Here is a 211,509-nt window from a genome sequence, read left to right as displayed (position 1 = left end):
ATAAAACTTCAGTTGCAAGGCTAGAGGTCTGTACAAACTACAAAAATAAATCTTTTTTCTTTTTCATATAAATAATTTATATGGCATAACATTTCAGGTTAAAAGATCTCCAGCACACCTGCTACATACTCACATGCACACGCACACACAAATACACACATGCACACACGTGTCCGCTTTCCACCATTCCCCCTTGCTCCATTGGTTCCAGACTTGGACAAAACCCACCATTTTCAATTGTGGGCTTGCTAGAAGCACGTAGCAGTTTTTAGGCAGCAGGTGGGTGGGAAAGAGGGAGAAGTGGAGTAGATGCGTCAAGATGTTGCTAGATCCTAACCTTGACAGTAGTTTCTGGCCTACATAATAGCTTCTTGGTGGGAAAACTGGACAAATCTGAATAGCTGGATCAGTCCTGCCATGAGGCAAGTTTCTGTATAAAGCAAAATCTCTGTGAAATCCAGAAATCACTGGTAGCTTTTACGTTAATCAGTTGATTTCATTTTAGCAAGAGGCCCAGTCCTACTGAAGCTGCCAAGGGGATTCACACAACCAAATTATGAAAACCTCAGCAGAATCTCCATTTGCAGCAATACATCAATAAGGAGTCCAATGTAGGCTGGGGAATAAAATTACAGCAGTTATTGGTTGATTAAAAGGGATTTAAAGTGCCTGGGGTTTAGAAGGGGAAAAGACACTGGGGAAATGGATTCCATGCAGCACTGCTCTTTCTGACAAGTAAGCTGGTTGATTGTTAGGCTTCAACCTCCATGCCCAAAAGGGACTCACCAAATCTCACACAAAGTTCAAGAGCTCTGCCCCGTGCTACACAGGAAATAGAATATAGCTGCATTCCTGATTTAATCTGATTCTAAACAGAAAGTTCTAATATGTTAACACGCTGGACGCATCAAGAGACTGTTCAGCAAGCAAATTGTGTCTAATTATGGAACAGAATCAGGCTGAAAAACTTCTGCAATTTGCGGCTGCTTACTGAAGCCTCATGTTTTCAGACTTGTAGTTTGCTAAAGCTATTTTAATATCTCTGGTGAAAAGTGTTGCTCCCTATTCCTGCAACTTGTTATAAGTAGGTGGGAAGGGAGCTGATGTTACCATGCTAAGGGTGCAATCCTAACCACCTAGGAGGGTCCTAACCACCTAGGAGGGTCGCTGGATCTCAACCCCCATTTCCGAGCAGCACGGAGCAGCTTCAAGCTGTTCCGCTCTCCTCTAACTTCTGCTACCTCTGAAGGTGGTGCAAGTCCGAGGAGACCCATAGGGGCTGCAGTGGCTTACCCAGGGGTAAAGGGGAACAGTTTCCCCTTACGTCTGGCTCAGCCACTTTGGCACCCTATTTTGCACTGGGTACATTGCAAGCCTCCTGGCTTGCCTGTTCCAGCGCAAGATGGGATTGCGCTACACGGGGACAACAGGGTCCAATGCAGGGAAGGGATTGTTTCTCTCTCACTCAAGGGCAGTGATTCTCAAACTCTCTGGGAGAGTTTGAGAGCCACTAAGTTCTTGCATGGGCAGGAGAGGGGAGGCAGCAGTGGTGCGGGAAGGCAGCAGCACGATCCCCAGGATTGCGTTGCTGCCTCCTCCCTGCCTCCAGGCTGCCCCAACTCCTTAAGGGGGCAGGGCCCAGGGCCCACAGGCTGGGGCATCAAGATGCCCCAGTTTGAAAAGCGCTGCTCAAGGGTGTTCCCAACTGCAGCTGCTGCTCCCTGCTCCATACAAGTATCTGCAATTATGAAAACCAGGTGATCCAATTGTCTACCCAACTCAGATCTTGTTGCTAGGCCCTGGGGCACAGAATTGTACTCTCCCTTGAGAGATTTATCAGTTAGTTAAAAATCCCAGGGCATAGGAGTTTGGTTGGGACAGGCTTAAGCAGGGACAGCCATGCCTGAAATAACAGTATGAGAATGTTACCTCCTCTACTAGTGTTTCACTGTCATCACAGTGCTTGCTGAAGATGTCAGCACTCCATCAGGCCCCATAAAAAACAATTGAAAGAACACAGCATCCATCTAGTAGTCTGATGCTAACTTAAATAGGGAGGAGCAGTGGTTCATCACAGGGATGTTGTTAACATTATGTAAAGAAACCCAGCTCAGAGGCTGCAGCAAGGGGTCTGGTTCCTTTTCCATTGACAGAAAAAAAAATCATTTAAATATATGTGTTTAAATCCAGAAAGTTTTGTGTTTCAGTACATAGGATATGAGCCGTTCTCTTCCACTGCACAGGGCAGAGCTAGCCAGAAAACAGCATTTCAAGCAGAATGCAGGTTTCTGTCCTGAACCAGAATGGAAAAACTGAAACATTTCATAAAGTAATTTTGACTTGGTTATGTGGAAACCAAGCATATCAGATGGAAATGGAACCGGTCCTTTAGACCCAACACTTCTGCCAAGTGATGGTTCATTTCTGGATTTTCAGCCAAAAGAGCTGAACCGGAAAGAGATCACTCAGAAGCAGAAACAGCAACCACAGCCATTCTCATCCTTCTGGGCAGGAAATAAAGCTTTTTGCCCTACCCTCGCCTCTCCCTTCCAACACTTTTTGATCTGATGATGACATGGGAATCTTTTTGAGTGAGAGAGATTTCTGTCACCTAAAAATCCCCATTGGGCTCTAGTCAAAGGAGAATTTCATACATGAATTTTTTCCTGCACAGATTTAATCTTTATATAGAGTGCGGAGTGGGGGATATCAGAACACCATTACTTCTAAAGTATAGCATGACTGCTTCATGTGACCAGAAGGTGATCATCCCAGTATAGGAAAAACATAATGGGTTAAGTGATATGGGTGCCAGCAATCCCAATGAAAGTTTTGAAGTGACTGACTATAAAGTCTCTCAGCTGAGGAGAGAGAGCTGCTGAATTATCATGACATCACTCTGCTTTCTTATGCTTGTTCTCTTGTGCAGTGTTCTTTCTGTGACACCTCAAATTCCCCCTTGAAACACTTCCTTCATAACCAATAAAGTATACTAAGGGTGCAATCCTAACCCCTTCTGTCAGTGCTTCCCAGCACTGACCTAAGGGCAATGCAGCTTTGAGGTAAGGGAACAAATGTTCCGTTACTTTGAGGAGGCCTCCATGAGTGACACCCAACTGCAGGATGCAGCACATGTCCCACTGGCACTGCTATGCCAGTGCTGGAAAGCACTGACATAAGGGGTTAGGATTGCGCCCATAGATTCTGAACTTAGGCAGCTGTGCCAGGGTGCAAAATATCTTGTGAGTGGCACCCCTTTAGAGTATGGAATCAGAAAGAAGGTAATCTTTATCTCTACAAACTGCCTTTCAGGAAGGTCCCAGCTCTAATCTCCACCAAGGTGAGACAAATGGATGAACACGCCTAAGGTAAACAAATCATACAAACAGAATTCTCTGTCCTTCTGTTTGAAAGAAATGATGCCCGTTGATAATACTGGGGAAAGATGCACATGCTAGAACCATGTTATAGCTTCTATAAGTTCCTCTAATGGGAGGAACTTCCAACAGTTTTGCTTAGGTGGCACTCTAGTGATAGGCTCCCTTGGGTTTTCAAAGAAGCAAGCAAGCTAAAGAAAGGGGCACAAAAGAAAGTTTTGGGATATGTGGACTGTAGAAGGAAGGGGATTAACAGACTAGTCACTGAGCAGATGCTGGCCCAGACGGTCACACTGGGGGAAATGGGAGCAGAGTGCAGCCAGTCCCACACAGCTTGCATAGAACATTAAGACACATTGTGCCCTTCCATTGCATGCTCCCTCCACTCCACTCTTCTAGGGGGTGCTCTCCCCATTACAAACTCACCATGGTATTTCCCCTTAAAGGGATACCACCACTTTTTTTTTTTAATGAGGGAGCTGTGAAAATAATAAAATAATTATTATAATTATAAGGGGGAGGGTTTGTGAATCTTTTTATACAGCTTAAAAATAATATTAATAAAAATAAAAATAATAGCAGCACAATGCAGGAGAGACCCGCACACATAAGCTGAGTCCTGTTCTCTCCATGGGGAGGGTGGGCTGTTTGGGCAGTAGTGATGCCCTGCCCCAACAATGGCCAGGAGATGGTTCACGCAGCACATGGGAAATGTTCACTTGTCACTTTCCAGATTTGATGGGGCTGTAACCTCCCTGCCTTCAGATGAGTGGGCCCGATGTTGTATGGGCCATCAGTCCAACATAAGGACACAAACTGGGAGTATTTTGGAGCCAGAAATCTGGGTGGCCAATGGGCCCAGCATGCTTTTTGGTGGTAGATACTTAGAGAATCAAAGCATGGGAGTGTGACGAACAAGGTGCTGAGGCATTCTTCCATCATCCTTTTCCCTGACTGGAGTCGGAGTTGCTCATCTGGCCTCCTTGCTCCAGTTTCCAAAGGCACTACCCATGTCTACAGTTGGTCAGACACAGTGCAGGAGTTTCTATGTATCCAGCCTGCATCACAGTCCACAATGCATGTATGAACCTGGGCCCCCATTCCCCTGGGATACTGTGCACATCCCATCCCTGAGGTGGGAGTTCTAGCATCAAGACCTTGGCTTGGTGAAAATGGGGGGCTAGTGTCTCTGGGCCAGGTCACGCAGTTCCAAGTTGTTACACAAGTCTAGGCCGGGCTCCTCAGGACCATCAGATTCAAAGCCCTCATGTGTGTAGCCCCGACATGAACCGGGCAAAGACGGATGCAAGGCTAGCATCACTGAGGCAGTGGCTGTAACTGTGGTGAAAGTGCCCCCAGGTCCAAGAGGTGGCACTTTGGTGCTGTGGGCAGTGTGGTCAGTCCGAAGGGGGATGTGAGCAGTCTGAGTCAGCTGAGGCCCTAGTCTGTGATTAGGCTGTTCTTGCTGCTGTAAAGCATCCTTGACATCTGCAGTGGAAGATGGTAAGTGGCCCCCAGGAGTTGTGGTTTGAGTCCAGTCTGGGCTGCACAGTGATAGAGGTGATTCTAAGCTTGTCTTGTAGCTTTTCACCACCTGTCCAGAACGAAAAACAACGGTGTGAGTGTGCTGGATATGACAGGGAAGAGCACCCTAAGAAAATATTGGGAGAAAAACTGTTAAAGAAACCATGAACATTTCACAGCAATTCTCAGAGCTTTCAAACACTGAAGCATTAATGCCAACAAAGCAAAATTGAGGCACCAAAAAGGAAAGATGATCTCCTAAGGGCTCAATCGTAACCCACTTTCCAACACCAACATAAAGGCAATGCAGCTCCAAGGTAAGGGAACAAACATTCCCTTACTTTGAGGAGGCCTCTGTGAGTGACACCCAACTGCAGGATGCAGCACATGTCCCATTGGCACCGCTATGCCAGAGCTGGAAAGTGGGTTAGGATTTGGGCCTAAGTCTATAAACAAGGAACAAGGAACAATGACTACCTCTTGACACATCTATAATTCCAAAAGCCCTCAATGTCCTGAGAACACACCATGAGTTCCTATTGCACACCCTTGCCTCCAGCCGAGGCACTTCTGACCCCAATCTTGCGCTGGATACAGCGCAGGCCTCCTGGCCTGCCTGTTCCTGTGCAAGATAGGATTGCGCTGCATGTAACATTATTCTTATGCTGGAGTTGGACTCCAGGAGCCTTTGTTTCACCTCTGTTCATCACATTAGACTCTGCTGTCCTTCCAAGAAAGGCCAGAGTTCAGGCAAACCTAAATTCTGGTGGGCACTTACAGTGATTTTGGGGAAGCTGGGGCTTTTGCTGGCCTTGACCAAGATGTGCGATTGTGTTGGTGGAATGATGTAGGTGCTGCGGTCATCTTCACCAGTATCCGATGCACCAGTACTCTCTGAATAATACTCTGAGTCTGAGGAGTCACCAAAAGCCCCACCATGCTGGCGCACATAAAAACTGTGGTGGCTGATGGGTGGGGGGACTGGTGATGGTGTTGGCAGGCGGCTGCCATTATCTGCTGGGGTGACCTGAAAAATGGAAAGTAGAAAAGCACACTGAGAAAACAGGGAAACATTATGCACACACAGAGGTTCAGCCTAAGTGAATCTTGAAATCTACTGAGGATAGCTGAAAAACAAATCTGTTATCTACTCATTCATTGCTGAAGGTTTTGCATAAGGTTTTGTAAACAAGTTCAGACACCCCCCCCTCCACCTCAATCTAGTGGCATGACAATGGGATACAAGTTCCCCTCCTCTCCACCCCCATAGCTCTCCACTGGAGTAGGGGATCAGAAACAGGAGTTCTCTTACCTCAGCAGGGGGACCAATGATAGACAGCAGGACTGGTAGCAGCACTAGGCCATTGAGCAACCCCAGAATTGTAAGGATGGTGAGCACAGCAAAGAAATACCTTAAAAAGAGAAGAGGTGGTCATAAAATGTCATCTGTGCTGATCACCTACATGTTTTAGAACCCAATTAATAAGAATTCATTGTCACTTGTTTTCATCCCACATCTCAGTAGCTGAATCTCAGTGCAGCCCTGTGGCCTATGTGAGAAGGGAGGATGTTTATCTAGGTGCTAACAGACATCAGTGAAGCACCTGGGCTTTTCTGCAAGGCACTATGGGATGTAGAGCTGAGAAAGGCTTCCTAGTTAACACACCAGTTCACTCTCTCTAATGCTCTCATTGCTATCACATACATCCATTGATCAAACATATACACCCCTATATGAATATGCATTACTCACTCCTATGCACATTATTCTATCCATGCATATATATTAACTCCTGGGAAATTCTGTTACCTGGGGACCCAGGCAGATAAGTGGTGGCCTTGTTTGTACTCTCCACCTAAGGAGACATGCTCTATCACAGAGGCCGCACTTGGATAATGCAGTGCCCTACTCTCTCTCTAAGCCAACATAGCCTCTTAGAATTGCCATGTCTTCAGTGCCATAGGGGAAGGAGCAAGACATGGAAGAAATGACCCACAGAAGGGCCTCACCACAGCCCTTTATGTTGCCTTGAGACAACAGATCTATCCTTGCCCAAATTTGGTAGAGTACCAATCATCCTTAGAACTGACTTAAATCTCATTAGATTATTTCCATTCTTGTACAGTGAGTTCCTTAGGCCTACAGCCCTGCATGGTAATGTCCAAACCACAAGAAACACAGTTTCCCATTTTGTAAGCCCTCCTTTTTCTGATATCCTGAAGTCTGATACAATTGAAGTACCCACTAGAATATGTATGCAAATAGGGGAAAAGTCACAGAATAGTACCTCAGAATGAAGTCGAATTCTGAACCAGCTAACATAAGTACTCCCAGCAGAGTGGAGACAGCGCCATCCATCACAGGGGCAAACGTATGCTCTAAGGCCACAGTAGAGCGCAGGTTCCGGTTGCCAATAGCTGTTAGAAAGCCCTGAGGAAGAGTGAACAGTCAGAAGAGACTCATCCAAACAGTCTCTCAGACTCATTCAAACAGCCTCTCAGAAAGGAACTAGTTACCATACGGATTCTGGCCAGACACCAGACTGAGGGAAATGGATGGTCAAATGCCTAAGCCTGTCCTTGCATACCAAGTCTGATGTTATTGCTGGAGCTAGGATGGCTTCATCCACAATTATAGTTCTCACACTTGCTTCTTTGACAACAGACTACAGCTAAGTTCTTCTCATTCCATATATAATTATTCAGCATTAATTAATCCAAACGAACTACAAACCCCAGGTTATGTACCCACAAACACAGATTATGTGCCCACAAATACAGAAGTGGGATAAATTCAACTCTGACCATCCTGAATGGGACTACAACAGGTTGGTTAAGATGTAAAGGAGTAACTCATCCAATTTAAATGGTCTTGAGTATCCACAATTTGCCAACTCTCCCATGTGAACACCGTAACTCATCAAAACATGAATCTAAACCCAGATTAGAACCTTGTTCAGGCTGGCTGTCAAGATCATTTGGATCAATATGGTTATATTATTATACACTAAGGCATCTGCTGTGAGGAAAATAATACATGGCCTTTTTGAAATGTGTTCAGAGAAATCTATTCCCTTCTGTTTGGACTCACAGAAAGACAGTGAATCACATGTGCTGACATGAGTCTGACTTAGGGATGTACAATGGAATAACATCATGGGCCATACTTGTGTACTTACATACTTGCTTACTTACCAGAGCCACATGGACAGTGAACTCCACTCCAATTCCCACAGAGGCAATGAGGATGACCACAGGGATGGCACTCAGTTTAATGCCCATCAGACCCATGATACCAAAGAGCTCAACTGTCATCATAGCCAGAATGAATACCTAGATTAGAGAGAGGACAAGTTAGTCTGTTCACTCAGAAACCATGATTCTGGACATGTCATTCATAGCAGTGATGATGTGACAACAGGCAGATTACAAACATGAATCTACAAATCTATGTGTTCATTAATAGATCAAACAAGTACTGATAAGCTGCTTGCCTGCCATAAAACCTAGTGTCACATGCAAAGAACTATGAATCTCATAGTAACCCAGAATGTGACTAGTCTTCCTCATTGCAGAGGAGATTGTAGGGAAAGAAACCAGAAGAGAGTTCTGTCCAATTTTCAACATTCAAAAATAAGAGTTTATGGGCCCAACAGAATTCTCCACAGTCCTCTTTCCTGCCTCAACATATGCACTGCCTTAGAATCCTATATGCTTTCTTCCCCATTGTCACCTGTTTCTCTCTCTGGGTGTGTGTGTGTGTGTGTGTTTGTGTGTGTGTACATATCTAAAGAAGAAAAATAATTTAAAATGTGTAATTTTAAATTTAACTTTATTTTTGGCATCAAATTAGGATGTTGGGTGGTAGATTTTCAGTTTCTTTAGAGCAATAATATAGCCCTCATGACTATGAATGTTAATCAGCTATGAATGCCAATAGCTATGGATATTATGAAGATGCAGTGAGGGTTGGAACCATAAAGGTATAACAACATTAATAGTTATGGTATCAAGCAGGCATGTGGTACTGGGCAAGTGATTCAAGTTATTCATTTACAATTAGCATTCATCACCAGGTATTCTTATGCCACAAGGAAATATGTGCGATTTCTGAATGAAAGATTATTACAGCAGAGTTACAATAGTGGTTTAGACGAAAGTTAATTAATATAGAAGATAATAAGCAGCAACAGGGGTGCAGGATTGGGGGACACCCCAGTCACAGGGGTGGATAGGGATGCAAATACAGTGGGGCACCTGAACAGCTGTGTGCAGGCCAATCACATGTACGCTTAACCCCTTCAGCACCATGGAGAGAAACTTGGTGACAATACAGAGAGGTGCTTTTTTGCTGTAGGGATACTGATTTTCTAGATGGAAAGAGCATTTTCCAAGAAGAATTTTTGCCATTGTAAGTACATGCAGTGTGTGCCTAATCCTGGCTCCTTGTTGTATGTGCTTTGTATAATTCACATGTTGACAAATGTGTGTTCGTTATGTGCATATCTTATTTTAGACACGTATGTAAAAATATTTTGTGTTCATTTTAAAAAATGTGAAGTCTAAATGTCTGTAAAAAAAATTCGGATTCAGCAACCGTACACTCAATTTCTGTAAATTATGCAAATTGTAACACTAGATTTTTTTTTGTTTGTGAAGCAGAATACTCACAATGATGCTGGCCGTCCACGGATTGAGTAGCAACAGGGTGCACACCAGAAAAGTGCAGACCAATACGATGCTGATAGCCTGCAGAAGCCAGTGGCGTAGGCCAATGTACTGTTCCCAAAAGAGGAAAGGGTAGCCACTGGGGTAACTGAGCACGCCATGTGCCTGGGCAGCCTCATCGCAGATGGCACGCACACTCTCAATAGCTGCCACAAAGTCTGATGTCTGTCGCAATCCATTGAGGTAGAAGGGGAACTGAGCAAACTCCAAGGGCTGTGCAGCTGGGACTGTCAGAAAGAGAAGCAGTCATCAGATATAGTGACCTCCTGCCCCCACACACATTCCTAGAGCCCAAGAGCAATCATCGCCTTTCTCCATATTCCCAGCCGCTTGGTAAGGTAGACATGGCTCGAAAATGCAGGAAACATACAGCATTAGGATTTATGCTGTGAAATTACAATGAAACTGGCTCTAGGGCTGAAACAATAACTTATGGTGGAAAGCTAAATGGCAGTGGGGCTTTGGTCTATACTCACTTCGAAGGTTCTCGCCAGTGGCGTCATACTTGTCGTGGATCCACTCTGGGGGTGGTGGATAGAAGTTGGCTTGAGAGGCAGCAAAGCCAAGGGGGTCATTGCTCACCCACACTGTTAAGCAGATGTAGAAGATATCAGGAGGAATGATTCCATTCTCATCCACCAGGCGGCGAGTTGTCAACTGTAGGGCAAGCAGAAGAGAAAGGTAAGGCTCCCAAATACGTGTGGAGGAACATATTTGGAGGAAGCTTTCCTTTCTCTCTCTTCACTATCTTTCAGAAGTGAATTCTCACTCCAGGTATACTAAGGACTCACCTTTACTTCTCATGGTTCTGTGAGTACCCTTTGCCTGCCCGCTCCCCTTCTCCTGATCCCCTTTTAAAACACTGGCTTCCACACTTACATAATTTAAGTTGAAGGGTTCCTTCTTGCTGCCCGTCTGGATGAGGAGCTTGTATGCCAGGGCACCATCCTCGGACCCGTTGCGATAATTCTCCCTGGTGATGTGCCCAGCTTCCCAGTCCTGATCGAAAGCTGCTTGTAGACCTGGGACACAGGGAGTGCACAGTTTAGGGACTGCCATCTGCAAGACCCATCACTCCAAAAAAACCCTCTCATGGGCTATGTCAACATCCTCCCTTCCGCATTGTCTCCTTCCATATGCCTCAGGACAATGACCTCAAACTTACAGTTTGAGCCTGTTTCTGCCCCTGCTTTAGAACAACAGAAACAGTTCATTTATATGACAGACATCTATACAAGTGCAGCAGAGAGACACTTTTCTCTCTCTTTCTTGTGTGCACACACACTGGGCAGATTCGGTGCTTGTGTTGGGGGGGGTCCTGAGCACTACCAACTCCAGAGCCCAGGTCAACCAGGCAGGTAGACCTGGGCTCCTGGTTGAACTTTGGCCTCTCTGACCAAGTTTGCTGGGCAGGTAGACCTGGGCTCCCATTCCAGCCAAACTTGCCAGTGTCCTGCCCACTGGGTGTTCTCCTGGCACCCAATTTTGTTCCCCATCTCAGCGGACACCCTTCCCTGCTGCCACAGGGAAGGGGGCACCATGCACCCTCTTGGATCCGTTCCTCACACACACACACACACACACACACACTGCACTGGCCATTGAAAGCCACACACACACACACACACACACACACACACACACACACACTGCACTGGTCATTGAAAGCCAGTTCCCATTCCAGTTCTTCAGACAGAAACAGGCCTGGGAGAGAGGAGAGGGTTGGCAAAAGTCTTTCACTCACCTCGCAACCAGTCCTGGAAGTAGTGCAGCCACATCTTAGGCAGCTGGTGGTTCTCGTCACGCACAACATATTGGATAGTAGTGAAGGCCTGGTGCAAGCCATAGAGGGCTTCCTGTGAGTTTGGGTAATCAAAGCCACCTTTCGTTACCACGAACATGTTATAAAAGGAGAAGTACTTGAACTGAGCTGAAATGAACGCATGCTCCTTTGTGTCTCGTGGTACAATATCTGTCAGGTAGAGCCCATCATGCACCTTGGTTGTGCCATAGAGGCTCAGGCCCAGTAGTGCCAGGAACAGAACCACCACAATTCCCTGGAAATGCAGAATGGAAAGAGTCAATATGTGTGCAATCAATCTCCCACTTCACAGAATCAACTTTTCCATGACTGCTTTCAAGAGCCTTGGCCTCCTCTTGCAAGGAGAAGGACCAAGGAGCTGCCTGGAGTCTGGAACTGTGCCCATCCAGTCTTACTCCTGGTGCCTACATACGGGGATATGAGTTGCTCCAATGAAGCGCCAGCCTGAGGTCAGGTTGTGGCTGAGGTGCATCTATGCCCAATCCCCTTACTTCCAAGAAGGAGGGTGGCGGCAGTGGCACTGCTGCCAAAGAAAGTACACAAAAGGTGATGATCCACCTCCCTATCACCTTTCTTGTGATCCCAATTCATCTTGCACTTCCTGTTTTATTTAAAGGGACTACATGAAAAGGAGTGAGGTAAAGGAGTACAGAAGTGGATCACTGCCTTCTGAATGACTTCCTGATAACTAAAAGCAAGTGGGAAGTGGTTTGGAGCATGTTGGAGGGGTGTGGAGGCAGCAGACTCGGTGTTAAAAGCATCCTGAGTCTATTCACCACTGCCTGCAATCCAGAGTTAGACATGAGTTGCATTGTTTGTGCAATCTATGGGTTGGCCCTGCCCCAATGGAATTGACATCTAAGTTCCTGGGATTTCAGCACATAGATGTTAGGCAACAGCATCAAGTTTGAGAGCCCTGGAGTCTTCCATGCAGGATACCATATCAATGTTTTGTTTTTAATTAAGTGAAATAGAAAAGATTCTCCCACCTCCAGGCTCTCAAAGGGCATCTCTCTTTGAAGAGAAAGAGAGAAAATCTTGGACAATCTGGATTGTTTGGGGCTGACATAAACACCTATTTCTAGAATACTTAAGAAATTTATGAAGCTCTCATCTCTACCTGAGTGGATGTGCCAAAGTTCCCCAGGAAATACACAGACCACTTATCTTTTTATCATTACACTGGACTTGGAATCTTTGTCCCAGTTGGCTGTGATGTACTGTATATTAAAATTCTTCTTCTGAACTGGATGGGCAGTAACAATGAGAGGGGAGACACATAATGTCTTCATTTGAGATTGGCTAAAGAGCACAATAAATACATTCCAGATTGGCTTGGATAAGTACACAGTCCTCTACTCCAATTAGCTGGGAAGGTCAAAAAGTTTTTCCCCCCCCTACTGACCAGATGGGCCATAAATGAACTACAGACTGGCTACCCAGGGAGTTGTGCTTTTCTTTTATTTCCCTGCCCAGGGCATGGCAACTCACAAAACTCATGAGAGCAGCTCTCTGCAGCCTACCTTGGTCTGGCTTTGCAGCAGGATGGGTGCATATTTGTCACGAGCAAAACTGGAGAGATTCCACCGACAAAAGGGCAATGGCACACATTTCTGAGCACCTTTGCCCTCATCCATCTGTGCCAGGAGGTCCCGGGTGGAGCTGGCAGGGGTGAAGACTTGTGAGCCCAGAGGGTTGGCTGGTAGCAAAGTGGAGGGAGTGGTGAAGACATGCTGTGTAGGTGGTAAGATGGTGACCACGTGCCGTCCGGAGGGATCACACTGGGTGAAGGCCTGCACTGTGGTGGTGATTCGTGTGCTGGTGGCTAGTGCTGGGTGTCCATGGGAAAAAGGAGGTGCAGTGTGGTTGTCATTTGCATCAGCATATTCTTGTGGCTGGATCTGGATGACACGGGATGAGCAGAGGCTGAGGACAAAAGAGGACATTGAGAAACTGCTGGAAAACATACAGCCTATCTATGTATGCTGGGAAGATTCACTTGGTGGCTCAGACTCAACGTCTGCATTTAAAGATCACAAAAGCGATCTATTTCTTTTGTTCAGCAAGTGGAGACCCCCTTTGGAATGCAGACACGGACTATGAATCCCCCATATGTTTTTAAAGGGGAATCTTTCCCAAATCAGTGCCCAATTGGTGTATAACTGTCCTCTCTCAGAAGATATAATAGAGGCCAGACTTGCACTGAAGAATGCAACGCTGTCCCAAGGGAAAGGAGATCATGGTTTATCATCCCATTTTTCAGACAGCACCTGTAGAAGCAGCACAAAATGTCCAGTCTCTTGTTTTCACGCCGGTGAAGGTCCAGGCTTAGGATGGCAGGAAAGATGAACAGCACCATGGCAAAGTTAAAAACAACCACAACAGCAGCCTGTGGTAGAGAAGCACATATAATAATAATAATAATAATAATAATAATAATAATAATAATAATAATAATAATAATAATAATAATAATAAACAGGTATTTATATACCGCCTTTCTTGGTCTTTATTCAAGACTTTATTCAAGGCGGTTTACATAGGCAGGCTTTATTTAAATCCCTTATTAAATAGGGATTTTTACAATTTCAAAGAAGGTTCTTTCTTTCAAGAACTACTACATTCAAGGTGTTTCATTCCGATCTGGCTTCACATTCTGGCCTCCATCCTCCCACGCTCAGAGCAGATGGAATTGCTCGGCTTCAGCTTGTCAGCTGCTCCAAGGTCGCACGGTGCCGGTGGCCTCGAACTGGCGACCTTGTGGATGTTATCTTCAGGCAGATGGAGGCTCTACCCTCTAGACCAGACCTCCTGCCCATAAACAGTTAAATGCTGAAGATTTTTAGCCATATAATCTTTTACAAAGAAGAGTTTCTCTGCTGCCAGTCCCAGTATTCTGGACTGCATTATGCCCAAGGTAGCGCTAATATTTATTCATTGAATTTATATCCCGCCTTTCTCCCTGAAGGGCACCCAACATGGCTTACAGTAACATTTAAATACATGCAATATAAAAGCTATGAAATATATAATAAATAACACCTGTTAAGTATAACAATGTGTATGTTAAAACCAACCAGCGGTAATCAACCACCCAAGCAGCAAAAATAAAATAATTAAGAAAGCCCCCAGTAAAACCAGCAGATATACCACTAAAAATACCTTGCTGAAGTTAGGAGGTTTTTTGAAAGAACAAAGTATTTGAGCTTTACCAGATGGCTTCTAGAGAAGGCGTTGTTCTCAACCCAAAGGGGAGGGAATTCCCCTTAAAAAAAAAAAAAGAGTGCCACTATCAAGAAGTCCCTGTTTCTAGCTGCCATCTCCCTAAGCTCTATCAGTGACAACACATCCAGAAGGGTCCTCTCAGAAAACTGAAAAGGATGGGCCAGATTATATGCAAGTAATACTAATTAATGAATGGCTCAGAAGGCATTTGGGCTCTCTGTAGAGATGTGTCAGTTTTGACTTGCCCACATGCTGGATGTGCAGACTGGTTCAAGGAGAATAAAGCTGTGAGGTCTCTTCTATCTAAGAAGTGTCCATTCAAAACTGGAGCCATGTTGACAAAATTGGCATATCCTTTGCTTTCTCTGTGTCATTCAACTGACACTGAAGGCAGAACTACCTGCAGGGAGGAGGAGCTCAGAGGAAAGAGGGAAGGATTGCCTACAGAGAGATGTGAGGACAAGGTTCATATGAACAAGCACATGGTGTAGGCATATCAGCATGGAGAAAGTGCTGGGGGGGGGGCTTACCTGCAAAGAGAAGGCACGGAGTGCTGGAATGGGCACAAGGGCAGCCATGAAGAAAGCAATCACGTTATTGACAGAGGTGAGTGCCACACTGGTGCCACTACGCCGTAGGCATTCACCAGTCCGCTCCTGTGCAGGAAAGGTGCAAATGAGAATAAATGAGCCCAGAAAGGAAGGCTGGGGTTGAGCATGCACCAGCAGTAGACAGGAACTCTTTATACAAGAATAAGAAAACATTCTCACCTTAACAGGGACATGCTGGCTAGTCTCTGTGAAGGCATGTGCCAATAAGAACATATCATCCACACCAATGCCCAGTGCCAGGAAGGGCAGCACCTATTTGGATATGAAGGGAAACACAGTTGAAGGAGCATGGCTAGGATCTGCTCAAATTTCACAAAATCAGACACAGGTCTCAGGATATGCAGGGATAGGGAAAGCTGTATGTGGTGCTGAGATGAGGAGAGGGCATCTCAAATGCTTACTTTTGGTTTTATGCCCCAACTATAAATTATAAACTATAAACATGTATATTCCATGTGTTTCCCTCCCATTAGGAAGGCGTTCAAGGGAGCTAAAAGCAACAAGCTAAAAACAATAAAATCACCAAAAATACAATTAAAAACTAATAAATCAATAGTAACAGAACAGAGCAGAAAGCAATGTTTCCCACATTTTTCCAAAGTCAGATTGGCTGGTGGCCCTGTGGACTTTTTCCTTCCTGCTAAAGTGTATGGCATGACTCACACACACAAGCCATCTGCATTTGGTTTCACTACATGCCTTCCTTGCCTTGCAGGCACCTTTGCTGAGGGACTGCTTGCATGTTTCTGCTGCCTGATGGAAGCATATTCCTAGTCCGCTGGGAGGTGCAAGTGGACAGAGATCCCTTCTAATCCAGCCATTATGTGTGTCTCCTCTATTTCCTATGAGTCCTCTGAAGAGCCAGAGGGATGGAGACAACTAGAGCGGCATGAGAGCTGAAAAAGCACTATGAACATGTTGGAACCTTGGCCAAAATCATAAGGAGAAAATGCTCTGTAAAGACCCTTTCCTCTCTAACACAACTTTCTCAAATACTGTGCTGTGGCATTCTGAGTGGATGGAAGATGGACAGCAAAGCACGACAGGGGTTGTCATGAGGGAAGGCAGGCCATTCCAGGACCAACGTGTCACATACCTGGGTGGTAGCTGCATTGAAGGAGATGCCCAGTAAGGAACAGAGTCCAAGTCCAGCTGCCACTGAAAGGGCAACCAGGAGAACCCCAGCTAGTCCCACGGCACCCTGTGATTTAGAGCAGTCCCAGTGTAGCATGGTTACACAGGCATATGCCAGCTGCAAGAAAAAGCAGAACGGCAGTTAGTGGGGGGAAGGGTGCGGGCAAGGAAGCCATGCACTGGATCACAGCTGCAGCAAAAGGGATTGGGGTGGGGGGAGGGAGGGAAGAAGCTGCTACACACCATTAGCAGGTATCCGCCTGCCACACGGATGGCGCTCACGTCTGAGAAGGACTTCATGATGTCATTGAGTGTGGTGGTGGAGAAGGCATGGATAGTCTGGGAGGAATTCGCAGGGAGGGATTCCTGGGCCAACTGGGAAGAAACAAGACCCATCAGATACTGGGGGAGAAGCACAATAATCTCATTGGCTTTGCTCACATTCATACTTTTCCATGCCTGCCACTCATAACAAGCAAGGGAAACCAGCTCACATGCACAACCTGCTAGAGCATAAGCAGCCTGAAGTCTTGTGAAAGAATCTGCTTATGAACGACAGTCAATTCACAGGCACCCACATGGTCTGAAAGGCCTCCAAGATTTGCTCTCAGGAACTTTTAAGATGCCATCTAAACCAGCATTCTACTCATGTCCAAATCCCCATGCAGGACCTACTCAAGTAAGTGAGGCCTTTTTACATGTTCAGAATTTCACTCTGGATAGTCCTCATAACAGTCTTGGTCCCTTTGAGACACAGAACCATTTTAAAGTTTATTTTCCTATGTAAACTGCTTTGTGATTTTTTGCTGTTGTTGTTGTTGAAAAGCGGTATATAACTTTCATAACAATAATTTGGTGCCTCTGGCCCAAAAGGACACAAGAGGGCTTGAACGAATTCCTCTACTTGCCATGTACCAAACAAGGTTGGCACTGCGGGGGCAGGGGGGGTAATCTTCTAATTTTGAAAATGATTTGCCATTCTTCTGCTCTAGAACTCTGGAAACAGTCCTGCATGTAGTTCTATTTCTGCACAAGCAGCAATGAACTAGAAGATGCACAGCCACTAATATTTACTAAGGTCTAGTTGTATACAATCTTATATGATAACCCCTCTCTCATTCTCTAATTTTATTACTCTCTCCATCATACATACTTTTGCCATGGACCCACATGTGCTTTAGTGCATCCCCTCTCTGGTATCCCTCCTTTTCAGCTTTTTGTACATACACTTGTGCTCTCACATATGCACACAGACAACTCACTCGCCTCAAGCAGCCCCTGAAGTCCTCACAGCCTGCTTTGTCACCCCTCTTCCCATCTCACCTCCACAAACTCCCGCTGCCAGGCCTCCAGCACAGCTGCTGCCTTCTCCTCACTCCAGTTGATGTCATGTATCTCATAATCATCCCGGTAGTGCTCAAAGAGCTGCCGTGGGCTCATCAGCAGGAACATGCTCTGTAGGGCTTCAGCTCTATGGAAACAGACATTAGCTCAGGGATGCCTTCTGAATTCCACAGTCAAGGAGGAAAGATTCCTTTAAACTCTGGAACTAAACTCTTAGGGCCCACTGACCTCTTGGAGCTCCATGCAGAAGACAGGAGCCTAGTTTCTAGCCTTCCTTAGGCAAGGAAGCCCATTTGGGACTGCTTCATATCCACTTTTGGGTCTGCTTTTAACTCAAGCATTTCCCCTGCCCAACTAAATGCAGGCAAAGTGAACCATTCTGCTGTGTCAGCCATGTGGCTTATGCACCAAGAACAGTGTGAGAAAAGAAGTCACTCAGCCTGTGACAAAACAGACCTGTCATTTGTGCTTGTGGCAGATGATTTACATGTCTGATTCACAGTGTACAGACTGAAATATGCACAAGACAAAACATCTATAAGTACTTAAAAAGAACCTCCCAAAGGATTCTTCTTAGACGTGCATAGAAACCACTAACATGTACTCCAGTAATGCCAAGGGTTCAAGCACATCTCATTCTTGTGCCTGAACCTTCCAATGTTAGAAGTCAGGACAAGTCAAAGACGAAGACCTGCTTACCCATTTTTTCTCTAGTTATCTGCCTATGATTTAAAAATAAGAGTAAGGATACAGATGCTCAGGAACAACTCTTAACTGTTCCTTGTTCCCAGTTCGATCTTCCATTCCTCAGTTGTTTCTTTGCAACCCTTTGCCTTGTTGATAATGAAAGGCTCCAGAACTGGGAATTCTCTTCTGGCCAGAACAATGTGGTATGAGGAAGCTCAATTGATGCTTCTACCAGGGGCTCTGTTATAGCAGCCTGTGTTTCACCACACTAGAATTATAGCAATCTGTACCATAGATGGGATAGGTCCAGTAGCAGACCCAGTGCAGACCGCAAAATCTGAATGTGAAGCCGATGAACAAACATGTACCATCATAGGCACATCTGAGCTCCTCTTTGGGATCTAGGCCATGGATTGCTGCAAGCAGGTGTCTGTGCAGGGAGACAGTATCAATGTCAGCTGGAAGGGTGGGCAGGTGGCTTCAGGAGGCAAGGGGAATGGCAACCATAGCTTCGGGGATCAACATAAATCCCAAGGCTCAGCAACACTTGCCAGTTGCTCCTAGGTCAGGTCACGGACATGCATCCATTGCTTACAAGAATATGAACCTTAATGGCATCAAGTTACAAGCTGGTTCTGGGGACAGTTCACCACACACACCCCCAATCACAAAAGGAGTGGGAGGGGGGATGAGAGTTCAATCAGCTCCCAATAGTCACTGCTCCCACCCCCAAACAAACACAAGGTTTATGACTTTGTCCATCATCTTTAATTGGTCCAGCCTGCAGGAAAAGAGCCACCTCTCCTGTAGAAAGAATTCCTCAGCTATTTGAGGTTACTCCTGGTCAGAGACCTCTTCTTAGCATGGACACTCAGTCACACACACACACACACTTACTTACCTTTTCAGCTTGCCCTGGGAATCCTTCACTGTGCCACCCAGGATCAGCTCCTCTTGCCAGTGCATGTATTTTCGGGAAAAGCCATGACAGCCACCTGTGAGCTCAGAGGGGATGTCTGGTTCCTGCTAAGTGAATTGTAAGATGGCAGTGTTAGGACATGAAAAAAGATGCTTAGATGCTTATTAAGATGCTTAGATGCTTATTAAGGATTACACTACCAAAAATTTTCCATGGTGCAAGTAACTCTGTGCACTTCTCCAGCCTCCTAGCTCATGCATTGTTACATTTAGTGCTACCATTTAAACAGAACCATTTTGCTTCAGAATGACTGACTACTTGCTATTGACCTCTGGTCACTGATCAATACAAAAATCCCGGCTACAAGGGATGATGTACTTTGACAAAAATCTCAAGTTAACAACCCTAGAGAAATTTTTGTAGAAGAGGCAGTGTGCTCCTATTGGCAGAACATGGAGCTTGTGATACCAAACAGGTTTCAAATCCCTATTTAACTTGCATGAATTCAACTCTCAGCTTCAAGTTTCCATTCATAAGATGAACATAGAACGAAATTTGTCTCAGGGACTGTAAGGTGCTATCACACTCTCCCAACATTTCATCACATCCATATATGACCAAGACCTAGAAACTAATATGAAATAGTTTGCAGGCTTGATTCTGGTTAGGTCATCGTTGCAGAAACCAGGCTTAACCCCCCAGACAGGTGCTGACTCTAAGTCTCCCATAAGTAGATGGCTACCATTCAGTGCTATGGGGAAAATTCAAGTTTTGTAGTTGGGTACGATGTTGTGATGAGAATATAACTTCACTTCCACCCATAACACTGGGTGGCCAAACCCTTGAAGACAGAAATCCCACAAGGCCATTTCAAGCATCTCCCCCCAATACAAAAGCCCCCCCCCCCATGCAAACATGATAATGATGGGTATTCTGCTAGTTAATAATAATGGAGAGAATCTATTTTTCCCTCTGCTCTGTAATGTCATTGGGAACAATGATCTTGCTTCAGCACAGCAACACTGACCCTGGAATAACTAAGATTGAGGAGCAGTCTGCAGAATAACATACTCCTTGGAGCGGCCCAATGCCTCTTTAGTTGCCCAGAATGGAAGAGAGTTGTTTTATATACCACATAGTATTGCCACTGTTCTCATTATGCAACCAAATGCTTGCAAAACACACAGTCTCCATGCAGGGACAGCAAGCAGAGTTAAGCAGATCTGGAGTTTCTAGCTTTTCTGTGACAGCACTCCATAATGGTTCTATTCAGCTCAAGCTATTTCTACAGAATGACGGCTAAAAGTTAGTGCAACTTCTTTGCCCTGCCACAGTCACTGAGCAATCCTTGTACAAAAGTCTAAAACTACACTTAGAAAGATGTAGCCCATAACAATGCAATTCTCCATCAGGAAAAGTACGAAACTCCAAGATCCACTTTCTTAAGGTGCACTTTCCACACTTTCTCAAAAAACACATTCCAAAAGCACAAAGATCACACCTTGAACTATTGTACATATCTACATGCACACCTCTGACAAGTATTTCCATAGTTTCAGCCATAAAGAATTTAATTATGTGTGTACTTATTTAATGTTTATAGCACGCAAACATAATTTAGGTGTCACACAGATGAATTCATGTCAGCCAATGCCTGAGGATATTTTCCTAAGGAAACTGAAAGGCATAGCTAGAAAAATATAAAAATTGCTACCTATAGTAGAGAACTACTTTGATTCTCAAGACTGCATAAGACAAGCAAATATACTGTCTATTTGTCTTTGGTCAGGGAGTTGTATTTTCAGAACCTATTTTGACTGTGAGATTCAATGATTCTGTGTGTGTGTCTGTGTGTGTGTGAACTTGCCTAAAGGCACACACACACACTGGATGTTCCCTTCAATCCTAAAAGCATCTGCTTCCTGCTCCTGTGGTGACAGCCAGAGAAACTGGATAACCATCATGATAACAGTTTGGTTTACAAGCCAGGAAATGTGGAATTATAGCTGCAACCTCATTCTCCCACTCCCTGGGCTTGCCCTTGGTCATATGTGCTCTGTGTGTGCACATACACATGCATGCGCATGCACTGTTCTCTTCCACTCTGTCTCCTGCAGGCACTGAAGCTGCCATCTGTTCTGGGACACATTCCAATTATGACCACCCGCTGGCCAGCTTGCACTCTCTCTGCCTGGATCAGCACCATCAGTCCTGCCTGTGCCTCTCTGGTACAGTGCAAAGCATTCCACATCTCCCCACATCTCCCTATCCTCCTGAACTGCCCTTAGGGGCAAAGCTAAGGACACAGGGGACCCCACAGTTAGTTCTGCCCTTTGAGGCCCAATCCTATTGAGGATTGGGCTGATGCGCAGAGCCCTTTAATGATAGTGGAAGGCACTTCTGTTGTTGCAAAACAGCCACCAACAGCTCGAAGAGCTAGGTAGCCTGTCTCTGGAGCAATTAATAACACATTTTAAACCTCATTTATCAGTGGAATTTGCCAACCTCTAACTTCTTGCTTCTCATCAACATTTATCCTAGGTTAAGTGATTTGCACAGATGGCATGTTCAGCATCCATCCTGCAAAGATCTCATAATTCCTAATGGGTACACTCTGCAATTTTACAATTTTTTTTACAATTAGGCTACTATAGACAGGCTGCACTATTATACAGCTGTCTAACATATCTTTGTACAGCTCTTGGTCTCAGAACTAGATTTTTATGGAAGATGCTCACATTAAGCAAAGATCAAAACAGTGCTTGATATACACACACACACCCCAAGCCAGCCTTTCAGGCATATTCTTTCCAGGGTTACTGGTGCACATGGAAGTTTATGACAGAGAAGAGGCTTTAAAAATTGATAGGACAGGCCTGGATGGCTGTCTGGCATTCAGGCTCCAAAGGAGTTGATGGACCCTGACTGGTCCGCTAAAATGCTGGCTCATCATGCTCCTTTTGATGCCATTTTGGCTCTGGATTTGTATCCAAAAGAGGTAATTAGTGTGTGTTGCAGATGTGAAAGCACCTCTACCACACCTGCAGTAAATAAAGAATAAGTTGTGGAAATCCAGATTTTAAGGCTGCAAAACCTCTTATTTGTTTGAAGGATTTCTACTCTGCCTTTTGGCTAAAGCTCCAGAGGTAGCTAACAACAAAAACTTAATATTCAGCAATTAACATTGATAAAATGGGCAGAAGGAGAACCAGCTATGCTGTCCTGAGAGAAATATGAACAGCTCACAGTAATAAAAGCAGAAAACAGCAAAGATAAAAATCTACTGAAAGCTAAGAATAAAATTGCATTCACCTACTGGCAAGGATCTAAAAAATTTAAGTACGTCCAAGGAGAGTATTCCACAGCCAAATAACATTATTGAAAATGCCCCCTCTTCAGTCACCACCCTCCTCATATCTGAAGGTAAACCTATGCTTGAATTGTACCACTCCAGGGCCAACCTAGATGAGACACTGGGAGACCAATGACTGGACGTCCTGCAGGTTGTTAGGTATGATGCTGGGGGCAAGAGTATTTAATTCTGTCTCCCTATGCCATACCCTTGATCTAAATTCCCTTTGAAGCAACTATTTCCCCCATGTGCTTGTATGCTTTCCCCTATGGAGCAAATAGGAGCTGTAGGAAGGGGGTAAGTGGGATGCAGATAAGGAAAACAGCACAGGAAGGTTATTACCACCTGGAACGAAAATGAAATATCTCCTAATGGACCTCTTAGCATCTCTTGCCCTGATTACAAGTAGGGACTTACATGGGGGAATGCTCCTCCATTCAAAACCACTCCTTATACACAGAAAACAAGATGACAGGCAGAAGGATTCTCTCTTACACACTAGTACAGGTGGAGCTTGTTTATCCACGGAATTTCCATCCACGGATCTGGGTCAACACGATTCCCCTGGACCTGTGCGGAGACAGACTAGGCCCCACCTGAGCCCCCTGAAGGCGACCAGAGCTGTGCCGCACGCAGCCTCCATGAGCCTCAGAGTGGCCTCTGGAAATCCTAGAAGTGCACTTCTGGTTTTCTCTGAAGCAGTGGCCTCCCAACACTTTTGGGGACCTTTCTGTGACCCATGGAGGTTGCACCCAAAAACCAGAAGCGCCCTTCTAGGTTCTCCAGAAGTAATTCTGAGACTAGAACAGGTTTGGATGTGATCAGCGTAAAACTCCAGTTGCATTTGGAGCTTAGGGGACCCCAAAATCCGCATGATTTGATTTCATGCAGAATTCGGTGTCCACAAGCAGTCCAGGCACAGAACCCTCACAGATAATAAGGGTCCACTTGTATTCTATTGTGGGAATCTTTCGTCAAGGGAAAGGATGCTGTCATGTGAGCCCTCAACTGCAATTTGAAGTGGAACAGTGAAGACAGTTTGCCATCCTATATATTACTTGAGACAACTAGGTATCTCATTCATGCATACACAGAAATCTCTTAGCTGAAACTCACCATCCGACTCTGGCTGTTGGGGGCACTTGAAGGACACTCAGGATCAAAGGGATCAAGACAAGGCCGTTCCATATAGGCTTGGCCAACCTCTGCCTTATCCAGCATCTCCTTGAATCCTTCCAATGAGGCAAACTGACCAAGCTCCTCCATCAATTGAATGGGATCCAAGTTGGTCCACTGGATGTCCCGTCGGCCCCTGCAGAGATAAAGAGTGTTGTAAGTTAATGGGGCAAGGAAGTATCCAAATATCGACACTTCTTGATATTTCTTACAGCATAGGCACATAGTGTCCTGGCACTCTACAATGCCACACCAAAGGAGCAAGTTGACATGAAATGCTTGTGGGATGCAGTTGGAGCCTCTCTTTCCACTATTCTCCTAGACCAGTGATTTTCAATCTTTTTCATCTCGCAGCACACTGGCAAGGCACTAAAATGGTCAAGGCACACCATCAGCTTTTTGACAATTGACAAGGCACACTGTTCTGTCAATTGGGGCTCACATCCCCTAATGGTCCTATTGATAAATGACCCTCTCCCAAATTCCTGTGGCACACCTGTGGACAGTGGTTGAAAATGGCTGTCCTAGACTGAGGCAAAGAACTTGACTAGGCTTGTCATTAATTAGTTACATGGTTACAGCTAGAAATTGCTCCAAGTGACCAGCTGGTGAGAGCATCTAATTTGCAGTGCATTCCCACTGTAAATGTTGAAAGTAACATCACCATTATACACCTTTAGCACCATGTTGATTGAGCCCTCAAGCCCCTATCTCATCAATAATCAATCAGTTCTTCACCAGAAGCCTCCTGCTTTGCTTTGTAAAGAGCTCTGCTGCTTGTATCATTTTTGCACCCAGAGTAACTGACTCTGTGGATTGTCTCTGCTCTTTAAGGGTGGTCTTTTATCCCTGGGAGGAGCTCTTATTTCTTTCTATTTGCCTTTTCCACGCTCTAAGGGTGTCACAGGAAAAGGTGAGAAGGAAATTCTAATTTGCTCTGTTTGTATTTGCTGCAAAAGCTGTAGCTGCCTCAGGAGTGTGTGGGGTGTGTGTGTGAATAAACCTGGAAATCACTCTTGGATGCATACAAGGTTGCTTAAGGTTACTCTGTGAGTAACAAAGGCATTTTACTATTGCTCAGAGATTATCGAATACCGCACATATTCACAGGCTGAATCCTAGCAGTAAAAACAAGTTCTACCAAATCCTGGCTCAAATTAAAGGGGTAGGGAAAAAGCAAAGAAAAATGCAAAGCCCTGCCCAGTTGTCTTATATACAGCTGTCAGTTTTAGCACAAAAGAATTATTGCTTGTGTTTGATCAGTCAGAATCTGTGAAAGGGTATCATCAATTAAAAGCTCCTATGTAGCTGTGGCCATGATTTTGCTATATGTTCCTTTATTCTTTGATGTTATATCAAGATAACAGATTTTGAGAATCCCAAACAATTTGTTTTTCTCCTCTTTTTAATTTTGTAATTCCAAAGCAGCTGGGGTTTTTTCAACCTTTATTTTTTTTAAGTCTAGGATTAGCAGGGGTTTTTTTAAAGTTGATTTTAAATTCACATATTATCAGTAGGTTGACTATTGCTGATTTTTTTTTTTTGATTTTTTTTGTAGGCTAGTAACTTTTGTGAACTTATCTCAAGGCTGACCCTGGACAAGCATCTGGGTGACAGCAGGCTGTGGGCATTCAGTCCCAGTTATGATTTTTCTATGGAGTAATAAAGGTTCCAGATATGGAGTACAGAATGTGCCCGTCAAACAGCAAGGTAGGCAGTTCTCTGTTGGATGTATACATATCAGATCTGGACATTTATTAGACTGTGTGGTTCCAATTCATTGCATCTATCCATTTTTATAAACTAATAAGACAGGATAAGCTTGTGGTGTACTTGCTTCTCCCCCTGCATGCAGGGTCCTGGCTGTCCCAGATCTGGCTCTATCAAGATGTTAGCATGCTGGCGTTAATTGCCCTGACTGGCTGCACAAGACTCATTTAGGGGCGGGAGGGGTGTGTGCAGTACTGGGATAGGGCTTCATATCTTTTGTTCACATGCATAACAGGATCAGGCATGCTGCTTTCATTTGGCATCTGGTTTGAACTACTAGCTCCAGGAGACCAGACAGTGCCTCCTCTGGCAGGACCAAGATTATGTGTGGATGCATGTGTGTGTGTGTGTTACACAAGGATGAGGTTATGTGCAGTTGGTTGCATTATGGTATATTCCAGAAGTAAGAGAAGCTTTTAGTAAATATTGGAACAGAAGAAAGTATTTCTCATGCATACCACATTGTCCAGTGTATTTCTATGTATGTTTATATTTTTATATAAGCATGCAGATCATAAACTCATTTTTGGATAGACATTTTGATGGGAGAAAAGGCATTTTATTCCAACTCCAACTAAAAGGGTAGCCTTGGCATAATGCAACTTCTTTAATGGGTAAATATGGAATGACCTGTCCCAAGTCCCTCATAAACAACATATCCCCAGATGAGTTGTACTACAAAAGGGAAGTCATATCTCCCATAAATTCAGCATTTATTAGATTTATACTCTGCCTTTTTCCCCAAAGGGCACCCAAGGCAGCTTATGAATCATTAGGGCCCTAGACCTTCCATAGTAAGTCTTCTCCCACTCTCCAAACCATTCCAAGCTCTGCTAGTCTCTATCCTGAGGCAGCAAGTTCCATAGCCTGCTAATTCATCTTTTGCTCTTACTCCAGTTTCAGTTACAATGTTCCTTCACTCATACCGTGAGAAAACGTCAGTAACCTGTCCACATAGGAGTAAGGGGGAAAGGAGGGGAAACCACCAAGACAGAAGACTTTGGGGCAACTGAGTTGTGGGGAGTCATGGGGACTCACAAACTGCAACTGTTGCTTCATCTGGTTCTACTCCCAACCACCACAAAAACTGCCTCTAAACTGGGGGTGGGGAATAGAGCAGGAGGCAGCCACTGCATAGGACACGTCTTTCGCAAGGGAGTGTTGGAACTGACCATAGTGAGAGAGATTCTAGTTCCTAGGTCAAACCCTAAGCTCATTTGATCTGGAGTGAGTGGATTACATGATCAACATGAAAGGAAGAACTGTTTTTGACAATATGCAGAAAATGGATAGTACTGACGAGAGAGACAATAAGAACCATTTTAAATGCTAGAGGGAGTGAGAGGTTAGTAGAAACTTCCACACAAGTCAGGTCTTTATCCTGGGATAAAGAGCCTTGCTCAGGGACTAATATTAGCTGCAACTCCAGGACTGAGTGATTTAAATAAAAGTTAAGCAAAAAAAAAAAAGACCTTCTCTGGGTTCAAGAATCTGATAATAGTTGATCATATCAGCATATTTTCCAAGGAAGAATCCTTCTCTTGGTCAGAGAGAGGTCAACTGTTTAAAGCAATTGCTTAGCTTGGCTAAAACAGCTCCTGTTGACAAATGTGAATGCTTTCGTACTTCACACAGCGCAAACTGCCCATGAGTACACTCAGCAGCATTAAGTAGCCAATGTTATCGATAAGCCAACCTTTGTGTCTCACTCTCAGAAACTAAGACGGCACCTACAATCCAGACAAAAACTTCCATTTTATTTCAGATCCGATTATATCCAACCATTTCTTATGTGCACTGTCTTCCATGCAGCTACTTCCCAGGAGCCTGAGAAGAAGATACTGTTAAGTTATGTCTGACTCTTTGTGACCCCATGGACCACAGCACACCAGGCCCCCCTGTCTACCACTAACTTCCAGAGTGTGCCCAAATTCATGTTCATTGCCGCTGTGACACTATCTAACCATATCATCCTCTGCCATCCCCTTCTCCTTTTGCCTTCAATTTTTCCCAGCATCAGGGTCTCCCAATGAACAGTCAGGGTTGATTTCCTGTAGGATTGACTGATTTGATCTCCTTGCAGTCCAGGGGACTCTCAAAAGTCTTTTCCAACACCATAATTCAAAAGTGTCTATTCTTCAGCACTCAGCCTTCCTTATGGTCCAGCTCTTACAGCCAGACATTACTCAGGCTGAAATCCTAACCAACTTCCCAGAACTGGCATAGTGGTGCCAATGGGACGTGTGCTGCATCCTGCAGTTGGGTGGCACTTATGGAGGCCTCCTCAAAGTAAGGGAATGTTTGTTCTCTTATCTTGAAGTTTAATTGCCCTTATGTTGGTGCTGGAAAGTGGGTTAGGATTGCGCCCTAACTTTACTAACCAAACATTTCTAATCACACATACATGTACTAACCATACATTTCTTTCTTTACTGCTGTTATACCTTTAGATAATCTGCTAAAGCACTGAGGAACAATATTCCTCCTATCCCAGACTACCATTGGTGCTCTCATTCATTCTTGTCTCTACCATACTATGGAGCAATACTCGTGCCTTACTGACCACAGCAAGCAGGATGAAGTGCTGAATGAATGGAAGTAAAAACACAGCAGCTATAGTCTCATTCAGTGCCTTGGAGTATTATAGGCAAAGATACCACGTCCAGGTGACCTGTCAATCTTACTTCCCAACAAAGGGTAATTCTTATGTCTTAATTCTAGCAGATGGGATAGAGACAGTTCTACAAACGCAGGTTAGGAGCATCCAACCGTTAAGCTTCTGTGCCTGTAATAACAGTGTGGCAGGGAAAAGATTGGCAAGTATTATTCCCTCCTCTCTTTATTTCAACCTTATACTGGGAGAATTTGCTCCAGACCAACTTCTAGCCATGCAACTATCAAAGACACAGAAGCTTACTTTGTGTCAGAAGGTGCTAACCTCATGTGGGTTGACTTATCTAGTCCTGCTAAATGGTGGCCTGCAGAACCGGAAGCTCTTTTGCTCTCTTTCTGTCCATTTAGAACCAGGATCTGAGGTTTCACAGACTTACGCTCAAAAGCTGTCAACCCCCTGCAAGCTGATGGGCAAATTTTCCCTCCTAGAGCCTGCTGGGTGCTCTTTCTAGCATGTAGTGAGTCTGATACACCCCTCCTTGCCCCCAAGTTTATTTTATTAACCTAATAAGTTAATTTAAGCCTGAGATGGTAAGAAAAAATTATTAGGGTGGTGAAGGGAGTTGTGACATTTTATCTTTCAACAGGAATCATGAAACTGCTTGTTCTTTTCTTTTCCCTTTTTTTTTTAAAGGAAAAAGCAAAACTTGCAGATGAGGAAAGCAAGAAAGTACAGGCAAGGAAAGTCTTGTCATGCTCAGGGCAGAATCACTCTCCAATCATTCATGAAACCCCAGGTCCCAAGAAAGTTCCTTCTTGCCTGATTCCCACATTCCAAACAGCCCAGCTCCTGCTCCCAAAGAGAACTTCTTTTATCTGCTGTTTCTTGCTTCACTGAGCCAAGCCGGGGCCCTTTTGTTTTTCCATAGATTGCTGCCCTTTGTTCTCCCAAGTTTTCGCTCCCTTTGCGTTAAAAGGAGGGAGGGGGAGAGAGAGAGACCCTCAGCTGAACTGAGGCGGAAGCTGGACCTGGGGAAAAGGCTCCCCATTTCAGCCATTCACGAGCAAACTTTGGAATCTGTGTGTGAAATTTTTGGGGGGAGTGGGTTGGGAGAGGACAGGAGAGACATTATAAATAAACACAGAACCCAAGAGACTGCAGGCAAAAGGAAAGAGATCGGACATCATGAAGCTCAGTGTGTTTCATGGAAAGGTCTGGAAAGAGCAAGAAAACGCTGACTTCTTTTGCCAGTTGCCCTGCTTATACAAGAACATGAGTTGTTATGCAAAGTGTATCCTTAAGTCTCACACCTCCTACTTTAAAAAAAAAAAGAAAATTTAAGAAGATAATTATAGTGTAGCCTCCCCAGCCCCAGTCTCAAATCTGCAATTTTTTTTTTAATTCAACACAAACTACCCATGGATCATGCAATATAAACTCAAATGGGATGAAAACAGATCTCTGCCCTCAAAACCCATTCCTTGGATGTGAGTGCTTGATGAGGTCAAGGGGAAACACTGCACCCCGTTTTCTCCTCCTCCCGCACTGTCCCCTTTCTCTCAGCGGCAAGCTGAATAAAGCTACTATTCCATTTGTTGGGCAACTTCAAGCTTTCAAAGTATCATTAGCATGAGAATACATGGTGTTGCCGTTTGCTGACAAAGCATAAGTCTCCAGGGCCCCTTATGGACAAACACACTTGTAAACAGAAAGAATGCCCGCTATTGTTCCTAGCCTTCCCCCCCACCCAGTGCCTCCAGAGGGGCTGGTCCCCACATCTTTACCCTCTCTCCCCCTCCATCCCCATTTTGTACACCTTAATAGAAACATAATTACAAGGCAGCAGGAGCAACAAAACAAAGCAATTGGTCCCAAAGTAGAAACTTTGGGGAGGGGGCAGACCAGGAGAGAAAGCATTTTTTCCTCCAATTTGGAAGCACGGCAGGGAGAAAATGCTGGGGCTATGGACCACTTCCCAAATTCTGTGGGGCAGGCTGGAGGATGTGATACCACCATGCCACCCACTGCTAGCTGCAACCCACTCCCAAGTGTGGCCTTGCACAGTGAGGGGACTGGAAGCATCATCCCCCTTGGCCATGCTCTGGTGGGACAAAAGGGAAGGAAAGTAGCAGTACGTCAAGGCAGTACTGACATCTACTGTTTTCCAGCAATGCCACAGAAGCTACATCAACAGCTTTAGTGTAGATGCCACTGAAAAGCATCAGCTCTGATATGGCTGGAGCCCCTGGCCCAGGATCTCCCACAAATGACCTTAAGGTGATTCCTATGTATTAGTTTCCCTGTACTTGCAACAATACTGAACACACTCTGGAAGGCAAGCGAATATCTTGGAGTCACTGCAAAGAGAAAGTTAACCTTACCAAGAGGTGTCCAAAAAGCCAGGGAAGGAAACCAGAAATATCCCACAAGATTCTACCAGCACTTGTATAGGAAACCCATGAAGTTATAGATATTTTGCAACCCTTCTCTCATAGAAGCGCAGAGGCCCACATCCAACATCATCCGCTATGCTTAGTAACACAGCCTACCTAGGTCAACCCAGTTTGCCTTTAAGGGCACACAGGTTAAACCATCTGGGATTTGGGTTGGTCATAAAACATGCAGTAAGATATTCACCTGTGGTTAGATAAGGTCACTTAGGGCGCAATCCTAACCTCTTATGTCAGTGCTTTCCAGCACTGGCATAGCAGTGCCAATGGGACGTGTGCTGCATCCTGCAGTTGGGTGTCACTCACGGAGGCCTCCTCAAAGGAAGGGAATGTTTGTTCCCTTACCTCAGAGCTGCATTGTCCTTATGTCAGTGCTGGAAAGCACTGACATAAGGGGTTAGGACTGTGCGCTTACTTTATTTCCTTCACAAATATTCCTAAAATGATTGGTTTGTTAAAAGGACTATTGTGATTATGCCTATGAAGTACTTTGAGCATTTAGGAAAAGTCTTACATATAATTAATAATGCAATTATTGTTGATATTTATTTATGTAACATTTATTACATCACATGTGGTGGAAGAGCCTGAAAAGAGTTGCATTAGCTGAAGAGGCCTAAGAGAAAAGGTATAAAAATAACAGGGGTGAGGAGGCAATAGTACTGTATTTTTATCAGTTCACTGAGCCAAAAATAATCTATGGGAACCAGGCCAGAGGCAGGTAATCAAGTCAGGTATCTCCAACAAAGCCTTACAAGGTCAGCTCAGAAAGGAGCTCACAGTTCCATTAGCTGATAAATGCAAACTGTGTGTTACATATTTAAACCAATGCAGACTCCTTTCAGTGCAGGTGCAGCTCAAATCATAATGGAGCAGAAAGGTATACCAGAAAAGCAGGTACTCACGGGAGATAAGCAGAACCCCCTTGCAGCTTGGCACCATCCCAGAAGCAGTCCAGTGGGGTCACAATGACACAGGGAAAGAGCTTCTCAATCATCTACATAGGATAGTAGTGAACCAGTTATGACACAACATAGAAACAGTTATGGAGAATAACCAAAAGCACACCTCCCAAGCCTCTTTATCAATGGGCAGCAAAATTCAATCCCCCCTCCAAGCCGGCACAAGTCCTTTATGCTGGATCCGGCAGTCACAACCGTGTCGTAAAGTATATTTGTGCCAACTCAAGAGGAGGCAAGGTCAATCCATGGATATGTGCCTGGCTGTGCTGGAGCTGTGCCATGCTGGGGTAAATTTGTGCCTTTGGCGTACTGCCGCCACAGGAGTTTGGGGAGGGTGCTCCAGGGGCATTCAGGGGCAGCGGGTGGGTGGGTGGCAGGCGAGTTGGTAGGCAAACTGGGTCTAGATGGGGGTGGGTCAAGGATCCAGCACTTGGGCCGGATCCTAATCCCACTCCTGAACAGCTTGGCATTACATGGGCTGCTCGAATCTGTGACACCAATTTAAGTGGCACAGATCCGAGTAGTCCCATAGAGCTGCCTAGGGAGTTGCTCAGAGTGATGATTCCCTTACTCCAAGCTGTGCTGCAGCCTGCACCAAACCTGCACTAGATACAGTGCAGGCCAGCTGGCCTGCTTGTTCCAGTGCAGGTTAGGATTGCGCCTCTTCAGGATTAAGTCTCTTTCCTGTCCTGTCCAAGTCCATTCCTAATTTTCCTGCATATTTGGCTACCTTCTCTATTGGCCCTACTGTTAGAATCACTCCATGAAACACACCTCCATTCTCTTTTTCTCTCTCAGTCTTTTGGAATTCAGTGCCTCATTCAGAATACAATCCCACAATCCTAACAATGTCTCATTTCTTGAGAGTCTGGAAGTTACATCTTGGCCAAATGGGCTACAGTGGCCCATCCCAAGTCAGAGTGAGGGTACTAGCTCAGTTAAGTGTGACAGTAGATGGTTGCACAGAGAGATTTTTCAAAAAGGTCAGAAATCTCTCACCATCCAGGCCAAGGAGAGTGTTAAATGCTTATCATCAAAGGTCAGGCACAGCTGAGGTTCAAATGGGCTTCCCTCTTCCTACTCCCCCAGGACATGACTGGAAGGGAGATAAAGCTTCACAATTAGCTCTTATCTCAAAAACACAGGAGTAGTTATCATTAGTGAGGGCTCTAGCTTAAAGGAAAATGTCCAGTCTGTGCAAAAATGCCCAGGTCTCTGAACCCAGAAGGATGCTCTTTTGTGACAGCATCCTTTTTTGAAGATTCCACCCTATCTCCATAGCAACTTGAATATCCTCTCCAGGTCCCACCCCCTTTTCTAGCCAATCAGCATCTTTCCAGGGAATTGCTTGTGCTATCTAACAAATAACTTTCCAGCTGATCCACCTGATTCCCACTGGTACCAGAGTGCACCCCTGTTTCCATAGTTGTGAGCGGTCTTTGGCAACTCACCCGTGCAATCATCCCATTCTCAATTATTGGGACCCCGGACTTGTAGCATATTTTATTGAGATCCCAAGACCTAAAGAAAAGAAGAGGCAATTTACATTAGGCAATCAGAGGAATCTCCAAAATGAGATTTATACGAGGATGAGTGTAAGTGACAAGTGTTAGCTAAAACATCTATACTATGATAGAAGAACCTCTATGCAGAGGGGCAACACACTTCTGAATGCCACGCACTAGGGACAATTAATAACAAGCTTCATACCCCACATGAGCACCCAAAGGCACTTGGTTGACCACTGTTAGAGACAGAATGCTGGACTAGGTTGACTTATGGTGCAATCCTAACCACACTTTTCTGAGAGTAAGCCCCATTGAACAAAATAGGATATACTTCTGAGTAGACCTGGTTAGGATTGTGCCCTTAGTCTGATCCAGCAATGCAATTATTATATCCTTGTCAGGAGTGCAGTTCAGATCCTCTGTGCCTGACTCACTTTCCATAGAGTAAAACTTGCACTTTGCTAGCAGCAAGAGCAGCTTCCAGGTGCATTCCCAAGGCCTCGGAGGTCAGGATGTTTTCTCCTTCCTGTTTGGGAGTTTGTATCAGCATCTGGGATGTGTAGAGAGACTCTTCTCCTAGCTTCTCCTTTGTGTACCGGAGCTCCTGGCTGACACGGCTTCCTTCTGGAAAGACAAAAACAGACAGGACAATTCATACACCTCTCATTTATCTGTTTTCTTGGATGGCTGACTCAGGTCATCACCATAAGAGACTAGAATGCGTTCAAAGGATCACTCATAAAGATTAGCCATCCTTCAACACAAATCATCTTTTTCTTCACACTATCAAGGCAGCCAAATTATGCATTTCCCCCACTTTTTCAAGAAGATTAGAACAGAGCACTCCTATGCACTTCTACTCAGAAGTAAATCCCATTGTGTTCAATGGGTCTCACTTCCAGGAAAGGGTTGTATGATTGCTGCCTAAGCCTGGATTGGTGATGCTAATGTGTGTTAAATGTCTAACATTATGGGAGGGGGGCTTCTTTAGCATTCCAACCACCTGTTAGGTTGCTTCTATCTCACCCTTCTGTATATAGAAACTCTCTTCAGAGGTGTGGGGAATGGGGGAAGCAAATTGTAAAATGGAGGAGGAAGCAGTTTGCAATGTGGCACTTTTAGTGGGAAAAAAAATTAGAAGGGGTTAAGAAGCCCCTCCTCCACCTACCTGCAGTTTTCCACTGAAAGTTCTGTGGCTGTATTTAAAAAAAAGAAAGCCTTGGGAGGGAGAGAGGGAAACTACACATAATTGATTACCACCTACATTTGGAGTTCAGAGAGAAGCTGCAGCCAGCACAAAGTGCTGTGGCTCACTTCCTGACAAGGGTGAATTATCTGACAAGCAGCGTCATGGTGCCCCAAAGGGAGGGCCACAGTAATTAGTGGCATGGGTGGGGGGAGGTTTGAGATGTGCTGGTGCCACTGCTTCCACAATCCAACCCTTTCCTGCCCCAACCTGCCCTGATCCCCAACCGTCCACTGGTAGAACTTTGGTGCTGCACAGATTGGTGGACAGGATGCCATGCTGGTAGGTCCCTGTTATATACCTGGTGGTACACCAGTGCAACAGGTCCATAGAATTGGGCCATAAATGTATATTAAAAATAATGTGCTGTTGTAACCAGAGTTTTACAATGTACACGTTTAGAAAGCTCTTTCCATATTGAATCAGTCTGCCAAGGAACTGCTGTATGTCTGCCATAGAGCCCTATATGCAGCAGAGGGTTCTGGGATAGGTTATAGGGGACACAGCCAATTCACTTGGAGAAATGCCCAGTGTCTTAGGTCTCACTGTCACCCTAAACAAACTGAGAGTACACCACACAAAAACACAATACTCCTCTGTGGCTAAGTATTGCAAGGGAAGAGAGGGACAGTTGGGCAGGCAAGTTGACTTTCATGGATCTTGTCTGCCATTACTACATTTGTCTTACTGAGGATCACCTGATAAGCTTAGGGCGCAATCCTAACCTCTTATGTCAGTGCTTTCCAGCACTGGCATAGCAGTGCCAATGGGACATGTGCTGCAACCTGCAGTTGGGTGTCACTCACGGAGGCCTCCTCAAAGTAAGGGAATGTTTGTTCCCTTACCTCAGAGTTGCATTGCTCTTATGTCAGTGCTGGAAAGCACTGACATAAGGGGTTAGAATTGCACCCATAGTGACCCCAAGGCTGAACATTAATTTAAACCAAGTTTCTCTCCAAGTCCAAATTTCTATCTTGTGGAACATTGGGGAAAAAATCTAATTGCTAAAGTACTCCTGGGATCTCAGCAAATTTGGGCCCTTGATCTGGTTATAATGAGAGGACACTGCATTGTTAGGTCAGAATTTAAGCAACAGCAAGGCTAAATGCAATGCTCTTTGAACATCTCCTGTTTTACGAGAGAAAGCTTCCCCTTCTTTTTCAGAGCAGATTTTTGAGCATAGCTGTACTACATAGATTTCAATCAATGGGCACTCTCTCTTAGCACAGAACCCTGAGAACAGTTGTTCTGTGGAGGAGACAGAGATCACTTAAAAAGAATTCTTAACATCTTCACCAAACTATCATTCCTAACAGCAGCAAGAGGAGCAGAAAGTCATGACAGGTATAGGATGCAATCCTAATCCCTTATGGTCAGTGCTTTCCAGCACTAGCATAGCTGTGCCAAAGGGACATGTTCTGCATCCTGCAGTTGGATGTCACTCATGGAGCCCTCCTCAAAGTAAGGGAATGTTTGTTCACTTACCTCAGAGCTGCATTGCCCTTATGTCAGTGCTGGAAAGCACTGACATAAGGGGTCAGGATTGCACCCATAGTGGTATAAAACTAATATAAATTTGCACAGTAGATATTTCTTTATTGTAGCAGCTGTTGCTTGTTTCACTACTGGGTAGTTACAGGCTGCTGTAAGTACTGCTATTCAGTCAAGACCCTATCAGTGAACTACTAGGAGGAAAGAACCAAGAAAAAAGAAGACACAAAAGTACTATCTGGTCTATTCTTCATTTTAACTTAGGGAGGTTAATCTTTTTTTTTTCCTCCTCCACTGGATGACTACTATTACAGAATATTTCTATCACCATTACTATACAGTAGGACAGTGGTTCTCAAACTTTTAACACCAGGACCCACTTTTTAGAATAAGAATCTGTCAGTACCCACTGGAAGTGATGTCATGACCAGAGGTGACATCATCAAGCAGGAAAATTTGTAACAATCCTAGGCCGCAATTCTACTCACACTTACCCAGGAGTAAGCCCCATTGACTAACTTTGTTAAAAGCATATACAGAGTTGTCTGTTCAAAGTACAGATCAGTAAAATTTCCCCAGGTACAGCCACATACCATGGTAGCATCAAGTCTAATATAATAAAAATTAAATATTGAAACGAATGGGGACCTATCTGAAATAGGCTTGTGACCCACCTAGTGGGTGCTGACCCACAGTTTGAGAAACACTGCAGTATGAGATTTCAACCAGACATGGCTGGAGCCTCGTGCATGCAAATCATATATGGCCTGTCACTGAGCTACTGCTCCTCCCTAGGCTATCTATGTTGCACATTTAAAAAAACTGTTTTATACGTTTTTCTTTCTTTCCTTCCATAGGGAGTATGTTACCATATCTTCTGCACTTGCAACATCAAAAGCTCTTTAGTTTATCTTAGCTTGAAACTTAGGAACCACAAATTAGGGTGTAAAAAAAAATCTTAATAATTCTGTTCCTTATTTATATTCTCTCCATTTTTCCATATTATTTAACAGGAATTACATTTCTCAGTAGTAAAGATAGCTTACAATCTATATGTAGAATAGCTTACATTTTCACTAAGACCTCACTTTTAAAATCACTGTACATTTGACCTGTTCTGGTTTCTGTTATTTTGTGACATTTTTGTCAGTATAGCTTCTAGTTCTATTTCTAATATTTTGTGGCTGCTGAAAAAAGATTCAGAAAAAGAGAAAAAAACGCTGATTGACAGGCATGCTTTTTTTGTTTCCATCCCACTCTCTCCAAAGAAACAGCTGGGATGCCAGCGAGGGAGGAGGCCATGCCAAGAAACATAGGGAGGGGACAGACACTGTGCATCCGAAATGGAAGAGTTGGGAAGGGAGCATCAGAGGCAGAATCCAAACCATTCCAGGCTGTTTGGGAGGCAAGGCACCAGAAGTCATGCTGAGCTGTGCCGATCTTGACTAGGCCACCCAGGAGAGAAACCACATGAACAACCAGAATGTTGAGGAAGGGTGGGGAACACAATCCGTCCAAACTTTGAAGCCACAGGCAAGGAGGGATCCCAAAAATTAGAGAAGACCTTCATCAAATGGACTCGCAGCATAAAGCCTCATTAACTAGTGCCAGGAGACATCTCTTTGCCACATGATGGCCAGTGCAAATGCATGCACATACACAGAGAGAGTTTAACATCCCTGCATGCACATGTACACCCCAACTGTGCAAGTGGAAACACTTGTGACTCTCTTGCCTGCCACCCTTGAGCTGAATTGGAAATGGCCTCAAAGCCGTGTCCTCTCAGCAACCTTGCTCCTGTCATGGCCTCGCCTGAGTGATAGTGGGGAGTGGACACTGCAGGCATTTTTTTTAAAATTTATTAACAAAAGTTGGAGCAGAAATGATAGTACATCTGCAAGTGTTGTGAAGAAGGGGAGAGAGAAATATTCCTTGTAATTAGGGTTAATTTGGAACAGGACAATTTGAAGCTTCAAAGGGGAATGAGGAAGCCTCAAATTCCAACACCCTAATTAACCAGGGAGCAACATGAAAAGACAAGGCAAAACGAGAGGGGCTGCCAAGTATGCTTTACATGGGGTGCTCACTTGTCTGATGGGGGGATGGGGGGATAAAGGAGGTACCACTGCTCTGTGTGCCACAGCCCCCTCCCCTCAGCTGCCCTTGCTCTCCCCACCCCTCCCCAGCACTGAGAGAGCAGTATTGTTTGATTCAAAGCTGGGGGAAGGGATTCTGGGATCCAGCAAAGTAGCAACAGTAAGCATGTTAATGAGGAGCCCTATGCAAATTCTTTTTTACTCCAATTAACAAAGGGAGCCCTCTCCTTTTTCATGCAAAAGGTCCCTCTCCCTTCTGATCAAACCCTCAATTGTACTGCTGCTTTGGCTTTGAGTATTAGATTGGATTATCCCTCATTTCACCCCACATGTATTGCACACATACATATCCAGAGATACCATGCCCTGCTCCCACAGGCTCTCCAAGAGTGCTCAAATATCCCTATATGGGTCGGGGTGTAAACACAAAGCCATGCCGCTGCAAGTGGGGTCATATGCTGCCTGAGCCCCCCAAGTTGTGGTCAAGTCCAGGTCACAAGCTCCTTCCCACCAGTGGTCACTTGCACTATATGGGAGCCTGCAATACCCTATTCTGCAAACAAAGCCAAGCATCTTCCCCTTTGGCCCAGCAGATACCTCACAGCATGCCCCCACTCTCAACTTTCTCTGCCTCCTCCATTGTCCCTCCATCTCCCCACAGGAGAACTGGGCACCAACAATTGGACATCAGAATTGGGTGGGAGCCAAAGGGAAAGATGCCTAGTAACTCAGAGCTGTCTGATCGCAGAACATCCCCACAGCACGTCCAGCAGGACGTGTGCGGGAGGGGGGGGGAGCTGAGAACTAATAGCCAATTTGCTTTTGCAAAATCAGCTTGAGTGCAAGAACTTGCCTTGAAGTACCCCTGCCAACAGGGCGCTGGGATGGGGGCTGCACCGTGAAGTTGCTCTGTGGTCACCTGCCTTTCCTGTCTTTGCTTCTTTAGGAAACCTTTCCAGGCCACACCCTGGAATTCATGGAGGCAGTGTTACATGGCCATTCACTGAAGCATCCTAACCGACTGAGGATACTGCTTCAGCTGGGCTCTAGGGTTGCACTGTCAGCAGCCTTTCCGGCAAGCTATGCAAGATATCTTGCCTCTCAGCCCAGCTGAGAAATGGACAGTTGTGAAACTGAGGGGAGATCAATTACCTGGTGTTGACAAAAGCAATGCCTCAGCCCTGGGTTGCACATGCTGACACCTTCTCTCTCCTGTCTCTCCCCCTGGGTTCAGCAAAGCCGCTTCCCAAGCAGTGGAACAGGCCTTCAGAATTATCCCCATAATTACAGGCTCTTGGATAAATTGCAGGGCTGGGCACCTCCTCCCTCCCAGCTGGGCCACCCAAATGGGGCCCCCTGCTCTGTTTCCACACCAGCTGGGAGGCCCAAGACAGCCTCAATTAAAAGGGGTAGGGTAAAGCTCTTCCATTAATGGCCCACCTGGCTTGGGAAACTGCTTGGACAGTATATGAGTGTGTCCGTCCCCCAAACCCTTCTTCTGCATTAAAATCTTCTTCTGCATTAAATTTAATCTTTTAAAATAGATTAAAATCATTTTCTCTATGCCACAAAGAAATAATCTATTATTAAAGCTTTATACTTATTATTATGGATATTTATGGCAGGATCCGAGGATCCAGGTGAAGTCAGGATAAAACAGACACCAAAAAAGCCAGAGCTAATTTTTGGCCTCAAAGAACTGAGCACTTAACATAGCAGGAGATGAAATTCAGACCCAGAGAAGGGAAGCGGCTAGAGTTTCTACAACTCCACAGCTGGGGAGAAAGAAGAACAGGACCCCTGTTGGAAAACACTGGATCCTGGATAGAATAAAAGGTAGTGCTGGGGTGGCAATACAGCAGCAGACAAAAAGCTCCTAAGAGAATCCCTTCTTAGATCCTTCTCAGACAATAACAAGCTTAACATGTATTTGTAGTGCCATACTTGTACTAAAAGCCTAGATCCAGCATCAGAAGCACCATCTCCTGTCTCCAAGAAATAGATGGTGTCTCAAAGTAGCCTTGACAATGTGGGAATAACCTTGTTGCACGAGAATTTCATCTACTCCTTAATAAAAAATAAGTGAAAATTTCTCTGTATCTCTGCACAGGAGAGGAGTGGAGATGACTTAGGGCCCAATCCTATCCAACTTTCCAGCTCCATTGCAGCTGCAATGCAGCCCCAAGGTATGGAAACAAATGTTCCCATACCATGAGGAGGCCTCTGTGATTACTTCTCCACTGCAGGATGCAGAGCAGGTCCCATTGGCTTGGCTGCCCTGGCCCTGGAAAATTGGGCACTAACAGAATACAACCAAAACTGCTTCCATGCTGGAGCACAACAGCAAGGGAGCACTCAAATTCTGATCTTGAATGCAATAATCAAGAACTAGTATAAATGGAGGGAGGGGTGCTCTGTTGGTCAAGGCAAGCACTTTCCAACAAGTGAGTGTGACTCCCCCACAGGACTAACAGCAAACTGTGCACTAGCAGAGGAAGAAAATCATTTTTGCAGTTAGCGTTGCAGTTCGTGTGTTGGAAAAATGTTTTATCTCCAAAACAGAAGCACTTCCTTCAGAAAAAGAGCCTGCTTTCTCTCTACAGCATGGGTGTCCAAAGTTTTTGGCAGGAGGGCCACATCATCTCTCTCATACTGTGTCGGGGGGGGGGGCCAGGGAAAAAAGAATTAATTTACATTTAAAATTTGAATAAATTTGCATTTATTTATTTATTTATTGAATAAATTTGCATTTATTTGCTGCTACTGCATCACAGATATGAAACAACAAGCAGTGGATGGAGCCCTCATCTCACAGCTCACGCAAGAGGTCAAACAGTCACCCTCATGCTGAGAGCAGTTGTGTCGGGCCAGTGTGGGCTCCAACAAATCTCTGGAGGGCCAGAGGCTCATTGGAGACTAGGGGCTCCCTGAGGGCCGCATTGAGAAGCCTTGAGGGCTGCAAGTGGCCCCAAGGCTGGGGTTTGGGCACCCCTGCTCTACAGCATACAGATAATAGTGAGTGAGTGCACCCAAAAACAAACAAGCAAAAACAAAACAAAGCAAAAAACCCCCACAAAAAGTCATCAGAAAATAGTTCTCCACATGACCTAGGGCTTCTTTATTTGGCCTGTGAGTGTAGCGCATTCTGGGACAGAAAATTCACCAAAGTGAAAGGTATATAGGAGTTGAAATTTGTACTCCTGAGCAGTAGACAGGGGGCCCAATCCTATCCAACTTTCCAGCACTGGTGCAGCTGCAATGCAGCCTTGAGGTAAGGGAACAGATATTTCCATAACTTGAGGAGGCCTCTGTGACTGCCCCACCACCACAGGATGCAGCGCATGCCCCATTGGAGCGACTGCACCAGCACTTGAAAATTGGATAGAATTGGGCCCAGGGTGTCTTGCACTACACATTCAGTTAAAAGTGTTTCATTGTTTTGGGCAGGAGGTCTGGTCTAGAGGGTAGAGCCTCCGTCTGCCTGAAGATAACATCCACAAGGTCGCCAGTTCGAGGCCACCGGCACCGTGCGACCTTGAAGCAGCTGACAAGCTGAAGCTGAGCTATTCCATCTGCTCAGAGCGTGGGAGGATGGAGGCCAGAATGTGAAGCCAGATCGGAATGAAATCACCTGAATGTAGTGGTTCTTGAAAGAAAGAACCTTCTTTCAATTGTAAAAATCCCTATTTAATAAGGGATTTAAATAAAGCCTGCCTATGTAAACCACCTTGAATAAAGTCTTGAATAAAGACCAAGAAAGGTGGTATATAAATACCTATTATTATTATTATTATTATTATTATTATTATTATTATTATTATTATTATTATTATTTTGGGGCTGAGGAAATTACAGCTGGGCAAGTGCTAGAGATTTTTGTTCAGATGGACAGAGAATTCACAAAGAGTTGATGTAGCTTCCTGGTGTATCTTGCATGGTGCTTCTAGGAGAACACTCACTGGGGCACACAACACTGGGCAATGCATGCTGCTGCCATCCTGGATTTAACCAGGTAGTACAACTGCCTTCACCCCTGACAGTAATAACAGCAAGCCCTGGGTCCAACACAAACAAGAGCACTCGGTACAGGATTTTATTATACCAGGTCCAGAAGAGACCTATAGTCATGGACCCTCTGGGGTGCAGTAACTGGAAAGCACTAAGAACCCACTGTATAATTCATCAGCCAGATATGCAGACCCTCCTCCATATATAGCACCAGATCCCACATCCTATGTGATCAGCTTGTTCAGGCACTGTTACCATAAACAATGAAACATGGCATTCTCTCTTGAAATCCATCCAATAGGAGATATCCAGAATCAGTAAAGGGAAAGAGGTACACAACTGAAAAACCTGCCAAAGAATCACCTAGCCAACCTGAGTGTGAGAAAGAGTTGGCATCTTACAAACCTGCCTCAGGAAGATTGCTAGTGCAGTCAGGGACTGTCTCAATGTTTTCCACAAATTTCAGACTTCCCCATTAGTGCTACATTCAAAGAACCACAATTCAGCAGCAGTTCTGCTATATACTACCAAACAGAATGGGAATTGCCTTCCTGTATTGGGTAATAGACAGGGGAGGTATCAGAGGTTGACCCAGTAAGGCACTGGCTGAGGGCTCACACTTGTCAGGGGGCCCACAAGACAGACCAACTCCAGAACCATCAATGCTGTTGGGCATCAAAGGTCACGCGAGGGGGTGCCCAGTGCAAGACTTTACCCCAGGACTCTCAACAACCTGACACTGGTAATAGCCACTCTGTAGTGGACAGTTGTAGTTTAAAAAAAAAAAAATTGTGACCAAATATGGGAGATGTATGCTCCAGTGTGAGGAAAGGGAGTGTCTTGCTTTGGAGCCAGCAGTGACTGGGAAATTTTAAAAATCTTAATATTTAAATAAAAACAACAATTTTAATTACTTTTTCACCATTCTGAAAGTGAGCACAAAATGCTGATTAAAGCATATATTACAAACTTAAGGCAATCCTGGAGTATGTGGCCTCAACATAGAGGCCCTCCCCTTGCCCTTAGCTACCCCCTCCCATATCTCCTGGCTAATGAAATAAGGAAAGATGCCATACTAGATAGCTGAGGCTAGAAACTGTGATTGACTGGCCCAGCACAACAAGGTGGAAGATATGAACTGCCTGTGTTTATCTGGCACACTGAAGCAATGTATTACTGAGGAGGTGATTAACATTGGCATGTGACATCTGAGCATGCCATGATGGTGCTTCGCTTGGCCACATCAAGGTTAAGGGCTCTATCACTGTGGTATGGTCCCTTGCCCTGTTGAGGTACCTCGTGTGTGCTGGATTCACTTTTCACATGAAACAACTCCTCTGATGACTGTTGCAGATTTGCACATATTTTTTAAAATTCTATTTCTCAGTACTGACTCAGATATGAGGAAAAAAGAGGCTAATGGGTATAAAAGAAAAGCAGGAATGAACCATTTCTAGAGTTTGTATGCTGGTGGTCAGGGGTGTGTTTCTAATAATATTAGCAGCCAGAGCAAAGATATTAATCCCAGTCCCACTATTGTTCCCTATTAGAGGGAGCCTGGGGTGGAATCAAGCAGCATCTGAACTGTGGGTTTTTTAGGGACAGTTCCATTTTTAAAACACATGTAAAAAAAATTGTGTGTCTTTGATCTGTCAAAAGGGTCAAATACTAATTTGAGGCCCATGAACTTCAGAGAAAGTACTGGAAGCTTTGCAAGACGTGGGCCACATACTCACATCTGATCATCTGACATTAAAAGGATGCACAACTAAAAGGATGCACTTTCCCACACATTTTTTAAAATGTAGCAAGAGAAATGTTAACATATGGAGCTAGCATATAGCCATCATGACTAGCAGCCATTAATAGACTTGACTTCCATGAAATTGCATGTGCTACGCTTGCACTCTGCTCCACCTGTAAGTATTTGGCTGGTTCAAAATTAGTGTTCTTACTTGGTGAAAGGGGATTCTAAATTTGCTGCATATTTCAAAATTGCTTCTCTGAAACTGAACTCTCAATTTTGCCAACATATGCAGAATATTGAAATATTTTAGTATTTTGGGAAAAGGCGTTTAACTGTTGCACTGTATCAGTTATGATATATAAATGTGAAGATGTATTAGACTTAATAGCCCAATCCTGAGCTGCCCAGGTGCGCAGCTGCGGCGGCACCTAAAACGGCTGCCACCGCACCCCGCACACCCAAGGCAACTGCGGGCAGTACCTTGGGAGAAGGGGACTTTTGTCCCCTTCCCCCGGGTAAAGGGAGCAGCCCCACAATGGTGAGGAAAAAGCCTCCGTGTCAGGTACCGAGCTTGACGCAGAGGTTCAGGATCAGGAGAAGCATTGCTCCACTGGTCCCGCCTCCCTCCCTCCCTGCTCCCTCTCCCACCACACCTCTCCCTGCCCTCTCCCTGCCTCCCGCCTCCCTGTCACACCGCCTCCTCCCTCCCTGGAACGCCTGCTCCAACATGTCTTATGACACGTCTGCAGCCCTGCGCGCCAGCGGTAAGCCGGCATGCAGAGCTCAGGATTTGGCTCTAACAGAGTTATTGTTGCTTACATGACAACAAATCCGTTAGCCTTTAAAATGCTGTGACATTTTGACATTAATACTACAATGTCCATTTTTGGTCAGCATGCTTCCAGTCCAATGAATGAGACCAACCATGGTGGAATCAAAAGATAAAGATGTTGCTCTATGTGTTAAGGGGGAAACCTCACATTCTTATCTTGTTCTGCTAGTAGGGATCCATTCTGAGTAACCTTAATCAATGGGGTTGGACAATTTTCTGAGATTTCTTTCACAGTTCATCTTTAAACAAGGCTTCAGTCCAAAGGTTGAGAACAGCTCTTAGTGCCCCACCCCTAGGATCCAGCTGGGATCTTTCTACTTACAACAGCTTTGCCAGAAGACAGGCTTTAGTGATCAGATCCCAGCAGCTGGGTGGGCTCAGTGGGGCTGAGAGGAGAAGGCTTTTAAGTCAGTATGACAGGAATAGATGTATGAAAACTTTGCCTGGATTCTTCTCTGCAATGAGTCATCTTGGTGCTAGAATCTGGGCTGCTGGTACATAGGTTTATGTGAGTTGTACTGACAAGACCAGAAGGATTTACCTTGGGCAACAGCAGCAGTTAAGGAACAATGTGATCAGATTGAGTAAATGATGAATGGTCAAGAAGCTTGTGCTGCTCCACAACATATGGGCTCTGCTCCCAGCTCAGGATAGAAGCAGGAAGAAAACAAGACTGTCTCTGGGAGTGCTGTGCCCTTCCTTTCAGTCTCCCAATCCATATTCTGCCTTAGCAGAAAGTGGCAGTACTGTTTGTGCAGCAGACATTTATTTTTGCTTTTTAACCTCTTCAATCTGGAAACTCTAAGATCTCCTTTGGGCTGCTAATCCACAGTTAGTCTCCAGAGAGACTAGGAGAGCTCCTTCAAGTTGGCCTTAGCCTCCTGAAGGCTTGAAATGAGTGGCGGTTGATCTGTGTAGTCTCTCCACAGCCATCATCTTATCTAAGAGGTACACTCTTGCAGATACAGTAAGGACCTAGTCAAAGATAGACCTGCGCTCTTTATATGCTGAATTCTCCTACCTTTGTGTCATGGGCCGAAACAGGGAGCAGTAGAAAAGGAAAAGAATAGTTCAGGATTGCAACTGACAGTGCACTTGTGAGTAAACATACCCACCAGTCACCGATTCTGAGCCTTTTTCCAGCAAATGCACACAGGAACCAGGAGGAAAGGTCTACTTGAAAAGCCCCTTTCCTACTTCCACATATCTAGCAATGAAGTTTTAGAGTCTCTTTTTAGACCAGTGTTTCTCAAACTGTGGGTTGGGACGCATGAGGTGGGTTGCAAGCCAATTTCAGGTGGGCCCCCATTCATTTCAATATATTATTTTAATATATTTTAATATATTAGACTTGATGCTACCCTGCATTTGGGGAAATATTACACATCTGCACTTTCAACAGGCTACTATATACAGTATACTCTTTTAACAATGATACTCAACTTACTCCTGGGTAAGTGTTGGTAGGATTATAGCCTAAGATTGTTAAAAATTTCCCTGCTTGATGATGTCACCTCTGGTCATGACATCACTTCTGGTGGGTCCTGTCAGATTTTCATTCTAAAAAGTGGGTCCTTTTTAGATCTTTTTAGGTGCTAAAAGTGAGAGAACCACTGCTTTAGACACTTTGCATGGCCTTACGACTCATACATGTCTTGCAGTCCCACAAGCCTCTCAGAAGTCACATGCTGTTGCCCAACCAACCATCTTCAACCAAAGTAGAAGAGCATCCTCTCTCTACTTGGTCTGTTGGCATGTCTGCACCCCTGCCCCTCCAGCGAGATTATTTTGGAGCCCAGTGGGATGGAAATCATACACAAGAATATTTCTTATGATGGAATTCTGGGGTGAAGACTGCAGAAGTAAGTGATCGAAGCAAATCTGGGGAAGGTGAGATCAATCTCCTCATCCAGTTGCTCCCTCTTCCCTATCAGAAAACCTCAGGTGAGTACAACTACTCTAAATAAGTCCCAACCAGCACCTCTATGACTTCTGATTTCTTCATGGAGGGAGGTGAACAGTCTGGCTCTGATCATCCTAGAGATGAGGAAACCCAAATTAGCTAATTTCCTCAGTCTATACTGCACAGAATGATGACTAAGGTCACCATGATTCTGGGCTTGGCTCCATCTACCACATCCAACCAATTTTCTCAGTCTCAGACAAAAATATGTGTTAAATATTTCCAGCATGAGCTGGCTTTTGCACTAGATGCTGTCTCTGAACAGGTGGCCCAGAGAAGTGAGAGGAACCAGTTCAGTTTTCTCAACCCCTGAGTTTCTTCCATCCTCTAGACCCAGATGAAAGAATACACATTTACAGTTTGAAGCTTTGGAAATCTGAAAGTGGTTATATTTGCCTCAAGAATGAACAGGAAGAAGACAGACCTATTCTTCAGCAGACACAGAAATTAACTGGCGTTAGATGCTATCTCAGAATTGGAATCTCTTTTCCCCACCTCTACTGATCCCTGACAATTTTCACAAAATTGTCACAAAATTGTCAAGCAGGATACTGTGATTTTTAATTGCCCCATACTGATCTCACATACTGTGGACTCCCTAGGTGCTCAGTGTGGTTGCTTCTCAAAAGCTGCAGATGGATGTAGATACTCTATGACAAGGCCCAATTGTCAAAATCCATACTTGTGGAGTTTGACTCTTGGTGCTCTGGTCAAGAGATGGAACACTTCTAGAGGTGGTCTATCTTCCATCATAAGCAGGTAGTATAGCCAATACAATACAGAGGCAAAAGAAATGTTATGAAGGGCAATTTGCAGGTAAGAACCTAGCTGGCCAAGATATTTTGATTTTAGTATCTCAAAGCATTGTTACTGGCAAAGAGTGACTGCAAGAGTGTGGGGATGTTTTGCTAAAAGCCTGCTATGGATCACAGTAATAGTGCTTGCTGCCAGACTTGCTGCAAACTGGAGACTGGTACTGTATAATGTAAAACAAACCTGCATAACTTGAGCCCCACCAAGCTAACACAATTCACCACCTATATAAGGTACCCTGATCAGGCCTGAAAAACCTCATGTATTTGCCAAGTAACTGAAGGTGCAATCCAAACAGGCCCTTGGGCCGGTGCAAGTCCCTGGAGGTGTTGTGAAAGTGCCGTAAGACACTTTGCACCACCTTGAGAGTCAGGAGGCCACCTCTGGTGCCACTGTGTCAGAGGAAAGATTCACACCAGCTGTGTTGGGACAGTGTGGGTCTGAGGAGGGTGGGGGAGGGCAGGCAGGCATGTGGGCGGGCCAGGGCAGAGTGGAGGGTGGGGTCAGGATCCTCTTTAGGTGGCGCAGATCCAAGTTGGCCCACTGGGGCTGCTGCCTCATTACTGAGGGTAAGGGGAATCAGTTCCCCTTGCCTCTGGCTAAGCTGTAACCAGCCCCAACCCCACAATGGATATGGGGCAGACCAACCAGCCTACCTGTTCCAGCGTGGGTTAGAACTGGGTTGCCTGGCTGAAAAAGTTATGGGGTTGTTAAGTAGGTCGCAGTACATGGTCGAAGGACTGTGACTAGCTTGATAGAGCATGGGTAGCACAGGCATGATTGACACCTTTTATTAAAATGTTAGCAAAAGGTGAATTTTGGATGCCAAGGACGGGCAAACTGGAGAGGAGTGTCCAGTACATTTACCTAATTAATTGTCTGTTCGGTGCCTTATTATTAATTTTTAAACCCCATTTTTTTTAACTTGAAAAATCACTCCCGGGAGGGGTAGCTGACTTTGTAATGTGTCAAGGATAGCAAAACAATGTTGTACATGGCCAGATTCTACTATAACTGGCAGGCTCCATTTCCTCACAGCTTACTCCTTCAGGAAAGATTGTGTGTTTGGCCATTCCAAAGTGGTCTCCCTGCTCTAATTACTTAGTTCTGTGTGTAGCCTTGTGTTCTCCACATATTCACACAATGGGTCATGGAAAAAATAACTCCCACATTGTCACTCTATGTTTCTAAGAAATATACCACAGATTGAAAGGCACACTGTAATTAGATATCATGTGTATTACCATAATGTCCTGTTATAAATATTGTCAGATAAGAATGTTAGGTATTAAAATTACACATTAAAGATTACAGTACTTTTCTGTTGTGTTAACGGACAATTTTTTAAAAGAATGACTTATGCCCTTGCTTTATCTTCATTGAACACAAGTAGAGTCACCCCAGATTTAACCTGACTTTGGGCACAATCCTAACCAACTTTCCAGCACTGGCATAGCTGTGCCAGTGGGGCATGTGCTGCATCCTGCAGTTGGGGGGCAGTCATGGAGGCCTCCTCAAGATAGGACAATGTTTGTTCCCTTGCTTCAGAGTTGCATTGCCCTTATGTCAGTGCTGGAAAGTGGGTTAGGATTGCAGCCTTAGGGACTTTTATTACAACCAAATGAGTTGTTTCAATCTTGTTTAAAGACTCTGTTATATATATGAATAAAGACTAGGATGCATCCTTGAGTGCCAAAGTTGTAGCGGAAGCCTTGATGCAGGCAGATTATGGAGAACTGGAAAGCCTCCTCCAAAATACATGAGGAGCTGCTTGGTCTGAAGCAGGATCCTGGTCTTTTTGGGCTTGGAACTGAGCCAGGCTGAAAGTGAGGCCTTAGCACGCACAGTTTAGTTTGTGGTTTAATCCATGACTATTCCCGTCAGCAGCAAATTCAATATATACAATGGAGAGCAAAGGGACAGCTGTGTCCCCTCCATATCTGTGTGGAGATCTGATTCCCTGACAGGCCTGAGGAAGTGAAGAAAGAACGATGGTGGAGGGCAAGCACCCACCCACCCCCCTCACACACATACACACACCCTCCCTTCCTCTCTTGTGGCTGTGGCAGCCGCAGCTGAATCTGATTTCTTGCAGCGTCCTCAACACAGTGCTGCACGCACATGCCGTGGGCCACCTTCAAAGTGTTGAGGGGCGGATTAGCTGGATTAGGGAGGCTGTGAAAGGAGCCATGCTGCTCGGGAGGAAGTCTCGCTGGGGGCGTGCTAAAAGAGCCATTTTTACCTGTCCCGGCTGCTCTGAAAGGCCTGCCAGCCGCTAGCTGGACTATGGCTGTCAAAACACGTCCAGCTAGGATCCTGTTCACCATGGAAAAGCAGTGAGCTTCATCAAGGAGGAAGGGAGCCCAGGCACCCCATTAAACTGACACCCTGGGGCTAAACACTGCTGAGGGGTGGGCATGGGGGAGATGTGCAGAGCCATGTCCCTTGGTGCTTGTTCTCTAACAAACCTAGCCTGACAAAGACGGAGTCGCCAGGCTGCTTTCTAAATAAACAAGGCAGAGGGGGTGGGGGTGACTGGCAGGCTGGTTGGGGGAGCTGGCGAAGGAGAGCACTGAAAGGCCCGTTTGAGGCCTACTCCCCATTCCCCAGGCCTGGCCTGGCCTTTTGTTTATCCCAGACCTAAATTAATGTCTTTATTTACCAGAAATCCGAAGGGCTCAGGTTCCCAGTGTGGAGGGGGCGGGCAGGGAGAGGAACGGCATGAAGGAGCCTTGGCCAAAGACGAGGGGAGAGCCCGACCCCCCGAAAAAGGGGGCTAAAAGAGATTCAGTTGGGAGCCATTCACCGCTAAGACTCCTGTCAGCATTGACATAAATTTCCACTGGTGTTGGCATTTACGCATTTGGCATTTCCATATGTATAGAGTTGCCTGGACTAATTATGCTAATCATCCCCTCTGTTGGCCGCTGTGAAAAATGCCCACATTAAGCACTCCACTGCCTGCTAATGTGACTTAATGTGCGGTTGAAACATACATTCATCCCCCTCTGAATGGCGAAATTTTTCCACATTGCTGCCTTCATTCAGGCAAGAAATGAATTTTTTGAACTCAGACCACTTTTCCAAGCCAGGGGGGACGGACCAGAGAATAACACTCTCTCCTTCTCGCTCTCTCCACTTTCTGCTCTCCACTCACAGTCCTTGCCAATAAAATAAAAAATAAAGTAAAATCTGTAGCGCTGGACCAGGCACTCTTCTTCACATATCACTTAAAAATGAACTATCCATATGTACAACCAGATCAGTGAGGAGGGGAGACCCCATCTTTATCTAGAAGCATCCTTCCTCCTACTCTTTTCTTGCTCAACCCCCCCCCCCCAACAAAAGGAGTTCTTTCCTCCCCCAACCCTTCAATTCCTTGGGAAACTGAAACAGCCTGAGTGGCAACTCTAGCAAGTTTGAGCTAGTCTGAGAAAAGAAAGATCCTTTCAAAGCCAGCCATGGTCACAGTAGAAGATGCCTCTTAGAGCAAATGTCAAAGCAGAGGCAGAAAACAAAGCAGATTTAGAGGATAATGGGCAACGCTCGGGGTGTGTGTGTGTGTGTGTGTGTGTGTGTGTGTTTTAGAGGGTAGGGAGGCTGAGGGGTATCCTCCTAGAAGGAGCTCAAATTTTTTGACAGTAGTTAGAGAACACTTGTATAGCATAGCTGTTACTAACCAGTGACACTAAGTGTTCACACAAACAACTATCACAACAGTTATTAGCAGCGATAATAAATGCTGCACTGTGTACAAGAACTTTTGAATGACCTTTTCATCATACACTATTGATAAGCAGTTATTCCAACAACTGGATTTGCCACTAGTTTAACACTACCAGTAGCATTAATTAATTAGTGGAATTAGAAAAAAAAAATGGTAAAAAAAACAAACCCAAGAGAAGAAATACCATTACTGCATTCTTTTCCACTGGTAGTTTTATAAATTGTATCCATTGGTCCTGAGTGAATTAAAACCTCTCATCTCTTACCATCTCTGCCTAAGGGTGCCAACCCTCCAGGAATCAGCATGAAACTCCAGGTGACACCTATGGACACAATCCTGGAAATTTCAACAGGGCCTCCTTGACTTGACATTGCATCATGCTGAGGATAAAAACTTCCAGGAATAACTTCAAAGTTGACAACCCTTTCTCTGCTCCGTACTCTGTGCTCACACATATCAGCTTCATATTTTATCAGGAAAAAAATTAGATAGGGATGTTGAATACTTGGGCAAAGTGACTATGTAAAAAAAACCTTGAAATAGGTCGACCAAGGTTGTACTGATTGTTTTCTTATACTTCTGCACTAGGGGGCTCATCTAATTTACAGCAGCATATGGGAGAATCAGCATGTCCACAGATAAGGAGGTAGACATATGCATTATTGGTCAAATTTAAACTGTTAAAGGACATTCTAGCAGGCATTTCTGTCAGCTAAAGAAAACAAAGTAAGAAGCTCCTCCCTTAGAAAGAATGAGAAATCATATATAGAAGTTTGAAGAGTATGAGAGAAAGATGCTAGAACACACTCCAAAAATCATGTGGAAAGTAACTGTGTGTTCCTGTGAAAACCCATGTGTTTCCTCCTTGCAGAGAAAATTTGATAGGTATAAACTTGAGGCCTGCCTCCTTCAGTTGCCTAGTTTCTCTTGTGGTTTTTGGATCCATATGTCTCCCTTGCATCATTAGATTTTAGAATTTGTTTTTCTACCTATATATACTCCTGTCCAGTTGTCAAGCTGTCCATCAGAGATAATAAACTCTTCCTGTAGTTATCCTAATGAATGTACAGTGTAATTGCCAGCCCACATTTGCCTCTAACAAATGCAAATGCCCCAAATTATGAGACGTACACTTCAGGCCTGCCTATGTTGGTCATCTCCCCCATGGCTCTCTTCCTTTCCAGAATCTCCCTCTCATCTTATCAGCACCACACCCACTTCAGAATATATTGCTAGCCACTAGGCCACCCACCTCTGATGGCCACCCAAGAATCTTATAACCCCTTCTGCACATACTGAAACCCCCTTGGCCTCTGCACTCAGCTGCCTTGGGGGCTTGTTTATTTGCTCTTATGAGTGAGGAATGCAGGCCCCACATCCACAGTTTATTTATCTGTCCAGAAGGAGGGTTCAGAGTAGAAAAGCCTCATTGAACATATGCTGGGACTTCCAACATTCCTCACATGGCCTGCCTTCATGGGTTTTCTTTCCAATCTCAAACACCCTGAGATCTGACCCAAATCAATGGTGGCTTCACCCCTTCACCCCTTCCACGTGCAAAGACATCAGGCTAATTTGTGCATACATGGGGCATCCGTTCTCAAGAAATGGACAGCTGTTGCCCACCTCTGAGCACTGCCTGCAGAAATTGTTCTTTGCTAACCTTTCGAGTTAGCATTTAAGAAATTGTTCACTGGACATCAAATATGGAGACAAGGAGTGAGCTAATAAGAAATGCAACCTGGGATCAATTTGAAGTCCCAAGGGGAAGCTAATGTCCCCACTCACTCTAAACTACATAACAGGTTTATGTACCTTGTCCAAGTTACAGTATTTGTTCAGCAAGGTATCTCAAGGCATAGATGCACCACTCCCTCAAAATATTCAAATATACAAATTACTTCCAAATCTTTACTTGTCCTCTCCCCTTAAGACTGCTAGCACAATATTGGGATCTCTGTTATCTCCCTGGGTGATAGGCTAGAATTGCCATCACTTCACTCCCCCAAGCTTCAAGCCAGGAGGAGGCTGCCCAAATATTGAACTAGAGATTGAGTTCCATTTTTTACTACTGGTTGGAAGAAGCTCCTTGTCTCATATTCACTCAGTCTGCATTCATGTCTACGAGACAGGTCCAAAACACAGAACAATTTTCCGCGGTGCCATGAAAAGGCATTTTATAATCTTCTATGTTGAAAAACAAGCCATTACTTTCTCTTTAGGCCGTCCTCTGACTTCATTCAAGATATTGAAACATGTTCAAGGTCAGGAAAACCTTGACTGCCAGCTTAGGACAAAAACGGGGTTCACCACCAAGTTTTCTGGACATCATCTTCAGATCTCTAAGTACTGGTCCTATCCCCTGTACAGTGCTTGATCCTCTCCCCTAATTGTCCATTCCTCCAGTGCCCAAACAATTATTCAGCAAACTTTCATCTCTTTCTAATTCATGTATGCTCTTAATATGGATGGGCAAAAATCCTCCATCATTTCTTTCAGCTACCCCACACTCTCAGGAATTCAAAGACAAAAGCATTTCCCCTGGCAGGACAATCATCCAGTAGCACCAACCTTTAAAAAGGCCCTGCAGCCACATAGCTACACTTAAATGTTCTGGTTAAAGATTAAACTTGTCTTCCTTTGAGGTCAGCCTTAGTCTATAAATCAGCCATGACCTTTTGCCTCCCAATTGCTGGCTTGCTTTCAAGCCCCAAGCTTTAGGTTTAATTTCCATTTAGCAGGCTATCCTGGTCAACAGCCATGCCAACAAGCAAGTGCCTCTAGAGAGGCATAACTTCATGTGTCTATAACCAGGTCCTGTTGACATCAGTTCTTACATTTTTCTCTCTACTGCAGTTGGCCAAACTGGATGATCACGGCCTACTGCAGGCACAAACTATGTATTTTCCACTGTGGGGGTCACTTCCTAAGTGCTTCCCACCCCACAGTTTCTAAAAGCAGATCCTACCTAAGTAAACAACTTACAGTGCAATCCTATTTTGTGCTGGAACAGGCAGGCCAGGAGGCCTGTGCTGTATCCAGCACAAGACTGGGACCTGAAGTGGCTCAGCTGGAGGCAACTCTTCCACTTACCCTCTGGGTAAGCCACCACAGCCCCAATGGGTCTCCTCGAACTTGTGCCACCTCTGGAGGTGGCATAAGCCCAAGGAGAGCGAAGTGGCTTGCAGCCACTTGCAGCCACTTCGCTTGCAGCCACTTCGCTCTGCTCAGGGAACAGGGTTGGGATCCGGCATATCAGCTGGATCCCAGCCCCGCCTCCTGCTCCCCGCCCACCTGCCCCCAGGACGCCCTCTGCCCCCTTCCCCCTTGCCCCAAAACACCTCCTTCTCACCTCCTCCCCACCCTCCCCAGACCCTTGTGTCAGTTCTCAGCTAATGCAACCCTCCCTGTCCGAGTTGGTGAAGAGGCTGTATCCAGCCTCCATGGGTCGGCGTACATCCCTGCACTGGCCCAGACAACTCTTTTGAGGAGGCACAAACATGCTTTACGGCACATTTGCACAGTCAGGATTGTGCCCTTATATCTAAGGTAACTTTCTTATCTTTTGTAATTTGAGATTGATTCCTTTGTGGCTAAGCTCAAAGATGATTCATAAAGATCTTGAATTAATTGGGACCTAATCAGGAAACAAAACATTGTAGCTGTTAGGGTACTACTATTATTAGGGGCAGGTGGTAGGGGTGTTTTAGGTTTTCTTTACTTTAGCTTAGTGCTCCCAATAATAATAATCCCCTGGGGGCAAGGGATAAGAATAGGTCCTTAGTTTGGCTGTACTTGGTGTAAGAGGTGAATAAACTGCCACCAGCTAGATGGGACTCATTAGCCTGGGAAGGCAGCTCATCTGAGAGAAGGAAAACTCTGATGCCAAACCCCCACTGCCTTGTGGCTACATCCAGTTATGGAAAAGGCTTCAGGAGTCAACCTCGAGGCAAAATCCAGAGCTGGAGTCCCTGAGGCAGTTCATGGCTGAACACAGTCACGTTCTGGCAACTCCTGTGCTGGATCAGGCCATAGGCTCATCTATCTCTATCTATCACTTCCTCTATCTCACAGTGACCCACCAAATGCCTCAGGGAGCACACAAGACAACAAGAGACCTGCATCCTGTGCCCTCCCTTGCATTTGGCATTCTGACATAGCCCATTTCTAAAATCAGGAGGTTACACATACCCATTATGGCTTGTAACCCGTAATGGATTTTTCCTCCAGAAACTTGTCCAATCCCCTTTTAAAGGCATCTAGGCCAGATGCCATCACCACATGGCACCACATGCTGTGGCAAGGAGTTCCACAGACCAACTATACACTGAGTAAAGAAATATTTTCTTTTGTCTGTCCTAACTCTCCCAACACTGAATTTTAGTGGATGTCCCCTGGTTCTGGTGTTATGTGAGAGTGTAAAGAGCATCTCTCTATCCACTCTGTCCATCCCCTGCATAATTTTCTATGTCTCAGTCATGTCCCCCCTCAGGTGCCTCTTTTCTAGGCCGAAGAGGACCAAATGCTATAGCCTTTCCTCATAAGGAAGGTGACCCAGCCCAGTAATCATTTTAGTTGCTCTCTTTTGCACCTTCTCCATTTCCACTATATCCTTTATGAGATGTGGTGTCCAGAACTGGACACAATACTCCAGATGTGTCACTGAGAAGCTAGAACAGAAGCCTTGACATGTAGTTTTCTATGTACAAGGATTTTTTTTTTTTGCATGAATTGCATTCATTTATATTCATTCATTCAATTGCATTCATCATGCATCATGCATTCAATTATATGAGAACCAGCTTATAGCTGGTGTGGTGGAGCCCAAACCCAGGTTATCACCTCTTCTGCTGCCTATGAAAACTAAGCCCTAATTCTCTTATGAAAAGATGATTTCCCAACAATTTAGGGAGCCTAACAATCATTTGGGAGACAAGGCTGACTTTATTTCCTCACTCTAACAGGCCTGACATATGTGATGGGAAACAAGATGACAACCCACGTTCAGTGAAAAAGGAAGAACCTCCATCTTGCAAGAAAGCCCACAACTTTAGGAATGGAGAGCCTCCCTCCTCACTAGAAACTGTAATGAATGCTTGTGGTATTGGGAAAAATAAAGAACTCTAGGCTAATTTCTGGAAATTCACTCATCAAGGAATGTATTCATTCTTGGAGAGGGACAGCACCACAGCAACTTGCTCTTCCCAACATAGCTTAATTCAGGGACTTTCCCCCTAACATTGCTCAGAATGGGATCTAAGAGCTACAAAATTGTAAGTACATTGTCTCTTGCTTTTATTTCAGAGCATTTGAAACCTTCAACACTTTTTCCTTTATCTCAACATTTTCACAAATAAGGTATCGATCCTAATAAGGTCTGGTTGATGCTCATGTAGCACATCTTTCTTTGTCACCCACAGCTCCCTGGTGAACATCCTAAGGTTTCTTGGTGTGTAGAAAACATAGGGCACAATCCTATCCAACTTTCCAGTGCCAGTGCAGCCATGCCACCGGGGGGGGGGTGCTCTGCATCCTGTAGTGGGAAGGCAGCCCCAGAGGCCTCCTCAAGGTAAAGGAACATTTATTCCCTTATCTTGGGGCTGCATTGCAGTGCTGGAAAGTTGGATAAGTTTGGGCCCATAGCTAGACCCTTCAGAATGGGCATGAGTTTACTTGAGGAAGATAGATATGCTCCCAAGGAGTGAGAGAATAATTCAGCCTGTCACTTTTGAAGCCAAATTCCAATGCAAGAAACCAATCAGAGTAAGCTGCTCTGATGAACCTAGAATGACACACTGCCATCCCATCAATCCATCCATAGCCAGCAGTACTCTTGCTGCCTCTCTCCACCTGAACTACAGTAAGAAAATAGAGAGCATCTTCAAATACAACACTTATCCACAGGCAGTATCTATCAGGGACATCACAAAACTCCCTCTCTGAGACAACTGGAATAGCATTAATGCAACACTTAGCTCCATCACTAAGTGGTTCCTCTAGAATAGCGTATAGAAGAAGGCTTCTGTTTATCCACTTCAGAAACAATCAGGGCCACTCATAGATAAGGAACTCTGGGTCAGGCCATTTGATTCAGTTTGACAATTCCTTTGTTCCAAGAACCCAGTCTGAAACATTTATACCAGCCATTTTCAACCACTGTGTCATGGCACACTGGTGTGCCACGAGTGGTCCACAGGTGTGCCACAGGAATTTGGGGGAGGGTCATTTATTAATACAGCCAATGGGAGATGTGAGCCCCCACTGGCAGCATGGTGTGTCTTGTCAATTGTCAAAAACCTGGTGGTGTGCCTTGACCATTTTAGTGCCTTGTCAGTGTGCCGTGAGATGAAAAAGGTTGAAAATCACTGATTCAGACACACACGTGCGCACACACACACAAAGAGCACAACAATCACATGACATTGGCCATAGAAGTTTGTTCCCTCATATCACTCTTGCTCATATGTAGGCCCTTCACAGCATCCAGTTCTGAAGTAGGGGAGGTCATCCTGCAGATGGGAGAGGGCCAAACAATGCCTTTAACTGCTGGTGGTCATAACTATCAAGACCCTTTTAGGCTATGGAGAGAGGGCAGTTCATTCTCATCTATGATGTACAACAACACTGCAGATGGAGGAGGCTGATGGATGAAGAAATTTCAAAAGAAAAGCTGTTCAGGATGAAGAGACAACTATGGTTTATCCTGGTTCCTAGAACAGGGTTCCATCTTCTTAACTGAATCTGTTGGGCTGTTAATCTCCATTGTGTACAAGGTCAGGGTGCTTTACCCTGCACTGTCTGGGTGCACACATCAGTCCGCATGCTAGCTTTGAGTACCCATCTTCTGGACAAAACACATATGCATCTTTTTCAGAGATGCCTCTCATGTTAGTGGTTGTGTACCACAGTGCTGAGCTAAAAGCATGAGCTATGGGGATGCTCATAGAAGAATAGGGTCTGGGAGTTCCAGACAGCACTGACAAGTGTTAGTTACACGCAGCTGGCAGCTATTCCTTCAATATATGTAGCAGGAAGGAGATCTCAACTACTGAATGTTAAATGGAATCTCTCCCCAGTGGTACGTACACAGGGTCATACTCCAATCAGAACCATTAATGGAAACAAAGGGACATTAAAAAAACAGACATGAAGCAACAGCTATAATTCATCACAGAACATGGCTAGAACTGCAAATAATTGACAAATGTGTTCAAGTGGCTTGCCACTTGCACACAGTCAGTGCTGTATGTAATGCAGCATGGGAGCAAAGAGATCCAGTCTGAGGAACTTCTTATCTAAGTCAGTATCTGGACAGCAAACAATTTGAGTCAGGTGACCCACAACGACATCAAGAAAGAAGGGAAAATCAGGATAGTTTCTAGCACATTTTCACAACAGTATCCTCAAAGCACTGCAGGTTTTCCAACAGAAGGAGCCTGACTCACAATAACCAAGCAATTACTATGGCATTTCACAGACCAGAAAGCAGAAGGAAGCAGGACTATCCACACAGGGAGATCTACAGCTGTGATCTTTTCTCACTTCTATTTGTATGCCAACTCTTCCCTGCCAGCTTTCCTACCACACACCAAGCAGCCAACTGAAAGACTATACAGTATTGCAAGACCCTGGTTCGCAAATACAAGGCTGCTTAAGCTATCATTCAGTCAAGTTCATGAGATATACCAGTACAGTATATAGTTGTTCACACTATTTGCTGACATATCTAGTTTCTAATGTGGAGGAAAAAGGGAAAAGAAATTAGCATTTCTTCCATTTGTTGCAAAACACTCTTCCAACAAAACAAAATTTGCTTCGTGCAACACACACACACACACACACACACACACACACACAAAGTCTTAGATCCTATGTTCTTTCAGCCTTGTAAATCTCACAAAGCAGCAGAATCTCAACAAAGAAAAAGGCAGCAGAGAACAGTCTTTTTCTTAAGGCTGAACAAACGACAGCATCAAAAGCAATAAATAAGTACAAGTCCAACCGTGCAGGTTCTCAGGGGATGTTCTTGATTTGGGTTAAGATGGGCTAGTTACAAAAAGGGAATTTCCCTTCCTTAAATGTTAAACAGCTGCAGTTTTTGATGGATCTCTTTTCTGCTACAAGCCCCTGTAGGGCAGAGGCAAGGGGAAGCTGAAGGGGGGGGGGAGACTAAAGTTGAAGTATTTTTTTTTCTTTCCAGTCCCCCTTCAGTGTGTGAAACAGGTGGGTAAACTTTACTGGCATTCATGTGAGTGTGGGTTTTTATTTAAAAGGGAGTGGGAGGGTGGAAGAGTAAAGTTGCTTCTATTGTTGAACAAAATCCAAGAGTAGTTTAGGACCACACATGGAGCTGGGCTTGTGCAGGGGGAGGAGGTGTGGAACGCCAAAGATCGCTGACAGTCATCACAGAGAAACATCTGCTCTTGGAAAACTCCCAGGCTGCTTGCAAAAAGTTAAAAAATAATAATAATAAAATAAAAATCCTGGAGTGTGAAAACTCCATACAACCTGGTGTCAGAAAAAAGAGGAAGCTGCACTAGTAGGTGACAGAAGGCAAGGAGCAAACTCCAGGAACTGCCACAAGAACAGAGCAGAGAAGGTAAAAAAATACCATGCTGAACTTATTAATAACAAAGGCATCATTTTTATCAAATGTTTCCAGTAGGAAATTATGATTTGCTCCTGGGTGACCCCTTTTGCTTTCGGCTGTTTGCATTCAACCTGATTCCATTCGCAGCTGGCATGTGTATGAGACCCAAGCCAAACTTCAACTGACAGCACTGTTGTAGACGGTAATTATCCTCTCCTTCAGCACCACCCTCAGAAAGGTAATTTAGGATTGTAATATCAATAATGTAACGTACCAAGCAGGGCCCGATGGCAAAAAAAACCCATCTCCTCTGAGATGGGAGAAAGAATTTAATTATACTTGTCTGGGTGGAGGCATGTATTTGCCCTGATAGCGATCTGGATTGCACACACTCACAACGATATGGCATGCGCAGGCACACACATGCAGAGCAGCAGAAAAAGGTTTCGAGGCACACATATGCTCTTGGGGGACATGTTTAAAATAGAAATGTATATTTTAGAAAAACAGGAGTGGTTAACCCTTCGGTGATGTGGTTATTATGATTTAAAGGCAATATTTGTTGTCTTTAAATCATAGTTTCTCACACATGGAGCCAAACATAACTAAACAGGCCTGAGACCAAAAAAGGAGAGGGAATTCCTGGACTAGAAAGGAAGTCAGTCTAGAGGATCACCTTGACCCCTTTCATTCTGGAAAATGGTCTGAAGGATGAGATTCAACCACTGAAGGTAAGCAGGTCCAGGCCTGGAAACCACTAGATAGGAGGCTGCCTGGACACTGTGTGTAAGTCATTCTGAACACTTTAGAGCAGAATGTGCGGGGTATAAGTGTAATAGAAAAACATATCTCCAAATCTATGAATCTGCCTCCCCAGAACTCTGGAAACCACCTGTCACTGTTTCAAGTGTTATGGCTATGATGCATCCCATTACATAAATGTCTGAGAACAAAATTGCTAGATGCCTCTAGACGCAAGTCATGATCTCTGACACAGGCTTCAAAGGTGGAAAAAAGCAACACAGCACAGCAGTCCAGATTCTTCTGTTTATAGTTTGACATCCCACATGATGTCCATGAGGGCTTGGGACATGGAGAGCTTCTATTCCGTTTATAAGCTGTGCTCTTTCTGATGACTCTGCCCACACATCACACAGGTTAACTTCTCAGATATTCTGCAGAGTGGCGAGGTGGGCCCCTGGAATTGTGAGGTGGCTGAAAAACCATTGGTATAAGCCACTGAAAACATTCCTTGTGGAAGCCCCATCAACATGAACAGACTTGCTTACATGTTCTCATACATATCAATGGGGCTTGCGCAGAGAGTTGCTGGCCTGATTGTTCCCTGAGTGATTATTAAGAAATAAAAAGGCTTCTTATTTTCATTATTTCTTTGCCAAGCTTTAGAGATTTTACAGCACATTTGACAGTCACAATCTCAAGCTTTTCTCCATGCCTGTGAGGTTTAGAAACTCCCCTTTAATTACATGAACAGTTAAAATGGGAAAACTCATGATTTTATTGCAAGTCTTGAGGTCTTAGGTGGCCCTCATACTGGAACAAATGGTTCACATCCAAGTGAGGGAATGTAGATCTGTTGCCTGGTACCTGCGCCCATGGAGACAATGTGCAAAGCTGAGAAGCTGTGTGCAAATTTGGATTTACACACACAGAAATGTGGACTTTAGAGATGGGGCCTTTTGCCAGCATCTTTTTAAAAGACTCTCCTAGCCTCAGAACATAATCCATTTGCCTCTCACAGTCAGAATTCCTCCACCAACTCCAACAAGTCCCAAGCTTTACCCAGTCCTCCCACCAGTCACACCACCTGGGAAAGAGCTTACCTTCCACCCAGAGCTGCTCAATATCCGTCTCGATGGAGGCTACTCGCAGCCCTACAGCCAGTGCTCCAAAGACCAGCAGCCCCACAAAAAGTACTTTGCCACAGTGACGCTGGATCCAGCAGCCCAGTGTAAACAGCAGGGCCTGGAACTGGGCCCGCAGCCACAGCGGGGCTTTTTGGCCCACAGCCTTACCCTAGGGAAAGAAATGGAGAGTTAGCCAAGGCACCGTTGCCACAGGGGACATCCTGGCCCAGGGTAGCTGGCATGGGCAGACCTCAAACTTTGGGGGGAGGGCATTCCAAAAAGTCACTTGTGGGGGTCACCCATGCCCATCCTACTCTGTAGAGAGGAGTGAGGAACAGTGAGTATCTCTAGATACTGGTGAATCTCTAGTGCCCACAGCATGGGTAAACTGGCCACTTTGGTGCATTGAGGACCATGCATGAAAACACGTGCCATCATAGTGAATGTGCTTGGCTTTCAGCTTCCACAGGGCTCCGGCATGGGGGAGAGTAGCTCCAAACAGGAATATTCCCCTCTGCCCCCCTGTTAAGTTCAGTTGCTGCTCCCAACTCCAGACACCCCTCTCACCTCCAGGACCAGCCCAGCACCTGAAGCTCCTCACTTGAAAGGAGCCTGCAGAGTTCTTCCAGCCAGGACTGGCTCCGCGAAGAAGTCTCAGAGTCAAGTTCCCAGCTGTGGGTCTGGGGTGGGGAGACGGAGGCCCTCCCCGGTGGGTGCCCTTTGCTCAGGTGTGTCCTTTGGCCCTGTCAAGCCTCCTGGTCCTCCTGCTGGGGTCTCCCCCTTTCTTGCCAGTGTTCCTTCCTCTCGGCCAGGCACCCACTCGAGTAGCCCCCGCCTTCTCGCCCCCTCCCCGCCTTCTCCACCCCCAAGCCCCCGCCGCCTGCCCTACAACCCACAGCATCCTCTCCCGAGCAGCGCCCCATTTCCACGCCACCCGCCCCCGCCGCTTCCCCCTCTCCAGTAAACAAAGTCCTGGGAGCGGAGCAGGGAGTCCCCGAAGGCGCCGAGGGCTCCAGCGCCAGACCTCCGCCACCCGCACGCCCTCCAGCCCTTTGTGGCTGCCGCTGCTGGCGCGCCCCAACTTTCCGCCTGTGGGAAAGCCCTGCGCTTACCTTGGAGATCTGTCGCAGGGCGAAGGCGGCGTGGCAGTAGCTGGGTCTGCGGAGGAGATCGCAGCCGGCAGCCGGCGGGAGCTCTCCAAAGCAGCCCTCGGCCCCGGGGACCGGCCGCTCCGAAGCCATGCTCCGGGGTCGAGCGAGGACGGGGCTGCGGGGAGGCGCGGGGGCGCGGTAATCCAGGGGGGAGCGGCGCGGGGGCGCGGGCTTCAGGCAGGCTGCAGCGGGGTTCCCCTGCGGACATTATGGGGGCGACTCGGGGGCCATGCAAGCGCGCCCCATGCCCGGCGTGGTCCCTCGGAGGCGCGGCAGGAGAGCGAGCGAGCGAGGGCGCTCAGAGAGGCGCCCGGGTGCCCGGCGGTGCGCTGCGCCTGCGATCCCGTCCCACCAACATTTGGAACAGACCGTCTTCTTCCAGATCCTGAAAAGGGGAGCGGGGGGAGGAAGGTTTGGTTTGATGGGAAAGTGCCCCGGTTCCCATTGGCCGAGGAAGAGGCAAATTACTCTGCAAACATCTCCTATTATTAGCTGCTAAGCAACAGCTCACCAAAGTGGAGAGAGAGGAGACCACCCAGGCAGCGCCTCCCCCGCCTCCCTCCTCCCCGCCTCAAATCAATGAGGGCAGAGGGAGGGAGGCAGGGAGGCAGGGAAGGAAGGAGAGGGAGAGAGAGAGGCTTGCCTTCCACACAGGAATTCTGCTCCACAGACTTTCAGATGCTGCCCGGTCCCCCTCCCAGCTGCCCCCCAGTCCAAACCAGCTTCTTTATTTATTATTGCAAGTGGACGTCGGGACAGCTGCAAACTTTCAGGGGGAAGGGGGGAGCTTCACAAAGGAACTGGGGGAGAAGGGAAGGAAGCTTTTGGTTTGGGGTGGGGAAGATGGGGGAGGAAATGGTTGCCTTCATGCCTATAGGTACAAAGGGTGGCAGAAGTTAGACTGGCATCTCCACGACCCCAGGGCTGCATTTCCCTTCCCCTGGCAAATTCTCCCTTCCACACACCAGGACTTGTTTGGCACTTACAAACGAGAGAGTGACCTTAAGCATGTGCAGAGTGCCTTTGGCTCCGCCCTGCGACATATCCTATGCCAATGAGAGAAAGACTTCCATCACAGCAAAGGACATGGGTATGATTTCCAAACACAGTGAGCTCCAGCACCTTTACTTTTAGAAACACATACATTCTTAAATTTGTTTCATTTTTAGATGAAGATACCCACCCATTGACAATAAGTCACCAATGCTTTCAAAATATCAGGGAACACTGGCTTCTGGATGCATGCAAGTAGGTCCTGCCCTCCTCCCCCAAAACACAGTTCAAGCTCTCAAAAATCAAACCACTTCTTTCCATACAACTGAAACATACACAAAGATAGCGGTTTCATTTCAGCCAGATCCACCAATGTGAATAAGATAAATATAATTTATTTCAGTGCAGTGGCTCAGTGCTGGAAATGTGAAGGAACAACTTCTGAACATGTGCAAAATACTCTTCATCACTGTGTAATCACAACTGCATCTGTTTGTATCAAATTAGGAAGAACATTTTCCAAGGTGGGTGGAGAATAAGGTGCCAGTCAGTGTTATATCCAGGCAGATTTGAGACCCCACATTTTATACTATAGAATTTACTGGCAAATTGTCCCTGAAATACACCCACAAGAAAGTGAGATACAAAACTAAATGGGAAGTTAGCCCACAGTCCTATTCACACTTTCCTGGAAGTAAGCCCTATTGACTATAATGGGACTTACTTCTGAGTAGACAGACATACGTAGGATTGGACTCTTAGTGCCTTGCTTTCTGCCATTGACAAACCACAGCGAGGCTGGTTGTCTACAAAAGTGATTTGTATCATCCCTGCCTCACACTCAGAATCTCATACCATTTTTTCTAAAATGTTAAAGTAACCTGGCAACATGCTACTCCCCCCCTCCACAAAAAACTAAAGCAAGGTGCAAACTAATGTCCCCCTCCCCTGAGACACCAATTGAAATAACAAAGATTAATGAACCAAAACATAGGAGTACTTCCAGTTAGGAAAATAATCTCAGCATCTTTCATCAGTGGGAGTGGGGGATCTGGCTCCTAAGGCATGCAACAAACACTCAGCCAGGCTGGGACAAGGCTGAATACGCAACTCAAACTGGGATGGGGGGGGGGAGAAGTATGAATGAGCAACTTGGTGACTTGGGCTGCCTTTTCTCTTTGGGCAAGGCAACAAGCCCCTCCCACTCAGTCTCTTCCAACGAATGGATGATGAGCTTTCAGTGGATCAGTTTCCATTTAGCCCCACAAGAAATCTACCCTATTGTGTATCTCTGCCAGAAATGGAGAAGGAGCCAACAAGTAGCCAATAGGCAACCATGATTCTAGCTGCAAACATTGGGCTAGGTAGGAGAAAACAGACCCTCCGTGTGGTAGGGACTTACCTAGTTCCACAGAAAAACCAGCAACCCAAGTATTCATGTGATTTTTTTCTATGGCCTCTGTGCCCCCCACTTTAACTGAGCAGATTTGTTTGGAAAACCAAAACAAATAAGGCAATCCAGTTATGTTTAATTGTATCTCTCCTCACCTTTGTGGGCAGGGGAGTCTGATGTTGGACCCAGGATTAAAAAGCTGCTCCTATTCCCATGTTTGGGAGGGAACTATCAGTGAATATTTGGCAATATACGTTTTATTATTCCTCAACGTGGGACCTCAACAAGTGGGAAACCCTGGCCTCTGAGCGGCCCGCTTGGAGGCAGGCTGTGCAGCATGGCCTTTCCCAGTTTGAAGAGACACTTTGCCAGCAGTCTGAGGCAAAGAGGCAAAGAAGGAAGGCCCATAGCCAGGGAGACAGACCAGGGACAGACTGCACTTGCTCCCAGTGTGGAAGGGATTGTCACTCCCGGAATGGCCTTTTCAGCCACACTAGACGCTGTGCCAGAACCACCTTTCAGAGCACGATACCATAGTCTTTCGAGACTGAAGGTTGCCAATACTGATGTTTTATTAGAGAATTTGGGTGGTAGGGAAAAATATATGCAAGAGAGATGGATTTTTGTGCGTGACAGAGTGTATGAATGTACATTATAAAATTTGTGTATGCATGTGCATGTATGTTTGGGATAAAGTTGCAATAGTGGAATATGCAATTTACGTCTTCTGGAGAGATCATATGAGAACTAGATAAGATTTCAAAGCAAATGGACAACATTTTGCAAACTCACCTGGAGGCCTGGTTGAATGGTCCACCAGACCTGAATCAACATTCACTATCTTAAGGTTCATCCAGCCAGCCTGTCTTCTTTCTGGTTTTTTTGCTCCCTCTCTTGCTATCAATAGTTAGAGTGAGGGATTGCTTTATTAACACATCCCTATCTCAAGTCTTCTGTTCCATATTTTGCTGGGGGGGGGAATGATTCTTGAACCCACAGTGTCTTTGAATCCTAAGAAATCTGCCTATTACATGATACTTCTCACTGGCTTCTTTTAAGATATTGCCCAATACAGTCCAGTAAGAAGCCCCAAGTAAGAAACCATGCTTTGTAGAGTACAGCAGTGTTCATACCATTTCAGATACTATGCGCCCCCTCCCTCTGCCCACCCTTTTCTCCACCAGGGTCATACTCTGAGCTATCAGAAAGTCAGCAATGATAACAGCAGGGCTTTTATGGTTCTAAATGGGCCTTGGTTCTCATTACATGATCATCTCAAAACTGTCTTTCTTCTGAGGTGCTCAAATCCTGACATATTAGAGGCAGGGTAATGAGAACATGTCCTTCATATATTGTTTTATGCATAAGTTCATCTGTGTGCCACATCAGCTGCAATGATGACTTGTCACCCCCTGCCCCTCTCCAAACTTAAATATAACCACCAATGTGTTCTGGGTCCCAGCAACAGCATCAGGGAAAATGGCCATAGTTCAGTGGTAAAGCACCTCCCCAGGATCAGTTCCTGACTCAGTATAAGACAGCTTCATATGAGTGAGAAGCAATTAATCTATGACCAGGGCTTCTTCCATGGAGGCCTAAAAAGAACCTCCCCCCTTTTCCACAGCAGTCCTTTCCACACCTCATCCAGGAGATGATGAACCTCTGGGGCTGTGGTTCCTACAGAACCAACAATTATGATTTGACTGTCCTATATCTCCTGTCTTCTTTAGCAGGAACAGCATGTGATGCTGCTACAGAAGAAAATACAAGATCTTACACAAAGTGCTTATTAGTTAGCCGGTCTCTAAGAAGGCCTTGTTACTTCACCCTCAAAATGAGAAGCACTGATTGGGAACATGGACATTTCCACCTTTCCCTGAATGTGGTAACATCTACCTGTAAAGCATTGTTCACAAGTACAAGTGAATTCCTTCTTAAATTTTGCTTGGCTGTCCCCAAAGGGGCAGTGAATATCACAGGCCAGATTTTGTTTCCCCCTCAACTCTCCAGGCTATGACTGATCTTTTTTTCCAGCTATGGCAAGGTAGGTAGCAGTATCCCCTCCTTCCCATTGATGAATGCATTATATAGTTGCATATCATTGTCACCTCTCATTGCCTCATTTTCAGAAGTTGCAGGCTCAGACAGGGTTTGTTTGTTTTTGACCCTCCCTCTCTCTCCTAGAGTTCTCACAGTTTATACTGTATTGAGTGTCTTGCACCCTTTCAGGATCCTTATACTGCTTAGCACTGCCAAGTTGGCAATGCTCATTTGGTAGGGAAATTGATGGTTGTACTTCTGCTTCACGGCGCAAAGTACTCACACCTTAGGTTTCATTAGGGAGATGTAGCTTGGAAGAGGATCATCTAACTGAGGCTTCCCCTCTGCCCCACCTCTGGCCCATTCCATTATCTATATCTGAATTCATTTTCATTGGAGTTTTTCATGACCCATTTAAAATCCATGTAAAGTGCTGGATGTCTTCTGTGATGGAATGAATGAATATGTTACAATAGTAGGTTTGTGCACAGTTGATTAATACTAGCGTTTGTGTACCTCACATTGGAATAGTCCCAACCTTTAGTGAGGTCTATAATCAATCACTGCAACAGTTCCATGGTTCCACTAACTCAGTTGGTCCCTAAGGACCAAAACATTAAAAAAAAGAGGAGCGAGAACCCCCCTAGTGGACAATGGTGGGATAAGCTGCCCTAGAATGCAAGTCCTCTTTTCTCCTCTCTTTCCTTATGCTTAAGCTGGTGGGAAATTGCAAGGCACACATTTCTTGCCACTGAAGCAGAGAAGGCTGTACCACCCAGCTATTGAAAGTTCTCAGAAAATTAGTTGTTGATCATTTTGTGAATCAAAAGAAATAAGCTGAAAGTTGATAAATGCTGAGATTGCTGAGGAAGTCTCTGGAGTCTCTAACTTTATTCTCAATCCTTGTGGGAACAGGCTGCACTGCAAGTCTAGACTGTGGCTATTAAGGAGACACTAGGATTTATAGTGTTAGAAAGGGGCATCAAACTGGAAAGAGAGTTTCATTGTGGAATTCATGATAGCAGGAAGGAGGGTACTGTCAGCCTTATCTACCCACAGGCTGTAAAGATAAAATGATATTATCACTAAGAGAGTGTGCATGTGGACTCACAGATCATGGATTTGTTTTGTGATCCTGAAAAGTGCCACTAATTTCAGCTTTGTTTCTGGCTTTTACTCGGGTAACAAAAGACATCAGGTACCTAAAGAATAGGCTTGCCCCAGGAAGACGGAATGGATTTTTATATACAAAACAGTCAGAGCATGATTTAAAAGATGTAGGGCTCCTGGCTGTGAATATTCAGATTCTCTGTCCTGTTTATGATATGTCAAAAGAGTACAATAGCACAAAGTTATAATGTTAGTAGCATTTTTCTCAAATCTTTTAGCTTTCCTAAGGCTGCCATCCTACACACACACTTACCTGGGAGTACTTCCCCCTGAACTCATGGGGATTACTGTTGAGTAGACAGGCATAGGATTGCACTGTAAGTCTCACTTTCCTGCACCTTTTTCCACACCCACAAATATGGTCCTTTCAGATTTACACACAGCACACATGCATACTAGGCTCTCCTCATCCTTACAAGCACTTGCTGTCCCATCCTGCTGCTTTTCATCTCCACTTCATTATCCCCACCAATTTATTTGCTTCCCTTTCCCTTCCTTACAACCAAAGATATCCACCCTATACACAAGCCCCCCCCCTTCACTCTGCTTTTACTGGGATGCAACCATTATAATGTAACACAGAACTAAAATACTGCAAATTAAAATGCAGTTTATCTTAATTTAGTGCAGGCAGCTTTGCCATAGTTCTCTACATTTTTTTAAGGCAAACATCCTCTCTCAGTTTAACAGAATTTTCTTCCCATCCTCTAACACCGGGGTGTCAAACATAAGGCCCATGGGCAGGATGTGGCCCATGGAAGCTCTTTATCTGGCCCTCAGGCTCTCCCAGCTCCAGTATAAGCTGCTCTCTCAGGGCCCAATCCTATCCAACTTTTCAGTGCCAGTGCAGCCACAATGCAGTCATGAAGAAAGGGAATAATCATTGCCTTACCTGGAGGAGGCCTTCATGACTGCCCCCTACCACCAGATGCAGTGGCACAGCTGCACCAGCACTGTAAAGTTGGATAGGATTTTGTTCTCAGCTGCTGAGCTGTGCTGATATGTCACTGCTGAAAGGGAGGCCCACGTGATGATTGGGCTATCCCAAATCTTGAAAATATGATCAAGTCTTGCATATCTTCTCATCTGTCACTTGCTGCTGATGTGTTCTTAAGTAAGAAAGAAGTGCTTATTTCTGGTCATGACCTGCTTAATGACAGCACTTCCTGTTTAATGACATCACTCGGGCCCACAGCAGGCATCATGAATGCTATTCAGTCTCCTGTATGAGTTTGACCGCCCTGCTGTAGTCAGACTAGTAAGGAAAATCTCAAGCTGATCCCAGTAATGGAAGAAGCAAGTTAAAAGACTGAAAGAAAGTAGCAATAGCAGAAAGACATGAGTGGTTTAGCTTTAATGAACAACCTGGCTCAGTGCCGCAGACGTTGCCCTGAGCAATCTCTTGAGTCAAGTAATGAATTTTCTCTTCTTTCTCCTCCAGTCATTGTGCACATGTATCACTGAACATGAAACATATATGAATATTTTCCTTAGTTAGGTTCAAAATTTCTCCTGAATTGAGATATTATAATCGTTCTTTTAATTGGTTAGTTCAGTGTTTCTCAAACTGTGGGTCAGAACCCACTAGGTGGGTTGTGAGCCAATTTCAGGTGGGTCCCCATTCATGTCAATGTTTTGTTTTTAATATATTAGACTTGATGCTACCATGGTATGTGGCTGCATCTGGGAAATGTTACAGCTCTGTATCTTACAGCTACTATGTATATGCTTTTAACAATGATAGTAAATGGGACTTACTTCTGGGTAAGTGTGAGTAGGATTGCATTGCAGGGTAGGATTGTTAAAAATTTTCCTGCTTGATGATGTCACTTCCAGTTATGACATCACTTCTGGAAAGTCCTGACAGATTCTCATTCTAAAAAGTGGGTCCCAGTGCTAAAAGTTTGAGAATGAATGGGTTAGTTAGTAATTTTAAGATTGTGATTGTGGATTGTGATTGAAATTCTAAACTTACTAGGAGGTACCCCCTTCCAGAACTTCTGAATAAATATGCTTATGTTTGTGCTGAAAGGCTTTAACATTATGTACACTTACTTAGGAGTAAATCCATTGAACACAGTGGATCTTACATTGATGTAAACTTGCTCTGGCTGTAAGTGTCCAATCATGCACCTATAGAAATGAATGATAATACTTGCATTTATTATAATGAAATAGGATTGCTGCAAAATAGATATTTAATTGGCTGACTAAGCTAGAAAAACAGACACTCGAGGACTATTAGACAGAACTCACCTTGCTTCCCTTCTGTGTGTCTTTGACCCAGTCTATGAACATCTGCAGGAGAAAGGTGTCCTATTCTACCAGCTTTTCCAGTAGGTATTATGTTGTTATTTGAGCAGGGCACATCAATAGCCCAGATCTGGAAAATGCTGGAGAGCTCCCAGGCTATGCATAGATAGAAGCTATTGGACAATACTTTGCATATGGCAGAATTGTCGACAAGTACAATGGTAATGTTATTAGCAACTCTCTCTCTCTCTCTCTCTCTCTCTCTCTCTCTCTCTCTCTCTGATTGGGCTGGTTGTGGATGGCTTCTCTGCCCAAATATCTTGAAGGAAGATGGGCAAGGGATAAAATTGTTGGATTGAGACCGTGAGAAGGTTTCTCTGTCTTCAAGAGTTACAAAGAAAGGACAACTGTGCTATCTACAGCATCCCCCTGCCATTGCAGCATTGTACAAAGAAACCTGTATAACATCCACATCTGATTAAATTCTCATTTTAATGCATTGATGATTTCTAGGTATATAGAAATCATCTCAGTGCTTGGCTTCTGCAAACCCAGAAATTTTATGCATACTTGCTTGGGAGTAAATCTCATTGAACACAGTAGGACATACACGTGTGTAAACCTGCTCAGAATATCAGTAAATGGCCCAAGGCTTTCCATAGGCTTTCCATTACAGAAAATGCACAAGGCTGGGGCAGGGGGTAGAGTTGTCCAGATACAATATTAGTCAGGGTTTCTGCATCTGTAAGAGTTTAAATTAAGGCAGTGTTTCTCAAACTGTGGGTCAGGACCCACTAGGTGGGTCACGAGCCAATTTCAAGTGGGTCCCCATTCATTTCAAAATTTTACTTTTAATATATTAGACTTGATGCTGACTGCATTTGGGGAAATATGTGACTACATTTGGGGAAATGTTACATACCTGAACTTTTAACAAGCTACTATGAATATTCTTTTAACAATGATAGTCAATGGGACTTACTCGTGGGTAAGTGTGGGTAGGATTGCAGCCTAGGATTGTTAAAAATGTTCCCGATTGATGATGTCACTTCTGGTTATGACATCACTTCTGGTGGGTCCTGACAGATTCTCATTCAAAAAAGTGGGTCCCGATGCTAAATGTGTGAGAACCACTGAAATTAAGGCATTTGTATCTCCCATATCATGCTTTAGCTGGGGCTTTGTTGTTCTACACTTGCATATAGGGTGAGTACAGAGGGCATCTGAGTGAGGGCAGAGTGTCTTTCACCACTGAGTAACCAAAACCAGATCCTACACACTCAAAATTAGGGGGAAAATCTTTTTTGTCAAAGCATTTATATTCCAAGCAGGTTTGATTTTTTTTGTTTTAATCAAAGCAAGCACTGTGCATTTTTCACATTTTTCAAAACGGCCTTCAAATATTAAATGTCCTTGCTTCAGAACAGAGACATTTGGCAAATTCATGGACTGCGGTTAGTCCAGATGGTCTCGGGATGCACTCCTATGGCCAGGGTGACCATAACCCTCCAAGTGCTGAGCAGGTGGGTGGGTGGGTGAGTGCTTGGGTAGAGGGTTGCTAAAGCTTTCTCTGCAGTTTCATGAAAAGTTGAGTATAAGCTACTGCAAGCACCTATTTATAACTGTTTTTTGCAGGAGATGAAAAACAAGTGAGACATGCCCTTTCCTACCTCCAGTGCAGGCTCAGCGAAGGAGCCAGATATGGTGAGAGAGAGTCCCTCATTTCAGAGTGCTAGGCTTGCAGAGAGAGGGCACCATGCTGTGTGTGTATATGCACGTGAGGAACAAGGCTTAGACAAACCCAGGATGCTCCTGTCCTGGAAAACAGGGATGACTTTGTGGGTAGCAAAGGGACAGAAACCTGAGAAGGAGCCAACATGTTCCTAAGAAAGAACCAACACAGAAAGCAGGGAGGAGGGACTGGGGTGGGCAAAAAGGAGGCATCCCCTGCGTTCTTTTTCCTTACGGGTTTGTCTCACACCCTGCCTGCCTGCCTGCCTACCCAGTGCACATGAGTGCAGAACTTGATGACATGACCGCCACTGCCACCTTGGGAGACAGAGGGCCTCGCCACCCACCGCCAGCCACAGGATTAATTATGATAATGTATTTCTTTCCCCCTTTGTCACCCTAATGAATGGGCCCCTTTAAGATTTTAAGGCCTTTTGTTTGTCCAGTTTTTAAGGCGGCATTGTAGGGTAGAGGGATAGCAGGTGGCACGGCCAAAACAGGCTCTTTTGTCTTCTTTGGGGGCTTTTCTTTTCCTGTGGTGGGTTTGGGGGGAGGCCAGAGAAGGATGCAGGGAGGCAGCATGGAGCAGAGCAGGGAATCTCCTCAGTCAGTAGCACTGACAGTGACAGGAGAGAAATTTCCTTGTTGGAGGAAGAAGATTTTAGAGAGGGCTGTATTCTCTCTCTCTCTCTCTCTCTCCCCCCCCCACTCTCTTTCACCTCTCACAGTTACTGAGGAGTGAATCGCATCCTGCACTCTACTAATCACAGTCACTTGCAGTTCATGCTATCTATCTATCTATCTATCTATCTATCTATCTATCTATCTATCTATCTATCTATCTATCTATCTATCTATCTATCTATCTATCTATCTATCTATCTATCTATCTATCTATCTATCTATCTATCTATCTATCCAGGATTCACACTTCAGTAGGTCTGATCAGGCCAGTCCAAGTAGGTCTCACTGATCAAAATGTGCACATGTCCTCTGCTACAGAGAGCTGGCATGATCTGAAATCAGGGACCTCTTGCTTTCCATGGAGCAGTGATGTTTGGGGATAAAAGGCCCCTGGATTCAAATAAGGGTTTTTCTAGAGATTCCTAATTTACACCAGAATTTAATCTCAAAATGCGCCCAGTTCAGTTTGGCCACTGCTAGAGTTTGTGCCACTTTCAGTGTACCAGAATCCAGCACTGTGGCTCATGCTTTAGGAGGCTGTGGAATTTTTCAAAGTGCCGTTAAAGCACTAGACAAACCCACAAAGTTATTTTACCTGAATGTGACATATAAAACAAATATGTCCACTTGCTGCAGGCAGTGGTAAACTCTGCACTGCCACCTCCAAATTGCTGAAGAGCTTCTATTTGTACCTACCCAGAAAGGGCTTCTGATCCAGTGTCCCAAATATAAAGAAGCACCTGAAGGTTCTGCACAAAAACAGACATGGTACTGCTGCTTTATATTCTTTGAATTGCACCCCTCTTGGAAAAGGATACTAAGTGCCATCTCATAGTAAAAATTAATGGTCCTGTTAATTTTTTCCCCCATTTGTGATTTGGATGAAAGAACAGTAGGTGTGCCTATAAGATATGGTGAAGTGTATGACACAACATTTGGAGAATTCATAAAGAATGGAATTAGTGTTAAAGAACATCTTGATAAAATTGAGCACTAGACAGCAAGTAGCAAAATGAAACTGAACAAGCTGAATCTTGTTGGACTTTTCCAACTTGGAATATGGACTAAGAAATCCATAAGGCCCTTTCCCAAGTTAGGCTGAAATCCAGCAACAAAGCTGGGTAGAGAAGACCATTCATCGACTGTAGAGGAAAGCTGAGTTTGCTGACCTCCTTTGTCTTGGCACATGAGTACGAAACATAGTTCTAGAGAGTGTTGCTTTCATACCTAGTTGCAGTTGTGAGCAACATCATTATTAACAGAGATGCTATGAAAGCCATCCCTGTCTTCTTGAGTCCTGACTGCATAGCATGCAGGAAGAGGAGGCTTACTAAGAGTAGTTTATTCTCTCTCCATTTCACATGCATTTCTTTGCACTTCCCTTCATTGCCACTGGATCAGATTTCTGGCATTCTGGGTTTGTCAAAGGAGTTGTAAGGGCTATCATATCAGATGGGTTAAAGATGGTGAACGATACCAGGATCTATCCAAGGCAGCAAGGATAATGCTTTGATTGATCTGACTGGCATGGGTGGGATATGACCTTAGGGCCAGGCACACAGTTGATAAGAATGATTTTCCACCATGCCAGGAGCACCTCATTTTTTATTTTTTATTTTTGTTTAAACAGCTTGCAGTCTCTAGGAGCAAAGCAACAAGAAGCAAAAATCCATCTACTGGAACAATGGCAATAAGGGAACACTCAGGTGGCAAACCCTGAAAAGAAATCCACACCACAGAAAGGACTGTAGGCAAGATGAAGGGCTGGCAGTGGGGCACAAGGCAGGAGCTCCAGCCTTGCTTGATGTCTTGGAAACAGAATCCCTCCTATTTTTTAGTTTTCTCATCACTTCTTTTCTCAACAGACAGACAAATAAACCCACGAAGGACGGAATGGGATCTATCCCAGTAGTCCCTTTCACAACAAGGCCTGTTTATGAGGGAGGAAATTGCTTGTGATTCAGAAACGCAGGAGAAAATGTAAGAAAGCGCCCTGTGAAGGCACAGAGGTCAAACACCCAGGCAAACTCCTTGACACTTGGGTGGGCTCTGCCTCTGCCTGATCAGGCGAGAGCAAGGCTTTTATCTTGTCCCTGCTCTTCCCTTCTCACCCCTCCTCTCTTCACACCCAAAAATCTGCATGAGAGAAACAATAGAGGTGCAGTTCTTTGCAGCAAGGCATTGAACTAGGGAGGAAGGAGGAGATGGGGAAGGAGGGGACAGCCGCAGATACAGTGAACTCACCCACTTAGATTCATAGCACAGGCAGGCAGACCCAGAAAAATCAGTTCATGCTGTTTGCCTCCCCCACCTTGCATGACTCCAGCATGGGTGTGTATGCCCTTCAGGCACGTGTGCACACATACACACATCATGCTCCCCGTTTTTGTTGACACATAAATGCAAACTTAGAAGAAGCTTGTGGTTAGCCAGGGTCTCTAGTTATCTCTTTCACTGTCAGAAACAAAATGACTGGGAAAATGTCATGGTTAATAGTCAGTGGGATTGTTTGCCACATGGGCTGGATCAACAGAGAACTTAAGTCCAGCGTCAAGAAGCAAACCTGCTTTGTGATATATCAAGCCAGGGATATCAAACCCATTTCACACAGAGGGCTGACGTTAGCATTCATGGTGCCTACTGAGGGTTGGAAGTGACATCATTAGGCAGGAAGTGACATCACTAAGGAGATGATGGGCAAATATAAGCACTTTGTTTTAACATAGAAACTTATTAGCTGAAAACTGCAGAAGAGAAAATGTGCAAATCTTGCTCATATTTTCAAGATATGAGATAGTCCAATTATCATGTTGGGAGAGCCCCATTATAACAATGGCCTCTGCCTTTCTATTGGACCATTTCAGCGACATGGAGAGGGGGTTTTGCTGCATGGGTAACAGCCTATCCTCCATACCTACTTTACCCAGGCTTCGCACACTGGAGAGGACACTCTGTTCCAGAACCACCATTCAGAGCATGACACCATAGTCTTCCGAGACTGAAGGATGCCAACAAGATTATAACAGGGACCAGATAAATTGCTTCAGGGGCCACATATTTGACACCCCTGTATTAAGCCAGGTAGTGGGAGGAATAGGTGCAGTGGAGGCAAGTAAGTGGATAGGCATGGCCATTCCCCAACAACCTGCTGCCTGAGGGGACCGCTTCAGTTTGCCTCGTGGATGGGTTGACTCTGGGCCCCTCCCAAAATGTGTAGTGAGTGCAACGTGGCTCATCTCACAATGGCTACCAACAGCAGACTTTTAAGCTTTCCCATCCTAGCAAATGTTGTCTATTACCCTGGGCACCACTCCATCTTTTTTAGAACGTAAGAGGCTACATTTACTATGTCAGATCCTTGGTCCATCTGTGTCACTACTGTTGACACTAACCAGTGGTTAGTTGCTGGGGGACTAGACTTGCAATCCTCCAGGATTATTCTGAAGTCCCTCAGAATCAGCATCAATCTCTAGTTGGCTACTGGAAGCAATCCTGAAGATTCCCTCAGAACCGCCAGAAATTTCCAGCATTACATCAAATAGGACAACACATCTCCAGGAACATCTTCAGTCAGAGCTGACAACCCCATTGGGGCAAACACCTGCACTGAGCTGGGCCCCTTGCTAGTGTAATGAGCTCTACCATTGCCAACAGTACTGAGGGTTCAGGTGGGTGATGAGTGTGAGTCCTCAGCCAGTACCTGACTTGGCCAAACTTTGATGCCATCCCTGTTGGCATTGGCTCTCCAGGGCTTCAGGCACGGGTGTTTCTATGACCTGCATGGAGAAGGCATGGAGTGAACCAGGGCTTGTCTACTTGTAAGACATATATGCTGAACACACAGCTTGAGGAAGAAAACTATAGAACTTGAGGGCTTTGCCTGCTGCTTTGTGATATTTTAGTTGGTTCAGATAAAGGTATTACTCTACTCAGGATTTTGTTTCTAATGAATCCACAAGGCTATCAAGAGTTTTTTAACAATATAATGGACCCTCACCTTTCCAATGGGTTCACTTTACGATCAAATCACTTTACAATGAACTCTCTTTAGAAAAAAAACAAGGCTCACTATATGATAAGTTATTCACTTTATGATGGGCTCACAATTGCTGCTAACAGAACCTCATAGGTTACAGTTAAGCCAATCAGTGATGCAAATGCAAGAGTTTGGTAGCATCTCAGCCAACAGCAGTGTTTTTAATTTCATGGCTGTGTGTATTGAGAGAAGGATACAGCCTTGTAATTTGTGTTTCATAACAACAACATTGCGTAATCTGATAACCACAGCCTCTAAAGAGTGCAGTAGGCACCTTTGAAATAACGTTTTAGAGAGGGAAATGGCTGTGTTCTGTGGCAGCAACATCAACTTCCAAGGTCTTAGCAAAAAACAATGTATAATTGGATTCACATTACACTGTTTTCACAATATAGTGGTGTCCCTGGACCAGAGTATTGTTGTAAAGCAGAGGCCCAATGTAATTAGTGACATAAGTGTATGTAGCTGGCTCAATAGTGGCTGAAAGGTCTTCAGGGAGGTGGGTAGATTATGGTATTATGCCCTCTTGCATTACATATATGCTTTGCACAATACCACAATACTGCAAATGGTGATATCAACAACAGGGGCCTGCACTGTTGTGCCTGTGTGATATCCTGGATCTGGTTAAGGTGCTGGTATGCTCTCACAGGTTGTGACAATATGTAATGGTAACTTTGTACCACTGTTATCACAATGTTTTTTGGTGCGAATGCAATCATCCATGCAACATGACTTTTAAAACTGAAATTTGATGTTGATGGCTCCTGGGGCATAATCTGACCCTGTTAGGGGTGGCCCATAAACTGCCAATCCAGAAGAGAAAGAATAATGGAGAACTGGCAGCTGTGGAGTGGGATTTGCTATCAGGTCACTTTAGGAACAGGGATTTGAGCCATCCCACCTCCACCAACCCTCTCCTCAATGTGGCTCTCCAGCAAAACGAGGGTTTCAGATGTTGTTTCCCAGACAGCCTTGGGGGTAGCAAGGAGGGGCAATTCCTCTCACAAGGAGCCCCCCCCATTGCTGACCAGTCACATTTACTTGATGAAAAGGCACTTATCACACACTCAGTGTGCTCTTCTTTTTTATTTTTATAATCTACGTAATAAGCATGATGAAGAGCAGTGTCCTATGGCTTTTATGTTTAGGATGGGAGCATTAATGCGGGATGTATATTATTTTTCCTTAAGAAATCTAACATGTGAATAAAGCTTTACCTCCTTTCCCCCAAATGTACCTTTCTCCTTCTGCACCCCACATCAATATATTTTTCTGCTGTCACTGCCGGGTTTCTCCATCACTGCCTGCCTGAAACCTATACTTCCTTTGACTTCACGTGCCTGTAAAAATCTATCCCTAGGCTTTGGTTGTTTGTTTCAGATTTTCTTGGGAGGTACAGTTTCAGATCATTAAACGGATTTTGAAGGCCTTGACAATAGTTGAGAGAAAGGAAGCAGGAATGCTTGTGCATTTTCTCTCCCCCTTTCCCACCCATGCACAGAGCAAACTTACAAATGAAGGAGTTTTCCATGTATTTGTCTTGAGGGCCAGCCAAGTCTTGTCTCCTGCAAAGCAACATGTTCCTAATTTTCTGTAGTTTTAACTCCACATTAATTTGTAAGTGATCTGGGTTCCTTGTTCCTTGAAAGACACCTAATAACGCAAGGGGATTGCTTGCCAATTGAAACTTAGCAGTGGGCAAAAAGAAAGCAGGTCAAGAAAAGCCCTGGAAGCATGACCCCCTGTGAGTGTTTAACAAGGTGTCAGCCCAAGATATTTGCAGACTGGACTAAGTGGTTGTGACATCAGGGTCCAGGCTGAGGAGGAAAAGGGATTAGGCGGATAGGGAAGGAAATGGGAGATGAGACAAGACAGACCAGTATTGGCCCTATGCCAATGATTTTGAGGCAGTCTAACAGAACTGCTCACTACTGGCCCCTGTCCTGGATGAAGAAGTATCATGCTTTCATTTATGGACTTGATGCTGAGCAAAGTGCTAAATCTATTCTGACAAATGCGTCAGAGCAAATGCGTTGTGTGGGCATGTCCTCAGGCTTATTCTTGTGCCTTTGCTAACTTTACAGAGATTCTCTCACCTGAAGTAATTATCATGTCCACTATTTTGCAGAATAAGCTTCGGGTTCTATCATCTGTTCATGTGTCTAATCCAGGGGTCTCTCAACCCAGCCCCATTGGTATGGCAATGGTATGGTATGGCAATACAGTGCTGGAAAGTTGGATAGGATTGAGCCCTTAGGCTTCCTTCTATAAAGCTACATCCTGGAGTCTGTATGTTTGTGGGATGCATGCATGTGAGGGCTCATTTATGTTCCCATATAGGAGTACAGCGGAAGCTGTTGACAGTGATCGGATATGCTCAGAACCTCATTTTGCCAAGAAACAAGCTGGGGCCAGCTCTGAACAAATATGATGCAAAGAGCTGATCTGAAATTTGCCTGCCCTTGTCATGGTATTTTGAATGTTCATGCTAGGATTCTGATGCAGCTGGAGTATGTGGAGGAATCCCTCAGCTGAGAGGCTGAGGTCACTTGCTGTTAAGTTCCTTACTCAAGGATACTTGGAGCATGGCAACTGTCATCAGATCTCAACAACTGAGATCAATCTTTGCAAGCCTCGTCCTCTCTGGGTATTTGTCCAGGTGGTTTTGGTGTGTCTTCCTCAATTGCTTTCACAGATGTGCTGTCCTCAACGTGTGGAAACTGGTCCAGTACGCAGTCTTGCTGAAGCTGGAATTGTGCTTGAGATTGCCAGATTGCCCCCTCCCATTTTGTGCGCACAATTGTACCAGATTGCCCCCTCCCATTTTGTGTGCACACTTGCAGGAGCCCAATCTTCCCTCCCCCCCCCCAGCACTGCTGCCATCACCACTGCCTCCTCACTGTCTCCATTCAGACTTATTTAAAATTGGATGGACATGGAGTATCCTAGGTTCATCTTATGTTTCCAAGATCTTTCATGCCCTGCCTGTTTGGAAGATGAGCAGCAGAGGACGTAAAAGGAACATTCCTTTTGTTTTTGGTTCTCCTTGGAGAGCCATGAAACTAGCCATGCAGCATCACTTATGTCCTTCTTCAGCATTACTGCTTTGAATGTTGACAGGATCACCAGAGGAGGAGCAAGCTATAATACCCTACATTCCTTTTGCTTGTTCAAATGAGCAATAAGAGGATGGGGCAATGACTGGGCAGGTTGCAGGAGGCACTAGGCAGGTGCAGGATTCAAGGCATCCCACACCAACTTGCTGCCTCACCCATGCTATTGCTTGAAGCCTCTATTTCAGTGAGTGCCATTAGTGGGCCACCGCTTGCTGAAGAATGTCTTCCTCAGGTTTGAAGCAAAACAGGTCACAAAAGGGACATTGTGGGAGAGAAATTCCTTCCCCAATGTATAAGAGCAAGAGAAGAACGCACACAACGGAAGAGTAGAAAGGGGGAAGGTTGTTGCGGGGCAGTCATGGTATGATCCAAGAGGCAAACTGGTACAATCCAGTTGTTGTCTGGGCAGAGGAAATAAGAACTATGAAATGTGTAGGCCCCACAGACATCAGAGATAGAGGATGGCCACTAAGATAAGAAGTTAAGTTTGGTGGGGGTGTAAAAAGTTACCCAGAAACTTTGTCCAAGAAGAGCTGAAGAGTGGAATTTATCCCCTTTGAAGAGATGATGGGAGAAGAATGACAGACAAAAGCCAAGGGAACAGTGGTGTTGCTAGGGGGTGTGTGGGGGGGGTCTGGGCTGCATCAGGTGATGTGCATGGGGGGGTGACACCACTACTGGCCAAAAATTTTTAAATCTTGGGACTTTTGAATAATACCATCATGTTATATATCATTTGATGTGTAATTTCACACAGAATGCAGGGAAACAAACCACGCTGAAATATCTCAATTCTATCAAAAGTTATAGCCAAAAAAACCAGTGGGGTAGGGCAATGGTGCATCACCACGCCCACCGCTCGGGCATCGCTCCAGCCACTGCATGGGAGGAGGTCCATCATGAGGGTGATGCACTGGCCTTCTGCACTGGGTGATGCAAACCCTAAGGACGCCACTGTAAGGGCAGCACAGATTTCACCAAAATGCTGGAAAAACCCCCATGTAAGAGCAGGCATCCCGCTAAGGCCAGCCATGTGTGTCTGCAGGGTGCACGAGGGAGGTGATGTGCTTCCCCTGAAATCAGGACTTCGTAAAAGCCTCTTGAGAGGTCCAAGGACAAAAATGTGTGTTTGAGGCCTCTTTCCATCCCTTCTCAGTCGGGGTGTTCTGTTCATCAAGATTCATGCAGCCCCTCCCATGGGTGAGGTCAAGGGCAATTGCCCCCATCGCCCCTCCCTGAAAAGACGGCTTGCCTGAATGGCCTCCTACAGCCAATGAGATATCATGGGAGTGAAAGCCTCCCCTGGGCCATCGGAAGCTTTTGATGCCTTTGCAGAGAAGAAACAAATCTCTATACTTCCATATAGAAGGGGGGAACTCGGAGATGATTAAATTGGCCCAGGGCCTTGCACCATGGGAAGCATGGAGGTTTGAGTTGGCTGCTGAGGCCTTTTAAGCTTGGCAGGTGGACAGAAACCCTTTTGTTCCAAGTCTTGCTCTACCTAGTGACTGCTGAAGCTGGCTGAGCCCCCCCCCCCCGACTGCCCAGCACTCACCTCAGGCCTCCTCTGCCATGAGGAGGAAAGCAGGCCAAACCCACAGTGGTTCACCAGCGTCCCATGGCTCCCTATTTGTAATAGGCCACTGGAAGAAACAAGGAAGCTTCTCGTTACCACCAGGAGTTAATTAATAGGGAAGAAATACTTTCAAAGTCTGCCAAGTAAGCCGTCTGCAGTGTCAGCCCAGGTTACCACTGTATAAACTGGGCTCAATTACACCACTTGCAGTCAGAATCAACAACACCCAGAGAGGGCTGCCAGCAAGCAGTATGTGTAGAATGAACTGCTACCAATGGGTGCTAAGGAAATGTGCAGAGCTATGGGGAGAGCTGTAGGTTGAAGCCAGGTGCCAAGTTCAGGGGTTGCTTCAAACCCTCAGAGGACTGCTAAGGCTTCAAGCACTGCAAAGTCCAGGTAGAGCAGAGAGCTCTAATCTGCACCTCTAACATCTGACAAGGCACAGAGACACTTCAGCTGACCGAAAGCAGGACTTAGCAAGGCCAGTACTAAATATGCCAGCGACTTGATAACACAGGCCAACACGCATTTTGCTTCCTTAAATGTTACACCAATTCCTGGGTATATTTGGGGTGCTAATTCCAAAAATGGCATCCGTTTTGCCCTAGCACATCTAGTTTTGGAGACATATGCCTCTTAAATAGCCTCTTTAATGAGGCTATACTATATCTCTAAAACTAGACATGATAGGGCAGAACGGATGCCATTTTTGGAATTGGCACCCCAAATTCATATCAAACCACCATAAAGTTTGGGAAAAACTTTTCTGACCCTCAATTTTGTAGGCCTGTGTAATCAGGATGTTTGAAGCCACCTGACCAAACCCTCTCAGGTGGATCAATTCAGGGCTGGCTCATTCATGAAGCCAAATGAATTAGTTGCCTTAGGGCCCATTCCTATCCAATTTTCCCGTGCAGCCGTGCTGATGGGGCGTGTGCTGCATCCTTTGGTGGGGAGATAGTCACAAAGGCCTCCCCAAGGTCAAGGAACATTTTTTTTTCCTTATGTTGGGGTTGCATTGCAGCTGCACCAGTGCAGGAAATTTGGATAGGATTGGGCCCTCAGGCAGCAGGTGGATGGGGGGCAGCCAGGTTTGTCCACCCACCTGCCTCCACTAGTGCTCTTCCTCTCCCACTCACTGGTTTGGAAAAGGAAAAGGGGGTGGAGTTTAAGAGGAAATGTGAGGGAGAGGAGTGTGGTGGGAGGAACACTTTCTCTTTGGGTTCAAATCCTCTTCTTTTTCCAGTCCAGGGAAGGGGGGGAGGAGGCTATACATCACCAGGTAAGAGGGAGCAGCATATTGCACTCTCTCAGGTGCTGGGAGGTCTTAGTCTTGCCCTGGCCAAACTATATGTTATTATAAGCATGTCATTGGCCTTCACATGCTTGTTTTCTTGTTTGCTAAATAGCAGCCCACTGGGATCTGCATGGGAACTGTGGCATGGGAGAAAAAGGGACTTAACTGTATATTATGTGTGTGTCCCCCAGTCTCAGGTTCTCCCACAGCTGTTACTTGTCCCAGGAGGGGAACTACTGCTTAAAATCACAGAACTATTCCTGAGAAATACTGAATTACCTTAATAATAAATCCTCTTTTTAAAAAAAAACCTATAAAGATCAGGAATATATATTTAAAACAATTGCAATACTTTTAAACAGGTTAAGAGAGGGATAACTGTGTGTGGGAAGAGGACATCCCTGTATGCTTGGGCAAACTATGTTTCTTCTGCAGGATTGTCTCTCTGGATTAGGACAGAAGCTGCTATTCTCTTTCCATTTGGTCTACTCATCAGTCATTCCTGGTTTTACTCCTGTGTTTCTGTTCTGCAAGCAAATAGGTTAGTTTCTGTCTCATAGTCCTCTGCTCAGATGAGAGAGACAGAGAAAAAACAAAGCCAGAAAAATAGAGGGCATTGCCCCAGTGCATAGCCGGAGTAGTCACTCTATTAAATGTGTGGGCAAATGGATATTGTGTCACTTGTCTCCCACCCCCAGGCCAACCAGACTTTGCTTTGGCTCCCCTGACTTGAAAGAAGTTGAATGATTGCAGACTACGCAGCTCTCTAGACCAGTGTTTCTCAACTGGTGGTATAACTGGTTATATGCGAGATGGTGCCTGGTGGTACATGTGGCACCCATGGACACCTGCCTGGCAGCAAGACCAGGAGCAACAAACAGCAGTAGGACGCTTGGCTCAGCAGGCAGAGCTCCAGCGTGCAATTTTCACGAGCTTGAAAAAACCCTTCTTACCACCCTGAACCTCTTACTGGTGTTAGTCGCATCACAACTGGCCTCCCAAACTGGTAGTAACTGATGATGACATCACTGCAGTTACTTCTGGTAGTACTTCCAATAGGTGGACCATGCAAAGTGGTACATAGGGAGTCGAAGGTTGAGAAATGCTGCAGTGCTGTCTTCAGCACTCCTAATCAGAAGGAGATGGAAGCATCCCTTTATCCCTTATCCAACCTTCATGTGTGCCCATTAGTGCCAGATCCCACAAACGTATGTATGAATTCTCCAGAAGTGCATACTTCTGCTTTGTTAATCCAAAGTGCAGGTGCATATTTACCCTGGGACCCCATTTGTCATGTGAGGGGAAAGAAAAGGATTCTCCCATACCAGGAAAGGCACCCTTCATCACCACACATCCTGTTGGTGGACCAATGTGGTCTTGGTGGAAAAGCCATGTTGCACCCTTTATGTCACACTGTCACAGCATTGAAGGTTGGCATATGCTACCATGTATCTGCACACATTGCAAAGGTAATGCAACAGGTACTTTAGGACCAAAGATGCACTGTGCCATCAGCCAAAGAGTGTAAAGTAAGAAGTGACTGGACAAGAGCATTAAGATCAGGGTTGTCCCCTGAATTCCAAGATGACTTCAGTGAGCAATAGGCATGTCTAAAACCTCCACTGGTTCCTATTTGGTTGTTCTGTCCACCCCCTCCAGCTTTTTCTGTTTTTGTTTTAAACCACTTTTGAAAAGGCAGACATGGACTCTCTTTTACCGGCCTCTGGCAACCTCACTGTAGCAGCGGTTGGGTTAAAAAGCGCCTGACGGAGGAAGATTAAAAACAATCCGAGGAATTTGTTGCAAACTTCCTGGATGGTTCCCCACACGCAGTGGCGTTTTCTTGGCTGCCTGGCTTATAATCAGCAGAGTGGAATGTTGTAAATTAAATATTTTTAAACAACTTTGCTCTCTCCCTGGTTAAACATTGCAAAGATTGCTCTTTCTTGTCTGTTTCATGCTGGGTGGTCTCTGCCCCCCCCCCACATTTGCCTGTATGTCTTCCTCAAACACAATTAACCATTTAGATGTTGCACAAAGGATTAGCCTATGCATACAAGGCCAGACGTTCGTCCCTTTGGTTGGGAGGCGGAAGGGGGGTGGGGGCGAGGAACCAGGGGGCAGATCTTTTACTTTCCCCTAAAAAACAAAAGCCAAGAAAATCCCCTAAACCCTTCAGTTTTCCTTGAATGAGAAAGGCTCAGCTGCAGGCTCCTCAACTGTCTTCAAGTTTGGGCCTCACAAGCTCATGGCTTTCTTAGCTTGATGGCCAGTTCAGAAATGGCCTGACACATCCCAGTTTATACGATAGCTAGAAATTTGGCTAGCACCTTCGAAACCTGCAAGTTCCTTAATAACGTAATTCAGGTAACCACTGAAGGGTTGTCACTTCGACTACCTGCAAATAGTTCTTTCCCCACCCACCGACCAACTCCCCCTTCCACAATACCATTCTTCCATTGTACCCGTATCTGGTACTAATTTCTATCCCCACATGCAGTTTCAACCTTGAAGTTGTAGAGATATTAGAGACAGTGCCCTGAAGAGCAAAGAGTATCATTTCCTCCAGGTTTGCCTGCCAAATAGGTACTACCATACATATATGTTTATTGTCTGTTGAGGGCTACATTTGTTCCTCCTGTAGGAACAACAGTTCAAGACTGGGAGTTCAGGGAAAGCTCTGCCATATTCCCAACCTGAGTTATCAATACAGAGGGGGATGCTACCCTTTGGAAAATGTCTACAGTTGTTTTCTCTCCAGAGAGCCTGACTATTCCTGAGGAAGCTTCCCTTTGAACTTTAGTTTGACAGCTCTGCTTCAGCCTCTGATTGAGAACAAGAGGGAACAAGCTGTGCATGCACATGCAAGAGCCTTATTCCTAGGGCCACTGTTTTGTACTTCTGGTGAGAGAGAAGGGAAGGGTCTGCTGCCCAGGATCTTCTAGGACAGTGTTTCCCAAACTGTGGATCATGAGCCAATTTCAGGTGGGTTCCCATTCATTTCAATATTTTATTTTTAATATATTAGATTTGATGCTACCATGGTATGCGACTACATTTGAGGAAATGTTACCGATATGTACTAACAAGCTACTATGTATATTCTTTTAACGATGATAGTAAATGAAACTTACTCCTGGGTACGTGTTTTTAATATATTAGATTTGATGCTACCAAGGTATGCGACTGCATTTGAGGAAATGTTACAGATATGTACTAACAAGCTATGTATATTCTTTTAACAATGATAGTAAATGAAACTAGGTTGAAGCCTAGGATTGTTAAAAATTTTCCTGCTTGATGATGTCACTGCCGGTCATGACATCACTTCCAGTAGGTCCTGACAGATTCTCAGTCTAAAAAGTGGGTCCCTGAGCTAAATGTGTGAGAACTACTGTTCTAGGAGATGGTGAGTACTGCCCATAGATTAGATCTGCTGTCCCCAGTGACATAGCTAATGATCATGTAGTCCGGTACCAAGCTCAAAATGTTGCCCCGGAAGTGATGTCACAACCGGAAGCAATGTCACGCCCGGGCTTTTTCAAGAGTGAAAAGGCATCTATCTGCTACATGAGGTCAGTGAAGATTTATAGCCCCCCTCCAGACCAAATTAATTAAGTAAATAAATAAAAAGTGTGCCCCTGGTAGATTCAAGACACTGTGTTGGGCTGAGGAGGGATGGTTATTCCTCTCTTGCTAAATATAAGAGGGGCACCTCTTGAACAACAATCAGTCTCATAGGTCCATTCTGAGTTAAGAAAATCCACTTTTTGTTCTATAAGGCAATTGTGTTCTCATTTTCTGGTTAATTGGCCATAACCTTTGATAGAATACAGATATTCCAATGGGGTTTGTTTCATTGAATTCTACATTAAATTACCTTTCCAATGATATATAACATGATGGTATTAATAATATATATCAAGATTTTCACAATTTTGGTCACTAGTGTCAAGCTCAGCTTGTTGCCCCACTAAAACTTGATGCCCGATTCAACTGCTACCCCCTGCACCCCTTTGGCTACGCCACTGGCTGTCCCCAAGGCCAGCCCAAGACTTTCTGACACTCAATGCAGTGTGCTAAATGCTGCCTCCTAAAGGCTGGCCCTGGTGTGGTACCAGCTTCCCACTTCCTGGATTGGAGGAGGATGGAGTGGAAGAGGAATTGTGGAGGCGAAGAGACTGGTGGGTGAGAGCATCGCCAACTTTAGCTCACTGCCCTCCTGTCCTCCACATTTTCTCTTACACTCCATCTCCATCTTCTTTTTCCAGTACAGGGAAAGGAAAGAAGAATAGCCACAGTGAATGTGAGTAGGTGAATGGTAGCAGAGGCCCACTGCCAGTCTGCTGTTTGAGGCAATCGTTTCACTTGGCCTTGTGGATGGGCTGGTCCTGGCCCTCCCTCCAAGCAGCAGAGAGGGAGCTATGGTTGGTTTGTACAGCTGAGGCACTGAAGTCAAATGGTCACACATGCAGGTCTGCTGCTGAGGATGGGAAGTGAGGAAGCTATTCCGCATGCTCTTAAATAGCAATTTGGTGTAATGCAATTCCTCCCTATACAATCATGTGAGATTAGTCAAGAGGCTACCACTATTGATCACTAACTTGATTCTAGCTAGGGGTGGGTGTGCATGGATCAACAGGGCTATACAGATACCTGTACTAAATCTTTGCCCTCCTGGTCTGATTCAGAATGTGTGAATTCTGCAATTGATACTACATAATTGCTTAGATGCATGAGTCCCACTAGATCTTTTTGCTAGATAGCTAGATTCTTTGTAGTGCGATTGAAGCAATGCAGATTTCTAGGCCTCTAGCTATAACAATCTTCTATGTCAGGGGTGCTCAATAGGTGGATCGCGATCTACCGGTAGATTGCGAGGCAAAATGAGTTGATCGTGGAGTGCCGACCCCCCCCTTCAGGTGCCTCTGGGAGGAAATGCCAGGAGTAAGGCCCGTTGTACTCAATGGGGCTTACTCCCAGGTAAGTGTGGCTAGGATTGCAGCCTCACAGCCTAATCCTAGGCATGTCTACTCAGGAGTAAGTCCTGTTATACTCAGTGGGGCTCAAGGTACACCAACATACATTGTACACATAAATGTTATATGTTATGATGGCGCGAACATTGTAAAAAAAACTCTGGTAGATCTCCGGGCCTTGCTGGGTTTCAAAGTAACTCTTGAGCCAAAAAAGTGTGAGCACCCCTGTTCTATGTCAGTGGTTCTCAAACTGTGGATCTGGGATCCACCAGTGACTCATGCTCCAATTTTTAGTGGTTCGCAAAACTGACAGGGCAGATTAGGCTATGTGCCTAACCCTATGTGTGTTAACCCTAACCCTAATCAAGGGTTAAATAAACTGCTACTGCGGGGGGGGGGGAGCACTGCTGCCCAGTCACAATTATATCCACACCCCTTGGCATTTATAAATCCAGCATGAGCCTCGAGGGCCTCTAGAGAACCACTGGTCTATGGGCCAAATCCTATCCAATTTTCCAGAGCCGGTGCAGCTGTGCCAATGTGGTGTGCACTGCATCCTGTGGTGGGGAGGTAGTCATAGAGGCCTCTTCAAGGTATGGCAACATTTGTTCCCTTACCTTGGGCTGCATTGCGGCTGCACCGGTGCTGGAAAGTTGGATAGGATTGGGCCCTCTGTCATTAAAATGAAGAACTGAATAAGCTCAAAGCTTACTCTTGGTGTCCAGGAAAATACAATTTAATCATGGAAAAATGACAACAATTAATATGCAACTGCCACAGCTTTTGGTCACATACACTGGTAAGACTAGTTGTACATTACATCTTAAAATTGCATCTGAAATTTGGTGTTGTGTTTAATAAGCATAATTTAAAAAGTACTGTATTTAGTTTTTCAGACTGGAAAAATGGGCATCTCCAGCAGCACACTAATTAATCCACAAACTGCACCCTCACTGCCAGAAAGGAGGAAAGTGGCTACTTTTCTTCACTATTTTCTAGCATGAATGAAGACAGTGTCCTGATAACTGGCTTGCCAGAAACAGGGCTCTGTAAGATGCTTCATAGTCAAGTCCTGCCACAAGATAAGCCTGCTATCTACTGGAACACACTGACTGCATGACCCCCCAGCCAAGATAGTCTTCAGTTCCTAATTATAAAAATGATGTCTCTTAAAGCTATGGAGGGCAATTATCTCTACCCACTTATAAAGGTAATGCAAATGAACTGACAGGGTGGGCTTCTAGGAAAAACAAACAAGAACCACTCCTTTGGAAAAGACTGCATCTGCATCTGCAGGAACTCTGAAAGGCAGGTGGGACATGTAACAGCTACAACAGGACCAAGAAATGCTAGGGCTTTTAAATACATGATCATACATCAAGTATGATTACTATGCAAAAAAGCCTTACCAAGATTGTCATTCATTCTCACAGCATCCTCCTAACGGGCAGCTGAACTGGTGAACTGTTCAGTGAATGAATGGATGAAGCCAGGCTTTGAACCTAGCAGCTCAAGTCTATGCATGTCTACTCAGAAGTAAGTCCCACTGAGATCAATGGGGCTTATCCCAGAAAAGCGTGTATAAGTTTGCAGCATGACAGTACAATCCTATGCGTGTCTACTCAGAAGTCAGTCATATTGAATTCAATGGACCTTGCTCCCAGGTAACTGTGGACAGCAGTGTTTCTCAAACTGTGGGTCAGAACCCACTAGGTGGGTCATGAGCCAATTTCAGGTGGGTCTTCATTCATTTCAATATTTTATTTTTAATATATTAGGCTTGATGCTACCATGGTGTATGACTACATTTGGGGAAATGTTACAGACTTGTACTTTTAACAAGCTACTATGTTTATTCTTTTAACAATGATAGTAAATGGGACTTACTTCTGGGTAAGTGTGGGTAGGATTACAGCCCAGGATTGTTAAAAAATTTCCTGCTTGATGATGTCATTTCTGGTCATGACATCACTTCTGGTGGGTCCTGATAGATTCTCATTCTAAAAAGTGGGTCCCGGTGCTAAATGTATGAGAACCACTGGTGTACAGGACTGTACCTCAAGTCTCTGATTAAAGAACAGCACTCCAGTAGCCAAGCCACTGCTTTGCTCATGTACAGTAGTCACTTGGAAGAGTGGAACTCAAGAACTTATGGTTTCCATCTGGAAAAGGATCAAGGCAGGCTGCTGTGAGAAAGGAGCTCCCTGTATAGGGATTGCTATAGGACAGAACTGCGTTAGCATGCTCACACAGGCAGCACATCTATTGCTGAAGGACGTGTGGGGTGATTTCCATGCACCTCCTTGAGAATAAACCCCAGAACCTCCCTGCCAGCTCACTAGAGGGCTGACTTGCCAGGAACTATCTTGTGATTTCTGGAGGAGCCATTATTTGGAATTATTCTTCATAATTGCAGTACAGCCACACACGACGACTACATCAAGAGCGAATCTTTGCTTTGATCATCTACTTTTATCTTGCCCCAAACACCTGCGGGTCATAAAAGGCAAAAAAGGAAAAGTCTGTTCCTCCAACAGGCAACAACACTTGCAAATGTGGATTAAGGGCCCCGGTTCTAATTTGCACACCAAGGCCTCCCATCCTCTCTCATCTTGTTAACCAGAGTATGGAGGCAGGATGTTGATGTCTCAGACAGATGTGGGGAGTTGTCATAGGAGCAGACAAGAGCTTTTCAGGAAGGATGATGCTGACTCCTTAGGTCTGCTTCTCAATTTACATTTTGTGCACAGACACAGATAACTTGGTACAAAATACAAGTGTCATATGAACACATGAAACTGATAATACTGAATCAGAACACTGGTCTACCCAACTCAGGATTGTCTGCACTGACAAGAAGCAGCTCTCCAAGGTTTCAGAGGGCACTTTCTCACTCCAATCTATGGATTCTATGACCTACCATAACTTTGGGACTTTCTGCATTTAAAGCACATAAGAACAAGAAGAGCCTTGCTGGATCAAGCCCAGGGACCATCTAGTCCAACTTCCTGTATCTCACAGCAGCCCACCAGATGGGAGCACACAAGACCGCAAGATATTTGCATCTCGCTACCATGCTCCTGCATCTGGCATTCTATTTACCCTCGCACCCGCAACAAAGACACCAGATTGCCCTTGGGTTTAACTTGGGCCACTTTATTAAACACAAGTGACCAATTTTTAATGCACAAAACATACTGAACGCACCTTCCCTCCCTTGCCAGCCTGGGGTTGGCGAAAAAAACTGCCATTCATGGCCAATTTGGATGACAAAAAAAATTGCTACCTGGTCCTCATGATGAGTGACCAACTAATCTCAGGCTCTACATGTCCATCATGGCTTGTAACCTGTGATGGAGTTTTCCCCATAAATCTGTCCAATCCCCTTTTAAGGCATCTAAGCCAGACACCATCACCACGTGCTGTGCCAAGGAGTTCCACAGACTAATTACACGCTGGGTAAAGAAATATTTTCTTTTGTTAGTTCTAACCCTCCTGACATTCAATTTTAAAGGCTGTCCCCTAGTTCTGGTGTTGTGTGAGAGCAAAATGGACATCCCCCTAGCCACTCTATCCATCCCCTGCATTATTGTGTATATTTCAATCATGTCCCCCCTCAGGCACCTCTTTGATAAACTGAAAAGCCTCAAATGCCATAGTGGTTCCTCATAAGTATTCTGCCTATTGACCTCCCTAATGGGAATTGAGAATGGTGCACCTTTGCTTTTTTCTTTTTTTTCTTAGCCAGATATCCAGAAGCCACCATATCCTGGTCTTTTTTCATTGCAGCTTCAACGTATTTCATCAAGAAGAGCAATCATTTAAATGTATATGCACCAGTTCCCACAAGTGTGAGGAATGTGCATTTTGTTTTCAGATATCCTGAAAGCATGGGAAAGATCTGGATAAGATATAGGTCATCTGGCCAAATGTGGAACAAAGCAGCGCTGTGTCACAGGACAGATAACATAAATGAGATTCTGGATAGAGGCGTGCCCCATTATCCACAGGGGTTCCATTCTGGAACCCCCACGTGGATATCTGAAACCGCGGATATGGGCAAACACCCATCCTTGTAGTCTGGGGGGCCACCCTCCTCTCACCTCCAGTGGGGACGTCTGTGTCTGGCCTCTGCTGAGCTCAGAGTGAGTTCTAAAGCTAAAAAAAAAATGGAACTTCCACTTAATGCCTTATAAAGCATTAAAACATCACTTGTGGTTTCTCCATGAAACTGGAAGTTGCATTTTTTTAGCTTTAGAGCTTACAGTCCCCTTGGAGGTGAGGGGAGCAGAGCTCTCCTTATCTCCAGGTGTGCGCAAAGGTGCGTGCACAGGAGGGGCCCTGGACCCGATCTGCGAATAAGTGAATCTGCGGATATGGGATCCGCAGATATGGGAGTGTCCCTGCATTTAAAACAGAGATCTGCTGGGTTCTTCTCAGTACACTTAGGGGAGATATTACAATAAATGGTGCCATTGTGGCCATGTAGATCCTTTAGCTAAACTGTAGTGTGTAACCTGTTGGCAGGTTACAAAGATGCCTTGGGGAGAACTGGTGCCAGTTGCAGGGAATAAAAAATGGCAAAATGATAAATTGGGTCCTGAAGTTCTCTAGGGTCAAATCCCCCCACCCCAATGGCCACCTTCTCCCACATTTAACAAATACAAGCAGCACAAAATTTGAAACAGGAGCAGTCCATATGGGAGAAATCTGGGGTTAATCTGGGCCACGTGGGAGTACCCACAGAGAAGCACAGGGAGGGATGCGTACGGAGAGGTAAGCACCCTTTCATCTGCGCCAGCTGCTGCTTCACATTTTCCCATTCAGAGCCAGATCTTTAATGTGGTTTATTCTTCATTTATGAAAGATTGGGCAGGGCTGGATTATCATTTTGACTCTCCTGTGTAAAATGAGAAAGACATTCCCCTCAGGGATGAAAAAGATCAGGAACATGTTTATCACCTTGCCTAATGAAAATGAACCAATATTCCTCTGGGCCAATAGCTGGAAGCATTTCCAGACACCAAGTTCAGTTGTTTGTCTTAGGAAAACCTTTGCTTTGGTTTGCAGGGAAGAGGAGAACCTATCCCTCACTCACAAAGTTTCAAGAACATGCATTTTGCACCAGGATAGACATTTTGCTAATTTAGATGAAAAATGATTTTTTCTGATGCATAGTATGGTATTGCACTGGAGCTCCCCCCCCCTTTTTAAAAATTGTGGTTTTGTCGTTAGATACACTATGACCCAAATCCCAATCAACTTCCTTGCACTGACATAGCTGTGCCAGTGCGGCATGTGCTGCATCCTGCTGTTGGGTAGCAGTCGCAGAGGTCACCTCAAGGTAAGGGAACGTTTGTTTCCCCACCTCAGTGCGGACATGTTGGTTAGGATTGTGCCCTATGTCACTTAAATAGACAGAATAATTACCCCAGATTTAAGACACTAGACCTTCAAGGAGATTCAATAGAACTGAAGTTTTCTCATTCCCCTCTGCACCCAACAAAAAGACTTGGGCTGTTTCAGGACTATTAAGCCACTGATTTCATGGAATCCACCACCATCCCACAGAATAGAGAATGAGGGTTGCATGAACCATCTACTCCTGGAATTGCAGGCTAAAACATCCCGCATTTTTGTCTTACTAAATGGTGAATGTGCATATTTGTATCCATGCAATCATACTCACCTCAGTATATTTGATGTAGTGAACCAAAACCAGGTGAATAGGAGTGGAACTCTGAGACAAGATTGTGAAGTAGCCAGTTTTTTGGCCTCTATGACCTGCCAAAATTAGCAAGCAGCAGCAGATTGCAAAAACATAAACCACTTGTGTTGGGCAGGACACACTTGAAGACACTCAAGGAAAGGAAAGCAGGATCCTTGGGTGTTCTATGATCTGCCAAAAGTTTGGAATGAACAACAGGCAATGGATTTCTTAAAGACATATTAACTGATCTTTCACAGTGGCTCATTTGCAATATCCAGCGTCCTAGACATATGTAAGCATTGTTTATCTCTTGTCTGAAGACCCTGAAAGTTCAGTGGTTTTTGCATCACCCCCACCAAGGTGGTCTGATCAAAGATAACTCAGGATTACTTTAAGGAAAAACCTTTGGGAGTACTCCCTCCCCAGTTTACTGTGAACTTTGCACCCTTTTTGAAGTGGATTGCATGAGCAAGACTTGAAGCACAATCCTATGAATGTCTGCTCAGAAGTTCCATTGTGTTCCATAGGGATTCTCCCAGGAAAGTGTAGGTAGGATTTCAGCCTTAGGGCCCAATCCTACCCAAATGCAGCTATGCCAATGGGGCATCTTGCAGTAGGGGGCAGTAACAGAGTCCTCCTCAGAGTAAGTGAACCTTTGTTTCCTTACCATGGGGCTGCATTATGGCTGCACTGAGGTTGGAATGTTGGATAGGATTAAGCCCGTAGTTCCATTACTGCACTGCAACAAGCTGTCTTTCATGTGACTCAACTGAACGTACAGATGAGTGTTAGAGACAATTCAATGCAGCCCCTATTGATTTAATTCTTGCAGGAAGTGGCAGGTGGCTGGAACTAACTTGGATCCTTCTTTTGCACAAACATTTGACAATACTTTGCTATAAACCTTGATTATATGGTGAAAACTCATTGTGTTGACCTACCCATTGTGTTGGGTAGGTCCTACCTATGTATGCTACTGTAGTGCGGTGCCAACTTTAAAGCCTAACTTGCCTAAGGGTGCAATCCTAACCCCTAATATCAGTGCTTTCCAGCACTGACATAAGGGCAATGCAGCTCTGAGGTAAGGGAACAAACATTCCCTTACTTTGAGGAGGCCTCCCTGAGTGCCACCCAACTGCAGGATGCAGCACACGTACCATTAGTACCGCTATGCCAGTGCTGGAAAGCACAGACATAAGGGGTTAGGATTGCGCCTTTAGTTTCCTATGCAGGACTGTGATCAAATGGTACCATTCTGATAAAAGAAATGTATTACTCAAAGGCACATACAATATGCCAATTATTTGATAATGACCTATAGCAGAGGTTCCCAAACTCCTACAAGGAGTTGGGAACTCTGTAAGTTTTGGTGGGGTGGGGCAGGGGAGGCCAGCAATGGCGCCGCAGTGATTGCAGTGCTGCCTGGAACAAGGGGCTTTTAAACTTAACTGGGGGGGTCACACTGGTCTCTAGCAGGGTGCTGGAGCCCGCAGCCCCCACTGTGGGCCTCCCCACTGTTGCAAGCAGAAACTGGAAGTGACCTCCAATTGCTGATCAGTGCTATTTGCAGCAGCGGGGAGGCTGGCAGAGGGACCTGCAAGCCTCCAGCACCCTGCTGGAGTCACACACAACCCCCCTGGTAATTTTAAACCCCCCTTGCTCCCAGCAGCGCCACGACTGGTGTAATGCTGTCGGGGCACTCATTTCTGGGCCACTCCCATTAAGGGGGAATAGTTCTCTTCCAGTTTCCTGGTGGGTCGCAATCCACTAGTTTGGGAACCATGGCCTACAAGTAAGCAGTTACATCTCAGTACAGTGAATTTCAAAGCTCCAATCTCTGCTATGTGAAAAAAAGTTTACTTTGGTGTGTACATTGTACAGGATGACCACTTCATGTAGCATTGTATAAAAAAGTTTTTGCCATTTTGCTTTTTAAGAGGCATTCATGATTCTAACTACATACAAAATATTCCTTCCGTAGGTCTTTCTATTCTACTTTCAGTTTTATTGTATTTAGGGCTTTTTTGTTTGTTTTTTGAGGCAGAGTGAGCAAAGCAGACAATTCTCAAATACAGTGAATACTAGTTTATATATGCACAATTTCTATAGTATTTGACTTCTTTCACTGACATTTTGTTTGGCTTTTGAAGACTGCAAACTTTGTACTGATTACTTTAGGAACCACAGATGCAGATTTTAATATGCATTTCTTGAGTGGGAGTAGCTAATTTGGAATCAGAATGGGTTTAGCAAAACTATTTTTCCTCCTATGCAATACCTTGCATTCATCCTGCCTTTTCACTGCTTCTCCTCCCCCTGTTATGCAACTGTTTTGTAACATCTTATAGTCAGCCTTGGGGACTGAATCATCTTGTACCATCTTGCTTGTCTATGGTACTGGAACCCAGAAAACTGGCACTTTTATCATAGTGAGTTCGGCTAAGCTGTTCTTTTGACTAAACACAATCTGTGTGGTCCCTGTTCTTAAGTTTGGCTGGCAACACAGTGCGCTCACTGGATTTACAGGAACCCATATCACCCTCTGCAAGGCAGCATGCATGTCAATGAGGGGAGGAGTAAGAGAAGAGCCCAACAGAGCAGACAGAAAGACATCACTGTATATGTTTATTAAGGTGTAAATAGGAAGCTGAAGCCGGAGAGGATATCGATATGAATGCCACTGGGCCGAACTCAGAAAGCAGAACCTCCAGCTGTTTTGGGCAGCTGGAAAAATCATCCTTCAAATTTCCAGCAGCTGTTCTGTACCCATAATGACTTCATTAACATGTTTAGCTGAAAGAGAGAAAGAGAAATATCTGTAAGCATTTGGTGTAACAAGAATGCAAAAACCTATGATTTTTCCAATCAGATCTATGGGAGAAAAAGGAAAACACATGTTTTTTTGTTTTTTTTAAAGTTTGGTCAGTTGTTTTAGGAGGGAACAAACAGCAGAAGGTAACTAATGAGATTGCTTACAAGTGTGTTGTCACTGCCAACAAAACAACAAAGGCAGGGAGAAACTAGTAGCTGCAGTCAACAGGTGTATATCTGTGCACAGCATGGAATTAAACAGGCCCAAAGGAAGGTAGTCCTGCTGAAATCAAAGCACAGTTCAACTCGCCCAGTCTATCCCTACAAACCTCTCTCTGGCAAGGAGCTGAACCCTCTTCTGTGTCAGCCCTGCACGGAACTGAGCTCAGAATTACCAGAAATAAAGGGATATGTGGAAGTTTTCATTCCTAGATCAAGAGGCAGCTGGCTTTACCCTATTCTGAAATCCAGATAGGCTTTTGCAAATGCTCCACCTCCTTAGAAATTTCTTACCAAGCTGTCCTTTATTTGCCATTGGCAGAGTTACAGATGTATTCAATGCACAAAGAAAAGAGAGGGATTAAAGAAGGTACTTTCAAAAGGGTCCCAGAATTTGAACTCTGCATGGCACAACTGTTTCAGACTGGGAGAGCATCTGTGCCAAGCAGATCCAGAGACATGTCAACATTTCTGATTAGCACTTGGTGAAGGGAGCATTGCCTGGCCCATTTGTTCTGGGTGCTCCAACCTGAATGGCTTGGAGAATGGTGTTGCTTGTTACACAAGAATTTCTGCTGGGAACAGATAGGCACTGCAGCAAGCAAGCTTCTGGCACAACGCAGGCTGACAGCACCTCGAAGAAAGCCTCCAATCTAGAAGGCTACCGAGCTTCTAATGCAAACGAACTGCAAATTGTAACTTGGACAAATGTGGGGACAGAAAAGACTCTGTCCCCACAAAACTCCATGATGGCACTGGCCATTCCTGATAAAGTGCTTTCCTTTGCAGGGCAGGCAGCAGATATTCGCTGGCAGCATCTCCTAGAATGTAGTGCCTTCGGGGTGAATATGAAAGCATCTCCTTGTTGTTTGCTCAATTAGCCCCAGACAGATTGCTCCTGGTGGTGGCAAAGCTAAGCTGTGGAGGGGGAGGAGTGGGCGGGGGGAGGAAGAGAGAGAAGGGGTGAGGGCCAAAACCCAAGACCACCACGAAGCTCCAGCCCTCAGGGGCTCCAGAAAACATTCAGTTTACTCACTCAATTACATACACTGTTTTATAAACCCTTTAAAATAAAATAGAAAACAGTCACTGGGACAGAATTACTGCTCTATTATACACCGGTGATGAAAGACTCTGCTGTGTACATGCACTCTTTAAAAAAGGAGGCCGTTTAAATAAATAATAACAATATGTATTTTTAAAAGAATAGAAAAGGGTGGGTGGGGCTGAAGTTGCTGAAATGCACACATGTACACACACCGTGGGTGGCTCCAGCGGGTGCTTTGCTGGGAGAGAAAAAGCAACTCTTCCCTCCATCTTAGTCTAATGGATGTTAGCTAGAATAAGAGGGGACACCTACAAGGGCTTCAGGATGTGGGGAGCAGCTGCAGGAAAAGGTCAGGAGGCGGGTAGCTCTGGAAGTTCCATGTGGTGAGAGAGAAGAGAAACAGGTGGTGAGGATGGTTTGTTTGTCTTGGTAGGGAGGGCGGGAGCTTGCCATGAATGCTTGCTCTATTCCCCTCAGGCTCTCTTTAGACAATTAGGGGATGGTCCCAGAGCAGTCCCACAGGCCCAACATGGTTAATGGAGATGTGCAGTTCAGCTATCAACACTAAACTCTCAGAAGCAAAACAGTGCTTAGATATGATGCAATATCTTTGCTGGGTTTTGTCAGCTGGTTGGGTGACAGGGAGCCTTCCAGGTGTGATAAATGGAGAAAGAGGTACTTAATAGGTTTCTAAAGTTAAGCCATATTGCCACATTCACCAGCCTGGCAAAAAGCCAAGCTATCCACAGGCATAATGCCTTCACTAAAACAAAAATTTCCATGCTGGTTCTCCTAGTGAACAGTACACATTTTGTTGTGAACTAGCAGCCAAAAGATGTAGAAAGGAGAAAGGGGTTGGCTGAACCAGGTCACTTAAGGGTCTGAGCAGAAGAGGAAACTTTTCCAGAGAAATAAGAAAAGGCAATGAGGGGCTGGGTAGGAGCTAATTACCACAGCTATCTGTACCTGGAGTCTATGTGGATCCAGATGGGGAAAGAAATCATAAAGTCCAGCTCAAAATCATGGACTTGCATATAGAGAGAGAAGCAACTGCAATGACCATGCCCATGGTCCTTGGGGAGAATTACTGGTTTAGTGCTGCTTAAAATAAGCAACTCATTTCAAGTATTTATAGGTGGCTCCCCACCCATAATCTCAAAGTAGTTTACAATGGTTAAAATTAAAACACACACCAACTAATATAAGAACACATCAGAGCAGCAATTTTCTATCTTTTTCATCTCATGCCACACTGACAAGGAGCTAAAATTATCAACGTTCACCATCGGTTTTTTGATAACTGACAAGGCACACTGCACTGCCGGCAGGGGGCTCATATCCCCAATGGCCCTACTAATAGACGACCATCCCCCAAACAACTGTGACACATCTGTGGACCATTTGTAACATACCAATATGCCACTGCGTGCCAGCTGAAAACTGCTGTCTCTGAGTCCAATCCTGAGCTGCCCGGGGGCGTGGCTGCAATGGCACTGAAAACGGCTGCCGCCACATCCTGTGTGCCCAAGGCAGCCATGGGTGGCACCTCAGTAGAAGGGGACTAGCCCTGCTATGGAGCTACTCAATTCACCGCTGACCTCCCTAACAGCACAATCCTGCACTGACTGCCGAAAAAGAGGCTGTAGGCTGTTGGGAAACACTATGAGTCTGACGGCTAAGACATTAAGGCAGAAGAGATGGAGGCTGAAAACTGAAAACTGGATGAGAATCTTAAACTGAAGCGTTCTCATATCAGCAGGACTTCATGAACTACCAAAGTAAATCTAAAATCCCATTATTTCCAAAGAGCTTTGCACCTGAACCTTGAGATCATTGTGTAGAACACAAGCTCTTACAGTTTACTTGCCTAGTCATTTAACCCTGGAGAAATGAAACTTTCCATTGCAGCTGTGTGTAAGAACTAATGGACAGGTTTTCACAACTAAGATGAAGAATGCCTGCATATCAGTTGAAATCTCCTATACCCTGAACATCTTCCTCTCTCTCTCCCACCCCCGCCCCATCAGGGATAAGCATCTCTTCTGCAAATTACTGCCTCAGGTCACTAACTGACTGGATGAAGGTGAATAAACTTTTGGTCCAGTTCAGACAGGTGAATCTCTGCATCTGGATATTGGGTCATGCTCCCTCCTAAAGAGGCTTGCAGTGTTCCTGGACAAGATGTTACTTAGAGATATCCAAGTGATGGCCAGAGTACATTTTTCCAGCTTCAGCTCATTCAGCAACTGGATCCCTTTTTTAGAGACCAAAGATTTAGACACTGTCATGCATGATATGGTAAGTTCTCAACTGGACTGCTGTGGTGTGCTTAACTGGGCTAGAAGGATGCAACTGGTAGTTTTTGTTTCTTGGCATTAACTGTCAAGCACATCTGATGCTAATTCTTTGATTGTCACTAGTTGCCAGTTTGCTTCCAGCTAAATACTTTAACCTTAGAGCAGGAGCTTTAACCTTAGAGCAGGGGTGCACAAGCCCCAGCCTGGGGGCCACTTGTGGCCCTCCGGGGCTCCCAATCAGGCCCTCGGGGAGCCCCCAGTCTCCAATGAGCCTCTGGACCTCCAGAGACTTGCTGGAGCCCATGCTGGCCCGATGCAACTGCTCTCAGCATGAGGACAACTGTTCAACCTCTCACCTGAGCTGTGGGACAAGGGCTCCCTCCACTACTTGCTGTTTCACATCTGTAATGCAGTAGTGGCAGAGAAGGAAAGGCTGGCCTTGCTTTGTGCAAGACCTTTTATAGACCTTGAGCTACTGCAAGACCTTCATTCGTTCATATAAGTTCTGTCTCTAATAAATTCATTTATGTAAATTTATTCAAATTTTAAATGTAAATTAATTCTTTTTTTCCCCAGCCCCTGACACAGTGTCAGAGAGATGATGTGGCCCTCCTGCCAAAATGTTTGGACACCCCTGCCTTAGAGCACTAAATGGCCAGGGTCCAGGATTCTTTAGGAAACCCCTTATGCAATGTTTCAGGAACGGCTTCTTCATGTGCTATCATTATCAGCTGTAAGATTTTCATTTTCTAGAAAGGAAGCCTTTTTAGCAGTGGCATCAAAGAGCTCCTTTTCCAGGGAGATCCAACAAACTCATTCACTTAGCTTCTCAAGCAGTGGTTGAAAACACTGACTTTTCACCATGCTTTTTTGTGGCTTCTGTGTATGGCATTTTTATGACTTTCGTTACTGCTGGATTCTAATGTTATGCTTTTCGGCCTTCTATGTATTATTGTATGCCACTTGGAGAGCTGCTTGACAGAAAAGAAGGGTATCCATTGTAATAATAATTTTCATGTAGGATCATGTGTACTTCAGAGATAGCAAGAGGTGGAAGGAACTGAGATGAATATGAATGACAATACAGGTGGAGCCTATTTATCCGTGTTAATTCAATTAACAAAAAATGAGTTGTGCTAAATTCCATAGAGTTAAGCAAATCTGCTGCAGCCTGACACTTGGGGCTGGAAAGAAACTAAGGCAGCTGTTATCAATCCCCTCCCTTCCCCCTCCCTCCTCTTTCACAGGTGGGATGCTGAGCTTTTAAGAGTCCAGTCCTATGCATTTCTACTCAGAAGTAAGCCCCATTATAGTCAATGGGGCTTACTCCCAGGCAAGTGTGGAGAGGATTGTAGTCCAAATCTCATGCTTTGCTTGCTGGGAAGGCTTGCTTGTGTCTGGTAATTGCCTGCACCATCTGGGGGGGGGGGATTCAGCAAACACTCCCTGGGTTTTTTAAAGCAATCCCCTCTCCTCCCCCTCCTGCCTCCCCTCCTCAGCCCTTCCCTTTGCCAGCTGTCCCGTTTCTTTCACAGGTGGGATGCTGAGCTTTTAAGAGTCCAGTCCTATGCATTTCTACTCAGAAGTAAGCCCCATTCCAGTCAATGGGGCTTACTCCCAGGAAAATGTGGAGAGGATTGTAGCCTATATCTCCTGCTTTGCTTGCTGGGAAGGCTTGCTTGTGTAGGTGATTGCCTGCACCATGGGGAGGGGACGGAATTGGGAAACACTCCCTGGGTTTTTTAAAGCAAACCCCTCTGTTGCTACCAAACCTGCTCCTGTGTGTGTATGTGTGTGTGTGTGTTTGTGTGTGTGTGAGTGAGTGAGAGAGAGAGAGAGAGAGAGCGCGCACGCACGCACGCACGCACTCCACCTTGCTGCACATGTTCTGGCTACAGAGGTTTTCCACCCCCCTTCCCCTCTTCAGCCTCAGCTGGCTCAGGGGCTCCAAGAGTGTTACTGTTCCTTCCAAAGGGGAACCTCTTCCATGGCTGCAGGGCTATTTCCCTGCCTGGTCGAGGCTTTTTGTAGTGTTTTGGGCCAGTGAAGGACAAAGGTGGCAAAGGTGTGTGTGACTTTCAGTTCCCCTCACCCCATTTGAGTTGAGACGAATCAGCAGATAAAAAATCTGTGGATAAATAGGCAGCACCTGTACTCTGTAGGCATTAAGACACTATCTCATAAAATCCACAAATTCTTCTTTTACAGTCAAGTGAATGGTTCTGAAATGGTTCTGAAATTGGGTCTTTCTTTTTTATTCCTCTTGCATTAGCAACAATCTTTTATGACACTTTATATTTTATTAATGTCCTTGCAGGATCCCTTTGTAATTTCCATTATATTCTTTTAAGTGCTCTTTGGTATCCACTGTTACTTGAGAAAGAGAGTCTCCATGGCTGGTCACTCTTTGCCAGAGTGGCCAAAATAAGCCATGGCAGAGAAAGGAAAAGGTATAATTTTGAAGCCCAGATACGCAGTCACTGACCACCATAAAAGCTGGTGCTTTTGGAAAGCACAAGTCTAACTGTTTACTTAGCATTTCCAGACGATTTTGCGACAGACATTTGCTTCTGTTGCATATGCATCTGGGAATATTCAAAATGCTCTTTAGCCCATTTCTGGATGGGATACAGAAGAAAGCCAGAAAGAAAGAATGAGATTGCATACTCAAACAGTCATGTTTACCTTACATTTTTATGCCTTACACACATGTCCAGATGCCCACTGAAACTGCATGGAGGCAGTCCCTAAATTCTGCTCCCTAGAGCTAAATCTCCAAGGCCTTCCAGATGCACAACTGCTATTATAGAAATGTCATGTGGCAATCTGGACAACTAACAACAAGGTCTCTGACTCACATGGGCTGTTTACAGAGAACCTCAGGCCACACAAAGCTGTTTCCTGTTGTGGTGGATTCCAGTCCAGGCGAGACCTCTGTATTTGAAAGCTCTTTTGACCTCTTTGCAAAAAGTAAGACTGTTACTACAGAAGAAGAGAGTAGCATTTTAAATCTGTAGGTGAAAAGCAGCCTTTAAACATGGGTTTCTTCTGAAGATGAAGAAGCTGGATCTCAAGGCTATTATCAGCCATTGACTATGACAAACCTACTAGGCAGGTTATAAAGCTGACTCCATATTTTATGAGCATGAGAAGGAAACAAAATATTTGACTTGCTTGGATATCTTCTACCCAAACAATCTGTCTACCACAAATTGTTTAAATTTTACCAATTCATAACAAATAGCATGCCAAAACAGGCAAGAGGAAGCTACATATGCACTTACTTGAAGGACCCTAGCCTCTCAGTTACTAATGCTACTAGTAAGTGAAATATCTGTTCAAATTCCAAGCTCAAAGGGCTCTGGACCCCACATATCCTCCTCAAGGAAATGCTGCAGCATCTCAGAGGAAAATCTGAAGTGTTAGAATGGATCTGAATTGGAATGATGAAAGTGGGTAATATTAAAAGAGTAAAATGTCAGATCCTGCTGACTTTACAAAACCACTATGTGAAAGACACAGGAGTAACATTACTGCTAGGAAACAATTAGGCATGGGAGCGCTGTGTCCAGTTTAGGTCATCCTATTTTACAAATGTAAACAAAATTGAATGAATTCAGTGGAGACCTACAGAGACAAAACAATCTAATACTCATAACACATGATGTATTAAGAATGGCTATAAGAAACTCCAGAATTACTCTAGGGAAGGTGTCCTCAAAAGTTGTTATCATGGTTCTTATCAAGTTAACGTGACAGTCACCAAGACTTCCCAAACATAAAACAACTGAAAGAGGGATTTAGTTTGAAACATTCGCTTTTGTTCTTGTTTTAGAACAGCCATTTTCAACCACTGTGCTGTGGCACACTGGTGTGCCTTGAGTGGTCCACAGGTGTGCCACAGGAATTTGGGAGAAGGTCATTTATTAATAGGTCCAATGGGAGATGTGAGCCCCCACTGGCAGCATGGTGTGCCTTGTCAATTGTCAAAAACCTGGTGGTGTGCCTTGACAATTTTAGTGCCTTGTCAGTGTGCCCTGAGATGGAAAAGGTTGAAAATCACTGGTTTAGAACCAAACTAGATGCAATGTGAGGGCTTTGTAACCAGAGTTCCTGATGTCTTTTATTTTTTCAAAAACCTGCTGAGGGAGGAAGGTTAGGCTTGTCTCCATGTTGATGCCCCAACTTAAAATTGCATCCCCAAAGCTGCAGAAGAGAAAACGTATGGCCACAAGTTGCCTGCAAGTTTCCCCCTACATGACTAACAAGTGTGTATGTGGGGGGGAGGAAGGGTAGGATTTGAACTGGAGACACATGACAAGGAGTTAAATCCCACTCTCTGCTGCCCAAATCCATATCAGCCCCCACCAGCTGCTTTTTGAGAAATACATTCAGAGTTGCAAATGTGGAACTCCCACCTCATGTCTAATTGGCCCTAATGGTCAAGTTGATAAATAAATTGATACACAATAAACTTTAAGGTGTAAGAGCAGAACTGGGGGGGGAGGGGAATGTTAGAGGGCAGGAAAGGAGAACAAATGGTTGTACAGCACTGAAAATCAACACAGGGGTTGTGATTCTGATTGCTGGCCAAGTTAAGTTAATCTATGGTGGGACCTTATGGACTCTGCCTATCAACTGAGATGAGGTACTTCCCAGAAATAAAGACTGTCCCACCCTGGAATCACTAAAGAATCTGACTGCTGGCCAAATTAAGCTCATCTGGGGTGGGGGTTTAGTCAGGGAAGAGTCTGAGTCTCCCCTAAAAACTGCTGATGTCACTGCTGTTTTGCTATTTGAGATCCACTGCTTTATTGAAAAAGATGAAGGGGGAATATGATGGCAGTCGCCAAACATTCGGTAAGGATGGAAAAATGCATTTATTCATTTATCTGAAGTATTTGTACTTCACTCTTTAGCCAACAGGGCTCCCAGGGTGGCTTACATGAAATCATTCAATGAGAACTCTACAAATGTAAAGGGGTGGGGTATGCCTCTCTGATGTGTTTTTCTCTTCTTCACAGGGTAGTTGGCATTTCTATGACCATTGTGAGAAGGGAGGGGCACAGTTCAAGTTTAAAAGGCACCAGCAGGTGTGGGTGATAATGGCGAGGGAGGAAGAGGAAGAACAATTATCTGCAAGTACAACTGGGGGATAAAAAAAAAAAACCAGTGGCTTTTTAAAACACACACACTTTACTAGTCTCTAAGAAATAAAAAACCAGTGAGTTCAATTTACAGCAGAACCGACTAAAGGTGGATAGTTGGAAGTGGCTAAGTTTGCAGACGACACCAAACTTTTCGGAGTGGTGAAGACCAGAAGTGATTGTTAGGAGCTCCAGAAGGATCTCTCCAGAATGGGCAGCAAAATGGCAGATGCGCTTCAATGTCAGTAAGTGTAAAGTCATGCACATTGGGGGCAAAAAATCAAAACTTTAGATATAGGCTGATGGGTTCTGAGCTGTCTGTGACAGATCAGGAGAGATCTTGGGGTGGTGGTGGACAGGTCGATGAAAGTATCGACCCAATGTGCGGCGGCAGTGAAGAAGGTCAATTCTATGCTTGGGATCATTAGGAAGGGTATTGAGAACAAAACGGCTAGTATTATAATGCCGTTGTACAAATCTATGGTAAGGCCACACCTGGAGTATTGTGTCCAGTTCTGGTCGCCGCATCTCAAAAAAGACATAGTGGAAATGGAAAAGGTGCAAAAGAGAGCGACTAAGATGATTACAGGGCTGGGGCACCTTCCTTATGAGGAAAGGCTACGGCGTTTGGGCCTCTTCAGCCTAGAAAAGACATGCCTGAGGGGGGACATGACTGAGACATACAAAATTATGCAGGGGATGGACAAAGTGGATAGGGAGATGCTCTTTACACTCTCACATAATACCAGAACCAGGGGACATCCACTAAAATTGAGTGTTGGGCGGGTTAGGACAGACAAAAGAAAATATTTCTTTACTCAGCGTGTGGTTGGTCTGTGGAACTCCTTGCCACAGGATGTGGTGATGGTGTCTAGCCTGGACGCCTTTAAAAGGGGATTGGACAAGTTTCTGGAGGAAAAATCCATTATGGGGTACAAGCCATGATGTGTATGCACAACCTCCTGCTTTTAGAAATGGGTTATGTCAGAATGCCAGATGCAAGGGAGGGCACCAGGATGAGGTCTCTTGTTATCTGGTATGCTCCCTAGGGCATTTGGTGGGCCGCTGTGAGATACAGGAAGCTGGACTAGATGGGCCTATGGCCTGATCCAGTGGGGCTGTTCTTATGTTCTAAGTGCCAGCTAGCCATAAAAGCAATCAGGTGACTGGGTAAATTATCCAGGGATGCTTGAAATACACTTTTCTGGAGATTCTAAAACAAGATTGGACATGTTATTTCAGACTGCAATCCTATACCCTTATCTGGGAGTAGGTTACATTAAAGTCAATGACACTTACTTCTGAGGAGACATGCACAGGGTTGCACTGTCCGGGATATATTAAATATGAAATAGTCCGCTGGTATTTGCAGGTTAGGTGAGATTAGATCATTACTGATTCCCCTTCCAACTTTAATGTGAACAAAGGAGGGTGGGAATGAGGGATGTGAAAATTTTTACAGGTGACAGGAGCGGGACATGCAGTATCCAATGGAAGAGAAAGAAATGCATGAATATCAAAGTTCTCTCAATCCAGGGCTACAGAGAGGCATTCTTGGGGGGCTGCCTCCCCTGGAAGTCCCACAAGTCTGAACAAACATTCTATGGCCAAGGATGAGCATGGCGTTCTTTTCACGGCAGAACGTCGACTACAGCGTTACTTGTTGTTTCAAAATGTAAGTCACCCTAAACCCTTTGAGGATAAAGTGGGTTAAACATCCAAGTGGGATTATGAAGAAATGATCATAATCAAAAAGCCTGCACTGTGCCTGTTTACCCCCATGAGCACTAAGTGCATTTATGTCCAAATTTAAAGACAAAGTATAGTGTAAACATCTCTGCAGCTAGGGTCATACACCCTGTATACAAATTCAGCCAGTGTTTCCATTACAGATGGTCAAAATCTACACAGCTTGAGGAGAAGAAGAAAAAATAAAGCAAGCCAACTCTTTCTACTACAAATGAATCACTCAAGGCACTGCTTTTGGCACAGTTCCCCATCCAAAAGCAAAGAACTGCCAAATCCCCCCTGCCCCCCAACACAGATATTCATTTTAAAGCCCTGGGTTGAAAGAGCAGATCATTTAGACAGCCTGTCCTTCATCAAGCAGGGTCTCACCGATTCAGATGGAGCAGTTGCCAAGTCTGTAGCACTAACTCCTTGAATCACAGTGGATCTCTTCTAAGGTATAACTGGGGCTTAAAAAATGACAACTGGTAGGGGCTTGATTCTAATGTGTTGCTTTTGGATCTAGACACAAGGCAGCATGTTGATCCTTGAAGCATCTACTAGCAGCTCTTTCACAAACCACAGAAACTGAAGTCTGTACTACACAACTCCTTTTAAAGGCACCGTTTAAAGTCGTGTCCTCTTATATTTAGCAGGGGGAGAGCAACTGTCCCTCTTCACCCCAGCACTGTGTCTCTTCCAGGGGCTGTTGCTGGTGTCTTCTCCATATTTTTTTAGACTGTGAGCCCTTTGGGGACAGGGAACAATTTACTGATTTATTTTAATATGTAAACTGCTTTGTGAACTACTCTTGTTGTAAAGTGGTATATAAATATTCTTAACAACAACTCCTCTGCAGGCTGCCTGAACCTTGTTTTACATGCATGTATGAGAGTGGGGACTTTTGCATAGCTGAAGTCAGTCCCAGATTAGTTCAACTTGGTGCCATGGGTAATCAGGAATCCTACAGCAAACATGTGACAACACAGGGATCAGGTTGTGGAAATGTCTCTGATACCTTCTCAAAAACCTGTCTCAATCCCATCCACGACCTTGCTGCATGTTTGAAAATATTCACATCATCAGTCATAACTATTTTGGCTGGCCTAGCAACCACCACCACAGCTAACTAGCAATCCCTGTGCTACCTGCGACTTTGTGTGATCTAAGTATGTTGCTCCCAATAACAGTTCCTTTTCAATGACAACTTTTATCCATAACAAGGCAAATGGGAGTTTTGCTACTTCTTGTCACTTGGGGCATGATCCCACCCTAAACAAGCCCTGTTTAAAGGAGTTAATAGGACACAATGGGTATAAAAATAGGTCCACTGTGTCTGTCAGTGTCTGTTCAATTGCATGCTAGAGACAGAATAAATCCTGGAAGGAGTGATGGATTATGGATTCCAGCCCTTTAAATGATCACTGCTTGAGTTAAAAGACAGTTCCCTTGCTTACATTTGGGTTCCAGGTGTTGACTGTTTCCAATCAAACAGTCCTTGATGTCAGTTCCTCTCTCTATCACTGCATTATGGCACACAACACAATTCTGTAGACTGCACCTGTAATAGAAACATAAATGTGGATTTAAAATGCAGCTGGGAATTAGATCAAGCACTGTAGCAACTACCTGACCCAATCACAAAAGGCCAAGGATATCAAGGAATGATGGTGGGGGAGCAGGGCAGACCCAGGGCATAAAACCTGTCTTTCTTCACATTCCAGTCCTCTCCTTTCCCAGCCTGGGGCTTAGTTGCTATGACAGAGTTCTACTGCCAGATGTCACAAAGGGTGCACACAAAAGGACAAAGACAAGACAGTTGCCACCTTTCACATCCAGGATGCTTTTCTATTTGTAGTTTCTACAGCCTTGCAGAGTTCCCCCTGCCCTTTTGTATTAGGGTAAATATTGCCACTGACTTTGTATTCATGCACATACAAATACCCTGCTATGTTAAACCAACAAAAGCCAAGGAAATAAAGCCTGGAATGCTCTCTGGTTCAGGGATTCCCAATTGGTGCAACCCTGCACCCTATTTGCTAGAATAACAATGATGCAGCCAAAATAGGAAAGGTAGACTCTCCTAAATACTGTACTGTCTTTGCAAAAGGACAATTTTAAAAAGTAGTTTTCAAAGTGCTAGAGTACAAACAAACAAGCTGTCCTCAATGCCAGTTGTCTTCAAATCATGTGCATGAGCTGCAGTATTCCTTTGCCTCTCTGTCCCTTGAGAATCCACCATTAGACAAAACACTAACCATGAGAATCAATGAAAGTGATACATTGAAAATATTCACTGACACTGAAAGCAATTTCCTTCCCATATGCATGCCATAAACACAATAAGGTATCTGGCTCTTTGCTTGTGTGTAAAATAGTGGAGAAATAGGAAAAACTGCATCTTATGCATCCAGCTATTTGCACAGATGTGATTTCATAGCAACCTACCAATCTAGGCAAAACATAAATAATTTCAGTTTCTAGTCCTCATTCACCCAGAGAATAACTGTGTACAGCTATTCAGAAACCACAAAGTATCTATGGAGAGTTTCCATTCATCAGGATTTCTATGCAGTTCACCAAACAAACATTGCATTTCTTTTCAGAAGTCAGTTTTTAAAATACCAAATTCAAAGTTCTGCTTTTGCAGTGAAAATAAATTTGGAAAAGGAAAATATGAGATATTTTGTAGTTTCTGGTTGCAGAACATTCAACAGAACCTGAAATACAAAATTCACATTTAAAAATTTTCATTTCAAATTTGCAGCCTAAGAAAACTGGGAAAACTAAATTGCTGACACTAAAGTTTACCCAGGGTAGGTTCAAATTCAGGAAAAGTTCTCCCTCTATTGGTTGCCACTGTCATTGTCCTGGGGAAATGCTGCTATCCAGGCAGACCATTATTTTTGCACGGATGCAATATAGAGAGCTTCAAATATAAAGACAGAGACCTTGACTGGACTTAATGAAAATTCACAGGGATACAACCATAATGCCCTGGGTTGCTAAGGAGATGGAATCCCATTCCAGTCATTCAATCAGAAACAGAGATTTGCAGTCAAGGCTGAAATGACAACCCTCTTTCTCTTGTTGGAGAAAAAAAAATTCTCTCTCTTTCTCTAAGGGTGCAATCCTGTGCACACTTACCTGAGAGTAAGCTCCATTGAACAAAATGGGACCTATTTCCAAGTTAACTTGTATAGAATTGAGCAGCAAAATATCACAGGGTATGGAGAGAATGGCATAAAAGGGAGATATTTTGAACAAGCAAAACTTGTGTTGCTGTTAAGTCTAACTGCCTTTCCTCTCTAACACAGGAAGCCTGCAGGGTTATGCATGATGGAGTCATCTAGCTCAGGTTGCCTTGGCAAGGCCTCTTATTGAGATGTTAATAGTGGGAAAGGCTATGTAGACAGCTCTCTCCCTTTGCTCCCTGTTCCTGCTGCAGTGACACAGCTGCTTCTTTTCCAACAGCTCCATTTACTGCATAGCAGTGATAACATGAAGACTGGCCACCCTCCTGCACAGACAGAAGGATTGGGGGAAGAAATGTTTAGTTTTCACTGGCTTGCACATCAGGAACCCATAGGGTTGTTTCTTCCTCCAGTGTCTCACAAGGAGGTAACCCCCCCAAAATTCCCACCTGGGAGAAGGCCTCCTCCAGAACACCTGTTTTGCCATCACAGGAAATTGTCGTGTTAGGGATTTGACTCTTGAAAGGTTCTTGACATCCTGACTGCTAGTGACACAAGTTTTACAGAAGTAATCAGTATCCTTTCAATATTGGTGATTTGTTCCAAGCTGCCAATGCAGGCTTGTATCTCCAATACTGTAAGAGATTTATCAGTTCAGGAGATACCTAATATAAATGCTGGCATTTGTATTTTCAAAAGTGGAGAGGCCATTGCTTTTTTTTATGTCACAAAGCTTTGGGATGTGATCTTTTCACATTGGGCAAAATCTAACCTAATTAGTTGCAAAGAAATTGCCAAATTGCTACCTTAATAAGGCTATAACATACAGCAAGAAGGGCTTTGGCAGGCACCCCCCCCTTTTTTTTAAAACATCAAGACAGCGAGGAAGAATTATGTGAAGCTCAGAAGCTAGCTCACTGCTTTGTGATTTTTAGTAGGTCTCACCAAAAATTATCACAAGATTGTTCCTGTTTGGGCTCACCTGGATAAGAAATTCTTTGAACCCACTGAATCCTAGCTGAAGCAGAATTACAGCAACAATTTCATGTTGGATGCCAAATGACAGCAAAACTAGGGAAGCATATTCTACTGCTTCAGGATTACAAAACCATACCAGGACTGGGAACATTTTAGAATTCAATCTATACAGGCAGGTTTTCAAACTCACAGCTCTTACTATGGCCCTACCACACAATAGAGCAGCTTTTACCACAGGAGTGGAAAACAAACTGATGAAGTTGAACGCATTATGTGGGTGTTCCCTTCTACTCACTGACAGATGTAATACAGCCATTTGGAAATTACTTGCAAATGCTTTTTCTGTCTGCATTTAAAAAATCAAATCATAAAGGCTGCCAACAGAAGAATTTTGAATTTGTTTAATTTCAATCTCCTTTTTATCCTTCTCCCCCAACCCAGTATAAAGAGCTAGAAATGAGCTTATTTTTGTAAAGGGTAAGCATCTCATTCCATGGCAGTTTGTTTCCCAGTTTTAAGTACTGCATTCCTGCAAGAATTACAAATATTAAATTTATTAACCCTTATAACACCTTTGATAGCAGCAAGCATATCCTGGAGAGCGGTGGTGTAGCTAAGGGGGTGCAGGGGGTAGCAGTTGCACCAGGCACCAAGCTTTAGGGGGGCAACAAGCTGAGCTTGACACTAGTGGCTACAAGGAAAGCCAAGGAAAGCCTTTGACAAGGAAAGGCTATAGCGTTTGGGCCTCTTCAGTCTAGAAAAGAGATGCCTGAGGGGGGACATGATTGAGACATACAAAATTATGCAGGGGATGGACAGAGTGAATAGAGAGATGCTCTTTACACTCTCACATAACACAAGAACCAGGGGACATCCACTAAAATTGAGAGTTGGGAGAGTTAGAACAGACAAAAGAAAATATTTCTTTACTCAGCGTGTGGTTGGTCTGTGGAACTCCTTGCCACAGGATGTGGTGATGGCATCTGGCCTGGGTGCCTTTAAAAGGGGATTGGACAAGTTTCTGGAGGAAAAATCCATTACGGGTTACAAGCCATGATGTGTATGCGCAACCTCCTTATTTTAGAAATGGGTTATGTCAGAATGCCAGATGCAAGGGAGGGCACCAGGATGAGGTCTCTTGTTATCTGGTGTGCTCCCTGGGGCTGTGAGATACAGGAAGCTGGACTAGATGAGCCTATGGCCTGATCCAGTGTGGCTGTTCTTCTGTTCTTATGTTAGTGACCAAAATTGTGAAAATCTTGGTATGTGTGAATAATACCATCATGTTATATATCATTAGAAAGGTACTTTAATGCAGAATGCAATGAAACAAACTGCACTGGAATATCTGTTTTCTATCAAAAGTTATGGCCAATTAACCAGAAAATGAAAACACAACTGTCTTGTGGAACAAAAATAGATTTGCTTAACTCCAAACTGACCTATGAGACTGTTTGTTCTGAGTTCCAATGAGATGATATTATGATACAGCATGGAACCAATAACTTTTTATTTATTTACTTAATTAAATTTGATTTTTGTCATGCGGGGGGGGGCTACAAAATGTTCTTTGACCCCAGGTTGTAGATAGATGCCTTAGCTATGCCACTGACTGGGGGGAGGCAGTAGAGCAAGTGGGTGGTGAGCTGCTGGGGGGAGGAGGTGGGTTCCTCCCAATTTTCACTTTTTAAAAAGCCTGGGTGTGATGTCACATCCAGTTGTGACATCACTTCTGGGGCAACATTTTGAGCTTGGCACGGGACTACACGATCATTAGCTACGCCACTGCTGGAGAGAATGGTTTTCAATGAGAAACATATTGTTCAGAAATGAAGAATAATTTTACACATTTTGGCAATGTGGAAATGACCATCTTCTGATCTTAAAACATGAAGAGCACACTTTATTAGAAAGCAGCAAATGATAAAGCACATGCAAAGAGACTGACACAGACACAAAAGCAGCCTTCTATGGTGATGATATTAATTCATACCCAATAGGTTCTGTACATAAAAGCTATGTTTGAGAAGCATAAACAAACTCCAGGATGTATCCAAAGAAAGTGAATTCCAGCTTTAGCACTATGGGCTTTAGTCACAACTAACGTACCAATTTCAGTGCTGTTTAATCAGGATTCACTTTCTTTGGATACAACTCATTGGGTCAGAATATAAATCCAGAAATCAAGAAAGAAAGAAATGACAAGACAGCATGGGTTGTATCCTCCAAAGTTTGGAAGGAGCACAACTTTGTCTTTTGAAGAGATCCTCTTGTGAACGAAAGGAATACTTGTGAGAGTGCAACTCTCCTTTTCTGAGCAGAAGTAGCTTTGGAAGATGGAACTGTTTTTCATCTGAACTCAAAATGCAACCCCATGTTTCCTGGGCTGAAAAACCCATAAAGCATTTTGGAATATTTTTTCTTACTTGCTGCTGCTATTTAAGAACAGTGAAATTTCAAAAAGCACTTTTCAACAAAAAACAGTGGGTGGTGGTGGATTGGGAGGCTTCAGAGGGAAAAGGGGATACATCTCCCCTTTGTAAGCCTCCAACCCTGCATTGGGTTTCCTCGGACCTGCTCTAGCTAATTCGCTAGCGCAAGTTGAGGAGAGAAAGGAGGCAGGGAGGCTGTTGTCAGAGGGGATAGGATCCAGCCAGCCATCACCTCTTCCACAGTCTCCCTGCCCCAGTTCCTCCTCGCCCTGTTTTGCCCCTCCCCGCCCCATTCCATCCTCTTCCCACCCCTCCTGCTTCCGTGTGACATAGACGGGAAGGCTCCAGAGTTCCCATTGTCACCCTGGCAGTGCACTTAGCATGCTGCCAGAGGCGCTTTACAGCTGCTTTTCGGTAGCCAGCATTGGTGGAATGCGTGTTCTGCAGTGCTCATAGGTCACAGGAATAGACTGATATACCTTTTGATTACTACTTTATGACATCACAAGATTCCATTTAGGGATTAAATAAACACACAACTAAGAAGTGAACACTTACACTGATTTCAACGAATTATTTATTCACTGCAAAGATTCTAAAGGTGTCTCCCCTAAAATTGTTGGTTGTTGTCTGCCAATTAGTGGTATGGAGCCGAATTTAAACTGGTAAAAATATTACAGAATGTAACTGGTGTAAAACCTTTAATAAATATTCTGGTAATTCAGTTAGCATGAATATCAGAGTGACACTATATATTAATTAATAGTTAGTATTTGACCAATAAGCAAAATATATGATATTCAAAAAAACTGAAGATGTGATCTATTCACTGTGATTTTTTTCTTTGATACATGGTGGAAATGCCTTGACATTACAACATACTGAGCTTACTGGGTAGAATGGTGAGAGGTATGTGTTATTTATTATTAACAGTAGTAATGATTGTAGTTGCTAAAAATGCATTTTATGAAGATAAAAGGAGAGGAGGAGCTACGTAGCCCACCCTGAGCTTCTTGCAGCCCAATCCTAAGTTTCCCTGGCACCCAGCACTACAGCAGTGCCAAAATGGCTGTCGCTGTATCCTATGGGACAGGGGAAGCTGTCGGAGGTCTCCTTGGGGTAGAGGAACATCGATTCCCTTACCCTGTGTCAAGCGCAGCTGGCCCCGATGGGTCTACTCAGATCTGTGCCAGCCCTTGCCACCAACCCTGCCCCCTACTGGGCCCGATCCACCCACTAGCCCTTCCTCCCTCTGCCCAGTTCCACCACCTGTCTTCCCCCTGCCTCTTCCCCAAAAAGCCTTCTCACTGCACTGCCTGGCAGGGATACTCACCACCTGGTGGTCGGTATCCTTCCAGCACTGAGGCCCAGCACCAATTGGTGCTGGCCTCACCACTGGGTCTCTCCTGCTGGTGCAAAAGTGCCTTACAACACTTTGGCGACACCCAGAGCTGGTGCTGCAAGCACAGCGCAAAATTTCAACAATGATGTAATGGATTGCCAAAGAATGGCATATTTAACAAATAATCCAGCAGAGATGAAACTCAGGAAAGGAAGCCAAAGTATAGAAACTCTGATGAAACATGTTATACATGTACTGAACTTTGGAAATCAAAGTATAAATATTGATATACATCTTCATAAGTATTTTTCAGTTCAGTAATACAAGTTGCATTATTTTTCTTCATGAAGTAGATTTTTCCATCCCTTATAAAAAATTTTTTTTTTTCACAATTAAGACATTTTCACAGCAACAAACAAAGAAGAGCATTTCCAAACCCACAAGAGTTTGATTTATGATTGAAATTTCAATCTGTTTGCTTGAAGCTAAGTGGATCTACTTCTGCATTTTAAGGAAAGGAAGGATTTAACAAACCCAGGTCTTTGGTACTAACACAGCCTTAGTCTTCGGAATATAAGATGTATTACTTTATTGTCCAGGTGTGGAAAAGAGAGCATTTAAGAGACTGAGGGCACAATCCTAACCAGGTCTACTCAGAAGTAAGTCCTAGTTTGTTCAGTGGGGCTTAGGAAAGTGTGGTTAGGATTGCAGCCTGACTTTAAAAGAGAGATGGGGGGGACCAAGGAGATGTCCAAAAAGGCAGAGGGGTGGTGGGGGGGGGTAGACTACAAGGATTTAAGTCTTTACAGCATGGACCACCTAACAAGATGACTCCAAATGCTACTAATTTCAGTAAGGCCGCAACCCACCCCTCCCCCCCATGCCTCCATTGTAAACAACTAATCCCAGCAGAAAACAACAGAGGGTAAAATGTACACTCATTCTGCAGCATTCCAGGACTTGCTTTATCTTTTATTTATTTTTCTAAGAGGTCAGAGATTGTTGAAGGGGGGGGAAGGAAGCCAAAGACACAGACCATCTCTTGTGTGGGCTTAAAGGAAGCTGTTTTAAAGGCGATGTCCAAGAACACACAATCTGGAGTTTTTATAGCAGAGCAATCCCAGGCCCCTCTCTTTCTCTTTCCCTCCCCCACCCCAATTTTGTGGTAAAAGCTACACAGCTTTAAACCAAAGGACAGGGTGGTCGATTGCTTCGGAAAGAAATGTAAAGAATTGGGAAATAATTCCTTTTCCTGTTGAAACTATAAATAAGGAAGGCTGATTTACACAGTGCCAGGACTGCTGACTTTCAAAGCTTGCTATCTGTCTATAAATCAACTGTGTCGAGGGAAGTTAACCCTATACTTAAAAAAAAAAATAAGCAAAGCCTCCCCCACCTAAGGTAGCATGAGTGCCAAGGAGTTGTGGTCTTCTATTCTCTTTCGTCCCAAAAAACGCAAATGAGCGAAATCAAACATTATCTGAAGGAGCAGTAAGGGAGGGTGATCAAAATCTGCAACGTTCAGCACACCAGGCACAGCCTGCAGATATGCAAAATGCAGCCCATAATTATAGGCTACCCACCAATTATTTAGGACTTGGTGATTAAAGTAATGAACAGCCATGAAGGAAAGGGAGCTTGGATAACTGAGGTCAAGACCTCAAAGTAGAGGCCTAGCCTTAGACTTGCCAACCCAGAAAGGTATGGATATCAAACACTTGCCTTGAAGCCAGTCTGCAGGCATGGAGAAGCATACCACATCTGTGCCTTTATCTGGTGCTTTTAACACCAAAATCAGCTGCTAACACAAAAGCAGCTATCCAGCATTTGGTACAAGGTGAACTGCCAACCTGGTATGCATCCAAAAGCCTTAGTGGGGGGTGGGTGGGAGGGGAGAGCAAGGGCTATACTAGTCCGAATAGTTATTAGTAGAGGTGGGTGAAAACTTTTTTTTTTTTTTTGCAGATTTCGGTGTTTTCCAAAGTTAGAAGTGAAGAAAGCAGTGTTGTGTTTTTATTCCAAGGAAGCATTTTTATACATTATAACTGCTTTCAAAGTGTACTTGGTAGGTGATATAGGTGGTATAGTGCCAGCAGATGCAGTCACATGTATGTAGAAGCCTAAGATAATTTTTTTTTTGCAAATTTTGCATTTTTAACAAAAAAGAGAAACGCAGAAAGCAGCATTATGTGACTTTATTTCGTTATCACTGAAAAAAAAAACCCACCTCTAGTTATTAGTGCTATATGGTCAATATTTTATTGCTGGAGACATGCATTTAATACATGCAAACACTGTGGTGAGTGCCTGCCTGGGGAGTGAGGACCAGACCAGTAATGTGGCTATTTGCAGGACTGATGGCAAGAGATCCATAAGCCACGAAGGTCAAACTTTTGATTGTAATCAGCCCCCCTCCTCCAAATTGATCTATGGAGTTCAATACTCCAAATTTGAATGGAGGATTTTTCACCCTTTAAATTCAAATGGAGTCTTCATACTCCAAAATTCAACCCAATGACTCTTGCTATGGACAGCAGATTCAGTATTGTGTGACCACAACCTTCTTTTAGGGACTCCTAACTTTGGGAAAAACAATTTAACAAAAGAAATGGTCCTCATCTATCCCATGATGAAGCTTAATTAAGGCATCTAATGAATCAACTGATCTCCAAACTTCCTGCCACACCCTCAATTGGGTGAGAAAAGTAAAGGCAGAATCCAGCAAGGGTCCTGAGCTAACTCAAGAGGACCCCCTGATTGTCAATCCACCTAGAAGCCCATAGTGTAAACATCTATAAAAACCCCAGGCTTAGAGCTTAGTGTTGTTCATTCCCCCTTTGCCCACTGCACCCTGCCTTGCTGTTGGAGTATTAACTTGCTGGTACTGTGTCATGTCAGTCCCATTCCAGCCACTATCTAAGAACCAACATGCCGGCTGGTACCTGGGGTCAGTTCTACCTTCTGGAGTATACCCAAAGCTGCTGAGCCAGCACAGGTTAGTCAGCTCATCTTGTGGGCTACTTCTCTCTCCCTCTCACTCTCCCCAGGCACACTGACTCTTCAGGAACTGCAGCTTGGCTCCCTTGCGCGGATCCCTACAAGGCTATTGCTTTCTTGCATGTTAGGGTTTGCTTCATCTCTCTCTTTCTGTTTTTTAAAACCCTCTTTGCCAGGGAGACCGGCTTGCTGACATGGCCCCTGTAATGCAACACTCTCAAGGCCAGCAGAAAAAGGAACAACAACCTTGGTCTGCAGTTCAGCCTTGCTAGAGGCCCACCAAAGCCCTGCTAACTTTTCCTTGTTGTCTTCTGTTAGTCACATTAACTGCCTGCTTAGTGTTTGTTGCTTTCTTATCTGTGAATGCTGTGTGGTGTGTGTATTGTTTCATTTCGCCAATATCCTCCATTCTGTTTTGGATCTGACAGGCTAAATTGCTGGTGCAGGTCCACCTCAGTGTTATCCTCATAGCCCTGGCATAGAAATCACCATATTCTTTTCACTGGCTTTGTGCCCAATAAAAACATTCAATCACCCTTCACCCTTGGACAGATGGAAGATTGCATTGAGATTGGTTACTACTGGAAACTGGTTTCTCAAAGTCAGAATTGCTGATTGACCTTACCAACCTTCCTGCTAACAATCTGATCAGCTTTGGGAACAGGCAGGCTGTTGACATGAGTAATCCTACGTGATCTCCAGCACAAGCGCAGAGCTATGCCACTTTCTGGTTTACAAAGGAGCAGGAAAATAATGAAGCAGCAGGAGTAACAGCATGTAAAACCTTTGGCCAAATATGCCTCATGACTCAAATGAAGACCTATATGCAGAGGCGTAGCTAGGTCATTTGACACCCGGGGCCCATAAATTTTTGTCATCCCACATGACCTAAACAATATAATTAATAAATAAATTAATTCACTTTTTATACCACCCTTCCTCTAAGCAGCTCAGGGTGGTGTACATGGTTCCTCCCCTTATTTTGTCCTCACAACAACCCTGTGAGATAGATGAGACAGAAATAGTAATAGTCATGACATGGAATGAATAATAATAATGGCCAGAAAAACAAAAGGAAGTGAATATTTCCCCACAAGCAATGGATGAAATTCTGCCTCAAATGGTGTATAACATGATGGTATTATTCCTAAAAGCCACGATTTCCAGAATTTTGGTCACTAGGGTGTCACCCCTCCCCCCCATGTCTCATTGGCCTGTTTTGAGTTAAGGCAGTGGTTCTCAAACTTTTAACACTGGGACTCACTTTTTAGAATGACAATCTGTCCAGGACCCACTGGAAGTGATGTCATGGCTGGAAGTGATTGCCATGCAATCAAGAAAAATAAAATAATTATAAATAAAGAAAAACAGACAAATAAGGGGAAGCCAGCCCTGTTTCACCAAGTAAATTTTCTCTGTAGCCTGCCTGCAATAACAACCCCCTTCCCCCACAAATAAATCAGTGAGATTTTCAGCCCTCCCCAGTGCCCACCGTATCAGCTCAAGCCACTGGTTTATTCTTTGGGGGGGGGGGGTGCTGCCTTCTGGAGCATTTGTTGAGCTCCACTTTCATTAGATGGGGACCATGCAGCTAGCCTTGCATTCCTTTTTGCCTGACTTGACCAGGAGCCAAGGCACATTTGCTTACTCACGAGTAAACATGACCATGTGGCTTACTTTCGCTTTCCATATGGCTCAATACATTCCTCTGCTTGGAGGGAGGGACTTCCTTCTTGGATGTTTTTGGGGGGCTGCTTTCATGGCATAGGAACCATTCTGGTGTCATTGGATTCCTCTCAGCCTGCCCTTCCCGATGAACTATGGCAAGTTCACCTACTCACATGTAAGCACACGATATGGCTCAGTTTCATTTTCCATAGGGTTCAATGCATTTTTTTGTTTCTGGATTTTTGGCCATAATGTTTGATGGAAAGGAGATAACTCAATCCCATTTTTTTGCACTGCAGTCCGCTGGACATTCCGCATCCAACGGTATATAACATGATGGGGTTACTTGTAACCTCCGCAATGTTGGGGCATTTGTGGTATTACACTCCCCCAAGGGTGGTACCCAGGGCAGACCGCCCCCCCGCCAGCTACGCCACTGCCTATATGGAGTTCTTCTTGCCATCATGCGCCACAACACCAGACAGTGTCATTGAGGAGAGTTATTCCAAATTGTGAAGAGACTGTATAACCTTACACATCACCCTTTTGATAAGTTTCAGTTGTTGCCCAAGGATATTTACACAGGGGGGGGAGGATGAACAGACTTGTCAAACCAAGTTTCGCTTGCTTATTTCCCTGCTAATAAATGAGTTTATCTACACGTCTGTTTCAGTCACATATATCTACTGTATTACAAAGATTGTGCCCCTGGAGCAACTTATCTCTGATCATTGACCACAATGGAAAGCATTTTTACTCCTCTTTGCATAGCTAGATAATTACTTTTTAGAATGTGTCCCATAGACTTCCAGATTGGTTCTGGAACATTGAGCATTCATTACATTACATTACATGCATATATTCTCTCTCCCATTTTTTTGCAATTCTCCTGAAGAGCGGTTTGATGCATAGGAAGGATGGTACAGTATACAGCAGAATATTTATACATCTGTTCTAGAAGATTAGATGTTTTTTTCCTTGGGTGTGAAAGCAACAAGTATAATTTTTTTTTACTTCAACATTTTGCTGAAACCCATAGTACAGAGGTTCCCAAACTGTGGCTCCAGGAACCACCAGTGAGTTGTGAGCCAATTTTGGGTGGTTTGTAAAACTGATAGGGCAGATTTAGGCTATATACATCAAGGGTTAAACAAGCAGTTACTTGGGGAGTATTGCTGCCCAAACATGATTATAGCCACACCCCTTGGCATTTATAAAACAGGCAGCAGCCTCTAAGATAGTAATCTTCAACCAGTGTGAAGTGGCACATTGGTGTGCTGTGAATGGTCCATAGGTGAGACACAGTACTTTGGGGGAGGGTAATTTATTAGTAAGGCCATTGGGGATGTGAGCCCCTGGCCAGCAGTGTGGTGTGCCTTTTAACTGTCAAAACACTGATGGTATACCTTGAAAATTCTAGCACCTTTTCAGTGTGCTGGGAGATGAAAAACATTGAAAATTGGTACTCTAGGGCTTCTAAAAAGTTTGGGAACCATTGCCATAGTACATTGTCCCATCCAAGACAAGAGCTTTTGCACAGAAATAACAACTAATATGTAACGCAGCAACACTAAACACCCTCACCTTCCATTCCTACATGGAGTACTTTCAGGTTTCACTAGTCAAAAATAGCCTTATACGGGGAATTACTCACTCAAGGAGGCAATTTGTAGTGCTTTTCAGACTCCAATGTGTGTCTGCTTCCTTGAGACAGGTTGAACCAGCCTGCAGGGCTTTGTGTGGTGTGTGTGTGGGATTGGGGGCGGGAGGGAAATACTTTAAATTGACTTTATCAAAGAAGTGCTTCTTTCAATAAGCAGTTCTGTGGCACCCTCCAGTGTAAAGCACATTATGCAAAACAAGGAGAGATGGGGGAAGTTGGTACATTTGACTCAGTTCTTCAAGTTGGGACTTGGTCTTTTGGCAGTACAGTAGGAAGAGATATTGTCACAAAAAGCAACCTACTCCTGTGGGCATTCCCATGAGCTCATGGGCTCTGGGCAGCATTTCTGGGTGGTCTGCTGACTTTGATCTTCTCTAACAGCAAAGGACATGCACGGTGTCAAGAAGCAACATTCTCTATGCCTGTAACGTAGTGCAGGGCTCATCCTAGAGCTCCTTGGGCAGGGTTGGCTAGGACCAATGCCAAAGCAAGCAGTGTGCTGGCTGCTTCTTGTCTTTCTTTGGCAACAGCCACTTTGGATTTAAATGTTAATCTTTCATGTATAATATTTCTGCAGTTGTAGCCCTTTCTAACAGTGGACACCCTCTGCAGAAACTCTTGGAATATAGACTCTCGGTCTCCAAATTGGTGGTCCCTCATTTCGGGGGCAAATGCTTTTCCCAGAGCACCAGCCAAATTCTAGTTCACATTAATGCCAGAGCTCTCTGTTTGGGCTGTGCTGCTTGACTTATTGTAAACAGCCCTGCTTGTGTCATCCACGACTTAGCACTGGATAAATGTAGTCTGCACAAGCTGGTCCTGTACGATAGGCGTACACCACATATATCCCCATTCAGCAAGACATTGAAGGAGCACACTGAAATGTGCACACTGAAATGACGTTTTTTAAGGATGTGCCCATGTGACAGTTATCTTAAGAAGCAGACCACCATAACAGAAACATTTGATGATCACTGCATGAGCTCCAAGTTATTTGCAGCTTTGCAAACTACAGGGTTGGAAACAACTTCATTTTCTCAGGCCTTCTCATGAGGGATTGTGTTGTAAAATACATTTTATGATGCCACACAAATATTGCTTTGGCAGCAGGCTTGCTCTCTTACACGTGTAATATAAGGTGGGGGGGTGGGAGGGAGAAAGCTTCTGTGCCGTACCCCTATAAATCCCGAATACCACCCTGGGCTTAATTAGAACTTTCTTCAGATCGCTCACAACTTTGTACATCAGGTGCTGATTTGGCACAATCGAGGAAACAACCCATAAACTTCACAATCAATCTGCAGTTAGCAGCCAGCTCCTCTTGTATCGCTTAGTTTTTCTTTTCCTCCCTTGTACATATTCTCATAGAAAGTAGCACTAAATTGGAGACATGTGGTAGACGGCAGCGGGGCTTAACTAGACACATGTGGTTTTCCTCCCAAAAAGGCTGCTGCAAGAACAATGAAGTGTCTCTGCATCATCCACCAAGACAGGTAACTTGGAATTTTAGACATACCTCCGTGTAGCAGCTCACTTCCTCCACGGGACTGGCTGGAGGAGGTCCCAATCTAAACATCTTAGCCTTGAGATTTATTTCAAATAATAGCTCATTTAGGCTATGGGTAAATCTTATAGCATATTCCCACCACCCACACCCACCCCTTTCAAGATCCTCACCATCTTTTACTTCTCATCCAGGATCCCCCCTTTAACTCCTTGATTTCTCTGTCACTCACTGCATTGATCATTTAAGATTCATACCCAAGTGGCAAAGTGCATGAAGCAAGATGAGGCAGATTTTCCACACTACTCAGAGCAGCACTGTGGCAGGCACACCTGAATTTTGGAGCACAACTCACTGGAATCTCAATGGCAAATCCTACCTAGGTGCAGAAAACATCAGGAGCTGCTTATGCAATTCTTATCTGTTGCAATATAGCTTTGAGCACAAGCAGTGGCGTCACTAGGGTTCGCGTCACCTGGTGCGGGATGCCAGCGCATCACCCCCCATGCAGTGGGCAGGGCAACACTCCAGGTGGTGGGCGTGGTGATGTACCATCACTCTGCCCCCACTGGTTTTTTGGCTGTACCTTTTGATAAAACAAAGATAGAACACATTCTGCATGAAATCGCACATTGATTGATATATAACATGATGGTATTATTCCTCCAAACTGTGATTTTAGTAATTTTGGTCACTAGTGATGTCACACACACACACACACACACACACACACACCCAGGGTGTCAACTTACTAACACATTATTGCAGCAGTTATCAAACTTTTAGGACTGGGACCCACTTTTTAGAATGACAATCTGTCCAAGACCCACCAGAAGTGATGTCATGGCGGAAGTGACATCATCAGGTATTATACTAAGTATAAATAATTAAAGTAAAATAAATAATTAAATAAGCAGAAGCCAGCCCTGGTCCACCAAGTGAACTTCCTCTGTAGCCTGCCTGCAATTACAACCCCCTCCAAAATCAGTAAGGTTTTCAGCCCTACCCAGTTCAATTTAAGAACTTCTGTTTAAACCAGATCACTGTCAGGATCCACCTGGCTTTGCAAGTCTCAAACAAGTTCACCTTATCAGCTGAAGCCTCTGTTTTGATCCTTTTTATGGGGGGGGGGAGGCTGCCTTATGGAGCATTTGTTGAGCTCCAGTTCCATCAGATCTGGACCATTGTGGTGGCTTCACATTCCTCTTTGCCTGGCCTGACCACCAGCCAAGGCACATTTGCTTACTCGTGAGTAAACGTGTCAGTGAGGCTTAGTTTTGCTTTCCATAGGGTGCAATATATTCATCTTCTTGGAGGGTAGAACTTCCTTCTCAGGTGTTTTTGGGGGCTGCATTCATTGGATCAGGACCATTATGGTGTTGTTGGATTCCTCTCAGCCTGCCCTTTTCGACGGACTAAGGCAAGTTTGCCTACTTGTGAGTAAACGTGTAATACGGCTCAGTTTCACTGTACATAGGGCTCCATGCATTTTTTGCTTTCTGGTTTTTTGGCCATAATGTTTGATAGAAAGGAGATATTTCACTCTGGTTTTTTGCATTGCACTCTGCTGGAAATTCTGCATCTAACTGTATATAACATGATTGCACTACTCCTAACCACCGCGATTTTAGCGTGTCACCCCCCAGTGCATGTCACCCCCCGTGTGCGTCACCCTGTGCGGCCCGCACCCCCTAGTGACGCCACTGAGTACAAGAACTTCCCCTGTGCATTATAGCCTATGTTAATTAATAGGAGGGGATGCCACTGGGATTTCCTGTCCCAGATTGCCTACTCTGTTCATACACCCCAGGCTGTCTTGCAAGCCTCCCACAGAATACCTCAAATCTCAGTTTATTATGAGATACCAAGTTTTTAAGTCGCTAGGTCTTCAAAACTCACTTCTGAGCCCCTGCACATAATTTTACCCTCTCTTAGTCCCCAAAACAACCCGGTTCAGTGATTTGGTAATTGAATGGTGCCAAATTTGCAAAAGTGAAAACGAAGAGGTATGGGGTTATTACTGAACAACCAGCTCCAATTTTATATTGTACTGTACAATATAAAATTGTGAAATTGAAGCTTTGCCACAGTGCACATCGGTAAGGAGAAAAGCAGAAACTTCTGGTTTGAGGCTCCAGCCATGTGCGCATGTGTGTAAGGGCTCCCAATGGCTCTTCTCCTATACAAAGACCCATGTATGAAACAGGGTAGAGATTAACAAAAAGTGGAGAATGATTCTATCATGGAAGAAAATGGGGTTGCGTAACTTGGAAATGTTGGCTGATGGTCCCTAGTGTAGCAGTTGAGAGTTGATTTCATTGTGAAATGTCAAAGGATATATTTAGATACCATGAACGGAGTCCAATGTGGGCTTTTTCAGGCTAGCTTTAAACACACAAAAAACATGTATGTGATTGAACATTCCTGGGTTTTTCCCCAGATCCATTATCATGCAAGAACTCCATGATTCCACTTGTCAAAAACTGGCCTGGAGAGATGTTTGTTGGTTGACAAAAGGTTGGTTTTTAATACCTCTAACCCGATAGATCAACCATGTGGCACAGAGGCAAACATTTTGTATGCAGATGTAACCAGCTTAAAGCCATGGTTTTTGGGAATGCAGCCGAGCACATCTAGTATTGGAGTAATATATTCAAAATAACAGTGACTAAATCATACCAGTGAGAGCAAAGATCCTGCCAAACATGTTCTTGTTACCAATGACATCAGTTTTATTCTGATGACATCCAATGCTACTTTAAAAACTTGTCCTCTGGCAAGCTAACTTCCCAGATGTGCTGTGCATACCCAAGATAGGCAAAGCATCTTAGTGCTGTAAGAACTGGGCTATAAATTCCCTGTTATGAAATGCTATTGTCTTCTGCTCATCTTACAGTACCAAATGGAATACAAGCGCCCCCTTATCAGCAGGGGATGAGTTCCCCCTGCAGATCTGCAGAACTGTGGATATAGGGAAACTCTGTCTCTGCAGCCCCCACACATCCTCTGTGCTCATTATCTTTGTTTATGTAGTTTACAGTCACACGAAGGATTGTGGATCTTGCTTTATCCAAATGCTGAGCAGAAATCTTACAATGAGGACAAGCAGGTAGGAAGCCTGCATGCTAGAGGGAACTACTCAGCAAATGTTAACAGCATATGCCAATAAAGGTTGTGAAGTGTGAAATGTTAACAGTAGGCAGGGGCAAGGGTAACCACAGATGCTGGGGGTTGCCTGTACTTTAAAACATGGAGATTTTAAAACTGAGAATAATTCTAGTAAATTGTGTAGCATCAAGGCAAGTAGCAACAGAATCCCTTTTCAAAGAGTTGGTGGAGCATGTGACTAGACGTTTAGTCACTCCTATTAAATGATGCAGTGATGATCTGTCAATTGAATATCCCAGAGGTGTTTCTTCCGCATTCCATTTACCCAGATTTCAGTTTTTGACATGCAAGACCTTGATGTTTCCATTTTACCACATTTTTCCCAACTCCAACAAATCTCAAAATTAGCCGCACCGCAACTCTTTACAGCTCTAATGCACTCTCATGCCTTCCAGTCTTGGTCCCCTCTAATAACTGCAATCTAAGACATTTGGAAAGATGCACCATGTTCCAAATTGGAGCTGTTCTCTGCTCAACATTGCTCCTAAGCTGCGATATCATTGTTCCCTCATCAATCTTTGGACAAGGGCAAATTTATACAAAAGAGTGTAGGTGTAGATGTTACATTTCCCACAAATATGGGAAATTTGCCAGTTTGTGAGTGTAGCATTTAGGTCAACTCAAAGATTTAGATAGGCTAGTTCAAAATTTCTAAATTCCACATGAGGCACTGATCATTTCCTAGTATTTTGAAGTAGTCCTTTCTCTACTGTAGGTTCTCCCATGTGCTTCATCTTCCCAAGCTTATGTTGAAGGATGTGTGCTTGGGATAGACCAATGATGGCAAACCTTTTAAAGACCAAGTGCCCAAACTGCAACCCAAAACCCACTTATTTATCGCAAAGTGCCGACACGGCAATTTAACCTGAATACTGAGGTTTTTGTTTAGAAAAAAATAACTCATACATTAACATCTTTGTGCTGCTTCCCTCAGCCTGTGCTGTGCAGTGTAGAGTGCTGGCTAGATGGCTGGTTGGCTGTATGAGCAGCTGGAACATAGGAACATAAGAACATAAGAAGAGCCCGCAGGATCAGGTCAATGGCCCATCTAGTCCAGCTCCTGTATCTCACAGTGGCCCACATCTATAATAAGGAGGTAGCACATACCCATCAGGGCTAGTAACCCATGATGGACTTTTCCTCCAGAAATTTGTCAAATCCTCTCTTAAAGGCATGTAGGCTAGATGTCATCACCACATCCTGTGGCAAGAAGTTCCAAAGGTTAATTATGTGGCCTAAAAAAAGAAGAGTTTAAGAGCAGAGTCACAAATCATATGATCCTCCTCCCCACTTGCTGCAACTCAGCCAAAGAAACACAGCTCATGCTCAATTCCAGTTGCTATGTACTGAAGGAGTCCACATGGCTACTGTGCAATAGGTAGAAACACATCCAGTTGGTGACTGAACTGTCTCTGCAGCTTGGTTAGTAGTTTCTTCATGATGGCAGAACTCAGTGTGGCCATTTGTCACTGAGCCCCCAGGGAACGTTCCACTGGGAAACATGAACATTTTCCAAGCTCCAGCCTGTCACCTGACTAGCCAGCATCTCTCAGCACTTGTACTGTTCTATAAATTACTTCCTCTAGCAGCTTTTAGCTGCTTAACCCTCCACAAAAAGCCTGGCAAGCATGCTTGTCATTCAGCACATGTGGAACATGCGTTAGTTTATTGCCTCCTGGAATGGAAGAACAAGCAGCACAGTGAAAAATGCATTAAGGAGAAAACTCCCAATCTGGTTTGGCTACATTTGATTCTTCAATCTTTTGATTAAGCGTCAAATCATTGCAAAAGATAATTGCTGTATACTTATTATAGAGAAAGTAACAAACTTTCCAAAAGAACAACATTAATAGTAATATGCAGTCTAATTAAAAACAAAAATAAAGAAGCTGCACTAAAAGTGCTGCTGTGAAGGAAACACTTTATAATTTCATTCTACTTGAAAATGCTGCTGTGAAATCGAGAGCATCCAGCCAGGTGAAAATGTAGTGTTTGGGAAAGTGAATTAACCACAACTCTAGGAGGACGTTCCTCATGTTTTCATAGAGAGGGATTTCCAAATCCTTCTACAACAAATGACTTTTGCAGCACAAAATCTGTTTGGGGATTGGTTGATGAGTTTTCACGTACAGCTGAAGGAGCTTCAGTCTAACATTGAAAAGCACAAACAGATTCTGTAAACTAGCAGTCAACTAAGCAGATGGTTAATGGGGATTTGAAATACTGAATATTTTGGAATGTGAATAGGAAAATATTATTTATCACAATATTAGAAGGCACGGATTAAATTAACACAAAAATATTTTAAGTGTTTTGCTATCCAGTGAACAATTGGCGTTTGGAACTCAGTGTTCACTACAGTACAAACAGGATAAAGAAAAAAAATTCATGATAAGAGAGACATTAATAATTATGAGACCAAAAGACTAGGACATCTTGTGAAGGGTATCTTGACACAAGGAATGGAAAGAGAGGACATTAAGTACTCCAGTGGTCCCGTTATATATCTAGCATTCAGAATTGTTCAGTCAGAGGCAGGAAATTGACTCAGACGGGGAGGAAAAGTTCATCATTATTTAGAAAAATCCCTTTGTATATACACTGAACACCCTCATCTCCTAAGCTATGCATTTTCATAAAAGACCTACTCCTGTCCAAGGCTAAATTCTTAACAGAAAGGAGGCGGTTTTTATCAAGCGTATTTCACTTTCATCCTAACTGCAAAATTCTACAGGCTCAATTTACAAATGAACCAAAATTATCTCTGCTCTAAGGGACTCTGATTTATGGTCTGCTTGAAACCGCTCAAAGTTTGGCAACTAGGCACTATACTCACCTGTAATTTAGTTCTTAAATTGCAAGGTCTTCCAGAGATCTGACATATTGTACTTCCTCTCCTCTACCCAAGCATGTGACTTCACATTTTTAAATGGTTTCACCACCCCCATGAGAGCTATCAGCCAACCTCAAGGCTTGGAGGCAGAGGTCAGTAAAGGCCTGTAGGGCTTTCTGTTCACTAAAACTCACAAGAAGCTGCCCTGTAAAGAGAGGTGGGACCTTCAAATAGCAACAATTATTATGTATCCATTTATCTTTCTAAAAAATAAAAGCTATTTTGTAGAACTGAAAAGGCCAAGTAGCAATATCTGTTGGGGGTAGCCCCAGCCCCACTAACATAAGTTGCTACTATCTGGGAATATCTCCTGTCCCTGTCCCACTGAAAGAAAAAAACAGAGTGCTACTAAGCACTAGCATATCGCTTTCAAAGTGCTTCATGTACATTATCTCAATAATCCATAGAACAGCTCTGTCACTATGTTACACATATTGCAGGGTGGGGCAGAAGGAACGAACAGAAAGTTAGCAGCTTGCCTAAGCACTGAATAAGTCCATGGCAGAGAAAAGATCTGAACTGGGGGCCTTCCTGATTCAGAGCCCAATCCTATCCAACTTTTCAGTGCTGATGCAGCTGTGCCAATGGAGCATTTCATCTTGCAGTGAAAGGCAGTCACGGAGGCCTCCTTAAAGTTAAGGAACATTTGTTCCCTTACTTCGGGGCTGCATTGCAGCTGAACTGGTGATGGAAAGTTGGATAGGATTGGGCCCTCAGTCTCTTACTAGTATACTATATTTACTCAAAGGACAAACATGGGCTTGTCATGCTCAATTGTACTTGCTATCCACAAAGTTCCCAGTGGATTATGACAATGATTGGTTCTATTCCTGTTGCAACAGAGGCATTCCAACAGTTGCAATTCCCCTTACAAAGAATCCTAGGTGTTGTTTTGGTTCCACACCTGCTCTGCTGGCCAAAGCTCTGCTGACTTTATCTTGAAGTGACGGAGGGATAGGGGATTTCCTAAAAAGTTTGTTGGCTTTGCTCTGCTTCTCCGAGAAGAGACTGTGTTCCAGAGGATCAGGTACTCGCACTTTAAAAGGCTGCAATCCTATCCATACTTACCTGGAAATAAGTCAATTGACTATAATGAGCCTTCTGAGTAAACATGCATAGGATTGGGCTCTAAATCAGTCCAGACTAATGCATTTCAAGTATCATATTTCTTTGCTTCACAATATCAGGTCTAGATGGGACTTTTCCTCTGCATCAGCTTTATCTAATTTGTATATTAGCATCGTTATCACTGCAGCTTAATGTTTATTTCTGACTTATCAATCTGCTTTCCATTCTGAAGATGAAACAGCAATTTTCACCCAAGATCACGTATGTCTGGATTCTTTTACATCAGTAGACCCTCATGGATCAGCACCCCTAGTGTATATACTTTAAAACCACAAACATTTTGAGAGAAGACCACCTACCCTTCCTCAATTCTGACAGAGTTCATGATGATGCAGTTTGTAATTTTAACTTTGTCTTTGATCACGCATTGAGTGCCAATGATAGAATGTTTAATCGCTGTCTTCTCTCCCACGTGTGTGGATGCACCCACCATGCTGTCAGATCCAATCTAGAGAGGAACAGAAAGAAAACATGGGCTATCTGCCAGAACTTTAAGCAGTCTTGCAGTAGTTTCTTCCTATTTTCTTTGACAGGGACTGCTGGAACTAATGAGTCCAGAGCAGACAAAGCAGACTCAGGTACGCTTTAACAAAAGTCAACAGGGAAAAGCAGAGGAATGACCCCTTAGCAGAATAACGTGTGAAAATCCAAGGCAGAGCCTGAATTCTGGAAAAAGAACTAGATGTGCTGTATGACTTCCACTCAGTCATCACAATTAAGTGTTTCCATGATCAGACACAATTGGATGTGCTGGATGGGGCAAGGAATAGAGAAACATTCCTTATGGAACCCTGAGAAAAATTCCTGTTGGAACAATGTAAAGTCACCCCTGGTCAGTGGCAATACCGAGCTGGATGGATCAACAGTCTGACTCAGAATAAGGCACCTATTTATGTTCCTAAGCACCAACAATATCTCCACATGAGCAAGGTCTGTTTGTCCCTCTTTAGGGCTGGAGAACACACCACATACCCTACAGGTCAGCTCCGAGGCACCAAAGAGAATAGAGTAACTTTTTCTCAAGTGCTCTCTCTCTCTCTCTCTCTCTCTCTCTCTCACACACACACACACACACACACTCACACACAGAGTAGGCAGCAGTTCAGCAGTTTCAGAGAACACACCACATAACCCTACAGGTCAGCTCCGAGGCACCAAAAAGAATAGAGTAACTTTTTCTCAAGTGCTCTCTCTCTCTCTCTCTCTCTCTCACACACACACACACACACACACACACACACACAGAGTAGGCAGCAGTTCAGCAGTTTCAGAGAACACACCACATACCCTACAGGTCAGCTCCGAGGCACCAAAGAGGATAGAGTAACTTTTTCTCAAGTGCTCTCTCTCTCTCTCTCTCTCACACACACACACACACACACACAGAGTAGGCAGCAGTTCAGCAGTTTCAGAGAACACACCACATACCCTACAGGTCAGCTCCGAGGCACCAAAGAGGATAGAGTAACTTTTTCTCAAGTGCTCTCTTTCTCTCTCTTTCTCTCTCTCACACACTCACACACACACACACATACACACACACACACAGAGTAGGCAGCAGTTCAGCAGTTTCAGAGAACACACCACATACCCTACAGGTCAGCTCCGTGGCACCAAAGAGAATGGAGTGTGCTGTAAATCATAACCTGACCCACTGAATTAGAATAAATCAGAACTGATAAAAATATTCACTTTATAATCTACAAAAGCTGATGAATTTTAAAACCAATCCAATAATGGCCCAACCCAATGGATTAGATATACGTAGTTTGTGAGGAAATTTGACTTGACTAAGAAATGTTGCAGGCTAGATACATCCCAAGTACTTTCATTATAGACATTTAAAATAAAAGGAAATTATGACAACAAAGTGCAGAGTGTCCGCAGACCTGTTTTGTCCTGCCAACTCACATACTCACCAGGCATTTGTCTATGATTTGTGCAGTGCTGTGAACCAGAGGATCTTCTGGACAAAGTACAGGCAGCATTTTAGGAACCTGGAAGATCAAATTCCAAGTCATGAGTTAACAGGCCAGGAATCTTCCCAAGCTGCTGTCCTATCACCAGAGGAGAAAAGAACTCGGTGGAATTTTTGAAATGTGTACATACTCAATAATTTACATTGCAATCCTATACATATCTATTCAGAAGTAAGGCCCACTGGTTAACTCTGAATGCCAAGATTCAAGGGAGTACAGGATACAAGTACAGTAACTTGCTCTTTAGAATGCTCTCTAAGACATCTGGTGGGCCACTGTGAGAAACAGGAAGCTAGACTTGATGAGCCGATGGGCTGATCCAGCAGGGTTCTTCTTACACCCAGTGAGTTCAATGGGACTTACTTCCAGGTCACTATGTACAGATTGCAGCCCCACTCTTATAAAAAGTCATGAAACCTTGGCCACTTTGCAATGCAAGAGAAGATCAAAGCAAAATTCTAGAAGCCAACTTTCAGCAAAGTGCCTTAGAAAGAAAATATTCTGAATACAGTTGGTGCTCAATATCTGTGGGTTTGGTATATCCGCTGAATGGTTCTGAACCTGTGGGGTGGACTACCTGTAGCCCTCTGAACCCGACCAGAGGTGTGCTCTGGTCAGGTTTGGAGAGCCTTCTGAGGCCTTTGGGAGCCTGAAAAGCACAGCTTCAGGTTTTCAATGCTTTTTGGCTCTCAGAAGGACCTGCTGGTCGGGTTCAGAGGCTCTGGGGTGCCCAAATCTGCGAATTCCAACATCTACAGATTTTGGTTTCCATGGGGGTTCTGTGAGTGGAACCCCTGTGGATGACAAGGGCCACCCTGTGTTCAGCAGTGCTGCTGAAAGGGTGGCCTGCATGATGATTGAGTTCTCTCAGCTCCTTGGCAGCATCTCCCTCTCTCACTTCCCTTTGTCTTCCCCCATACTGATCCTTGCCTTCTGAGGCCTCCTTCTGTCTCTCCTTCCCAGAGCCTTGGCAGAAGTGGTACTGCTGAAAGGCTGGTGCTGGAACAGCCCAAATATCATGTGGGCCGGATAGAGACCTTCTGAGGGCCATAATTGGTCCCACAGGCCTTATGTTTGACACTCCTGTTCTAAATGGTTTCAAGAGAAAAATAGACCTGCCAAAGAAAACTTTTATATGCAACTTGGGCTATCGAGATCTTAAGATGCCAGAAGTTGCATAGTAAAATGCTACTGCACCAATATCAGACTGAGTGAAAACAAGGACTAGATAAGTATTTCTTTACTCAGCGCGTGGTCGGTCTGTGGAACTCCTTGCCACAGGATGTGGTGCTGGCGTCTAGCCTAGACGCCTTTAAAAGGGGATTGGACGAGTTTCTGGAGGAAAAATCCATTATGGGGTACAAGCCATGATGTGTATGCGCAACCTCCTGATTTTAGGAATGGGTTAAGTCAGAATGCCAGATGTAGGGGAGAGCACCAGGATGAGGTCTCTTGTTATCTGGTGTGCTCCCTGGGGCATTTGGTGGGCCGCTGTGAGATACAGGAAGCTGGACTAGATGGGCCTATGGCCTGATCCAGTGGGGCTGTTCTTATGTTCTTATGTTCTTAAGTAGAAAAAACAGAAAGTACAAGAGAGACATTGGCTAAGACTAGCCTTCTTGTTACAGACTACCAGAATTACTTCATTTGTTATCCTCTTCATATCCAAAAGGTCAGCTTTGCCAGTGCAGCTTTGCCCTTATCCGGACATTGAAATATGGAGTATTATGAAATTCAGACATTTTTGTCCAAGACTTTGATTTTTAAAATGCAGAAAGTGTGCATAAACCAGCAAAGTGCAGAGCCGAGCAAGCCCCACATTGTGGACTGCAGAAGGAGCATTTGTGAAGTGCGAGCAGAGGAAGTGTGAATGCAGTGTGACTGCAAGGAGCACCTGTGTAGTGTTTTCTTTAGTGTGAACACTAGAAGGTCTTGTGTTCATTCCCACATACAGTGCAAGGACACGCTGTAAGTTCTATTCTCTTCTCTGTGGTATGTACCTGTACAGATATTGTTGAAAAATGTCAAAGAGGCCAGCAGACATCTGTAAGGGTAACAGCGAAAACAGCAAGAGGAAGCATTTCTCATTATATCTATGCAATTATTCTGAAATTCAGTCAACTTTCCATCCCAAGCGGTCCAGATAAGGGATACTCAACCTGTATAAGGACCAGAGGTAACAGATGGGCATATAACTTGCTATATTTAGGCATCAAAGAAGCTAGATGAAGGCTTAAGACAGGGCTTTTCAAATTGGGGCGTCGCAATGTCCCAGCCTAAGGGCCCTGGCCTCTGCCCCCTTAAGGGGCAGGGGCGGAGGGGGGCAGTTATGCGATCACCAGGATCACATTGCTAAGGGGGCTGCAGGAACTAGCATGTACTTACCAGAGCCTGCAGCAGCCATCCTGGTGTGCAGGGAGCCACCGCGATCACTGCACTTTCACTTTTAGCAGGCTGGGGAGCCCTGCAGACGGTTGCACAGGGTTCCCTGCACCCCCAGGACGCTGCTGCAGGGACTGGTGAGTACATTCCAGTCCATGCAGCCCTTTGCCTTCCCCCTGCCCCCGCAAGAACTTACAGAGCTTACCTTCTGCTCCCGCAAGAACTCCCTAAGAGTTTGAGAACCACTGGCTTAAGAGATAATCATGGAAAAGTCATGATCAGCAGGAAGGCAGACATAAGAATCTCTCTACCAGGTGAAACCAAACATGTAGGAGATTAAATTCCAGTTGCTTGAGAAAACATGAAATGAGATAGGAGAGTTTTCTGTTTTGTTATATTCAATCCTGAGTGAAGCTGGCAAGATACAGACATGATGGTTTCCAGCAACAGTCAAGGCAGATTGCTCCGTTACTGTGAGCACACTGCTGGTGGAGAAGTGATCAGTGGGTGAAGTGATTGCTATACACAGAAAATAAAAGGTGAAAGACAGAGCAGGGTTTCCAGGGAGTGCCAGGGTCAAGGGAAGGTTTAGCTTAGCTTTTAGTTTTTCTGAAAAGACCTACTTCCTGTGCTCAGAGTTACTCCCTCCTGCTGCCACCTGCCCACACAAAGGCAGTGGCAAACTTAAAGGTCAATTGAAACAAGCAAAACATTTCCTGACTACAAGGGCAGGGAGGTAAACTGCTGTTCCACTGCTGAAGCATGAAAGACTGCTTATAAGTTACTGATGAAGATCATATAGTGTGTGTACACCATCACATCTGAAGTAGGTATCTGCATAAAAATGTTGGGGAGCTACAGCCAATCATGTCTCCCTCCTGTATATATATTTGTCATGGAATAGGCACACATTCCAACCACAAGCACACACTTTGGCCAGGTTCAGATGATCATCCAAACCAAGGATCTCAAACATAAGGTTCACATGCTAGATATGGCCTATGGAAGCTCTTTATCTGATCTGTGTGATAATTGGGCTCTCCCAGTGCAGCCATGAGCTGCTGAGCTGCGAAGGGATGCCTCAGCTGAGGTGGAGCTGCTGTAGTGGGTTGCTGGGAGAGCCCAATAATGCAGGCTGCTACAGGGCCACCATCAACTGCTGTCAGCTTCTGAGCTGCAAAGTGATGCCGCAGGAGAGGCGTCACTGCTGAAAAGGTAGCCCATGTTATAGTTGGGGTCTCCCAGCACCACCTTTTCAACAGCACTGCTTCTGCCACAGCACTGAGAGGGAGAGATAGGATGAGGCCTCAGAGGGCAAGGAATGGTAAAGGAAGAAGGGGCAGACCAAGAGGCATGAGAGAGGGAGAAGGGAGACACTGCCAAAGTGCTGGGAGAGCCCAACTAACATATGGGCTGCCCTTACAGCAGTGCTACTTTTGCTGAGGCATCACTTCACAGAAAGCAGCTACTGAGTTGTGAAGTGACACCTTGGCTGAAGCGGTGCAGGTAAAAGGGCGGCCTGCATGATAATTAGATACTACCATACCCTGAAAATATGATCAAGATTTACATATTTTCTCTTTTGTCATTTGCAGCTAATGAGTTCCAAGGTGAGAACAAACTGATTACTTCTGGTCATCACTTGCTTAATGATTTCACTCCCAGCCCTTAGCAGGCAGCCCTGGCCCTTAGCAGGTGCCATGAATGCTATTTGCCCACTCTATGAAGTGAGTTTGACACCCCTGATCTAAACTATTGTTTAGATCATCATGAACGAACAGGCAAGCCTTGGGCTTGTGCAAGTGGAGAGGAAACAAGCAACTCTCTTTCTAGTTAGAATAAATGGCATTTGTCATTGTGTCCAAGTTGGGCAAATTGTGGTTTGTTCAATGTACGATTTACTAACAGGTCAGAATTTTAAATTAAGATTCTGGTTTGGAGAACTGCCTGAAGCTGACCTATGCATACAAGGGGTGTAGCCCAACTCACAAAGATTCTGAGTGAAGATTCTCATATTAAAAACAGCCGCAGAGATGTGAAAAGAAGAAACAGCCACCCAGACAAACCCAGATAAAAACAAAATGAACATCTTGTACCCAAACTGGAAGGTGGGACAAAAATTATTAGAATGTCAGAAAAAAAGCACTCCCTTTTAAGGAGTCCTCATTGACATTTGCTTGGACTAGTTTCCTCAGTAATGTTACCATCCTGGAAAGTTAAACATTCCAAAGAAAATCTTCTTTGACCATCAAGACCCGTGTGAGGTTTTAGACATTCGTTGGAATTACCACCCAGGTGCAAACACATTTCTAGTACTGACCCCAAAAGCTGCAACTATTTAGATTTTTTTTTAAAGGAAAAGATAGACAACCCCCCAGTCTTTGATTGGCTCAATCTTGTTAACTTGTTAACAGAGACTGTCAAATGCACTCTTTTCCCAGTAAGTAATGGTCCCCTTTAATTCGTATGACTCAAAAGTAATGATGTTAGCAGCAGTATATCATCTCTCTCATCCCTGATACAAACAGGCCTTTTGTCTACCACCCTAGCTATACCAAGACACATGCTATGATTATTTATTTATTAGATTTCTATTCCGCTTTTCTAAAAACCCAAACTGGTGTACAAATAAACGCATAAAGATAAAACATCAGAATCAACTATTAAAATAAAAACCATTAAAACTATAAAAACAATTAAAAAAACAAAACAATAAAAGAGCAGATTAAAATGTCAGCAGCATAAAAGTTAAGAAGGGGTCCCTAAGGGGTGCCTTCCTCCACAAAGGCCAGGTATAACAGAGGTCTTCAAATCCCACAGGAAACCATATACTGAAGAGGCTGCCCTCAGATCTTCTGGCAGCTGAATCCAGAGGTGTGGTGCCACAACCAAGAAGGTTCTACACATCACTGCCATCCCCCGGCTTCAAATGGTGGAAATACCCTAAGAAGGGCCCTCTCTGATGACCGCAGGGAATGTGCAGGAATATATGGGGGGTCCTTGAGGTATCCCAGTCCTATGCTGTATAGAGCTTTAACAGTCATCACCAACACCTAGAATTGGGTTAGGAAAGGAATGGGCAGCCAGTGTAGCCGCTGGAGCAACGGCGTAGTGGATTCTGCACACAGAGCCCCAGTGACCAACTGAGCTGCCGCATTCTACACCAACAGACCAGGCCACGGTGATCCATGCCACAGTGACATCAAGGCTAGATTATTGTAACACGCTGTATGAGGGGCTGCCCTTGAAAATGGTTCAGAAACTGTAACTAGTGCAGAATGCGGTGGCCCGTGTAGTTACTGGAGGTAGGCGGTTTGACTCTGTCAGTCCACTTCTCCAGTGGCTGCACTGGCTGCCCATTCATTTCCGGGCCCAATTCAAGGTGCTGGTTTTGACCTTTAAAGCCCTATACTACTCTGGGCCAGGGTATCTCAGAGACTGCCTACTCCCATACAATCCGGCCCGTCCTCTTAGGTCATCAAAGAAGGCCTTTTCACAAGTGCCGCAGCCTAGGGAGGTACGTGGGGCAGCGGCAAGAAATAGGGCCTTCTCAGTAGTGGCACCAACACTATGGAATTCCCTTCCCCTTGACTTAAGAACTGCTCCCTTTCTTGAAACTTTTCGGCGAGGCCTGAAGACCCTTCTGTTTAGACAAGCCTTCTGAGTTCCTGGCCTTTTTAACATCTCTTAATATTTTTTAACATCTGTTTACAGGCCTGATCCTTTCTTAATTTGCTGCGCTATGCTCTTATCTGACTAGCTTTTATCTGACTACTATTTTACAATATGTCACAATATGTTATTTTTTTATCTGTTTTAAACTATGTTTTTAATGTGTTTTAACCTTGTTTTGTAAGCCGCCTTGAGTCCCTTCGGGGAGAAAGGCGGGGTAAAAATAAAGTATAATAATAAAAATAATAATAACTGTAACTTTCAAACTATTTTCAGGGGTAGCCCCACACAGAGTGCATTAGTCAAACCAAGACATCACGAAGGCATGGACCACTGTCACCAGATCCTACTAACACAGGTACAGCTGCAACTAGCGCACCAGCCAAAGATGAGCAAAAGCCCCCCTGGCTACAGAAGCCACCTGAGTATCTAGAGACTCCCAGGAGGACTCCCAGGCTGTGAACCTGCTCTTTCAAAGGGAGTGCTACCCCATCCAGAGCAAGTTGTGGGTCTAATACCTGCGTATCCGCCTTTCAGATCAGGACAACCTCTCTCTGTCTTGTCCAGATTTAATTTCAGTTTATTAGCCCTCATCCAGGCCCTGAAAACAGCAACAACTTTCTGACCAATGCCCATCTTTGTCCATACAAAACGGCACCCCTCCAAAAGTATGAGCAGTCTTTGGACACTCAAGCTTTTCCAAATGAGGCAGCCATTACGCAAAAATGCCTCCATCCAACTTCTCCCTATAAAGGGAACCTTGCCACCTTTTGTCACATTTACAAACTGTATTAGAAGCAATTTGGGACCACAGATCCAAAATTCCAGACAGGCTGCATGATATGCCCACAAAAGCAAGAACTAAGTAAGAACTCAATCCCCTTTGCATGACCAAAGGATGTTAGTTCATAGTAGACAGTGCGGTGCCTTCATCTTCTTCAAGTCATGCAATATCTAAAAAGTGTCCCAGTAAAGAAGCAAGATATTCTAGACCTGTGTTGAAAGCCATTTTTTAACTTTTTCTCTCACCTGCCTGTTGGCATCGATGTACAGCCCAAGAGTGTTTACCCGGTAGCATAGCCCCTCTTTCATGATGTGGACATAGCAACGAACCTTCCCTTCGTGGAATGCCTCATTCACATCTGTTCTGCGATTGTTCCAAAGTTTGTCAGCATCCAGTTCAAATAGGTTGTTGTCCTTCAAGAAGCTATAGATATCTGTAGAATACACACAGACCCAAACACACACACAGAGAGAGTGAAAACCACATACAATATTTTGAAAACATTGCTGTGAAATGGATATTCCACATTTTCACATGTATGTTTCCTTGCACAGTACAAAATAGATTTATTTACTCATCTTGTGCCCTGCTTTTCTCCCCAAAGGGCACCCAAAACCAAAATGGCGTGGATTAAAAGGATGGGGTGGGAAGAGAAGCCCTAAATCTCTGTACTTTTCCATGCAAAGGTTCAGCCTTCAGGCGCTTGTATGCTTTCTTAAAGTATCAGGCAATCACCACACCAGAGGCAATTCTCAGAATGACTAAAGTCTAAATTAAATTTCAGTTTCCATCTGCTCCACATCCCTTTTTGAAACAGGTCTTACAGCTGCTGTTGCTTGCACTTGTTCAGGTCTCGCATCAGCATGAGGCATCCTTGGGCTGCTGCTCCAGCCCCAGAACCGCAGTTCTGCTGCTAATACCTGCCCAAGGACCCCTTGAAAGTATTTGTTGGGATGGCACTGTATCCTCCTCCTCTCCCTGCCCTCTCACAAGGGGAGTCTGACCAGGTGCTTCTATGTTAAGGGGCCTCCTTGTCAAGATCCCATTTTCAGATGGGAGGGAAACTTGGAATCAATGGTGGCAAAGAGTCATTCTGAGCTCCTGGGCAAGCTCTCCTTTCAAGAGGGGAGGGGAGGGAGGAAGTGATGATGCAGCACAACTCTTTCATGCTTTTATTTCTGAGAGAGTGAGGTACAGTAGGAGCAAAGAATAGGAAGGGGGCTAAATAGGAGAAATTTTGCTTCTGTCGCCACCTATAGTAGCAGAACGCAACTCAATCCTGGTAGAATACTGCCAGTGGCACCTTGTTGGCTGGCATGAAAGGCACTTTGCTGGGAGACACCCTCAAATCTAGAGCTGGTCCTGTACTAACCTAATGATTTCTGGTCCTTTTTCTTTTGATCCTGGTCTTTGTTTTGCCCTTGTTGCAATGAGGCAGGGTTGGAGAATTGCTTCCTAACCAAATAGGGAATCAGCTCACCCCTGATTGATGTGAATGACCTATAAAAGAAAAATACACATATAGAGAGGAACATTTCAAAAAAGACAGGTAATTTACCAGGTGATTAAGTTGTTCTCTGTGCATTCACACAATTGGATTCTGCACCAGAGTATCTCCAGAATGTTTTTTAGAGCTTTACAGCCCAGTTCTAAGCTGCCACGCTGCCCAGCAGTACAGTGGCACTGAAATGGCCACCGCTGTATCCCTTGGGGTTGAGGTAGCTGCTGGAGTCTTCTTGGGGTAAGGGAACGTTTGTTCCCTTATCCTAGGTAAAGCCCAGCAGCTCCAATGAGTCTCCTTGGAGCTGTGCCACTTCTTGAGTTGGCACAGAACTGAGGAGGCTCATGTTGGGCTAACAGGCTTGGGAAGGGGCATAGGATTTGGTGGCCCCTCCAGGGCCCAATCATCCCCTACAGCTGTCCTCCCTCTGCCCAGTTCCACCCTCCCTCCCACCTTCCCCCCGACTGGAAAAGCCTCACTCCCGGCCAGCATTAGCGCTTACCACTGGCCACTTGGTGGATGCGTTGTCCAGGTGTTGAGGCCCAGTGCCGACTGGCGCTGGTCTCAGTGCCAATAATGTGTCCTCTCCACCAGTGCAGAAGTGCTTTATAGCACTCTTGCAACAGCGGTTGCCGGGGCAGTGAGATGGCCACCAGTACTGCCTGGCAATAGGATCAGGTGCTTAATTAAGAAAGTTTGTGCTCCTGCCCCTCTCCTTCCTCTTCTCAGAGAGAAATGGCATCTGTACACAGGCTGTGAGAAGTGGGAAGAATGCCTTCCTGCTCAGTTCCTTCTACCCAGGCTCAATAGGTCAACTAACAAGACAGAAATAGCTGGTGTAGAGGTAGGAGGTTTGGTAATCAGAGTCTCTTCACCAACATTTTGCTTCTTCTTCAACACATCAGTACTATACAGGCCTGAGGGGACAGAGGATGCTTGGTTTTGATCCTTAGGCCATTCCTTGAAGCGTATGGAAGTCCATTTGGTGATGTGTTTGGCCTTTACAAGTGGGGCCAAATCATGCCTTTGCTGCTAAGAGCAGAGGCCATCTCGAAAGAGGTGACTGCTAAGGCCTGGATGGAAAGCAAAGTGCAGAGACTAAATGTAAGATTTAATTGAGCTTGGTTAGTGAACTTTGGTAGTAACTATAGCTCTCGACCTTGTGTTTCTCACCCGGACAAAAACAGGCAACTGTCATACTTGCCAGTGTGAGAACTTTGCTCCCACAACTGTGGCACTTTTAAAACTCTTCCCACACACAAACAAAAATCAAAGCTAAGCCAACCAGCTGGAAATACTAAGTAGAGGAAAGAAATAGAGGAAAGTTACTGAGCACAGAGAGGAACGTCAGAGAAGATTCTCAGTGATGCTGTTGTTGTGGGTAAGAAGCAAACCGAATAGGAGAACACCCAACCCACCCCAATATATACATTGAAATCTATTCTCTCTGCCCATGAAGGGGGATGAACACTAGAGATGCTTCTTTCAGGTACCAAGAAACTAACTATGGTATTGCATAAAAAATCACACATGCATACAACATGCTGTTTATGTGCCCTTTTACAAAGCAGAAGTATTAGCCATTTCTCAGATTTTTTGTTTAACTGGCTAGAATTTAAAAAGCCAAGTAGCATTTTGCAGCAAGTAGTATTCATTAAACAGGTGTTCTCTTTTTTTGTACTAGAATCATAATTCTAATTGCCATAGCTTGTATTGTCACACAAACAAATATAGGGTGAGAAGATTAAAACCATCTTCGAGGTATTCCAATCTTCCCCCCCTCTATTTTTATAACTAGGACACCTGGGACTGATTTGCTCCCTCCTTGAATCTGTAGCGGTCCTGATTTGTTTGCCTCACAGAATGAAGCAGTCAGTTAAAATGACTTCTTATTAGGATAACTCTACTTGTTTAACCCGCAGTTGCTGTCAAGATTTATTGCATCAATACAGTATTGGGGTCAAGTTTTAAAGACCTGGGTGATTATACTAAGTATCAAACCATTTGTACATATAACAATTAATGCTTTATTGAGAAATGCAGTTTTTCTGGGCCACAAGGAAGGTTCCAACTGAAAAGAAAATGTTTTAAAATTTCACTTCATAAAGTACTAACTTCTAGAACTGTTTCTGGAGACACAAAGAAATTTTCAAAATACTGTAGAGAAAATATAGTATCATAATTCTTTATGCTCTTTCCTCACTAGAAATGGAAACAATAACTTCTGTTTTAAGCATCTATAGACATAAAGAATAACTAAAACATTAAACAGCATTTTGGGGGTCATTTTGACCCCTAGCCCTTTATATCTGCGGTTTTTCAGTTGTTCTAAGCTGCAATTGTATATACACTTCCCTGGGAGTAAGTTCCATTGAACTCAATAGGACTTGCTTCTGAGAAGACACACAGGATTGTGTTGTTAGTCATTCAAATAAGGGCAGAAGCTATAAGGGCATATACAATTTTTTTAGGAGGCCCTGAAATTCCACATAGTCTTCAAAATTCATCATAATTGAGGAATACTTGGTGCATGATGTTGCAGAAGACTTACATAATTTTTTTCAACAATAAATGGCCCCTAGGAACTCATTTTTAAATCCAGGGCTAAGACTGCATGCTCCTGGGTCATACATGGCTCTTTCCTTTGGGGGTGGAAAAGGAATTACCCCAAAGCAGGCACCCAAAGGAGATCAGGAAAGCACATTATTGGAAGAAACTCCTTACATGGTTCAATGGATTCTTAGCAGATGCAGAGAAAAAGTGCAGGATACAGTGAGAACAGTTTTGTTCTCATTGGCCATTTCCAAGGACTATATTGCATATTACAAATTGGTTCTCTCTATAAGCTATCTGCAAATTTGCTTATCTGTGAGGAGCAGAACTGCCACCTTCCTCTTGTGATCTGTAACTCTGGTCTCATCTGCAAATATTGTGCTGATGCAGGGGGAGGCTTGGCGCAGCTATGGGGGGGCAGAGGCTCCGCCCAGCTATGAGAAGGCAGGTGGGGGTGAGAGAGGTTACAGGAGGAGGAGAAGAGACAGTGGCCTCCTTACGAGCAGAAGGAAGTGCTGACATTGTGCAGGGGGGAGAGAAAGAGTATATTGTATATGGCCGACAGAGAAGAGTATATTGTATATGGCCGATAGTTTTTTACAAAACTGTCTGGACTGGGTCAATTTTCAACATCAAACGAGTATTGGTATTGGCCCATGCAGAATTGGACACATTTGCGTCTGCTTCCAGACTGGCCCCACCATCTTGGGCATGAAGCATCAGATGTAGGAGATGGTAATCCCTTGCTATCACTCAGCCCCATAGATTTCAAGTTAAGATCCAGGCCCATAAAGTTCATGGGGTGTATGGTGAAGATGGTTCCCTGGAACCTGACTCCATTTTCCAATAGGCTCAATGATTCAGTATCCACCAGGAACCTAATGCTAGCAGATAACAATAACTTACTGTATTTTTTCAAACATGGAAATCAATCTTTGAACTGGAAACAAGTATTTATATGGCAGCCTATGAAGTGCAGCGTCATCTCCGGTTCAGGTATCAGGAAGCCCTTGTGGTATTAGCTTCCTGATGTGTCTGTTCCATCCATCACATTTTACAGGACACACACTTTTTTCCTACTTTGAGATGGTCAGAAAGACTAATATGTAAAAAGGCCCAGAGGAAGAAAGATATTGGATTAGATCTGAAGCCAGAGTTTATTTTTTCAATTTCTGACTTCTATGAACTATTTCAGCTTTGATCCCTAGGTCTACTGTAAAGATTAAACCCAGCATTTTCCTGGCATTGGTACCACTGAGGTTTTTAACCAAAGTTTCAGAATTGTACCCTATAAATTTTTAGGCACAGCCTGTGAAGCAATCTGAAGCATCCCCAAAATAATCACATTATTTTGTCATCATCTGAACCTCCATTACTGTACTTTGCAATCTGTCCTTAATGAGTGAAATAATTACAGCACTTAAATTAGCTATAATTCAAGAGTTAATGACAAATTCTTCATTCCTCAGTCACAAAAATCTCTCCCTGCTGTTTATAATCTGCACACTATGGTTCCTCCCACCCCCTAGCTCTGCCTTCTGCCATGGCATGTGGGTGTGCAGATGGGCAGTTTACTAGCTTAAAATGTTTGCATGCAAGCTGTGCTATTCAGCCACGATTTCCTGCTTGGGTTTTATGCTCTGTCCAAAACCGACAGTCCTATATTTCCCTCAGAGGCTGGCCAGGGCAATTATGGATTCATTACATATAAAATCTCAATGCTTGGCAGAGGCTAGCATAGTCTGATGCAATGAATACCATAGCCTAGCAGGGAATAGCTGAAAACAGCAAGATGGCAAATTTGTGCTGGGATGTGAATCTGATCTTGGCATTTCGAATATTTGCATCCTCCCAAGCCATCTACCTGGTGTTATACAGCCCCATCGTTTAATTTTAAAAGGGAGGGGGGTTGATAAATTCTTTTGTAGAATGGCAATGTTCACCTGCTTCCTTATTTCTAGAACTTTGCAGGAAAAAAACAAGCCACATATGAATGCTGGTCATCAGGTGCCAGTTAAGCACTTGTGTGGGACTGTTCCAAGATCTGCACTTTTGGAAGGTATTATTTTATTAGCAGAGAGACAGCAGGTGATAAGCCTTTGGAATTTTCTCTAAGGCTTTTGCCAACATGGATGACGGCGTGAGAATGTTACACAAAAATCTGCCCACCTCTAGTGTAGCAAATGAAAACAGGGCTGAAGCAAAGAAAAAGTCAGGAGCAGTAATAGTGATATACTTTAAACAAATGATAAGAGCTGAAGTGGCTTGCATACAGATCCTTGAGGTAAGAAAAATAGTTTTAAAAAAATAACTAATTTTTTTAAAGTAAGTAACCAGTTTTTAAAAACAAAAGCACAAGAATTTGAAAAGGATGTTGCTTGTAATAAGTAAATCCACAGGTGCTATACAGGATGTAACATAAAATTAACAATGACAAAATGCTGCCTTCAAGTTGATAAACAGCAGACAAAACAAAAAGGAAGGAGAAGAAAGAAGAGACAGACAACATTTAAATCTCAGCTAATTAAAGACGACCTTGGAATAGATATAAAATGAATCTCTCTTAGGGCGCAATCCTAACCCACTTTCCAGCACCGACATAAGGGCAATGCAATATATGGGTAAGAGAACAAACATTGCCATACCTTGAGGAGGCCTTGGTGACTGCCCCCCAACAGCAGGATGAAGCAGCTATGCCAGAGCTGGAAAGTGGGTTAGGACTGCGCCCTTAAGGAGTTACATAAAGAGAGGCTGGAGTCCAGAAGAGTGAAATATCTAGAGGCAAGGTGTTCCAAAGATAAGATGCTGCTAACAAAGAGATACACGAGGCAATAGATATAATCTCTTGTCTAGCTAAGAGGCTGCGAATAAACTCAAACTACGTTTAAACTTAAAATCTCATGATTTCTAAGTCACATCTGGAGATGGTTCTGGGGCTGATGGTTTAAGGTTTTTCATTTTGTGAATTAATCATTCTAGGACAGTGATTTTCAATCAGTGTGCCGTGAATGGTCCACAGTTGTGCTGCAGGAGTTTGGGGGAGGGTAATTTGTTAGTATGGCCTTTGGAGATGTGAGCCCCACCCCCACCTTCTGGCAGCACAGTGTGCCTTATCAATTATTTAAAAAACCGATGGTGTGCTGCCTTAAAAATTTTAGTGCCCTTTCAGTGTGCTGTGAGATGAAGAAGGTTAAAGATCGCTGTCCTAGGACAAGGGTGATGCAAATCTGTTCACCAGTTGAACATTCACTGTTTTCAATAAAGAGATGACATTTCCATTATCCATATAAAAGATGTAAAACTAGTCGTGGGCCTACAACTCACAATACATATACATAGTAGTCCATGCAGAACAAGATGCCCTCCCCAGCGAGCAGAACTTTAGTACTTAACAAGGAATTCTATAAATCCTGCCAAATAATTGACAAGACTTTTAGTAAACAAATCTGGTCTTCTGTCATTCTGAAGATATGACATAACAAGCTATTCCAAATCCACAAACTCTGTAGCTCGTTCTTGGGTCCTCATTGCTTTCCTGTTCTAAAACAGCATTACCGATAGGTGATAGGATGGTGCTCTTTGGCCTGACCCTCAGCAGGATGGAACCAAGCATTGCTTTTACTTCTCTGCACTGTTTCATGCTTGCTTGAGATGTTTTTACTACACGTGTCACTCCCATTTTACTGGCTGTCACTCATCTTTATTTTCTGTGATTAAAAGTTAAACACCAGAAAACCGTACTAATGAGTATTAGCATTTTAATAGCTCCCCCTTTCATTGATCTGTGATGAAGCGTGAAATCTTCTATTGTTGCTAACCCCCACCTGTGAAATCTGTCATCCTTTCTTAAGAGCTAGTTACAGGGTGGGAGCGTTGCCTCCTAAGTCAGAGCAACTCCACCATGGAGTTTCTCAGGTATAACACTAGCTATGAATCAAAACACAGCAGAATATTTTTCTATATCTCCTAGACTCCCCTCACCCTCACCTCACTGATTTATCTGAAGGTATGTGGGACACTTAGTTTGGAGGATTCTGACCATACTGGGCGATTCCAAGTAAAAATTCTAAATTACTTTTGCTCTTCCACCCAATTCCTTCACTACCTTCCTGCCCCCTTTGCAATTATTTCTAATATGTTGCTGCCATTATCTCTACTTCTGCTTTTCCCCATATCAGCTTGGTGTATCTCCTTTTGGAAGTTCATTGGAATCTTCAGAAACCTATGACTTGATACTGCACTGGTCTGTCCTTACATTACTCTAATAATAGCTGACTATAATGATTTAGCTAGATCCCTGACTCTATCATGAGAAGAGGATTCATGTCATGTCAATTTCAATGGGAACAGACCAGATTTACACTTTTAGTAGCAAAAGTTTCTAACAGAAAGGTTCTTGTTAAATAAACAATACTGTGAACACCACAGATACATTCCTGATGAATTTTGCAGGTTCATACAATGCAAGAGGTGCAAGAAAGGGAGGAGACACAATGAAAGGAAGGAAGGAAGGAAAAAGGAAAGGGGAAAGAAGAAAGAGAAAACGTTAATTATGAACTCTGTAGGTACATAGTTCATGGCTCTCATCGTTTTAAGAGATAAAGCCAAATAACGTTTAAAAATGCCGTGTAAGCCAGGCGCACTCTTGTTGCATCTCAACATTATTTTCTCTTGATCCTTTGATGGAGATTAAAAATTTCCATGTGAATGCAAATAATGAAACAACGGTTACTTGTAGACTTTTTCCCAGCTCTCTAATGCTCCATACTAGAACAACCAGTCACATAACCCTCTCCCCACCTCCACCGCCTTAAAGGAAAAAAGTCAACTCACTTTGAAGAAAAAAGACAAAACAATGCCAAGAACAGGAGGATTAGGGAAATGATATTTATATCATGGACCAAATTAAAATGTCAATGCAAGAGGCGGGCAAACAGCTCCTACTATATACACACCAAACATGTCTCTTCAAGGAAACTGGGAAGAGATTTGAAAAGAGTTAATGCAGTCCTCAGTTAATACCACCTGCCTCAGACGCAACACTCCTAAAAAGACAGGGTTTGGGTCGATTTCCCACAATATGGCTTTAGTGAGCACAATGGAAAGAGCCCTTATGGACTTCCCCCCCCCCTTAAAAACTATTCAGATTCACTGCGATTCATTCCGATAAACATCAGAATTTCAGAGACACGCTAAGAATGCAATGCTAGCAGATGTGGGATAGAGGCAACAGTAAGTAAAAAACAAAAAGACTTGCACTGGAAAAACTGGTTGGGATAGTACCATATACCATTCTGTCCTGCATCTCACTACACTCCCACTAACTGTTTTCCTGGAAGAGAAACCTAATTTTAAACACACAAAAAACGGAAATGCTAAAAGTTGCCAGGTGCACCCATAAATTAAAGTGGTTCCTTGTGCCGAACTCTCTTTATGACGTTAGTCATGATTCTAACAACACGCCTGCCTTCTTGCCATGTGGCTGCAGACGTTTAATGGAGTAAAGAAAACAAGCTTTAAAGTGCCTTTTGGTTACACAGGAAAATTTCTCTGCAGTTGTTTCTGGAGTTTAAAAAAAAGTGCACACACAAACATTTAGTATTGTTCTTTCACACTGCTTACATCAACTTATACCCAGTAAGAAGTTGGTCAAGTGTTCGCCCCAGATCAGACATGCAGAAACCCATGTGGAAATGAACATTTTTCATGGAATAACTGCACATTTGGATGCAAAACCCATGTGGGTTTACCATGGATAAGCCAAGTACCTTTGCCAACTTTTATTCTGTGTGTTCCATAAGTTTTGAATATATCATTGCAAAACTCATATGGTTGTCGCTATGTGTGAATTAAGAGCCCATGGAGGAGGTGAGATGGTGTCCTAGATTGACACCTGGTGGGGCCCCCCTTCACTATACTCATCCTCTCCTTGTAATCAGCTTTAAAAGGAAGCCATCTCCTTCCCATCCCGTGGCGAAGAGAGAAAGGCATGAAGGTAGTGAGTGTTGAAGGGAGGCTGATTCTTCTAATTGGTTCATAATGGAGGAAAGTGGTATTCTGGCTGTTCCAGGGGCTCCTGCCAGCAACAAGGGGCTTTTCTTTGTCTTCAGGGAGCAAGAACCTTCATCAATATTTGGTGTGAAGAGGGTCTCCAGGCAGCTCTTGCCAAAAATTACCTGAACATAGAGCAGTTCTCTTATGTTTCAGAGAAGCAGAAGCACATAGACTACCAGAGAGATCTTGACATATGCAGGAACAAAGCCACAGAATCACAAACTTGTGGAAACAGCAAGCGCTATTTTGAGAACTCCAAGACACGTACGCCCTTGTTCTGTGTTCTTAACCACTTCCTCTGTGTGCTCCATGGGATGGTCGTATTCTGCAAAAGTGGCTCAGGACAGTGGTGGTGGTACTGGCTACTGTGCTGCCCTGCCGCGACCCTAGAAGTGCCCCCCCCCTCACTGCATGATGTCCAGAGATCTTCTGAGGGCCAGAGATGCCACGTGCAGCCTCCTGGATCAGAAGGCCTTAAACTGTCACTTCTGGTTTTTCAGAGAAAACCAGAACTGACATTTTAAGGCACACCTGAGGTCTTAGGAGACCTTCAGAAGGGCCAGGAGGCTGTGCAAAGTCTCTCCAGCCCTCAAAAGGCCTTCTAAGGGCCTTAAAACATCACTTCCAGTTTTTACTAAAAAAAACACAGAAGTGATATTTTAAGACTCTCAGACACCTCCATATGACACTCTCAGACACCTGCCTGAAGTAGCAGGCAGCCCTTATGGCAGCATGGCTGGGGGCACCTGTGATCTTTCTGAAGAAACTGCCTAGATCCAAGAGTGCTGCCCACCCTGCCTGTCAACCCACTGGCTCTCTTCCCTAATTTTGGTCAGGTAGGTTGCCCTGGATTACTTGCAATCAATCAATTTTGGGAGAGCCCTATCCTCTTGGTCAGAGAAGAAAACATGGGAAAAGAACTTTCTTATTAAAGTTGGACCAGTCAATTGTGTACTATGCCTGTAGCTGGTGTGTTTGTTAGACAGATTCACTAAACTGAAGCTGGGCAATGGTAATAATTTTCTACCCACCAACACACCAGTTACTGGAGAGAACATTACCCATTTAGGTGTTTCTTAGTCACCCAATGAGATCTTTCAAGGTTTCTTATTGATGTAAATGTTTAGACTAGAGATTCTTAGGGCATAGCTTTTCCTTCAAAACATTTATTTTTAAAAATCTTAAACACGTGGAATGTACACACACACTTTCTTTCCTTTGTCTACATTCCCTATTCCCCCTTGAAAAGGAGACTTGGTTTTTTTGAGACCCCCAGAACTTGAAGTATGGCAAAAAACATAGAGGTGTGCTTGGTCGACTGACATTCAGCCAAAATGAATTGTGACATTGCCACATTCTCAGTGATTCACATGTAGGATTGCCACTAGGCTCCCTTCCCTGGTTCAACTGGAATTGGTTATCCTGGGTGACCAGCAGTCAACTGGCAGGCACTACTAATAAATCTATAGGGAACCTCCAGAGAGCTGAATGTCTTGATCTTTTCTTGGTTAAAGAACAGAACTGATGAAGGGAAAATACTTGCCTGTGAAAGTTGGAGAAGCAAATCTTATAGGGTGCCTCCTTTCAGGGGAAAGCTCCCACTCCTTTTGGCGGGCAAGTGCTGTTAGGATATCTGCAGACACAGGATGTCTGCCAGAAGATGATTTAACAATACTGCTTTTGCCACAGACGAACTCAGATTGCAGTGAACATGCAGTTACAATGCCCATGTGGGCTGACACTCATGGAAGCTGTTCCCTTTAAGTAGTGCAGTTGCACAACTCGAAGTCCACTGGAGCCAAGCTCCATGCAGCTTGGAGCTCAGCATTCCTGGAAGTGGGGCAATGATGTTTAATATCATCCTGTGCAAATGGAAGTGCCAAGGAGCTGCTGTGCAGCAAAAGAAGGGGTCCATGCAGCAGCGCCAACCTCTTTGAGGGGAATATGGCTCATGAATGTGACTGACAAATGCTTTTTCCTATGGAACAGCTGCAAGTCTGGGGCAGGCCTAAGACCAGTATATGCCTGTCCACTACTTGTTCTTTATCAAATGCATTTACCTCAACATACCTAAGTCAAGAAATGTATTAAAAGTCTGCCTTTTCTGTAGCTAAGCTTAGCGTTTGTGAGGTATTAACTTGCAGCTGAAATTCAACTGCTGAGCCCTTACACACACACATCTGCATGCAAGGTAAGAAGCTTGTGGTGTCCAGTTTCACATTCTGGGTTAACACGGTATTCCTCAAGCCTTTTAATGATGCAAAGCAAAAGAAGTTCAAGCACGAGATCTAAGGGTCTTTCCAGACAATTGCTTTATTATGCAATAAATGTGCAGTTTGTTACTCAGTTGCTGCAGGAGATCTAGCTGCATATAGCTTATCCATTGTGAGAAAACCACATTTTCTCAGTACTCAGACAACAATATTTTCCACTGAGGAAAAAAAATTCTCTCTCAGCACTGGATTGCCATGTGCTTGCGGTTGTATGCTCATCTATTGTTTAGTGTCTATGATGTTAGTGGTAACTACAGCTCACCTCTAGCAACTGATTATTTCAGAGCCCTGTTAAAGCCTCTACAATTCTATCTTGTGTTATAACTAAACACATAATATCACTGCCTACCATTGGAAGAGAACTGGGAAGGTACTAAATTCAAGTGATTCCAGAAAGTATTGTTTGGAATTCCAATATTGTTTAAAATCACTTATGCCAGAAACTTCTAATCCAAAATATTCATTGCTTCTGACAGCAAACTAAAAAAAACCCCACAAAAATTTGGCGGGAAAAGCAGAATATACGTAATTTACATAAATAATATCCTCTTGGATGCATGGACAGCACAATCCTAGACATCCTAGTCTACTCAGAAGTAAGCCCCACTGAATTCAGGTATTCCCAGGTGAAGGCGCACAGAATTATAATCTAATTTATGGAAAAATGCCCAAAGACACAGTATGGACCATTCAAATTGCCCTAATGTTCAGGCACCCTGTGATACAAGGATAATGTTCCTGAACTGAACGTTTTTCTTGTTTTTTTTGGCCTGGGAGTGTCAACAGTATAAGAATTGCCTCAGCGACAAAAGTCACTACAGATCTTAAGAGCCACCCAGGGAGTTTGGCAGACCTTGTTAAGGTTTCAGGAATTAATCTCATCCTTTTGCAAACAGCAGCCTACCTTCCCATATGGTTGCCTCCCTCCCAACTCCCCCCATTCCTCCTAGTGGCCAGTTGCTTTTTTGCTTTCTGTACAGGCTGTTCCCACCTGCACCACATGTGTTCTCTGTAGAAGCGACTCCCTGTCCTCATACATATCTGGACTGCACACTTTTTTTTGAAGCGTCTTTGGGCTTGCTTGCTTTTTCAAATTACACAGAGGTATTCTTGCTATCATGCCTACTGTGTGTTCAATGGCCTGTCAAAACAGAGAGACAGAGAGAGATGCATGCAAGATGTGAATGCTTGCATTTTAATATATTGAGAAAATGAAGGATGCAGCTACATGTTTACAATTCAAAATACTTAAACACATGTTATTAAATTCTCATTACTGCAAAAATTTGATGAGCTACATCTAAGAGAACTAGAAATGAAACAGTCAGTGATTTGGAAACAGGGATGTCACATGTGCCAGGCTTATAGCTAGGGGAAAGGCGGTACAGAAATCTTCTAAATAAATAATAAAATAAATCAGAGGAGGACTAGACGGAGCATAACTTCAGTTCCCTCCCATGGTTTCCTCTTCTTTGCTACTATTCCTTGCCTTGCTTCTCCTTACTGCACAACCACCCTCAGTTTTCACGTTGCTTCCTCTTTGTAACATTCTTCCTTGCCTTTTGCCACTTTAGCAATTTATATAAGGATTCCAATACCAGTGTTTAAAAAGTTGTTCCTTGGAAGTAAACTACATTAGGTAAAGAGGGTGAGTGTGTCACAGAGAACCAGACCCAGGGGACATCCACTAAAATTGAGTGTTGGGCGGGTTAGGACAGACAGAAGAAAATATTTCTTTACTCAGCGTGTGGTCGGTCTGTGGAACTCCTTGCCACAGGATGTGGTGCTGGTGTCTAGCCTAGACGCCTTTAAAAAGGGATTGGACAAGTTTCTGGAGGAAAAATCCATTATGGGGTACAAGCCATGATGTGTATGCGGAACCTCCTGATTTTAGAAATGGGTTATGTCAGAATGCCAGATGCAGGGGAGGGCACCAGGATGAGGTCTCTTGTTATCTGGTGTGCTCCCTGGGGCATTTGGTGGGCCGCTGTGAGATACAGGAAGCTGGACTAGATGGGCCTGTGGCCTGATCCAGTGGGGCTGTTCTTATGTTCTTATGTAGAGAGTTATGGATGCAAACTACATAAGTTTTACCTGACCTTTGTTGCACACAGATCCAGCCTTCCTTCCTAAAGACCAAAAGTGCATGGTACGATCACTGCTCTTTGTTGCACCAGTTTCATCTTAGGTCCTAAAGAAGGTCATGTGCTGTATCAATTCTGCAAGCAAAACCCTACAGAGATACAACCAAACTTGTGTTCAGTGTCTTCTTCTAAAGAAGCAATATTCCCCGATTTCCATGTTGCCTCTTCTGCCCAGAAGCAATTAACCCAAACCACTGTCTTCCTGTCATGTTATTCTTTGCTATTATAACAACTAGGATAAGTATTAGAGGTTGGGGGGGGGGGGAAAGCTGTTCCTTGATTGTAATTCCATGTTCAGTGTTTTTATTAATCAACCTAATGTTTTGGTCCAACTGGTATATTCTGATCTAGGCACATTTTAACTAACCTCATTTTCACCCCATGTTAACATCTTGGTTCTCCATCACATAATCAAGAAAGTGTGAAAACCTTTAGTGGCAGAGACTGAAAGTTGGCAGAATTGTTAATCTGGTATTCCAGTTAGATCTCCACCCACTCTCTGAATCTACAGAAGAGGCCCACTGCTCTTTAACTCAGTAGATGGTGGTAGCTATTGAGCTTGTTGATGTCTGATGGTGGATCTAGTCCCAGCAGTAAAACTGAAACAAATAGACAGCCATCTAGCTCAGCATACCTGGACTGCCAATATCAATTATAACATTTTGATCTGTGTATGGCTTCACCTTGATTTCGTACTTGATTTCTTCTCATTACTAAAAAGTAATGTTTTTCAAACTCCAAGGTTAAGAAGGACATTGCTTCAAGGACAATGTAATCCTATAGAAATTTCCTAAACAGGAGGAAAAGCTGCATCTACCAGAGAATTATGTACTGAGATCTGTGTTTCCTAACCCTTAGGATGATCTGGTAAGATCCAATACACACCATCAGTCCGACACCAAGTAAGTTTCATTACCTGATCAGTTTGCGTCTGTGGACAGGTACTATGTACACATAAGAAAACTCCATCACAACTGACTCTATCACTGTCATTAACACTTGTCATTAACAAGTGATCATTGTGGAAATTTTAATTAGCCTTACAATGTCCTGTTTAGGAGTTATTGTGATAAACAAATGACATTGTTTAAAATGTGAGCAAGTTTGAAGCAGTGCTCCGCCTGCTGAGGGGTATGGAAAAAAGCCCCATTCTTAATTGGATGTTTCCCTACTAGACAATATATCTCTCACACTTAAAACGTATTAGGCAGACAAAGCTTCTACATTTTGACTGGCAGGAAGACCTCAATTCGTTCCATTTCTCCTGAGCAAGTTTGTTTCCTTATGCATTTTAATCACAAGGAAAGTATTCATTATACAACCTGATCTTTACAGGGCAGAAAAATACATTCCAGCCATACGGCTGACGTGTTCTCTCTTAGGTGTCTACAGAGCAAGCTCTGTTTTGCAGCCATCTTTTTGGCAGGCAGGAAGAGAGTGAAACAGGGGGGGGGGGAGAGAGAGCGTGCATTGCCAGAAGCTTGGCTCTGCCAGACCTCCCTCACAGTCTGCTGACCCTGCCAGGAAACACAGGTGACAGTGTGAATGATAAAAAGGCATTGAGAGGGAAAAGCATAACTACGCACTGGTTTAGTCTGGGCTGCATCTTAATGTAAACCTGCAGGGGCCTCTGTGTACAACATACCACAAAACAAATCAAGCAGAAGACTGTGGACAAAATACACCCTCCTCAGCTAAAGCAGAGCTTCTCACCCCCTAGTCATCTTGGTACTTTTCACAGAAGGCACATGCTTCAGCTTTTGTTCATGGGGAGAATTTCAAACTGTAACTCAGGTGGGATAAATTATCTTTTCTGGATCCGCTTTCCAGAAAAGGTCGATCAAGAGATCTCGGGAGGTTGACTGAAGGAAGGGGAAAGGGAACTGCAGAGGAAGTGGCTTATCAAAGGCACAATTCTTCAACCACCCACAAAGTTTGTTCTCATTTCTTTCAGCAGTGCTAAAGGTGACACTTGGCTATTCTGAATACAAGCTAGCCAAGAGGTTCAGCTTGAGTGTTACAAGCTTTTCTGCAAAGCAGATTAACTTCTTTGCGCAGGGAACAGCCCTACAGCTGTTGAAGCTGGCTGTTAAGGACCGAAAAGCAGAAAAAGTGAAAAGCAATAATTTATCCTCTCAAATTCTTGAAGTTATGCAGGAAAGTCTGTCAAGGCAAAAATTACTCATAATCTTCTCCAGACCTTTACCTATGGTCGGTGGGTGCTGCTTGTTCAGTGAGTGCATGCAGCCATTGAGCGAAGCTGCCTGGAGTCTGGGACTGTTTGCTGGGAACTCCATGTATATATTTCTTTTTCCTCAGAACCAGGCCCAATGATCCACTTGTATGTTTGGCCCTCTCTCAGCTGTGTAGTAAATGAAAACTAGCCAATAGAGGTCATACAGTGGGCCTGCATCTTATGAGAGGGTTCTGTTCCAAGGTCAGCGTGTAAAGCCAAAATTGTGTATAGCTGAAATTTCCTTAAATCCAACAAATACATACTGTCTCATTAAGAACTAAACATACAGTACAAGACACACCCAGGAACTGAGGTGACTGAGGAAACATCAGCTTCACTCTCATTTCAGGTTTGCTCCAGGGCATAAACAAAGTATGTTGAACGGTGGCCAGAACTGCCTGCACTATCTAAACTGTTGTTTTTCTCTGTCTTTCTTGGGGGGGGGGCACATTTATTTGAATTTGGACAAGTCGGTCGTATGTAAGATGTGAGCTGACTGCACCTGGACCAAGATAAATCGTAATAGGTAGCCCTGGGGGCTGGGGATAAGAATAGGCCCTCAGTTTGGCTGTACTTGTTGTAAGAGGCGACTAAACAGCCACCGGGTAGATGGGACTCGTCAGCCTGGGAAGGCAGCTCATCTGAGAGAAGGAAAACTCTGATCCCAAACCTCCACTGCCTTGTGGCTATATCCAGTTATGGAAAAGGTGGATGGACAGGAAAAGGTGGTGGAAAAGGTGGTGGACAGGTCGATGAAAGTGTCAACCCAATGTGCGGTGGCAGTGAAGAAGGCCAATTCTATGCTTGGGATCATTAGGAAGGGTATTGAGAACAAAACGGTTAGTATTATAATGCCGTTGTACAAATCGATGGTAAGGCCACACCTGGAGTATTGTGTCCAGTTCTGGTCGCCGCATCTCAAAAAAGACATAGTGGAAATGGAAAAGGTGCAAAAGAGAGCGACTAAGATGATTACGGGGCTGGGGCACCTTCCTTATGAGGAAAGGCTACGGCGTTTGGGCCTCTTCAGCCTAGAAAAGAGACGCTTGAGGGGGGACATGATTGAGACATACAAAATTATGCAGGGGATGGACAGAGTGGATAGGGAGATGCTCTTTACACTCTCACATAATACCAGAACCAGGGGACATCCACTAAAATTGAGTGTTGGGCGGGTTAGGACAGACAAAAGAAAATATTTCTTTACTCAGCGTGTGGTCAGTCTGTGGAACTCCTTGCCACAGGATGTGGTGCTGGCGTCTAGCCTAGATGCCTTTAAAAGGGGATTGGACGAGTTTCTGGAGGAAAAATCCATTATGGGGTACAAGCCATGATGTGTATGCGCAACCACCTGATTTTAGGAATGGGTTAAGTCAGAATGCCAGATGTAGGGGAGAGCACCAGGATGAGGTCTCTTGTTATCTGGTGTGCTCCCTGGGGCATTTGGTGGGCCGCTGTGAGATACAGGAAGCTGGACTAGATGGGCCTATGGCCTGATCCAGTGGGGCTGTTCTTATGTTCTTATGTTCTTATGAAAAGGCTTCAGGAGTCAACCTCGAGGCAAAATCCAGAGCCGGAGTCCCTGAGGCAGTTCATGGCTGAACACAGTCACGTTCTGGCAACTCCTGCGACGCCGCTGGAACCAACCGTATTGGCCTCTGCCTTTCCATTGGACCATTTCAGTGACGTGGAGAGGGGGGATTTGCTGCATGGGAAACAGTCTATCCTTCATATCTACTTTACCCAGGCTTTGCGCACTGGAGAGGACACTCTGTTCCAGAACACTATTCAGAGCACAATACCATAGTCTTCCGAGACTGAAGGATGCCAACAGGTAGCCCTGGTGATTCAGACTGTTACAGAAAGATAAAAGCTAGGCATTCAAGGATGGCTGGTCCCCTATCAGGAGTCACCAGGGATAGAACCAGGAATCCTCATATCTGTGCACTGTTACCTCATGTGGCAAGTCACTGAGGCTGGATGCCAGAGGAAGAATCTCGAATAGAGATGCCCAGCACTGGCAGTTGTGGTACCTTGGGGAACCTCTGGATTCATTGCCATACCTGAATTCTCAGGTGTCTGCGGTAGGCTTGCATGCCTTCCAGCAGTTATAACCAATAAGGAGAATCTACATAAGATGAATACATTTCATCATGGTCACTGATGTTTGCAGTCTCTCAAATATCTGTCACAATGTGTCCTGTATGGGGCTGCCCATGTTAAATATGGCTTCCCACTTGTCAACAAGTCTAAGAATGTATGGCACCAATATCTCAATGCCTGTACTAGCTACCAACACACAGAAACAGCCTTTTTCCTATGGGACATCATGAAACTGCTAACATTGACCCTTTTGTGAAAGGAAAGAGAAACATTCCAGCAAGGATCATAAACTATGAAAATAAAATGTGTTATCAGACCTGCGGTTTTAAATATTAATGCAGCTTATACCGTATATTCTTATCACAAGGAACTATAAATTGCTTCTTGGCACAGCATAACTATGCCAGTGTTCCCTTTAGTCAGCTCTAAGCTCTTTTAAGTACATTCAAAGAGATACTCGAGCTTTTCCTGCTCAACCACAAAGCTTTAGCAATGCCTTTTCTAGACTGAAATACTGTCTTAAAAAACCAAACACACAATTCCAGCTTAATTTTGTGGGTGTTTTAAGATTTGTTTGTTTGCGCTTTAAACCACAAATGTATTCCAACTAAACACGAGAAGCTCTTGAGATAGTCACCAGCTTATGTTTTCTGAAATAATGGTGAAACACATAAAAAAAGGATGTTATTCCCCATGATGGAAGCAGCACAGGTCACAGGAAAATATGATTGCTTTCCATAGCAAGTGTGTGTGAGAGGACAACAGATCAAATGAGAATACACTGGTAGCCATGCTACCTATGATAGGAAAATGTAATATGCCAATCATGTTGCAGAAATGATTAAGCCATTTCTGCCCAACGTTGCATATATGCAACAGGGATCAAATGTGTATTTGTTTATTTATTTTCCACATTTTTATACCGCCCTTCCTCCAAAGAGCTCAGTTGTACACAGCTGCTCCCCTCCTTTTGTCCTCACAACAACCCTGTGAGGTAGGCGAGACAGAGAAAGTGACTGGCCCAAGGTCACCCAGGAAGCTTAGTAGTTGAGGGGGATTCAAACCTGGATCTTCCAGGTCTGAGTCCACCTCTCAAACTACTACACCATCCTGGCTCTCAGGGTACACCTGTGGGCTGGACAGAAATGGGTTATGTGGTGCCAAACCAGAATGTCAAAGGCTTGAAAAAAATATCCAAAGTTTGGGGACAGTTGATGGGAGAAAAGAATAGTCTTTCCCCATGATTGTGCGTTCCTGGAAAACCTTATAAGGCAAAACCCTTCCTAAGCTGGAGGTACACCTACCAAGTCTCCTTTTGCCTTGCCTTCACTTAGTCTGTCCTGCTCTTCTCAAGTCCCTTGCTCCCTTGAAGCCCCAACCTCTCCAACCACAGTGGCTGGTCAATGTTTGCTCTTCTGCAGCTCCCAAAATTAATGTCACTGTGGGCTGCCTCAGACTGAAGTGGCGGCCATTCTGGAGTAATCCCTGGCTGCCGGGAAGGATATGGAGCCACAGAATGCCACAGTGTTTTACACTAGCAACAGCAGGAAAGTATGACCTTGTTCATTTCAACCTTTCCACTGCTGTGATTGGCCATCTGACTGGCAACTTCATGCCAAATGAAAACAATAAAACAGTCCAGCACAAATAAGAGGATAAAGTGGAGACAAACAAGTTCATAGACTGATACCATTCAAGTATCAGTTTCAAGTATCAAGATCATACATGGATGACGTTCAAGTGTATTGCAACATTCTGAAGGCAACATCCTGCATGTAAGTGCAATTTTTTGAATGTGGCTTATTTATTTATTTTGCTCTGCAAAATCTCACCCATTCAATAAAAACAATACCCTGCTGATTCACTTGGTCATAAATTTAACTGATTTTAATTCCACCCCTCTTATGGCAGCTTTTTTGATTGACACACAAATATACAGCTGTGCCTCCTAAAGTTTCGTAAAGCCTATCCTCAAGGTTGACTTCCATTTCAAAGGAATGAGTGATATTGAAGAACTACACCTGATTCAACCACTGTAGCAACTCTAGCACGTGGCACTGAAAGCCATGCTCTTCAGATCAGCTGTGAACTGCTCCCAGTTTATGGCAAACACAGACTTTTTCCCTGTTATTATAGCTAGGATCCCTCTCTTTTTTTCCATAAATGGGTGTTTTTCTTCCTCTCAGTTGGTGGTCTCCTCACAGAAGAAACACCACAGTGAGGAATACAGGATGTAGCAAAGATAGCCCACTTGCAAGGTTGCTTTGGGAGGGGTAGGGTTTGCAGCCAGGGAAAACAATGCAGACACACCGAAGGGGGGATGGAACAAACACAAAGGAATAAAAATGTTATCAGTGCACAAGAAAGCCCCATTTTCATATCTGAATGAGGAAGAAAGCACAGACATGCAGAAATCTAGGAAGGTAGTAGAATTATCTATTCAGTATGCCCATCTTCATCCTCTACTACTGCAGTTGCTGTTGGGTTCAGCATTAACAGCACTGCTGCGTTTTACAAAAAAAAAAAAGGACAGCATGATATGGGGGTTTGGATGCAATTTAATGTCTGAACAGTGTGCTTTGATCTCAACAATTAGAGTTAATTGCCTGACATACACGTTGAGTAAACTTGCTTCTCACTTGATATGTTCCAGAGAGAGCAGACGTCCCACAGATTCCACATGGGCACTGGAATTTCCCTTCTTAGGCTAATTTCACACATGCCATTTAAAATGCTTTTAATCACAAACAATAGGCAAGCACAAAAGATGGACATGCAGTTTTAAATTCACACTTATCAAGGTGTTAAAGTTAACTGATGATCATAGAGGAAGGTGGATTTACAGCCACATTTTAACCTTCTTGCATTTCTTGGTTCGATTCTGCTCAGAAAAGGTTAGGTCTGTGGCAAATTTCTTGGTAGTGGCATCCCAGTTTAACACTGTCTCCTATGCTATTCACTTGGCATCTACTTGGGTAAATTTAAGCACTGGGGAAAGATCTGCCCATAATTTCCATGGAGACTGTTACTATATTGTCCTGTTTGATGGTTTCTCCTTTTGTAGCTGGGTCTGCCTGTTGTTGTTGTTTTTTATTTATGTTGAGAGTTTGGTTTGCTAGCTTGATTTTTTTTAATTAAAAGGCATTAAAATTAAAAATTTAATTAAAATTAAAATTAATTTAATATTTAAATTAAAATGGGGACATTTCACATGAAATATGGTTTATCTGAAAAGCATATTTTGTCCTCCTGACTTTTTTCATTCACATTAATAATAAAATACCAGTTGCTCTAAAAAGGCCCTATATCTCCCCCATCATGGTGAAGGATGCAGGCAGGACAATAAAGAGAATTTTGGGCAAAGCTACAAAACCTCTCCAGGCAAATTGTATTTGCTAGTGGTAAATAGACGGAACCACCTTGGAAACCACTTTTGGTACTTGTACTTTCAAGCCACCCACTTTGTAATTTGACTCCATCATCTCTTTGTTGTTGTCGTCCCCCTTCCATTCTCCATAGGAATAATTAATCTACTAAATAGGAATGCTATGGGGTCCATCTAACATCTGGCCAAAATTAAAGCGCCTGCCTCAATCATGGTTGCTTCAAAGAAGGATTTGTACATGCGCTTTTTGTACAATCAATTTTGGACAACCATGGAAGTTTAACCAAAGCAGAGTCAAACCTTGATCAGAGACAGTGCCTGAAAGGAATCAAGGGAAGAAAGTTGCCTTCTAGTGCCCATTCAGGCCAGGAAATTCTCCTTTGTTTCTAAAGGTACAACTGGGATCCTTGGCCCCTCCCAGCTCACATCCAGACTCTGACACCCTTTGTACTAGGATCTCTGTGCATCCACCACGTGTACTTGACTCTCTCTCATTTGATCTTTAACCCTGAGTGCCTGCTTAGACTGGACCTCAGGCACCCCTCCTTGGATCTATCCTTCAGCTGCCACCTAGCCTCCCTGGGAATTTGACCCATGCCTGGAGTTTGTTGGCTATCCTTCATGTAGAGATTGCAGCATGGTGTTACCAAAAGTTCAAGTCAACAGATTAGAGACAGGTATACTGCTCTTTCTATTCTGTATTCCCTTTTCATGAGTAACCTATCAACTGCGCAATTTTTTTCTCTTGACTTTCCCCTCTACTCCACCAAATTTTGACCCAGGTGGGAGCCTGGTGATATGTCTCTTAGTTCCCTTACATTTGGTCCTCTTGACCAATTCAGCAAGGAATCTCACACAATCTGCCTAGTACTTCCCACCCATCTTCTTGAAAGCATGAATAACCATTGACAAGTTCTAGTCAGTCAGACATAAAACCCCAACTTCAAGTCTGGGTTAGCAGGCTATTCTTTAGCCACCTAATGTAGCCTTCTTTGTTCCCTTTATCCTCACAGCAGTCATACCCCAGTGTCTCATCCTTTCTTACCTGTCCTTCTCCTATTTGTTCTACAATCTGTTATTCCCAAGAATCCATTGGAATCTCAAGAAATCCAACATTGCAGATATGCTCAGTCACCAAGAAAGTATTCCCCTTCAGATGTTGTGCTCCCCCTCCTTCAGGCTTGCAGGGTGGCACCAGTTTGCTAACTGGTTTGCTAATTTTCAGTTTGCTAATTGGTGCCACTCTGAATAACTTCAGGTATTGTTACCGTGTTGTTCTACATGATTTCCCATCTCTCCCGACTATTGTAAACAATACAAACTCTGAATGTGTTTCAGTTACATTTAGGTGTTGACTCCCTTTAGCTCTTACATCAGGTTGGGACATTGGTGCACCAAGGCCAAAGGTCTCCAACATATGTATCTTGGCAAACGGGTATGTCTTTTGCACACATGCTCAGAGCACTCATGGTAATGGCAGATGGGTTGGGTGCAGTGGAATTATGAAAGGTCTCTCTCTCTCTCTTTCTCTCTCTCTCTCTCTCCCACCTCCCCTCCCACAGCGAGTGAGTCCTAAAGCAGAAAATGGAATAGAAATTCCACAATACATTGCACAGAGTTTTATGATTACACACCTCATCCAAAAGATACCTAAAGGGTGTTAAGGGGTTACAATCAAGACTGTTCAAAGGTCAGGACAGACCAGCATCTTGTTAGGCAAGAGTGAAACTGCATTTTCCCACCCTAGTCAGATGTGGGTGTGGTGACACTGAAAACAGGAAAAGCACTGTGACCAGCAGTAACCTGAGTTAATTGAAGTGGGAGAAATTTCCAGTGCTTTAAATTAAAGCACTTAAAAATGGACAAGTTATTTTCTTACCTGTTCTCTACAAGGAAGTCAATCACATACTTCTTCAAGCAGTACAGATGAGCATCCATCAGCCCTGTCCTGATGTGCATTCTAGAATGCCTGGAGGGGGAATAAAAGAGAGTGAAGTCACTCAGCTCTGCATTCCACAGGAATTTTAAGAGCTCCACTTTAAAAATCACTAGATGGTAAAACTTTACAAGGGACATCTGTGTTCCCAAACCATTGCTAGAGAATTAGAGAAGAAGTAAATCTCAATGGCTTTTCAGTACTAGAATGTGTCAATACAGACAGTCATACACCTGCTGATTGAGTTTTCCATTCCACAGACAGGGGGTAGCTACCTGTAACTACGAGTCTTCTTTAGTAGGGTTTCTACATATGCCATACAAAAGCTTATCTGGGTAACCCTTCATACACCATGTAGGCGCGTTTCCGACTTCAGTTTAATTCACAGTTCTAAATCTGGTCAGCACACACTTTCCCCCAAGAGTGACTCTGAAGCTGGGATGTGGAAGAGGACATAGAACTGCTTAGATATACATGCCAAGAACAACATCCAAAACCAAGCAGTCCCTTTACTGACTGCTATTATGAACTATCACAGGGCAAATCTTAAGCAGATAGAATTAGTGCATGAGATTCATGAGCTGATATGCACTGTATATTATACAGAGGAAATGGAAAGTTATTTCTTCTCAAATAGAGTCTTAATAAAACTTTAAATGCCATCTGCAATGATCCCTTCTAGAGAAGCCAGCAACATTCTGCCTTTACTAAACTGCAACTATCAACTAGCTACAGAATGAGATCATTTGGGTTCTCAACAGAAGGAGAATGACTGGCTATAAGGCAGGTTCAAAAGATCAAAAAGGTCCCAGTGGTCTAATAACATTTACTAACATAGAATAGGGTTTGCAAGAAAGGACCAGTAATAAGGCAGGGCGATTTCTAACGTGCATATATTCCTTATATGGCAGCCTTATGTGGTTGTGTTTTCTGAGTACTTGCTTCACTAGTTATACCACTTCACAGGACAGCTTTCATAGCATCCCAAATAACTTTCTAAGACAGGATAGGGTAGAGTCCACCGCAAAATATATCTTAATTTCAGTGTCAATTTTATCCAAAATTATTTTCTTAACAATAAAGCAGGTGTAGCTCAACAGATTTGCCACCTAAAACACAGCTAATTATGCAACCCCGCCTACTCCAGATACTGCCACCAACCTCCCCTACCAGCATATACAACAGTCCTCTGTGCAACAACACACATACTGCCAGAAGGCAGCTCACCATCCTCCTCTTCGGCTGTGACGGCTTCTTATAAAGTGCTAGGAGGATCCTGGCAGTGAAACCTCTACACTCCTAGCATCCATCCCAACTGGTCACTTCACAAGAAGCAGTGGGGGAGAACAAACAAGCCTTCTCTTGAGCTCTCAGGAAAAGGGCCACAACAGCAGTAGAGCAGGAAGAGTTGGCAACCCCGCTTGCATCCTGGGGTAGTGGCGTACGATGGAGTAGCCAAAGAAGGTGGTGGGCAGAGGTCGCAAGGGCCCCCTGGCAGTTTGTGGTTTTCTCCAACACAATACTCGAAGCAACTGTTTCTGTAAGCCTCATGAATGGATCTCATGAATAATATAGATAGAGGTGTTTGTTTCTGGTGAGGAAGATAAGATTAAAGTTAAAGTATTACTGAACACAATGGGCTTACTTCTGAGTAAAAAAAAACTATTTTCAAACACCTCTAAGTCAGTGGTTTCCAAATTGTGGGTTGGGACCCACCAGTGGGTTGTGACATGATTTTTGGTGGGTCACGAAACTGACAAGCAGATAACTGACAAGGAAAATGTATTAAGCCCTATGGAAACCAAAACAGAGCAGTATGTGTGCATTTACTCATTAGTAGTCAACCGTGCCTCAGTCCGAAGGGCAGGCTGAGGGGAATGCAATGCCACCAGAATTGCCCCAATCCTATTAACATGAAGCTCAATAAACACTCCAGAAGGCAGAGCATTCCTCCTCCACTGTAGTAAAAGGATAAAAACAGAGGCTTGAGCAGCTGGTAAAGTGAAGCTTTTATTCAGACTCTTAAAGCGCAGTGGGTCTTGATAGAATGTTGTTTTATAAAGTGGGTCCCAGTGCTTAAAAGTTTGGGAACCACTGCTCTAAGTGTTTAGACGGGTTACAGTATTATTGTGGTGTGATGAACTAGGCATGTGCACTATTTGTATCACCAGGAACTTCTTTTGTTAGTTATGGCACTGTCAGATACACAGATGAGACAGACAATACATATACTGTACATCTATGGCAAACAACCACCAGACTCTGACACTCATGCACACTAACTTTCATACAGACATTTTACATCCAATATTGGAAATAGTCATATACTAAAAGTCTCATTCTAAGATGCTAACATTATATCAAGGCCTGACACCAAATATTTACAAATGGACAAAAACAAGGAAGGTGGGACAAAGCAGATGATGCTCATCATTGCCCCAAGGCTTCATCTGAAACAGATAAGCCAGCAAATTTATAACACCAAAAAGAATTCAGTATTTGCCAATAGGCAGCAGCAGTTATTAAGTGGTATGTTTGGTTTTCAAAGAAAAACTAAACATTTTCCAAATGGAGACATTACATGAGTCGCGATTTCCAATATCCACTGTTTAAATTGTTTACTATACAAGGAATGCCACAGAGTCAGTCTAACCAAGCTAAAGCAAGTATTTCATTTCATCAGCAGAAACTGAACCAAAAAAAAAAAAAAAAGTTATTAGTTTCCCTACTAAAGGATCATCCCTCTAATCTTTATGAAAGTGGACATATAAATCTCTGTTTTTTTTAGCCACCTTGAGCACTCCTGTGAGTGAAAGGGAAGGCTAAAGATCCCTTAACTGAATCAAATTATTATTATTAAGAATACTTATATACCGCTTTTCAACAAGAGTAGTTCACAAATAAATGTAGTATGCCTCCTGGCATCATTAGTGCAGCTATCAATAAGGCAGCATGATATGATTGGACTGAAAAGTAACCAAAAATCTCATCCAGAATGAAGTCAGGGAATGATAGCACAACAGAACTGGACAAGATTTTAAGTTTGTTAGCCCGGTTCTTCTGCACTGCAGCATGATTTTCCATTCCCAACACTAATTTAGACAGGCTCCTAATTTAGAGTCCTAATTAGGAGTCCTAACAGACTGGGCAGAGGATAACAAGGAAAGAACAGATGGATCAAGATGCAGTACATCAGAGGTATCTAGCATGGAAATTGAGTCATAACAGAGCAAGGGGCAAAAAAAGCCCAAAACAATACTGTCCATGGCTAGGCAGTCTGACCTTGGGGAAATCACTACTTTCTGCTTCAAAAGTTCTTTAGTTCAGTTTTGAAATGTGTGTTCTTTATTCCATAACTGTTCTGAGAAAGTAGACTTTCACTCTCACTAGTTAAGTTTCCTTGTGATTCTTGACTCAAACCTGAGGACAGATTCAAAATATCCCAACAGGACTTTTCTTGAAAACCACCTGCAGATTCCAAACACAATAAGAGTAACTGAGAATTTGCTGGATAGATACCTACTTTACTGGTGACAAAGGCCCTTTGAGAAAAGATTGAGGACAAAAGGAAAAGTACACTGCAGTACAATTTTTAAAAGCTTAGGTGCAGATCTCTTGTTGTCTTGTGTGCTCCCTGGGGCATTTAGTGGGCCACTGTGAGATACAGGAAGCTAGGCTAGATGGGCATATGTCCTGATCCAGCGGGGCTGTTCTTATGTGGTCTCTCGGTGGCCTACATGAGTAGGCAGAAGTAATCCAATTATTCAGATAAGCAACAGATTCTATTTAGGACTAAAAGGGTTAACACATTCCAATCAGGTGTCAAAATAATACACCTGCAGGGAATATGCAACACTGAAAAGAAGGGACAAGCCTCATGCTTATCAGTGAAATGCTACAGGCCCTCATTTTACCTTTTCATAGTCCATGCACACTGCACAGTGGCAAACTTAGGGCCTAATCCTATCTGGCGCACTGCCAGTGCTCCAGCCCCACTGCTGGTTGTGGGTGTTGTAAAAATACCATAAGGCACTTTGCTGCCAGTCGGAGACACCCAGCACTGGCAGAGAGACAAACGCCAGTTAGCACTGGGCCTCAATGCTAGAAGAACTTGTCCAAGGAGTACCTGTCCAAGGGAAGATTTTCAGGGCAGGGGGAGGGCAAGGAGGAGGTGGAACTGGGGGAGGGAGGGCCAGTGGGCGGGTGGATTGGGCCTAGGGGCACAGATGGCAGCAGGAGCTGCCACCAAATCCAATGCCCCCTTCTGAGCCGCACCACCCAACATGAGCCTCCTTGGTTCTACGCCCTCTAAATAACTGGCACAGCTCCAAGGAGACCCTTTGGCGCCAGCAGAGTTCTACCAGGGGAAGGGAACCAATGTTTCCTTACCCTGAGGAGGCTCCGGCGGCTTCTCTGGTCCTGCAGCATATAGTGGCAGCCATTTCAGCATCGCTGTACCTCTCACCACCACCAGAGCAGAGTAACAAAAGAGTTCCAAGAATGGAGATGAAAAGGCATCTGTATTTGCCTTTCACTCTGATACACTGTCTGAAGTGGGGAAAATCGTGTGTGTGGGGGGGGGGGGGAATCCCACATACCTGCAATGACAAGTCTGACCAAATTGTTAGATACACGTGGGTCCCTTCCCTCTTATTTGAACACAGAAAGGGTGCAAAACATATGTCTTCCGGGACATATGTTTCCCACTGAACAAAGGGAAGCACTACATAAAGTGTACTCCTTTATGTAAAACTTTTGGCAATCAAACCACAGAACAAGACAGAAAAGACCCCTCCTTCCCCCTCTTTTTTCCAAGAGTGCATCTGAAGCAAGGCAGGCTGTTCAAGGAGTGGGGCAAAAACAGACAATGTGTGACCAGGAAGACACACGGGTTGGGGCTAAGTGGCTCTTCCTGGCCTTCCTCTGATGTGAATTACAGAACATGAAATGTAGAAAAAGGACGACAAATGGGGGAAACCTACTTTTTCTAGCATGCCTGGTAGCACTACTAATTTGGTAACTGTTTCAGAAAGCATGCCAACTATAGGTGGGTGTGGCAACCTGGCCTTTTGAGAGGCTTGTTTTCATTTAAAGCCCTTGTTAGAGGCCCAAAATGGCAAGAAATGCAATAAAGGCATAGAAACAGGAAAACCCATCTTGAGCCACTTACTGCAACAATTATGGAAGACTCTTTGTGGCTGCCAATGCGCTCATTATCACTTCGAATTCTGCTCGACCATTTCAACTGTTATTAAAACAAAGTACAGTAAGTCCAACTTCCTTGGATGCTCCAAGCAGACCAAGCACTGCTTTGCCTGAAAGAAAGGCCTGCCCAGTATTCTCAATTCTCAGGGGTACAGCACTTTAAATGAAGATCAACAGGAACTTTATAAAATAATTAAATTTAAACTCTGCTTATTTATTAGTACATCCTTGCATGTAGCTATTATATGTTGGGTTCTAAAGCATAGGAGAACATAGTAAAAGCATGCACAAACCAACTCTACGTAGTATTTAATATCCAGTCCCATCTTTTGCATGTAAATGAAAAACATATTAGAAACAGACAAGTCTCATAAAATTAGAAGGCGTCTAGAGACCATTAAAGTTACACAACAGAGAAGAGGGTCAAAAGCAGAACAAAATGAAAACTATGACACCAGCAGCAGCCAAGTTATATCAAACAAGAGTAGTTCCTGTTCTGCTTATACCAGTGGATCACTAGGCTTGATGCCACTTGGTGCAGTGATATGACAACATCATCACAACACTGTCAAACTTCCGGGTTACCCCAGCACCTACCATTGCTCCCCCCTTGCTGTCTCCCCCCTTCCACCTTCAGCAGCTGGAGTTCAGAGTCCCAGGACCAGACTATCAAAGGTAGGGATAGCGGTCGAGCGAGGTTCCAGACTCCATCATCCACTGGCCCTTCTCCCTTCCCGCATGCCGTGCCCACCCCTTAAAAAGGCAGAGAGTGCCCAGCTTATGGCCCTGATGGAAGTCAGCAACACTTCTCTCTTGCCCTGCCCCTCTCTGGGGTTTTCCTGCCTGGGGAGAGATGGTTCAGGTTTGAGGACGCAATTCATGGCAGTAATGCACAGACCTGGGGAAGGGTGCCCAGGCTCCTGGAGAGGGTGAAGTGCAGCTCTCTTCTTGTCATGGGACTTAGGGGGCTGCTTTTTCTAGCTGGCCCCACTCAGCTCACTTTGCTTTCCCCCCTCCAGCAAACTCAGTGGGGTCATGTGCCACTACAGCCTTCCTTGCCTGAGGGCTGTGGCAGGCACTTGAGCCTGTGGCAGAGAGAGCCCAGGCTGCAGATGCAGTGAGACCCTTCAAGCTTGGGCAGACAGACCAGCGCCCCCGTGAGCCTGAACCACTGGGCCAGGAGAGCGACGCTGATGGTGTGGGCCCCTGAGAGCAATGGTGTCAGCAGAGGGAGGACACCTCCAGATTGAATTCGGAGCTGCCAGTTTTCCCCTTGCCCTGCTGCTGGGCTTCTTCAACAGCCCCCATGCAGAGAAAGACTTCCCCTTCTGAACTTCTGCTCAGGACACAGGAGCAGTTCTCTTGAAACTAGTGAGAATTCTTTAAGTGCCTCTATGCCAGGCAGCCAGTTATGGAGGCAGGCGGGTAGAGGCGGAGCTCCTTGGATCTGCACTGTGCAGACGAACCAGACAGGCGGGTAGCCAATTTCTGCTTTCCGCTCACAGCAGGCAGTGGGAGAGGAACTGTGAACACAATCAGTACGGAGCCTGGACAAGGCCTTAGCATCCTTTTATGGTCCGCATAAACATAAAGGGACTCTTTAATAAAGAGTCTTGCTGAAATATCTGCAGGTAAGTGAAATGTCACTGAATAGGGGGTTGGGGGCACAGAGAGGGGGACATGCAGCGCCCCCTTATGGTTGTTATCCAGGGCAGGGCCTCCTGCCCCACACTTGCTACACTGCTGGCTCACACTGCAGTACTGCTATTTAAATCCATGGGGAAAGGGCTTGGTTATAGTCTAGAAAGTTGTACAATTCAGTTAATAAACCAAGTCCAGGGACTCCTTGCACATATGAATGCTTCAATATGCATTTAGAACTTCACTGCACACAACAGCTCTTCCCTTCACTTTAATGGCAGGGGGGGCCACACAGGGTGGGGAGGGGCTTCATGACCCAACAAGAGACTTTGGATTGATTCTAGAATGTTGAATTATTATTTTCTTCCCAGAGAACCTGGAGTTATTTATTATAAGGAGCCTCTGGACCAATGCCCATCATACGCCTCCTACTTAGTTCACTGGTTGAATGAGGAGTTTCAGCCAAGTGTGACAAAACTATCCACACTGGAGGAACCTTTGGAGATGCAGCCTCTGCTTAAAACCGTAGAAGACATGATGCAGAAAATGAAATGCTCTTATGCTGCCACCCCACACAGCTCTGCTCAAGTTTAATGCAGCTGCAAGTCAAATTTCAGCTAAAAATCCCATATGCATTCCACTAGGAGCACAGAGCAGGAAACACCTCCCCCTTTCAGGATTGCGCACCACAAAAATAACAAGTTTTTTGTTTATATCTGAGCTTTAAGAGAGCAGTTCCAGAAACTGCAAGTTCCTACATGGTAGTATTGATTTAATTAGCCTGCATAGCACATTTTGTTTGTATTAAAAGACCTCCAACACATTTATTCAAATGGAGCAATAAACGTTAACTGCTTGCTCAACTACTTTAAGATGACCAAGCGTGGGGAAGATACTTCAAGCTCATTTCAAACCCTCCTTACAAGCAAATGCTACATGTTTCAAATGCGTTCAAACTACATTTAATTAAAAAAATTACCCAGTTAGTCAATCAGGTCATACAATCTTGCAAACCCTGCCAACAATCAAATACAAATTAAAGTCATGAAAGAATTTCTGGAAGTACAAACCCTGCAGCACTGTAACTACTCCTGGCAACCAGGACAACCATCCGTGGTGTTAAAACAAATCTAGTAACAACAGGATTAAAGAGAATATTGCCCTGTGGAGCTCAAAAAAGCATGGCTCCTCAGAAACGGAGGCCGAACCCAATATTAAACTTATTAAACAACAAATAAAAATACTAGACAACATTTAGGCCTCTTACTTACCGCTGAAATGTTCCATTTCCTTATTTTGTGTTATCCAATACTAGTGAACTCAGTTAACCTTAAGTACCTACAAGACTCACTGATAAAAATTAGAAGCCCATAAAAGATGGAAGTTCAACTTAAAAAGCAACAGGTGGCCTAAACTTAATTAACAGGCAATATCTTTTGAGAATGTCCGCATGAGACAGGCTCTCACTACGGCACTGGATGTAGTTTTGCCTCTTGTTTGCACAAAGTGCTGTCTACATGCATTGCCACCTCTCATGTTTGTAGGAGGAGGCAGAGTTCCTTGTGGAGGTATAGTATAAACAATTGCTGCATTATGGGGATAATAATTCTCTTACACCAATGTTTCTCCCCTGCTGTACCACTTCTCATGGACCACCTATTGGAAGTACCACATCATCGTCAGTTACTTCTGGGTTCAGAGGCTAGATGTAATGTGACAAACATCAGTAAGAGGTTCAGGATGGACAGGAGGGCTTTTCCAAGCACAAAAACACACTTCGTAGTTCTGCCCGCCAAGCCTCCTGCCACTGTTTGTCATGTTGTGTTACTGGTCTCACTGCCAGGTGGCAAGGATCCATGTAACACAAGACACTCCCTCAAGTACCACTAGTTGAGAAACACTGACTGACATGGTTCTTTTAAAGGTCATATCATACGGAAGGCCATAACATACAGAAGCATTCTGCACACCCGGAAAGCACTCTACAAATGTTATAATGGTCATTTTGCTTGTACGTATCTTAGGATACCTGGCTCCTTCCAATGGCCCATCTGTCTTCATACCTGGGACAAAAATGATTTCCAACATTGTTAACATATTTGCATTAAATACAATTAGAGAAACTCAAATCCCCCCCCCCCAACTTCATGGAGATCACTCTGACAAAGAATGAAAACCCATATGATAATCTAACGAATGGCTTCCAAGTATGCCACAGAGCTGGGAATGGAAGAACTATTACTGATGAGTTTGCTGGTGTTGTAACAAGCAAATCCTTTTACAGAGGGCTGTGCTACTAACAAAATCACATGCCATGTAGGAGAGAAGTGGTGCAAGAGTACAAGAACACCAGGATGCAAACCCACCTTTACTTAAAGCACCAAGATTATCCAGTTTTGCCTTGTTGGTTAACCCAATTAAGACTTTCCAAGAAGATGATATACAGCAGGGGTCTCCAAATCCGGCCCCTGGCCCTCTATCCGGCCTGCAGCCAGGCTATTGTCCCCTGAAAGCCTCTGGCCCACTCAACGGAACACGACCAGAGCTGTGCTCTGGTTGTGTCTGGCGGGTGTTCTGAAGGCCAGAGAGGTTGAATGAATGAGCCCATTCATTAATTTATTCACTCATCTAAGTTCCACCACTAATTTATTTATTTAAATTTTATATTTAAATTTTTTTCTGGCCCTCAACACCATGCCAGATATTTGATGTGGCCCTCTGGCCAAAAGGTTTGGAGACCCCTGACGTACAGTATGAAAAAGTGGTCTAGCGGCTAAATGGTGTTGTAGAAAAATATACCAGGTATTTAGGGTCTCCTTTACTATCTGTTTCTCTAAAATAAAGAGTGGAGCAGTCATATATCAAGTACTACCAGTTGTTAAGCAGTATTGTTGGCTTTTCTCTCTGCATCTTTGAAGTTTTTATTGTGAACATTTGGAGCATGCAAAAGTAATTCAAGAGGAGATTGCACACACTGTCCTAATTATATTAACGCTAGCATGGAACATAATTACGGATAATAAACCAGTCAATAATATATGTGGATGTATTGGAGGCTCTTACAAGCTAGAACTAAGTCTGGAGATCCAGATTTTTAAACAGGAGCTTTATTTAACTTCATTGTTCACAGCAAAACTGGAAGTGATGTCGCAATTGCTTCCTGAGATTTTTTTTTTTTAAGGCAACATATGATCCTGAAGCAGGGGCAGCAAAATACTAAACATTTGCACAGCACTTTCTAAGTGTGAAAGCATGTGGATTATCTTGATGTTACAACAGCCCTGCATGATCAATATTATCCCCATATTGCAGCTGTGGAGCAAGGGCTGGGAATGGGTGGGTGGCTTGCCTAAGAGGTCACCAAGTGAATTCATGACAGAGACAAGATTCAAACCAGAAATCTCCCAATCTGCAGTTCAGCCTTTAGCTAATATACTGCACCAGTTTGCAGCGATGTACCTAGTGCCACTAGCACCTGATAGTGCAAACTGCTCTCACTGTCCTGCCCTTAGCTGCTCAAAGCCATGGGTAGACCTGGCCTCCCCTAGTCAATCTCACGGCAGAGGCCAGGTCTACCTAGCATTGAGAGCAGCAGGTAGACTTGCCCTTCATGTCATGACCCCTGTGTGGAGTTCACGTCTGCCAAGCATTTGAAGAGACAGGTAGACCTGGCTGAAATCCCCACTCTTGGGGAGACAAGGTCTACCTAGCACTCAATAAGCCTGCACCCTTATAGCCTTACCCCTGGGACTGAAGGATGCCAACAGCCTTATAGCCTGCACCCAGAGCAGACTGCCATCCCGCCCTTGTTGTGCCACTGTCGGTTAGTACTCTATGGTATTATCTCTCAGCACCATAACAATCTCTAAAGTGACTCGGGACTGAAGATACCATTAAGGGAGGAAATGGGCATACAAACTACATAAGCAACAAAGAGCAAGATCCTACAAGTCAGAAAAGTTGACTCTCATACTTCTCAGTTTCATTACTTATGCAGGCTTTCAAGTTTCCCACAAGACAGAAGAGACAGAGTGCTGAAGAGATAACAGTCAACCATAAAAATATATCTTCAGGACCAAGGGCAAGACTAGAAAGTATTGCAGCTGATCGTAGCAGCTAATTAGCAGACTGGGAACCTAGTTCCATCACTTGCATTGGTGTAGGTAGTATGTACTCAGTCCTTTTTATACTTACAAAGTACATTTGTGAGCCACGATTCCCGTCGTCAAACGGGGCTTAACTCAATCTGGTCCATCTGCAGGAAAGGGATGCTCTGCTCCCCTCCCCTCCAGAGGGTTGTCTAAGCTCCTAAGAGGCAGCGCACATCTAATCGCTGCCTCTGCGGAGCTCAGACTAAGGGAAATTGTCTCTCGCGCGCGACTTCATTTCACAGAGGAAACCGGAAATAACAAGAGAGACATGATTTCCTTCGGTCTGAGCCTTGCAGAGGCAGCATGCAGACATGTACTGCCTCTGGGAGGATCAGACAACCCTCCTCAGGGGAGCAGAGCTCCCCTCGCTATCAGAGGGTTGGGGTGTGTGTCCCCGATGACCACGTGACCACATGCAGTCATCGGTTATGCGATCACGGCATAAGCCAGAAGGTCGCAAAGTGGCACACACCTGTACTATTGACCAGGGATGGAAACTCGAGACAGGTGACTCAAGTCTGAGTTGCAAAAATGTGTTTTTCACTGACTTGTGCAGACTTGAGTTGATGATTCGGGCACTGACTCAAGTCTGAGACCACTGACTTGGCACTTGGTCCCCACGCATGACTCGAGTCTGTTTGTGTCTAAGTGTACTTGCTTACACTTGGTCTAGAGAGTTGAGTCTCCATTTGCCTGAAGATAACATCCGAAGGTCGCCAGTTCGAGGCCACCGGCACCATGCGACCTTGAAGCAGCTGACAAGCTGAGCCGAGCTATTCCATCTGCTCTGAGCGTGAGAGGATGGAGGCCAGATCAGAAAGAAACATCTGAATGTTGTGGTTTCTTGAAAGATAGAACCTTTTTTGAAATTGTAAAAATCCCTACGGGGATTTAATTTGCCTGCCTATGTAAACCGCCTTGAATAAAGTCCAAGGAGAAATCTGAGGACCAAGAAAGGTGGTATAGAAATACCTGTATTATTATTATTATTATTATTATTATTATTACTCTTTTTGTGGCGTGAAAGACCTCATGGGGCTATAGTTCAGAGAGGACGAGAGGAGGCGGCGGCCAAGGGGTTCTTACCTTAGAATTGACTGGAGAACCCAGGGAGGAGGCAGGAAAGCGGGGAGGGGAGACAGTTCGTAGCTATCATGCTTTCCAATCGCACAGCTCCTTTTGGCTCTGTTATTACTTGGAAGGAGGACGTCTCATTGAGCAGCTTGGGCAAACGGGACTACTTCTGAGTAGAGTTGCAAAGGATTGGGACATACTGGTAAGCCTTGGAGCTGCTGCACATGACTCTCCCTTTAAAAAAGAGAGTGGGTTCAGAAGCAGCAAGAGGGAGGAAAGACTGTGACTAGAGTCACCAAAATGCTCTGGGCAACTTGGAAAGTCTGCCCATTAGGACTTGTTTTCAACTTGAGCCACAAGGGGGTGGAGACCAGGGGGTGGAGACCTTGACTCAAGCTGCACTTGACTCACCCATCCCTGCTATAGACAAAGAAAAAAGTCCTTAATCACCTAAAAGATGGGAGTAAAGTTTTCTGTCAAGAAAGATAAAATGCACACTGCCACACTAAGCCAAAAAACCCACCAAACTATCCTCTGGCAGTGTCAGCTAGATGGAATTTGTTTGGGTCACTTCAGACATTATGCAAAAGAACTGAAGAGAGGATACTCCTTCCATGCTTTCAAGTAAACAGCAAAAGCAAAAGCTTTCTATGTCCCCCAGTAATGCACATCTGGCTCATGGCGGGGGGGGGGGGAGAGAAATAAAACCAGGAGGTAGCACAGAAAGAGGATGTGAAAGTCATTTGTACACCTAGATCAATATGATCTCTGAAGCAACTCTTTAAGGAGAAAATCAGAATTGGGTCTGTAACTGAATGTAGATTTTTTTAAAAATGAAAAGTTCTTTCTGCTGAAACATGGCTTTATTCAGACACCTTGTAGAAAAAAATACACAGATGCATCCTAGTATTTCAGAGTATGTTGCAAAAAGAGAGGGCCTTTCATCTGAGGATTATTAGGGTACACCATCTTGATTTCTGTCTCACTGGGTCATAAACACACTTTCAGGTGTGTGATGATTGAAGATGGGGCTCTGACACAGGAAACAAGATTACAAGGGAACAATCTCCTTTGAGGGTTTCTGCCAGCTTTCCCACTCCAGACACTCAGTAGTTGCACATAACTTGATTTCTTTCAGTGAATGATGCAGATGGTAAGCTAAAGCTAATGAATTGCATTTGGAATTTGGAACTGCTGAGTCCGTTTCTAAAAATCCTTGAGAATTCCTCAGGAAAGTATAAGATGGGCTTTGAAGTCTTTGGGCTTGATAGTTTTTCTTAACTTCTCTGATTTCCCAGTCTTTAAGAGAGACCGGCATTGGATCTTCAAGAACTTTCTTTCAAATTTTGATTAGAAATTGGAACGTGCATTTTAAAAAAATCAAAGCTACAATCATGGGGTTCTGAACCACAGATATTCAGTTCTCCAAAATTATCCAGCATTTGATCAAGGCTAGAAATTGTCAGCTCACAGAGCATCCACAGTTGTTTAGCTCCAAGAAATTCAACAGGAGTATACAACAGCAAGCAATCAGAATTTGCTTCTATTCTGTAAAGCACCTAGCATTGGCTTGTAGATCAATTACACAAAAATAGACCATGTTCAGTTCAATTATTGCCTACAATGCACAGACAAACTATACTTCTAGCAAAAAAAAAAAAAGTATTTTTAAACTGAGTGAATTTTCAAAAACTAGGGAGTAGCTGAATTTCTGATTGAAATCAACAATGGCAGCATGAACAATCTCTTTCATGAAGAGGTGTAAATTAAGGGAATTTCTCTTAGCTCTTGTTTTTAGTTCATACTGAATTCTAATGACTCGTGGCTTCCCAAGTTATTGTTCTCCACTACCTCTTCTCAAAAACATGAGCCATGCAATTGTGAAACTATCCCCAACTTGAGAAAGGTTTCAAATCTCATAATATATACTAGTGTATTTTAATAACTATTGTTTTCTAGAATTGATTATTAAGAAATAGATTTATGGAGTAGGGAGTGAAGAAGGGAAAGGTGGGATAGCTTTTTGGCAAATGCTTCCACTGCTAGGAGCTCCCTCTGAGAACAGAAGGAACACTTTGCTTGCAGACGGGGCCAAGCACTAGTGCAACACTAGCTGGGGTGCAACCCAGGCAGACAACTTGAAGCATACTGTGTGCAGGAGCATAGAAGAAAATTATTTTCAAAAGAACAAGGCCCATGGATCATTCCTGATTCATGAACAGGTTGCAGGGTTTTGCCAAACACAGAAATCTAAATTCTAGAAGTGGGCATCTTGAGAGAGAAAAATTGAAACACAGCAATAAAAAAAATAATTTTGACACAACTGCAATGCCAGTGATCTGGCCATTACGATAAGAATGGAGCTGAATGTGGAAAGAATCCATTATTCTTTCAATAGTGTCTGGTGCTGCTAAATTCACATACTTTCCTTCCTGAAAAGCTTTTTTTAAAAAAGTACAATAGTTGCTTGCCCTGGGAAAGAAGCATTCACTGAAATGCTAACACAGCGACCAAGTGCAAAGCACTACGCTACCTGAGGAACAATATTTTTCAAGTACTCTTAAAAGCAAAGGGAGTCTGAAGAGCCCAGTTCTCAAGGGGGGGGGCAGGGGGTGAACCATTCTATCTAGTGGCTGCATTTGGGTGCAATTCTCCAACCACTGCCTTCCACCATTCTATTGCAAGAACTGAAAATGGGGCCTCTCTGAAAATAATCAGGCTTGCTGAAAGGCCTTTCCTGCACAAATAGTTTTAATAATAGCACAAACAGATATTGACCTTTTTTCCATGCTGAAATTTATAGTATCACTGGCCTGGATTTTGTTATTACTATTCTACCTGGCCAAGACACAAAGTTTCAAGTGGGGAGGCTCCAAAATTTGCAACAATGTTCTGTTTATTTGGCCACAGCAAAAAGCAGCATGGTATTCTGACGCTTTAGAAATTTATTAACACCTACATTACAGGGATGATACAGGGCATTGGATGATCTCTGTGCTACTACTATATTATTTTTTTAGCACATTAACAGTTTTATTATCTTTCTCTTGGGCATACTGGATTATTGGAACAAACTGTTCAATGCATTCAATTACTGGAGAAAAATAAACTTTTGCATTGTCCCTGCCAAGTAGATGGGCACAAAAATTTCTGAACATTGGAAAAATTCTGCTGAACAATCTCAGTTGACAAATAAATAGGCCAGAGAGACAGAGAGAAAACATTGGTACAAACATAGTGCCTTAGATGACCTCAGAAGTCCTGTACAGTAGCTGCAGACCATGTTTCCCGCTAATATTCAAATTTCCTTTTTCAACTTGCAGATGCTAAGCTGTGCCACTCTGAACATGTGGGCCATGCACTATTCCCTCAGCAGCCAGTGCAGTAAGTGTAGCAAATCAGCATTATGTAACTCCAGTTAGTTCAATCAATACCAAATGTAGCTAATTCTGAAAGCAATGAGATCACTTTTGCATATTCTTTCAAACTGCAATGCATGTGTGAACTGAGTGGAGAGCTCTTTAAGGCCGAGGTTTCTCGGAGGGAGACAAATCAATAGAAGTTTGCAAAAAAAATCCCATAGGTATTCCCCTGTAGCCCGCTGAAAAATGTTGTTTTAAGGGCATGCTGTTAAAGATTCATGGGATAGTATAAGGAATTAAAGAGCATGGGCTGAGTTTGGTCCAATGGGTCTCAGTCTCTGATGGATTGAGGACACTGTGATTAAGTTTTAGGAAGGAACAGTCACATGTCTCATGCTACTCTTGCTGTTCTTTATTTTTTCTGTTTTGCTTCCTTACATTTCTGACCAAGGGCAAGGGTGTTAACTAACTCTGCATTCCAGTCTGCTTTGCGTCATGGAGTTCCACAGCCCACTGATGAGTAACATATGTCTAACATGTGGCAAAGAAGAATCAGATCATGTTCAAAAAAGCATGGCTAACTCTCCTGACCTCTGACTTGCCCTTCTATGCCATCCCAACAGCACAGTAAATGATTTTATGTGGCTAGATGATTTAGGAATGGTCCACTAAGAGAAATACGGCACAATTTTGGCAGAATACCACTCTATAGCACCTGAACACATACACGTCACATACCACAGATCCTTTTAAATGGTATCCCAGGAACAGCTAAGAAAAGGACACGACTTTCATGCCAGCTTGAGTCCTGGCATCTTACAGTTTAAAAGTTTGACTTTTTTTAGAAGTTTCAGGAAGATGTGAAATAATTTAAAGATGCTCCAGAGCATACACAGACTGCATTTATGATTGAGTAACCACCAATTAGATCCAATTAGATTTCACACAATGGAAATTACGAACAAATACTTCCATAATGGACTATGTATTTTCAGATAGGTTTGAAGGCAAGGACTGCACAGTCCAAACACTAAGGACTGCATAATGAAGCATGTCAGGGCCAAAGGCTTGACAAATTGCTAGCCTGAGACTAAAGAGTTAATGAGGGAAGAGAAAGCAACTAAGATTGCAAGAGCAGCAGTCCTCTCATTTCTGTGATGGTGAGGGTCCAGTCTTCTGGCAGATCTGAAGCCCACTGCAAGGGATGCCAACCCATGCTCTAAACCACCATCCTGAAGGCAGTAAGTGGAGCACCGTCCCTGAGTTATCATCCTCCAGCCAATTCCCTGCCTGACCATTACCTGCCTAGTTAAGAAGAATACAAGATAAGGCAGAAAAGGAATAAAGGTTGGCTTGCTTCAAAAACTTCATGGCCACTGTACAACAAACGCAGGTTCTCTGTGCTGAGCCAGCTCTGTCTCTTTCCAGCATAGTCTCAAGCTCCACTTGCACCTGTAGGCATGTGCACAATACAAGATTTAAACTGCTTTTCAAAAACGTTGTAGAAGATGCTTTAAAATATTCCTATTTCCCAGGAAACTGACGTGAAATTGTGGCTGTCCTGGGCAAATCTGGACAGGAACAAAGGCAGGCAAAAAAATTCCTATACAGTCAGCAGTCAACTTGACACAGAGAAGAGTTTCTTCCTCGCACCACTTATGGCAATCAGCAAGGTTCTGCTTATGAAAACACACACACACACACAATTTCCCCAAGAGAAAATTCTCTTAGATATTTAACATGTCTCTCTCACGAGATGTCCTTTTTCCAATCATGGTGATTTATGATGCCTTAGAGGAAACCATAAAAAGCTCAACATTGACATAAAACCCCAAATTAACCTGAAATATGTATAGTACTTTATATGTTCTACACTCACTTATGGAATTATATTTTAAAGCGGAATAAGCTTTTGGGGAAGACTCATGGCCACTACAATCTAGAAGTTGCAAATGTGTTCATATAGAATCTACTCTCTTTTTTTTTAAAGTCTACTTTAAGTAATAAAAATTGCATTTTCTTAAAATTTAAGAGAAGCTTGAAAGAATACACACAACTTTCTGACTACTTTTTATAGCTCAGCTATGCACCCAATTATGCTTCCCAGCCCCACAGGACAGATTTCAAGAGGGCTAATTTTTATCTGCACCTTTAAGAAAGACTCAGGATGAATATGGGGAGGGGGGGAGAAAAACCCTTTTCATATATAAAAGAAAGATCTTTCAAACCAAGACTGCACTGTCACTTCAAAGCCATTCTTGCGATTATCCCGTACATTTATATAGGAGATATTCCTTTCTGTATGAGGTAATGAGTAGTCCGGATTGTCACTGTGATTTATTAGAATATCCACTGCACCTGCATTTGCACAGATGGAACACCCACGAAGACAGATGGTTTATTAGGGACGGCTCATCCTCAAGCAACCCACAGCATTTTAAAAGGAAATGCTCCAAATTTAGACCTGCTCCAACAGGTGTCTTTTACTGCCTTTCTTTGTGCAACCATGAATGTTTAAAGGTGAGGCAAACAATTCCCTGTCTGCCGTCATCACTCTGGGAAAACAAATATAATTGTCCATCACATATGCAGGGGGGTGGGGTGGGGTGGGCTGAAGGAAGGAGACCAATGGAATTCTCATTATTTTTCCAACCCTCTGACATGCCAAACACTTAGGGGGATGGGGCTTGGTGAAGTAAGGCTTTAAAGTCCACATCAAGAACCCAGATCCAAACTATCCAACTACCATCCATCCCCTGAGCCTGAATCTAGGCTACCTTAAAATGCCACTCTCCTTAGCACAGGTTATATGCTTAGCCGTATAACTCTTTACCCAACTACTATAGCCTTTATCTAAACCAGTGATTTTCAACCTTTTTCCACTCATGGCACACTGACAAGGCATTAAAATGGTCAAGGCACACCATCAAGTTTTTGACAACTGACAAGGCACACCATGCTGCCAGTGGGGGGCTCACAACCCCCATTGGCCCTACTAATAAATGACCTTCCCCCAAATTCCTGTGGCACACCTGTGGACCACTCACGGCGCACCAATGTGCCATGGCACAGTGGTTGAAAATGGGTGATCTAAACAGTGGCCTCTCTTATCGGAGTGAACTGGTAAACGCCTAAAACTGGGCAAGAAACCTTGAAAACAAACATGGCTGGTGTTCATGATTTCTTAAGGTTCTACGTCTGAATTGGCATTACCTCCAAATGGCCCATGGGGATGCTTACCACCTGCTACTGTAATTGCTTACCGCTGCCTGATAAACCAAGCCAGGGCTCAGTAGGGAGGCTTACCAGGAAGGCAAGGGGGAAACAAGCAGCAGTAGTGGACCTAAGTCCTTTGCCCCGTCACCTAACTACAGAAGCGGCAGAAAGGAGAAATGTCAACTGTCCATTGCCTGGTTAGCTTTCCTGGTTGAGTATCATCAAAAGCGCCCTACCAGTAAAGCAAGCTGAGCACTGGACAACAGAAGGCAAGAATCTTCCTTGATGCTATTGCTGCTACTGTAGGTGGGGGGGCAGGGGACAACAGCATGAAGGAGTATCCATCTGCTGCCCAGCTCCCAAGCGCCACAGGGGCTGCGTGTAACCAGAAGGCACACTTGATTTTGCATACATGGGAGAGCACACCACTAGGGGGCCCTCAGAGTTTTTGCCCCAGGGCCCTCCAAAATTTGAAGCCGCCATTAATCAGTTGGGTTTGCCACTAACCTCCTCAGCAAAACAAAGCAAATGTTCAACAGATGTGAAAAGAAAGGGAGTAGTAAAAGGGTTAAACTGATTTGAGGCTGTCCTTGGTCAGTCTGAAGCACTTTTTCCATGGCCAGTGAAAGTTCAGAATATTTTAGAATATACTGTATTTTATCTGTGTTAAAAATCAGTTTATGCCAGTTTCAGAAACTAAAGAATATAAGTTTAGATTTAGACATTCCAAATTCCTCAGATACTTGTTGGCATCCTTCAGTCTCGGAAGACTATGGTATCGTGCTCTGAATAGTGTTCTGGAACAGAGTGTCCTCTCCAGTGCACGAAGCCTGGGTAAAGTAGATATGGAGGATAGACTGTTACCCATGCAGCAAATCCCCCCTCTCCACGTGGCTGAAATGGTCCAACGGAAAGGCAGAAGCCAATACGGTTGGTTCCAGCGGCATCGCAGGAGTTGCCAGAACGTGACTGTGTTCAGCCATGAACTGCCTCCCCCGGAGTCCCTACTCCGGCTCCGGATTTTGCCTCAAGGTTGACTCCTGAAGCCTTTTCCATAACTGGATGTAGCCACAAGGCAGTGGAGGTTTGGGATCAGAGTTTTCCTTCTCTCAGATGAGCACCTCTCCCTCCACCTCCGCTCATCCTCAAATACCCCTATTTTAAATATTAATATTGTTGTTGAGTGTAAAGGATACTTTCCCAAGATAGTATTGATATCCAGGTTAGTACTGCAAATATTTGCAATTTTCAAAATTTTTTGCTTCATCTAGAAAAAAACAAGATTCATCACCTTCTTTCCACTCAAACTTCCAGAAATGTAAGCTTTGTTCTGCATGATCAGTATGGCTAAATGTCCTTGATTTATCATTATCATTCAATTCACCACTGGGAAGTGTGGTGTTTTCCATCTAGGTTCCATAGTCTCTATGTGTAATCTCTTCACTGTCTTCTCGTTGTCTCTCAGTTCTCTAGGAACTGGGAATCTCATTCCCCTGTACAAACCTACTGCACACAGGTAATTTATACCGCTCCTATATCCTGTCTGCTGGAATGGGGGAGAATGGTGAGACAGGGCCTTTTCAGTGTCAACACCATGATTACAAAACTTGCTCCCCAAGGAGGCTTACCAAGCTTCTCCTCTGTTACCTTTTAGATGTCCGGTAAGGTGGTTTAATTTCAGAGGCTGTTTGGGATCAACTGAGTTATGACAATGGTTCCCAAACTGTTGGTCCCAACCTGATTTTTTGGTGGGCCAAAAGGTGAAGGAAAAATCAGATAACTAATTGCCTCAAGCCCTGAGGCTATTCAAAAATCAGATATTATAGCTGCTAATATCCTGCAAAGAGCTCAACTCCTGCTATTTGTAAGCATGTGTAAATACAGGGAGATAAAATGTTTGAGGGTCTTTTTCAGGTGATTATTACTCATAAATAAATAAATTTTATTTCTTTCTAGATCTTTTTTAAAAGTCTGGTAAACCTAGGTGGGTCCAGATAGAGCAGGGGTGTCAAACTCGTTTCATACAGAGGGCCGAATAACATTCATGATGCCTACTGAGGGTAGGGAGAGGTGTTGTTAGGCAGGAAGTGATGTCATTAAACAGGTCATAACCGAAAATAAGCACTTTTTCTTACCAAGGAACTCATTAGCTGCAAATAACAGAAGAGAAAATACGCAAATCTTGATCATATTTCAAGACATGGGAGAGCCCCATTTTCATGTGGGCTGCCCTTTCAGCAGTAACTCCTTAGCACTACTCAGCAGCTGAGAGCCTGAGGCCAGATATAAAGCTTCTGTGGGTCGCATCCAGTTCCCGGACCTATGACACCCCTGAGGTAGAGTGTCATTTTAAAAAGTGGGTCCCGATGCTAAAACGTTAGGGAAGCACCAATTTATGAAATTGTATTAATGGCAGCACTTCTGCTGGGCTCTTTGTTTTTACTGTCAATTGGTTTCAATTATTTTTAATGACATGATTATGTTTTTATCACGTTATGGAGCCATTAGGGTCAAAAAGCAAGGCAAAAATATTATAAATAAATAAAGACTCTGCATGGTTAACACAGTAGTTTACAAAGTTCCAGCAAGGCTTCAGGTAAGCAGTAAAATTCCCTCTCTTTGAAAACCCAGTTTGGAGAACCTTTTGATGGGTTTATGAAAAAGCGAGTAAATAACTTCCCTAAAAAAAGTAAAACTTTGAACAGAATCTGCTGGGGTATAATTAGAATCGCAGAATTTTCATTGCTGATGATTACACACACACTGGAAAGATCCAGTTTGTTTCTTAGAGCCTGAACCAAGGCTACAGGTTGGTTGTGTTATCATACCATTATTTTTAAATGACAGCCATTTGCTGTAAAAGTCAAGTGGATCCCATACCCCAGAGATAAGTCAGACCAAAAAAAAAGTAAACTAAAGAAACAGCACAACAAACTGATTGGCAAGATAGGAAGCAATTTTTGGCAAACAGGATAGGAAACAACAACTATTTCCATAACACATTATGATGATTAGGAGAAAAGTGTTCTGATCATTTGAACTCTTAAAGTCATGAGTACAAAGACAACCTAATAATGCCACCATGATGAATAAGAAAGGAAACAGCATTTGTTTAGTTAACTCACTAGCATGTCAGAATGAACCCTGGAGGTTTTTTTTTTTTAACAGCTGCAAAACATGGAAATTGACTCGCACAACTGAGGGTCAGCACATGTCCTTGGTTCAGCAACATTCTATAATAATTGCAGGATGCGGGGACAAAGGAGCTAATAAGCAGCCCATCCTGTGGCATTCCATGTACATATGCTTTTATGCAAATGCCCAAAGTCTCCGAGCAAAGATGGGAGAACTGGAAAGGGATGGTAAAAAGAGTCCAATCTCTCCAGAGTGCATGGAGGCTGCTTAAAACAACAGTAATAGAGGCCTAGCAGAGGTGTATACCACAAAGAAAGAACGGTTCCACTAAATCCAGGAGGGTGACTGCATGGCTAACCAGCCAAGTCAGAGAGGCTGTAAAGGGCAAGGAAGCTTCCTTCCGTAAATGGAAGTCTTGCCCTAATGAAGAGAATAAAAAGGAACATAAACTGTGGCAAAAGAAATGTAAGAAGGTGATACGGGAGGCCAAGTGAGACTATGAGGAACGCATGGCCAGCAACATTAAGGGGAATAATAAAAGCTTCTTCAAATATGTTGGAGGCAGGAAACCCGCCAGCGAAGCAGTTGGCCCTCTGGATGGTGAGGGAGGGAAAGGGGAGATAAAAGGAGACTTAGAGATGGCAGAGAAATTGAATGAGCTCTTTGCATCTGTTTTCACGGCAGAAGACCTCAGGCAAATACCGCTGCCTTGGGCAAATACGGCCCCTCCTGACCAAGGAATTAAGTCAGATTGAGGTTGAAAGAGAAGATTTCAGACCTCATTGATAAATTAAAGATCAAAAAGTCACCGGGCCCAGATGGCATCCACCCAAGAGTTATTAAGGAATTAAAGAATGAAGTTGCTGATCTCTTGACTAAAATATGCAGCTTGTCCCACAAAATGCCACAGCACAAAATGCCAAAATGTTGGCACAAAATGCCAAAATGTCCACAGTGCCAGAGGATTGGAGGATAGCAAATGTCATACCAATCTTTAATAAGGGAAAGAGGGGGGACCCGGAAAACTATAGGCCAGTCAGCCTAACATCTATACTGGGTAAGATGGTGGAATGCCTCATCAAAGATAGAATCTCAAAACACACAGACAAACAGGCCTTGCTGAGGGACAATCAGCATGGCTTCTGTTAAGGGTAAGTCTTGCCTCACAAACCTTTTAGAATTCTTTGAAAAGGTCAACAGGCATGTGGATGCAGGAGAACCTGCGGACATTATATAACTGGACTTTCAGAAGGCGTTTGACAAGGTTCCTCACCAAAGGCTACTGAAAAAAGACAGTCAGGGAATTAGAGGACAGGTCCTCTCCTGGATTGAGACCTGCTTGAAGACCAGGAAACAGAGAGTGGGTGTCAATGGGCAATTTTCACAATGGAGAGAGGTGAAAAGCGGTGTGCCCCAAGGATCTGTCCTGGGACTGGTGCTTTTCAACCTCTTCATAAATGACCTGGAGACAGGGGTGAGCAGTGAGGTGGCTAAGTTTGCAGACACCAAACTTTTCCGAGTGGTGAAGACCAGAAGTGATTGTGAGGAGCTCCAAAGGGAACTCTCCAAACTGGCAGAATGGACAGCAAAATGGCAGGTACGTTTCAATGTCAGTAAGTGTAAAGTCATGCACATTGGGGCAAAAAAATCAACACATATAGGCTAATGGGTTCTGAGCTGTCTGTGACAGATCAGGAGAGAGATCTTGGGGGGGGGGGTGGACAGGTTGATGAAAGTGTTGACCCAATGTGTAGAGGCAGTAAAGAAGGCCAATTCTATGCTTGGATCATTAGAAAAGGTATTGAGAACAAAACGGCTAATATTATAATGCCGTTGTACAAATCGATGGTAAGGCCACACCTGGAGTATTGTGTCCAGTTCTGGTCGCCGCATCTCAAAAAGGACATAGTGGAAATGGAAAAGGTGCAAAAGAGAGCAACCAAGATGATTACTGGGCTGGGGCACCTTCCTTATGAGGAAAGGCTACGGCGATTGGGCCTCTTCAGCCTAGAAAAGAGACGCCTGAGGGGGGACATGATTGAGACATACAAAATTTTGCATGGGAAGGATAAAGTGGATAGAGAGATTCTCTTTACACTCTCACATAACAACAGAACCAGGGGACATCCACTAAAATTGAGTGTTGGGAGGGTTAGGACAGACAAAAGAAAATATTTCTTTACTCAGGTGTGTTGAACTCCTTGCCGCAGGATGTGGTGACGGCATCTGGCCTGGACACCTTTAAAAGGGGATTGAACAAGTTTCTGGAGGAAAAATCCATTACGGGGTACAAGCCATGATGTGTATGCGTAACCTCCTGATTTTAGAAATGGGCTATGTCAGAATGCCAATGCAAGGGAGGGCACCAGGATGCCGGTGTGCATCCCTGGGGCATTTGGTGGGCCGCTGTGAGATACAGAAAGCTGGACTAGATGGGCCTATGGCCTGATTCAGAGGGGCTGTTCTTATATTCTTAATTATATTATTTTAAAAACAAAAATGTTGCAGAGTAGCTTTTAAACTTGCTCCTGGGGGAAAGCCAACAGGAGCTGGGCAGCATCCGGCCAAACCAAAGGGTACAATTTGGAAATGAGACTATGGAAGGACAGGACAGCTAATGAAAGAATAAAAGGCTGCAGAGGACAAGGCACATGCCAACAATATTTGGAAGAGGACACAATATATAGGTATTTATATCCAAATTCCACAGCCTTTAAGCTAAGATGACAGTGAAATGAACAGTGTTCAGGCTGATATGCCACAGCTGAGTAAAGCTGTTATCACCTGTTATGAATACTGGCTGTGAAAGCCCTAGTATTTATAAGATAGGGGATATTTGGTTGCAAAGGAGAACACAGATAGGGGGAACAAGGGAAACCTAGTGGAATGGAGAGAATCAGTGGGACAGAGTTGTTCCAGTTGTATACAATTCTATAGAAAGGGCTGGGCAGGATGCTCTAGGATGGTGCATTTCAGTATGTCAAAGGGGGTATAGAACAAACTAGAAAACTTAGAAGGAAGACTCCTCCATAGAATCATCATGCATTCAAATAATTTCTCAGATTATTAAGTGCACCATATTGGGTAAATGAGTAACCAAATTGCAAATGGGTTTTGATTATGTCATGCACACTAGGATAACAAATCCCATGAACCACTGGGGTCAGAGGTGTTGATGAAAAATCAGGAAAGAGTTCTTGGGATTGTGGTGGATAGCACAATAAATACATTGACCAAATATGTGGTCATTAGGAAAGGGATGTAAAATAACTATTAATTGCATTAATTAATTACATAATATTGTAATGCTCCAATCCTAATCTATGGCATGACCACATTTGGAATACTGTATAGTACAGTTCCGGTTATCACACTTCAAGAATGTTATTTTAAAGCTGCAAAAGTGGACAACCAAAATGATCACAAAGGAAGAGCAAGCTCCTCTTAAGGAAAGGTTCAAGAATCAGTTTGATAAAAAGGTCCATCATATACACTACCAGGATATACACCTCTCATCCGAAGTAGCTAAGCAGAGTTGCCTCCTCCCTACTGTCTTCCAGTCCTGCAAAATATACCAGTACTTCTGATGCAATTCTGTTAAGACATCTGTTTGCCATCTCAGCAATGGGAGTAAACATCCTCAGGACTTTCTTACATCAGTCTCAGTTCTAGCTTCCTGCATGGTCTTGGCTGCATTGGTGCAGAACACTCTGCTGACTCCTCATGCAATTTCATGTTTCTTAAAAAATGTCCTTAAAAGTGTTCACTATCATAAAATGCAAAGTCTTTCATGCCTCTAAGATCTGGTGACCAAAAAACCACTGCCTTAATGAAGCCTCTGCAATTCATCCTCAGTGGGAACACCCCACACAGAATGCTACTCAGAATGTGTGTGTTGTGTTAACTAGAGCTACCCTTCACGTTTTGCAGTTGGCGCCTTGCCTTTCACAATTAAAATCCTGTTGTTTTCAGCACACTTGACTATTTTGTTCCACTCCAAACAACTTCACTGTAAAGAGACTCCCAAAGCTTACTTCTGAAGGATGGATCTTTTAATGACAATTTCTTCATCCAAATCTGCTTCATTTTCCATGAAGAGCAACCTCTTCCCCGTGCCATCCACTCCAATGAAGTCACGTTGCTCCACTGAAGTAGAAAATCAAAACACAACCATATTACAGCCCTGCTTTAAAGCAATCTAAATACAGTAAGCTGGTCATTTATTCCACTTGAAACACAGCATATGTAAATGTCGGGGGGCTCACTCATCAAAGCTGAGATCATTCCACGCAGGAATCTCAAATGCATGTGACATTCATGCAAAGAACCACAGAGAGATCAGGAGGTATGTGCAGCCTTTGCAGCTACCTACACCAATATCTGTAAGTGGCAGGTGCAGAATAGTAGGTGCATCTCAAACAGAGTTCACCTTGGACTTCTTAAACAGTATTATTGATTTTTAAAAAATCGCATTATTAATCAGCAATAGTGAGAATGTCATCCCAAACTAGTCTTTTTTCTCACTGAAAGTCATTTTATCATTTGCATACCTCAGGTGGTTGCTAGATAGGTTGGCAACCTTCAGTCTCGAAAGACTATGGTATAAGCCTACAGCACCTGGTATTCCCAGGCGGTCTCCCATCCAAGTACTAACCAGGCCTGACCCTGCTTAGCTTCCGAGATCAGACAAGATCAGCCATGTGCAGGGTAACAGATGCTGTAGGTGGTTGCTATGGAGAAGTTTATTGTTTCATAAAAGAATATTCACTAACAACCTGAATCCTGCACACCCATTACGGACAAAGTCTGGCATTTCCAAAGAAATTCTAGAACCAAGTCCATTATTGTTAAAAGTGACAGAATCAAGGCTGAATGGAATTCTACCTACAGAGAGTTATTTCTACCCTGTTGTTTAGCTAACTTTTTCACAAATTGCACAATCCTATGAATTGTAGGAACATACAAGCAATACCGCATCAGGAGATTCGTTAAGGAGAGACCACATTTATTCTAGGTCCAAGTGGGGAGGAGAGGGGAACCTAAGCAGTAATTGCTACTTGGTTTAAAAAGAATAATAATGTGTGTCAAGAAATAAGTCACTATATTAGAAAGCTACTCTAAAACCAAACAAAATGTGTCAACTGATGTTTCCCTTCACACTCTATAATGGGGACCATTTGAATATGTTGCTCCCCAAAAGTTAACATTTTGAAACAAGAAGCAGAGGTGAATTTTCAGATCCTACTGCTACCAGGATATAATATCAAAGCAAGAAAACTGGATATTATTGACTTGAGGACCACTACAGAATTTACCAGTTGTTTTAGAACTTAGAATTCCATTTGTGAATATTTGGATGTTCTTAGGACAGCATGGTAGAAACACCAACCCTCTTGTAGGCAATGGCAGACGCAAGGCGAAATGATGCAGAGCACCATTTCAGTTAAGAAATTCTGTCAAAAGAAAATTGCAAATCCCAGTGAAAATGCCAGCAGTCAATACTCCAGAAGCAAGATCACAGACATACCTAGTTTTTTCTTCCCTTTTTGTCCTGGTACAAGCTCCGTGGGCTCATAAGCTTTCTTCATCAACATGGAGAGCGTAGCATCATGGGCTCGGAATAAGTCCACTACTTCATGAAGAGCAACATCTGTTATCAGATCGCAGCTCAGCACCAACACATCAGTCTGTCAAGTAGAAAAGGAAAAAAAAATACCCATTATACATACACATATTTACACTCTCTCTCCTTAGAAACACAAACTACTGAGGATAAGTCAATATGGAAGGACATCCCAGCAAACATTGCCTAACATTCTTGAAACCCAATACTATACTTCCCCCCACCCCCCTGGTGCAGCCACAATAAAAAGGTGAGCATCATATCTAGAAGAGGTGGGTGGACTGGGACACTTCAAAGGGGATTTATCCCCTTATGCCTCTATAAGCCACAAATGGATCCCCTCAGATCAGTGCCAGCTCTATACTGGCACAAATCCAAGGAGATAAGGGGTGGAGGGGAAGGTGCAAAAAGGAGGATAGGATCCAGTGCATACCATCACCACCAGATCCTGCAGCCTCCCAGTCCTCCATTCCATTAGATTCCATTACTCATCCCATCTAGAGGTTGAATGCAGTATAGCTTCTATACCAGGGGTGCCCAAACCCCAACTCGGGGGCAATTTGCGGTCCTCAGGGACCCCCAATCCAGCCTGCAGGGAGCCCCCAGTCTCCAGTGAGCCTCTAGTCCTCCGAAGACTTGCTGGAGCCCACTCTGGCATGACACAACTGCTCTCAGCATGAGGGTGACTGTTCAACCTCTAGCAAGAGTGGAGGGGCCAAGGGCTCCCTCCACTGCTTGCTGTTTCAAGTCTGTGAAGCAGCAGTGGCAGCAAAGGAAAGGCCAACCTTGCTTTGTGCAAGGTCTTTTATAGGCCTTGAGTTATTTCATTCATTCATATAAGTTCCATCTCTAATATATTCATTTATGTAAATTTATTCAAATTTTAAATGTAAATTAATTCTTTTTTCCTGGCCCCCAACATAGTGTCAGAGAGATAATGTTGCCCTCCTGCCAAAAACTTTGGACACCCCTGGTCAGACCAGCGTGGGCAAGTCTCCGGAGGGCCAGACTGGGGTGCCCCATGGGCTGGATTGGGAGTCCCCGAGGGCCGCAAGTGACCCGTGGGCCAGGGTTTGGGTACCCCTGGTCTATACCAATGTATTCTGAGGTAACAATGAAGATGCAAGAAACCTGGAAGTGGGTCTTTAAAGCTATCTTTAACCCTGAGAAGCTTGCTACCAGTGTGGTTTAACAGCACAAAGGTAGGATATTGGGTTTTGGTGCTTTTTTACTTGTACAATCTGCATTAGGTTGGGAGAGAGCTAGGATGAGGTATCCCATTTGGTTTCTTTCAACTCTAGAATTCTACGGTTTTGCACACTGAATGCTTCTCTAGGTGATGTAGTTCTTCACATTTCTGTGAACATGTGTGTGAGATTAAACACAAGAACCATGAACTCTCATTTTCACTTTAAATCAAGTTCAAGGTAGAAGGAGCTACAGATGGTTTGTTTTTGAGAAGAAATTCCAAACAAATTCACCGTGTTACAGAGACTCACAATCCACTTACCGTGTTCTACACAGAGATGCTCAACATGCCACTTCACTAACCAAATTATTTCTGTAACTTTCTGTTTTGTCCCCAGATTTAAAATAAAAACACTGTCTCTTCTATGTTCCATTGTGCTAAGTATAGCAAAGACAGTTGTGTGATTATGTTGTGTGAATATGGAATATGGAATTGCTTTCCAAAAGGAAAGGAACATTCACAGAGATTCTTAGACAGTGTCCAAAAGAAACATCCATGAACTACTACTGGAACTTCAAGGAGCAATTTGTACTATTACCGATAACCTGCTAACCAGATAGATGTCGTAGCAAACCAGTGGCAGAAGTTCCAGTGGAAACACTGATAAAACAGCTAATGTTACCATAGTTGAAAACTTTCTGTCCCTCCACTAATGCTGCTTTTCAAAGGTTGTATTTCATGAGTTCTCCATTCAGAAAAACTGACAACAGATAAAATGCCATTTCCCTGCTCCTAAACCACCATACCTCAAGTCGAACTGTGATCTTATGTCAAGCAAAACATAAAATTGTGCCACTAACTTTTGGCAACTGTAAAAAGTGAAACTAATTTCAAAACAGGGTAAAACACACAGAGAGTCATTAAAAGCAGTGAATGGTGGATCTGTCAAGTCTGTTGTGACAGTACAAAATGTGTTGAAAATTCCTAGGCAAACAGTTACAGCTTAGTTGCTTTTAAAGACTAGATTGTTCTCTACTCCCTGCCCCCCCAAAAGGAAACCTTTTTATTTCAAAAACTGAAAAGCATTCACACCAATGACGAAAACCACGTCAGAGCAATGGACATGCCTTGAGAAACAACTATCTGGAGTTGTTAACCAATCTTGTAATTATTTAACTATGCACTTTAATCTGTCACCCTAGTAAACTGCCAACAAGGCTTTCATAATTGCGAACAGGCTTCTCATTTTAGGACAAATTTTGGCAAAGATTGAATGCGAGACCCCCGAGGAGCGCAAGGGAACAGAACCACCAAATGTCTGGTTGCCATCTGTTCTACCCATTTACTCTCTCAATATGTAAATAAACGTCAGAGAGCGCAGGGACCAGTGAAACACACGGTTGCTAAGTAAAGCCCACATTTCTGTCTCTCCTCCTGATGAGCAGAGCAGTGGCCTCAGATGCACGCTGAGAGTACACCATGAAAAGCTCTTTTGGGATTCAACAGCCTCCCCTTTGAAACACCAACACCCTCATAAATAAAGCCCTTACTGTCTGATGGATGCCCCTTTTTCCAATGTGGAACCCCTGAAAGAATAAACTAATGGCTGAATGAAAAAATAAACTAGGCTAGCACCCTAGCAGAAGGGTGTATTTTCCTTTACTTTCAATGGCTGATGTACTAAAAAGAAAATAAATGGTACAGTCAGTGTTTTTAAGAATACATACTATATAAATCTAGTACATCTTCATGGTGAGCCACTGATAGGACGAAGACACTCGCATAGAAAGAACATGACCATCTGGCAGACAGGAGGATAGAAAGCGTGATCCTCCTTGATTTCATGGAGTATGCGAATGGAAGATACCAAGAAAGCAAATCTTAATTAAATATATGCAGCACTAACTGAAAAGTGTGTGCTACACTTTATTAAGTACATATTTTGGGTTCAGTCAGTGCAAGCTAAGATAAAAATCATGCACAACAATTGTAATTTCATAACATTCGTTACATGGTTTGGGTAAGGCATAAACATTGTGATTGGTGTAAACTTTGGGATTCAACTGAAAACATCAAGGTTTTAATGAAAGCTTTGAGATGCCCCAGGCTTTACAGACAAATCTAGGACCTCCCAGATTATATATAATTATATTTGTTATTCTTCATCATATCGGCATCCTTTATTTGAACCAGAGTATTAAAACTAAAGGCTCCAAGGATCAGCTCCAATACTGGAAGCAAGTCAGGCCAGGAGAAAATAGCTTAAAGCAGCCAAGCAAGGCTCACATCGCTCCCCTCCTTTGTGACTTACAGTAAAAAAGCAGAACCTGCCTATCCTAACCCCAGCTTAATAGGCAAGCATGTGTTTCAAAAACATGGTGAGGGAAAGGGGAGAAAGATGAGAAATAGATCTTATTTGTGTATTTAAAGTATTTGTATCCTGTCTTTCCCACCCACAAGGGAAGCACTGAAGGCAGCTCACAACATATGTATTTATAGATTTATACTCTGCCTTTCAATCCAAATAAATCCAAGGGGGACTTATAACAATAATATAAAATAAGACAGGAGCCGCTTAGACCTCTGACTCCACTCATTTCTCCAGTCTTTGAGTATATGAAGCAGAAAGTGAGGTTAACGGAAGGCAGGTGGAGGAAGAATAGAGAGTATGGGAAGGTGAGTGAAGTTGAAAAGAAAGCCCAGTTCTCAACCAATGCATGGATATGTGCCCCTCTCAGGATCTCAGAACAGCCTCCAGAGCAAGGGTCAGCAACCAATGGCCTGCAGACCAGATCTGGCCCACCACCACAAGTCAACTGCACAGTGCAGAGCTCGGTGAAGCCTGCAAAGTGAAGCCTCCTGCCCAATTTGACATGTGAAGGATAGGGAATGGCAGAGCTACCCGCTCAGGGACTCCGAGCTACCCGGGCAGGTGTCTCTGCCATTACCTGTCTGGCATGTGGCAAACTGGCTTCCCAAGTTGAGCTCCATGCAGCCACTTCCAGGAGCTCAGCAATGCAGACGTTGGTGATGATGTGATTGAACATCTGGCCCTTCTGCCCGAAAAGACTGCTGACCCTTGCTCCAGAGCATGCAGCAGGAAACATGGGTGAATTTTAAAAAGTCTTTTTTTAATTAGAATGTTTAACTTTTTCAGTAGCCCTCAAAAAATATTTAAGTTTAAAATATCTGTGTGAAATACAAAGTTCTACATTAAAGAACTGAAGCAAGGCAAAAATATGTGTATTTCAAAACAAGCATTATAACATTACAATTACGTAACAAATTGCATTTATTTTTGTACAAACTGTGAATATGTAAACTGTTAACCAAACAACGCCAACATTTACTTTCCATGACATGGAAAACGTTTCTTCTGGCCAGTAACTAGCACTTCTTTCTTCAAGAAAGTTCTGGGAACTCTGACTTCAAGAAAGGAATCCTGCTAAGTCTCCACATATGTATATAATGAGACTTATAATGAGACTTACCTTCCCTCAGTGTGGCAGAGGGATAAACACATCCCTGAAACATCCCTGAAAAACATGTATCTGAATAAACACATACATGATTGCACTGCCAATTTCAGAGATATGCCCCTATGTAGACATAAGATTGTGTACACAAACGGCATTCCAGATTATGCTCTTGGGGCTTGAAATCCCTGACATCCAGAAAAAAGCATGCTAACTCTTTAAAAGTTACAAGAGGTAGGCAAGAACAGAAGGAACGGCAGCTTCATTCTCAGGCTCACTTCAAGGCATATATTTAGCAACAGAATAGTGAGCAAAATCAAGGACACTATTTCAACTGCTGTTTTTCTTTTTTGGATTTGCCAACTGTATAAAGTTGAATTCGCACAAGTCAATTGCCCCTAAGATGAGAGGAGACTGTATCTGTCTGTAACAGTTACAGCAATAAATTATTATGCACCCCTCACTAAGAAAAAAAAAATGAATTAGAAGTTGGAAACTTGATTTCAATTGGTTCTTTTTCTTGGAGATGTAAAATAATTTTCATTTAAATTGATCCACCTAGCTACCTAGAAAGGTGTTTGTGTTACCCCCCTTTCTAGTACCTCAGATCAGATCTTGAGATCCTGTATTTAAGGTTAGCTTCCTCTTGTTCTCATGTACACATTAGCCCATTGAGCTCAGTCACCCAGAGATGCAAGCAAATCCATTCAAGATATTAATCAGCTGGGTCTCTACCTCTTGAGGAACTTCAACAGTGCATTCTTTGACCCCAGAACCCTTCAGCATACATAGGAAAAGGACTCCTACCCCTCTAAAGACAGATCATCACAAAACTGGCCTGTTCGCCACAAGTTTCCCCCTCATGAAAAACACTATATTTTGTATCTTATTAAAACAAATTAAATAGGAAATTTAAAACCAGTCATGCCTCTTTATCCACTATGGTTCCATTCCAGAGGAACCATAAAAAATGGATTAAAAAAAATCAGTGAATACCAAACCAGTGGAAAAATAGCTTTAAAGACCCGCTTCTAGATTTGCTCCTCTGTTGTTGCCCCAGAATGCATTGGTATAGACACTATACCGCATTCAGGGTCCAATCCTATCCAATTTTCTAGTGCTGGTGCAGCTGTACCAATGGGGCATGCACTGCATCCTGTGGTGGGGAGGTAGTCACAGAGGCCTCCTCAAGGTGTGGAAACATTTGTTCCCTTACCTTGGGGCTGCATTGTGGCTGCACCAGGGCTGGAACGTTGGATAGGATTGGGCTCTAAGTCACTAGATGGGGTGAATAATGGAATGAAATTGTAATTCTTTAACAGCATGAAGGTAGGAAATTGGATTTGGATACTTTTCTTCCTTGTTACAAGGCGTTTAAAGGTGGACCTTGGTATTAGTGGTGAGACAAATCAGTGGATAACGAGGCATGATCTATATAAGCAAAAAAACAGAACAGCTGAACGATAAATGGGATGTAGCCTAAATGATATGCAAAACAGTTACTACCTCAGCTTGTGGAGTCTGGGACCTCTCTTTGCAATCTCAACGCCCTTCCAGCATCTGCCCAAAATGAAAGTCTAAGGGTACAATCCTATCCAACTTTCCAAGGCTGATGCAGCCATGCTGATGTGGCGTGCGCCGCATCCTGCAAGGGGGGGGCAGTCATGGAGGCCTCCTCAAGGTAAGAGAACATTTGTTCCCTTACCTCAGGGCTGCACTAGCACTGGAATGTTGGATAGGATTGGGCCCCAAGATTACAGTTCTATGGTCTTTCAAGTTCAGGTCTCCCAACTCTCATCTTCTTGGGTTGTCAAGGTGGTTTTTATTCTTCCCTCCTCCCTATACATTTCCATTGCCAAACTGGTTGTTTCAAATAACACATGCTACATATGGGGAACACCTGTAACATTCCCCATGCATAGCTTTTTCACTCACTCCTTGGGATTCATCTCAGTTGGAAAAGGGCAGGTCTAAAAACAGGAAAATCCACCTGCCCGGGGAAGCAAAGGCATGCATTACACACCTAATAAAATGTCTGTAGACAGCTGAAATTGGGATTTGGGTGGATCGAGGACAGAAGAGATGCAACTAGGACTGTAGTAAACTTGATTATCCCATTTAATCCCCTTCTTTAAACTGCACCAGACTATTTTTCTCCCCTCCAGTGATTCTGGACATTTAAACTGGAGCTGCTGCTTGTGGTAGTAGCAGGGGGGAAATGGAGTTCTAGAAATTCTTGTGCTTGGAAAGCTTGGAGATTTAACAGTCTGGAGTGTGCAAGTGAAGTAATACGAACCACAAAAAATGAGATAATGTGTAGTTGAAATGACTGTAAATACACCTTTTAAATCCAGATACTCCATGGTGCTGAATTTTCTTGAACTTGTCTATTTTTTGAAGGCCTTCTGCATCTGGGACAAGGAATACTGTACACTGCAAGTTCCTTGATGGATGAAAAACTTAAACATTAAAAGTTGTAAATTATCAAATCATTGTAATAAAACAACCTTTTTTAAAAATCTATTTTTTCTTAAATATTCTGCAAAAGGGTTTGGTAATTTATACGTCTATTTACATTTCATTACCAACAATAAAATCTATATAGTAACTGATTGAGAGCTCTAATATACACACAGATTTAAGAGACTCCAGAGCTTGAAAAGCCTAAAGCACATACAAAAGAATTCCATAATATTGGAAGTTATGTTTTCCTCTCTCTGCACTTTACTAGTGGCTGGGCGAGGTATGTCTTTTCCATCACCAGAGCCTTCCATTTTTCTTTCAGTCAAATGATTTACAGATAGATGACTGGTGCTGAATAGGTTGATGATAATAGAGAAAAGTATCAATTCAGCTGTGAAAGATCTTCAGTGAGTAGGCTCAAAGTAAACTTCCTCTCCCACAACATCATAACACAACATGAAATTCAAAACCTTCAGGAGTTTCCTTACAGAGATAGTTCCCAAACTGTGAGTCATGGCTCCCTAGGGAGTCAGGGAAAAAAGCCAGGGGAACTGTAGAATACTCTTGAAAAACCTGCCACCCTATACATTGTACAGGATAGTAGACCTAATGGGAAGCTTCAGCCAATGGCCCAGCAGGTCAACAGAGTTGCTAAATGGAAAAGTTTTGGAACCACTGCCTTATAGCATTAATATAGTATGTGATGATATGGGTGGAAATCTAGAATTTGGACACAGATGTGTCAGGCACTTGTGGCTGTTCTCCCTCTACTTTATCCTGAATGCAGGCCTCTGCGCCCACCCAAAGCTGCTCCTGAAGATTAGGGTACCCTTGGGAATGATATGGATGTAGCATGGTGAGCTGCAGTGGGAGAGAAGTCAGCCATTCACACAAGCTGCCTCTGCTCAATTATCTGAACCTACGGCAGTCTCCACCCCACTTGCAGAGAATAAAATGACATACTGTAATATTTGCTGCTGATTCCTAGAAAAAAACCTTTGTAAATGATTTGAACTCTATGATCACATATAGTTCACAAAAGACTTTCTGAAAAATACAGTAAACCACAGAGCATAAGCTCTTTTTTTATACAGAGTTTATATATGAGTGAAATCTGAATTTCAGGGAGTTGCCAATGAAGAGCATTTTCATGCTACTTTTACTGCTGATAGGCCCTTGAAAATCTGGCCAAGAAACTACCCTTCATCAACTCAGCATTTTTCCTAGATCTTCCATCCAGGATGCAGCTAAATCTTCTCTTTCTTGGCTAGCATCTTTTACACCTGGGACCAGCAGTCTATCTCGGCATCTAAAACTGCCATCCAAAATGTTTTTATTAGTGCAACATCTTTTTTTCTGGACTTGACAAACCCCATATACTTCCCCTCATTACTGAAACTGCAGCAGCAGCTTTGACCACATCCCTAAATTGGTTCTGCTATTCCATAAGACCAGGTGAACTCTTTATCCTGCTTTTATGGCATTTTACAATCTTCTCTTATGGTACTTACCCACCTCATGTATTACTGGAATTGCTGACATAAGAAGAGCCAGTTTCCTGTATTCACAGTGGCCCACCTGATGCCTCTGGGACATCTAACTTCCACTATACCTTTCTCAAATCCCTAACATTTAACACCTGCAGATCTTTAACTGCCCACTCTAAGCCACAGTGCTGGGGCAACAAAAGAAAGGTACATAGATATGGGCTACTTTGAAGGCGCTCCAAAGAATGACTTGAAGAGCATACTGACTGAAGAAGACATCATTCAGTAAGAACAAGAATCCCGCTTCCCTTCGAACAGGTCTGGACTGAATCATTCTTCCATGCTTCGATTGTTGTGTCACATGCTAAAACCTCCAGAAGGACACATATTAGCATTATACAAAGGGGTAGAAAGGAGTGAGGCAGCCCCCCCCCACCATGCAAATGGCTGGGGGAAGGGGGCAGAAAACAGGAATACTGACCCCACAGGTAGTTGAGCAACTGCGTGCCTCCAGCATATGCATGTTGGGGACTTCAGTATTATTTTCAATTGTCCATAAAACAAAATTATATCCACACAGGAAAAGCGGATTAGCAATAACTGTGCTTGAACTTTGACCTCTGCATCTCACAAAGCAACCCCCTCCTCTGCATTTCACAAAGCAACCCCCTCCAAAGCAATTTCTCCTGCCTATTAAGATCTACCAAAACGGTATTGCTTAAAATCACCTTACCCCAAAACTAGGATAGCTGGGGGTGGCAGAAAATGGTTTTCCATTTTAGCCACAAGGATGAGGAACATCAGCATACCTCCTTCTTAACTTTTAGGAAAAGTTTAAATTAAATTACAAAGGTGCCACATGAGACTTTCAAGTCAACATTTGGCTGTCACCCATCATTCAACTAAGGTAATAGATGGCCATTAGGCAACTCCATGTTATAGGTCCCTGCTCTGAGCAAATTTCAATGTTTTTAAAAAGGGGGGGGGGTAGAGGGAATATATTTGAAAAGGATTTCATATTAAAGTTATGCAACAAGATGGTGAGATTCCTGCCAGTTTCTGTTCATGCATCTTTACTGCAAAATATATGCAGGTTTTGCATCCCAATACAATGATTTACACATGCATGTCTTCTACCAGAATGGCTCCAAAACTGGGGAATTTCTGAGATTCACTTTTATATATTCCACTGCCAATCCGTTTTCTTTTTTCTTTTTGTTGTACAATGTGCTAACATTATAAGCAAGGCACAAGGGTCTCCTTGGAGCCATCAAGAGAGGTAAGTGAGGCAACACTGTTTTTATTTGCATCTCAGCGAGATGCACACTGCACTCTTAAAAGCACAGAGAATGTCGTTTCAGCCACACTAAAAGGAGCCTGGTGACATACTTTCTTTAAAAAAATGAACAGCTATGTTTATCTATTTCAAAATTAACTTCTAAGTAAGGGATGGAAAGATCACATTGGTCTCCCTGTAGATGAATTTCACGGTATTTTTTTTTTTAAAGTCTATCAACAGTCCAAAAATCTTAGTCCCTCCCTCCCTTCCTCTCTCTTATGAGCTTTGAGTTTTTCTTTCCATGGTCACCAAGTTCTTTTCAACTGTACGAGGATTCAAACTCTGCCTCCCAAACATTACAGTGAGCTTTCTTACATCATGTGTTTGGAAATGAGATTTTTCAACAGGGGAAGTGAAGCGCTAAGCTGCTCCATCCAAGACTACACGGATCAGTGACCCTCAGCAGCATACAGACCACCGCTGTGACATCACACTTTCCACAGTGTGGCTCCAAAAGATGCATATACCAAACTGGATCTAGAGTCTTAGCCTTTGTCTAGCTGTTCTGAGAAATTCTCTCCCCCCCCCCCCCAATTTGGGGAAAGACCTAGTCTGGTTTTTTTATTTTTTTTATTTTTATTTTTTGCTTGCATGAAATTGGGATAATTTCAGGTGAGCCACCTGACATGATAATTCCATCTGTAAAGTCTTAACAAAAACTGTAGCTTAAAGCATGCCGAATGTATGGTTCACCATACATTAGTCTTGGCTTTCATTAGCACAACTAAATGTTCATGAAAGGAAAAAGTAAAATTGTTCCATAGCTGGAACACAGGCATGCCCCTGTATCCATGAGTGATCCATTCCACTGACACACACCCCCATGCAGATACGGAAACTGCGAATATGGGGGTGCCTGTTTCCGCAGCCCCCACACCTATTAACATGATTTCAAGGTTTACCTAGTGAACCTAAAGGAATGGTTCTAAATGGTCATTGACTGGATGATCATTTGGGATGATTTGGGATCATGAATGATTTAGTGAACCTAAAGTAATGATCTTCCTTTACAGGGTTGCTATTTACACACAAGCTAATAGTGACACTCAGGCTGCCTTGTGGCAGCCTGGACACTTGGAGGTTAACAGGAAGCTGAAGTTAACCAGCAGCCTGAGCATCACTAAAAGCTTGTATGCTTATAGTGACCCTGTAAAGGAAGAACATTTTCACTGAGGTAAGCCTTTAAATCATGTTAATTGGCACAGGGGTGGTGGTGGTGGAAATCTACGGATAACCGAATCCACCTGTACTATATTACATTTTAATAGCTGAACAGAGTACAACCTGTGATACAAACTGAAGAACTTACAAAATGAAAAATACTTAGGGATAACAAGATTCTGATAAAAGGTGCAAGTGTATACACATAGTCGCCAAAGCACAAGCTTCATATTCCAACTCCAGGGTAGCTTCCAAATGTCAGCTTTCCTGGTTAATTAAATCTGCCATTGAGGAAAAATTTAAAAAGACTGCCCTATTATACATACATACTTGAGCTCAATGGGGCCATACTTAAGATTGCACTGACAGTCAACTGAATACTCCGCTATGTTTATCAACAAGCTTCTACATACTGGTCATACCTACAGTTCTGTATGATCTGGTTCACATCACTTGCAGTAAAGGACCACTTCAGACATCAGTGGGATAGGAGCACTGCAGTGTGACTCCTTCCCATGAGGCTCAAGTCAGAATCATCCAGGAGGAACTCAGGTTATGTTTCTTCACTACATCAGAAGGGCTTCTATTTTCAGGAGAGGCAAAGCTGAATGAAAAGCAGCCGTGCCATCGCATCCTTTCATAAGACCTCATTTCTGACATTATCAAGTGTCACACGAAAGACCCACACTGCCAAAGTTAACACTGAAAAAGGCCCAGACCTGTGTGCCCTTCAAGCGCTCCTGTGTCAGAAACACCACCTTGCATCATGTGTCATTCTTGGGCAACTGGAATGTCATGGGGGGATGCTCTCTGGTTTCTAAAATCATTCTATTTCCCCACCCCCAATTTTTCCTCAAGCCGCTTGGGGAGTTGCAGGAGACATACTATTAAGGTTCATTAGGCAAATTTTTAATGAAATATAATTAAGCAAAAAACCACAATCATCATCCTATCAATCTGGATGAAAGGATCAAGGGGACTTGTTTTTTGTGTGGTATTCATACATGCTGTAAGTGAAGGACAGAAGGCAAAATGGGCACAGTGCCTTGTGATTAGTGATGACAACCTTCTTTTTATTCTTGCTTTCGCTCTCTTTATTGTCCAAACCAGGACCAACAGGAAACAGGGAGGTCTTTGTGGTGAACATCCGAAGCTAAGTTGTCCAGACAGAAACAGGCTGCCTGGCAGCCTCTTCCCCAGGTTGAGAGAACCCCAAAATCCAAGAGATCCCATATAACATCCACAGGATTTCTTAACTAAGCAGAAGCAAAATGTGTCAATCTGAGAGGCATGGCAACCCTTTCCCTCCTGAGTAATCAGAGACAAGGCAGGAAAAACAGCAAAAAATATCATAATTTATTGAAGTGCTAAGGAATCAAACCAACAGAAGAAAAAGGCTACTGACAGAAGTAAGGCACTGATCAACTGGTAAACAAAGGTGAGAGTGGGTGGCAAAACTTGGCAGGGAGATTAAAAGACAAGCTGAAATTTAAAAAAAAACAACTTCCTGATGATCTACCTGGGAACAATCCCTACCCTAATTACTCATCCTAATTATTGCAGGGTTCTGGTTTTTATTCTCATACATGCATTACAGCAAGCAGGTTTTTTGTGTGGCTTCCAATGACAACCCTGGACAACATGGAAAAAAGCGGTGGAGAGTGCCCCTCTTCATATACACAGTGGGCATTAACTCTGCTTTACTTTGAAGTCATTCTGAATCTCTTGCTCTTGTAAGTCAGGAGGGCTTCATAGTCCAATGAGCGGGTTCAATTTCAAGTCACTTTGTTTACCAATCAAGAGAGAAGATGCTCAAACAAAGAACAGCATCCCATGACAATCACTACTGCATCAGGACGACTTAGAGACCAATCCTATCCAACTACAGCCACAATGAAGCCCCAAAGTAAGGGAATCAGGGATTTTCACCACACATGCCAAGTTCTCTCTCCCTCTCTTTTTTTTCTCCAGGCATCCCCACATCACTGTAATGTCAGGGACAAAGAGCAGGATCTAAAACTGCAAATTTCAGTATGGCTAACAAGATGAACCAATGTCAGTAGGGCCCAGGAAAAATATCTTAAGTTAGTAGTTCTCAAACTTTTTAGAGGCTGCTGCCTGGTTTATAAATGCCAAGGAGTGTGGCTATAATGGTGATTAGGGAGCAGTGTTCCCTTCCACCGCTGCCCCCCACCCCTGCAAGTAGCAGTTTGTTTAACCACTGATGCACATAGCCTAAGCTGCCCTGTCAGTTTTGCAAACCACCAAAAATTAGGTTGCAACCCACTGGTGGGTCCCAGACCCACGATTTGAGAACCACTTAAGTAACTCTTTTAAAAGAAACAAAAAAAAAACTGAAGAGAGAAAGGAAACAACAGCAGCATGAACTCTGCAGACAATATAAGTCTGCTGGCAAGTTGATCTCTGCATTTTCTGAATATCTGAAAATTTTAGCACTGCATCACAAAACTTTATTTGCATAATTGAAATGCATGAGGCAACTGTATTTAACATTCTAGACACAGAATGCCTTTAGCATGTGGAGACTCCATGTAGCTTCATTTACTATCTACAAACCTACTTAAATTATAAAGAACATTCAAAATTTAGAATAATGAAGACAACAAGAAAAATTGTAGGTTAGAACAACTGCAGTTTCCTAGAAGCTTTCCCCCATGTACCCAACTGCTGAATGTCTGGAGCAACTATGTTTTAATTCTTCTGTCTGCATTAAATCTAGACTAGTTTTATCCCTCATCATAATTCTGCCAGGTTCTGTTTTCCTGAGTTATCCCAACTGCAATATCTGTCCCATCTGATGATGTCCCATCACATGAATGTTTTAAACCTTTACATTCTAAAGCAGTGGTTTGCACACATTTAGCACCAGGATCCATTTTTTAGAATGAAAAGCTGTCAGGACCTACCGGAAGTGATATCATGACTGGAAGTGACATCTTCAAGCAGGAAAATTATTTACAATCCTAGGCTGTAATCCTACCCACACTTACCTGGGAGTAAGTCCCATTGACTAATTGTTAAAAGAATATACATAGTAGCTTGTTAAAAGTACAGGTCTGTAACATTTCCCCAAATGCAGTCACATATCCTGGTAGCACCAAGTCTAATATACTAAAAACAAAATATTGAAATGAATGGGGACCCACCTGAAATTGGCTCGTGACCAACCTATTGGGTGTCTACTCACAGTTTGAGAAACACTGTTCTAAAGCATGCACATAGAAGTTATTATTCAGTTCCTTAGTGAGGGAAATCACAGTGTAACCAAAAAAAGTATGTTCTGCACACTATTTACAGTGCATATTGATTCCAATTCTAGCTAGTGCTCCACTTCACAATGTCAACATCAGCCCCAGTCTTGCTTTCTTTCTCATTTGTCAACTGGAACAACATCTTGTGAAACAACAGTTTCTAGTCTTTTAAAGATAGGAATGATATACCTTCATTTTCACGGGGCAAATGGATGTTCCCCACCTAAGAGAACTCCACAGATAATGCTGAAATGTCAAACCTTAACCTCTCTATTATAGAACCAATTCTGTTTATGGTTTAATAAGAGTTTCTGTTGTAAAGAGATATGCAAGTCATTTCAAAATTCTAGAGAACGTTTTAAGCCATGAAATGAGCCATGAAGATCTAGTGTTTTCTTGTACTTCATTGAGAGCTAACACTTTTAAAGCAATAATAATGACAATTATACCTTTATTTTCTCATGAATATGTCGCAATGAGTCTGCAGTTCCCATATCTGCATCATCAGCAATGCATACTATATCCAGCTTCAGTTTTGTCTCCAAATTTAGCAGTTTCTGAACGTCTTTGGTTGTAATCACAATAACCTCTATAAGGTGCAGAAGAAAAGGTAAGGTGAGTACAACTAGGAAAAAAAAATAATGTACCATCCTGCTTGCAAGTTGAATGGTATATGCATGCTTTAAAGAACCCAGCTTCCAAAAGTTGCCCTTGTAAGTGATTTAGGGCCCTATCCTGAACTATGCATGCTGACTCACCACTTGTGAACACTGTTGCAAACTTGCTATAAGGTACGTTTGTGAGCATAACCACAGGCCCAGTGCAAGCCCATGCTGGGACAGCGCCAGTCGGAGGCAGGAGGTCCGCCGCCCGGCACTCACTCGGAGCACTGGGCAGCAGAGAGATGAGTGGGGGCGTGGGGGGAGGCTTAAGCAGAGTCGAGAAAAGCCTGACATGGAGCCATTCTGCACCAGCAAAATAGCCAGTGCAGACTCAAGTAGCCCCATTGCGGGGCCTGTGCCCTTACTCAGGGAAGGGGATGAATGTCCCCTTCCTCTGAGGAGACCTCTGGTAAACACTCTCATTTGAAAGTTCTCATAGCCAACATGCAAGATGACAAAAACATTTTTTACTTAGAAATTTTCATCCCATCTTTTGGCATATATGGGACGTCCCTATGGGACGAGGATGGAGAGGTTAGAGAACAACAAGACAAAGGCAGAGTAGGAGAAGAAATTGGGAACGGTAGCGTGATGGGATGTGACAGACAGTTTGGCACAGTGAGAGAATGCGGGAACGAAGGAACAAATAAGCGGCCCAAACTGGGGCATTCCATTTACAAATGCTTTTATGCGAATGCCCAAAGTCTCCGAGCAAAGATGGGAGAACTGGAATGTCTGGTGACTAGGGAAAGCATTGACATAGTGGGCATAACGGAAACCTGGTGGAATGTGGAGAATCAGTGGGATACTGCAATCCTGGGCTATATACTCTACAGGAGGGACAGGCAGGGACGTGTTGGAGGTGGGGTGGCCGTTTATGTTAAGGAAGGGATAGAATCCAGTAAAGTAGAGATTGAAGGCGGGTCCTACTCCACCGTAGAATCTTCGGGGAGAAAGGCGGGGTAGAAATAAAGTTATTATTATTATTATTATTATCTTTGTGGGTTAAATTACCATGCCTGTGGAGCGATGTAATACTGGGGGCGTTCTATCATCCTCCAGAGCCGAAATCGGAAGGGGACCTTGAAATGAGGAAACAGATCAGGGAGGTGACAAGGAGGGACAGGGTTGTAATCACGGGGACTTCAATTATCCTCATATAGACTGGGTCAATTTGTGTTCTGGCCACAAAAAGGAGACCGGATTCCTTGACATGCTAAATGACTGTGCCTTAGAGCAGCTCGTCATGGAGCCCACCAGAGGACAGGTGACTCTGGATTTAATATTGTGCGGTACACAGGACCTGGTTAGAGATGGCAATGTTACGGAGCCATTGGGGAACAGTGATCATGCTGCGATCCGTTTCGACGTGCACGTTGGGGGAAGAATACCGGGCAAATCTCTCACAAAAACCCTTGACTTCCGACGGGCGGACTTCCCTCAATGAGGAGGCTGGTTAGAAGGAGGTTGAAAGGGAAGGTAAAAAGAGTCCAGTCTCTCCAGAGTGCATGGAGGCTGCTTAAAACAACAGTAATAGAGGCCCAGCAGAGGTGCATACCACTAAATCCAGGAGGGTGCCCGCATGGCTAACCAGCCAAGTTAGAGAGGCTGTAAAGGGCAAGGAAGCTTCCTTCCGTAAATGAAAGTCTTGCCCTAATGAGGAGAATAAAAAGGAACAAACTGTGGCAAAAGAAATGTAAGAAGGTGATACGGAAGGCCAAGCGAGGCTATGAGGAACGCATGGCCAGCAACATTAAGGGGAATAATAAAAGATTCTTCAAATATGTTAGAAGCACGAAACCTGCCAGTGAAGCAGTTGGCCCTCTGGATGGTGAGGGAGGGAAAGGGAAGATAAAAGGAGACTTAGAAATGGCAGAGAAATTAAATGAATTATTTGCATCTGTCTTCGCGGCCGAAGACCTCGGGCAGATACCGCTGCCCGAACAACCCTCCTGACCAAGGAATTAAGTCAGATAGAGGTTGAAATAGAAGATGTTTCAGACCTCATTGATAAATTAAAGATCAATAAGTCACCGGGCCTGGATGGCATCCACCCAAGAGTTATTAAGGAATTGAAAAATGAAGTTGCTGATCTCTTGACTAAGATATGCAACGTGTCCCTCAAAACGGCCACGGTGCCAGAAGATTGGAGGATAGCAAATGTCACGCCTATCTTTAAAAAGGGAAAGAGGGGGGACCCAGGAAACTATAGGCCCGTCAGCCTAACATCTATACCGGGTAAGATGGTGGAATGCCTCATCAAAGATAGGATCTCAGAACACATAGACGAACAGGCCTTGCTGAGGGATAATCAGCATGTCTTCTGTAAGGGTAAGTCTTGCCTCACGAACCTTATAGAATGCTTTGAAAAGGTCAATAGGCATATGGATGCGGGAGAACCCTTGCACATTATCTATCTGGACTTTCAGAAGGCGTTTGACACGGTCCCTCACCAAAGGCTACTGAAAAAACTTCAGTCAGGGAATTAGAGGGCAGGTCCTCTCATGGATTGAGAACTGGTTGAAGGACAGGAAACAGAGAGTGCGTGTCAATGGGCAATTTTCACAATGGAGAGAAGTGAAAAGCGGTGTGCCCCAAGGATCTGTCCTGGGACCGGTGCTTTTCAACCTCTTCATAAATGACCTGGAGACAGGGGTGAGCAGTGAGGTGGCTAAGTTTGCAGACGACACCAAACCTTTCCGTGTGGTAAAGACCAGAAGTGATTGTGAGGAGCTCCAGAAGGATCTCTCCAAACTGGCAGAATGGGCAGCAAAATGGCAGATGCATTTCAATGTCAGTAAGTGTAAAGTCATGCACACTGGGGCAAAAAATCAAAACTTCACATATAGGCTGATGGGTTCTGAGTTGTCTGTGACAGATCAGGAGAGAGATCTTGGGGTGGTGGTGGACAGGTCGATGAAAGTGTCAACTCAATGTGCAACGGCAATAAAGAAAGCCAATTCTATGCTTGGGATCATTAGAAAAGGTACTGAGAACAAAACAGCTAATGTTATAATGCCGTTGTACAAATCTATGGTAAGGCCACACCTGGAGTACTGTGTTCAGTTCTGGTCTCCGGATCTCAAAAAAGACATAGTGGAAATGGAAAAGGTGCAAAAGAGAACAACTAAGATGATTACTGGCCTGGAGCACCTTCCTTCTGAGGAAAGGCTATGGCATTTGGGCCTCTTCAGCCTAGAAAAGAGGCACCTCAGGGGGGACATGATTGAGACATACAAAATTATGCCGGATGGACGGAGTGGATAGAGAGATTCTCTTTACACTCTCACATAACACCAGAACCAGGGGACATCCACTAAAATTGAGTGTTGGGAGAGTTAGAACAGATAAAAGAAAATATTTATTTACTCAGCATGTGGTTGGTTTGTGGAACTCCTTGCCACAGGATGTGGCAATGGTGTCTGGCCTGGATGCCTTTAAAAGGGGATTGGACAGGTTATTGGAGGGAAAATGCATTACGGGTTACAAGCCATGATGTGCATGTACAACCTCCTGATTTTAGAAATGGGCTATGTCAGAATGCCAGATGCAAGGGAGGGCACCAGAATAAGGTCTCTTGTTATTTGATGTGCTCCCTGGGGGATTTGGTGGGCCGCTGTGAGATACAGGAAGCTGGACTAGATGGGCCTATGGCCTGATCCAGTGGGGCTGTTCTTATGTTCTTATGTTAATACAGAGGGATCCTAAATAATAAATAATATTTATATCATACCTAAATAATACTTACAAAGTTGAACCCTGTTTAACTTTAAAAGAAAGGAACATTACACAAACAGCAATCTGGTTAGTTCTGGCTGATCCTATTAAAATCAATAGAACTACTCTAGTACAGCTGGCTTGACAAATACCCCATCACATATGCAGCAGTCCAACTATGAGAAAATAGGCCAGTGAACTAAAGCTGGCAAATTGACATCCAGCACAGTGACTTCAAGTTCAAAATCTATTTTAAATTCATTTCAGAGTGGTTCATTTTTAAACATGCTAAAAAGAACCATGTAGAAAGCTTCCATCACCTCTTTTTTCTGGTGCTATTTCCCACTTATCTGCACTGCAAACTGTTACATAGCAAGCATTCTGCCATGACATGTGCTCACCTTCAAAGCCAACTTGTTCCAGCAAGTTGAGTGGGTACCATATTAAGGGCTTATTGCCAATAGGTAAGAGAGCTTTAGGGATGCTTGAGGTTAGATCCATCATGCGGGACCCACCACCCACTGCCATCACCACCGCTTGGAACTCCATGGTAAAAGTTCTGGAAAAATAAAACAGAACAACTGAAAAACAGAACTAGCAATTGGACAGAGAGACCATTCTCATTTAGAAGAAGAAAGCATAATTCTAATCAAATCCTTACATATGAGCTCAACAACCTTCAGAAGAAAGTGCCCCTGAACTCTATGACTGGTTTCTATACTTTCAGAGAGCACAGTGACTTACAATCCCTTCTTAATAGAGTGTGGGACAATCAACTCATTCCAAACCAGACTAACAGCCCAATCCTACGCATGTCTACTAAGAAGTAAGTCCCATTATAGTCAATGGGGCTTACTCCAAGGAAGGTTCGCATAGGATTGCAGCCTAAATTACTGTCCAAGGATGCCCAACTAATTCAAAATATAGAACACAATGGTTATGTTTATAAAAATAAGTCAGAATTCAAGCCTATTTTTGTTGTTGTTTTGTTGAGTTTGGGGGAGAGGGATAATTGGCTATGGCAGTGTTTCTCAACCAGTGCTATGGGTACCACCAGTGATACTTGAGGTGGTGCCTGGTGGTACTTGCAGGACCTCTGGACTGCTGCCGCCCAGAAGCTAGACCAGGAATGCGATGCAACAAACACCGTAGGAGGCTCAGCTCAATGGGCAAAGCTCCAGAGCACGCTTTCCTGCACTTTCTGCATGCTTTTCTGCACTGAAAAAGCCTTCCTGTGCACACTGCGCCTCTTACTGGTGTTGATCATGTCGTATCTGGCCTCCCACCCCAGAAAGAACTGGTGATGATGTCATCACCAGTTACTTCCAGTGGTACCTCAAACAGGTGGACCATGTGAAGGAGGAGGAGAAACATTGGGCTGAGGTAACCTAGTGCTGAAGGAAAAACACTCTTCACATGCCCAGAGGCTCTCTTGCATGCTTTTTTTTCCAGTTCTGTGGCACCTGCCCTCAGGAGAGTGAGCGTTACCTGCAAAAGATGGTCCTTGCTATCAAGGTTGAGTATTTTCAGCAGTCAGCCTCACCCCACAAAGCATACAGAGCACCACCCTGGAGGTGGAAGGGGCTGCACCCTCTGCTGCCCCACAGCAGTGAATAAAACCACCAGCCCGGGGCAGAGGCTTCCCCACCACACCCAAGGAGCACACATGCACGCGCCCCTCTCTACCTCGTGCCTGGCTCTCCGAACGCTGCCGGCTACAACAGTGACAAACAACCAGGCGCACGCACTTCCCGGAACTTCAGGGCCGCTTCTGCGCCTGCGCGGCGTGTTTACCCGTGGAACGAATCAATGAGCAGAGAGAGAGCCGAACCACCAATCCAGGTTTCCTACTAAGCAGAGCACCGAGCTATCGATTCTCGCCGACCCAGAGGAGGGAGCGGAGCCCTGAGCACATCGATCTGCCTGTCTTCTCAGAGTGTTTCTGAGTGTGCTGCAGCTGATGCCTGGTGGCTTGCTGGTTGCAGCACAAGCCTCAGTGTGTTTGCTCTGCGGTGAGGCTGATTGTGGCCAGTGAGACTTGCTCCCAGGAAGCTCTGCAGGGGCTTACAGGCTGAGGCTGCAACCCTAGCCACACTTACCTGGGAGTAAGCCCCATTGCCTACAATGAAACTTACTTCTGAGGAGACATGCCTAGGATTGGGCTCTTAGGCTGCAATCTTATCCACACTTACCTGGGAGTAAGCCCCATTGATTATAATGAGACTTGCTTCTGAGTAGACACAGCTAGCATTAGGCTCTTGGGGCCCAATCCTATCCAATTTTCAAGTGCTGGTGCAGCTTTGCCAATGGGGTGTGCACTGCATCCTGCGATGGGGAGGCAGTCACAGAGGACTCCTTAAGATATGGGAACATTTGTTCCCTTACCATGGGGCTGCATTGC

General features: G+C 44.0%; 2 protein-coding genes and 1 pseudogene across 2 annotated transcripts; all 3 read right to left on the bottom strand.

Annotated features, from left to right (window-relative positions):
* Positions 1 to 4,557: 4,557 nt before the first annotated feature.
* Positions 4,558 to 62,825, bottom strand: PTCH2 (patched 2). The gene is made up of 23 exons (XM_066623537.1): positions 62,697 to 62,825; positions 61,561 to 61,753; positions 33,638 to 33,827; positions 33,147 to 33,216; positions 31,639 to 31,730; positions 23,840 to 24,035; positions 19,354 to 19,475; positions 17,745 to 17,892; positions 16,665 to 16,796; positions 16,384 to 16,539; positions 15,447 to 15,539; positions 15,207 to 15,332; positions 13,722 to 13,840; positions 12,975 to 13,377; positions 11,374 to 11,686; positions 10,509 to 10,651; positions 10,106 to 10,286; positions 9,573 to 9,856; positions 8,097 to 8,234; positions 7,190 to 7,332; positions 6,214 to 6,313; positions 5,680 to 5,928; positions 4,558 to 4,971 (listed from the first exon to the last, which is right to left on the bottom strand). Exons 1-23 carry the CDS (start codon positions 62,823 to 62,825, stop codon positions 4,558 to 4,560), a joined length of 4,134 nt encoding a protein of 1,377 aa, XP_066479634.1.
* Positions 62,826 to 96,327: 33,502 nt separating this feature from the next.
* On the bottom strand, positions 96,328 to 210,885 carry EIF2B3 (eukaryotic translation initiation factor 2B subunit gamma). Its single transcript, XM_066625067.1, has 12 exons — positions 210,795 to 210,885; positions 209,510 to 209,667; positions 205,179 to 205,318; positions 190,247 to 190,406; positions 188,754 to 188,865; positions 162,879 to 162,968; positions 140,123 to 140,250; positions 138,996 to 139,183; positions 131,853 to 131,930; positions 130,233 to 130,381; positions 108,424 to 108,527; positions 96,328 to 96,509 (listed from the first exon to the last, which is right to left on the bottom strand). Exons 2-12 carry the CDS (start codon positions 209,655 to 209,657, stop codon positions 96,457 to 96,459), a joined length of 1,350 nt encoding a protein of 449 aa, XP_066481164.1. The 5' UTR covers positions 209,658 to 209,667; positions 210,795 to 210,885; the 3' UTR covers positions 96,328 to 96,456.
* Positions 189,325 to 189,444, bottom strand: LOC136650512 (5S ribosomal RNA; annotated as a pseudogene).
* Positions 210,886 to 211,509: the final 624 nt, after the last annotated feature.

This window comes from Tiliqua scincoides, chromosome 4, assembly GCF_035046505.1.
Source record: "Tiliqua scincoides isolate rTilSci1 chromosome 4, rTilSci1.hap2, whole genome shotgun sequence".
In the NCBI taxonomy this organism is placed as follows: Eukaryota; Metazoa; Chordata; class Lepidosauria; order Squamata; family Scincidae; genus Tiliqua; species Tiliqua scincoides.
Note: the sequence above shows the minus strand (reverse complement) of the source record. Positions and strands in the feature narration are given on the sequence as shown.

Coding starts and splice junctions, on each gene's coding strand:
- PTCH2 (XM_066623537.1), bottom strand. CDS start 62,825: ATGGCTTCGGAGCGGCCGGTCCCCGGGGCCGAGGGCTGCTTTGGAGAG. Junction 24,036..31,638: donor GGGGGTTCTGCTTATCTCCC/GTGAGTACCTGC, acceptor TTATCTCTGCAG/GGGCCGACGGGACATCCAGT. Junction 8,235..9,572: donor CGTGGACGGCCAGCATCATT/GTGAGTATTCTG, acceptor TCTCTAATCTAG/GTATTCATTCTGGCTATGAT.
- EIF2B3 (XM_066625067.1), bottom strand. CDS start 209,657: ATGGAGTTCCAAGCGGTGGTGATGGCAGTGGGTGGTGGGTCCCGCATG. Junction 139,184..140,122: donor AAAGGACCAGAAATCATTAG/GTTAGTACAGGA, acceptor TGTATTCTACAG/ATATCTATAGCTTCTTGAAG. Junction 108,528..130,232: donor TCTGTCAGAATTGAGGAAGG/GTAGGTGGTCTT, acceptor TTTCTATTACAG/GTGCAGTCTACAGAATTGTG.